General features: G+C 39.0%; 1 protein-coding gene across 1 annotated transcript; it reads right to left on the bottom strand.

The window, feature by feature from the left end:
• Window positions 1–128115: 128115 nt before the first annotated feature.
• Window positions 128116–241056, bottom strand: ITM2B (integral membrane protein 2B). Its single transcript, XM_053708019.1, has 6 exons — window positions 240846–241056; window positions 178712–178840; window positions 178102–178302; window positions 175533–175643; window positions 129874–130024; window positions 128116–129747 (listed from the first exon to the last, which is right to left on the bottom strand). The coding sequence occupies exons 1-6, from the start codon at window positions 240936–240938 to the stop codon at window positions 129659–129661; spliced, it is 774 nt and encodes a 257-aa protein (XP_053563994.1). The 5' UTR covers window positions 240939–241056; the 3' UTR covers window positions 128116–129658.
• Window positions 241057–288358: the final 47302 nt, after the last annotated feature.

Raw genomic sequence — 288358 nt, 5'->3', positions numbered from 1 at the left:
TGAAGCCACGGAAGACCCAGGATTATGGGAAATTGAGGAGTAGTAATCACATCAAAACATATCCTCTCACAATGAAGTACTCCGACAGAAAAAAGTATGGGTATAGTAGTAAACTGGATGAGTCCGGAACCCAAAGGATCTCCACTAACAGTAGAGACGGAAACTGAAAACTTCTTTCTTAGTAAGGGAATAGTGTGAGTGGACACAAAAGTGGAGTCAATGAACACTCCTCCAGCACCAGAATCAATAAGAGCTTGGGTATGAATCTTGTTATCACCCAATTGAAGGGTTACAGGAACAAAGAGTTTATTAAAGAGGGAATGAACTTGTTTTTGGCTTAACTTAGTTCCCTGGACAGAAGTTAAGCCCTGGCTTTTACTGGCCTGGTAGGACAATCCCTTAATAAATGCCCTTTAAGGCCACAGTATAGACACAGGCTGTCATGTTCTGTCTCAGGATATCATGTGAGAGCCTCATTGTCTGGAACAGTTGCTTTAAAGGAAGATTAGTAGAAGCCATACTGATTGAAAATGAAAACAAATTTATTTAAACAACAAAATACTTTGTTTAAGCAAATACTTGCAGAATATTTAAATATGCTACACGGGTATGTTAAGACCACATACAGCAGGAGTGAAAATAAAGAAAACTAGTAAGCAGAGATGCAGATTCAAAAAGGAAAGTCTTTCTCTTGGTAATAACTGAAATGTAAGATTTGCACAAGGCAGAAAACAACTTGTAAACAGGTAGCAGGTTTAAAGGTAAAGTCTTTCTCCTTGTAATTGCTGAGTCCAGGAATTGCACAAGGCAGGAAACAACTTGCAAACTGGTAACAGGTTTAAAGGTAAAGTCTCTCTCCTTGTAATTGCTGAGTGCAGGAATTGCACAATGCAGGAAACAACTTGCAAACTGGTAACAGGTTTAAAGGTAAAGTCTCTCTCCTTGTAATTGCTGAGTGCAGGAATTGCACAATGCAGGAAACAACTTGCAAACTGGTAACAGGTTTAAAGGTAAAGTCTCTCTCCTTGTAATTGCTGAGTGCAGGAAATGCACAAGGCAGGAAACAAACTTGAAGATTGGTAACAGGTTTAAAGGTAAAGGCTTTCTCCTGGCAATACCTTGTAAACAGGTGCAAAGGAAATCTTTCTCCTGGCAATGGCCAAGTGCAGGAATTGCATAAAGCAGGAAACAAACTTGTAGATTGGTAACAGGTTTAAAGGTAAAGGCTTTCTCCTGGTAATACCTTGTAAACAGGTGCAAAGGAAATCTTTCTCCAAAGAAATACAGGAAACAGGTTCTGACTTGACAAAACAGATCCAATGTGAAGACACAACTGCAGACTAAAAGCCATCCTTAAATAGGGAGGTTTTGCACAGGGTTGGTTCTGATTAATTCCAGAATTGAGAACACCTGTGTGTTGCACAGGTGTAATAACAAGTAAGGCAAATAGTTATTTATCAGATCTTTTAAGTTCCTTGCTATTCCTAGAACTGGCTGTGGCTCAACATGTAAGCAAACAGAAATAGCAACCACAGAGCCACAAGTTCAAATCCCCACACAGCCCTTCTTAGCAGAATGCCTCCCAGACCTTTTCTTTTTCTTTTTCGTCTGGAGGCTTGGTTCATGACACAGGCCAAGAGAACGTCTTCTCAAACGCTCAGTTTCGGTTAATTTTATGGTTCCTACTTCCATAGGTTCAGCTTGATCAGGAGAAGGAGAGGCAGTTGTTACCGGGTTAGAAAAACGAGGAGCCAGACGAAAAGGAGTTCGAGTTGAGGACCTCTGATTTCTTTCTCTTTCTTGTTGGCGTTCACGGTATCTAGAATCAAGACTGATGCAAAGATTTATTAAGGCTTCTAGGGAGTCTGGAAGTTCCCGATACACCAATTCATCTTTGAGACGTTCTGAAAGTCCTTTGCGAAAAGCTGCTCTAAGAGCTCCCTGATTCCAATTAGTTTCAGATGCAAGAGTGCGGAACTCAATGGCATATTGAGACACTGATTGACCACCCTGACGTAGGTCTAATAGAGAAGCTTCAGCAGCGGAAGTCCTTCCAGGTTTGTCAAACACGTTAGAAAAAACAGAAAGAAAAGCATCCACATCCTGAAGTATAAGATCATCTTTTTCTAACAGAGGTGATACCCAGGCCAAAGCTCTTCCTTTCATTAAGGAAATAAGGAATGTAATCCGAGATGAGGGAGTAGCAAAAAGGGTAGGACTGTTACGAAAGTGAAGTCGACATTGATTCAAAAAACCCCTACAATCTTCAGGATTCCCATCATATTTATCTGGAAGAGGAATCCTAGGACTCAAATGTCCTTGTGATTGGTTGTTGGGAATAGGAGGAGAGGATGCCTCAATGTTAGGATTGGGAGGGATAGGAGCAACCAAGCTCTGTAATAATGTAGTGATTTGATCCAGCTTAGTATCCAAGGATTGCAAGTGGGTAGCATGAGATCCCAGTAACTGTCCCTGGTGAGTCACGGCCATGGATAATTCAGTGGGGTCCATTTATGGCCCGTTTGTAATGTCAGCCGTATTTGGTCAGTTCAGGATTTAACCCAACTGCTAGCGTGGATATTAAAACACACGCTAGCACACTGAGAAATATCCAGGACGTGACCCACTCAGGAAACAAAATAAGCAGGGTATCAGAACTTCCCAAAAGAATATTAATTCAAAATATCTTCTTGAGGATAGAATTATTTTACAGGAGATAGCGTTCCTTTCTCAGGAAAATAGAAACAAACAAAGCTTATGTCCCTTTAAGCAGGTTGATAGTGGATAAATGAATATGCTTCTTTCTTGCAGGTTTGCAACAAACTAAGAATGTCCCTTTAAGCAGGTTTATAGCAAACAAAAAATAATAATGTCCTTTTAGCAGAAATAAAGCAAACAAAAAATAAAGTCCCTTTAAGCAGGTGTCCGCAAACAAATGTTAATGTCCTTTTAAGCAGGATTGTCAGCAAAGAAATATAATGTCCTTATTGGCAGGATTAAAGCAAACAAAGATAATGTCCCTTTAAGCAGGTGTCAGCAAACAAATGATAATGTCCTTTTAAGCAGGATTGTCAGCAAAGAAATGATAATGTCCTTATTGGCAGGATTAAAGCAAACAAAGATAATGTCCCTTTAAGCAGGTGTCAGCAAACAAATGATAATGTCCTTTTAAGCAAGATTGTAAGCAAACAAATGATAAGGTCCTTATTAGCAGGGTTAAAGCAAACAAAGATAATGTCCCTTTAAGCAGGTGTCCGCAAACAAATGATAATGTCCTTTTAAGCAAGATTGTAAGCAAACAAATGATAAGGTCCTTATTAGCAGGATTAAAGCAAACAAAGATTATGTCCCTTTAAGCAGGTGTCAGCAAACAAATGATAATGTCCTTTTAGGCAGGTTAGCAGGCAATCAAGATTTGGAAGCAAGAGGCATTGGCAAAACAAAGTTGAGGAGGATAGGGTCAGGTTTCAAAATTGTACTCACTCAGACAGGGACCGGCAGAAGAGAGAGAGAGAAAAACAAACGGGCACCGAGTAAATCTCCCGCCGATATTTTAAAGGCAGAGAGAGGCCGCCACGTCATAGGGGTTGTCAGAGAATGCGTCACGTTGCCTAGCAACGTGACGTAGAACCCCAGAAGAGATCCGGGAGCCGCGGCGACACGGCGATGAACGGTAATTCATGACATCTAACCCCAATTACAGATGGTTAATATTAGGTTATTTTTTTCTGATTATTCTGATACCAAATATGTTATATTATTAACATTTTATTTTATTTAGGTAATTTAATACTGCTAATTATTAGTTTAAAATGCATTACAATGTTATCGGTATCCTGGCATTTATATGTGAATAATAGCTTATTTTTAATTCAGTATTGTACTGTATTCCAAGTGAATCCTGTCTATGTAGATCTGAAATAAAAATAAATGTTAATAATCACTTCTCTTCAGGTCCATAAACATCTATTCATGTTCTTAAACACACAGAGGCTAAGATATTCATGCTTTCAAAACATACACATATATATACACATATATATATATATATATATATATATATATATATATACATCTCATATCCATTAAAATATATACAGTTGTTTTGAAATCATAATGTAAGTCATGGGCCTTCACTGTATTATCCTAACATTCTAACTTTTCAGTAACTTCAGTTGCCAGACTTTTTGTCTCATACTCACCACATGGGGTCAATCCACGAGTAGTTGTAAAAGTCTTAATGCAGCATATTTCCTGTTTAGCCAGCAGTGCAGATGTGGATTTAAAAATTAACACCATGTGCATAAAAGCTGCCTCTCCATGATTTTGATCAGTTCCAAAAGGGTAATTCAGACATTTCGTCTCCATATATTTGCCTGTATCCTGAAACTGTTATATTTTAGTTCCTTGCTAAATTATACAATTGCATAATTTAACATATTGAGTGTGTGAGATCTGCCAGAGATAATCCTTTGTTCTCCTTTCAGCCAAGAATGTCTCCTGTGCAATTGGAGTGGGGGAGATCTAATCCTTTGTCCTACAGACCATGTTCACATCCACAGATTTATTAGATAAAGTTAAATATATTTCTATATATTATTTAATAATATTTCAAATACCTTGACAAATAGAATGCCCTTAATCTGGGAAAAGTTGTTGAGATTATGTCTAATGTTAGAATGATGGAGGAAGCGGTTTGTATAAATAAAGGAACCACAGATTTACACACTGATACATGGGAGGCACTTCCACAAAAAATAATGTCTGAAGCCTGAATACGTAAAATTATTTACTGCCCCCCCCTTCCCCCCACTTTTTTTTCCCTCTTTCTTGCCGTCTCTTCTTTATTCTCTGCACTCTCTGTATTCATTCACTCTCTCTTTCCTTTCTTCTTCCCCCTCAAGCACAATGAGGGGCGAACAGTGTTATTTAAAGTTTCTACTTAGCAATATATTTTGATGTGAACCAAAGTTATTTAATTGCTTTCATAATGATGTTTGTGTTCATGGAGCAGTGGTCCGTAGCTCCTATATGTTATTAAGGGACACTCTCCACCGATAAGTCAGATATAGAGACTGTTAACAAAAATTATGGAGGTCCAGTAATTTGTATATTTGTATTATTTGATAAATAAGTGAGGTTCTCAACAACTTGCCGGACCCCCTTAGGAGTCTGGCAAATACATATAAGTAAGATGTGTATCACACTGTCTTATGATTACTCTTTACTATGAAAAGGACTACCTAAATACGTCTTGCTACTGTATTAATGATTATGTTGTAACCTCAATAAAAATTATGCAAAAAAAAATAAAAATGCAATTACATAAAAAAAAATGTAATCCTAGCAGGTGATCTGAACTTGATACCTACTACTCTAGATAAATTTAGTCCTAACAATTCTTTCTTCTCAAAACAGAAGGCTAAGATATTCGCAATTGTGTAATAGCCTTAAACTACATGATATATGGCGTTTGCAACATCCAGATACCAAAATGTTTACTTGTTATTCCAAATTCTACGGTTTCCTCTCCAGGATAGATTTTTTCCTGCTATCAAATAGACTTATTAATCTATAAATTCTAGAAAGAAAACTGAGATATATGACATAAGTATTTCTGTTCATGCAATTATTGCAATAGATATATGCCTGAAATCAAACCCAAGAGATGGGAGAGCAGACTCGGCTCCAGAACGAATGAAATGAGGGGCCATTTTTTTTTCACGAGGGGACATGCATTTTTTTTACAAAGCATGTATGAGAGTCAAAATAAGAGCAGAGTGAGGGGACATCCCTTACAAGAGAAATAGAATAATGCTACACTGACAGTGCAGTTACCACTCAGAGTGACATCGGCATTTCTACTCAAATACACTCGCAACAGAAGCATCTGACAGAAGAACTTTTAATCCATACTGCACTGAGACTATAGTGTATATATCAAGCAAATGCATATAGAGAATAAACTATTGGTTAATGTAATCAGCTAGTAATGTTAGTAAACAACAGAAAATATGCGTGACGTGAAGCTATATTAGCATCAGGAAACCACACGCTTTGCATGTACAAGGTTGTGAGTGACCCGCTATGCCAGTCACAGGCTCAGAGCGAATGCTGCCTGCCTGCTCGGTGGGTATATAATGCGGGCACAGAGCAGGGTCAAAACTCGGTTAACACTGTATAATATGGTAAATAGAAAAGCTTGGGACTTACTGTGATGCAGCAACCGGTGTGCGCCTCTGAGGGCCGCCATGTTTATGTAAAGTGGGAAGCATTCCCTTACTTAGTGTGCTGCTACTGTCGGATGAGAAGGGCTCCTTCCCCTGCTGCTTGTTTTGCCGGCCCAGTGCAAGCAGTGGACTGTAATTTGAGAACGAAACGCATATGGGCTGGACAAGAGGTTGGCATTGTATAAGGAACCAGGATCGGCTCCAGAACAAATTAAATGTGTTTTGTTTGTTTTTTTCACGAGGGGGCACGCATTTACAAAGCATGCATGAGAGTCAAAATAAGAGCAGACCTACATATTCTGCAGGAAAGTGTAGCTTCTGACTGGCTTATCCCCCACTATTAACATTTGGAGAATATGTGCTAAATCACTAGGTAAAAGAATGAAGTCTAAATCCTATGCAGTGCACTAAAACAGAGCCATAGAACTTGAGACTCCCAGTGCAATAGCTCCTTAAAAACAATTCACCCCTTAATCACCATGATCTTAAACTCATTCTCAATCATGTCCCCTAAACAGCCATGCACCCCAAAACCCCCAATGCAATTAACCCCTTAGTTTGCAATAGCAGTGAGGATACTAGGTTTTCAGGTACTGGTAATTTTGTAGATTAGATTTAGCTATACCTGTTTTGCAACAACTAACGCATATAAGGCTACTTAATACAACCTATGTACTGTGAACCTTTAAAAATATGATTGTATCATATAAATATAAGTCTATAAATGGCTACCGGCTTCTATCGACACCTCAAAAGTGCACTGAGATCTTAGGCCTGGCCTAAGATCACAGTGCACTTTTAAGGCATCGATAGAAGCTGGTAGCAATTTATAGACTTATATTTATATGATACAATCATATGCTTATCATGGTCTATTGTTTAAGAAAATGAGTAACTCACGATAGTTAGGTAAAATTAATAGGGTTAAAGACAAGTCCAAAAAGTTTCTATCTTCCAATTCCAAATAAGAGGTTAAGACACGGAGCTCCTTGCAGATGCGTGATGCGTCCTCACAGTTTGGCAGCTAACTCCGCCCCCAGCATGCAGCATTACATAACAATTAATTATTTTATTAATTATTTTTAAAGCGTATGATCATAACATTTGGGTGGGCATTGCCCCCTAATGCCCCCATTGCCCCCTAATGCCCCCCTTGGAGCCAACTCTGTGGGAGGGCCAATTTTTTCTTCCCTAAGTTTTTAGCAAATAATGAGGATTTTTGCAATTGGTTAATACAAAAATGGAGAGAATTTTTTGACTCATTTAATAGGACATATAAGGAAAAAGTTGAGATTTTTTGGGAAACAGCCAAAGTGTGGTTGAGGGGGGAGATCAAAGCATATATGATAATAAAAAATAAAAAAATAAAGGCAAGAGAGATTCAGCTTTCCAATCAAGTACGGAATGCACTTTGCAAGTACTTAAAGGACCATGATACCCAAATGTTAAAACACTTGAAAGTGATGCAGCATAGCTGTAAAAATCTGTTTAGAAAATATCACCTGAACATCTCTATGTAAAAAAGAAAAATATTTTACCTCAAAAGTTCCTCAGTAGCCACATCCCATTGTAAAGGACTTCTAAGCAGCAAATCAATATGTCTGTCCCGGGACAGCTAAGGGATTGAGCCTCGTGCACTTTCATGTTATTTCCCTATTCAGTTTAAGGAAGTTTACTATGAAATCTCATGAGAGTTAAGTCAAATCTCATGAGATCACAGTAAAAGAATTCATGACCTCTGCACTGTTGATGCTGTTTGACTGCAGTTCATTTCTTCATTTTTATTTTTTTACCTGCTTCTGGATTATAACTTTTTACACAGAACTTACTCTGCTGAGCTGAGGAGATTGTGAGGTAAAATATCTTCCTTTTGTACATAGAGATGCTCAGGTGATATTTTCCTGTCAGCTTTTTACAGTTATACTGAATGACTTTCAAGGGATTTAGCATATGAGTAGTAACAAAATACTATGGGAGAAATATAAACTAGCAAAAACAGAAAGAGATCTTTTTGTAAAACAAAAAGTATCATGGGAAGAGTTAAAACAATGTGATCTATAAAGGCCAGTATGGAAAATCAGCCAAATTTTTATCCAGATTAGATAAAGTCAGAAAAAATATATATATAATAGAAGCTATTGTAAGTAGACAAAACAGATATACAGAGCTCCCTAAAATAAAATAAAATGTTCTAGAATATTATCAGGAAATATATACAGCTAGAGAAATTGATATGAATAATAAAAATGACTTCTGGCATAAAGTTAGGCCGCCTAAAGTTTCACAAGATCAGCTAAATATGTTAAATAACCCTATCACTAGAGAAGAAGTCATAAAAGCTATAGAATATGCTAAATGTAATAAAGCTCCTGGCCCGGATCAGATACCTACAGAAATGTACAAAATACTGAAAATAGAGATAGCAGATACTCTAACTAAACTCTTTAATAAATATTATATAAAGGCACGAAAAATGTCTAAATATTTCTCTGCATCTACTATATCACTGATTTTGAAAAAGAATAAACCCTTAGCTATTCTGTTGCTAGAAGAATTACAAGGCATTAGTATAGGAGAGCAAAAACATGTTCACTTAGTCTGGAGGATGGGGGACTGGCTCTACCAGATATTAAAAAATATAATATAGTAATATTAGCGCGCTTTGCGATTGATTTGATAACGGAGTCTAACTATCTCACATCTCTAGTATTGGAAGAGGGCTTAATCTCTCCCTTTTTGTTGAAAGCCATATTGCATTGCCCAGCCTCACAACTACCAAATCATATGAAAAATATAAGTACTATAAGAAATGTGGTTGAGGCATGGCAAAAACTTAACACTGAATATGTACTATGAATTATCCCCATGTCTCCCCATCAGAGGCAATCCAAAATTTGTACCTACCTATTTTTCAGAAGTTTTTAAAACCTGGGCTCAAAAAGGATTATCGGTTGTTTATCAGCTATATGATACTGCATATTAATTGCGATCCTTTGAAAGTATATCCAGAGAATTCAATTTATCAAATAATAATTGTTATGCCTATCTACAGATCAGACATTTCTTGCAAGGGCTTAAAAAACCTAGCATGGAGACGATGGCTGGGCAAAAAATCAGGGTATATATAGCTACATATACAGCAGGGAACCACAATATAGCTGTCTGTCCCTCATTGTCTGATAGTCTGCCTTATGTCTAGTGTTTAAGTGTTTCCAGTTTTTCTGTAATTGGAAGCTGAATAAAGATTTTTTCTTTCGTTTAACACCCCGAGTAGTACCTGCCACTTGTTTTCATTTTGGTAAACAAAATATAGCTCTATTATATAAAATGATGTTGGCAAAACAGGGGCAATTAGCTTTGGATAGGCTAGCAGAAACCTGGAGAACGTTATAGTGACGTTACTACAGATACAATAAAGAAAAGTCTTAAATGGATTCAAGGTGCTCCTATCTCGACATCCTGGAAAGAGACTCCTATAAAGCTACTCAATAAAGTCTAGATTACACCTATGAAAATGGTTAGATAGAATTTAAATATACTAAGTAAATGCACTAAATGTCCTGCTGCCAATTTAATACATTCACCTAGATTACAAGTCTTGCGTTAGCCTTAAAAAGCAGTGTTAAGAGGTCCTAACGCTGCCTTTTAACGCCCGCTGGTATTACGAGTCTTGCAGGTACAGGTGTACCGCTCACTTTTTTGGCCAGACTTGGAAATACCGGAAATCCACTTACGTCAATTGCGTATCCTATATTTTCAATGGGACTTGCATAGCGCCGGTATTACGAGTCTAACCAAAAGTGAGCGGTAGACCCTCTCCTGTCAAGACTGGTACCACATTTAAAAGTCAGTAGTTAAGAGTTTTGCACTACAACGCCGTAGCATAAAACTCTTATCTAAAGTGCTAAAAAGTACACTAACACCCATAAACTACCTATTAACCCCTAAACCGAGGCATCGCCCACATTGCAAACACTAAAATAAATATTTTAACCCCTAATCTGCTGAAGCGGACATTGCCGCCACTATAATAAATATATTAACCCCTAAACCGCCGCACTACCGCATCGCAAACACTATTTAAATATTATTAACCCCTAATCTGCCGGCCCTAACATCGCCGCCACCTACCTACATTTATTAACCCCTAATCTGCTGCCCCCAACGTTGCCGCAACTATAATAAAGTTATTAACCCCTAAACCTAAGTCTAACCCTAACACCCCCCTAACTTAAATATAATTTAAATAAATATAAATAAAATTACTACAATTAACTAAATTTTTCCTATTTACAACTAAATACTTACCTATAAAATAAACCATAAGCTAGCTACAATATAACTAATAGTTACATTGTATCTAGCTTAAGGTTTATTTATATTTTACAGGCCACTTTGTATTTATTTTAACTGTTACTAGTTAAAATAGTTATTAACTATTTAATAACTATCTAGTTAAAATAAAGACAAATTTACCTGTAAAATAAAACCTAACCTAAGTTACAATTACACCTAACACTACACTACAATTAAATTAATTACCTAAATTAAATACAATTAATTACAATTAAATAAAATTATCTAAAGTACGAAAAAAACACTAAATTACAGAAAATAATAAAATAATTACAATATTTTTAAACTAATTACACCTAATCTAATCCCCCAGATGGATGAAGATAGAAGATGCCGTCTGGATGAAGACTTCTGCCCGTCTGGAGGACCACTTCTGCCTGGTTGGATGAAGACTTCTCCCGGCTTCGTTGAGGACTTCGGCCCGGTTGGGTGAAGACGTCTCCCGGTAAGGTGATCTTCAAGGGGTTAGTGTAAGGTTTTTTAAGGGGGGATTGGGGTTTTTTTTTGTTTGTTTTTTTTTGAAAAATGTTTTTATTGAGGCAATAAAATACATCAAAGTACAGACATAGTAGGTAGGGCAATATCTCAAACAAAATTGCATGACATCAGTTCCATCATTCAAACATAAATACAGTAGACAATAGTAAAAGCACGATATTGACCCTAATGGAGCCTCATTTTATAACTTAATAGTAGGACAAACATGTGTCAACAAAGAAAAATAGATCCACTTATGGGACCTGGAAATTAGTACTTATCTGAAGACAAATCTTACAGGGATAAAGATTCTCAATATTTAAACACTCTGGCGTCTTCAATATATTAGAGATCCGCTCATCGGATCTGGTGGCAAGGATCAATCTGAAGACATCTATAGAAATTCAAAGAGTCCTCGTCATATCCTAGCTTGTTATTGTATATAGATTATAGGCAAACTTTGAGTGAAATAAATAAACATACAAATAAAGTACAAAACAACGCTATCAAAATTACTCTACTAAATGATATCAGTGATGTACCAGAACTGATCACAGTTGCCACTATAAGGATAGATTGACATTCATACTGAGCATTAATAGAAACTTGAACATTAATGAAACTGTAGTTCCAAAACTCTTTGATTAACCAAAATACAATAAACAAAGGAGAATTTCCTATATTGGGGCCCGAAGAGCCTTTTCACATGTATGCAGGGGAAAACATAGGCTTAGAACTTCGGACTGGGTAGAGACTGCTCAACTCTACCAGAAGAGAGTGCGGAGGAGAAAGTATTCGTCCCTACCGCACAAGAATGGTGGGGGGCGGGAGATAGTCCAGCAATAAGTTACTCTAACTTTGCTGGATAGCATATTCAACAGTTATATAAGTATTAGTATTGTGGATAGGGTTATAGAGAGGTTTAATTACATAACTAGTAATGTTAAAATATATAGGCAGCCATATTGCCTATCCATGAGACATTGTTACTTAAGATTTATGCTTGTATGGGCTCCAGTCATCATGTAAGAAATGATAAGAAGTATAATATATATAGGAACTCGTTCCACTCAGGTGTATAACATCTAACATAGATCTCACTCAGATACAATTTGCAAATATATACATCAAGCTGTCAAGCCTTCACACCATACCGCAATGTACAGAGCAGGAAAAAAGAAAACAAAAAAACAAAAAACAAAAAACAAAAAAAACAAAAAAAAACAGCCTTTCTCCTTTTTCTTTTTTTATAACTAGTGCTGATAGTAGCATAATATTCCAGATATAGTCCAGAGACTTATCCAATTCCCTGCCTGTTTATCCAGAGCCTCTGTAAATCAGGTAAAGGGACAGGTATCTTCCATATCCAGTGGTCTACATTGCGCAGGTTAAGCAATCCTGGTGTGTCCATCTGCTGGTTCCATATGTTTAGGTAATCTGACAGCATCACCACTGCCGGATCCTCACGGGCAAGGGAAGCACCAAATCCAGGGGCAGTTAGCATATGAAGAGATGGGACACTGTCTATGTGACCAGCTTGAAGTGTCTCTGACCTTGCTCTGGAGCTATGCGGGATTACTCCTGTTCCATTCTGATCGGGTATGACTAACTGACCAGTCCGTCCCTCGGGCAGGCTCTGGGACTCCAGATCTATGTATTTTTGTAGTAGTGGAGAAACCAAGGCCCCCGTGGTGCAGGACCGCTCGACCATCTCTAATTTATGTTGTGACAGCTCCACAGTGGCAGCTTCTGCATATAGGCAATTCTCAGGAGCAGCTTTTTTGTTGTTTTTAGTCACAGACTCCATAAGAGCTTGGAGCCGATCGTATCTGGCGGCCATCTTTAGTTCCTGCTCCCTTAAGAGATTCTGCATGGCTATGTAGATCTCCATTTGCAAAGAGAATAATGCTAACGGCAAGTCTCTAGTGTCACCGCATATGAGGGAGCAAAGTACTCTATTCACAACGTCCCAGAACTAAGCCCTGTGACACACTAGGTAGCCTAGCTCCGCTTCCCCTCAGCACTCATTGTCTGCATAGCCTTTGTAAAGCACCATGTGGGTCCGAAGATGGCCACTCTCTCTCTGCATGCGGGAATAAACAGCGCATAGGGAAACAGAGGTTTTCTGTTAGCCGGTCACAAGCCTCCTCTTACCAGCGAACTCTGTTGCCTTGCCTCTCACTCTGGAAGCCACAATTAGCTAAAATCTTCACTCCTTCATTATTTTAAACACTTTTTTATCCTTTTTTCCTGGGGGGGTTTTAGAGTAGTGTTGGTTGTGTGGGTTTTAATGTTGGGGGGGGGGATTTGTACTTTTTTTTACAGGTAAAAGAGCTGATTACTTTGGGGCAATGCCCCGCAAAAGGCCCTTTTAAGGGCTATTTGTAATTTAGTATAGGGTTGGGCTTTTTATTATTTTGGGGGGCTTTTTTATTTTATTAGGGGGATTAGATTAGGTGTAATTAGTATAAAAATCTTGTAATTATTTTATTATTTTCTGTAATTTAGTGTGTTTTTTTCCGTACTTTAGATAAATTAATTACCTAAATTAAATACAATTAATTACAATTAAATAAAATTAATTGTAGTGTAGTGTTAGGTCTAATTGTAACTTAGGTTAGGTTTTATTTTACAGGTAAATTTGTCTTTATTTTAAATAGGTAATTATTAAATAATTAATAACTATTTAATAACTATTGTACCTAGTTAAAATAAATACAAAGTTGCCTGTAAAATAAAAATAACCCCTAAGCTAGATACAATGTAACTATTAGTTATATTGTAGCTAACTTATGGTTTATTTTATAGGTAAGTATTTAGTTTTAAATAGGAGTAATTTAGTTAATTGTAGTAATTTTATTTATATTTATTTAAATTATATTTAAATTAGGGGGGTGTTAGGGTTAGGGTTAGACTTAGGTTTAGGGGTTAATAACTTTATTATAGTGGCGGCGACGTTGGGGGCGGCAGATTAGGGGTTAATAAGTGTAGGTAGGTGGTGACGACATTGGGGTGGCAGATTAGGGGTTAATAAATATAATGTAGGTGTCGGCGATGTTGGGGGTAGCAGATTAGGGGTTCATAGGTATAATGTAGGTGGCGGCGATGTCCGGAGCGGCAGATTAGGGGTTAATAATATAATGTAGGTGTTTTCCCCATAGGAATCAATGGGGCTGCGTTAGGAGCTGAACGCTGCTTTTTTGCAGGTGTTAGTTTTTTTTTCAGCCGGCTCTCCCCCATTGATTCCTATGGGGAAATCGTGCATGAGCACGTAGGCCAGCTCACTGCTACCGTAAGCAGCGCTGGTATTACAGTGAGATGTGGAGCTAAATTTTGCTCTCCGCTCACTTTTCTGCGGCTAACGCCAGGTTTGTAAAAACCCGTAATACCAGCGTTGTCAGTAGGTGAGCGGTGAGCATAAACTGCTCGTTAGCACCGCACAGCTTCTAACGCAAAACTCGTAATCTAGGCGATTGTTTCTGGTCCTGTACTGAAATTCTGCAGTTCTGGAATAAGGTAGAATACTGGCATAATATAATAAAAAGCTAAAAATGAGGCTGAAGCTTAAAGCCAGAGATATTTTTTTCCTTTCAACAATAAGTACCAGTGAAGGAAATATAAATTTAGTAAATACTGCAATTCTGGTGGGTCGCAGTCTGATATTAAAGAATTGGAAAAATAAGGCAGCACCTTCAATAGTGAGCTTCTCACACTCCATGCATTTTCAAATGATTTTTGAACAATTTAATATAACATCTTCACAAAATAAAAAAATAAAGCCTTCTTTGCAAAATGGTTAAGGATTATTTTGTCCTTTCCTTTATCAATACAATTCTTGCTAACGTCTCATTATCATAAAACAGACATTTTTGAACAATTAATTCTGCAAAATATTTTTTCAACTGCTTGGTATTAGAGTTCTCTGTTTTATCAAATAAGAGACGGAAGCGTGAGGATGGGGGAGATTAAGGAGGAGGAGAGGACCAGGTGAATTGTCTTTTTTTGTTTGTTTATTATTTTCACTATTTATTTTAGTCTACCTAAAAATACCCTAACAGTGTAAGAGGGTCAATTGAGTAAAATGTCTCACAGGACATAGATGTATATTATCTGGACATCAGATCCCCAAATATAGTGGGGCCTATTTATCAAGCAGTCAACCGCAAATACGCTGGAATTCCGCAGCGTAATTGTGGCGAGCCTGATTCGCCTTATTTATCAAAGGCTACAGACCGGCAAAAGTCGAATTTTGTGACGTAACATACGACCCACCGGTCTCAGTCCGACACAGATCGATGCTTACGTCACTACAGATGTTCCGAATGCAAATTCGGCACTATCTGACTACTTTTGCTACTTAACAAATAACTAGCAGGTACGCTCGCCACTATTCCGGCCGAATCAATGGGAGTCTGAAAGCAACGAAAGCTTATGTTCGCTGCTGCCTGATATCCCATTGATTCCTATGGGAGAATAAAAGTTATGTTTACACCTAACACCCTAACATATACCCGAGTCTAAACACCCCTAATCTGCCGCCCCCTATGCTGCCGCCACCTACATTATACTTATTAACCCCTAATCTGCCGCCCCGACACTGCCGCCACCTACATTATACTTATTAACCACTAATCTGCCTCCCCGCCACCGCCGCCCCCTACATTATACCTATTAACCCCTAATCTGCTGCACCGACAACGCCGCCACCTACATTATGTTATTAACCCCTAATCTGCCGCCCTGACATCGCCGCCACCTACATTATATTTATTAACCCCTATCCTGCCGCTCCCGGAGCCCACCGCAACTAAATAAATGTATTAACCCCTAAACCACTAGCCCCCCACATCGCCATAAACTAAATTAAACTATTAACCCCTAAACTTAACAACCCGCTAACTTTATATTAAATATTAACTCATTCCTATCTTATAATAAACTTAAACTTACCTTTAGATTTACATTAAACTATATTAAACTACTAATTAACCTATTCTAACTATTATAATAAAATTACATTAAACTATATTAAATTAATAATTAATCTAACCTAACTTTTAAACTAAAATTACATTAAACTATATTAAATTAATAATTAATCTAACCTAACTTTTATACTAAAATTACATAAAATTACAAATTTAAATAACTATAATATATATTTAAACACCTAACCCTACTCAAATAATTTAATTCTACACCAAAAAATTACAAAGTTAAAAAAAACTAAATTACAAAAAATAACAAACACTAAGTTACACAAAAAAATAAACACTATGGCCTAGATTTAGAGTTCGGCGGTAGCCGTCAAAACCAGCGTTAGAGGCTCCTAACGCTGGTTTTGGCCGCCCGCTGGTATTTGGAGTCAGTGATTAAAGGGTCTAACGCTCACTTTACAGCCGCGACTTTTCCATACCGCAGATCCCCCTACGCCATTTGCGTAGCCTATCTTTTCAATGGGATCTTTCTAACGCTGGTATTTAGAGTCGTTTCTGCAGTGAGCGTTAGACCTCTAACGACAAAACTCCAGCCGCCTGAAAATAGCAGGAGTTAAGAGCTTTCTGGCTAACGCCGGTTTATAAAGCTCTTAACTACTGTACCCTAAACTACACTAACACCCATAAACTACCTATGTACCCCTAAACCGAGGTCCCCCCACATCGCCGCCACTCGATTAAAATTTTTAACCCCTAATCTGCCGACCGCCACCTACGTTATACTTATGTACCCCTAATCTGCTGCCCCTAACCCCGCCGACCCCTGTATTACATTTATTAACCCCTAACTTGCCCCCCACAACGTCGCCGACACCTACCTACACTTATTAACCCCTAATCTGCCGAGCGGACCTGAGCGCTACTATAATAAAGTTATTAACCCCTAATCCGCCTCACTAACCCTATCATAAATAGTATTAACCCCTAATCTGCCCTCCCTAACATCGCCGACACCTACCTTCAATTATTAACCCCTAATCTGCCGACCGGAGCTCACCGCTATTCTAATAAATGGATTAACCCCTAAAGCTAAGTCTAACCCTAACACCCCCCTAAGTTAAATATAATTTTTATCTAACGAAATAAATTAACTCTTATTAAATAAATGATTCCTATTTAAAGCTAAATACTTACCTGTAAAATAAATCCTAATATAGCTACAATATAAATTACATTTATATTATAGCTATTTTAGGATTAATATTTATTTTACAGGTAACTTTGTATTTATTTTAACCAGGTACAATAGCTATTAAATAGTTAAGAACTATTTAATAGTTACCTAGTTAAAATAATTACAAATTTACCTGTAAAATAAATCCTAACCTAAGATATAATTAAACCTAACACTACCCTATCAATAAAATAATTAAATAAACTACCTACAATTACCTACAATTAACCTAACACTACACTATCAATAAATTAATTAAACACAATTGCTACAAATAAATACAATTAAATAAACTATCTAAAGTACAAAAAATAAAAAAGAACTAAGTTACAGAAAATAAAAAAATATTTACAAACATAAGAAAAATATTACAACAATTTTAAACTAATTACACCTACTCTAAGCCCCCTAATAAAATAACAAAGACCCCCAAAATAAAAAATTCCCTACCCTATTCTAAATTTAAAAAGTTACAAGCTCTTTTACCTTACCAGCCCTGAACAGGGCCCTTTGCGGGGCATGCCCCAAGAAGTTCAGCTCTTTTGCCTGTAAAAGAAAACATACAATACCCCCCCCCCCCCAACATTACAACCCACCACCCACATACCCCTAATCTAACCCAAACCCCCCTTAAATAAACCTAACACTAAGCCCCTGATGATCTTCCTACCTTGTCTTCACCATGCCAGGTTCACCGATCCGTCCTGGCTCCAAGATCTTCATCCAACCCAAGCGGGGGCTAGACATCCACTGAAGAAGTCCAGAAGAGGGTCCAAAGTCTTCCTCCTATCCGGCAAGAAGAGGACATCCGGACCGGCAAACATCTTCTCCAAGCGGCATCTTCTATGTTCTTCCATCCGATGACGACCGGCTCCATCTTGAAGACCTCCAGCGCGGATCCATCCTCTTCTTCCGACGACTAGACGACGAATGACGGTTCCTTTAAGGGACGTCATCCAAGATGGCGTCCCTCGAATTCCGATTGGCTGATAGGATTCTATCAGCCAATCGGAATTAAGGTAGGAATTTTCTGATTGGCTGATGGAATCAGCCAATCAGAATCAAGTTCAATCCGATTGGCTGATCCAATCAGCCAATCAGATTGAGCTCGCATTCTATTGGCTGTTCCGATCAGCCAATACAATGCGAGCTCAATCTGATTGGCTGATTGGATCAGCCAATCGGATTGAACTTGATTCTGATTGGCTGATTCCATCAGCCAATCAGAAAATTCCTACCTTAATTCCGATTGGCTGATAGAATCCTATCAGCCAATCGGAATTCGAGGGACGCCATCTTGGATGACGTCCCTTAAAGGAACCGTCATTCGTCGTCTAGTCGTCGGAAGAAGAGGATGGATCCGCGCTGGAGGTCTTCAAGATGGAGCCGGTCGTCATCGGATGGAAGAACATAGAAGATGCCGCTTGGAGAAGATGTTTGCCGGTCCGGATGTCCTCTTCTTGCCGGATAGGAGGAAGACTTTGGAGCACCGGATTATGGATCGCCAACCCCCGCTTGGGTTGGATGAAGATCTTGGAGCCAGGACGGATCGGTGATACCTGGATGGTGAAGACAAGGTAGGAAGATCTTCAGGGGATTAGTGTTAGGTTTATTTAAGGGGGTTTGGGTTAGATTAGGGGTATGTGGGTGGTGGGTTGTAATGTTGGGGGGGGGGGGTATTGTATGTTTTTTTTTACAGGCAAAAGAGCTGAAATTCTTGGGGCATGCCCCGCAAAGGGCCCTGTTCAGGGCTGGTAAGGTAAAAGAGCTTGTAATTTTTGTATTTTAGAATAGGGTAGGGAATTTTTTATTTTGGGGGTCTTTGTTATTTTATTAGGGGGCTTAGAGTAGGTGTAATTAGTTTAAAATTGTTGTAATATTTTTCTTATGTTTGTAAATATTTTTTTATTTTCTGTAACTTAGTTCTTTTTTATTTTTTGTACTTTAGATAGTTTATTTAATTGTATTTATTTGTAGCAATTGTGTTTAATTAATTTATTGATAGTGTAGTGTTAGGTTAATTGTAGGTAATTGTAGGTAGTTTATTTAATTATTTTATTGATAGGGTAGTGTTAGGTTTAATTATATCTTAGGTTAGGATTTATTTTACAGGTAAATTTGTTATTATTTTAACTAGGTAACTATTAAATAGTTCTTAACTATTTAATAGCTATTGTACCTGGTTAAAATAATTACAAAGTTGCCTGTAAAATAAATATTAATCCTAAAATAGCTATAATATAAATGTAATTTATATTGTAGCTATATTAGGATTTATTTTACAGGTAAGTATTTAGCTTTAAATAGGAATCATTTATTTAATAAGAGTTAATTTATTTCGTTAGATAAAAATTATATTTAACTTAGGGGGGTGTTAGTGTTAGGGTTAGACTTAGCTTTAGGGGTTAATACATTTATTAGAATAGCGGTGAGCTCCGGTCGGCAGATTAGGGGTTAATAATTGAAGGTAGGTGTCGGCGATGTTAGGGAGGGCAGATTAGGGGTTAATACTATTTATGATAGGGTTAGTGAGGCGGATTAGGGGTTAATAACTTTATTATAGTAGCGCTCAGGTCCGCTCGGCAGATTAGGGGTTAATAAGTGTAGGTAGGTGTCGGCGACGTTGTGGGGGGCAGATTAGGGGTTAATAAATATAACATAGGGGTCGGCGATGTTAGGGCAGCAGATTAGGGGTACATAGGGATAACGTAGGTGGCGGCGGTTTACGGAGCGGCAGATTAGGGGTTAAAAGTGTAATGCAGGGGTCAGCGATAGCGGGGGCGGCAGATTAGGGGTTAATAAGTGTAAGGCTAGGGGTGTTTAGACTCGGGGTACATGTTAGAGTGTTAGGTGCAGACGTAGGAAGTGTTTCCCCATAGGAAACAATGGGGCTGCGTTAGGAGCTGAACGCTGCTTTTTTGCAGGTGTTAGGTTTTTTTTCAGCTCAAACAGCCCCATTGTTTCCTATGGGAGAATCGTGCACGAGCACGTTTTTGAGGCCGGCCGCGTCCGTAAGCAACTCTGGTATCGAGAGTTGCATTTGCGGTAAAAATGCTCTACGCTCCTTTTTTGGAGCCTAACGCAGCATTTGTTTGAACTCTTGATACCAGAGTTAAATTTATGGTGCGGCCAGAAAAAAACCCGCGGAGCGTTAACAGCCCTTTTACCGCCAAACTCCAAATCTAGCCGTATGTTACAAAAAATAAAAAATAAATTGTCAAAGCTTTAAACTAATTACACCTAATCTAAGGGCCCTATGGAAAAAAAGCCCTCCAAAATAAAAAACCCTCCAAAATAAAAAAAAAACCCTAGCCTACAATAAACTACAAATAGCCCTTAAAAGGGCTTTTTGCGGGACATTGCCCCAAAGTAATCAGCTCTTTTACCTGTAAAAAAAAAATACAAATACCCCCCAACAGTAAAACCCACCACCCACACAACCAACCCCCCAAATAAAATACTATCTAAAAAAACCTAAGCTCCCCATTGTCCTGAAAAGGGCATTTTGATGGGCATTGCCATTAAAAGGACATTTAGCTCTATTGCAGGCCCAAGTCCTAATCTAAAACTAAAACCCACCCAATAAACCCTTAAAAAAATCACTAACCCCAGAAGATTTGCTTACAGTTTTGAAGATCCGACATCCATCCTCCAAGAAGCCAGGAGAAGTCCTCAATGAAGCGGCCGAAGTCTTCATCCAAGCCCGCAGAAGTCTTTACCCAGAAGGCATCTTATATCTTCATCCATCCGGCGCGGATCGGCTCCATCTTCAAGACATCCAACGTGGAGCATCCTCTTCCTTCCGACGACTACCGACGAATGAAGGTTCCTTTAAATGACGTCATCCAAGAATTCTATCAGCCAACCGGAATTAAGGTTGAAAAAATCCTTTTGGCTGTTGCAATCAGCCAATAGGATTGAGCTTTCATTCTATTGGCTGATCCAATCAGCCAATAGGATTGAGCTCACATTCTATTGGCTGATTGGATCAGCCAATAGGATGAAAGCTCAATCCTATTGGCTGATTGCAACAGCCAATAGGATTTTTTTCAACCTTAATTCCGATTGGCTGATAGAATTCTATCAGCCAATCGGAATCTAAGGGACGCCATCTTAGATGACGTCATTTAAAGGAACCTTCATTCGTCGGTAGTTGTCGGAAGGAAGAGGATGCTCCGCGTCGGATGTCTTGAAGATGGAGTCGCTCCGCGCCGGATGGATGAAGATAGAAGATGCCGTCTGGGTGAAGACTTCTGCGGGCTTGGATGAAGACTTCGGCCGCTTCATTGAGAACTTCTCCCAGCTTCTTGGAGGATGGATGTCGGATCTTCAAAACTGTAAGTAAATCTTCTGGGGTTAGTGTTTGGATTTTTTTAAGGGTTTATTGGGTGGGTTTTAGTTTTAGATTAGGACTTTGGCCTGCAATAGAGCTAAATGCCCTTTTAAGGGCAATGCCCAACCAAATGCCCTTTTCAGGGCAATGGGGAGCTTAGTTTTTTTTAGATAGTATTTTATTTGGGGGGTTGGTTGTGTGGGTGGTGGGTTTTACTGTTGGGGGGGTATTTGTATTTTTTTATACAGCTAAAAGAGCTGATTACTTTGGGGCAATGCCCCGCAAAAGGCCCTTTTAAGGGCTATTTGTAGTTTATTGTAGGCTAGAGTTTTTTTATTTTGGGGGGCTTTTTTATTTTCATAGGGCCCTTAGATTAGGTGTAATTAGTTTAAAGCTTTGATAATTTCTTTTTTATTTTTTGTAACTTAGTGTTTATTTTTTTGTGTAACTTAGTGTTTGTTATTTTTTGTAACTTAGGCCTAGATTTGGAGTTTGGCGGTAGATGGGCTGTTAACGCTCCGCGTGCTTTTTTCTGGCCGCACCATAAAATTAACTCTGGTATCGAGAGTTCAAAAAAATGCTGCGTTAGGCTCCAAAAAAGGAGCGTAGAGCATTTTTACCGCAAATGCAACTCTCGATACCAGAGTTGCTTACGGACGCGGCCAGCCTCAAAAACGTGCTCGTGCACGATTCTCACATAGGAAACAATGGGGCTGTTTGAGCTGAAAAAAAACCTAACACCTGCAAAAAAGCAGCGTTCAGCTCCTAACGCAGCCCCATTGTTTCCTATGGGGAAACACTTCCTACGTCTGCACCTAACACCCTAACATGTACCCCGAGTCTAAACACCCCTACCCTTACACTTATTAACCCCTAATCTGCCGCCCCCGCTATCGCTGACCCCTGCATGTTATTATTAACCCCTAATCTGCCACTCCGTAAACAGCCGCAATTTACATTATCCCTATGTACCCCTAATCTGCTGCCCCTAACACTGCCGACCCCTATATTATATTTATTAACCTCTAATCTGCCCCCCTCAACGTCGCCTCCACCTGCCTACACTTATTAACCCCTAATCTGCCGAGCGGACCGCACCGCTACTATAATAAATGTATTAACCCCTAACCCGCCTCACTAACCCTATCATAAATAGTATCAACCCCTAATCTGCCCTCCCTAACATCGCCGACACCTAACTTCAATTATTAACCCCTAATCTGACGACCGGAGCTCATCGCTACTATAATAAATGGATTAACCCCTAAAGCTAAGTCTAACCCTAACACTAACACCCCCCTAACTTAAATATAATTTAAATCTAACGAAATTAATTAACTCTTATTAAATAAATTATTCCTATTTAAAGCTAAATACTTACCTGTAAAATACATCCTAATATAGCTACAATATAAATTATAATTATATTATAGCTATTTTAGGATTAATATTTATTTTACAGGTAACTTTGTAATTATTTTAACCAGGTACAATAGCTATTAAATAGTTAAGAACTATTTAATAGTTACCTAGTTAAAATAATAACAAATTTACCTGTAAAATAAATCCTAACCTAAGTTATAATTAAACCTAACACTACCCTATCAATAAATTAATGAAATAAACTACCTACAATTACCTACAATTAACCTAACACTACACTATCAATAAATAAATTAAATACAATTGCTTCAAATAACTACAATTACATAAACTAACTAAAGTACAAAAAATAAAAAAGAACTAAGTTACAAAAAATAAAAAAATATTTACCAACATTTGAAAAATATTACAACAATTTTAAACTAATTACACCTACTCTAAGCCCCCTAATAAAATAACAAAGACCCCCAAAATAAAAAATTCCCTACCCTATTCTAAATTAATAAATGTAAAAGCTCTTTTACCTTACCAGCCCTGAACAGGGCCCTTTGCGGGGCATGCCCCAAGAAAATCAGCTCTTTTGCCTGTAAAAAAAAACCATACAATACCCCCCCCAACATTACAACCCACCACCCACATACCCCTAATCTAACCCAAACCCCCCTTAAATAAACCTAACACTAAGCCCCTGAAGATCTTCCTACCTTGTCTTCACCATCCAGGTATCACTGATCCGTCCTGGCATCCGGTGCTGAAGAGGTCCAGAAGAGGCTCCAAAGTCTTCCTCCTATCCGGCAAGAAGAGGACATCTGGACCGGCAAACATCTTCTACAAGCGGCATCTTCGATCTTCTTCCATCCGGTGCGGAGCGGGTCCATCTTGAAGCAGCCGACGCGGATCCATCCTCTTCTTCCGTTGTCTCCCGACGAATGACGGTTCCTTTAAGGGACGTCATCCAAGATGGCGTCCCTCGAATTCCGATTGGCTGATAGGATTCTATCAGCCAATCGGAATTAAGGTAGGAATATTCTGATTGGCTGATGGAATCAGCCAATCAGAATCAAGTTCAATCCGATTGGCTGATCCAATCAGCCAATCAGATTGAGCTCGCATTCTATTGGCTGATCGGAACAGCCAATAGAATGCGAGCTCAATCTGATTGGCTGATTGGATCAGCCAATAGGATTGAACTTGATTCTGATTGGCTGATTCCATCAGCCAATCAGAATATTCCTACCTTAATTCCGATTGGCTGATAGAATCCTATCAGCCAATCGGAATTCGAGGGACGCCATCTTGGATGACGTCCCTTAAAGGAACCATCATTCGTCGGGAGACAACGGAAGAAGAGGATGGATCCGCGTCGGCTGCTTCAAGATGGACCCGCTCCGCACCGGATGGAAGAAGATCGAAGATGCCGCTTGGAGAAGATGTTTGCCGGTCCGGATGTCCTCTTCTTGCCGGATAGGAGGAAGACTTTGGAGCCTCTTCTGGACCTCTTCAGCACCGGATGCCAGGACGGATCGGTGATACCTGGATGATGAAGACAAGGTAGGAAGATCTTCAGGGGCTTAGTGTTTATTTAAGGGGGGTTTGGGTTAGATTAGGGGTATGTGGGTGGTGGGTTGTAATGTTGGGGGGGGTATTGTATGTTTTTTTTTACAGGCAAAAGAGCTGATTTTCTTGGGGCATGCCCCGCAAAGGGCCCTGTTCAGGGCTGGTAAGGTAAAAGAGCTTTTACATTTATTAATTTAGAATAGGGTAGGGAATTTTTTATTTTGGGGGTCTTTGTTATTTTATTAGGGGGCTTAGAGTAGGTGTAATTAGTTTAAAATTGTTGTAATATTTTTCAAATGTTGGTAAATATTTTTTTATTTTTTGTAACTTAGTTCTTTTTTATTTTTTGTACTTTAGTTAGTTTATGTAATTGTAGTTATTTGTAGCAATTGTATTTAATTTATTTATTGATAGTGTAGTGTTAGGTTAATTGTAGGTAATTGTAGGTAGTTTATTTAATTAATTTATTGATAGGGTAGTGTTAGGTTTAATTATAACTTAGGTTAGGATTTATTTTACAGGTAAATTTGTTATTATTTTAACTAGGTAACTATTAAATAGTTCTTAACTATTTAATAGCTATTGTACCTGGTTAAAATAATTACAAAGTTGCCTGTAAAAAAAATATTAATCCTAAAATAGCTACAATATAATTATAATTTATATTGTAGCTATATTAGGATGTATTTTACAGGTAAGTATTTAGCTTTAAATAGGAATAATTTATTTAATAAGAGTTAATTAATTTCGTTAGATTTAAATTATATTTAAGTTAGGGGGGTGTTAGTGTTAGGGTTAGACTTAGCTTTAGGGGTTAATCCATTTATTATAGTAGCGATGAGCTCCGGTCGTCAGATTAGGGGTTAATAATTGAAGGTAGGTGTCGGCGATGTTAGGGAGGGCAGATTAGGGGTTAATACTATTTATGATAGGGTTAGTGAGGCGGATTAGGGGTTAATTACTTTATTATATTAGCGCTCAGGTCCGCTCGGCAGATTAGGGGTTAATAAGTGTAGGCAGGTGTCGGCGACGTTGAGGGGGGCAGATTAGGGGTTAATAAATATAATATAGGGGTCGGCGGTGTTAGGGGCAGCAGATTAGGGGTACATAAGGATAACGTAGGTGGCGGCGCTTTGCGGTCGGCAGATTAGGGGTTAATTATTGTAAGTAGCTGGCGGCGACGTTGTGGGGGGCAGGTTAGGGGTTAATAAATATAATACAGGGGTCGGCGGGGTTAGGGGCAGCAGATTAGGGGTACATAAGTATAACGTAGTTGGCGGTCGGCAGATTAGGGGTTAAAAAAATTTAATCGAGTGGCGGCGATGTGGGGGGACCTCGGTTTAGGGGTACATAGGTAGTTTATGGGTGTTAGTGTACTTTAGGGTACAGTAGTTAAGAGCTTTATGAACCGGCGTTAGCCCAGAAAGCTCTTAACTCCTGCTATTTTCCTGCGGCTGGAGTTTTGTCGTTAGAGCTCTAACGCTCACTTCAGAAACGACTCTAAATACCAGCGTTAGAAAGATCCCATTGAAAAGATAGGATACGCAATTGACGTAAGGGGATCTGCGGTATGGAAAAGTCGCGGCTGAAAAGTGAGCGTTAGACCCTTTAATCACTGACTCCAAATACCGGCGGTAGCATAAAACCAGCGTTAGGAGCCTCTAACACTGGTTTTCACGGCTACCGCCGAACTCTAAATCTAGGCCTTAGTTTTTTGTAACTTGTAATTTTTTAGTGTAGAATTAAATTATTTGAGTAGGTATGTAATTTTAGTATAAAAGTTAGGTTAGATTAATTATTAATTTAATATAGTTTAATGTAATTTTATTATAATAGTTAGAATAGGTTAATTATTAGTTTAATATAGTTTAATGTAATTTTATTATAATAGTTAGAATAGGTTAATTATTAGTTTAATATAGTTTAATGTAATTTTATTATAATAGTTAGAATAGGTTAATTATTAGTTTAATATAGTTTAATTTAAATCTAAAGGTAAGTTTAAATTTATTATAAGATGGGGATGAGTTAATATTTAATGTACAGTTAGCAGGTTGTTAGGTTTAGGGATTAATAGGTTAATTTAGTTTATGTCGATGTGGGGGGCTGGCGGTTTAGGGGTTAATACATTTATTTAGTTGCGGTGGGCTCCGGGAGTGGCAGGATAGGGGTTACTAACTTTATGTAGGTGATGGTGGTATAGGGGGTGGCAGATTAGGGGTTAATAAGTATAATGTAGGTGGCGGCGGAGTAGGGGGCAGCAGATTAGGGGTTAATAAGTATAATGTAGGTGGCGGTGGGCTCCGGGAGTGGCGGTTTAGGAGTTAATAACTTTATTTAGTTGCGGTGGGGTCCGGGAGCGGCGGTTTAGGGGTTAAACAGTTTAGTATAGTGTGGGTGTTTAGTGACAGTATACAAATAAAGCTGGGAAAAAGCCGAATAGCAGCGAGATCGATGACTGTTAGTTATCAACTGTCCGCTGCTCATTGCCCCGTACTTGGTGCGCGGCTTTTTGACAGCTTTTTTGTTAAATATGGAGAACGTATTCAGGTCTACGCCAACGATGTTAGGCGAGCGTATTGGTGCCGGCGAATGCAGCACAGTTGACACTTTGATAAATAGGCCCCTATGTGCGTGGTACTGACTGTAATAGATGAAGCTATTCTTGGTTGTTATAAGTGCTGATCTGTTCTCTTCAGGGCCGTCTTTAATACTGACTGGGCCCTGGGCAAACATTTCCTTGGTCCCCCGCCCATGCAATTTCGCTCTCCACCCCAAAAAACAACTATATCCATTTTTTTTTTTTAAATGATTAGCCCAGCAGTGGATCATCCACTATTGGGCTAATCATTTTCAAAAAAATATGAAATAAATTGCAATATGTGAAACTGGACCTAAGCAGTACTTATAAGTAAATAAATATATAAATTCCTCCACTGTGGATTAATTTAAAATATTTACTAATTATATAAATGTTGTTTTTAATTTATTTATATATATTTTTTAAGTACATAAATATTTAATGCAATGTACGGCATTGCATAGAAAAAATAAGTGACGGACCTAATGTCTACAGGGCCCCGGTGCAAGAATTTATTTTGGGCCCCCTAAAAGCATCTCACCAGTTTTGGGATATTCACTACATATTTATTGTTTAGACAGCCACTGTACAGCAAAATTACCACTTTCATGAATACCAAGGGAATGCCTAACATAACAAACTCCCCTAACCCATATACACACACACTCTCCAGAGTATACACATATTCATCTACACACACACACTCTCTAGAGCATACACATATTTATGTGCACACACACACACTCTCCAGAGTATACACATATTCATCTACACACAAACACACTCTCTAGACTAGAGCATACACATATACATGTACACACAAACACACACTACAGAGCACACACAAATTTATGTACCCACTCTATATAATCCAATATTAAAAATATTAAAAATACAATGTATGTGTGCCTCAAGACGGAAGAGAGCAGTGTCTGCAGCAGCACAGATGCTCAAATCCTCACGTGCCTGCTGCTCCAGCTTTCTGCTGCATGCGCCTACAGTCAGCCCTACCCTGAACAATCCCCACCACCAGAGCAGTTACCTGGTAACAGTGGTAACCCCAGCAGTACCTTTTCTTATACAGTATGATTGGTTGGATGCTGAGTTAGGGCTTAGCATTCAGTGCTGCACAGTGCACACCTAAAACAGCACATGGCACTAGCTTTTTTTTTTTTAGGACTCTTGGGTCCCACAACAAAGACTGGGCCCTGGACAGCTGCCCCTTTTGCCCTGTGTTAAAGACGGCCCTGGTTCTCTTATCTTGTTTCGATGGATATATATAACTGTTTGTTGGATATATATGACTGCTATACCAAGACATCCTGCGAGATGTAAAAAGTTTATAAATGTGAGCTGTCTAAATTGTTTTTTTTCTCTCTACATTTGTTGGAATAAAATAAGATTTATTTAGTGGTAGGTGTCACTTTGGTATGACTTTAACCTATTAAATGATAGGAGGTTTTTAGGTGACCAATGAAAAAAGAGGTGCTTCATTTGTTTGTTGGTACAGTACTTATTTGTGTATCTGGGTATATGTAATATTCTGCCTGAAGAAGTAGTACTATGAAACACTTTGCAGTATTGTATTATTGTTTTTAAAGTTTTAATAAACAAATCCCTTGTGCCTTAGTTTTTTTTTCACTGAATCACATTGGTTTGGTGATTTAATATACTCATTTGATATTAGTGAAGTCTTTCTCTATTCCTGAGCGAGCTGTGCTTACCGGAGGGAGATAGCTGGGGGGCTCTAATTCACCCAGTCTGCCTATATTGCACTTATTTTTTTTTAGAAATATATTTTTTATTCAGGTTTTTGTTATATACATCTTCAAACTGATATATGTTCACATATGTGTGTACATTTCATTAATCACAAATAATAAAGAAGATGCATCATCTTATTAGAGATATCTTATGCATACAAAACAAGAAAGAATAAAGCCCCCCCCCCCCAAAAAAAAAACAAAAAAAAAAACACACAAGCCTTTTTCGTGCCTGTAACTCTATTCAATCCAAGCATGCAGGAAATGTCCGGCAAAAATGTTTAATTGTATTGCACTTATTTTAGTACATTTCAAATTGCGAGTATTCTTCCTCGTGTATGAGAGGCTGTGGTGGAGTGGAGCAGTGAAATACTATACCATTGGAGCACCATCTCTTTTTATTCTTTTGCATAAACAAATTAAACTACATCAATAATTTAATGCACCAGCATTGTAGAAATAAGTAGAAGCATGACCTTGTGTAACTCAGGGGTTTAAAAAATGGCAAATAACAGGCTGAAAGGTCTGCAGACTAGGAGGGCATATGAGTTTGACTGACAGACCATCACTCAATGTCCCTGTTCTCTACAGACCTCCCCTCATTATCATTGTACCCACGTGCCAGGCTGCAATATTTTACTGCATAGTCTATATGAATTTATATAAACAAAAAAGATGCACTATGAAACAGCGCCACATCAACCACCAGTAGGATACAGAATAAAAATTATTATTTAATCAATTGAAATAAGTAAGTCTGGTCAGCAATACAAGTACAACCTCAGGTGGTTTATAAAATAAGAACCATAAATTGTATATACAATCTAAAATTCATTAAAAAAAATCTAATTTCATTTGGATGCATATTGCACATTTTCTGTTAATCCAATAAACCTAATTTCACTACTGAAATATTAATGTGTCCTTTAGTTATTTTCAAACACCCAGTTATTTATAAATGAAAATCATGGAAATTGTCAGGGGTGCCTAAACTTTTGCATACAACTAAAAGTATATTAAAGGGACAGTATACACCAATTTTCATATAACTGCATGTAATAGACACTACTTTTGATTAGAATATGCACAGATTCTGATATAAAAATCCAAAATAAAACTTATTAAAAACATACTTAGAAGCTCCCAATTTAGCACTGTTGATAAAGTTAGGCTAGGAAACTTAATGAAATGGACTGAGAACGCAGAAAGAGCATGCTCTATCCGAATCATGAAAGAAAAATGTGGGTTTATCCCTTTAAGGCTAAAGGACCTGGGCTCTTTCTGCGGCGATCACGCTAACAGTGGCGAGATTGAGCTATTTATGGATTAAATAAAATAAAAAAATATATAAAAACTGGGTACTGACAGACAACTGCCAGTATCTAAGATGGCATACACTAGTTAGAGGGGGGGAGGGTTAGAGAGCTGCTTGGGAGGGATCCTACAAAGCAGATTTTTTTTAAATAATTAATTAATTAAAAAAAAAAAGCATTGCCCTAAAACTTCATATTGGCAGACTATCTGCCAGTACATAATATTGTGCTGAGGAAGTAAAGAGAGCTGTTTTGGAAGAATCAGGTAGAGATTAGGGGGTGGGAAGTGTCAGGTGGAACGGTAATCTCAACACTAAAGCTAAAATTAACTTTACAAGCTACCTGATTAACCCCTTCACTGCCAGGAATAATAGAAGTCTGGCATGCAGCTGCAATTAGCAGCTTTTTTTTAAATACATTTTTATTGAGGTTTTTACACAGTACAAAGATTAGATATACATGTAATAGAAACATTGAAACAGAGTACATAGACATTCTGTATAGTGATACATTTGCCTGCTTTCTGCATAACAGTGGAAATATCAGTAACTATGATAAATGATAGGCAAAACTGAAACCTCTTTTTAGGTGATACAAGTCCCTCTCGTGCTACAATGAGCCACATATGGGCCCTAATACATTTTAATTCTCTTTAGAGGGAATATAATAAAAAATCTTACTAAGCTAGGAAAGGATTAAATGTAGCTAACCTATCTTGTTAAACCAAGTGGGAAAAATAAGGTCAGCGCTGTATTAGAGTGTAAGAATTGCTATTAAAGGAATGGTAAGGGTTGCGGCATAGGCAAGAAAAGCTGCATATATAGTTATCCTAAACAAGGGGACACATTATAGGTTGGGGGGGGGGGAGGTGAGTAAATATATGTAGTAGGTTATATGAATGAAATGAGCAGGCTATAGCCATACAGAGCAATATTACCTTATATAACAGTATATGGGCATATGAGACCCTGAGGAAAAGTTAGAAAGGAATGGGTTACATATGAGACCAATAGTTTATCTAACATAGTGGGGCTGTATGTTCCGAGACTAGTAGCAATACAAAACTAGAGATATGAGGGTTAGAAGCGAAGTTTTGTTCCACTATATACGATGACTACTACATCCAATTTAGTTAAAATAAGATACATAGTTCCTACTCAAACAGAGGGAGAAATATTGTGCATTCATATAAGAATATGGAAAACTATTGCCTGGAGGCTTAAAACAAGCATATTTCAACAACCTGTCTATGTGTAGAGTTTCATGAGCAACTGAATGGCTAGTAAATACAGGGATAGAAAGTGCTGATTTACATGTAAGGCCTATATTATATCTAGCAATTAGCAGCTTTCTAATTACCAAAAAAACAATGGCAAAGCCATGCATGTCTGCTATTTCTGAACAAAGGGATTCCAGAGACGCTTTTACAATCATTAGTGTTATGACTACAAATGCGGCATGTAAATAATTTCAGTGAGAACCCCAAAATTTGTGAACAAGTTAACAAACGGCTAGATTACGAGTTTTGCGGTAAGAGCTGCTCGGTAATAACTTGGAAGTTATTGTCACCGCTCACTTACCTACAGCGCTGGTATTACAGGTTTACAAAAACCCGGCGTTAGCAGGCAAGAAGTGAGCGTAGAGCAAATTGAGCTCCATATCGCACTCCAACACCAGCGCTGCGGTAGGCTGGTTTTACGTGCTCGTGCACAATTTTCCCATAGACATCAATGGGGAGAGCCGGCTGAAAAAAAGCCTAACACCTGCAATAAAGAAGTGTAAAGCTCCGTAACGCAGCCCCATTGATTCCTATGGGGAAAGAAAATTTATGTTTACACCTAACACCCTAACATAAACCCCGAGTCTAAACACCCCTAATCTGCAGTCCCCGACATCGCCGACACCTACATTATACTTATAAACCTCTAATCTGCTGCCCCCAACATTGCCGACACCTACATTATACTTATTAACCCCTAATCTGCTGCCCCCAACATCGCCGACACCTACATAATGTTATTAACCCCTAATCTCCCACCCCGCGCCCAACGTCACCGCCACTATACTAAATGTATTAACCCCTAAACCTAACCCTAAGTCTAACCCTAACCCTAACACCCACTAACTTTAATGTAATTAAAATAAATCTAAATAAAACCTACTATTAATCACAAAATAATTCCTATTTAAAACTAAATACGTATCTGTTAAATAAACCCTAAGATAGCTACAATATAACTAATAGTTATATAGTATCTAGCTTATGTTTTATTTTTATTTCACAGGCAAGTTTGTATTTATTTTAACTAGGTAGAATAGTTACTAAATAGTTATTAACTATTTACTAACTACCTAGCTAAAATAAATACAAATTTACCTGTAAAATAAAACCTAACCTGTCTTACACTAACACCTAACCTTACACTACAATTAAATAAATTACATAAATTAAATACAATTAACTAAATTACAAAAAAATAAACACTAAATTACACAAAATAAAAAAGAAATTATCAGATATTTAAACTAATTACACCTAATCTAATAGCCCTATCAAAATAAAAAAAGCCCCCCCCCATAATAAAAAAAAAATTACCAATAGCCCTTACTTACCTGGTAAAATATTTAGTATTAATAAATAAATAAATAAAAAAAAATAAAAGGGCCTTTTGCGGGGCATTGCCCCAAAGAAATCGGCTCTTTTACCTGTAAAAAAAATGCAAATAACCCCCCCCAACAGTAAAACCCACCACCCACACAGCCAACCCCCCAAATAAAATCCTAACTAAAAAACCTAAGCTCACCATTGCCCTGAAAAGGGCATTTGGATGGGCAGTGCCCTTAAAAGGGCATTTAGCTCTTTTTCTGCCCAAACCCTAATCTAAAAATAAAACCCACCCAATAAACCCTTAGAAAAGCCTAACACTAACCCCTGAAGATCCACTTACAGTTTTTGAAGACCCGACATCCTTCCTCAAGGAAGCCGGCAGAAGTCCTCAACGAAGCGGCAGAAGTCTTCATCCGACGCGGAGCAGGTCCATCTTCAAGACATCCATTGCGGAGCATAGGCCTCAATGAAGTGGCAGAAGTCTTCATCCATCCGACGCGGAGCGGGTCCATCTTCAAGACATCCGGCGCGGAGCATCCTCTTCAATCGACGTCTTCTTGAACAATGAATTCACCTTTAAATGACGTCATCCAAGATGGCGTCCCTTGAATTCCGATTGGCTGATCGAATTCCATCAGCCAATCGGAATTAAAGGTGAAAAAATCCTATTGGCTGATGCAATCAGCCAATAGGTTTGAGCTTCAATCCTATTGGCTGATCCAATCAGCCAATAGGATTGAGCTCGCATTCTATTGGCTGATTGGAACAGCCAATAGAATGCGAGCTCAATCCTATTAACAGCCAATAGAATGCGAGCTCAATCCTATTGGCTGATTGCATCAGCCAATAGAATGTTTTCACCTTTAATTCCGATTGGCTGATGGAATTCGATCAGTCAATCGGAATTCAAGGGACGCCATCTTGGATGACGTCATTTAAAGGAGAATTTGTTGTTCAAGAAGACGTCGATTGAAGAGGATGTTCCGTGCCGGATGTCTTGAAGATGGACCCGCTGGATGGATGAAGAAAGAAGATGCCGTCTGGATGAAGACTTCTGCCCGGTTGGATGAAGACTTCTGCCGCTTCGTTGAGGACTTCTTCCGGCTTCGTTGAGGATGGATGTCGGGTCTTCAAAAACTGTAAGTGGATCTTTGAGGGTTAGTGTTAGGTTTTTTTAAGGGTTTATTGGGTGGGTTTTATTTTTAGACTAGGGTTTGGGTGGAAAAAGAGCTAAATGCTCTTTAAGGGCAATGCCCATCCAAATGCCCATTTTAGGGCAATGGGGAGCTTAGGTTTTTAAGTTAGGATTTTATTTGGGGGGTTGGTTGTGTGGGTGGTGGGTTTTACTGTTGGTGGTTGTTTGTATTTTTTTTACAGGTAAAAGAGCTGATTTCTTTGGGCTAAGGGCTATTAGTAGTTTAGTTTAAGCTAGGGGGGTTTATTTTGGGGGGGCTTTTTTATTTTGATAGGGCTATTAGATTAGGTGTAATTAGTTTAAATATCTGATCATTTCTTTTTTTATTTTGTGTAGTTTAGTGTTGGTTTGTTTTTGTAATTTAGTTAATTGGATTTAATTAATGTAATTTATTTAATTGTAGTGTAAGGTTAGGTGTTAGTGTAACTCAGGTTAGGTTTTATTTTACAGGTAAATTTGTATTTTTTTTTTTTTTTTTTTTAATTTTCAAAAGAGCTTTATTTAAAAATCGTAAGCATACATATTATTATGCAATAAATGTTAACAATGTACATCAAGATTGTCTTATTTCTAAGTGTCCAACCATGTAACTATGATTTATATAAGACAACTATAAGTTGAACAAGATTTGCAATATTCTATAGAGTAAAAATAACCAAACAAAATGTGCGGTACAATCTGCATGTCACAACAGCATTGCAACCATAACATGTACCTTCTAGTCCTCATAATGGTCTCCCCTTTATAGATTGGTACATTTCTCTCTTGGATGGGTATTAAGTGATTTGGGGTTATATCAAGTATATATAGATCAATAAAGCTGCATGATATGCATTATTAGTAAGGATGATTGGATTATGTTAATATATAGACATGACTGGGGTTATATCTGATAGGACCTCGTGGGGAAAATTATCACAGGGGGCTATGGGGGAGGGAATATGCCTATATTGAAGAGCAAGATTTTGTTCTCAAATCAGGGTGCAAAGTGATTGTAACCTGCAATGTCACAACTGTGTGGCTAATGATATGGAGAGGACAAGATTTTAAATGTAGCTGGGGGTTTGATGCAAAGATAGACAGCTCTCCCATGACTTATAAGCAGTGGCAGCTCATGTGTACATTTTATGTATATAACTCCCCACTTGCGGCTACGGCCGCCAGCCGCGCGCGAGGCTCTGATATGTATGTTCAGCCTGAGCGCCATCAACGTCAGTGAAGCAATGTTCAGCATTTATATAATGAAGCTGACTGTAATATCAGCGATGTATTAGGCATGCGTTCCCTTGTAGTACAACTATAACAGCAACTTGTTATGTCTGATTTTTACATAAGTGCGTATGTGGAACCACTAGTTAACATGGTAACTTTGCAAAATAAAAGTGTTAGAACAACAAGCAGTAAATAAACAAAGGCACCAGCGAACATATCATATATACAGTGCAACAAATTTACATACTTTAGAAGGTTGACACCCTTCATACATCAGACCCCTCATCCTACATCAAAACTTATGCGGGCCTGAATCGGCTCTGCTAAGGGGCAGGGAGAGTTCCGTAAGACTTTACAGTTAATAGAGTGTCTCACAAACAGGTATTCAGCTGATCCGGTGGCTGCCGGTCTCTCACCAGGGGGTTCTCTGCCTCCGCCTGTCGCCTTGGACGCAGAGTTCGACAACAGCAACGGGTCTGTGTTCCTAACGGACCGCAGCCATGTTATGCAAGTGCCAACCTCCGTTTCAGTCAGCAGGGCCATATGGTGCGGTGGTGGATCTGCCATAGTTATCAAGTTAGTAAGCCAGGAGGCCGGGCAGTCAGGTAGTCGGCATTGTAAGTCAGCCTGATGATTGTGCAAAGTACCCTTAGTGTTGAAGAGCGACTCCCGATCTTTGAGATTGGCTAAGGGAGTGTATATGTGGGGGAGATCTTTGTTTGGTGTGGGTTGCGCATTTTGATAGATCTTACCGAACATGTCACAGGTGCTTTCCTTGTTATATGTAAGGTGCGGGGTTTCAACGTCTGCTGCAGCGCCTATGCTGAAGTGCTGTTTTGTTTCCTGCTCCGCAGGTGTAGCTGTAGGCTTCTCCATCTGATGCCCTTTATCCTCCTCTGTCTGTTGCAGTCGGTTTATCAGGTAGTCGTAAGGTGCAGACTCTATGAGCCTGTTTATAAGGGAAGCAAGTTTTTCCGGGATGTCCTCCATGAGTGTTAGGCAGTTCTCTCCCGCCATGATTTATTTCTACTCCCTTCCAGGAGGTCCTCCAGAGCAGGTTGATTTCAAATAACTTATTAGCCCTCAGTCCAGTTAGTGATACTGATTGTAGAGACTCAGTAAGTCAGATTGCTCTGACAGCACTGATCACCCGGCTCTACCCGGGGGGGAGGTGATTGCCTAGAAGTAGTAGGCCGCCGCCCTAGGCCTTTAAGCTCCGATCTGGGTCTCCAGATTCATGAAAACAGCGAGAAAAGAAAAATATAGTGCCACAGTAGCCAATACTGCAGTATTGTTATATAGTATGTTCTTATTCCTGCTGTATGATGATAATAACCGGCGGATTATTAAAGATTCTGCTGGAGCCCACAGAAAATGCGTCCTATCCAGGATACAGCTCGGACACGCCCCCAATTTGTATTTATTTTAACTAGGTAGTTAGTAAATAGTTAATAACTATTTAGTAACTATTCTTGCTAGTTAAAATAAATACAAACTTGCCTGTGAAATAAAAATAAAACCTAAGCTAGATACAATGTAACTATTAGTTATATTGTAGCTAGCTTAGGGTTTATTTTACAGGTAAGTATTTAGTTTTAAATAGGAATTATTTAGTTATTAATAGTAGGTTTTATTTAGATTTATTTTAATTACATTAAAGTTAGTGGGTGTTAGACTTAGGGTTAGGTTTAGGGGTTAATAAATTTAGTATACTGGCGGTGACGTTTGGGGGTGGCAGATTAGGGGTTAATAAATGTAGGTAGGTGGCGCTGATGTTAGGCGAGGCAGATTAGGGGTTAATAATATTTAACTAGTGTTTGCGATGCAAGAGTACGGCGGTTTAGGGGTTAATATGTTTATTATAGTGGCGGCGATGTCCGGAGCGGCAGATTAGGGGTTAATAATTTTATTTTAGTGTTTGCGATGTGGGAGGGCCTCGGTTTAGGGGTTAATAGGTACTTTATGGGTGTTAGTGTACTTTTTAGCACTTTAGTTATGAGTTTTACGTTACAGCTTTCAGTTTACGTTATGGATCTTGAAGTTTTAGGGTGTACCGCTCACTTTTTGGCCTCCCAGGCAGACTCGTAATACTGGCACAAAGGAAGTCCCATTGAAAAAGGACTTTTTGAAAGCTGCGGTAGTTACGTTGCGTTACGGCCAAAAAAGTGTGCCGTACACCTAAACCTGCAAGACTCGTAATACCAGCGGTAGTGAAAAAGAGCCTTAATGCTGCTTTTTCACTCATACCGCAAAACTCATAATCTAGCCGAAAGTGTTTAATATGTTTGTATTATGAGGCGAAATGGTGGCATGAAATATACCAAAATGGGCCAAGATCAATACCTTGGTTATCTACTAAGAAAAAAATACATAACTGTCAATCAACCCGATCGTATTCGATCGGGTTGAATTGCGGCGATCTCTGTCCGCCTCCTCAGAGCAGGCGGACAGGTTATGGAGCAGCAGTATTTAGACCGCTGCTTCAAAACTAGTGTTTCTGGCGAGCCAAACACAGGGCTTCAAGCTCCATACGGAGCATGATAGATATGCCCCTAAGCCTCTTCTGACAGCTCCCTTATCAAATGGCTATTTATATATTATCTATTGACTTGCATTTTAGCCAATTAGTGCTGTGTCATGCACAACTCCATGGGAGAGAGTACAATGTTATTTATTGTATATGGCTAACATTTGTTAACAGTCTCTTGCTGTGAAAAGCTAATAAAAAAGCATGTGATAAGAGGTGACCTGTAGTGGTTTAGAAACAGGCAGTAATTAAGAGGTTTAAATGCTATAAAGTATATTAATATCACAATGTTCGTTGTGCAAAGCTGGGGAATGGGAAGTAAAGGCGTTGTCTATCTTTTTAAACAATAACAACTTTGGTGTAGACTGTCCCTTTAATACTTATAGAGAACACTGGGGGGGGGGGGGGCATTTTATCCTACACCCCACTGGCAGTGTAATTTCTTCTTCTGGCTGTGTTTACATAGGCTTGTCAATAACCTAGACTCCAGTATAGAAACTTTCTGTGTAGGTTGGGATTCCACAGGCTAAATCAGCTATTTAAAATGCCCAAATAAGGATAAACAAGCTACTTGTAAACAATTTAATACACTCCAGCAGGTAATGGATCATTGGGAACAAATGAAAGGGGAGAACATTTTTGTGTAAACTGTCCCTTTAAATAACTCCACTAGCGTGAACATAATGTTATCTATGTGGCACACATGAACAAACAGTACATGTTATTAGCTATTTACAGCCAGACAGGGAGATAAGAGGTGGACTGCAGAGTCTTAGAAATCAGCTATGGCCTCTAAGAACAGGCAAGAAAAAATAGAAGGCTTTCTGACTCAGTCAGAAGCAGTAGCTAAGAGGCAACATCTCTCCCAGTTTCAACTGACACAGAAACCTTAATTAAGCAACTCACCGATATTTTTATGCCACAATTCACTCAAATTAGACAAGGATTAGACACATTATCTAGTGAAGTCAAAACATTCCAAAATCGTATATCTGAGGCAGAACAGAGAATCTCAGATGTTGAGGATAAAACAAATACTCAAGAAGTAGACATAGGGGAGATGAAAAACAAATTGAAATACTTAAAGGGCCACTAAACCCAAAATCTTTCTTTCATGATTCAGATAGAGAATAGAAATTTAAACAACATTACAATTTACTTCTATTATTTATTTTGCTTCATTTTTTAGATATCCTTAGTTGAAGAAAAAGCAATGCACATGGTGAGCCAATCACACGAGGCTTCTATGTGCAGCAACCAATCAGCAGCTACTGAGCATATCTAGATATGCTTTACAGCAAAGAACATCAAGAGAATAAAACAAATGAGATAATAGAAGTAAATTAGAAAGATGTTTAAAATTGCATTCTCTTTCTAATTCATGAAAGAAAAAATGTGGGTCTCATGTCCCTTTAAAGATGAAGTGGATGATCTAGAAAATAGATCTAGACAAAATAATTTGAGACTTATTGGTATTTCAGAAGGATTTATGAATGAAAATCTTTTTAATTGTATTGCATCCTATCTGCCCAATATAATAGGCCTTCCAAGTTAGAGGCAAAATATCACTATTGAGAGAATACATAGAATAGGAACAATTAGACAAAATGCAAATGATAAATCATTTCCAAGACCAGTCATTATGAAATGTCTCTATTATCAGAACGAGATTAATATACTTAAGGCCTATATAAATTTATAGAAGGGAACACATTTTTCATCTTCCAAGAGTTTTCAGCTGACACTGTAAATAAGAGGAGAGTATTGAGTCCCCTCTGTACAGAACTCATTTAAATCAGAATCAATGCCGCTATTATTTACCTGACCAAATTAAAAATTACAATAAAAAGTGACGTCAAATTTTTTGATAATGTGACAGCAGCCCAAGAATTTATTCATACTAGAGGAATCAAAATGTAATTAGATTTAGTATGCAAAGTAGATCTATGCCATTTCTTGAGACTTAAATCATGTTTTTAAAAATGTATTTATATGCAAGTAACCTTTTCTTTTCTTTTTTTTTTTCCTTTTCTTTTTTCTCTCCTCTGTTTCCCTCCTTTCCCCACACTCCCCTGCAGTATGTATCTTTGTATTTTATTGCCTGCTTTGATAAAGTAAACAAAATGAGTTTAAAAATAATCTCTTGGAATATCGGTGGCATAACCTCTCCTATCAACAGGAAGGCTATCTTAAAGCATATTAAAAATATGTAAGCAGATATCGCATTCATACAGGAAACTCATTTATCTAAAGAAGAATCTGAGAAATTAAAAGTAGGTTGAGTAGGTGAAATTATCTATACATAGAATAGGAAAATTGCAAGGAGAGCCTAAAAGAAGGCAGCCGTTAGTTAGCCTTAGAAACTTAATGGGACACTGAACCAAATTTTTTTCTTTTGTGATTCAGAAAGAGCATGCAATTTTAAGCAACTTTCTAATTTACTCCTATTAGCAAATTTTCTTCATTCTCTTGGTATCTTTATTTGAAATGATTTGCATACAAAATAATGAAAGAATGTAAGTTTAGATGCCGGCCCATTTTTGGTGAATAACCTGGGTTATTCTTGCTGATTGGTGGATAAATTAATCCACCAATAAAAACGTGCTGTCCAGAGTACTGAACCAAAAAAGAAGCTTAGATGCCTTCTTTTTCAAATAAAGATAGCAAGTAAACAAAGACAAATTGATAATAGGAGTAAATTAGAAAGTTGCTTAAAATTGCATGCTCTATCTGAATCATTGGGTTCAGTGTCCCTTTAAAATGTAGAATATAATACATACCATAAACACACCACATAAAATTCACCCTCAGCTGCCAAACGACTCGAACTATTGATATAAAGATAACTAGATAAGGACCAGAGGACCCTTGCCAATGATAAGACCACTAAGCTAGGAGACGGAGAGTGCCGGACCGTGATAACTGCCTTAAACACTTGCTCCAGGTGAGAGATGTTTACTTTAATAGATCTGATTCAGAACTAGAGGATATCCTTCAAAGTTTAAATGTTATTATATTTGAATTTACTTTCTTGTTAGGATTGTTTTATTTATTTTAGTTGACATATTCTTCCAAGCAATGTTCCACAGGAGAATAGAAAATTTTTGCCTACATGTTCCGTTAGATATCTGAACCCAGTGTGCTTTAACACTGAACGGACTTGAATGTCACTCAGATAGCGATGATTCTTTGAAAAGCTAAAACCAATACTGTACCTGAACATAATGATGTAACATTTTATTATTGATGTCTCTTGGGTTATGTACCACTAATAAAAATAATAAATAAATAAAATAAAACAAAGAACCTAGGTACAATAGTGTAGACAATACACAAATATAATAATATCAGATAGAACTGTTATTAGTAAATTACAGCAACAAACGCGCTTAGCCCACAGAAACAGCAAGGAAAGGAAGGCTGTTTAAAAGGTAGCTTTATTTCTTCAAAGCGGTTCCATAGCAAGACAGTCACATAGAGAGCACACTGTTTAAGAAACAGGCAGCTGACATAGTCAAACGCGTTTCGTTTGCAACATAACTTTCTCAATGACCATATGCATACCCACCATGTATTGCTAGCTTATACACACTCAAAGAATCCTCCTATTAGCTAATTAACAAATTACTGTGCTGACAGAGATAATGCAGGTGAGTATAAACAATTACCCTTAAAAGGATATGTAACCCTGCATAATACACATTGTTTCATTCATAATTCGGTAAAAAAAATATACATATATAGAAAAGCAGAGACATCAGTTACCACTATTAAACTGTACATTACAGAAGTATTGCAGTAATGCCTAAGACACCAAAAATGCATAATTGGTGCTTATAAGATGTTTGTGGCAATCTACCTCCTACCAAAAAGTAATTTAAATACCTTTATTAAGAGTGCATATATGCAAACATCCTCAATCTGATGAAACAAAGTGACAACACATAATCTTTATACACAATCTACATAAAGTTTAACATCCCACTCAGAGTTTAGTCCCATTGGCATTCGTGCATCCAGCTGAAAAATTGAAAATACTTCTCTTTTACTGAGAATTACTCCTCTGTTCCCCCCCCCCCCCCCCCGGGGTGTCTGGGAATCAGCTGGATGTTCTGAAATGTCAATAAAGAACTGTTTGAGTTATGCTCCCTTTTGAAATGTAGGGATAGATGTTCTTGTATCTTAAAACTTTTCTTATTCACATTTGACACAAATTCAGTGCCAAAAGAGGCATAAGTGCAAGATTTGCACCTCCTACTCCCACACTTGAAGAACCCTGGTTTGATGGATAATCAATTTCCTACCTATTGGCAGACAACATAGAAGGGAAGAACAGACACCTCCATCCAATATGTCTTGTAAACTCTTGTCTGTTTTCAAAATAGGTAGGGAGATAGGAAAACAGCACACCTTAGTCTCTCTTTTTCTTCTTCAATGGGGCAAGGAATAAAGGACTTGCCAAGTCCCAAGCAATCCAAGAACAAATGTATTCCAGCCACCAAAATTCTTTAAAAGAACCTTTATTTCCACATAGGGTCCTCAGCAACAAACATACAACGTTTCAAGCCTCAGCAGGCTCTTAGTCATATTTGTTCTTCAAAATAGGTAGGGCTGCTCGTACTATTGCATATTTTACCATACTTCTCACTATACGTAGTGATGTATTTCGGCTATCCAAATTTATCATCTCTAACATGCCTGCTAGATTTGAAAAAATAATTTATATTAGTTTTGTTAACATCAAATTTGATCTTATGCTATGTTTCCCTACAATAGCCCCTCTCTATAAATCTTTCAGTTAAGTCACATAAATGTTTAGAATAACTGTTCACTGGTACAGTTCCTCTTAACTCTGATATACTGGCTTTTGGTAATCGATTTGATAATATGTCGTGGTTGGCATGACTTAGCATTTAAAATTGTATTACCAGCTATCTCCTTACGAAATAGTTTAACCTCAATACAAGACTTCTCAACATTTGAGCACAATCGAATATCCAAAAAAGACATGTATTTCTTACTGTACTCCATTGTGAATTTCAAATTCAAAGTATTGTCTTGTAGGTAATCCAACAAAGGATGAATAAATTCCTCTGGTCCCTTCCAAATCAACACCAGGTTGTCAATATATTGACCGTAAAAATTAATATATTCTCTGAAGGGATTCCTTTCTCCATAGACGTGGAACAACTCCCACCAATCTAAATAAAGGTTGGCATAGGAGGGGGCAAACATGGCCCCCATAGCTATTCCACGTCTCTGGAGAAAGAAATCATTCTCAAAGAAAAAAAAATGGTGAGTTAACAAATATTCAACAGAAACCTTGACGAAATGTTTCAAATTCTCATAATACGTGGAATAGTTCTAAAGAGACATTAAATAGCCTGTATGCCTGTATGCCAATAGGATTGAGCTCACATTCTATTGGCTGATTGGAACAGCCAATAGAATGCCAGCTCAATCCTATTGACTAATTGCATCAGTCAATAGGATTGAACTTCAATCCTATTGGCTGATTGCATCAGCCAATAGGATTTTTTCTACCTTTATTCCGATTGGCTGATAGAATTCTATCAGCCAATCGGAATTGAAGGGACAACATCTGGGATGATGTCACTTAAAGGTACCGTCATTTAGTAAGAAGACTCCGGATGAAGAGGATGCTTTGCGTCAGATGTCTTGAAAATGGACCCACTCCGCGCCGGATGGATGAAGATAGAAGATGCTGTCTGGATGAAGACTTCTGCCTGCCTGGAAGACCACTTCTGCCCGGCTTGGATGAAGACGTCTCCCGGTAGGGTGATCTTCAGGGGGTTACTGTTAGGTTTTTTAAAGGGGGGACTGGGTGGGTTTTAGAGTAGGGTTGGTTGTGTGGGTGGTGGGTTTTAATGTTGGGGGGATTTGTATTTTTTTTACAGGTAAAAGAGCTGATTACTTTGGGGCAATTCCCCCGCAATGTAGGGAAGGGCTTTTTTATTTTGGGGGGCTTTTTTATTTTGTTAGGGCGATTAGATTAGGTGTAATTAGTTTAAAAATCTTGTAATTTTTATATTATTTTCTGTAATTTAGTGTTTTTTTTTACTTTAGATAATTTTATTTAATTTAGTTAATTTATTTAATTATAGTGTAGTGTTAGGTGTAATTGTAATTTAGGTTAGGTTTTATTTTACAGGTACTTTTGTCTTTATTTTAGCTAGGTAGTTATTAAATAGTTAATAACTATTTAGTAACTATTGTACCTAGTTAAAATAAATACAAACTTACCTGTAAAATAAAAATAAACCCTAACCTAGATACAATGTAACTATTAGTTATATTGTAGCTAGCTTAGGGTTTATTTTATAGGTAAGTATTTAGTTTTAAATAGGAATAATTTAGTTAATGATAGTTATTTTATTTATATTTATTTAAATTATATTTCAGTTAGGGGGGGTTAGGGTTAGGGTTAGACTTAGGTTTAGGGGTTAATAACTTTAATATAGTTGCGGCGACGTTGGGGGCGGCAGATTAGGGGTTAATAAGTGTAAGTAGGTTGCAGCGACATTGGGGGCGGCAGATTAGGGGTTAATAAATAGTATGTAGGTGTTGGCGATGTTGGGGCAGCAGATTAGGGGTTAATAAGTGTAAGATTAGGGGTGTTTAGACTCAGGGTTCATGTTAGGGTGTTGGGTGTAGACATAACTTTTGTTTCCCCATAGGAATCAATAGGGCTGCGTTAGGAGCTTTACGCTGCTTTTTTGCAGGTGTTAGGGTTTTTTTTCAGCCGACTCTCTCCCATTGATTCCTATGGGGAAATCGTGCACGAGCACGTTCAGCCAGCTCACTGCTAACGTAAGCAGCGCTGATATTGAGGTGAGATGTAGAGCTAAATTTTGCTCTACGATCACTTTTTTGCGGTTAACGCCGGGTTTGTAAAAACCCGTAATACCAGCGCTGTCTGTAAGTGAGCGGTGAGCATAAACTGCTCGTTAGCACCGCACAGCCTCTAACACAAAACTCGTAATCTAGCAGATTGTTATTGTCTATGCATATTTCTGGGTACTGTGTCATTTTTCTCCTTTGTGGGTATCGCCGAGACTTCGCTTGTAGTGTCTCTGGGGCTTTTCTTGTTACTTCTTGACTTTCCACGTCCGCCTCTGCATATTTTTTTTTCTTGTGCTTGGTTTCAAAGTGCCCGTCTTGTTTTTTGACTGTGTAGAAACCGGCATTTAGACTGTGTCATCATGAGCCTGGAGAACAAAAGCAGCAGCCCTTCACCAGTAGAGGAACTTCCACCTGTGTTTTCTGTCATAATCATATTCAGTATCCGTTTCCATGAATCTGACTCTCTTACCAGTGTCACCTTTCCCTAGATAGGGATGGAAGATCTATTATTGTATCCCTTAAAATTTTTGATCAAATTTTTACTTTCTGCAATTTTTACGGCCATAACAAGTGGGATCCATCCTTTTGGGATAAAATTCAAAACAGAATAATAACTAACTTAAATAAAAACATCATTATAGGCAAAGATTTTAATATTGCCCCTCTAGATAGGATGAGATCCTCGGACAGCAAGAATAAACATACTAGGAATGGTGGGAGAGAGACCAACATTTATAAAGCAATAATCAACCAGCTAAAAGTAAAAGCTATTTGGAAATTGAGGAATCCTAATGAAAAATCCTTCACCTGTTTATCCAAAGCACATAAATCCTACTCACGTATAGATTATTTCTTGACTTCTTACACCCTAACAAATCTTGTTAAAAGAACAGAAATTAAGGAAATCACCATTTCTGACTACTAACCAATAACATTAGAACTCAGATTAGAAAGGCAACCAAAGAACACTTGATTAAGATTTCCAAATTATTTAGCAACTAATAAGTTTCAGCAATTTAAAAAAAATAAATGGGATCATTTTCATAATTTTAATATCGGCTATCTAGAGAAAATCTAAGCTTTTTGGGAAGCTTTTAAAGCTGTGATTAGGGGAGACATAATATCATTTATTATAGCTACTAAGAAAAAGATAAAATATAGGGCAGGTCAATTAGCTAAACAATTAACTAATGCATATAATAAATACATAACGGAAAGAAATTTGATTAACTGGAATAAATATATCAATGCAAAAGAAGAAAGAGACAAATTTATACATACTAGAGCAAACAAAGAGAAATGAATTGAGAGCCAAAGGCATTTTTCATAGATTTGGTAACAAATCTGGAGAATTCTTGGCTAATCTTGTTAAAAAACAAAAATATAATAATCAAAGTGGGAGGTAAGATAATAGTTTCTACTGAGAAAATTACTCAGGAATGTTTTAAATATTATCAAAAAGTCTATAGTAGGACGGATATAGATGAAGAAAAATAAATGCTTCTGGGATAGATTACAAATTCCAATTATCTCTCAAGAACAACTGGAAATGATGGAAACACCCATATCAATTGAGGAGGTAGAATCAGTAATTAAAAAATCAGCCAGCAATAAAGCTGCAGTACCTGATAATCTACCCTATGAATTTTATAAAATCTTAAAGGACTCCATAGGCCCAACATTACTTAACTTGTATAATAGCTATCTGATCAAAGGAAATAAACCATCTAAACTATTCTTACAATCATACACATCCCTCATTCTAAAACCAGATAACAATTCAGAAGATATGGATGCTTACAAACCCATTGCTTTACTGAACATTGATTATAAAATCCTGACATCTATCATAGTTAACAGAATGCACAATTTAATAAATAATATCCATAAAGATCAATTGGGTTTTATAAAATGTAGATTATCTATATCCAACCTACTTAATTGTTTTGTCTTACTATCCTACTTATCTGTTCAAGATTCCTTAGATTAAGATCTGAAGCTAGTGGATCCTATAATCCTTTCTTTAGATGCTGAAAAGCTTTCAATTCTATAACCTATAATCATTTATTTACAACCCTTCATAAATGTGGTTTTAAGGGTAAAATTCTTAATTTAATAAAGTCATGTTACAACTTCCCAACATCCTCCTTGATAGTTAATTCATCAATCTCTAATTAATTCACGCTATACAGATGGACAAGACAGGGATGCCCTCTCTCTCTCCCCACTTTTGTTCGATTTGGCTATAGAGTCCCTAGCAATCACACTAAGATCCAGCATTAAAGGAATCAGAATATTGGATAAGGAAATATAATTATCTCTTTATGCAGATGATCTTCTATTATGTATGAACAGAGCAGATAAATATATTCCAATAATCTTACATAAAATTACAAACTTTGGCTTCTTTTCTGGATTTCAAATAAATATCCTGAAATCTGAAATACTCTGGTTATCTAAGAAACATTCTAAAACAAATCATCCTTTTCGAGAAGGTAAAACCTATCTTAAATATCTAGGAATGAAGGTATCTCTCTCACCAAAGCTTTGGTACAAATTAAATTATAAGGAGAAACTGAATTAGAAACTGAATTATATGATAGCAAGCCTACAAATATGTCTCAAGCTGCCACTATCATTAATGGACAAAGTCAACATAGTTAAAATGATTCTATTCCCCATAATACTTTATCTAATGCAGGCGATACCATTCCCCTTACATTAATCGGATATATCCATATTAAATAAAAATCAAATTCAATTTTTTTGGCAGGGGAGAAGATCAGTACTAAGTCTTGAAAAGCTTCATATGCCTAGGGACAAGGGGGGAATGAATCTACCAAATCTTAAAATATATAATAAAGCAGCCCTAGCAAAATATGTGATTGATTGGTTGACTAAGGGGAATTTGTACACGGAATTAGAAATTGAGCAATAAATAATTTCCCCTTCTCATTGGCTGCTTTAGCCCATATACAAATTAAAAATGTACCGACAATATATAAAAGGATGCCCATTATAAGGGAACTAATAAAAGCCTGGCAGGACTTATGCAAATTCAAACTTTAATATTTCATAATATTACCCTATACAAGGTAACCCTGATTTTATAGTTGGATTCACAACAAAACCTTTTAGAGAATGGGCAAGGCTAGGACTTTTCAGGACTTTAAACAAGAATTTGATATCCCTAATAATCATTTATTTGCTTATCACCAAGCAAAAAGCTGTATTAAAAGTGTATTTCAACAACACGGATATAACTGGGACTCTGAATTTATGGGCAAAGTGTTTTCCCAATTTAGAAATAAAAAAATTTCAATATCTTTTCTGTATAAATTTATTAAAAATATAAAAAGAGCGAGAAAATAATTCTGAAAAGTCATAATAAATGGGAGAAACTGTTGTCTGTTAGACTCATGGATAATACAATAGCTAAAAGTATCATAAGAGTTTAAAAGTCTTTCCTGGCAGCTTACTTTCAAGAGGCACAAATTAAATTCATACATAGGACTTATTTAACTCCTGGTAGATTGACAAAGTTTGCTGAAGCTAGAGAGACCAAATGCAGCAAATGCGGTATTGGGAATGCAAACATCTTACACTGTTTCTGGTATTGTTACAAAATTAAAAAATTCTGGTACAAAACTTGGAAATGGTTGAGCACAATACTTCAGACAAGAATTGATTTGGAACTTCTAGAGATAATTTTCCTATTGCATGGCTCCAAATTTTAAGAGAATACAAAAATTTTAAATCTGACAATACTAACGGGAAGAAAAATTATACTTAGGATGTGGACATCTTGGAAAGCCCCTATGTTAAAGAATCTAATATCTGAACTTCGCACCCAGATCATATTAGAACAAGTAGACACTTTATATCTTACAGAAAATGGTCTAAAAAATGTATACAGCAATGGGAACAATTTATTCTGGCCCAAGAAATAGGATTCTAAAAACAAATCTTCTATACTTTTCTACATTCAGCTTTATTGTTGGAATATAAACTCAGGCGACAATGGACATTTATAGATGATTAGCCTGGAGGGGATTGTGTGGAAAAGTGAGGGAAGGAATATAATTTTAACTTAAATTTAATTTATTTTTTTCCCTTTTTCTTTTTCTTTTCTTTTGCGTTTTAGGACCGATTTCTATAGACAGAGATGTATTGTCTATAGTATAGTGCCTAAATGTATTTTTTGTATTATTTCATGCAATAATAGAAAACTCCAACAGTGTGTCGCAGGGGAATCGACATCTATTTATTTATTCTGTTTTCCTTAAGGTATAGCAGAAACATAAATCATATGTCAGAGAAGATTTTAGTAATTCTATGTTATGATAAATGCGTTACTGTATGATAATGTATGATGTTTTTAATTTTCTGCTTTTTCTTTTCTTTGAATACCCTGCGTGGTGTTTTAAAAGAAAGATGCCGGGGGAGTGGCTAAGCAGGGAACATGGCCGGTCGCAATTCTTGAGTCTGCAGAAGGGAACTGAGAAATCTATCAAATATCTCTTGGAATAGCCAACATCTTGCACTCATAGGGCGCCATGTACTAAGGCGTCAATTTTTTCGCACAGACCGTATCGAAATAACCTGCCGGCATTCGCACCATGCGGATGGCACTTCGTTACATGAATGTACTAAAAACCAAGCCGTAAAATTTCGCGTCTATTGTGTGTCGAAGACAATCGGATTATTGATAACTTTGAAGCTTCATTCGGCGCGAAAGAGCAAAGTTAAGAAGCAGTCTGTGACCTGATTGGTTTAGTTCTTTACCCACGTGACGATCTAGGTGTCATAATCGCCAGGGTATGTCCGGGTATGGCTTGTGAACGCACTGTCATTGCTTCAAGGTATTCTGCTATTTCATTGTAAAGTTGCATAATAGCTTCTCTATCCAAACGGAATCTCTGGATAATCTCTCGATCAGAAATGCTTTCCAAACCCATACGTGGAAGGAAAACTCTAGGGACTCTAATTCTTCTACCTCTCCTTCTCTGCAAGTTGTTAACCGGTGCCTGTATAGCCCTTCTTCCTCGTAATTGAATTAATCGGAAAAGAAACATGTGTAAAACTGTCTCCATCTTTATTCACTGATCCAAAAACCAATAATGCTACAATAGTAGTCTAGTCCTTTCACTTAAGTACTTCTACCTGGCGTCAGGTTGATACCCCCTATAGTTTTCTATTGTATTCGCTACCTAAATGGTCGCGAAGCAAATCACGCGAAGTTACAGTGAAAGTTGGAGCGGGCGGATTAGTTGTAACATTCATAATTTCCGATTACAGCGAATTTACGTGCGATCGAACATGTAGTAAGTGGAAAAAGGCTTCGGAACGATGAGTTGAGTAAAATTACGATCGCTGATGAAAAATAGTGGTTTTTCGAGCAGATCGCAGATTGATACATACGAGAAGCAGATCGTGAGCGAATTTTGACGCGGAAATACAGACGGACGGTCACTTCGAAGCTTAGTACATGGCGCCCATATAGTTATATCCTAGAAGCTGATCATTTCTCAAATAGAACCATATGAAAATTTTGCTGGTTCTATGACCTTTTTCGCTCTCACTGGACTTTTACTAGAGGCCTACCAGGCATACTTTCCTCCCTTATACCGGCAACTGGGGACTGGTTGCAAATGCACTAATTATATCCCATCAACACATGGAATATAACAAGCAGGCAAATCTAGAGGAGATGTATCTCCTAATATATACACTATTGGAGGATTTTGCGCAGGACTTCTGCATGAAAATGGAGGACCTGAGGTCTGTTCTAAAGTCAGAAATTGGATCGACTGACAAACAACCACTCTTATCGGACTCTCCTAAGGCACCCGCACACATCCAAGACAAGATGAGTCCTGAGACAAGAACTACCTCTACTCCTTTAAAGGGGGAACTGAATCTGTTGATGAGCCCAGAAAATGGGACACGTGGTCTCCTGCGTATATCGATATCTCGAATGGCCACCCAGGCTACATACTGTCAGTATATTTATAAGAATCTCAGTAGTGCTCTCCAAATAATATGTCAGTCTATGGCAGGGTTATAATACAATATATTTAATAATTATCCTTTAAAAATAAACCCTCAATCAATATGCATCTACTAGAAACCATAAAATTAATATAAATACCTGAATTCTTTTTATTAGTTAATATCTATGAACACATTGGAATATACTTGTAATACCAGAAGATAAATCAATATTATATGCGTTTAAAAACTATTTAAAATATGCTATGCAGAGTTCATACACATTTACCTTTATTCACAATAAAATTTCACTCAGTTAACACAATAATGAGATTCCAAGATATTTAGTTGCTAACATTCAACAATACAATTTACAGTGCTAATTTAAACAATAGTACAATATACACTTCTATTAAAATATCAGAAATTGTATATATATTATTTGTGCCAATAACCAAACTCTGAGTTATAACTCTATAATTGCACAGATGAAACAACTTAGCATTACGGATATGTGTTTAACAATACATAGACTATGATTATGAGCTAAAATACAAACTGCTCTTTAAATTTATTTACAACAGCAATCTTTTAATACATTACCAAGATGAACACCAATCGATATCCAGTATTTCTTAATGGGAACAATCTCACCTCAGAATACAAAAATTGGGGATATCCGCATATGGAGTATAAGAGTAGCTGTGTGCTTTAATAATAACTACAGTAGTTATTCCTTCAGGATTAGCCAGCAGCAGCCTCTATGCTTGGGGTTAAATCCTCTGAGCTCACCCCTCCCCTTTTTTGATCATTACCCATCATTGGTGAGGATTGGAAACGCCCAAACGGAAGCTTGTAATAACTGCCATAATTTCCTTACATTAATAAGTTCTATGTTCATTATGTACTGGGCTAGGTCACAATATTTATTCTGATTATTTTAATATGAAACATCATGTGTCTTTAACATTATATTATATTAAAGCAATTTATCCTGTTAATTATTCTGAAATTAATGGCATTTATACATCTGATATGGATATGGCATTCATGCAAATACAGCATGTTTCACATTTCCAACATATTTTGCATGCATGAATCTTGTCTATGGTCCATCTGAAATAAAAACAAGTGTCATTAATAATTTCTTTTTAGGTCCACAAATATTCTTAAAAATACAGATGTTAAGACATTTTATGCTTTCAAAATATATATATATATATATATATATATATATATATATATATACATTCATTTCTATGCAGTATCTTGTATTTATCATCTTTGAAAAATAAAAAATAAATACAGAGGTTATTATTCTGACACAGTTAAACATTTTAGATCGACTAAAATAGTCATCTATCAAGCTTAGCAACTACTCATGTAATATTAGAAAATTAGACAAGCTCCCAAATCTCTATATTCAATACATTCTGAGGCATACATTCAAATATGTTTATTTGCTGTATTTGCAGTAAATTTCAAAGTTACACTATAACATATGTTTTTGCTGGCCAGGTTTTCATTGCCCCACTTGCATAGCATTGGGTCAATTTGCATTTGAAATGTATATGATTACTTTCTCACAAAATATCTCACCTAGGTCAGACTTCTAGGCAACGTTTGTGAGGGGTAGGAGATTTTTATCACATATTTCCAGGTAGTGACCACATGGCCTCTTGCAATGGCTGTTAAAGTTAAACAAACCAAATGTTTATTGTTCTCACTTTTATGCCCTTTTAACTTTTGCATCCTGAATATTGAGAACTGACATGAGTTAAGTCAATTTTTCTGAATGAATGAATGAATCTTTTGCTACTAACTAGTCAAATATATGATTAAAATATATATATATTTATTAAACTTTACATATACCTTGACAATACAGGTTGAGGGAGAATACCCTGCTACTTACCAACTGTGCGGATGCAGAGTCGGGAACATCTAACAAGAAGCAAGCTCCCAGGGGTAGTGAATATATGCGGTGCTGGGCAACAGTGTTATGAGAAGCAGCTTGCCCTCTGATGCATCAACCCGACTCATCCTGTCTAGTTAAAGCATATGGAGACTGGTCTCTGTGCTGGAGACATCATCGTCTATGCTGCTCTTCAACAACAGGAGGTGTGTTTCCGATGGTGACTTGCAGCTGTTTAACCCGGTCTCCTTCTGTTTGCCGCATTAAGAACGGTGTTGGGTAATGTTTTATAAAGTTTTATATCCCTTCATGGAGACTCACTTCTGAGACATTGACCTTACACTTCTCTCTCAGATGACGACTGTAAAGTCCGATGCCCGATCCTATAATGTACAAATTCTTACCTGCTAGCGGAGATCCATGCCATGTTCAAATCTGCACAAAGTTCAATATTTGTTTTTAGAGCTGTTATCCATAGCTTCTCCTGCCTTAGTGATCCCAATAAAAACAGCAGCCGAAACCCTGATAAGACTGACTTGCACCTTTGTTCAGCTTGGTAGAGATTTCCTAGAACTAATTCAGAAATCCGGTGTGGGTTAGATTGCTGTTCCTCTGAAGCCCTAAACATTGGATATTATCCTAAGAAGCCCCTCACACTGTTTAATGTTTGATTTATAATTAGCTAGTATTGTTATATATAGAGTTTTTGTTTAACTATTGGCTTATTGAGCATACTACTCTCTAATGCTCACTGTTACTCTCTATTTCTAGTTTAAGATTGCTTTTTTTGTCACCAACACTAATCTAAGTTATCTCATGCTTCTCTGTTCTTTCTTAATTACCTTTATGTACCCAGGCAGTAATTCACTAGCATGCTGAATTGAATGAATGCTAGACATACTTTTCTGTAACATGCCACTTTACATGATAAGTATATCCCTCTATTAGTAGCAACTTCACTGCTTTTTATCAGTTAAACATAGTGCTTATATAACGTAATTGTCTTAGAAATACGGCTACTATCTATTAATATTATGTATGCAGGCGCTCTTGGCCCTTGCATTTCCTTACCATGGAGCTATTTCACATGTGCAACTTTCAATTTAGTTCTCACGGTTCACCACTATTAAGAGAGGCCATAGCAACTCCTGCTTAATGTGTCTATAATAGATTAATTTGGGGGGCAAGTTTAAAAACATAATTTATTGGTGAAATGGAGCCAGTGACCAGATACCCCTTTTTTCTGCCTCATATATATTTGTATCCACTTACTAGGGGTAACAATCTATGTGCAGATCATGTCTACCAGTCCACTGATATAGACATTATTGCTCGCTTGATATTATAGTTCCGCAATATGCCTGTTTTCTTTTATTAGCATTAACTAATAGTGTATGTTACATCTGAGAATCTAATTGCCTGGCCTCTAGCTTAATATTATTACCTGGTATCAAGTTGTTATATAGCTATACATGAAACTATATGTTTGCCGATTTCTTAACATATTGTATATGAGCTGAGATACTGCTCCCAACATAGGTATGATTACTAGAGACAGTATTTCAATAGAAGGGGAAGCTATTGCTATAGCAAGTTACTCGCTGGAGAAGTTTATTCAGAGCCTTTTGAGAAACACTTATTTTACTTTAATTGGGAACCATAACAACCATATCAACACCAGTGATACCATGTACTTCTGAGTTATATAGTGTCACATCACATCCTATGATTAAATGGAAATGATGCGTTACCAAAGATCATCTGCTTGCCATCTAAATAATCTACTAGTTTGCTATCACACATTGTTTATTGTTATTACTGGTGGATAAGAACACAATCCCATAGCTGCCATTATATTTGACACTATTGAAAGAGGATACCAACAAACCTGTTGATAAGTTTAAAATGTGGGCTTTAATAATCTATTGCATAAGTGTCCCATTGCAACATGAGCCTTTCTATATGTCAATTTTCTGTTTTAAGTTGAATATTTAGTCACTGATGTTATCCCAGAGGTAATTCAATACTTCACATCTAACATTAAAGTATGCACCCAATGTTTCATGTTATATACTCATGCGCTGTACCTTAGTTGTTAACATTATATAGGCAATGACTCACTTTCTTGAATATAGCGGGTATATGGTTGATGCTTGAGATAATAGTGAATAGCTCTGTACACCCTCTATAAAATCAGATCACTTATGGTATATCCCCCTGATATGGGTCAGCCTTTCTTCTATACACTTCTCTAGTTTTCTGTAGCTTCTCTGAGAAACCTGTTTGTTCACTTGCCTAACTATACTTACCACAATATCATCAGAATCCCCTGGCCACACCCCCACTTCCATTCCCCCTTCCTTTCAATTCTCGAGCGGCTCTGGACTGCTGATTTTCCCCCAATTTTCCCTTTGTTTTTACTATTTCATTCTAAAAAATACTTATACTACCAAAAAAGAGATTCCATTAAGATTAGTCCATCTACTCTCTCATTGGTTGACCAATGGTTATGTTCTTAGTAATCCCATAAGTGATAATATACTATTATTTATAAAGGGATTTACATTAAGTACTTATTCACCTAATTATTTACCTTCCCTCCCAAAAGAGTTATTTCTGTCATACATTTTTTAGGTTCCCAAACTTGTTATTTACATTATCAAGTAACATATCAACCTGTTTATTTCATATATACATATATGTATTCTCTGTTATTGTATTTGGACAAAAGTAAAAGGTGACGTACCCACTGTTGGCTATAAATAAAAGTATATATAAAAAAGAAGAAATCAGCCTATGAGCCTACCTAGGTTTAGCCTTTAACAAAAAATACCAAGAGAAAAAAGCAAATTTAATGATAAAAGTAAATTGGAAAGTTGTTTAAAATTACATGCCCTATCTGAAACATGAAAGTTAAATTTGGACTTTACTGTCCCTTTAAGGAATTAAACAACTTTCTACTGTACTGGTCGTTAAGGGGTTAAACAACTTTCTACTTTACTTCTGTTATCAATTTTTCTTTGTTCCCTTGGTCTCTTTTATTGAAAACTGTTTTGAGCCCTATATGGCAGCTGATTTGCAAGAGCACTGGATAGCAGCACTATTTCCTAACAAGAAATACAAGTTAGAGATTACTCGATTCTGGAATATCTTAATTTAGCTACTCCTAAAAATAATATAAACCTCCTAAGTCTATATTGAAAAATGCAATGAACAAAACAGTATAGAAGAGCACTTAAGAAACCTTAGGGGTATCTAGCTAATTGAGAACCATGAAATGAATAAAGTGACATAGGAATAAGCAATAATATATTTTTACTATACAAATAAAATGTAAGATTTACAAAGTATGTGTAATTGACTGGTATAGGTAATTAATATAGGCAGAGACTAGATACGAGTAATCAATACATTTAAAATCAGCACTTTTTAGAAATAAGAACAATAACCGGTTATTGTGTAGGATAATATAATATGAGTATATACTCCTGATAAAAATAGTATTAGAAAATTGTTAACATAGGTGTTAACATAGATACGTGCAAGATAAAGCCTAAGGATAGGCACTAGGAGTCCTAGCTGTACAGAACGTCTTGAAAGTACAAACTCCATTGTGAAAGTGCAGTTCCTTTGTGGAGATATTAGTAGGTTTTGATTTGTGGGTTAATGGTAATCCAGTCAATACAGTCCTCCTTGAGGGCATGGATTTATAAAAAAAGAAGAAATGCTCAAGTGTCATCCAAAGTGGTAAGTGCCTGTGAATGTTTGCAGCTGTGAGATTATCACTCACCTATGGTGTCCAAGGCAACAAGTTTTTTCGAATGTTGGCGTATGTGGGATTCCACTCGGGTGGTCCCAAGGGACAGAGGTCCAATTGGATAATCAGTAGATGGTTTGGTCGGGTACAACTCTGATGTGATTAACGGTCAAAGTAATTACCCACTTTGTGGGTGTCAGGAGTGTAGCTTAAACAGATTGTTCGTCAAACCTCTGTGTGGATCTTAGATTGTGTTTTTTTCTCCTCTACAATAAGAGGGAACAGCAAATGCAGAGCTGTTCAATTCAAGCAAATGATGGTTTCCAAGCATGCCCACACAGAACTGTGTATGGTGGAAGTCCGTTCGTTCTGAGTGCAGCAGTAAGACACCAAACTAGAGTAATCTACGTGTTTTAGCCATTATGGCCTTTATCAAGAGTAGCACGATTTCCTGCCATGTAGTGCTCCAGACACCTACCTACTAGGTTTCTCTTCAACAAAGAATTGCATGGGAACAAAGCTAATTTGATCATAACGTAAATTGGAAACTTTTTTAAAATTGTATGCTCTGTGTGAGTCACATAATGTTTGGGTTTCATATCCCTTTTTAAAGCAAAACTGAACCCTACCTTTCTGTAATGCTTTATGCAACTTTTTAAAAGGCTGAGCCTGTGGCTTTGCAGGTTTTGAACATCGGTTATTGGTAGTTGGAGACTGGTAGTGTGTTGAGAGATGATTTTGTTTCTGATGGAATCTATTTTGTTGGTGAAGTGGTGGGCAAAATTTTGAGCTGAGAAGGGGGGGGGGAGGAGCTAACCACTGAACAGAGCGATCACATCTCTGAAAAGCTCTGTAAAAATCCTAGTACAAAGAGGGTTTTTTAGGCAATTACTAGCCTCAAACCGGACCCCAAACAAAACTTACCTAGTGTAAGAAACCTGCTGAGCAATACGGACGCAATGGAGCATCGTGAGACCGATCATCTCAGCAGCGTAGGACTGCTAGCCTAGCACGAACAAGGTGCCATCTTAATCCTGCGTAACTACATCTAAAGGCACAGCAGGGAAGCGGAATATAGTGGATCAAAACGGACGCACAACCTTGAAGACAAGGTTTTACAGCAGGAGGTAAAAGTGCAGAATCGATCACAGCGTTATAGATAAAGACCTCAGAAATACATAGCGACAAACAGGAGAAAGGTCTGTAACTGTCACCTAGATTACTAAATTTGCGTTTGTGTTTTAACTCTGAAAAAATGCCCATTTGAGCGTTAAAACTGGATTGCAGCCATTACGAGTCTTGTCGGTATAGCTATACCGCAAGCATTTTAGCCTGTAACGTAACGTCAGTCCCGCACTCAAAAAAATAAAGTTTTTGCGTGGGATTTCCATAGCGCTGCCATTACAAGTTTTGTGGTGAGGCTAAAAAGCTTGCGTTACAGCCTATACCGACACGATTCGTTCCGCAATCTGAGACCAGTAGTTATGAGTTTTGTGCCACAAATCTGTTACACAAAACTCATAACTAAACTGTTACAAAGTAACACCCATAAACTACCTATTAACCCCTAAAACGAGGCCCTCCCGCATTGCAAACACTATATTAAAGTTATTAACCCCTAATCTGCCCCTCCCGACATCACCGCCACTAATAAAATGTATTAACCCTTAATCTGTCTCTCCCGACATCGCGGCCACTATAATAAAGTTATTAACCCCTATTCCCCCGCACCCCAACATCGCCCACACTATAATAAAGATAGTAACCCCTATTCCGCTGCTCCCCAATATTGCCGCCACTAAATAAAGTTATTAACCCTAAACCTCTGGCCTCCCACATCACTTCCACTAAATAAACCTATTAACCCCTAAACTGACAGCCCCCCACATCGCAAAAAAATAAATTAAACTATTAACCCCTAAACCTAACAACCCCCTAACTTTAAATTAAAATTACAAAATCCCTATCTTAAAATAAATAAAATCTTACCTGGGAAATTAAAAAAAACTACGTTTGAACTATAAATTAAACTAACATTACTATTATACTAAAATTAAATAAATTAAATTACACATTTAAAAAAAATAACACTACTAAAAGAAAAAAAAATCTACAGTTACAAAAAATAAAAAATACTAAATTACAAAAAATAAAAAATACTAAATTACGAAAAATAACAAACAATAAATTATGAAAAATAACAAATGAAATTATCCAAAATAAAACAATTACACCTAATCTAATAGCCCTATAAAAGTAAAAAGCCCCCCAAAATAAACCCCCCCTAGCCTACAATAAACTACAAATAGCCCTTAAAAGGGCCTTTTGTAGGGCATTGCCCTAAAGAAATCAACTCTTTTACCTGAAAAAAATACAAAGACCACCCCAACATTAAAACCCACCACCCAACCAACCACCTTTTAGGTCCCCCCCCAGGGGGGTAAGTGTCAGGTCAGGCCGAAGCCACGGGGCCAGTGTACCACCTGAGGCAGATGTAGATTACCTGATAAGGGCCCCTTAGAATGACTCAGACCACGCAACATTATGATCGAAAGCCAATTCTGTTTATTGCACAGTGCAAGCCTTTCTTATAGTGACATACAGGGTTAAGGGGATGACACGTTAGGACCGCGTCATCTTACACAGTTATACAGAGCAAAAAATACATGGAAAAGCTAGAACATGAGTTTCTCATAACAATACTTACAGAGTCATAACAAACTACCATCTGTGGAGACAACAAGGTTTCTGAACCATCTTGTTTACATGATCTTATTCTATCTTATTTCTGGGCGTAGGGCCAGAGTACATTGGCAAGGCCGAACAGCTAAGGAAACTATCATAATATGCATATAGTTCTCACTACATAATAACCCAGTATAATAAAGTCTATTCATTACAAAATGGCTGCGAGGAACAAGATGGCTGCGAAGAACAAGATGGCTGCCATCAGGTTCATATTACCCCTAACATACCATCCTTTTATTCTAACAGAATAACATAAAAATAGACAGGCATAGAAAATTAGTAAAGCCTTGTATTATGGTAACAGAACTCTATAAGAATACTAAAGAGAAAAATATTCCTATGTCGTGATATACTCTTATAGGCTAATTGTCACTGCATATAGGTACAGTCCCTCCAATACCTTCCATCTATCTTCCAGCCTTCCCAAAACTACCGGTCTACCAGCACAGAGACCCAACCAGCCCCCCATCTACCCCCAAACAATGCTGCATCGTCTTTTATGTAAATATTCCCTTAAATTCTCAGATGTTATATCAGTTTTCCTGTATCCCTTTAAATATTTTCACTCCTCTGTTTTTTCTCGTTTTTTTTTCTGTCCGCTAGTCTCACGGATCCCTACACTAAAATTGTAGACAACTTATCACTTCAGTTTGCATTACAGAGAGAATTAAGTTATGCTGCAAAACGAAATATCTGCTATCTAAACGGCAGATTTAAAATAAATATATACAAAGAAAGGTCTCTTAAAATATATTTAGCAAACTACTAATACAGTGTTATTGCACTGGTCCTTTAAATAAGAAAATGACAATTTTCTATTGCTCCGTCTACGCACTGAGCTCTGATTTTACAGACAAATATAAGATAATGAGATATTCTTATTATCTAAAATTCAACCCATTGCAATCAACTGTGTTTTGAAAGCATAAAACCAGCTACTTCATATATATACAAATAAACTTGCAAATGCAATCTCTCCTATATGTTATACTATGCAGCTTGTATAACAAGTCATGGACAATACATTAATAGCAACACCTTGTTACAGTGGACTGTCCCTTTAAGGACTAACCATTCATCACGTAAATTACATATGTATATCCCAACCATAATTTAGGCTGCTTGTATGATTTACCACACAAATTTCACCTCTGTACTGTAGCATGACCTGCAGATTAATTTACTTGCAACAAAAACGGACGCACTTTTAGATAAATTTTCAATTACAGCTTATAACTATATGTCATTGGGTGCACCAACTCTGTGCACAGACCTTACAAATACAACATATGTTAACCCATTAATCATACCAGAAACAGTTTCATATTTACCAGAGCGTGACAAAAAAATCACACACACCATCGCACTTTCAAAGCCACTTTCAAAGCCGTTACTTCACTTGCAAAAACAATATCATATCTTTACATGCCGCAAAACAATTATCACTTAAAACTAAAACTGCATATGAATACCACATACTTAAAACATGCTGGTGACTTTAAAATACAGGTATATAAAATAACATTACAAAATATCTCCTTAAAACGTCTGATTTCCCAGCAGGGAAACAGAAAGAAACAGTTTCATATTTGTACAGCGATACAGACAAGCTCATTTCATCACGCATACCAGAGAGTCACTCCCTTTTTTTCTTTCTCAGAAAAACATCTATTTCATAGCGTACGACATACATATAAAATTTACCAGATTAACCTGTCACCAAGTCCAAAATGTATTATTTTTTTTCCGAAACCCCGCAAAATGGCCACTTTTGCACGGCTTGAGACAATCATTTTCAAATAATACATTCTGTTTTTGGTTTAAAGCAAATCTGTTACACGCATACCACAGTGAGAACCTACAGACCATCACACATTATGCATCTCAATATACAAATTTCCTTACTGCAAGCGAACAAGAAGTCTTACAAACGTAGCTGCTGTAACAGTTTCTTCTCTCTTTTTTTTTTTCTGATCTATGTGCGCGCTCAGTGGTGGCCCCCCTTCTTTGCCTGCTACATTCTTTCACACAGAGATTTCTCTATTTATCACACAGCAGTACTCACTGACAGTGTTTTAAAAATATTTCTGTCTTTTGCAGAAACTATTAACTCTTCTTTTCTTTTACCTTATACATGTAATTTTCTCTGTGCAATCTTATCTATGAGCAGTTCCCATTTCTCAACACAATAATAGCCACAATAATAACATGCATAGCCACTTAATATTTTCTACGCACAGCATCAAAAAACACAAACAAAACAAAGCAAAGCAAGCATCAGATATCAACATGAGCTTCAGGTGGGTAACAAAACTCTATTATGGGAATGAATATGGGAAACTTTAACATACATGAGACTCACTCACTGCCACCTTTGCCCGGAGGAGCTTATCTTAAAAGCTCTCCGTCAACTGGCATTCATATATTTCTTGCGCGCTTATCACAGACAGGACTCACAATACCTGTCGTATCCCAGCACAGGACTCTACACCTGTCTGGAGGGGTATCACAACTGCCGGCAGGACTATAACCTCCGCAAACCTGTGCTTCAACCACAGGAACCCCTTTAACCCTTTATCATATATTATGAACACCTATTACCAGACTAAATTTAGGTTCAAATTCACAGAAGGAAAGCATGGTAAAAGCACTCATACTTACTCACTGCGAATCCCACAAACTGACGCCAAAATTGTTAGGTGTCCCCCCAGGGGGGTAAGTGTCAGGTCAGGCCGAAGCCACGGGGCCAGTGTACCACCTGAGGCAGATGTAGATTACCTGATAAGGGCCCCTTAGAATGACTCAGACCACGCAGCATTATGATCGAAAGCCAATTCTGTTTATTGCACAGTGCAAGCCTTTCTTATAGTGACATACAGGGTTAAGGGGATGACACGTTAGGACCGCGTCATCTTACACAGTTATACAGAGCAAAAAATACATGGAAAAGCTAGAACATGAGTTTCTCATAACAATACTTACAGAGTCATAACAAACTACCATCTGCGGAGACAACAAGGTTTCTGAACCATCTTGTTTACATGATCTTATTCTATCTTATTTCTGGGCGTAGGGCCAGAGTACATTGTCAAGGCCGAACAGCTAAGGAAACTATCATAATATGCATATAGTTCTCACTACATAATAACCCAGTATAATAAAGTCTATTCATTACAAAATGGCTGCGAGGAACAAGATGGCTGCGAAGAACAAGATGGCTGCCATCAGGTTCATATTACCCCTAACACCACCCAAAATAAAAAACCTAACTCTAACAAAAACCTAAGCTACCCATTGCCCTGAAAAAGGGCATTTGTATGGGCATTGCTCTTAAAAGGGCATTCAGCTCTTTTTCTTGCCCTGAAAAGTGCATTTAGCTCTTTTAAGAAAGCCTGCAACCCTAGTCTAAAATAAAAACCACCCAAAAAAAACACTAGCCCCCGACGACCACTTACAGTTTCTGAAGTCCAGACATCCAGGCGGCGAGCTCTTCATCCATCCAGGCGGCGTCTTCTATCTGCATCCAGGCGGCGTCTTCTATTTTCATCCAGGCGGCATCTTCTATCTTCATCCAGGTGGCATCTTCTATCTTCATCCTGGTGGCTGATTTGAACAGCCAATAGGATTTCAATAGCTCTTATTCATTGGCTGATTTGAATTTAAAAAATCAAATCAGCCAATAGGAATGCAAGGACACCAAGGCTCCCTTGCATTGAAGACTCAGTATATGGTGGCGACCGTATGAAGAGGATGCTCCGTGCCGGATGTCTTCAGGATGGACCCGCTCCATGCCGCCAGGATGAAGATAGAAGATGCCGCCTGGATGAAGATAGAAGACGCTGCCTGGATGGATGAAGACGTCGCCGACTGGATGAAGACTTTGCCGCTGGATAAAGACTTTGCCACCAGGATGTCCGGACTTCAGAAACTGTCAGTGGAATGTCAGGGATTAGTGTTAGGTCTTTTAAAACTTTTTTGGGATGTTTTTTTTTTAGATTAGTGTTTTGGACTTTCTTAAAAGAGCTAAATCTGCTTTTCAGGGCATGAAAAAGAGCTGCATGCCCATACAAATGCCCTTTTCAGGGCTATGGGTAGCTAAGGTTTTTGTTAGAGTTAGGTTTTTTATTTTGGGAGGTTGGTTGGGTGGTGGGTTTTACTGTTGGGGGGTCTCTGTATTTTTTTTTCAGGTAAAAGAGCTGATATCTTTAGTGCAATGCCCTACAAAAGGCCCTTTTAAGCACTAATGGGAGTTTATTGTAGGTTAGGTTTTTTTTTATTTGGGGGGGGGGGCTTTTTTATTTTTATAGGGCTATTAGATTAGGTGTAATTGTTTTTTATTTGGATTATTTCGTTTCTTATTTTTTGTAATTTAGTGTTTGTTATTTTTTGTAATTTAGTATTTTTTATTTTTTGTAACTGTAGATTTAATTATTTTAGTAGTGTTAGTTTTTTTAATGTGCAATTTAATTTATTTAATTGATAGTTATTTTAATTTTAGTATAATAGTAATGTTAGTTTAATTTATAGTTTTTTTAATTTCCCAGGTAAGTTTTTATTTATTTTAAGATAGGGATCTTGTAATTAATTTAAAGTTAGGTATTTGCTAGGTTTAGGGGTTAATAGTTTAATTTATTTTTTTGCGATGTGGGGGGCTGTCGATTTAGGAAGAGGCGTAACTAGAAACCACAGGGCCCAGGTGCAAGAATCTAAGAAGGGCCCCACCACCCCAAAAAAAGTGAATTTGATTCCTTTTTTTTTTTACATTTAACACATAAAAAAAAAATGTGAATCAGATCACATGTCTGCAAAAGGAGGTACCCTGTGCCCACAGTCTGTGAGATGGTCTGACCCCCTATTACTGTATATAGTGACACTGTTTAACCCACCAGTACTGTATATAGTGATATAATCTGCCGGTGAGATGGCTGGCCTGACCCTACCCACCCCAGTACTTTATAAATTGACCACAGTAGTCTGTGACATAGTCCAGCCCCCCCATACTGTATATAGTGGTACTGTATAGTGACACTGTTTACCCCCTCCCCCCATGCTGTAGTAACAAGGTCTGTAATTTGCTGGTTCCACAAACATACACACACATACATGCATAAATACACACACAGTCAGATACATACATACACACACACATAAACACCAATGGGTAAAACAGAAAGACTAACCCCTGTAGTCAGAGACACTAGTGGAGCATCACAACACACTCACATGATATCAGTGCAGGCAGTGGCCGGTCAATGTTTTTTTATAAAAATATATATATATTTTTTTTTTAAGCTGGGCCCCCACCCTTGGGGGCCCAGTGGCAATTGCGTCCTCTGCACCCCCTGTAGTTTCGCCCCTGGATTTAGGGGTTAATAGGTTTATTTAGTGGCAGTGATGTGGAAGGCCAGAGGTTTAGGGGTTAATAACTTTATTTAGTGGCGCCGATATTGGGGAGCGGCGGAATAGGGGTAAATATCTTTATTATAGTGTGGGCGATGTTGGGGTGTGGGGGAATAGGGGTTAATAGCTTTATTATAGTGGCGGCGATGTCGGGAGCGGCAGATTAGGGGTTAATAACTTTAATATAGTGTTTGCGATGTGGGAGGGCCTCATTTTAGGGGTTAATAGGTAGTTTATGGGTGTTAGTGTACTTTGTAACAGTTTAGTTATGAGTTTTGTGTAACAGATTTGTGGCACAAAACTCATACCTACTGGTCTCAGATTGCGGAACAGATCGTGTGGGTTAATAGGGGTTAATAGGTTTATTTAGTGGCAGTGATGTGGGAGGCCAGAGGTTTAAGGATTAATAACTTTATTTAGTGGCGGTGATGTCGGGGAGCAGCGGAATAGGGTAGTATCTTTATTATAGTATGGGCGATGTTGGGGTGCGGGAGAATAGGGGTTAATAACTTTATTATAGTGGCAGCGATATCGGGAGCAGCAGATTGGGGGTTAATACATTTATTTCAGTGGCGGCGATGTCGGGAGCGGCAGATTAGGGGTAAATAACTTTATGTAGGTGGTGGTGATTTTGGGGGCGGCAGATTAGGGGTGTTTAGACGTGGGGTTTATGTTAGGGTGTTAGGTTTAAACGTAACTTTTTTTTAGACATCAATGGGGTTGCGTTACTGATCGTTTCATTCCGCGATCGCAGGTGTTAGTTGTTTTTTTTTACACTCTCTCCCCATGGAGAGGGAGCTCATCAACACCATATCGCACGCACAAGGCGGCTTTTCAAAAACTCGTAATGGCAGCGCTATGGAGGGTGAAATAACGCAACTTTTGTTGCGTTTGTTTTGCACCCTCTATAGCGCAAAACTTGCAATCTAGGTGTGTGTGTTTAAATTATACAGCACAAGGACCCCTTCAAGTATAGCACACAGAGACTCAAATTCATACTGTGCTTGACAAATAGCTGAGAGCAGGAAAACTGGTTATCAGGGCCGCCACTAGAAATTTTGGGGCCCCTGACTCAACCATTGATCAGCCCCCCCCCCCCTCCTTTGACATGTGCAATTTTTGACCAAGTGACTAAAACGTATATGCACTTTATTCTTGTCTATTTCAACTTGGAAATGTTGTAAAGATAGTAACATACACACAGACACACTCATACACTGAAACACACTCACACATAAGGATTCACATATAGACACTCTAGCAGACACGCAAAGAAACACACTCAGACACAGACACCCAAACAGACACTTAGCACTTGTTTACATTGACCTGACAAGTAATGAAGTAAACTACAGTTTTGTAAAAAAAAGGAGATTTAGAAAACAAAATATGGAGTTCTGATTATCTTTTTGTAAAGGAAGATGACAACTAAATTATGACAACAGCATGCAATGGCTGAAAGGAAGGGCCCTGAACTGCCTAAACAATAATTTAAAGGTTAAATGGTGGATTGGTTACTACCGGAAAGGTCTTGTTAGTCTCAAAGTCTGTAGAAAGATGTGAATAATTAGTAGTAAGGTCAAAATGTCCTAAAAAGGAACAGACAATGGAAACACACACACAAACTCAAACTTGCACATACACCCAAGGAAAGACCGACAGAGACAGCCTCAGAAAACACACAATGACATACACACACACACACACACACAGAGACACCCACAGAAAACACACAACGACATACACACACAGAGAGACAACCACATAAAAACACAGAAAGACATACATACACACACCCTCAAGACATACATACACACACCCTCACAGAGACATCCACAGAAAACACAGACATACATACATACACACACACACACCCTCACAGAGACATCCACAGAAAACACAGACATACATACATACACACACACACCCACCCTCACAGAGGCATCCAGAGAAAATGCACAGACAAACATACACCCACAGAAAAAGCTCAAAGACATATGCACACACCCTCACAGACATCCACAGAAAATGCACAAAGACATACACACCCACCCTCACAGAGAGACCCACAGATAAAAAATACATACACACTCATAGAGACACAAACCAAAGCACAAAGACATAAACACAGACACCCACAGAAACACTCACAGGAGGAAACATTTATGCACCTTGCATCCCCTAAATCAACAGTGTGTGACATGCATGATAATTTTTTTTTTAGAAATTAAGAGATTACTTTTTAAAGAATCATATTTGTAAATGTGCAAACAAAAATAATTCTGTGAATTCAAAATTGTACATTAATGAGCTGGGTAGATGGCTAGATGAAGAAAAGTACCTTTAAAACGTTGACATATGTTTGTTTGTTTTTTCCCCATTTTCCCCAACCTAGAGCACCACTTCAAATATAGTGTACAAATGTTCCCATCTGTCAGCTGTACTTATGGATTTTGAAAATGCTGTACTCTATATGGTCTTGGTGGGACCATAAGCTGTGGTACTCATACCATTATATCTGGTTAAATGCAGGATTTAGGCTTGTTGGTATGTATTTCAAAATTAGTGCAGCTGCAGTGTAAACTGAACAGTTTTAAGTTAACCTGTCTTATTTCAAACACTAAGCAATCTTAGTCTGAGAGTATAAAATTTTATGCAGATGTAAAAATCTTAGATAAAATGCCTCCTTGCATCTGGAAAGTCCATGCATAAAGGGGCAGTAAACTGGAATGTAATATATATATATATATATATATATATCAGCAAAAAAGGATATTGCAGACAGCGGTTGGTAGAAGTTAAAACACAATCTTTATTGAACAAGTTTTAAAACACTCCAGAGGTCAGCACAGGTACATCACAACGAATAGTCCGCTAACATGTTTTGGCCTCAGGCCGTAATCATAGCTATAGTAATCTGTGTAATAACATTTCCCAAGCTCAATTAGCACTCTGCTGTAGTACCCACTGGTGGCTGCCCAAATTTAAAAAAAAAAATATTTTTTTTTTTTTTAGTTCTTGCCTCATGGGGCCCCCCTGGCTCATTGGGCCCCTGACAGGAGTCACCCCTGTCACCCCCTGATGGCGGCCCTGCTGGTTATCACCCTACCTGAGGCCTGACTCCTACTACGCACTTCCAATACTTGTTCTCCACAGAGAAAAGGGGAAGAGAGGCAGCAAATAAAATCATGATAACCAGAATAACCCCTAACTCTCCTCATCTTATCCCTATGATTAGATTGCTTGTGTAATATTAATGGTATCACCGGAGGAATCCTACAATTTATTTCTTACATTATAATACCGCATAATCTATCATCAGGATGAAAAATAAAACTCAGACAGTAAAGGACTGTTTATATCGCTCACTGCTAAAAAATAATGTGCAAGAAACACCATCCTCTCCAGGGCCCATAACTCCAGTAATACCTGACAACCAAGATGAATCACAAATAAACTCAACTCCTAATCAGGAACTGCTCTTTCAGATAAAGGCATTGTTCCAAGAGGAATTTAAAACAGCACTAACAGAAATTCGACATATCTTAGAAATAGGGGGACGAAAAAAAATGTAAGAAAAATTGGATGAAGTCGTAGAGGAAATACCAAATTTACAGTCTGCTTTACAAGATCAAGCCTCCCAAATAAAGAAACTAGAGGATCAACTTGAAGACCTTGAAAATAGGTCTAGAAGGTCAAACCTTCGTATATATACCTACCAGAGACCTACACTAACCTTTCAGACACTGTGATTCAACTTTTCCAACAACTTCTTCCAGACACAAACAAACCACTCCTTTTAATGGATAGAGTCCACAGAGCCCTCACAAGGCCTCCACAAAACTCCCAGCATAGGAACATAATAGTAAATTTGCACTATTTTTATATAAAAAAACAACTGCTAAATGCAGAAAGAATGACAACACAGATACGATTTGAAGGCCAGCAAATTCAGATATACTCTGACTTAGCACCCATAACTTTCCGCAAAAGAAGAGAATCAAAACCCCTTCTGACATTTAAACTCACCTTCAATTACCAAAATAATAACTACTCATGCTTCTCATTGGATGAAGGACAAGCCTTACTAAGAAGACTGCACCTAATAAAAGAAGATGTCCCACCAATGTCAGCACCAAAGCCACAAAGGAAACCTTTCCAAAAGGAATGGACATCAGTTGGGAAACCTAAGAAGCCTAGAAACGAAGGATACGGCTCCAAAAGATCAGATTGGTCTGAACAACCAATGGAAGAAGAGACCCAACCTACTTGAAATGAGTATCAGAGTTACTTTTTGTTTCAATCTGTATTAATATTAATGTTGGTCAATCCTTACCTAAGTTACCTAGTTGAACTTGAATAAAATGCAAGTCAGTCGAATAAGATCAGACTGGAGACTTTCAAAATAATGATAGATTAGACCTGTTTACGAAATTTTATAATCTCCAACCCCATACCCCCCCTTACCCCTCCCTCCCCACCCTGGTTCATATTCAGATAATTTTGCAGAGTTGCTGAAATCTGGTTATTAAATATATGTTCTCCTGTTATAAAGGAATGTTTACTTTAAATGTTTTGTTATATGTATTGAACTGTTTTACTTATGATGCTTGTGTTTATGCAGACTGGACACACACATACAAGCCTACACATAACTACAAATTCATTTCCACAGCTATTTCCTTTATACACGGAATCTAGTTGCAATTATAAGCCAGTACTGAATAATTTACAAAATGACCTATATTAGGATAATCTCCCATAATGTAAGGGAACTACATTCTAATGTTAAACGATGAAAAGCATTAACAGAATACAAATCCCTTAGTGCCCATATCATCCTACCTCAAGAGACACACTTCACTAAATCATGCACACCCAAGTTTTGGGATAAAGCTTACCTGCAGCAATACCATGCCACGTGTAAAAAAAACACTGTGGAGTGTCTATACTTTTACACACCTCACTCAACTTCAGAGAAGAAGTCATCACAGATAAAGATGGCAGATACCTTATAAATAGAGGCCGGATACATAACACTCCAGTACTAATAGCAAATGTTTATGCACCAAATGTGGGGCACCAACCCTTTATCACTAGGCTAAGCACACAATTAACTCAATGGAAGAAATATTGCATGATCATAGGAGGGGACTTTCATTTAACATTAGACGACAATTTAGATAGGTCAAACAGGAAGGGAAAGACTGAACAGAGACTAAACACATCCCAAAAACTATTAAAAGACTTTTTATTAGATCACAATAATGGGTGGAGAACTCGGAACCAGAGAGAGAGAGACTACACATATTACTCATTGGTACATAACACCTTCTCCAGAATTGACTATGTCCTTCTAAGCCAGATATTAGTACCCCTTATTTCAAAAGCAAACATTATAAATTGTGCATGGTGGGACCATGCCATAGTCAAAATCACCATCAAAGGAATTACTAATGCCAACAGAACCCATTCCTGGGTTTTAAACCCCAGAATTCTCAAAGACCCAATTATAATTCAAACACTAACAACATAAATTAAGCAATTCATTAAAGCTAATGAGGGAACAGCATCTGACTCTCTATATACGTGGGGAGCCCTGAAAGTTTACATTACAGGTCTCCTCATAACTGAATATAACAAACAAAACAGAGCCAGGAAGGCTAGAGTTGAGACTCTCAAAGGAGACATAACAGATTTAAAAAAACAACTAATTCGCCACCCAAGTCGCAAAGCAGCCGCACTCCTAAAACAAAAAAATGAAGAGATAGATAAACTACTAACTGAAGAAGCTAATAGGTCCATAAAATTACTAGACACACAATATTTTATACAGGCCAATAAACCAGATAGGATGTTTGCTAACAAACTAAAAGAAATTACCAGAGCATCGTCAGTACCCCAAATTCAAGTATCTGATGGTAAACAATGATCACTTAGAAATAGCTAACACTTTCGCCAAATTCTACCATAATCTATACAATTGACCTAACCAAACAACAGGCACCAGTAAATCAGAAGAACTACAAACATTTTTAGATAATAGCTCCCTACCCACACTAGCAGGAACTGAAGTGAATCAGCTAAACAGGCTGATTTCGACTCAAGAAGTCCTTTTGGCTATCAAAGACCTTAAAATAAATAAAGTCCCGGGACCTGATGGATACTCGGGTTTATTTTATAAAACATTTGCTAAAGTTTTAGCCCCACAATTAGCATCAATATTTTACTCTATAATGCAAGGAAGCAAGATCCCACATGAAATGTTTTTAGCCAGGATCTCAGTGATACCCAAACCGGGAAAAAATAAACAACCAGGATATTAAACTGCTAACTAAAATAATGGCTAATAGACCTAATATGCCCCTATTAGGTCTTATCAATTCAGTTCAGGTCAGTTTTGTAAAGACTCAAGAAGTCCCAGATAATGTACGCAAAATAGTTGACTTGATAAACTACACTTCGGTTAACAGGATGCCTTCTCTCTTCCTATCATTGGATGCAGATAAGGCATTCGATAGATTAAATTGGGACTATTTACATGCAGTTCTGAGTGGGGTGGGCATTGTGTGGGCATTTCACAAAGCACTTAACTCTCTATACTCCTTCTCAGCAGCATACATTAAACTAGCAGGATATATGTCACAAAGTATCCCAATTACAAACGGAACACGGCAGGGGTGCCCACTATCCCCATTATTGTTCACCCTTTGGATCAAACCGCTTGCTATAAAAATTAGAGATAACCCGGAAATATCTGGCATTCAGGTAGCGACATAACATTATAAAATGACTCTATTTGCTGATGATGGGATTTTAACACTCACGAGACCACTTATCTCATTACCCCCTTTATATCAAACATTACACCGATTCAGTCTCCTCTCGGGTTATAAAATCAACGAGGACAAGTGTGAGGCAATAGGCACTCACTTGCCTTCCCATACTGAAAAACTACTAGAAATCCATTTCTCATTTAGATGGGCAAAAAAAACCTATTAAATATTTAGGAATAAATTTATCAAGTGACATTCAGACATTATATCAACATAACTATAAACCACTTTTAGCCCAGCTTAGGCAACTAATGACTAAATGGAATAAATATAAAATATCATTCTTAGGAAGACTAGTAGTAGCAAAAATGACAATCCTTCCCAAGATCGTATACTTATTTAGATCTCTGCCTATATCTATTCCCATTCCGGATCTAGCCAAACTACAAAGAGATATTCTAAATTTTGTATGGAATAACAAAAATGCAAGAAATAGTAAACACATAATGATGAGACATAAAACAGGAGGAGGATTGGAACTCCCGAATCTGATCTCATACTACTATGCGGCTAGACTGGCTCAGACTTCCCTTTGGTACAACATATCTGGTGACATTCAATGGGTAAATTTAGAGGCAGATATCATAAAAGCAAATAAGATCTTCCAACTTCTTTGGACACCTAAATTTTGCAGACCCACTCAAAGAAAATGATGTTGCCATTGCACATATGTTATTTATATGGGATAAGGCGAATGCTAAATCCCCTCTTACCAACCTCAAATCTAAAATTATTCCTCTAGTAACTTACACTTCCTCAATAGATAGAATTATCCAGGAAAAGTGGGCAAACAAAGGCCTTTATAGAATTGCAGACACTCTTATATATGGAAAATGTATGAAAAAAACACAACACAATGAACTAGATCCCACAGACCACCATTCTTGCGGCTAGATTACGAGTCTTGTGTTAGCCTTAAAAAGCAGCGTTGAGGGGTCCCAACGCTGCTTTTTAACGCCCGCTGGAATTACGAGTCAGGCAGGAGAGGGTCTACCGCTCACTATTTTTCCGCGATTTTAGCTTACCGCAAATCCCCTTACGTCAATTGCGTATGCTATCTTTCTAATGGTATTTGCCTAACGCAGGTATTACGATCGCCTGAAAAAGTGAGCGGTAGACCCTCTCCTGGCAAGACTCCTACCGCATATAAAAGCTAACTAAAGTGCTAAAAAGTACACTAACACCCATAAACTACCTATTAACCCCTAAACCGAGCCCCCCCCCCACATCGCAAACACTTAACTAAAATGTTTAACCCCTAATCTGCCGACCGGACATCGCCGCCACTTTAATAAATGTATTAAGCCTTAACCGCCGCACTCCTGCCTCGCAAACACTAGTTAAATTTTATTAACCCCTAATCTGCATCAGCCAATAGGATTTTTCCTACCTTAATTCCGATTGGCTGATAAGATTCTATCAGCCATTTGGAATTCAAGGGACGCCATCTTGGATGACGTCACTTAAAGGACCAGTCATTCAGTCGTCGGCCGTCGGATGAAGAGGATGCTTCGCTTCTGATGTCTTGAAGATGGATGCCGCCTGGATGAAGCCTTCTGCCAGTCTGGAGGTCCTCTTCTGGCCGTATAGGATGAAGACTTCGGACCCTCTGGAGGACCACTTGTGCCCAGCTGGGTGAAGACGTCTCAAGGTAGGGTGTTCTTCAAGGGGGTAGTGTTAGGTTTTTTTTAAGGGGGGATTGGGTGGGTTTTAGATTAGGGTTGGGTGTGTAGGTGGTGGGTTTTAATAATGGGGGGGTATTGTATTTTTTTTTACAGGTGAAAGAGCTGATTACTTTGGGGCAATGCCCCGCAAAAGGCCCTTTTAAGGGCTATTTGTAATTTAGTATAGGGTAGCAAATTTTAATTTTTTGGGGGGCTTTTTTATTTTATTAGGGGGATTAGATTAGGTTAATTAGTTTAAAATTCTTGTAATTCTTTTTTTATTTTCTGTAATTTAGTGTTTTTTTTTCGGTAATTTAGTTTATTTAATTTAATTGTAATTAATTGTAGGTAGTTTAGGTAATTAGTTTAATTATAGTGTAGTGTTAGGTGTAATTGTAACTTAGGTTAGGGTTTATTTTACAGGTAAATTTGTATTTATTTTAACTAGGAAGTTATTAAATAGTTAATAACTATTTAATAACTATTGTACCTAATTAAAATAAATACAAAGTTGCCTGTAAAATAAATTGAAATCCTAAGCTAGCTACAATGTAACTATTAGTTATATTGAAGCTATCTTAGTGTTTATTTTATAGGTAAGTATTTAGTTTTAAATAGGAATAATTTATTTAATTGTAAATTTATTTAGATGTATTTAAATTATATTTAAGTTAGGGGGGTGTTAGGGTTAGACTTAGGTTTAGGGGTTAATAAATTTATTTTAGTGGCGGCGACGTTGGCGGCGGCAGATTAGGGGTTAATAAATTTAATATAGTTGCGGCGACATTAGAGGTGGCAGATTAGGGGTTAATAACTATAATGTAGGTGTCGGCGATGTTGAGGGCAGTAAATTAGGGGTTCATAAGTATAATGTAGGTGGCGGCGGTGTCTGGAGCGGCAGATTAGGGGTTAATAATATAATGTAGGTGTCAGCGATAGCGGGGGAGGCAGATTAGGGGTTAATAAGTGTAAGATTATGGGTGTTTAGACTCAGGGTTCATGTTAGGGTGTTAGGTGCAGACATAAAATTAATTACCTCATAGGAAACAATGGGGCTGCGTTAGGAGCTGAACGCTGCTTTTTTGCAGGTGTTTCCAGCCAGCTCAGCCCCATTGTTTCCTATGGGGAAATCGTGTACAAGCACGTTTTGCCAGCTTACCGCTACCGTAAGCAAGGCCGGTATTACAGTGAGATGTGGAGCTAAATTTTGCTCAACGCTCACTTTTCTGAGGCTAACGCCGGCTTGAAGAAAACTTGTAATACCAGAGTTGGCTTAAGTGATCGGTAAGAAAAAAAGACTCGTTAGCCCCACACAGCCTTACCGACAAAAACTCGTAATCTAGGTGATGGTTTCTCTACTTTCAGATGCGTTCTAGAGCGCAAGAAGTTCTAGGACCCACACTAACATCATCAGACACAACAACACCACTGGAATTCCTATGTCTTACGAAAACTATAAGAAAAGGCTTGATAGGTATCCTATCCTATATCCTTCTTTCAATATACCAGATAGGGACAAGAAAACCCCCACATGCGAAAAATGGGAAGTAGAATTGGGGAAAGAATGGCCACTAAACACTTGAGTCACAACATTACAATGTGAGGATTTATTGTATGATTAATATGAACCCAGTTGTATCTACTCCACTCAGTCTCACACCAAACCTAGGTACCTTGATAAACTAGGAACCTTATTCTGCTCATTGACTGAGGGTGACCTGTTTAGGTCAAAAGTAAATTACAACTAACTTTAGTTGCTGGAGATATGCACAACAATGTGAATGTGCTAATACTCTCCTTATTAATATAATAGCATTTGCTAAACAATAAATAATCTCTTTAGATATATAATAAGTAATTGAAGCTCTGTTAGTATCTCTTTAAATAGAATGTAGCTATCACTCAGGTACAATGCTTGAATGTTCAGGTTAGTTAAGTTCATATGCAACCTTATTTATGAATGCAGCAGGATTGTTATGGCAATATATTGTATGCAGAAATAACCAGGATATACGCAGAAGATGTTAAACATGCAAACTTTCCATTAGTAACGTATATGTATCAGCTTGAATTGTTAGTATATACAGTCTTTGGAACATATGAAATTAGCGTAACTTCAGCAATAACATTATGTTTAGTACGATACCCAACACTTCATGACCAGCGTGTACTTGTGAAGACTTTGCTAGCTAGCAATAAGTTGTCCTGAGACGCAGTGTAGAATCCGGCAACAGAGAGGAGCTGCGACACTGACTCCCGGAGTGCTGATGACGTCAGACGCCGAACTACTGCAGACACGCTGTATGTCAGTTAGCGTTTCAGAATGAAGTATGCTGTCCTGTGATTGAAAAGAACTTTGCAGATATAAAGTTAGTAACCAACTTGACAAAAATAGAGAGAGCTTCTTGAAAGTTGTGATCACTCCTCATGCGAATCAAATTACCAAGCATAGTTGAATTAGAGAGGAGGGCTTATAAAGGCATAACGGTCATGTGATATTATGTTTAAAGGGACAGTGAAACGTGGAAAACATGAAGTATAAAGATTGAGAATTACTGTGATATGACAGGACACCCCCCTTAACGATCTGCTCCGCAGATCAGGGTTTGGGACGGTCTGGATGTCTGCGATGAAACAGAGATACCAATCTAGGGGCTGATAAGTTAGTGGATGGTTCCCAAGAATCCTCTTCTGATGAATAATTTTTCCACCGAACTAAATACTGTAGAGAATTCTTATAGAATCTAGAATCCAAAATGGAATCAACTTCATATGATACTTCATCCTCAATGAGTGTCGGAACTTGAGTTGTCAAGACGTGATCTCTGACTGGAACATAACTTTAGTTGCTGGAGATATGCACAACAATGTGAATGTGCTAATACTCTCCTTATTAATATAATAGCATTTGCTAAACAATAAATAATCTCTTTAGATATATAATAAGTAATTGAAGCTCTGTTAGTATCTCTTTAAATAGAATGTAGCTATCACTCAGGTACAATGCTTGAATGTTCAGGTTAGTTAAGTTCATATGCAACCTTATTTATGAATGCAGCAGGATTGTTATGGCAATATATTGTATGCAGAAATAACCAGGATATACGCAGAAGATGTTAAACATGCAAACTTTCCATTAGTAACGTATATGTATCAGCTTGAATTGTTAGTATATACAGTCTTTGGAACATATGAAATTAGCGTAACTTCAGCAATAACATTATGTTTAGTACGATACCCAACACTTCATGACCAGCGTGTACTTGTGAAGACTTTGCTAGCTAGCAATAAGTTGTCCTGAGACGCAGTGTAGAATCCGGCAACAGAGAGGAGCTGCGACACTGACTCCCGGAGTGCTGATGACGTCAGACGCCGAACTACTGCAAACACGCTGTATGTCAGTTAGCGTTTCAGAATGAAGTATGTTGTCCTGTGATTGAAAAGAACTTTGCAGATATAAAGTTAGTAACCAACTTGACAAAAATAGAGAGAGCTTCTTGAAAGTTGTGATCACTCCTCATGCGAATCAAATTACCAAGCATCGTTGAATTAGAGAGGAGGGCTTATAAAGGCATAACGGTCATGTGATATTATGTTTAAAGGGACAGTGAAACGTGGAAAACATGAAGTATAAAGATTGAGAATTACTGTGATATGACATACAACGAGGCACAGCTTTTACCTGCAATGCAACTCTCCAAGAGAATTACCTGAAAACCTCTTTTAGATGCTATCTACACCCAACACGAATATACAAATCAGGAGGTTCACCCAATAGACAATGCTTTAGGAACTGTGGGGAAGAGGGAACCTATTTACATACCTGGTGGCATTGTAATAAAATAAATGATATCTGGCAAAAGATCTCGAGACTGCTAAGCACTATATTTGAGAGAGAGGTAGTAATTCACCCAGAACATGGCCTATTACACTTCAAAATAACAGGACTTTCTATTAGATATAACAAATGTATTGCTTTGATTTGCACGGCAACTAGATCTTGTATCGCAAGATTCTGGAAAACAGAACCCCCTAGTTTCACGGTGATAGAACAAAAAATAAATTACATAAGCTCTGCTGCTGACTTATTATCATACAAAGATCACTTCCTAGAACTTTGGGAACCATGGATTATGTATGCCAAAGCAAAACGAAGGTCCACTAATTAGAGAATTTAACATAAATGACAGAGTAGATAGAATAGTCTACTCACCTATATTACAAACTGCTTGCAACCTTATAGTTATCAATGGTTAACGCTTAACCAAGTGATTTCTAAAAGAAAGAAGAGAAAAATGTGTATATTTGTCTACATAATCTATCGCATTTATACATGTCATGTTACTTTTTATTATATCATTTTCTGTAATCTTGATGAAGGCCCCAGGCCGAAACGCGTAGATTTGCCCATAACAGCCAGCTCTAAAAAGAATATCATATTCTGAGTTATATTGCTTATAAAAAACGTTCCCCTTTGGACCTACAAACATTACTAAAGGGACTCTGAAGCTGCGATAGTAGCTTAGAGGATCTGTCCATAAAAGACTGCTTCAAAATGGAATAACGGAGAAACAGATCACATACTTTGAGTTTACTATTTGTGGTTCCACTTGTATCACTGTTAAGTTTTTAGGCCGCTTGGGGAAGAAGCTTGGTCTTCTGCGCTGGGGCGTACGGATGAGCTGCCACTTGCAACCTGTTTATTGTCGCGTGTGGTTGCAAGCGATATAGGTTCACTGTTGTATACAGGCCGTCTGGGGCACACGGGTAGTGATGTGGTGGTTACCGCTTGGAAAAGAGTCCTCCGTTATTCACCGCTATGTCTGCTCTTTGTATTGGAAGTTGGAGTTCAGTTGGGTCTGTGTTTGTTGTGTCCCGAGAGATAATAAAGTTCCTTTACTGCTATATTGTAGGATATGCAAATTGATTCTGGGGGCAGATTACACAAAGTTTGAAAAGTAGTATGCTAATCTTATGGTTCTCGGACAGAATGCCGAAGCACATTTGTCCATCAGACATATGTCCGAGAGACTATATTCTGAGTGGAGAAAGAGGCACTCTTTTCCTGTTTGGCCGAGGGCAGATACACACTAGAGAGTTCTGGTATAATCAGTGCCTTGTGCGCTGAACCTAACCATGGGTCCCACTTGTAAATTAGGTTTCATATTCTCCCGATTCTGTGGTAAAAATTATCGGATCACTTTGAATACGACATCACAGGCTTGGGATAGAACAGTGAAGCTCTCTAAAGCATTCTCTGGTTGTTTGTCCGACACTCTCTCATATTGCACTGCTGGTTCCACAGCACTAGGTTTCAGGTCCCCTGTAGGTGCAATAGAGGTAGGTAGTGGACACTGGGGCATCAAAGCGCCACTGCTCCCACCTTCTGCCTCACCGGTTTAAATTAAATGAGTTGCTGAAACAAGTAAGTACTGCTGCCTTTGAATGTACAGCTTGTCTTTTAAGGCAGCGTGGTGTCCAGCAAGCAAGCAACATAGCTCCTCTAAGAAAAGTGAAGGGATCTCCATAGTAGGTATTTAATAGTAAGCATTAGGCAGGTATATGGTAGACAATACTGCTACAAATATTTGCAGTATCTTGTGAGAAAAGTTTTTGCAGTGTCTTCAGGGGTATCACTGCCTTTTAACAACAGAGGCACACAAATGCCCTGCCGTTGGGTTACATAGTAGGCCTGAACCTCTAAATTATTCAGACAGGCTGAGTCTGACATCAAATCCAAAAAATAATATTAACATATAAGAGAACTTTCTTTGCTGCAAAACCTTTAGTCAAGAGATGCTCAATGGCATGTAAGAGAGAGGATTTTATGCAGATGTGTGCAAAAGTTTGAAGCAGAAGACAGTCTTGCGACCTATCATGGCCGCCACCCGGAAGTTTAACAGTGCAGTCATAATTTAATGCCTGTGATTTTGTGCATCCTCATTAGGAACATACTCACAAGGGGTCCGATTCTCTAAAACTCTCTGGTCTGGTGAGGTTATCTAAGAAGTCTTATTAGTACTAAACATTTCCTCAAATTATTTTAAAAAGGTAATTTTTAGCTTGAAAGCTGTTTATCTCACTAAGGCCCCGATGATCGAAAGTTCCACAAAGCGGCTAGATAGTCAAAAGGGATCCATTGCCATGTACAGAAAGCCGGCTATTAGGGGGCTAATAAGTTAGGGGGTAGTTTGCGATGGGGGCTTATGGTAGATAAGAGGTTAATAGTGTAGCGGGGTAGTTTGTGATGTGTTAGCGGTCAGGAGGTTAATAGTGTAGGGGGGTAATAGCGATGGGGATATGGCAGATTAGGGTTTATTAGTGTAGCAGGGTTAGGTTGCGCTGGAAGTGAGGGCACCTAAATGGTTGTTGTCTGCGGCCGTGGGCAGCTAGACATATTCTACTGTAGAAGCTACTATTTATTTGCATGACATTAACTAGAAGCTAAGAGGTAAGCTTGAAGTTTTAAGTTTCATGAACCTTACCTCACTAGATCACAATTAATTGGCTTATATGTACTTTTCTTCTTGACGCATTAGAATATTTTACTTCTTTGAATTCCATAGTCTTTAGTAAAAGTGAGTGCCTGAAGATGTTAATATAGCTAATGTATTGCTTCATACTATTGCAACAATAACTCTATCAGATTCTAAATTATAGAAATAAAACTAATTCAAGATAATATTGTTTACTAGTCAAAGTCAGATCCAAGATAGCCTTCTACTATTCTTTTTTCTTATTACCTCAGTACCTGCTAACAGTATCCAAGTATATTAGTGCTATTTGTAGTCTGTAAAAAAATACATATGGGCTCATATGAGGTTGATAATTCCTGTGAATCCATATGTTATCTATTAAGACAATCAGCTAGATTACGAGTTTTGCAGTATGAGTGAAAAAGCAGCGTTAAGGCTCTTTTTCACTACCGCTGGTATTACGAGTCTTGCAGGTTTAGCTGCACCGCACACTTTTTTGGCTGGAACGCAACGTAACTACCGCAGCTTTCAAAAAGTCCTTTTTTAATGGGATTTCCACAGCGCCGGTATTACGAGCTTGCCTGGGAGGCCAAAAAGTGAGCAGTACAGCCAATACCGTCAAGATCCATATCGTAAACTAAAAGTCAGTAGTTATGGGTTTTATGCTACAACGCCGTAACATAAAACTCATAATACTAACACCCATAAGCTACCTATTAACCCCTAAACCGAGGCCCTCCCGCATCGCAAACACTAAAATAAAATTATTAACCCCTAATCTGCCGCTCCGGTCATCGCTGCCACTATAATAAACATATTAACCCCTAAACCGCCGTACTCCCGCATCGCAAACACTAGTTAAATATTATGAACCCCTAATCTGCTGTCCCTAACATCGCCGCAACCTACATTACTGTTATTAACCCCTAACCTGCTGCCCCCAAAATCGCTGCCACTATACTAAATTTATTAACCCCTAAACCTAACCCTAAACCTAACCCTAAGTCTATCCATAACACCCCTAACTTTAATGTAATTAAAATAAATCTAAATAAAACCTACTATTAATAACTAAATAATTCCTATTTAAAACTAAATACTTACCTATAAAATAAACCCTAAGCTAGCTACAATATAACTAATAGTTACATTGTAGCTAGCTTAGGTTTTATTTTTATTTCACAGGCAAGTTTGTATTTATTTAACACTAAATTACACAAAATAAAAAAGAAATTATCTAATATTTAAACTAATTACACCTTATCTAATAGCCCTATCAAAATAAAAAAGCCCCCCAAAATAAAAAACCCTAGCCTAAACTAAACTGCCAGTAGCCCTTAAAAGGGCCTTTTGCGGGGCATTGCCCCAAAGAAATCAGCTCTTTTACCTGTAAAAAAAATACAAACAACCCCCAACAGTAAAACCCACCACCCACACAACCAAACCCCCCAAATAAAAACCTACCTAAAAAAACCTAAGCTCCCCATTGCCCTGAAAGGGGCATTTGGATGGACATTGCCCTTAAAAGGGCATTTAGCTATTTTTCGGTGCCCAAACCCTAACCTAAAAATAAAACCTACCCAATAAACCCTTAAAAAAAAACTAACACTAACCCCCGAAGATCCACTTACAGTTTTTGAAGACCCGACATCCATCCTCAATGAAGTGGCAGAAGTCCTCATGTCTTCATCCAAGCTGGCAGAAGTCTTCATCCAGACGGCATCTTCTATCTTCATCCATCCGGCGCGGAGCGGCTCCATCTTCAAGACATCCAGCGCGGAGCATCCTCTTCTTTCGACGGCTCTTCTCGAATGAAGGTTCCTTTAAGTGACGTCCTTCCAAGATGGCGTCCCTTGAATTCTGATTGGCTGATAGAATTCTATCAGCCAATCGGAATTAAAGGTGAAAAAATCCTATTGGCTGATGCAATCAGCCAATAGGATTGAGCTTCAATCCTATTGGCTGATCCAATCAGCCAATAGGATTGAGCTCACATTCTATTGGCTGTTCCAATCATCTAAACACTTACACTCTTACACACACATATACTCTCTCACACACACAAAGACACTCAACACACACACACAAAGACACTAACACTCTCATACACACACATTCTCTCACACAATAACACACACACTCTCTCACACACACACAAATACACTCACTCTTTCAGACGCAAACTCACACACAGAGAATGACACTGACAAACACACACATTCTCACCCACAAAGACACTTACACACACAGACTCCCACAAAAGGACACACACACGTAAGAGAGAAATAACTGTAGGCATTGTGCCGTATCTGGCAAATGCTCAATGTCACCTTTTTTAACTGTGGCTGTTTCCAAGGCCGGACTGGGAAATCAGACCAGCCCTGGAAATTTGTATAGACTCGCCCAGCAACACCCCTCCAGCCCAGCCACGCCCCCTGCAGCCTAGCCACACCCCGCACCCTCTAGCCCAGTCATAATCGCTATTCACCAAAATAAAATCATTAATACATTTTCAGTAGATAATAGTTCCTTTCATTTTTACCACGTTTAATGTGTTTATAGAATGAGCCTATGGGAAGCCTTCCAGCTGGTGTAATTGATACTGGCATACAACAAGCAGTAAAGAAAGAAGTGTTACTCTGTGGTAAAAAGTTCCCATCACATAGTTGACCATCATGTACTTGATTAGGGGAGTAGTAAAATATTGGTTGGCAGAAGAAGTGATAAATATTACCAACATATATTTGATTAGGGGAGTATTATAAGCAAAATTTAAATCACAAAAGTTGAAGTAAAATTTAAAATTACCTCTCTATAACAGTTGGCATTGCAACTTAAACAAAGAATGAGGTCAGGACAGCCGGCACTCACACAAACTAGTCACTAGCCATCGTCGCAAGTTGAAGTAACATTTACCTCCAGCTGGCAACCTAACCAAAGAATTATGAGGTCAGTCAGGACAGCCGGCACTCACACTCACTAGCCGTCATCGGTCCACTTCACTCTCTACTCTAGCTGCCCTTGTCAGAGCCCTCCTCCTCGCTCAGCTGCCAGTCTGCCCCTGACTGCACGGGCCCTGCTACATAGCCCCGCCCCCTGACTTATTTCCTAATGCCGTTGCCTAGCTATTGGAATGGAGGCGGAGTGGTGGGGTGGCTGCATCTGCAACTGAGCTGCTTGAGCCTCTATCTTGTCTATGTGGCTGTGGCCGCCCAATCCGGCCCTGTGCAGCTGCCGGCCCACCGGGATTTTTCCCGGGAATTCTGGCAGCCCAATCCGGCCCTGGCTGTTTTCTACCTAATTCTGGACATTTGCATGTCTGGATCTGACTCAGCTCCAAACCCAAATGCACAAATGGAAACCCAAACTGTCTGAATCATTCCTGGACAGGTGGCAACCTTATTTGTTAGTGTTATTTTAAATACATTTACATATATGACCTCATGTTCTCAATTTCAGTAACTCCACGTGATACAGCATTTCTGAGCGACTCTTTTTCTTCTTCTTTTTTTTATAGCCTTAATATGCTGTCAGTGTAATTGCTTTATCTTCCTTCTTTTTGTCTATTATTATCTAGGAGGCTGGCAGTTCTGTCGCATTCTGCCAAGGAGAGCTAATAGCTTGCCTTTCTTTTCCTATTCTGGGATAACTATATTGCAACAGGCCTTTTTTCCATGCCTGGCACAAATCATGAGTTATACTTTAGTTTAAGGATTATATTAATATTGAAGAATTGACAACCTTTATTATAATAAAAATGAATGTACAACAAGGTAAGGAGGAAATCTCCATACAGCAAGAGACATAGTTAAAACTATGAATTACCTAATCAGTGCATTTTTCAGTGAGCAAAGTAGATGGCCTGTTATGGATACCTTCAGAGAGGCACTTGCATAACTGCTAATTAGTATTGCCAGCTGCCCAATACTGAACTAGACAGTCCAGTATTTGAAACAAAATGTATGTAAAAAAATTGATGCATAAATGTCTATTATTTTTGTCTATTATTGTTTTTCCTGCAATATATGCTCTTTCTGAATCATGAATGTCTAATTATGACTTTACTGTCCCTTTAAGTCGGGTATTATTATTAAGTCAGTAAATAGACCACCTAACAAAAAATATTTTTCAAAATGAAAATTTTAAGTAGTTATTCAGGTTAGATATTACAGTTAACATAAGATATGACCATGTGATAGAACTTTATGGAGAAGTTGTGTTGGGTGAACTTTGGGGCCTTGACTCCCATATAAACAGCAAATCAAAATAGGAATCTAGGGCGAGATTACATATGCGGCGCAGGCTTCAGCGTAACTGCTGAAACACACGCCGTCCGTAATTTCACCTCGGGGTATCACATATATGGCACCGGCAGTTCATAAGGTGCTGTAAGTCGGATAAACTAGTGATGTCCAGAAATGTCGCCAGTGACTTACGGCACGTTAGAAACTGTCGGCGCCTAAGAAAAAAATTAAAAATCACATCTCCCATAAAAGTCTAACCCGCCTCCCAAAAATAAACCCGACATGTAAAACCCCTATATCCGCCATCAAAGTCACCTCGGAACTAATAATAAAAGTATTAACCCCTAAACCGACAACCCCTCCCACAACGTAATATGCCTAATTAAACTATTAATCCCCAATTCGCTATTCACCCACATCGCGATCTACCAAATAAAAAGTAATAACCCCTAAATCCGCCAACCCCAACATTGCAAACTACCTAATAAATGTATTAACCCCTAATCCGCCATTCACCCACATTGCAAAGTCCCTTTTAAAACTATTAACCCCTAATCCGCCATTCACCCACATCGCAAAGTCGCTATTAAAACTATTAACCCCTAATATTTCATCAACCCACATCGCAAAGTACCTATTAAAGCTATTAACCCCTAATCCGCCATTCACCCACATCGCAAAGTTCCTTTTAAAACTATTAACCCCTAATCTGCCATTAACCCACATCGCAAAGTACCTATTAAAACTATTAACTATTGACATAACTGCAGCCATCTCCTGCAGAGTAAAAGAATTAGACGCACTAGAGGTACTTGGTGTCGCTTGTGTGGGCGTTAAAGGTTGTGACACTTGGGGAGAATTAGTCGGCATATCATGATTCTCTTCAGATTGAGAATCATCCTTAGGCACACTTTCTTGACCTAAAATATGCTTTTTACAGTGTAAGGCCCTTTCAGTACAAGAGGTACACAATGTAAGAGGGGGTTCCACAATGGCTTCTAAACACATAGAACAATGAGATTCCTCAATGTCAGACATGTTGAACAGACTAGTAATAACCACAATAGTCGTTAAACACTTTATTGCTTTAAACAATCTTTTGAGAAATGTGTACTGCGCCTTTAAGAGATAAAAAAGCGCACAAATTTTCCAAAACTGCTTCAAAATGTTAATTTGCTCTTAAAAATTAACTATACCTAATTAATGGCTCCAAAAATTATTGCACCCCAAGAGTAAGGGGAGAAATTAACCTCTAAAAGGTATTTAAGTCCCAAATATGTTAAATTTGACAAATATACCCCCTGCACCTCGCCACAGCTCTGCTGTGGCACCTACCTGCCCCCAGGGTACTTCAAAATGACTCGCCAACGATCCGGTTAATAGAACCCCTGTCTAGGATCAACCGGAGCTAATGCCTGCTGCTTCTCAGCCAGAGGAAAGTGCGCATCTAAGTGCGCGAAAATAATCCCCGCCCATCATGTCCGATGATCGAGTAGGCCTGAACAACCGCATGGTGAAGCGGTTTCAAGTATAAACCAAGTGGAACTCTTTAACCCCAAATTACACTTCCAATATTGTCAAACTGGTTATTTTGATAAAAAAAAACGTTAAACATATTCCTGCCTCTCCCAGTGTCTCTTATAATGCTGAAGCCCATTATAATGCTTGCCCAATAAGTCAACTGAAATAAATTAAGCACAGGTTTCCCAGTAACACCCCTTTGTTTTATAGGTCTACTGCTTACCCCTTCCCTTGCAGGGAAATAAATGTCAGCCAGTTCTGATATATCAAGTCTCCTCAGAAATTAAGGGCTGCACATACCTCAATGCTGCTTGTAGCATGAAACCGTTCTCCACACTGAAGATGTCTCTTGTATTACCTTCAGAAGCTCTGTGGGAACCAACGTGGATCTTAGTTACATCTGCTAAGATCATCAACCTCAGGGCAGAAATCTTCTTTCATATCCCCCTGAGGAAAATAGTACTCACCGGTACCATTTAAAATAAAAAACTTCTTGATTGAAGAAACTAACACCCCACTTTACCTCTTCCTAGTATAACACAGGCAAAGAGAATGACTGGGGGTGGAGGGAAGGGAGGAGCTATATATACAGCTCTGCTGTGGTGCTCTTTGCCACTTTCTGTTAGCAGGAGGATAATATCCCACAAGTAAGGATGAAATCCGTGGACTCGTCGTATCTTGTAGAAGAACGTATATTTCTATAACAATGTTGGTTATGCAAAACTGGGGAATGATAAATAAAAGGGATTATCTATCTTTTTAAACAATAACAATTTTGATGTTAACTATCCATTGTGGCATATGTGGCATATGTGGCAAAAACAAGTTAAAATGTAGTGAAAACATTTCAGCTTAATTTGTATTTGTTGCAAACTCAAACTTTGACCTTCACGTATTAAGCAGTTTAAACTGCTTTTTAGCCCTTGCGGGGCACATGTGAGCCTGCTTTCTGCAATGCAAGAAGCAGCAGTCATCAGACCACTGTTTCTTACAATTTACGCCACCTTTGAGGTGGCAGATTGAAATCACCCTGTATATTCTTTCTGGCGGTGATTGACAGAGCGAAGGGGGCATCAGTCCTAGGTGTTCCCCTGTTAACTTTTCTAAGAGACAAAAAAGCTAATGGCAGGGTTAAGTCCACTGGACATTTTCACTCCTTTCGTCAATCCAAGAAAACATAATTTATGTAAGAACTTACCTGATAAATTCATTTCTTTCATATTAACAAGAGTCCATGAGCTAGTGACGTATGGGAATATACATTCCTACCAGGAGGGGCAAAGTTTCCCAAACCTTAAAATGCCTATAAATACACCCCTCACCACACCCACAAATCAGTTTAACGAATAGCCAAGAAGTGGGGTGATAAGAAAAAAAGTGCGAAGCATATAAAATAAGGAATTGGAATAATTGTGCTTTATACAAAAAAATCATAACCACCCCAAAAAAGGGTGGGCCTCATGGACTCTTGTTAATATGAAAGAAATGAATTTATCAGGTAAGTTCTTACATAAATTATGTTTTCTTTCATGTAATTAACAAGAGTCCATGAGCTAGTGACGTATGGGATAATGACTACCCAAGATGTGGATCTTTCCACACAAGAGTCACTAGAGAGGGAGGGATAAAATAAAGACAGCCAATTCCTGCTGAAAATAATCCACACCCAAAATAAAGTTTAACAAAAAACATAAGCAGAAGATTCAAACTGAAACCGCTGCCTGAAGAACTTTTCTACCAAAAACTGCTTCAGAAGAAGAAAATACATCAAAATGGTAGAATTTAGTAAAAGTATGCAAAGAGGACCAAGTTGCTGCTTTGCAGATCTGGTCAACCGAAGCTTCATTCCTAAACGCCCAGGAAGTAGATACTGACCTAGTAGAATGAGCTGTAAATCTCTGAGGCGGAATTTTACCCGACTCAACATAGGCAAGATGAATTAAAGATTTCAACCAAGATGCCAAAGAAATGGCAGAAGCTTTCTGGCCTTTCCTAGAACCGGAAAAGATAACAAATAGACTAGAAGTCTTACAGAAAGATTTCGTAGCTTCAACATAATATTTCAAAGCTCTAACAACATCCAAAGAATGCAACGATTTCTCCTTAGAATTCTTAGGATTAGGACATAATGAAGGAACCACAATTTCTCTACTAATGTTGTTGGAATTCACAACTTTAGGTAAAAATTCAAAAGAAGTTCGCAACACCGCCTTATCCTGATGAAGAATCAGAAAAGGAGACTCATAAGAAAGAGCAGATAATTCAGAAACTCTTCTGGCAGAAGAGATGGCCAAAAGGAACAAAACTTTCCAAGAAAGTAATTAATATCCAATGAATGCATAGGTTCAAATGGAGGAGCTTGAAGAGCCCCCAGAACCAAATTCAAACTCCAAGGAGGAGAAATTGACTTAATGACAGGCTTTATACAAACCAAAGCTTGTACAAAACAATGAATATCAGGAAGAATAGCAATCTTTCTGTGAAAAAGAACAGAAAGAGCAGAGATTTGACCTTTCAAGGAACTTGCGGACAAACCCTTATCTAAACCATCCTGAAGAAATTGTAATATTCTCGGTATTCTAAAAGAATGCCAAGAAAAATGATGAGAAAGACACCAAGAAATATAAGTCTTCCAGACTCTATAATATATCTCTCTGGATACAGATGTACGAGCCTGTAACATAGTATTAATCACAGAGTCAGAGAAACCTCTTTGACCAAGAATCAAGCGTTCAATCTCCATACCTTTAAATTTAAGGATTTCAGATCCTGATGGAAAAAAGGACCTTGAGACAAAAGGTCTGGTCTTAACGGAAGAGTCCACGGTTGGCAAGAGGCCATCCGGACAAGATCCGCATACCAAAACCTGTGAGGCCATGCCGGAGCTACCAGCAGAACAAACGAGCATTCCTTCAGAATCTTGGAGATTACTCTTGGAAGAAGAACTAGAGGCGGAAAGATATAGGCAGGATGATACTTCCAAGGAAGTGAAAATGCATCCACTGCCTCCGCCTGAGGATCCCGGGATCTGGACAGATACCTGGGAAGTTTCTTGTTTAGATGAGAAGCCATCAGAACTATTTCTGGAAGTTCCCACATTTGAACAATCTGAAGAAATACCTCTGGGTGAAGAGACCATTCGCCCGGATGCAACGTTTGGCGACTGAGATAATCCGCTTTCCAATTGTCCATACCTGGGATATAAACCGCAGAGATTAGACAGGAGCTGGATTCCGCCCAAACCAAAATTCGAGATACTTCTTTCATAGCCAGAGGACTGTGATGATTGATGTATGCCACAGTTGTGACAATGTCTTATCTGAAAACAATGAACAACTCTCTCTTCAGAAGAGGCCAAGACTGAAGAGCTCTGAAAATTGCACGGGGTTCCAAAATATTGATCGGAAATCTCACCTCCTGAGATTCCCAAACCCCTTGTGCCGTCAGATACCCCCACACAGCTCCCCAACCTGTAAGACTCGTATCTGTTGAGATTATAGTCCAGGTCGGAAGAACAAAGAAGCCCCCTGAACTAAACGATGGTGATCTGTCCACCATGTCAGAGAGTGTCGTAAAATCGGTTTAAAGATATTAATTGAGATATCTTTGAGTAATCCCTGCACCATTGGTTCAGCATACAGAGCTGAAGAGGTCGCATGTGAAAACGAGCAAAGGAGATCGCATCTGATGCGGCAGTCCTAAGATCCAACATTTCCATGCATAAGGCTACCAAAGGGAATGATTGTGACTGAAGGTTTTGACAAGCTGATATCAATGTTAAACTTCTCTTGTCTGACAAGGACAGAGTCATAGACACTGAATTTATCTAGAAACCTAAAAAGGTTACCCTTGTCTGAGGAATCAATAAACTGATTGGTAAATTGATCCTCCAACCATGAACTTGAAGAAACAACACAAGTCGATTCGTATGAGATTCTTCGAAAATGAGAAGACTGAGCAAGTACCAAGATATCGTCCAAATAAGGAAATACCAAAACCCTATTCTCTGATTACGGAAAGAAGGGCACCGAGAACCTTTGAAAAAAATTCTTGGAACTGAGGCTAGGCCAAATAGTAGAGCCACAAAACTGGTAATGCTTGTCTAAAAAGAGAATCTCAGACACTAAAAGTGATCTGGATGAATCGGAATATGCAGATACACATCCTGTAAATCTATTGTAGACATATAATGCCCTTGCTAAACAAAAGGCAGGATAGTCCTACAGTAACCATCTTGAATGTTGGTATCCTAACATAACGATTCAATAATGATAGATCCAGAACTGATCTGAAGGAATTGACCTTCTTTGGTACAATGAAGAGATAAAATAAAACCCCAGCCCCTGTTCCAGAACTGGAACTGGCATAAATACTCCAGCCAACTCTAGATCTGAAACACATTTCAGAAATGCTGAGCCTTGCTGTGTCAATTGGGACACGGGAAAGAAAAGAATCTCTTAGCAGGAGGCCTTAACTTGAAGCCAATTCTGTACCTTTCTGAAACAATGTTTCTGAAACCAGAGATTAAGAACGGAATTGATCCAAATTTCTTTGAAGAAAACATAATCTGCCCCATACCAGCTGAGCTGGAATAAGGGCCGCACCTTCATAGGTACTTAGGAGCTGGCTATAGGTTTCTATAAGGCTTGGATATATTCCAAACTGGAAATAGTTTCCAAACTGATACCGCTCCTGAGGATGAAGGATCAGGCTTTTGTTCCTTGTTGTGAGGAAAGGAACGAAATGATTATTTACCCTGGAAAGAAAGGGAAAGCAAAGTTGACTTAGAAGACATGTCAGCATTCCAAGTTTAATCCATAAAGCTTTTCTAGCTAAAATAGCTAGAGACATATACCTGACATCAACTCTAATGATATCAAAAGATGGTATCACCAATAAAATTATTAGCATGTTATAGAATAATAATAATGCTATAAAATTATGATCTGTTACTTGTTGCGCTAAAGCTTCTAACCAAAAAAGTTGAAGCTGCAGCAACATCCGCTAAAAATATAGCAGGTCTAAGAAGATTACCTGAACATAAGTAAGCTTTTCTTAGAAAGGATTCAATTTTCCTATCTAAAGGATCCTTAAATGAAGTACTATCTGCCATAGGAATAGTAGTACATTAGCAGGAGTAGAGACAGCCCCATAACCTTAGGGATTTTTGTCCCAACAAACTCTAATCTGTCAGATGGCACAGGATATAATTTGCTTAAACGTCTAGAAGGAGTAAATAAATTACCCAAATTATTCCATTCCCTGGAAATTACTTCAGAAATAGCATCAGGGAGATAAAACACTTCTGGAATAACTACAGGAGATTTAAAAACCTTATTTAAACGTTTACATTTAGTATCAAGAGGACCAGAATCCTCTATTTCTAATGCAAATAACACTTCTTTAAGTAAAGAACGAATAAATTCCATCTTGAACAAATACAAAGATTTATCAGCATCAACCTCTGAGACAGAAACCTCTGAACCAGAAGAACCATTATCAGTATCAGAATGATGATGTTCATTTAAAAATTCATCTGAAAAAAAGAGAAGTTTTAAAAGACTTTTATGTATACTAGAAGGAGAAATAACAGACATAGCCTTCTTAATGGATTTAAAAAAATAAAATCTCTTATGTTATCAGGAACACTCTGAAAATTAGATGTTGACGGACAGCAACAGGTAATGTAACAGTACTAAAGGAAATTTTATCTGCATTAATAAGTTTGACATGACATGCAATACAAATAACAGCTGGAGAAACAGATACCAAAAGTTTATAGCAGACTTAGCTTGGTAGCTCCAGCACTGTGCAGTGATTTTCCTGTAGTAACTTCTGACTCAGTTGCAACGTGGAACATCTTGCAATATGTAAAAGAAAAAAACAACATATAAAGCAAAATTGATCAAATTCCTTAAATGACAGTTTCAGGAATGGGAAAAAAATGCCAGTGAACAAGCTTCTAGCAACCAGAAGCAATAAATAATGAGACTTAAATAATGTGGAGACAAAAATGACGCCCATATTTTTTAGCGCCAAAAAAGACGCCCACATTATTTGGCGCCTAAATGCTTTTGGCGCCAAAAATGACGCCACATCCGGAACGCCGACATCTTTGACGCAAAATAACGTCAAAAAATGACGCAACTTCCGGCGACACGTATGACGCCGGAAACGGAAAATAATTTTTTGCGCCAAAAAAGTCCGCGCCAAGAATGACGCAATAAAATGAAGCATTTTCAGCCCCCGCGAGCCTAACAGCCCACAGGGAAAAAAGTCAAATTTTTGAGGTAAGAAAAAATATGATAATTCAATGCATAATCCCAAATATGAAACTGACTGTCTGGAAATAAGGAAAGTTGAACATTCTGAGTCAAGGCAAATAAATGTTTGAATACATATATTTAGAACTTTATAAATAAAGTGCCCAACCATAGCTTAGAGTGTCACAGAAAATAAGACTTACTTACCCCAGGACACTCATCTACATGTTTGTAGAAAGCCAAACCAGTACTGAAACGAGAATCAGTAGAGGAAATGGTAAATATAAGAGTATATCGTCGATCTGAAAAGGGAGGTAAGAGATGAATCTCTACGACCGATAACAGAGAACCTTATGAAATAGACCCCGTAGAAGGAGATCACTGCATTCAATAGGCAATACTCTCTTCACATCCCTCTGACATTCACTGCACGCTGAGAGGAAAACCGGGCTCCAACTTGCTGCGGAGCGCATATCAACGTAGAATCTAGCACAAACTTACTTCACCACCTCCCTTGGAGGCAAAGTTTGTAAAACTGATTTGTGGGTGTGGTGAGGGGTGTATTTATAGGCATTTTAAGGTTTGGGAAACTTTGCCCCTCCTGGTAGGAATGTATATTCCCATACGTCACTAGCTCATGGACTCTTGTTAATTACATGAAAGAAACAGAGATCCTCCTCCTCAGTGTTTCAAAAGTCAAACAACTCCAAGTCCACTGGAGACTCTCATAGATACTTAAGAGATTCCATGGAATTTTAATCGTATTTAGATATTTCTTAAGTTTGTGTTACTATCCAGGGTAATAACTGAAAATGGTATGTAAGTGTTTAGGGAAAATACTGATCCCTCATAAAGGAATACGGCACTCAAATTGTTTCTTTCATGATGTAGATAGAGCATGCAATTTACTCCTTTTATCAATTTTCCTTTGTTCTCTTGCTATTTTTATTTGAAAAAACAGGAATGTAAGCATAGCAGCCGGCCCATTTTTGGTTCAGCACCATGGATAGCGCTTGCTGATTGGTGGCTGAACCAAAAATGGGCCAGCTCCGAAGCTTACATTTCCACTGGTTTCGAAGTTACTACTTCTTGTAGATGAAGATCATTACTCAGAAGGGGTCAATATTTAGATAGGATTTTACATACATTTACATTCTGATTGTCAAAGTTCCCTATTAGTCTAATAGATTCAACGTTTTGTTACTTGGCTTTTGTTGGTATAAGAGCTCATTTCTATCTTCAGTGATTGCTCTTTAATAGGCCTTTTTCAGGAAATGTTTGGAATAACCTTTGGATAAAAAAAAAAATTGTTTGCAACAATTTAGTGAGGAGGAAGGTGCTGCTGCAGTGATGATCCGCCGGGTACAGGAAGCAGTGCGGGTCAAACCATGTATGAACAAGGGGAATGGTGTGGAGCCAACCAAAGGATAGCGGCGGACTACCGCAAAAAATGCACAAAAAGAAGAGGTGGAAGGCTACTGAGCATCAGTAAAACGTTATATTTATTTCCAATGTTAAAAAATACACATGTAGGTGAACAAAGTCACAAACAAACAGGGAAGGAGACAGCAGTCTAACATGTTTCACGCATACTTGCGCTTAATCATAGATGCTGGGGACAAGTATACACAGCTGCTTCATTTAAAGGGGCAGCACACCAATGAGAACATTCATTTAGTTAAATAATGCAATAATTGATTATCAGCTTGTGCATTTGATTTGTGAGGTGTGTGTCCACAGTCAATGAAACAGATCAGATAAAAGCAAAATACAAAATACTTGTGAAGGGGTAGCAAAATCTGGTACATACACAAACAATGTAAATAATATAAATATACTTATAAATGTATGCACCTGCAAGAAGAAAAGAAAACAAGAAACATATATATATATATATGCATGTGTATATGAAATATAGAACACCACTGAACACTTTAACATGTTTGCAAAACATCATATTAAGTTTGCAAGATAAATTAATCAATGGTATTCATGTAATCATATAAAGACATATATTTCAAATTAAATGAACAAATCAAATACAAATGTCATAGATGACATGAATTGCTGCATATTAAAATCAACTCTAAATAGAGAGGACCTAACAATATTCCATTATGTACCAAAAACTACAAGTGTGTTACACCGAAGTTAATGGGGTATGGGGATGGAAGGGGTGGTTTGGGGGGGGGGGGGAAGGTGTTTTTGGGGGAGAAAGTTATTTATTTATTATAAGGGAGAAAATAATTCCAATGAGACTATTGAGATGCATACTAAAATATATACTAATATGAAAATATATGTATAGCGTTCAATATGTTAAATAAGATGTATTCTAGTCAACAAAGTATCTCATATCCCATTCCAAATTAATACCCAAAGGGGACCTGGTCTTTAATTTATAAATCCAGAAAAGTTATTTTCTGTCCAGAATTTTTGATTTGTCTCCCCCCCTGGGTGGGGTTCTCGCTAGGTCTATGATCTTTATTTTGATACTGGGTACATTAGTGAAATGAAAGAGATTAAAATGTTTGGCAACAGCCGAATCTTTATTAAATTTCTTTATATCCCTTAAATGCTCCCTGGCTCGATCTCTGAGAGTCCTGGTCGATTGTCCCACGTATTGGGCCCCACAAAGTTTGCAATCCAATAGATACACTATATAGTCAGTAAGACATGTAGCATAGAAATCCATCTCAAAGGATTCACCTGTGGTCTTGCTACTAAACTTGTTAGTGTAATCCATAGTATCGCAAGTTAAACAATTCGTGAGATGTGCCCTAAAATTCCCTATACCCCTAAGCCAATTAGCACTAGGTCTGATCTCATTTTTGACTAAGCTGGGGGATAGTTTAGAGGCTAACGTAGGTGGCTTTTTTGCAACGAATTTGCAATCTTTAACATAAGACTGTAAAACCTCATCACCCTTCAATAAATGTAGATGCTTTTTAATGATGCTACATATGGAGTTGTATTGGGGTGAATATTGAGTTGAAAAGACAATACTCCTTTCATCCAAATAACCCTTCTGGTTACCCTTAATATTGGCATGTCTTATTCCTTCAGCTGTATCCTTAATGTTATCTAAGTGCAATTTGTTTGGTGTTTTCCAGTCCTTAATCTCCTCAAAGGTTCTATAACCCTTCCTCGTCGTATCCTCTGGCTTTTAATCTGGTAATAAGATCATTCGCACCTTCAATTAAATTTTCCATGGTGCTGGCATTTCGTCTTAACCTGATAAATTGGCTTCTAGGGATGGATTTTATTAGATGTTTGGGGTGGCATGAAGTGGCATGAAGTAATGTGTTACCTGACGTTTCTTTTCTGTATGTAGTTGAAATGATCTTATGTGTGGTGGCATCACCACACAAGTTAAGATCTAGAAAATTCACATTATCATGATGTACCTCCCCTATAAATGTAAGATTGACATCATTGTTATTCAATAGTGTCAAAAAGTCATCAAACACAAAATCCTCTTTCACAATAAAGATAAGGTCGTCTATGTACCTCATGTACAACAGGATGCCGGACCTGAAAGGTTCCTGTATATCATATATGTGTTGGAGTTCCCACCTACCCACAAATAGATTAGCATATGAGGGGGCAAATTTCGCCTCCATAGCTGTTCCTTGGTTCTGTAAATAAAAGACGGAATCAAACATAAAATAGTTGTGGGTAAGTAGGAACTCAAAAGGGAGCCTATGCCTGAAATGATTGGTCTACCAGGTGGGGATGTAAGGCTCTTATGCGTCTTAGGGAGATAATGAAAAATGGGTGTGATGGGATGTATAGGTAAAAGATTCTTGGATTGATCAGCAGTGAAAATACCCAAAGCGACTGCTTCATCAAGAAGCTTATTTAACTGTTTAGAAAAGATATGAATAGGATCAAAATCTAGTTTCCTATAGGTGATCTCATCTGAAAGTTGTCTGTTGGCCTCTGACATATAGTCAGATTTGTTAAGGACGACAACTTTGCCACCCTTGTCCGAATTGCGAATGACAATGCTGTCGTTCTCAACCAAGTCTCTCACGGCTGATCGCTCCTGATTAGTTAAATTTTGACTAGACCTAAAGCTGGAGGAATAACATTTTTCCTCCAGCTTCAGGACATCCTCCTCCACTCGTTTATGAAAGGTATTTAGGAAATTCCCCCTAAAGTGCCTAGGATAAAAATTAGATTCATGCTTTTTTGGAATAGGTAAGGTCTCTGGTGTGGTACCTATGACATTAGTATCAAAATTATCAATAGTTTCAATTAAGCAAATGTCTGAAAAGGAAAACATTTTATTCCAATCCACTTTTTCATCAATGCTGTGTGCAATAGGATTATAAACATCATAGGTAACTTTTTTTCTCTGAGTCATGAAAGAATCTTTTAAGTGTCAACTTTCGAACAAATTTGTTGACATCAATGAGTGTTCTAAAGGCAGAAAATTTATGCATGGGAGCAAAACCTAGACCCTTTTTCAAGACTCTCTCATGATCCAGGGTGAGTTTTGTGTCAGATAAATTAATGACACTTAAAGTCATTTCTTTTTCTGTGTCTTGTGTTTCCATGAAGTATTTTCTTTTCTTCCTTCTGGATCTTCGGGTCCGTTTCCTAAAGGGATACTCTGTTGGTTGCGTGTTTTTGGGCGAACCACCATCTCGTTCTTATTCTTATCCTTCTTTGAGGAAACCTGTATAGAGAAGGGAAGAGAAGAGGGATGGGGAGACACAGGAACTGGTGTATCGTCACTGGATCCTGAAGAGTCTGAATCATGGTCTGTAGACTCTGGTTCAGTAGATGAGAAAACTACTCTGCAACAATTTAGCCTCATGCTTAATAGATTCAATGTCACTACAGTTTCTGTGTAATCACTTACATTAACCACACTTTTCAGAGTGTCTGGATGTTGACTGTCCCAGTGTAATAGACTATTAGTGATAGCCTTTTTTACCACATTCTCATCTTTATTTATTTTCAAATCTAGAAATGTGATTTTAGAAGAATCTGTCTGAAGGGTATATTTCATATGAAATTAATTTGTATTTAGCCACTGTACACATTTTTCAAATAGTTCTTTAGTTCCTAACCATAATATTAGTACATCATGTACTAATCAAATATGGAAAGTATGAATTTTCATCATTTAGAATGGATATACAATACATCCTAAAATAAAATTAGCATAAGTAGGGTAACAGCATGTACCCATCGCTGTGCCTCTTTTCTGAAAGTACACAGTTAGATCAAAAAGGAAGTAGTTATGAGTTAAGGTAAATTCCAATAATAATACATTTGTCTTTCATATTCCCCTTCAGGGACCTCCTCCTTAAAAAATACTTGCATGCTTGTAAACTTAATTCAGGGTCAATATTAAAGTATAGACTCTCTACATCTATACTTGCCAGAAAAGTAGATTCTTCGATAACTAGATTATCCAGATGACGTAGGACATCTGTAGTATCCTGTACATAAGATGTCAGTGCATGTACAAACAACTATATTCTCTGTTAGGCATTGATTTCCAGAGATTATCGGTCTTCCTGGTAGTTTGTGTCAATTCTTGTGTATCTTAGGTAAGCAGTACAGAGTTGGTATTCTAACCTTATTGTTAAATAGGAATGGAAATTCATTAGCATGTATTATCTAATCTTCCAGGCCTTTTTGTAAAATCTCTTTTTAATTGAACCAAAAATCTATCAGTTGGATCTTTGTCTAATATCTTGTCATTCTGAATATTTCTCAGGATGCTCCTACACATTTCCTCATAATCACTACTATTCATAATGGCAACATTATCCCTCTTGTCAGCATTTTTTATTGTTATTTCGTTATTTTGTAATTTTATCAATGCTTTTCTTTCCTTACAATTCAGATTACCCTTTCTAAGAGGTTTTAGTTTTCAATTCCTTAAAGGGACACTGAACCCAAATTTTTTCTTTTGTAATTCAGAAAGAGCATGCAATTTTAAGCTACTTTCTAATGTACTCCTATTATCAATGTTTCTTCGTTCTCTTGCTATCATTATTTGAAAAAGAAGGCATCTAAGCTTTTTTTTGGTTTCAGTACTCTCTGGACAGCACTTTTTTATTGGTGGATGAATTTATCCACCAATCAGCAAGGACAACCCAGGTTGTTCACCAAAAATGGGTCGGCATCTAAACTTACATTCTTGCATTTCAAATAAAGATACCAAGAGAATGAAGAAAATTTGATAATAGGAGTAAATTAGAAAGTTGCTTAAAATTTCATGCTCAATCTGAATCACAAAAGAAATTTTTTTGGGTACAGTGTCCCTTTAACTGGACAGTCTACACTAAAATTGTTGGTGTTTAAAAATATAGATAATGCCTTTACTACCAAATCCTCAGCTTTGCACAACCAACATTGTTATATTAATATACTTTATAACATTTAAACCTCTAAATTTCTGAATGCTTCTAAGTCACTAAAAACAGCACATGCTTTTTTATTAGCTTTTCACAACAGGAGACTGCTAGTTCATGTGGGCCATATTGATAACCATGGACTTATTTAAGAGTCTGCACAACACAGCACTAATTGGCTGAAATGCAAGTCAATAGATAATAAAACGTCATGTGATCAGGGGGCTGTCAGAAGATTATTAGATACAAGGTAATCAGAGAGGTAGAAAGTATATTAATATAACAGTGTTAGTTATGCAAAACTGGAAAATGGGTAATCAAAGTGATTATATCTTTTAAAACAATAAGAATTCTAGTGTAGACTGTCCCTTTAAACTCATGCATAAGGAGATTAACAAAGTTCTCAATATTTACTATATTTAGAGAGTGCTGGATAAAATGTATTCTTTCAATGTTGCATAGTTGGATAACTCCTTTTCAATATCATCTAAAAGACAAGTGAATGTCTCAATGATTTCATAGTCTTCATACATTTTACCTTTTATTTTTAAAGAATTTATGCAGGGTTAATTGACGAGCAAAGAGATAAGTAAAAAACAAAACAAAATGTGGAGTTGGATTAAAAGGTTCCTTTTGTGATTTAACATATGTGTTCCTTTTTCATTTCAACTTTAGATAAAGTAATCCCTTAACGCCGTTAGGATGTTCCATGCCGCCCTAACCACGCTGGGCTTTAGAACCGTTCACTAAAGCAGCTACGGCTTCCTAACTGGGATTGTGGAATGGAAGGCGTACCTAGCATCATTGAAATCCCGCAATTGCATGATTAAAATATTTTACTACTTTGTTCCGATGTAACTAATAAGTACCAGCAGAAAGGAGTTAATTACTATCTGTTCTCTTGTTTTTATTTATTTTGCCCTTGTTTTTCCCTTTTAGATTCCTGTTTCTCAGGATTCTCTTCTCGGGGAAGAGATCTTTCTCTAACATAATTCTTGTTATTGCCAGCTCATGTATTGCTGCTACTGATTGCATACTAGTTTCAGGTTGGCTTTTATCTTCTGAACTACAATCTGTACTAGAATATCTTCCTAAGTTTTCATTTACTATTGCTCTAGTGGCCAGTCTTTTAAAATTATTTTCTATACATTCCCTTTTTTGTTAGTCAGACCAAACTCTCTGCATTTTTCTATTTTTAGTATTACTCAGTTCCTCTTTGAATTTATTAATATGTCCCTTTAATTTTTTATCAAGGGTATCAAAATATTTCTTACTTTTAAAGGATATCTGTTTACCTTTTCCTACCAACTCCGATAAGATCTTATAATTTATTCTTTCATATTCTAAAGCTATGTCAATCAACTGTTTAGACCATTTGGTTAGTATATCTTGCCATCGTAGAATAAAGGTTTAATAACTTATATGAAATGATGGTGCTAAGTTTATCCTTAAAACTCTTTGTATTTTTATTCTAATATTTTTGTTGAGGAATTGCATATTGAAAAATGAAAAATTATACATTCAGCGCTATAGAAAACATTCTGGCGATTCTTAATTGATTTTCCTCATCTTGGTCTGTAATACATATATTGTGGACCACTCTTGAAACCTTATTGGCAATATATAGGTAAAATGTAGGGATAATGCTGAGATAAACAAAACAAACAAAACTAGTTCAATTAATTAGAGGCCACCACCAAACCCGCCAGTTTCAATGGAATAGAGTTGACATATGTTGTATATTATAGAGAGGGGTAATGCAGCAATTTACAGATTGTAAAAGCTACCCTCTGAAAATATATAAACCCAGTTGGTGAAAATTACGAAATTAAGTAATTATGCATCTAGTGTATTGCACCACTTGAAGATTTTATGTAAGTAATCTATCTCCAGCTTACTAAATCTAACATTTTCATGTTGTGCCCAAGCTGCTGTTAGGGTGTGTTGCAAAGTGTGGTCCGTAAATCTATTATTATTTATTTATTTTCCCTTTTTTGTTTAGTTTTTTTATTATCTCTCCCGTGGCCGCTGACCACAAGGGAGAAGCTAGTGTTGAATTAACCTTACATACAGAGCTGGTAATAGTGTGTTAATAAAAACAGAATTTATGCTTACCTGATAAATTACTTTCTCCAACGGTGTGTCCGGTCCACGGCGTCATCCATTACTTGTGGGAATATTCTCTTCCCCAACAGGAAAACATAATTTATGTAAGAACTTACCTGATAAATTCATTTCTTTCATATTAGCAAGAGTCCATGAGCTAGTGACGTATGGGATATACATTCCTACCAGGAGGGGCAAAGTTTCCCAAACCTCAAAATGCCTATAAATACACCCCTCACCACACCCACAAATCAGTTTAACGTATAGCCAAGAAGTGGGGTGATAAGACAAAAGTGCGAAAGCATAAATAATAAGGAATTGGAATAATTGTGCTTTATAAAAAAAAATCATAACCACCACAAAAAAGGGTGGGCCTCATGGACGCTAATATGAAATAAATGAATTTATCAGGTAAGTTCTTACATAAATTATGTTTTCTTTCATGTAATTAGCAAGAGTCCATGAGCTAGTGACGTATGGGATAATGAATACCCAAGATGTGGATCTTCCACGCAAGAGTCACTAGAGAGGGAGGGATAAAATAAAGACAGCCAATTCCGCTGAAAATAATCCACACCCAAAAAAAAGTTTAAATCTTATAATGAAAAAAACTGAAATTATAAGCAGAAGAATCAAACTGAAACAGCTGCCTGAAGTACTTTTCTACCAAAAACTGCTTCAGAAGAAGAAAACATATCAAAATGGTAGAATTTAGTAAAAATATGAAAAGAAGACCAAGTTGCTGCTTTGCAAATCTGATCAACCGAAGCTTCATTCCTAAACGCCCAGGAAGTAGAAACTGACCTAGTAGAATGAGCTGTAATCCTTTGAGGCGGAGTTTTACCCGACTCGACATAAGCATGATGAATCAAAGACTTTAACCAAAACGCCAAAGAAATGGCAGAGGCCTTCTGACCTTTCCTAGAACCGGAAAAGATAACAAATAGACTAGAAGTCTTTCGGAAATTTTTAGTAGCTTCAACATAATATTTCAAAGCTCTAACTACATCCAAAGAATGCAACGATCTTTCCTTAGAATTCTTAGGATTAGGACACAATGAAGGAACCACAATTTGTCTACTAATGTTGTTAGAATTCACAACCTTAGGTAAAAATTTAAAAGAAGTTCGCAACACCGCCTTATCCTGATGAAAAATCAGAAAAGGAGACTCACAAGAAAGAGCAGATAAATCAGAAACTCTTCTAGCAGAAGAGATGGCCAAAAGAAACAAAACTTTCCAAGAAAGTAATTTAATGTCCAGCGAATGCATAGGTTCAAACGGAGGAGCATGAAGAGCCCCCAGAACCAAATTCAAACTCCAAGGAGGAGAAATTGACTTAATAACAGGTTTTATACGAACCAAAGCTTGTAAAAAAACAATGAATATCAGGGAGACTAGCAATCTTTCTGTGAAAAAGAACAGAAAGAGCAGAGATTTGTCCTTCAAGGAACTTGCAGACAAACCTTTATCCAAACCATCCTGAAGAAACTGTAAAATTCTAGGAATTCTAAAAGAATGCCAAGAAAAAAGATGAGAAAAACACCAAGAAATGTAAATCTTCCAGACTCGATAATATATCTTCCTAGATACAGATTTACGAGCCTGTAACATAGTATTAATCAGAGAGTCAGAGAAACCTCTATGACTGAGAATCAAGCGTTCAATCTCCATACCTTCAAATTTAAGGATTTGAGATCCTGATGGAAAAAAGGACCTTGTGATAGAAGGTCTGGTCTTAACGGAAGAGTCCACGGTTGACAGGTGGCCATCCGGACAAGATCCGCATACCAAAACCTGTGAGACCATGCTGGAGCCACCAGCAGAACAAACTAGCACTCCTTTAGAATCTTGGAAATTACTCTTGGAAGAAGAACTAGAGGCGGATATAGGCAGGATGATACTTCCAAGGAAGTGACAATGCATCCACTGCCTCCGCCTGAGGATCCCTGGATCTGGACAGATACCTGGGAAGCTTCTTGTTTAGATGAGAAGCCATCAGATCTATTTCTGGAAGTACCCACATTTGAACAATCTGAAGAAATACCTCTGGGCGAAGAGACCATTCGCCCGGATGTAACGTTTGGCGACTGAGATAATCCGCTTCCCAATTGTCTATACCTGGGATACGAACTGCAGAAACTAGACAGGAGCTGGATTCTGCCCATACCAGAATTCGAGATACTTCTTTCATAGCCAGAGGACTGTGAGTCCCTCCTTGATGATTGAGATATGCCACAGTTGTGACATTGTCCGTCTGAAAACAAAATGAACGACTCTCTCTTTAGAAGAGGCCATGACTGAAGAACTCTGAAAATTGCACGGAGTTCCAAAATATTGATTGGTAATCTCACCTCCTGAGATTCCCAAACCCCTTGTGCTGTCAGAGACCCCCAAACAGCTCCCCAACCTGTCAGACTTGCATCTGTTGAAATCACAGTCCAGGTTGGAAGAACAAAAGAAGCCCCCCGAACTAAACGGTGGTGGTCTGTCCACCACGTCAGAGAGTGTCGTACAATCGATTTTAAAGATATTAATTGAGATATCTTTGTACAATCCCTGCACCACTGGTTCAGCATACAGAGCTGAAGAGGTCGCATGTGAAAACGAGCAAAGGGGACCGCGTCCGATGCAGCAGTCATAAGACCTAGAATTTCCATGCATAAGGCTACCGAAGGGAAAAGATTGAGACTGAAGGTTTTGACAAGCTGAAACCAATCTTAGACGTCTCTTGTCCGTCAGAGACAGAGTCAAGGACACTGAATCTATCAGGAAACCTAAAAAGGTTACCCTTGTCTGAGGAATCAACGAACTTTTTGGTAAATTGATCCTCCAACCATGTTCTAGAAGAAACAACACTCATAAAAGACTGGAAAGGTTCTTTCTAGTGAAAATGAGCAAAGGGAATTGAATCCAATGCTGTGGCCATAAGACCTAAAACTTCTATGCATAAATAGCAACTGAAGGAAATAATAGAGACTAAAGGTACCGACAGACAGAACCCAATAGAATCATCCCTTGTCTGATAGAGACAAAGACAGTGACACAAACTATCTGGAAACCTAAAAAAGGTGACCCTTGTGTGAGGAATCAAGAGCTTTCGAAAAAAAGATCCTCTAACTATGTCCTGAAGAGCAAGTGAATCATATGAGATTCCGCATCCTCAGAAAATAATCTGAATGAAAACAGAAAAATGAAAACATGCATTTATTGTATCTAATGAAAACAAATAATGCTATCAATGACCATAAAAAGGCAAAATAGTTTGAATAAAACTCCAAACCCGGTTCCAAAAAAAGGAACTGGAAGAAATACCCCAGAAGATTCCAGGTCTGAGCAGCGCTTGAACCTCATGGGTGCCCAGCCATGCTTCAACAGTACCCAAAATATATAGGACAGAAACACACTTAAAGAAAGTGTTAGCCTTACTGGAATAAAATCAAAGAAATTTGGACAATATAGAACCAAATACATTTCAAAGAAGTCTTAACCTGCCCCTTACCAGCCAAGCTGGAATACGGCACGTACATCGCAATATTAGGGAGCTGATTTCGAACCCCAATTATAAACATGTTACTTGGGAAAGAACTCAGGAATTCGTTCCTTAATAAGAACAACCAAACTAGTATAAGCTTAAAGTTTTAGTCTTAGAACTCAATCTTGAAGCCCAGAGTAACAGTTAAGAATTGAATCCAATTATAAAACAAATAATTGATTATCTTAGAACAAAAGAAATATGGATTTTTTAATTTTTTTTTTAAAAATCACAAAATTCTTCTAGCTAAAATAGCTAAAGACATAGATTAACCCTCATTTGCGAAAATATTCAATAAAATGAAGACACAAATGAAATTATTAGCATGATAGTCCAGTTTAAAGGACCAGCCAATACAATGGACTTGCATAATCAATAAATGCAAAACAACAAGACAAATGCAACAGCACCTAGTCTAGTAAATGTTGTCCCTTAACAATGCTAAAATAAATCATAATCTGATACTTGATCTTAAAGTAAACAGAAAAAATGAAGCAATTTGCAATATCCAAATAAATCACAGGACCAATAAAAGTACCTGAAACTAAATAATTTCCCATAAATAAGATACAACTATCTAAAAGAAAATAAATACTATTTTGCTATAGAAACAATAGCATAATTAGTAGAAGTAGAGATAGCCCCAATAAATTGGAGAACCCTCCAAATTGAATTTAACTGCTGGCAAAGAATATAGTTTAAAACCTTTGAAGAAGGAATAAAAGACAATTCTCAGCCTATTCCATTCCCTAGAATGGGGAATTGGAAAGAAAACCTCTGAAAACACAGAAGAAATAAATAGGCAGAAATAGTGTCAGCTAGTCTTAAAGAACTAGTTACCTTAATATCCAAAATAATCAACACCTTTTCAACAAAGAACAAATGTACTTTAATAATAGAAAAATAAAAAAAGTAGATTTGTTAGTGTCAATATCTGATGAAGAAGATTTCTGAAAGAGAAAAAACATCATCAGAGAAGGATAAATCAGTATGTTGTTGGTCATTTGAAACTTCAATAATTAAAAAAGAAGTGAAAAAAGACCTAAAAATTTTATTAGAAGGCATGAAGTCAGACAAAGCCTTTAAAATAGAATCAGAAAAATATTTCTTATAAATCTTCTAAATATTTCTTGTACAGAAGATGTAAGAATGGAAATATATAAAGCATAAACACTAATGGATTCTGCATGTAAAAGTATATCATAAAAACTTATTACAAACCATAGCTAAAGATAAACATTTATAACATTTAAAATAAATGAACTTAGCTTTGGTAGAACTGAAACTCAGTTAAGCGTTTTTCCAGATGTGGCTTCTGATTCAGTGTCAATCTGAGACATCTTGCAATATGTAATAGAAAAAACAACATATAAAGCAAAAAAGATCAAATTCCTTAAATGACAGTTTCAGGAATGGGAAAAAAATGCCAATGAACAAGCTTCTAGCAACCAGAAGCAATAAATAATGAGACTTAAATATTGTGGAGACAACAATGACGCTCGAATTTTTTAGCGCCAAAAAAGCCGCCCACATTATTTGGCGCCTAAATGCTTTTGGCGCAAAAAATGGCGCCACATCCGGAACGCTGACATTTTTTGGCGCAAAAACGTAAAAAAAATGACGCAACTTCCGGCGACACGTATGACGCTGGAAATGACAAGAAAATGTTTGCGCCAAGAAAGTCCGTGCCAAGAATGACGCAATAAAATGAAGCATTTTCAGCCCCCGCGAGCCTAACAGCCCACAGGAAAAAAAGTCAAATTTTAAGGTAAGAAAAAATTGATTTATTCATATGCATTATCCCAAATATGAAACTGACTGTCTGAAATAAGGAACGTTGAACATCCTGAATCAAGGCAAATAAATGTTTAAACACATATATTTAGAACTTTATATAAAAGTGCCCAACCATAGCTTAGAGTGTCACAGAAAATAAGACTTACTTACCCCAGGACACTCATCTACATGTAGTAGAAAGCCAAACCAGTACTGAAACGAGAATCAGTAGAGGTAATCGTATATATAAGAGTATATCGTCGATCTGAAAAGGGAGGTAAGAGATTAATCCCTACGACCGATAACAGAGAACCTATGAAATAGACCCCGTAGAAGGAGATCATTGAATTCAAATAGGCAATACTCTCTTCACATCCCTCTGACATTCACTGCACGCTGAGAGGAAAACTGGGCTCCAACCTGTTGCAGAGCGCATATCAACGTAGAATCTAGCACAAACTTACTTCACCACCTCCACAGGAGGCAAAGTTTGTAAAAACTGATTTGTGGGTGTGGTGAGGGGTGTATTTATAGGCATTTTGAGGTTTGGGAAACTTTGCCCCTCCTGGTAGGAATGTATATCCCATACGTCACTAGCTCATGGACTCTTGCTAATTACATGAAAGAAATGGCAAAGAGCACAGCAAAAGCTGTCCATATAGTCCCTCCCAGGCTCCGCCCCCCCAGTCATTCGACCGACGGTTAGGAGAAAAAAAGGAGAAACTATAGGGTGCCGTGGTGACTGTAGTGTATAGAGAAAGAAATTTTTCAAACCTGATTAAAAAACCAGGGCGGGCCGTGGACCGGACACACCGTTGGAGAAAGTAATTTATCAGGTAAGCATAAATTCTGTTTTCTCCAACATTGGTGTGTCCGGTCCACGGCGTCATCCATTACTTGTGGGAACCAATACCAAAGCTTTAGGACACGGATGAAGGGAGGGAGCAAATCAGGTTACCTAAACAGAAGGCACCACGGCTTGCAAAACCTTTCTCCCAAAAATAGCCTCCGAAGAAGCAAAAGTATAAAATTTGTAGAATTTGGCAAAAGTATGCAGAGAAGATCAAGTCGCTGCCTTACATATCTGATCAACAGAAGCCTCGTTCTTGAAGGCCCATGTGGAAGCCACAGCCCTAGTAGAGTGAGCTGTGATTCGTTCAGGAGGCTGCCGTCCGGCAGTCTCATAAGCGAATCGGATGATGCTTTTCAGCCAGAAAGAAAGAGAGGTAGCAGTAGCTTTTTGACCTCTCCTCTTTTCAGAGCGGCAAAGAGAATGACTGGGGGGGCGGAGCCTGGGAGGGACTATATGGACAGCTTTTGCTGTGCTCTGACATTTCCTGTTGGGGAAGAGAATATTCCCGCAAGTAATGGATGACGCCGTGGACCGGACACACCAATGTTGGAGAAAACACCAACTTCACTGTCAGTGTGAAAAAGTGTCCCTCTTGGGCCCCTCATAGAGCACATATGTAACAATGTTGGCAGCGGATCTATTATGGTATCTCCATCAGGGACATTTTAGGAGCTGAAGCAATGGAGACCACCCAGTGCAATCTGTTTAGCGATGGAATGTTAGAGGATAGTGCATTGTTTCTATATTGCATACATATATATAAAAAAATATTTCCCCCTGGGGGGCACCCACATAGAACATGTGTAAAAATGTTAGTAGTGGGGGGGCGTGTCTGAACCGCGATCTTACATGGTCGCATCTTTTCTGTGCTCTCACTGATCACTTGAAACCCGCCGGTAACAGGAGAGATCCAACAGCACAAAATTATACCTGTCTATGAGGACAGACTACTTAACAGTACCTGACATTTTGAGAAATTTGAGCTGTATTTGTGAAGTTTGAGGCAGACATCGGACGCAGCAGGCCTAGAGCGGCGGCTCATACATAGGCAACGCCACCCCCCTCGAACATTCGAGGGTATTTGTCCTAATTGGGTACTCACTATTACAACCCGATATATATATATATATACTCACCTGCCGATCCATATCAACTTCACGAAGCCTGAACAACAGAAGATACTACTTAATCTCCTCCTAATGCTACATCGCAAAATGGATGCCGAACAGGAAATAGGCCTACACGCTGGCTGCGATAGCAGCATGGAAAAACTGGAACACTGTCTCCAGAGCTTGATTGCCAGAGCACCTTGGGACTTTCTTATACATATTTACCAAAAGCGGCAGGGTCTACACCAGTCGGCTGAAGCCAACGAAGTGGACACAATGCCGGACCTACCAGAGGTTGTTGATCTTGCGGTGGAGCCACTTTGCTTGCCCTTGACATTTACTCCGCAGCCATATAGCTACACAGGGGGTACCAAGAAAATGAGTGGCTTTTGCTATGGGGAAGCTGCTGCCATAAAGCCCAAGAAGCTGTCAGAGCCCAATTTGAGCCCCAATGCCGTTGTAGCGGAATCGACCACATCCGTTAAAGCACAGGACTTCACGACACCAGAAGGTAACACATTCAATTCTGCTCCAGGACGGGAGCCTGGGGAGGACACTCATGCGGCTCTAAATAACAAAAAGAGTCTTAATCTATCGGGTGTTTATAAACTAAATAAAACTGGGTAATTATAACCGGCTGGATTATGTGGCCATGAACCGATCTGAAAAGTTGTTAGAGGAAGGTTGTTCAAGATCTTCAAAACCACTACCTAGTTACCACTCTCAAGGCGTTGGCGGCCACATATGGGACACTGGGACAATATTTACACTTTTGCAGGATATATCTGGATTCAGAAGTATGGCGAGGGTCTTTCCTTAGCATATAGTGCTTATAAGTCACTAACGGAGAGTCATAAGGACATCTTGGGTTGCTTGGTCATACTTTACTTTTAATTACAAAATGCTTGCTTTTATTTGTTGTCTCATGATGTTATAATATTAAGGGTGAGATATGAGTCCACACTGTTAATTAACCATGCTTTTGATGTTATACAGAGGTTCCTTAACTTTTTTTATTATTAAAATGGCCTACTTCCAGCGGTTTGCGGCCGAGGAGGGGGCTAGGTATGTCACTGCAAAATTATTGGAACTGTATTTAAATATGTTCAGTCTGGTGAAATTTATGCTAATCAAACCTATATCCCCGACTCATTACGCCCTTGCACTCTATATAAACGCTTTGAAGTTTTAATTTCCTCTTTATCTTGTTTGGTAGACACTACTACTTTTATAGTGCCCTTAAAGGGACATTATACACTCATTTTTTCTTTGCATAAATGTTTGGTAGATAATCTATTTATATAGCCCATAAAGTTTTTTTTTTTTAAATTAATGTATAGTTTTGCTTATTTTTAAATAACATTGCTCGGATTTTCAGACTCCTAACCAAGCCCCAAAGTTTTATGTGAATACGCTCGACTACCTACTCCAGCTTGCTCCTGTTTGTGTAAAGGGTCTTTTCATATGCAAAAGAAGGGGGAGGGGGGGGGAGTGTCTTATTTGCCACTTGCAGTGGGCTTTCCAGCTACCTTTTCAACAGAGCCAAACTGACAGCTTCTAAGTAAGTTTTTAAACAGTTTTATACTGGATTTTTATATCAGTATCTGTGCATATTATTCTTTATAGTAGTGTCTATTACATGCAGTTATATGAAAATGAGTGTATACTGTCCCTTTAAATATAACCGCATGTTCTTCGTGGGGTTTAGTGGGGGGCCCCCGAGGGAGACATACTATATAAGACAGACAAAATAAGGGTCCCTAAATATGAAATATCGTTGTCTCCATATGTATGAAGGATATATTTCCCGCAGAGCACTAGAGTAATAAATTTCCTAATCGCTGAAAGTTCCCAAACACATAGTTATTTGCAACACCCATCCAATAAATAAATTATAGAACATATTAGTGATGGTGCACTGCTACCCAGGCTGCTCTTTTAGCCTCAAACTGCTGTATACAACCCTTCAGGAGATGTTATAAAAGTAAATCTGACTACTCCTAGCTGTATCGAATCACAGCCTAAACTTTTTCAAACTAAGCAGCTTAAGTTCTATTACCCAACAGCGGTTGATTTGTCTCTTCTTTATAAGTTATGGTCCATGCTTGTTTATTCAGCATTGTTATCTTTGGAGATGCCATTTTTCTGTGGATGTTATATTGTTGTTTATTAAACCCCTAAATGAAGTTATCTACAAAATATAGGATCCAAGAGTGATCTAATATGACAGGAAGAGGGGAGAAAAATGAAGGGGAAGGTTAGTTTATTTTTAATTATTGTTTGTTTCTGGTGCATTGTATATTTTCAGATATGCCATAAATATTTGTAATGATTAAATGTACCACACAATTTATGCCTGTAAACTTTTACCTCAATAAAAATGTAAAATATTAAAAAAAAAAATGTTAGTAGTGGAGCAATTATAATATCTGTTTCAAAAACATTATAAGGGCTGTGGCCTTGGAAACTCCCTAGAATAAACAGTATAAAAAAGGAATATTATGGAGATTAATGCATCAGTGCTATGGCTAGCTATATTTCATGAGGATAATCATATAGGATAATGTCAAACAAACGAACAACATGACTTATACTGGGATACGATAACTTAAAGGATTACTTTCTGTTATAATTTTTAAGCTAAACAACATATTAAAGTTAATAAACATTAATTAAAACCTACTGACTTATATTTTCTCCAAAACGAAGTTTCATAACGTTCTAAAGTTATAGGTTTTATTCACCGATGATGTCACGTTATCCTGCCCACTTTTTTCAGCACTGCATGTTCAAAATACTTAAACCAATAACTTTGTGTTTAACCCCTTAGTGACCAGAGCACTTTTCCATTTTCTGTCCGTTTGGGACCAAGGCTATTTTTACATTTTTGCGGTGTTTGTGTTTAGCTGTAATTTTCTTCTTACTCATTTACTGTACCCACACATATTATATACCGTTTTTCTCGCCATTAAATGGACTTTCTAAAGATACCATTATTTTCATCATATCTTATAATTTACTATAAAAAAAATGATAAAATATGAGGAAAAATGGAAAGAAACACACTTTTTTTAACTTTGACCCCCAAAATCTGTTACATATCTAAAACCACCAAAAAACACCCATGCTAAATAGTTTCTAAATTTTGTCCTGAGTTTAGAAATACCCAATGTTTACATGTTCTTTGCTTTTTTTGCAAGTTATAGGGCCATAAATACAAGTAGCACTTTGCTATTTCCAAACCATTTTTTTCCAAAATTAGCGCTAGTTACATTAGAACACTGATATCTTTCAGGAATACCTGAATATCCCTTGACATTTATATATTTTTTTTTAGTAGACATCCCAAAGTATTGATCTAGGCCAATTTTGGTATATTTCATACCACCATTTCACCGCCAAATGCGATCAAATACAAAAAATTGTTCACTTTTTCACAAATTTTTTCACAAACTTTAGGTTTCTCACTGAAATTATTTACAAACAACTTGTGCAATTATGGCATAAATGGTTGTAAATTCTTCTCTGGGATCCCCTTTGTTCAGAAATAGCACACATATATGGCTTTGGCGTTGCTTTTTGGTAATTAGAAGGCCGCTAAATGCCACTGCGCACCACAAGTGTATCATGCCCAGCAGTTAAGGGGTTAATTAGGGAGCTTTTAGGGAGCTTGTAGGGTTAATTTTAGCTTTAGTGTAGTGTAGTAGACAACCCCAAGTATTGATCTAGGCACATTTTGGTATATTTCATGCCAACATTTCACCGCCAAATGCGATCAAATTAAAAAAAAACGTAAAATTTTTCACAATTTTAGGTTTCTCACTGAAATCATTTACAAACAGCTTGTGCAATTATGGCACAAATGGTTGTAAATGCTTGTCTGGGATCCCCTTTGTTCAGAAATAGCAGACATATATGACTTTGGCGTTGCTTTCTGGTAATTAGAATGCCACTAAATCCTGTTGCGCCTCACACGTGTATTATGGCTAGCAGTGAAAGGGTTAATTAGGGAGTTTGTAGTGAGCTTGCAGGGTTAATTTTAGCTTTAGTGTAGAGATCAGCCTCCCATCTGACACATCCCACCCCCTGATCCCTCCCAAACAGCTCCCTTCCCTCCCCCACCCCACAATTGTCCCCGCCATCTTAAGTACTGGCAGAAAGTCTGCCAGTACTAAAATAAAAGGGTTTTAAAAAAAAAATGAATTTTTTTTAGCATATTTACATATGCTACTGTGTAGGATCCCCCCCTTAGCCCCCAACCTCCCTGATCCCCCCCAAAACCGCTCTCTAACCCTCCCCTCTGCCTTATTGGGGGCCATCTTGGGTACTGGCAGCTGTCTGCCAGTACCCAGTTTACAATAAAAAGTGCTTTTTTTTTTCTTTGTTTTTTTTTTTCTGTAGTGTAGCTTCCCCACCCCCCACAGACAAACCCCCACCACCTTGCTGATTATTTTAATTTTCAATTTTTTTATCTTTTTTATTTGCACATTTTCTGCAGTGTAGCGGTTCCCACCCGCTCCCTCCCCGTGCACGCACCCTCCCGTGCGCGCCCCCAGCCACCCCCGCCCACGATCCCGCCCCCCTTCACATCCACAGGGCCATTGATGGCCGCCACCCGCCTCCCGGTCCGGCTCCCACCCACCAACACAGGGAGCAACCGATCTCCGGTGCACCGGATTACTTAAAAAGGTTATTGCAGGATGCCTCCATATCGAGGCATCACTGCAATAACCGGAAAGCAGCTGGAAGCGAGCAGGATCGCTTCCAGCTGCTTTCCACACTGAGGACGTGCAGGGTACGTTCTCAGGCATTAACTGCCTTTTTTCTGAGGACGTACCCTGCACGTCCTCAGTCGTTAAGGGGTTAAAGCACCATTTTGAAACCTAGGTATTGTAAACGGATTGGTACAGAGCAAAGGATACCCACAGAGTGGGTTTGGAAAACAATTAAATTTGCAGACAAGATTTCTGATATACGGTAGAGATATGTTAATGAAATGCTATTGATAAAAAGCGTATTTGGGGTAGTTAGTTAGTTAGTTAGTAACAGGCATAGAAAATATTTACTTACAGTGGCCCTTTAAGTAACACTGTAAGAAGCCAACAGATATCCCAGTACCTTTACTAGTGTCTTTAACATGCAGACAACAATGAATAAATACTTAATCAGCCTCTAAGTTTAATGCACAGGAAAAGAAGGGTCTATATGTTAAGAGCCTTATTCTCATTGCAGCAGTCTCTTTGGGATAGGTTAATATGGTGGGTCCATGACAGGTTTAAATTGATACTGTCTTTGGAAGTCCCTTTGAGTGGATTTAGGGGCCACATATCATACCCTTCATGGAGAATCTCCTGTTGACGAGTGGTGTCGCTTGCTGTGTCATCCAGAATGGTTGTATCAAACAAGAAGCATGCCTGTTTTATGATTGCGGCGTCACAGAAGTCTTCCAGCCTCGTAAATTGGTAGATGTCCTCTTGTCTGTGGGAAGTCGCTCCATATTTCGGAGGGTGCCTGGATGAGCGTGATATTCTTTGTGTGTCCCTCATCTGACGTTTTTAAAAGAAGGCTTTGTGAAGACTAATGATGTGTCTCCTTGTGCTGGCTTGTATGGTAATACTGGAATAGTCTCTGGATGCAAATTTTCCCCCAGCTTAATGTTTGTGCCAAGTGTTTATTTTCAGCACATCCTCTGCAATTGCCAGCGCTGTATCTGTAGTAGAGATACGGTTCAACAGGCTGTCTAACGGTTCTGCTTTCCTTGCAGTCGCCATTTTGATTGAAGGAAGATTAAAGACTTTTGTGTCAGATCCTTTTCTTTAGTATTATATTTTCTTCAATGTCTTCTTATCGAATGTGTCCCACTTTGTATAAGGGTTGAGTGAGTAAATTTTAAACAGGTCCGGTGAAGACCGATTACCCCGGAGTTCCAGGGAGGGACGCTGCCTGTGAGATTGCCACCGCTACAGGCCTCTACTATCGAGTTCCGTGTCTGGGCTCATAAATACAGCAATTTGTGTCAAATCTGTGATAGGTGATGTAAGGATATACGATACCAGTCATATTATTGATAAGTGCCGTAAATTATTATCAATAATCGGCGGATTACAATACTTTCACATGGAACTCTAGAAAGGTGCGACTACCCTTGCTTTTTTTTTTTTTTTTTTTTAAATTCTTTATTTATTTCGTGAGGAAGACATGGTACAAACATCTTTTCTCATGCTAGACAATGTTTCAGGAGGATACATTTACACAAATATTGTTGCATACATCACAATAGAATTAAGGTATCAGAGGATGTTTAAATGTAATCCGCAGTGAAAATGGATGTCTATAATCCAATATGCTCTCCCATGCCTCCCCTCATTTTAAAAAAAAACCCCACACAAAAACCAGTACGACCAACTAATCCACTCTTCCCCCCCGGGGTGCCAGAATCTCCTTTCAATGCCTGTTCCTACAGAATTGCAAATAGCTACTGTATCATTCAAAATCCAGTCTCCACTCGCCTCTAACCTGTGCTTCCAAAATGTATTCTGAGTTGCGTATAGGATATAGTATCTTCACTTGTTGTGAGGTTTCTAGAGTCTGAATATACACTCCCCATTTCTTCATAAATCGAGCAGTACGTGTGGTAATGTCTCCCAAAGTGTCTATTTGTTCATACAAGAGTTGTGTAAGTATTTCTCTTTTTAGTTGCGCTAGTGTTGGTGGCTCGCTGTCTCTCCATTTTCTAAAGATAATTTTCCTTGCTAACAGTAGGACATTGTTTACAAATGGGGTTGTGTTCCTGTCACGGCTTTGACAGTCTAGTAGTGTGATCATTTGAGGTGTGAGTGTGTCTATTGGGATGTTTAGGATCTTTAGCCAATGGTGTATCATGCCCCAGAACTTGGTCAATTTGGGGCAGGACCAAAGCATGTGCATCAAGTCAGCCTGAGTCTGCGTGCATCTTGGACAGTTCCCAGTGTGTGCAGTTTCCCATTTTCTATAGAGTTTTGGAGTAATATAGGCTAATTCGAGCATTCTAGTATGCATTTCTCTAAGATCCATTGATAATGTGGCTTTTCTTACTTTTTGAATGCTCTCCTGTACCTGCTCCTCATTTATTTGTGTTCCTAGTATCTCGGTCCATTTTGCGCTTATGTGAGTTGTCGTGCTTTTATTATCTGGCGCCTGTAACACTTTATAGATGGGGGATATAGATGTAATCCCCTGCATGTATAAGTGGCAGATTTGTGCTACCCCCTTAGGGTCTTCAGGGACCTCTGACCTCTTAAGCACTTCAGCCACATAATGTTTTACCTGTAAATATGCGAAATGGTGTGTGCGGGGGAGGGTGTAAGATTCTTGTAGATGTGCGAAAGTATGTATTGTTTTCCCATCTCTGTCTAGAATTTTAGATATCCTATCCAGTCCCAAGGTCTTCCACTCCCTAAATACCTTCGTGGTCATACCCGGTAAGAAGTCTGGGTTTCCCTGTAGTGGAATGTATTTACTGAGTTCGTGTTGGCAGTTTAGTCTTTTACAGAGTTTTTCCCAGGCTTTAAGAGGTTGTTGTATGAGTGTATAGCCAGTCAGTATTTTGTCCGTTTTGTCAGTAGTCAGGAATGGCAGTACAGCTAGTGTCCAGGGTTCGACAATTTGTCGTTCCAGGTCGGCTATCGCGAAGCGGGATTGGCCTGTGACATAATCTAGGACATATTTCGCTTGTGCTGCCCAGCAGTATAGTTCTACATTGGGGACTGCAAGGCCTCCCGCGTCTATTGTGCTCATCATTCTGGTTGAGTGGATTCTATGCTTTTTCCCCATCCATGTAAAATCAAGGAAAAGGGATCTCCAGAACTTCACATCTGCCTTATGTAACAGCAATGGTAACATCTGCATCGTGTATAGCAACCTGGGGAACAGCACCATTTTAATGAGACTTATTCTGCCTGAGATAGACAGTGGTAGCTTGGCCCAGCTGGCCACAAGTTCCGTTGCGTTACTTTTAAGAGGTGCATAATTCAGATTATACCAATCCGCTGGGTTTTTTGAAAGACGCACCCCCAAATATTTAAAATTAGTCTCCACTCGTTTAAAATTGTAAGAGAGTATAGGGATGTCATTGGCATGGGAAAGCCATATCAGTTCTGTCTTATCGGTGTTGATCTTATACCCCGATATTTGCCCAAACTCCTCTATGATATTTAACAGTGTGGGAATGTTGGCTCTGGGGTTTTGAACATATAGCACCATGTCGTCAGCAAAGAGGGATAAGTGTAGCACTACCTCTCCAACTCTGAGACCTTCAGTATCTTGGCGAATCTTACTTGCCAGTGGCTCTAGAGCCAGGTCAAAAAGAAGGGGTGACAGAGGACATCCCTGTCTTGTGCCTCTACTCAAGGCAAAAGGCTTTGATGGTGTCCCATTGACAAGTATAGCTGCCTGGGGGTCAGAGTATAGGGTGCGTAAAGCACGTATGAAGTTCCCAACTATTCCAAACCGCCCCAGGGTGTAGAATAGATGTTCCCATAATACCTTATCAAAGGCTTTCTCCGCGTCTACAAGGAGGACGCAAGCCTCCTTTAGTTGTGTCACTCGGGTCTTCCCTGCTCTTTCCCAGTAGTGTGTCAGTAGAAATTGCAGCGTGCGTACATTTGCCACTGATGACCTGCCCTTTACAAATCCAGTCTGACTTGGATGGACCAGTTCTGGTAATACCCTCGCCAGCCTATCAGCCAGGATTTTAGTGAATAATTTGTAATCCGAGTTCATGAGTGAAATCGGACGATATGACTCGGGGGTTAAGGGATCTCTCCCCGGCTTGTGAATGAGGGTTATGTTCGCCTCGGTAAACCTTCTAGATATTTCTGCTTTTCCACACAATAAGTCATTGTACATGGAGGTTAGTGGAATGGCTATTTCTTGCTGGAGGATTTTGTAAAATTCCGCTGGGAGGCCATCCGGACCGGACGCCTTTTCCAGCGGAAGCCTTCCAATGGCTGAGATTATCTCTCTTGCCGTAATGGAAGCATTTAACCCCTGTTGTTGTGTCTCTGTCAACGATGGTAGGGAAATATTTTCCCAGAACCTCTCTCTGTTTTGAGGATCAGTCTCCTGGGAGGCGTATAATTGTGAGTAGTAGCGGCCAAATGCTGCCTGTATATTTGGTGTGTCTGTGTGTACCACCCCATCGCTCTTAATTGCTGATATGGTATTGTACCCTCCTGTCAACTTTGTTAGCCTAGCTAGCATGCGACCGGTCTTATTACCGTGACGATAGAATTTAGCGCGCATTTTTGTCAGGTCTCTGGCTGTACTTTGAATGACCCCTGTATCTCTAAGTGTTTTGACGTCTTTATATTTTTCCCGATTGGTACATGTTGGGTTTCGTAGGTATCTATTCCTTGCATTCAACAACTGTCTAAGCAGTAGATTCTCCTTGGCCTGTTTCTGTTTCCTAAATTTAATAACGTATGAGATTGTGGCTCCCCTTAGAACTGCTTTAGCAGCTTCCCAAAACAGAATAGAGTCGCTCTTATGCTCCTGATTGATAGAGGTGTAGTCTAACCATTCTCCTATTAAGGATTTTCTGAAATTGTCATCGTGCAATAAATACCTAGGAAATGACCATCTAGCACCTCTCTCTCTTGGATGTCTGTCTCTAATTCTTAGTGTGATTGGGGCATGATCTGAAAGTATCGGGTCGTCGATTCCCACATCTCCGATCCCCGAGATCAAGGACCCAGAGACCAGGAAGTAGTCTATGCGAGAGAACGTGTCTTTTGCAGGAGTAACACATGTATAGTTCCTGGCCTCCGGGTTCCTATCCCTCCAGACATCAGAGAGAAGGAGCGCATTACAAAACTTGCGAAATATAGTTGAGTCTATTTTTGAGTATTTGGCTGTGGTAGAGGTCAGAGGCGCCCTATTCGGGTTGAGGTACCTATCAGCAGGTGTTTGTGGGGTCAGATTATAATCCCCTCCTAGTATTATTGGGACGTCTGCTATCTGTAGTAGGCATGTTTTAAGAACATTCCAAAATTCTTTTTTTTGCGTGTGTGGTCCATAAACCCCCCCTATCAGCAATGGTGTCTCATTTAGTAACAGTTTAAGTAGTACATATCGTCCCTGTGGGTCTATCATTTTCTGGGTAATAGTGTAGTTCAACTTCTTACGGAAAAGGATTGCCACCCCTCTTGCTCTGCTACTTTCGTAGTTAGTGTAGATGACTTCCCCCACCCATCCCTGTTTCAATTTCAAATGTTCGCTAGGTTTCAAGTGGGTTTCTTCGAGGATAGCTATATCTGCTTTTCTAGAATTCAAATATTTTAAAATAGCTTTCCTCTTGATGGGTGATGTTATCCCTCCTACGTTCCAAGATATGATATGTGTCCCCATCTTCAATGTAGGGTATGTGTGTTTTTACCTCTAGGATCTGTTTGTTATAGTGTATATGCCCTTCTAGGCGTGGTTGGGAGATTGCTTCCCAAGTGTTTATGATGTTGTTACTTACGTTTCTGACACCCCAGGGGTTCCCTCCCCTTCCAAAAATGTATGAGGTTAGAAAGATGTGGTCGACCAGAGGGTATTTGCTATATAGTAAGACAAAAATCAGTAAGTTAATAGTATATAGTAATAAACCAGCCTGGAGTGTTCCAGGTAAACAGAGTCTCGCTAGTAATGGATTAGTCTAACAAAATAATCTTTAACTAGTAATACTTCTAACAAATCTTTTGCTTTTGTAGTCGCGTGATACTTATCGCAGATTCCCTTTGTTGTGTCTCTGTATCCGCTACCTTCTGCTCTACAGTCGTCAATCTTGTTGAAAAGGCCTTAAAGTCTGAAGATAGGGTATCTAGGCCTGTTTGTAACTGCTCAATCTTCGGCAAGAACAATGCAGATAATTGAGAGACTATTGGATGTATGTCCTGTGGTCCAGGGTCTGATGATGTGTCGTCTGGGTTTAATGTCGGATGTAAGTCTGCTTGACTTTTCTGTCTCCTGTCTTGTTGACGCAGCTGCTTAGACATCTTATCAGTTTGTTTAGTGAATGGAGTATAGTATCTTTGCATGCAGGCACTGGGGTTATAAACTACCCGCTCCACTAATTTATAGGCACTCCTTCACTCCGCCTGTGTTGCATATACAGATTAAACTGAGATGATTTTCTGGGGGGGTAAAAAGGCAGGGGGATCACAGGGGGGGGAGGCCCCTGAACTCTACTCCATCATGATATAATGGAAGCCCATTTAAAAGTCAATTAGCGGGATCAGCCTGTGGGTTTGAGCTTTTGTGAACAATTGCTTTCCTGTTCCCAAACTTTCAAGTAAGTATAGCCTCTAATAGGGGTAGGTCTCAATTATTGTCTGGCAGTTGGTCCCCTCACGATCTGTGGCCTGCCTATATTTGTAGGTGTTCAGGTGCGAGCCATGTGGCGCAATAACAATTGTTGTCTTATGTCCTTAACCCCTTATGGATAATTGCTCAGGGCTTCTCGGTAAAGAAGGTGTTAAGTCCCAGGTACTGAGCAGAGTTTACAATGCTGGTGTTTCTCTTTCAGGAAAGTTTGTGATGGGTGCTACTCAGTGTAGTGTTAACTGCGCAGACAGTTATAAAATGGCTGCCACGGTGTACATCGCTACTGACCTGAGCAGTGTGGAGTCTCAATTGTTGCTTCCCAAAGGTTCGCTCTGCACCCGGCTATGTGTGGTCGATCACCACCGGCTTATGCAATATTTGTGCTGTCGGTCTGTGTTCCCCTCTGTGCCGCGGCTGCAGCTCGCTTATCTCCGTGCTCCGTCCTCTTCTTCCTTTGACTTTTCGGCAGGGGAGCAGATTTTATTGCTCCTTGTCACACTGAGTCTGGACAGGTCGAGTGGCTCCCCCTGTCAAGGAAAGTGACTTGTTTGGGCCAGAAATTATCGATTTTTATTTCGATAATTCGGGTTTATGTTCAGAGCTCTGTAAGCTGCGTCCTTCTCATGCGCCCGCCTACCGGAAGTCTTGTTTTGTTTTTTAACTACGTTAACATCCCATAAATTTCCCATAAGGATTTAACTAGTCTTTTCATAGATTGAGCTACATTCTTAAAAGCTTCTACTGTAGTTGTAGCTATAGATGTTACTGAACCTGTATTTAAAAAGAATAGGCAGAACGCCGCTTGCTTCCATTTTTTAACAAATAGCCAGCCATCTTGTAAGCGATTACACTTAATTAGAAGTGAATTAAACCACAAAATTATAATTAAAAAAAGTATATAAGGGTTTAGGGAAAATACTGACCCCTCTTAAGTACATAATTAACACCACTTCTATAAATTAGTATTAAATAGAAAAGGGATTTAAAATCACCTTTATTGGAAACACTTTTAAAAACTTTTATAGAAAAAGATAGTCCGTTATTGGGGTTATTTTCCATATCACAACTCCTATAAGCCTAATAGTGCTTTTAAAGATTTATTTATTTTCTATATCCAGTGAAGAGGGTAAAGGAATTTCTTACTGCCTCACATAACCCTAATTTCTGGCAAAATCTTTCCAATTACCTCTTTTTATTTATATTCTTAAATCCCTTTTCTACTTTATACTAATGTATCCAGGGTAATAGCAAGGATAAAACACAAATGGGCCTATGTAATACAGATTGCTCCAGCATGGCCTTACAGTACTTGGTATGCAGATCTAATACTAATATCCTACCGCCAGCCATGGTGCAGTTCTCTCAGGAAGGACCTTTTCTATCAAGGTACCCTCTTTTCTCAAATCTCTAAATTTGATAGCATGGTGACTGAACACCGTATTTTGTCTCAACAGAATTTTTCTGATCAGCGGGGTGGAGACGGCCTTGATGGGTAATGGCCGCACTCTAGAAGAGCTCTGTGATAACTTAGTTCCACCTGAAGGGGAAAAAAAATAAAATATAGTACAGGAACTCCGTTCCCATGCATTCCTGCTGGACTTGACCCTTCCCTGAATCATTTTTGCATTACACTTATGATACAAGTTAAAGATAACTAATTGATCTGTGGATTACAGCATTTCAAACTCTGGAAGAATGGCCATTTACTGCTTATGTTTGTTCACATTCAGAATGGCGTGTGTAAACCTGACTATTTTGTTTTCTGCCTTTTGTAATTTTATAAATCAGAATAATTTGGTACTCGGTTTGAAAAACAAAAACTTTTACCAAGACTTGCACCAGTAATATTTTTTTTTGATCTGTATTTTCAGTTGGGTTCTACCAAACGGTAGACAAACCAAGGCTTGTATAGACCATGTACTCTCACACTTATTTGAAGATGCTCACTCATGATGTTCCAGACAGGGATTTTGTGACTGTGCAGGTCAGCTTTCACAACTAAAATGTGAGTTAAGAAAGTTTCCTTGTATGCATAAATGGCCTAAAGTGCATTTTTTAAAGAAGTGATATAAGCTGTATCTAGCAGACTTCAGGTAGGGTCAAGGGTTTTATTTCTAATATTCTAAAACACAAAGATATTAAGTATAGTGTAAATGTCACAAACGCACCCTTACTACTTTTATTGGGGTGATTTATAGGTCTAGAGACTACAAACTATCTGCTTATATTAGGTTCATTTGCTCCTGTGTATCTGAGGCAAGAATTTAACTATACAATTACATCAAATTTTATAAGCCCATTCAAATAACAATAGCATAGGATACGTGTACACTTCTACTAAAAGGTAACTCCAACCTATAAACTAATATTTCTATAAACAAAGTGTTTTTGAAAAAATAATCATGGACTTGTTAATCTAAACCTTCAACACATGAAGAAGAAAAAATGCATGTTTGTCAGTTTTCAGTAATAGAAAAGTGTCAAGATGATCAACAGAAATAAAGTACACAGTAACCTAGAGGCCATTTTGTTTATGAACTTGGAATGTTCTGTAACTCTAAAAATACAAGTTAAAAGCATAGTCTACTATTACATAAATACTTACAAAATATTCAGGATAAAAAAAAAAAAAATACTATACACAAAAACAATGGTCCGGATAAGGATGATAATATTAGGGCCATAATACTCATATGCTAAATCACTTGAAACTGATGCAGCATAACTGTAAAATAACGGACAGGAAAATATCATCTCTATGCAAAAAAGGAAGATATTTTACCTCACAATTTCCTCAGCTCACTAGAGTAAGTTCTGTGTAAAAAGTTATACTTCAGCTGCAGGTAAAAACAGCAGCCAATCAGCATCAGCAGTGCTGAGGTCATGAACTCGTACTGTGATCTCACTTAACTCTCATGAGATTTCATAATAAACTTCCTTAAAATGAATAGGGAAATAATATGAGTGTGCACGAAGCTCGCTCCCTTGCCTGTCCCGGGACAGACATACTGATTTGCTGCTTAAAGACCTTTGCAATGGGGTTCGAATACTTAGGACATTTTGAGGTAAAATATTTCTTTTACACAGAGATATTCAGGTGATATTCTCTAGTCAGCTTTTTACAGCTATGCTGCATCACTTTCAGGTGTTTTAATATTTGGGTATCATGGCCTTTAATGTCTGAATTTTACTGTGAAATCTGTCCATACTCTAATACTTGTGTGCACTCTCTGTAGCTTGAACCTGAAATATTTATTTATTACAACTACTCTTTTTAGCACAGAGAATAACATTTTGAAAGCATTGAATGCTTTCCGGTCATTCACTCTCCAGCTATCTTTCACCTAGGTGGCTGAAGTAAGGAGCACACAGTACATGGCCAACATGGTTTGTGCTTTTCTATGCTGCTAATCTGCACTCCGGTGGGAAAAACAGAATTTATGTTTACCTGATAAATTACTTTCTCCAACGGTGTGTCCGGTCCACGGCGTCATCCTTACTTGTGGGATATTCTCTTCCCCAACAGGAAATGGCAAAGAGCCCAGCAAAGCTGGTCACATGATCCCTCCTAGGCTCCGCCTACCCCAGTCATTCGACTGACGTAAAGGAGGAATATTTGCATAGGAGAAACCATATGATACCGTGGTGACTGTAGTTAAAGAAAATAAATTATCAGACCTGATTAAAAACCAGGGCGGGCCGTGGACCGGACACACCGTTGGAGAAAGTAATTTATCAGGTAAACATAAATTCTGTTTTCTCCAACATAGGTGTGTCCGGTCCACGGCGTCATCCTTACTTGTGGGAACCAATACCAAAGCTTTAGGACACGGATGAAGGGAGGGAGCAAATCAGGTCACCTAAATGGAAGGCACCACGGCTTGCAAAACCTTTCTCCCAAAAATAGCCTCAGAAGAAGCAAAAGTATCAAACTTGTAAAATTTGGTAAAAGTGTGCAGTGAAGACCAAGTCGCTGCCCTACATATCTGATCAACAGAAGCCTCGTTCTTGAAGGCCCATGTGGAAGCCACAGCCCTAGAGGAATGAGCTGTGATTCTTTCAGGAGGCTGCCGTCCGGCAGTCTCATAAGCCAATCTGATGATGCTTTTAATCCAAAAAGAGAGAGAGGTAGAAGTTGCTTTTTGACCTCTCCTTTTACCAGAATAAACAACAAACAAGGAAGATGTTTGTCTAAAATCCTTTGTAGCATCTAAATAGAATTTTAGAGCGCGAACAACATCCAAATTGTGCAACAAACGTTCCTTCTTTGAAACTGGATTCGGACACAAAAAAGGCACGACTATCTCCTGGTTAATGTTTTTGTTAGAAACAACTTTCGGAAGAAAACCAGGTTTAGTACGTAAAACCACCTTATCTGCATGGAACACCAGATAAGGAGGAGAACACTGCAGAGCAGATAATTCTGAAACTCTTCTAGCAGAAGAAATTGCAACCAAAAACAAAACTTTCCAAGATAATAACTTAATATCAACGGAATGTAAGGGTTCAAACGGAACCCCCTGAAGAACTGAAAGAACTAAGTTGAGACTCCAAGGAGGAGTCAAAGGTTTGTAAACAGGCTTGATTCTAACCAGAGCCTGAACAAAGGCTTGAACATCTGGCACAGCTGCCAGCTTTTTGTGAAGTAACACAGACAAGGCAGAAATCTGTCCCTTCAAGGAACTTGCAGATGATCCTTTCTCCAAGCCTTCTTGAAGAAAGGATAGAATCTTAGGAATTTTTACCTTGTCCCAAGGGAATCCTTTAGATTCACACCAACAGATATATTTTTTCCATATTTTGTGGTAAATTTTTCTAGTTACAGGCTTTCTGGCCTGAACAAGAGTATCAATAACAGAATCTGAGAACCCTCGTTTTGATAAGATCAAGCGTTCAATCTCCAAGCAGTCAGTTGGAGTGAGACCAGATTCGGATGTTCGAACGGACCTTGAACAAGAAGGTCTCGTCTCAAAGGTAGCTTCCATGGTGGAGCCGATGACATATTCACCAGATCTGCATACCAAGTCCTGCGTGGCCACGCAGGAGCTATCAAGATCACCGATGCCCTCTCCTGATTGATCCTGGCTACCAGCCTGGGGATGAGAGGAAACGGTGGGAATACATAAGCTAGTTTGAAGGTCCAAGGTGCTACTAGTGCATCTACTAGAGTCGCCTTGGGATCCCTGGATCTGGACCCGCAGCAAGGAACCTTGAAGTTCTGACGAGAGGCCATCAGATCCATGTCTGGAATGCCCCACAGTTGAGTAATTTGGGCAAAGATTTCCGGATGGAGTTCCCACTCCCCCGGATGTAAAGTCTGACGACTCAGAAAATCCGCTTCCCAATTTTCCACTCCTGGGATGTGGATTGCAGACAAGTGGCAGGAGTGAGTCTCCGCCCATTGAATGATTTTGGTCACTTCTTCCATCGCCAGGGAACTCCTTGTTCCCCCCTGATGGTTGATGTACGCAACAGTCGTCATGTTGTCTGATTGAAACCGTATGAACTTGGCCTTTGCTAGCTGAGGCCAAGCCTTGAGAGCATTGAGTATCGCTCTCAGTTCCAGAATATTTATCGGTAGAAGAGATTCTTCCCGAGACCAAAGACCCTGAGCTTTCAGGGGTCCCCAGACCGCGCCCCAGCCCATCAGACTGGCGTCGGTCGTGACAATGACCCACTCTGGTCTGCGGAAGTTCATCCCTTGTGACAGGTTGTCCAGGGACAGCCACCAACGGAGTGAATCTCTGGTCCTCTGATTTACTTGTATCGTCGGAGACAAGTCTGTATAGTCCCCATTCCACTGACTGAGCATGCACAGTTGTAATGGTCTTAGATGAATGCGCGCAAAAGGAACTATGTCCATTGCCGCTACCATCAAACCTATTACTTCCATGCACTGCGCTATGGAAGGAAGAGGAACGGAATGAAGTATTTGACAAGAGTTTAGAAGTTTTGTTTTTCTGGCCTCTGTCAGAAAAATCCTCATTTCTAAGGAGTCTATTATTGTTCCCAAGAAGGGAACCCTTGTTGACGGAGATAGAGAACTCTTTTCTACGTTCACTTTCCATCCGTGAGATCTGAGAAAGGCCAGGACTATGTCCGTGTGAGCCTTTGCTTGAGGAAGGGACGACGCTTGAATCAGAATGTCGTCCAAGTAAGGTACTACTGCAATGCCCCTTGGTCTTAGCACCGCTAGAAGGGACCCTAGTACCTTTGTGAAAATCCTTGGAGCAGTGGCTAATCCGAAAGGAAGTGCCACGAACTGGTAATGCTTGTCCAGGAATGCGAACCTTAGGAACCGATGATGTTCCTTGTGGATAGGAATATGTAGATACGCATCCTTTAAATCCACCGTGGTCATGAATTGACCTTCCTGGATGGAAGGAAGAATTGTTCGAATGGTTTCCATTTTGAACGATGGAACCTTGAGAAACTTGTTTAGGATCTTGAGATCTAAGATTGGTCTGAACGTTCCCTCTTTTTTGGGAACTACGAACAGATTGGAGTAGAACCCCATCCCTTGTTCTCCTAATGGAACAGGATGAATCACTCCCATTTTTAACAGGTCTTCTACACAATGTAAGAATGCCTGTTTTTTTATGTGGTCTGAAGACAATTGAGACCTGTGGAACCTCCCCCTTGGGGGAAGCCCCTTGAATTCCAGAAGATAACCTTGGGAGACTATTTCTAGTGCCCAAGGATCCAGAACATCTCTTGCCCAAGCCTGAGCGAAGAGAGAGAGTCTGCCCCCCACCAGATCCGGTCCCGGATCGGGGGCTAACATTTCATGCTGTCTTGGTAGCAGTGGCAGGTTTCTTGGCCTGCTTTCCCTTGTTCCAGCCTTGCATTGGTCTCCAGGCTGGCTTGGCTTGAGAAGTATTACCCTCTTGCTTAGAGGACGTAGCACTTGGGGCTGGTCCGTTTCTACGAAAGGGACGAAAATTAGGTTTATTTTTGGCCTTGAAAGACCTATCCTGAGGAAGGGCGTGGCCCTTACCCCCAGTGATATCAGAGATAATCTCTTTCAAGTCAGGGCCAAACAGCGTTTTCCCCTTGAAAGGAATGTTAAGCAATTTGTTCTTGGAAGACGCATCCGCTGACCAAGATTTCAACCAAAGCGCTCTGCGCGCCACAATAGCAAACCCAGAATTTTTCGCCGCTAACCTAGCCAATTGCAAAGTGGCGTCTAGGGTGAAAGAATTAGCCAATTTGAGAGCACGGATTCTGTCCATAATCTCCTCATAAGGAGGAGAATCACTAGTGATCGCCTTTTCTAGCTCATCGAACCAGAAACACGCGGCTGTAGTGACAGGGACAATGCATGAAATTGGTTGTAGAAGGTAACCTTGCTGAACAAACATCTTTTTAAGCAAACCTTCTAATTTTTTATCCATAGGATCTTTGAAAGCACAACTATCTTCTATGGGTATAGTGGTGCGTTTGTTTAAAGTAGAAACCGCCCCCTCGACCTTGGGGACTGTCTGCCATAAGTCCTTTCTGGGGTCGACCATAGGAAACAATTTTTTAAATATGGGGGGAGGGACGAAAGGTATACCGGGCCTTTCCCATTCTTTATTTACAATGTCCGCCACCCGCTTGGGTATAGGAAAAGCTTCTGGGGGCCCCGGGACCTCTAGGAACTTGTCCATTTTACATAGTTTCTCTGGGATGATCAAATTCTCACAATCATCCAGAGTGGATAACACCTCCTTAAGCAGAGCGCGGAGATGTTCCAACTTAAATTTAAATGTAATCACATCAGGTTCAGCTTGTTGAGAAATTTTCCCTGAATCTGAAATTTCTCCCTCAGACAAAACCTCCCTGGCCCCCTCAGACTGGTGTAGGGGCCCTTCAGAAACAATATCATCAGCGTCCTCATGCTCTTCAGTATTATCTAAAACAGAGCAGTCGCGCTTACGCTGATAAGTGGGCATTTTGGCTAAAATGTTTTTGATAGAATTATCCATTACAGCCGTTAATTGTTGCATAGTAAGGAGTATTGGCGCGCTAGATGTACTAGGGGCCTCCTGAGTGGGCAAGACTGGTGTAGACGAAGGAGGGGATGATGCAGTACCATGCTTACTCCCCTCACTTGAGGAATCATCTTGGGCATCATTTTCTCTAAATTTTGTGTCACATAAATCACATCTATTTAAATGAGAAGGAACCTTGGCTTCCCCACATTCAGAACATAGTCTATCTGGCAGTTCAGACATGTTAAACAGGCATAAACTTGATAACAAAGTACAAAAAACGTTTTAAAATAAAACCGTTACTGTCACTTTAAATTTTAAACTGAACACACTATTACTGCAATTGCGAAAAAGTATGAAGGAATTGTTCAAAATTCACCAAAATTTCACCACAGTGTCTTAAAGCCTTAAAAGTATTGCACACCAAATTTGGAAGCTTTAACCCTTAAAATAACGGAACCGGAGCCGTTTTTATCTTTAACCCCTTTACAGTCCCTGGTATCTGCTTTGCTGAGACCCAACCAAGCCCAAAGGGGAATACGATACCAAATGACGCCTTCAGAAAGTCTTTTCTATGTATCAGAGCTCCTCACACATGCGACTGCATGTCATGCTTCTCAAAAACAAGTGCGCAATACCGGCGCGAAAATGAGACTCTGCCTATGATTAGGGAAAGCCCCTAGAGAATAAGGTGTCCAAAACAGTGCCTGCCGATATTATTTTACAAAATACCCAGATTAAAATGATTCCTCAAGGCTAAATATGTTTATATATGAATCGATTTAGCCCAGAAAATGTCTACAGTCTTAAAAAGCCCTTGTGAAGCCCTTATTTACTGTCTGTAATAAAAATGGCTTACCGGATCCCATAGGGAAAATGACAGCTTCCAGCATTACATCGTCTTGTTAGAATGTGTCATACCTCAAGCAGCAAAATTCTGCTCACTGTTCCCTCAACTGAAGTTAATTCCTCTCAACAGTCCTGTGTGGAACAGCCATCGATTTTAGTAACGGTTGCTAAAATCATTTTCCTCTTACAAACAGAAATCTTCATCTCTTTTCTGTTTCAGAGTAAATAGTACATACCAGCACTATTTTAAAATAACAAACTCTTGATTGAATAATAAAAACTACAGTTAAACACTAAAAAACTCTAAGCCATCTCCGTGGAGATGTTGCCTGTACAACGGCAAAGAGAATGACTGGGGTAGGCGGAGCCTAGGAGGGATCATGTGACCAGCTTTGCTGGGCTCTTTGCCATTTCCTGTTGGGGAAGAGAATATCCCACAAGTAAGGATGACGCCGTGGACCGGACACACCTATGTTGGAGAAATATTTCTCATTTAGGTTGAACTGCTGCTCATGTACAGTAGGCAAGCTTTGCTAATCCCTTTCTTTATCAACATTTTTTTTATTAGGATCACAATTAATTAATTAATTTGTACACCAAAAGAACTTTAATAAGCCATGCTTATTTATAGTGCATTTTCATGGACTGGAAATATAGTATCAGCTACAACAAGGCTTTTTGAAATATGGCTTAACATTCTCATTTCAATAAAAACAAAATGGTGCATTAAAACATAAGAATCACTTTCTATGTAAACAACGCCTCCTTCACCAAGCTAATGTGTATGATAAATAACAAGGCTAGTGATTAAACAGTTTGTGTAAGATTTATTCCTTTACAAGTACGATTATATACAAATTAGTAACACACGTTACTGCCTAATTTATTATTTCCACTTGCTTTAAATATTAAGAGGTGAGGACATCCCAAACCATCAAAGTGAGTCAGAATCTAAAGCCGATGTAAGAAAAGCTTAAAAAAAATTGCACTTCTTTTTAGTAGTTTTGACTTTAAAACGATTACCATTCAGCAGAGCTGGAACGCAGGTCACTAGCCAACACTAGCAGGTTCTTTCAGGAGGGAAAAAGCTAATTTATGCCTCAATTTGTTCATGTATGTAAGGGATTTAAAAAAAAACAAAACAAAAAAAAACATGGTGTTTTTAAACTACATGGCTGTAATTTAGCTGTAATCCACTGCAATGCATACAGGCAAAACAATTATTGCTGCCAATACCTGCTGCCAGATAATGTGTGGTCTTTGTGTAGTGTCTCAGACTTCGGCTTGTGAACTCTGAACACATTTACAACCCATGACAAAGCTAAAGTCATAGAGGGCTTTTAATATTAAGCATGCTAATTATTAATAGTTAGTTAAGCAACTGTAATTATTTGTAGTTAAAAACTTGAATGGGATCAAAAAGTCAAACAATACCCAATTTGTTATTATTATTCTGATCTAGCAGATTTCTTGCAGGTTTGTGCCAATGTTCTTTTTACAATTTACCACAAAATGGGTATTTTACTTTTGTGGCTTCTGACCTGCAGAAATGTGATAATTGTGATCCCGCCCAAATCAAAATGATAGGATTATAGCTATTGCTCTTTTGTGCGAGTCTCCTCTACAGTTTATAAAATGACAAAGTAAACAATGCCTTTTATAAAGCACTTGCATCCTCATACAAAAAAAAAAAAAAATCTCAATTCTACAACAAAGTTTTTAATAGTTTATCTATGTTTCATAGTAGATCTATTTAACTTTATTTCTACTTATGTGTTCAATACCATTCTAGTTGTCTTGCCTTTTATTTTAGCCCTGAGCTCTACGGAAACATGTTTTTATATGTTTCTAGTTTAAAAAAAAAAAAAAACATTAAATGTAGGTCTTTAAGGTGACTGAACATGCAAATATTAAACAGGCTTTCAGACAAAGGAATGCATATAGTTTGCTATAGCTGGTGTAAGCAGTGTTATGGAATAACTAGATTTTATAAAACAAAATGCAGTGAGTTCAATGTGACCTTAAACATTAGCATCCCTCATAGGGATTACACTAGTTAGAAAGCTTAGAAGCCCATCTCACTGGAAAATCTCATCCATCCATTATTTACTCACTTATATATTAAAAAATAAAATACCACACTTAACAACTGAAACAATGGAGAGGAGAAGAAATGCTTAAGAAACTATTGTTGGTATTGTATAAGATAAAAGTTTCAAAATGGATGCTAAGGCCTGGCTACTAATAACAAAACCCTTCCTTAAAAAAAATTACTGCACACAACAAAAGGGTAGGGGCTATACTGTTAAAATGGTAGAAGACATGTTCACGTTTTTGATTGTTTATCCTTTTATTGCTCGCAAATAGTAGTCTTCATAGCAAACTTATTCTCGAAGTGAAGAATCGTGCGGCAGTTTTCAGCTTCACGTTTCTGAATTCCTGTGAGAGAAAAAGAAGTTTCATGTATTTAAATGGTTTATTCAAATTACTTCACATTTTTTATTGCTGAATTATAAGCAAACAGGAAATACATATATAAATAAAGCAGAAAAAAAAAAGGAATACCTCTAGTGGTTGGTTTATGCTGGAGTTTGTAGGTCTCCTTGTCATGACACAGGCGATAGATAAAGAATCCCAACTGATCAACATTCTCAATGCGATCAGTAACTACCATTTGTTCATGAATCAAGTAAGACTGAGGAAGGTATGTTCCAGCCTGAAATAAAAACAAAAGAAGGTTTTATAACTGATCAGTATAATACTAAAACAAAACCAGCAGAATATTACTGTTATTTTTCTCTATAAAGTTCAGTTAAAAGCTCTCTTTTAAAAATGACATTACATGAACTATAATTTTATACAATTAAATTCAAATATTGGGTGCAAACCACATGATATACATTAGTGAGAACAAGGAGATGGAATTCTGACAGCAGTCCATTGTTTTTTTTTTTTTTTTTTTAAATCTCAGAATGTTAAAAACCATATTTGAATGGTGTTTAAATAAAAATTGAGGTAAACTTAATATTTACACTGATTTAGCAATTTTTTTCAGATGTTCTGAACTGAAGTACTATGCTCAGTCTGTAAGTCTACATGGCACACTTGCCTAACATTTTTTCATACTGTGCATAAGTTCATTAAGATATATGTACTGTTTTTGTGCACTCTGATATTCTCACCCATCTAGAACAGCTGTTTTCAAACATGCCAATACAGGCATTGTATTGAAGAAATTCTTTCTGGAGTACAGCTGTATTAATAAAAAATGCATATCTAATTTTAAATATTGGAAATTCAAAATGTACAATACAGAAATTAAACAAAAACAAACAAAAAGAAATTAACCCCCAAATATAAGAAGTTATATATCTTGGCTCATATCCTTGGGCAATACTTACCAGGTGAGAGACTGCCTCTCTGAGGGCAGAGACAGAACTGACACTCCCTCCATTTCCTGTTTATATGTAACCTCTCTTTCACTTATCTCTCCAACTCCTTGAGCTTTCCATAAAGGGAGGGAACCTGGTAAGTATTACCGAAGGATATGAGCCAAGATATAGAAAGTTCTTATATTTGAGTGTTTATTTCTAATTATCTTGGTTCTCCTTGGGCAATACTTCCTAGGTGAGAATTGTGCAGTAAATTTTAACTGAAGAAGGAATTTTACAACCAAATCTAGCAAAACCGTATTACTTAAAGGGCCATTCCAGGCAAAATTTTAATGCACATGGATGCATTTTAGTTTTGAATATAAGCATTGTTATAATATACATGTATTAAGAAAAATGCTTCTTACAAAAGCTATAGCTGTTTAATGCTGGTGCACACTTAATTACGCTTTTAAAACACAGCACTTGCTCAGACAGCCTAAGGTGCCTGCAACATCTGGTAATGACTAAATGTGTTAATTGCTGACATGATACAAGTCCCACTGATGCTCTGCGCAGCTGCAGTACTGAGGATATCTATCTACAATATCTCACAAAAGTGAGTACACCCCTCACATTTTTGTAAATACTGTATTATATCTTTTCATGCGACAACACTGAAGAAATGACACTTTGCTACAATGTAAAGTAGTGAGTGTACAGCCTGTATAACAGTGTAAATTTGCTGTCCCCTCAAAATAACTCAACACACAGCCATTAATGTCTAAACCGTTGGCAACAAAAGTGAGTACACCTCAGGGATGCGCAATGCCTATCGCCCAATGCCCAGGACATGCAGTTCCATGGGCCGGGCATGTGAGGTGGCACCTAATTAGCACTCCATATGTACAGCAGGGGGCGTGGTGGTACATATGGAGTGCTAATTAGGTGCCACCTCACATAGGCTATACAGAGCGCAGCGCGGGGGTTATGTATGTTACAGCTTGTAGGAGTAGCAGCGTAGCATAGGTGGAACGCTTCAGTGTCGCTTCGAGTCACTGAGAAGCGCTGGCAAGATGTAGGCAAGTAATTTTTGCTTTCAAACAGGCACCTTCAACGTTATCATAAATCACAAACCACCTGCACATGTTTATTATAGCAGCACTCTCCCGCGCCGTTAATCTCTCAGCAATATCAGATGTGCAGGTGTTTATGATCCCTTTAACTTTATTAAGTGCTCTCCCTATACCTTTCCACTGCTGGGGTTGTTGCACAACAGCCAGTACACGGCGCTGTCAGTACTTGCTTCAAAAGCATGTAGCCAATGAAATAATCTGGGAGCAGGCACCAAAACAAATAATTTGTTTATTTAAATAAATGTTAGAAGAGTTTTAATATTCTATTTAAAGGGACACAATCAAAATTAAACTTTCATTATTCAGATAGAGAATGCCATTTTGAACAACTTTCCAATTTACTTCCATTAACAAAATGTGCACAGTCTTTTTATATTTAAACGTTTTGAGTCACCAGCTCCTGAGCATGTGCAAGAATAAGTGTGTATGAGTTTGTGAATGGCTGATGGCTGTCACATGGTACATGTATGCATTTGTGATTGGCTGTCACATGGTACAGTGGGAGTGGAAAAAGACAACTTTTAAAATTGTCAGAAAAAAATTCTACTACTCATTTGAAGTTTAGACTAAGTGTTATTGCATTGTCTGGTTATCTTACATTTGTTGATTATGCAAATCTACTGTGTTGACTGGTCCTTTAACTTATGGTTTTAAATTACCTTTAACTATATATATTAGTTTAAATATGTGCATTTGTGCCCCACTGCTTTGTAAAGCAAGAATTTACAAACCTTTATATAACAAAATTAAAAACACCATGGAACATTTCATTGCGTTCCTAATACATAAGTAACTAGCAAAAAACCTCTCTTCAATATGGGCAACAAATCATATGCTCCATTAATCTTCACTTACATTTGCAGTAGGCGTTATTCACTTTATAAAGGTGATTGGCTGATTTTAAATGCTACAAAAGTTTAAAACAAGACCTAATTATAGCAAAAAGTATGTCATCCTTTCAAAAGTGGTGATGTCATCCAACCACACTGTTGCAACAGCAAACCCAATAATACACTAAGTTGGGGGCTTGCCAGTGACAATGTAGGAGATATTATGGTACTATTTAACAGCATAAAAGGACTACAAACTTCTATTCGTTACAGCACAATTTACAGAGCAGCAAAAAAATAAAAAATATTTTTTTTCTATTTGCTACACACAAATTAAAGTGGCAATATAAGCATGTTTCCACTTTGGTCCATTTAAAGAGGTTTTTTTTATCTAAATACAGTTTTTAGTTGCGTGTTCATATCCAATAAGTCATTTTTGGGAGTTTCTATAAGCCATTGAGAAATTGCAAGTGCATTTTCTGGAAAGTTAGTATGTTTAAATGTCACTTTTCTAACATAAAATAGATTTATGCAACATGAACCTTTTATCAAAAATTACTGCAGCAAAATGGATGCAAATATACTCACAGTAATTTATCTTGCTAAGTCTAGAACAAAAACTGGCACATGGGTCTGTAAGCTTTGGTTTGCTATTCTAAAACTCTCAAAAAGTGAAAGCTAACTCTTTAGATTCCTTATTCCTGTAAATGACTGATCACATTGGTGTAGTTATGTGGAAGTAGCTGAATTACAAAATAAAACCCAGTCACCACAAACCATTATAACACCCCGTGCCACTTCCACCTATCCAGAGGACAGGTTAAAAAGCGCCTGTTAACCTGCATATTGAGACTGGCTTAGATGGGCCTGGATGTACCAAAGTAGACTAAAGAAATTTATATTTGCTGTGCCTGCTACACATTTTCTCTATAGATATCCAATATTCTATTACTGTAAATAGCTCTTATCTCATGTGAGGAAATATATGATACTAGTAAACCTGTACCAAAGATAAGGTAATGCAAAGTGCATAATTTCTCTTACCAGCTTTAAAGTAGTTAATGCCAAAACTTGTTCCGTTACATCACAGCCATGTAGTTGCTTCACACTGGCCATTTATTTTTACGGTATAGCACACAGCAATGGGCACACTTGTAGTGTGAGTTATAAATTCCAGACCCCGCTGCTGGACTCACTTAACAATAAGTATATAGCCAGCAATATTAAATATGCTCTGAACTCTCCCGAAAATACTATAATTATCTATAAACACATTTTTAGGTGCTGGAAAAACAAGGTAATTAGTGAGCCCAAATATGCCTAAGTAAGGGTAAGCAGCAAGGTATAACCTGGAAAATGCTAACAACTTAAACTCGGGGGGGGGGGGGGGGGGGTTGATGTTTATGGATTGGTAAAATAGTATGTCAATTTTTCAATGTAGTAGGCGCACAGTATATTCCAGAGATAATTATCAGGTTTCTCTAGGGCCAATATCTTCAATCTAAAAGGAAAACTGCACCAGCATAAAATACTGTAACAAGCACTATCCAACTACCTCCTAGGGTGGGTCAAGTGACCTGGAGTTGGTATTAAATAGGGCTTGAAGGAACAGTCAACACAGTAGATTTGCATAATTAACAAATGCAAGATAACAAGACAATGCAATAGCACTTAGTCTGAACTTCAAATGAGTAGATTTTTTTTTCTGACAATTTTAAAAGTTGTCTTTTTCCACTCCCCCTGTACCATGTGACAGCCATCAGCCAATCACAAATGCATACACGTACCATGTGACAGCCAACAGCCATTCATAAATGCATGCACACTTATTCTTGCACATACTCAGTAGGAGCTGGTGACTCAAAACGTTTAAATATAAAAAGAAATCTACAGAAAACTGATGGTTCTTGCACCTCAAATCCCCAGGAGATAGCTGACAGTTTTGCCCAATACTACGCTCCTCTTTACGATGGGAAAAAAGTAATGCACAAAGATCGGACAAAACAACTCATTACTAAATTTTTAGACGCTAAACTTACACCCTTAGATAAAGAGGCCAGGGAGGAATTAAACGCAGGGATTACGACCAGAGAGGTCCTTAATGCCATAAAAGAGCTTAAACCAGGAAAAGCAGCAGACCCAGATGGGTTTCCAGGTGAATATTACCAACTCTATAAATCGGTTTTGGTCCCACATGTAGTTTCACTGTGCAATGATATTTTACAAGGTAATGAAATTATACAAGCCAAAATAGTAGTTATACCCAAACCAGGTAGAAATCCAAAGCTATGCCAAAGTTACCGACTCATTTCCCTAATTAATCAGGACATTAAGATTTTTACCAAAATCCTAGCTAATAGACTTAAAGTACATTTGCCATCACTGATCCATCCTGATCAAGTGGGCTTTATCCTAGATAGAGAAGCCCCAGATAATGAGGCGTACGATCTCCTTGATTGAATACCTCAGTAAAACGAGAACGCCTTCTCTTGTCCTTTCGTTGGATGCAGAGAAGGCGTTCGATAGAATAGATTGGGACTTCATGCTAGAGGTTCTGAATAGATTAGGCTTCCATGGTTCGTTTGTTCAAGCTATTAAAAGCATTTACTCTCACCCCACAGCTAATGTTAGAGCGGCGGGATATCAGTCAAAAACATAATTTATGCTTACCTGATAAATTTATTTCTCTTGTAGTGTAGTCAGTCCACGGGTCATCCATTACTTATGGGATTATATCTCTTCCCCAACAGGAAGTTGCAAGAGGATCACCCAAGCAGAGCTGCTATATAGCTCCTCCCCTCACATGTCATATCCAGTCATTCGACCGAAACAAGACGAGAAAGGAGAAACCATAGGGTGCAGTGGTGACTGGAGTTTAATTAAAATTTAGATCTGCCTTAAAAGACAGGGCGGGCCGTGGACTGACTACACTACAAGAGAAATACATTTATCAAGTAAGCATAAATTATGTTTTCTCTTGTTAAGTGTAGTCAGTCCACGGGTCATCCATTACTTATGGGATACCAATACCAAAGCTAAAGTACACGGATGAAGGGAGGGACAAGGCAGGAACTTTAAACGGAGGGAACCACTGCCTGAAGTACCTTTCTCCCAAAAATAGCCTCCGAAGAAGCAAAAGTGTCAAATTTGTAAAATTTTGAAAAAGTGTGAAGTGAAGACCAAGTCGCAGCCTTGCAAATCTGTTCAACAGAAGCCTCATTTTTAAAGGCCCAGGTGGAAGCCACAGCTCTAGTAGAATGAGCTGTAATTCTTTCAGGAGGCTGCTGTCCAGCAGTCTCATAGGCTAAACGTATTATGCTACGAAGCCAAAAGGAGAGAGAGGTAGCCGAAGCCTTTTGACCTCTCCTCTGTCCAGAGTAAACGACAAACAGGGAAGAAGTTTGACGAAAATCTTTAGTTGCCTGCAAATAGAACTTCAGGGCACGGACTACGTCCAGATTATGCAAAAGTCGTTCCTTCTTTGAAGAAGGGTTAGGACACAATGATGGAACAACAATCTCTTGATTGATATTCCTGTTAGAAACTACCTTAGGTAAGAACCCAGGTTTAGTACGCAGAACTACCTTGTCTGAATGAAAAATCAGATAAGGAGAATCACAATGTAAGGCAGATAACTCAGAGACTCTTCGAGCCGAGGAAATAGCCATCAAAAACAGAACTTTCCAAGATAACAGCTTGATATCAATGGAATGAAGGGGTTCAAATGGAACGCCTTGCAGAACGTTAAGAACTAAGTTTAAGCTCCACGGCGGAGCAACAGTCTTAAACACAGGCTTAATCCTAGCCAAAGCCTGACAAAAAGCCTGAACGTCTGGAATTTCTGCCAGACGCTTGTGTAGAAGAATAGACAGAGCAGAAATCTGTCCCTTTAACGAACTAGCGGATAAGCCCTTTTCTAAACCCTCTTGTAGAAGACACAATATCCTAGGAATCCTAACCTTACTCCATGAGTAACTCTTGGATTCGCACCAATATAAATATTTACGCCATATCTTATGGTAAATTCTTCTGGTAACAGGTTTCCTAGCCTGTATTAAGGTATCAATAACCGACTCAGAGAAGCCACGCTTTGATAGAATCAAGCGTTCAATCTCCATGCAGTCAGCCTCAGAGAAATTAGATTTGGATGGTTGAAAGGACCCTGAATTAGAAGGTCCTGCCTCAGAGGCAGAGACCATGGTGGACAGGACGAAATGTCCACTAGGTCTGCATACCAGGTCCTGCGTGGCCACGCAGGCGCTATCAGAATCACCGATGCTCTCTCCTGTTTGATCTTGGCAATCAGTCGAGGAAGCATCGGAAATGGTGGAAACACATAAGCCATGTTGAAGACCCAAGGGGCTGTCAGAGCATCTATCAGCACCACTCCCGGGTCCCTGGACCTGGATCCATAACAAGGAAGCTTGGCGTTCTGGCGAGACGCCATGAGATCCAGATCTGGTTTGCCCCAACGATGAATCAGTTGAGCGAAGACCTCCGGATGAAGTTCCCACTCCCCCGGATGAAAAGTCTGGCGAAAAAATCCGCCTCCCAGTTCTCCACGCCTGGGATGTAGATCGCTGACAGGTGGCAAGAGTGCGACTCTGCCCAGCGAATTATCTTTGAGACTTCCAACATCGCTAGGGAACTCCTGGTTCCCCCTTGATGATTGATGTAAGCCACAGTCGTGATGTTGTCCGACTGAAATCTGATAAACCTCAGAGTTGCTAACTGAGGCCAAGCTAGAAGAGCATTGAATATTGCTCTTAACTCCAGAATATTTATTGGGAGGAGTTTCTCCTCCTGAGTCCATGATCCCTGAGCCTTCAGGGAATTCCAGACTGTGCCCCAACCTAGAAGGCTGGCGTCTGTTACAATCGTCCAATCTGGCCTGCGAAAGGTCATCCCCTTGGACAGGTGGGGCCGAGAAAAGCCACCATAGAAGAGAATCTCTGGTCTCTTGATCCAGATTTAGTAGAGGGGACAAATCTGAGTAATCCCCATTCCACTGATTTAGCATGCACAATTGCAGCGGTCTGAGATGCAGGCGCGCAAATGGTACTATGTCCATTGCCGCTACCATTAAGCCGATTACTTCCATGCACTGAGCTACTGACGGGTGTGGAATGGAATGAAGGGCACGGCAAGCATTTAGAAGTTTTGATAACCTGGCCTCCGTCAGGTAAATTTTCATCTCTACAGAATCTATAAGAGTCCCTAGGAAGGGAACCCTTGTGAGTGGTAATAGAGAACTCTTTTCCACGTTCACCTTCCACCCATGCGACCTCAGAAATGCCAGAACTATCTCTGTATGAGACTTGGCAGTTTGAAAACTTGACGCTTGTATCAGAATGTCGTCTAGGTACGGAGCCACCGCTATGCCTCGCGGTCTTAGTACCGCCAGAAGTGAGCCCAGAACCTTTGTAAAGATTCTTGGAGCCGTAGCTAACCCGAAGGGAAGAGCTACAAACTGGTAATGCCTGTCTAGGAAGGCAAATCTTAGGTACCGATAATGATCCTTGTGAATCGGTATGTGAAGGTAGGCATCCTTTAAGTCCACTGTGGTCATGTACTGACCCTCTTGGATCATGGGTAGGATGGTTCGAATAGTTTCCATTTTGAATGATGGAACTCTTAGGAATATGTTTAGGATTTTTAAGTCCAAGATTGGTCTGAAGGTTCCCTCTTTCTTGGGAACCAAAAACAGATTTGAATAGAATCCTTGCCCGTGTTCCGTCCGCGGAACTGGGTGGATCACCCCCATTAATAAGAGGTCTTGTACACAGCGTAGAAACGCCTCTTTCTTTATTTGGTTTGCTGATAACCTTGAAAGATTAAATCTCCCTTGTGGAGGAGAAGCTTTGAAGTCCAGAAGATATCCCTGAGATATGATCTCCAACGCCCAGGGATCCTGGACATCTCTTGCCCAAGCCTGGGCGAAGAGAGAAAGTCTGCCCCCGGATAGGGGGCCCTCTCTTCATGCTGTCTTAGGGGCAGCAGCAGGTTTTCTGGCCTGCTTGCCCTTGTTCCAGGACTGGTTAGTTTTCCAGCCCTGTCTGTAACGAGCAACAGCTCCTTCCTGTTTTGGAGCGGAGGAAGTGGATGCTGCTCCTGCCCCTTGAGGTTACGAAAGGCACGAAAATTAGACTGTTTGGCCTTTGATTTGGCCCTGTCCTGAGGCAGAGCATGGCCCTTACCTCCCATAATGTCAGCGATAATTTCTTTCAAGCCGGGCCCGAATAAGGTCTGCCCTTTGAAAGGAATATTAAGCAATTTAGATTTAGAAGTCACGTCAGCTGACCAGGATTTAAGCCATAGCGCTCTGTGCGCTTGGATGGCGAATCCGGAGTTCTTAGCCGTAAGTTTGGTTAAATGCACAACGGCATCAGAAACAAATGCGTTAGCTAGCTTAAGTGCTTTAAGCTTGTTCATAATTTCATCCAATGGAGCTGTGCGAATGGCCTCTTCCAGAGACTCAAACCAGAATGCCGCCGCAGCAGTGACAGGCGCAATGCATGCAAGGGGCTGTAAGATAAAACCTTGTTGAACAAACATTTTCTTAAGGTAACCTTCTAATTTTTTTATCCATTGGATCTGAAAAGGCACAACTATCCTCCACCGGGATAGTGGTACGCTTAGCTAAAGTAGAAACTGCTCCCTCCACCTTAGGGACCGTCTGCCATAAGTCTCGTGTGGTGGCGTCTATAGGAAACATTTTTCTAAATATAGGAGGTGGGGAAAAAGGCACACCGGGTCTACCCCACTCCTTGCTAATAATCTCTGTAAGCCTTTTAGGTATAGGAAACACGTCAGTACACACCGGTACCGCATAGTATCTATCAAACCTACATAATTTTTCTGGAATTGCAACCGTGTTACAATCATTCAGAGCCGCTAATACCTCCCCTAGCAATATGCGGAGGTTCTCAAGCTTAAATTTAAAATTAGAAATCTCTGAATCCAGCCTCCCTGGATCAGATCCGTCACCCACAGAATGAAGCTCTCCGTCTTCATGTTCTGCAAATTGTGACGCAGTATCGGACATGGCTCTCACATCATCAGCACGCTCTGTCCTTAACCCAGAGCTATCACGCTTGCCTCTTAATTCTGGCAATTTAGATAATACTTCTGTCATAACAGTAGCCATGTCTTGCAAAGTGATTTGTAAGGGCCTCCCTGATGTACTTGGCGCCACAAAATCACGCACATCCTGAAAGGGAGGCAAAGGTACTGACACGTGAGGAGAGTTAGTCGGCATAACTTCCCCCTCGTTGTCTGGTGATAATTTCTTTACATGTAAAGACTGACTTTTATTTAAAGTTACATCAATGCATTTAGTACATAACCTTCTATGGGGCTCCACATTGGCCTTTATACATAGTGAACAAACAGATTCATCTGTGTCAGACATGTTTAAACAGACTAGCAATGAGACTAGCAAGCTTGGAAAATACTTTTCAAATAAATTTACAAGCAATATAAAAAACGCTACTGTGCCTTTAAGAGGCACAAAAAGCTGTCACAGTTGAAATAACAATGAACCAAATTAGTTATAGCAACCAAATTTTCACAGTAAATGTATTAAGTTAGCAAAGGATTGCACCCACCAGCAAATGGATGATTAACCCCTTAATACCCAAAAACGGATAACAATTTAATAATTAACGTTTTTATCACAGTCAAAAACACTGTCACAGGTCTGCTGTGACTGATTACCTCCCTCAAAATGAATTTTGAAGACCCCTGAGCTCTCTAGAGACGTCCTGGATCATGGAGGATGAAGTAGAAAGATTGTGACTGAATTTTTACTGCGCAAAAAAGCGCTAAAATAGGCCCCTCCCACTCATATTACAACAGTGGGGAAGCTCAGTTAACTGTTTCTATGCAGAAACAAAAGTTAGCCATGTGGTAAAAATCATGCCCCAATAAGTTTTATCACCAAGTACCTCACAAAAAACGATTAACATGCCAGTAAACGTTTTGAACATACATTTTAAAAGTTATGAAGTGTTATTAATAAGCCTGCTACCAGTCGCTTCTACTGCAGTTAAGGCTCATACATTACTTCAGTATTAACAGTCAAATTCCATTCCCTAGAAAAATACTTCAGTGTACACACACTCATCAGCCTAATACCGCATTTAAGGCTGAACTTACATTACATTGGTATCAGCAGTAATTTCTCAGTCAAATCCATTGCTTAGAAAAATAATTTACTGCAAATACCTCGTTTTCAGGGGGGCCCTGCATGCTATTCCCCTTTTCTGAAGTTACCTCACTCCTCAGAATGTGCGAGAACAGCCAGTGGATCTTAGTTACGTCTGCTAAGATCATAGAAAACGCAGGCAGATTCTTCTTCTAATGCTGCCTGAGAAACAAACAGCACACTCCGGTGCCATTTAAAATAACCAACTTTTGATTGAAGAAATAAACTAAGTTTAAAAACACCACAGACCTCTCACAACGACCTATCTTTAGTTAGGTTGCAAGAGAATGACTGGATATGACATGTGAGGGGAGGAGCTATATAGCAGCTCTGCTTGGGTGATCCTCTTGCAACTTCCTGTTGGGGAAGAGATATAATCCCATAAGTAATGGATGACCCGTGGACTGAATACACTTAACAAGAGAAACTTATAGATATCTTGAATGGCACTCGTCAGGGCTGCCCACTCTCGCCACTTATTTGCGATCTGCATAGAGCCACTGGCAGCGATGCTTCGTCTGACCCCAGATATACATGGAGTTTTACTTAAAGGGCAGGAATTTAAGGTGTCCCTGTTCACAGATGACGTCCTTCTTACAATGACTAAGCCACTTACATCCCTCCCAAATCTATATTGGGTATTACAAGATTACTCCGATGTATCGGGATACAGGGTTAACTTAGAAAATGTGAAGCTATCCCTATCGCCCTTCCTGACCATACTAAAAAACTAATTGAAACTAATTTTGAATTTTCATGGACTACAGAGTCAATCAAATATTTAGGGATTAAAATCTCGAATAATATAGCGGATCTGTACAGATTGAACTTTGTCCCTCTATACAAAATGATCAGAAAAGATATAAATATATGGAAAAAGGGTGGCTTCTCATGGTACGGACGATTATCGGCTATTAAAATGAATATCCTTCCGAGGCTTTTATACCTCTTTCGGGCCCTTCCAATTAAAATACCCTTGATTGACCTTAGCAAACTACAAACTGACTTGGTGGGTTTTCTGAGAGGTAACAAAAAAGCTAGAATTCCATCTCATATCCTACAGCAACATAGACAACTGGGGGGGTGGGAACACCAAATTTAATACACTATTACCAAGCGGCAAGGTTGGCACAAACTACCCTGTTGAGCAAGAAATCAGAGGACCTGGTGTGGGTGCGGGTGGAGACGCTAATGACAGACTATAAAAGCCCAGATGATATACTCTGGGATCGCTCAAGACAACCCTTTAACGGAATGTCGGCTTCGAGACTTACGACTGAGATGATGCAAACTTGGACTTCGTTGTCCAGATCTTTAAACCTAATTCCAGTGGACTCGGTAGTGCGACCAATAAAGACCCTCCTAAACCCAGACTTTCACACGCATATGGGGAAGTGGGAAAATAAAGGGCTATATAGAGTAGCAGACTTTCTATATAAAAACAAAATAGCTACATATCAACAAATACAGGAGAAAATTAACCCTGAGAAACTGCAATGGTTTTTATACTTACAAGTGGCTTCAGCTATCACCAAATTTAGGACACATAGCTCCGTGAAACATTTAACAACACTCTAGCATTTCTGCAACACAACTAAACGTCATAAAAAACTAATTTCAGCCATATATTTAGCAATACAGAAAGCTAAAATCACCTCTAAAACTTCACTGATGGAGAAGTGGGAAGGGAAATTAAACAAAGTATACTCTACGGAAGAATGGGAAACAATATTATACATATCTAGTAAAGGACTAATTAGTGCGGATTTCAGAGAAAACTGTATTAAAACATCTTTTAGATGATATCTGACCCCCATAATCCCCTCCCATTACACCCAAAGGGGCAACAAACTCTGCTATAGAGGATGTGCTGAAATGGGGACATATATCCACATGTGGTGGGACTGCCCACAGGTCAAGCAGATATGGTCTAAACTCTCTGAATTACTTAGTGAAGTACTATCTGAAACTATTTCTCTAACAGCATCACAAGCATTGTTAAATGAACATATAAAGCCTTTTAACGCTCCTATTAACACGTTTATACGCACTCTATGTACAGCCACTAGAATATGTGTAGCAAGATATTGGAAATCAGGAGTACCCTCATGGGGGAAGTGATGGATAAGATTCAAGTTACATATAGAATGTCAGAAACAGCAGCCCATATAAAAAATAATTATGATCAATTCTTAAAAACATGGAACTTTTGGATCCTGACGGGACACTAGTAGGACTGGAGGTGAGGGGAGATCATCCTAGCATTAGGAGAGGAGGACTGCTGACAGGGCCTATAGGGTGACTCACAGCGACCTTAATTAAACTAAAAAATTAGTGGGGGCCCCTTTCCCGGATCTGCTGCAAGAAGAGAGAGGCGACAGACAAGTTGAATGTAGTTTAATCTTATGTTGGTTTATTTTTGTTAAGTTGTTTGGGGGGAGGGGAAATATACACAAAGTAAACATGATGAGTAGGGAGAAGGGAGAAGAGAAAAACTGTCTGATATGTTCATTTTTGCTGTTCCCTTTACCATGCTTTCGTAATTTTTGATGTATAGTTAGTCATGTGACAAAGCAGGACTGATGATTTGTACTACAGAAGTTATGTTTGTTCATTCTTGTATGCCAACGGACTTTTAGATATCATCGCCACAGCGGAGTAATGAATACTGGACTTGGGTTCTCGTTAAGAAGTTAGAGGAGGTGATACGATTTGCACTAAATGAACAATGTGATCTGTATTTGTTGTATATAATGCAATAAAAATTATTTCAACTAAATATAAAAAGAACATGCACATTTTGTTAATGAAAGTAAATTGGAAAGTTGTTTAAAATGCCATGCTCTATCTGAATAATGAAAGTTTAAATTTTGATTGAGTGTCCCTTTAACATGGTACAATCAGTCTTCCACTTCTACAGCAAGAATACCAACGTCATCTGAAAGGATTTTTGGGAGTTTCCACATATACATTCTAAATTGTAAGTTTAGTGACAATTATTTAATGCTTTTTATATACATATACCATCTCATTTCATGTATTTTTTTTCTTTTTTATGCACTGTGAACATTTTACAGATTAAAAAAATAAATTTATTAGTTCTGACTTTGTGCTCTAGTAACTGAATTTACAGCTTCCTTAACCATGGGAATAACTTTACCAACATATTCATTTTCATTTATTTTGTTCTTTCTTGGGTTTTAAAAGGCAACTATAATTAAGGGGTAAACCAGAAAGCCCTGAATTGTACGTTTTTGGGTGGTCGGTGGCCAATTTTATGAGATGGTGAAGGCAGGGCTTGGGGGTTAATGTGGATTGGCCTCTTATAGCCTGGTAAGGAATTGGGGGGTAAGGTAGCTGTAGAGGGATACCCGAAAGACCATCACCACTATCTGAATCATGAGGCTACTTTTTAGATTTAAAACCTTTATTTCATGTAATTTTACCTTCATGGCTCTTTAAAACTTATCCTTTTGATACAAACACGTTTAAATACTGCTTTTTAATATGCAGACAACAATGGGGGGAAAAAATAATCTTGTTTTATACTGTATCACAAATTTACTATTCTCCCTAGGCCCATAATTTTGTTACTTTTTTTTTTTTTTTTTAATCATTTTGCATTTACATGTTTTGAAATGTTTGACTTGATAATGAAGGGAGGTTAAGATAAGTTGTAACATTTCTTATGGTGTGCTTATTTAGATGCGTTTTGTGTTACCGGTAGTTAATAAATGTGTTTTCTGTACTGTTAGTTATGTTATTGTTCACAATATTGATATCATTCATGACTTTAATAATATTGTCAGCATTGATCTTAAATGTCTGTAGTTCTATTAATTTCAGGAGTCTTTGTTAAGCTCATTGATATTCTTTTATCTTGACTTTATGTGTTATATCAGTGATGTAAGATATGTACAAATGTATATTGTCCTAATCTGTTAATGCACTTATTCATAGTGGGTAAAGAGGCGAGCATAGATCCTTCGTTTTTATCCATGATGATAGATAGCTACATGGCTTTGTAGTGTCATCCTCTGGTTTAGGTGTTGCTCGGCCCCTCATACATTTATTTACACTATTTATTGACATGTCTATTCCCCTTCAATCTGTGAGGTTATCTACTTTGTCATAAACCTTGCATAGATACTTAAGGTGCACTATGGTAGCAGTGTTTTACCTTAGTGGTGAAGCCAACCCCTAGTGGGGGGTGTTGCAGGTTTTAATATTAGGGATGGGCGAATGTTTCTAAAAATGCGAAATTTAAAACGAATTTTGATACATTCGTTCAAATGTTTATATAACATTCTAAAATTCTATTTTCGAATTTTAGTTTTTGAATTTTTCACTAAAATTTGAAAATATTCGTTCGAATGTTAAGCTATGTATTCATTCAATTTCGAAATGTAATATTCAAATTCAAAATAGTATTACCAGTCTAATACTGCGTTTTATAAAATGTCACATTCAAAAGTAACATTCGAATTTGAAAGGGACATTAGAAAACTGTAAATAACATTTGATAATAGAATTTTTAAGAATATTCGTTCTTATCAACATTCTATTATGTAAATCGAATTTCTACAACATTCGTTCTTACATTCAAATTCAAATATAAACACATTTGCCCATCCCTATTTAAATATACTTCACACAAAGTATATATTTACTTTCTTTTAGTAGTAGTTTTACTGTTGGGCTGGCCAAGCTCTTTTCTTTATCTTTTCTCCGCCCCCCCCCCTTTTCTTCTTATATCTCTTCATTGTCCACATCTCTTTATTGTTCATATGATTATGTTGATACTTTACTTAAATCTATTCTAGGATGTAATTGGCTATGAGCAACCTGAGCTCACGTATGTCTTTATGGTTCTACATGATTTGTATGTCTTAATAAAATGTTTGTAATAAAATTATTAAAGTATGCTGAAATCCCTGTCATTTTTGGTTGTGGGATTAGAATTTTTACCCCTCAATATACCTTTCTTGATGTTTGAGCATCTCATTGCAAATTGCTCCACAAAACTAAAAAGACATCACTTTATTGTAAAAAACGCACATAGAAAGAGGCGCCAATGGTGCAGATCAATGATGCATCTTAGGAGATCAAAGCAGAAAATGTGTGCAGGGTACTCACTTGTAAAAAACACAATTTATGCTTACCTGAAAAATGTATTTCTCTTGTGGTGTATCCAGTCCACGGATCATCCATTACTTGTGGGATATTCTCATTCCCAACAGGAAGTTGCAAGAGGACACCCACAGCAGAGCTGTTATATAGCTCCTCCCCTAACTGCCATATCCAGTCATTCGACCGAAAACAAGCCGAGAAAGGAGAAACCATAGGGTGCAGTGGTGACTGTATTTTAAATGAAAAAATTACCTGCCTTAAAATGACAGGGCGGGCCGTGGACTGGATACACCACAAGAGAAATAAATTTATCAGGTAAGCATAAATTGTGTTTTCTCTTGTAAGGTGTATCCAGTCCACGGATCATCCATTACTTGTGGGATACCAATACCAAAGCTAAAGTACACGGGATGAAGGGAAGGACAAGGCAGGTACTTAAACGGAAGGTACCACTGCCTGTAAGACCTTTCTCCCAAAAATAGCCTCCGAAGAAGCAAAAGTATCAAATTTGTAGAATTTTGATAAAGCATGAAGCGAAGACCAAGTCGCCGCCTTGCAAATCTGTTCAACAGAAGCCTCATTTTTAAAGGCCCAAGTGGAAGCCACAGCTCTAGTAGAATGAGCTGTAATCCTTTCAGGAGGCTGCTGTCCAGCAGTCTCATAGGCTAAGCGGATTATGCTTCTTAGCCAAAAAGAAAGAGAGGTTGCCAAATCCTTTTGACCTCTCCTCTGTCCAGAGTAGACAACAAACAAAGCAGATGTTTGACGAAAATCTTTAGTAGCTTGTAAGTAAAACTTTAAAGCACGAACCACGTCCAGATTGTGTAATAGACGTTCCTTCTTTGAAGAAGGATTAGGACACAAGGATGGAACAACAATCTCTTGATTGATATTCTTGTTAGATACCACCTTAGGAAAAACCCAGGTTTGGTACGCAGGACTACCTTATCCGTATGGAAGACCAAAAAAAGAACTTTCCAAGATAAAAGTTTGATATCTATGGAATGAAGAGGTTCAAACGGAACTCCTTGAAGAACCTTAAGAACCAAATTTAAGCTCCATGGGGGAGCAACAGGTTTAAACACAGGCTTGATTCTAACCAAAGCCTGACAAAATGCCTGAACGTCTGGAACATCTGCCAGACTTTTGTGCAAAAGAATAGACAGAGCAGAAATCTGTCCTTTTAAGGAACTAGCTGACAATCCTTTTTCCAAACCATCTTGGAGAAAAGATAATATCCTGGGAATCCTGACCTTACTCCATGAGTAACCCTTGGATTCACACCAATAAATATATTTACGCCATATCTTATGGTAAATTTTCCTGGTGACAGGCTTTCGTGCCTGTATTAAGGTATCAATAACTGACTCGGAGAAGCCACGCTTTGATAAAATCAAGCGTTCAATCTCCATGCAGTCAGTCTCAGAGAAATTAGATTTGGATGGTTGAAAGGACCCTGAAGTAGAAGGTCCTGTCTCAGAGGCAGAGTCCATGGTGGAAAGGATGACATGTCCATCAGATCTGCATACCAGGTCCTGCAGGCGCTATCAAAATCACAGATGCTCTCTCCTGCTTGACTTTGGCAATCAGTCGAGGGAGCAGAGGAAACGGTGGAAACACATAAGCCAGGTTTAAAGACCAGGGCGCTGCTAGAGCATCTATCAGCGTCGCCTTGGGATCCCTGGACCTGGATCCGTAACAAGGAAGCTTGGCGTTCTGGCGAGACGCCATGAGATCCAGTTCTGGTTTGCCCCAACGATGAATCAATTGTGCAAACACCTCCGGATGGAGTTCCCACTCCCCCGGATGAAAAGTCTGACAACTTAGAAAATCCGCCTCCCAGTTCCCTTGATGGTTGATGTAAGCCACAGTCGTGATGTTGTCCGACTGAAATCTGATGTACCTCAGAGTTGCTAACTGAGGCCAAGCCTGAAGAGCATTGAATATCACTTTCAGTTCCAGAATATTTATTGGAAGGAGTGTCTCCTCCTGAGTCCACGATCCCTGAGCCTTCAGGGAGTTCCAGACTGCACCCCAACCTAGAAGGCTGGCATCTGTTGTTACAATTGTCCAATCTGGCCTGCGAAAGGTCATACCTTTGGACAGATGGACCCGAGATAGCCACCAGAGAAGAGAATCCCTGGTCTCTTGATCCAGATTTAGTAGAGGGGACAAATCTGTGTAATCCCCGTTCCACTGACTGAGCATGCATAGTTGCAGCGGTCTAAGATGTAGGCGTGCAAACGGCACTATGTCCATTGCCGCTACCATTAAGCCGATTACTTCCATGCACTGAGCCACCGAAGGGTGCGGAATGGAACGAAGAACACGGCAGGAATTTAGAAGCTTTGATAACCTGGACTCCGTCAGGTAAATTTTCATTTCTACAGAATCTATCCCTAGGAAGGAAACTCTTGTGAGTGGGGATACAGAACTCTTTTCCTCGTTCACTTTCCACCCATGCGATCTCAGAAATGCCAGTACTACGTCCGTATGAGACCTGGTAATTTGGAAGTTTGACGCCTGTATCAGGATGTCGTCTAAATAAGGGGCCACTGCTATGCCCCGCGGCCTTAGGACCGCCAGAAGCGACCCCAGAACCTTCGTAAAGATTCTTGGGGCTGTAGCTAATCCAAAGGGAAGAGCTACAAACTGGTAATGCCTGTCTAGAAAGGCAAACCTGAGAAACCGATGTTGATCTTTGTGTATCGGAATGTGAAGATAAGCATCCTTTAAATCCACTATAGTCATATATTGACCCTCCTGGATCATAGGTAGGATGGTACGAATAGTTTCCACCTTGAATGATGGAACTGAGAAATTTGTTTAAGATCTTTTGATCCAAAATTGGTCTGAAGGTTCCCTCTTTTTTGGGAACCACAAACAGATTTGAGTAAAATCCCTGTCCCTGTTCCTCCTTTGGAACTGGATGGATCACTCCCATAACTAGGAGTTCTCGTACACAGTGTAAGAATGCATCTCTCCTCATCTGGTTTGCAGATACTTGTGAAAGGTGAAATCTCCCTTTTGGGGGGGAAGCTTTGAAGTCCAGAAGATATCCCTGGGATATAATTTCCAGCGCCCAGGGATCCTGGACATCTCTTGCCCATGCCTGGGCGAAGAGTGAAAGTCTGCCCCCTACTAGATCCGTTACCGGATAGGGGGCCGTTCCTTCATGCTGTCTTAGAGGCAGCAGCAGGCTTTTTGGCCTGCTTACCTTTGTTCCAGGTCTGGTTTGGTCTCCAGACGGTCTTGGACTGAGCAAAAGTTCCCTCTTGTTTTGCATTAGAGGAAGTTGATGCCGCACCTGCCTTGAAGTTTCGAAAGGCACGAAAATTAGACTGTTTGGCCCTTGATTTGGACCTGTCCTGAGGAAGGGCATGACCTTTTTCTCCAGTGATATCAGCAATAATCTCCTTCAAACCAGGCCCGAATAGGGTCTGCCCCTTGAAGGGAATGTTAAGTAGCTTAGATTTTGAAGTCACGTCAGCGGACCATGATTTAAGCCATAGCGCCCTGCGCGCCTGTATAGCAAAACCAGAATTCTTAGCCGTTAGTTTAGTCAAATGAACAATGGCATCAGAAACAAAAGAATTGGCTAGCTTAAGTGCTCTAAGCTTGCCAAGTATGTCATCCAATGGAGTCGCTACCTGTAAAGCCTCTTCCAGAGACTCAAACCTAGAACGCCCCGCAGCAGTGACAGGAACAATGAATGCAAGGGGCTGTAGGATAAAACCTTGTTGAATAAACATTTTCTTAATGTAACCTAATTTCTTATCCACTGGATCTAAAAAAGCACAACTGTCCTCGACAGGGATAGTAGTACGCTTTGCTAGAGTAGAAACTGCTCCCTCCACCTTAGGGACTGTCTGCCATAAGTCCCGTGTGGTGGCGTCTATTGGAAACATTTTTCTAAAAATAGGAGGGGGAGAGAACGGCACACCTGGTCTATCCCATTCCTTATTAATAATTTCTGTAAACCTTTTAGGTATTGGAAAAACAACAAGTACACACCGGCACTGCATAGTATTTATCCCGTCTACACAATTTCTCTGGCACTGCAATTGTATCACAGTCATTCAGAGCAGCTAAAACCTCCCTGAGCAACACGCAGAGGTGTTCAAGCTTAAATTTAAATGTAGAAATATTAGAATCAGGCATCTTTCCTGAGTCAGAAACATCACCCACAGACTGAAGCTCTCCTTCCTCAGCTTCTGCATATTGTGAGGCAGTATCAGACATGGTTCTTAAAGCGTCAGTATGCTCTGCATTTCGTCTAACCCCAGAGCTATCTCGCTTACCTCTAAATTCAGGTAGTCTGGCTAATACCGCTGACAATGTATTATCCATGACTGCCGCCATGCCATTTGAGCGTGAGTCCCTTGAGCGGGAGTCAAAGGATCTGACACGTGGGGAAGAGTTAGTCGGCATAACTTCCCCCTCGTCAGATTCCTCTGGTGATAAATTTTTTAAAGACAAAATATGATCTTTATTGCTTAAAGTGAAATCAGTACATTTGGTACACATTCTAAGAGGGGGTTCCACCATGGCTTTTAAACATAATGAACAAGGAGTTTCCTCTATGTCAGACATGTTTGTACAGACTAGCAATGAGACTAGCAAGCTTGGAAAACACTTTAAATCAAGTTAACAAGCAAATATAAAAAACGGTACTGTGCCTTTAAGAGAAACAAATTGTCAAAATTTGAAAAACAGTGAAAAAAGGCAGTAAATCAAACAAAATTTTTACAGTGTATGTAATAAGCTAACAGAGCATTGCACCCACTTGCAAATGGATGATTAACCCCTTAGTTCAAAAAACGGATAAAAAAAACCCACGATATAGACGTTTTTTAACAGACACAACAAACTGCCACATCTCTGCTGTGGCCCTACCTTCCCCAATAAACGACTTTGGAAAGCCTTTGAGCCCTTTAGAGATGTCCTATAGCAATCAGGGGACTTCTGAGGGAAGCTGGATGTCTCAGTCTGTAATTTTAACTGTGCAAAAAAGCGCTAAAATAGGCCCCTCCCACTCCTACTACAACAGTGGAAAGCCTCAGGAAACTGTTTCTAGGCAAAATTTAAGCCAGCCATGTGGAAAAAACTAGGCCCCAATAAAGTTTTATCACCAAAGCATATATAAAAACGATTAAAACATGCCAGCAAACGTTTTATATTGCAATTTTATAAGGGTATTACCCCTGAGAGTAAGCATGATACCAGTCGCTATTAAATCACTGTATTCAGGCTTAACTTACATTAATCTGGTATCAGCAGCATTTTCTAGCATTTTCCATTTCTAGAAAAAATTGTAACTGCACATACCTCATAGCAGAGTAACCTGCACGCCATTCTCCCGCTGAAGTTACCTCTCTCCTCAGACATATGTGAGAAAAGCAATGGATCTTAGTTACAACCGGCTAAGATCATAGAAAACTCAGGCAGATTCTTCTTCTATTTACTGCCTGGGATAAAATAGTACAACTCCGGTACCATTTAAAATAAACTTTTGATTGAAGATAAAAAACTAACTATATTTCACCACTCTCTCTTACTACCTCCATGCGTGTTGAGAGTTGCAAGAGAATGACTGGATATGGCAGTAAGGGGAGGAGCTATATAAACGCTCTGCTGTGGGTGTCCTCTTGCAACTTCCTGTTGGGAAGGAGAATATCCCACAAGTAATGGATGATCCGTGGACTGGATACACCTTACAAGAGAAAAAGGCATTCAATCATGCCTGATGAAACAGTTTTTACTGAGAAACGCGTTGCATTGTTTCTCCACACTTGCTCAAGTTTTGACTGGCACAAATATGAGTTGTTTTTTAAACAGGTTTTAAATAAAACTATTTTGTGGTTTTAAAAACTCTGTGTTCAGTATCTCTTGGAGCTACGCTACCTATAGGGTACTAATCCCTAATCCTGGTCTCCTGTGTGTACACCTAGTCTGCTAGTGTGCACTCCTGGTCTGCTGGTATCCTGCACCTTGGAGCTGTCTTTTGGGAAGTGATCAGCTAGCTGGACTGCTGTAGAAATCCAGCCTGCTTCTATGGGCATGATGGAATGCCTTTTTTACAAGCGAGTACCCTGCACACATTTTCTGCTTTGATCTCCTAAAATGCATCATTGATCTGCACCATTGGCGCCTCTTTCTATGTGCTTTTTTACAATAGATTTCCTTCTTCTGAATGAAGTTAGAGAGCTGCCTACAAATAACCTACATACTACACCTGCAATTGTGGGACTTTGCTGGAAATTTGAACATTAAGAATATTCAAGTAATATCTTTGTTTGCTATATTTCCACTTTTTGTGGGATGATGGGACATTAATATATTGTACCCACACAATTTTGTTCTCTTCCAGATATATTTATATATATATTTATATATTTATAGATAGATTTTAATATTCATTGTTACAAATTTAATCTGATTTTTAAGTTCCATATCATTGCAACATTTTATATTATATTGTATGTTATTGAGCGCCTCCTAGAGGATTTCATTCAGCATATTTTTATGTTTGGATAGATATCTTTGGTTTCATCACTTACTTTATCACTTGGTGGTTACACAGACAAAAACAGAATTTATGTTTACCTGATAAATTACTTTCTCCAACGGTGTGTCCGGTCCACGGCGTCATCCTTACTTGTGGGATATTCTCTTCCCCAACAGGAAATGGCAAAGAGCCCAGCAAAGCTGGTCACATGATCCCTCCTAGGCTCCGCCTTCCCCAGTCATTCGACCGACGTAAAGGAGGAATATTTGCATAGGAGAAATCATATGATACCGTGGTGACTGTAGTTAAAGAAAATAAATCATCAGACCTGATTAAAAAACCAGGGCGGGCCGTGGACCGGACACACCGTTGGAGAAAGTAATTTATCAGGTAAACATAAATTCTGTTTTCTCCAACATAGGTGTGTCCGGTCCACGGCGTCATCCTTACTTGTGGGAACCAATACCAAAGCTTTAGGACACGGATGATGGGAGGGAGCAAATCAGGTCACCTAGATGGAAGGCACCACGGTTTGCAAAACCTTTCTCCCAAAAATAGCCTCAGAAGAAGCAAAAGTATCAAATTTGTAAAAGTTGGTAAAAGTGTGCAGTGAAGACCAAGTCGCTGCCTTACATATCTGATCAACAGAAGCCTCGTTCTTAAAGGCCCATGTGGAAGCCACGGCCCTAGTGGAATGAGCTGTGATTCTTTCAGGAGGCTGCCGTCCGGCAGTCTCATAAGCCAATCTGATGATGCTTTTAAGCCAAAGAGATAGAGAGGTAGAAGTTGCTTTTTGACCTCCCCTTTTACCAGAATAAACAACAAACAAGGAAGATGTTTGTCTGAAATCCTTTGTAGCATCTAAATAGAATTTTAGAGCACGGACAACGTCCAAATTGTGTAACAAACGTTCCTTCTATGAAACTGGATTCGGACACAAAGAAGGTACAACTATCTCCTGGTTAATATTTTTGTTGGAAACAACCTTCGGAAGAAAACCAGGCTCAGTACGTAAAACCACCTTATCTGCATGGACCAGATAGGGCGGAGAACACTGCAGAGCAGATAACTCAGAAACTCTTCTAGCGGAAGAAATTGCAACCTAAAACAAAACTTTCCAAGATAATAATTTAATATCTACGGAATGTAAGGGTTCAAACGGAACCCCTTGAAGAACTGAAAGAACTAGATTAAGACTCCAGGGAAGAGTCAAAGGTCTGTAAACAGGCTTGATTCTAACCAGAGCCTGAACAAACGCTTAAACGTCTGGCACAGCTGCCAGCCTTTTGTGAAGTAAAACAGATAAAGCAGAGATCTGTCCCTTCAGAGAACTCGCAGAAAATCCTTTCTCCAAACCTTCTTGTAGAAAGGAAAGAATCTTAGGAATTTTTATCTTGTTCCATGGGAATCCTTTAGATTCACACCAACAGATATATTTTTTCCATATATTATGGTAAATTTTTCTAGTTACAGGCTTTCTACCCTGAATAAGAGTATCTATTACAGAATCTGAAAACCCACGCTTTGATAAAATCAAGCGTTCAAACTCCAAGCAGTCAGTTGGAGGAAAACCAGATTCGGATGTTCGAATGGACCCTGAATAAGAAGGTCCTGTCTCAAAGGTAGCTTCCATGGTGGAGCCGATGACACATTCACCAGGTCTGCATACCAAGTCCTGCGTGGCCACACAGGAACTATCAAGGTCACCGAAGCCCTCTCCAGATTGATCCTGGCTACCAGCCTGGGAATGAGAGGAAACGGTGGGAATACATAAGCTAGGTTGAAGATCCAAGGTGCTACTATTGTATCCAATAGAGTCGCCTTGGGATCCCTGGATTTGGACCCGTAACAAGGGACCATGAAGTTCTGACGAGAGGCCATCAGAACCATGTCTGGAATGCCCCATAATTGAGTTATTTGGGCAAAGATTTCCAGATGGAGTTCCCACTCCCCCGGATGCTCCTCCATCGCCAGGGAACTCCTTGTTACCCCCTGATGGTTGATATATGTAACAGTCGTCATGATGTCTGATTGAAACCTTATGAATTTGGCCTTTGCTAGTCGAGGCCAAGCCTTGAGAGCATTGAATATCGCTCTCAGTTCCATTATGTTTATCGGGAGAAGAGAGTCTTCCCGAAACCATAGACCCTGAGTTTTCAGGGGTTCCCAGACCGCGCCCCAGCCCACCAGACTGGCGTCGGTCGTGACAATGACCTACTCTGGTCTGCGGAAGTTCATTCCCTGTGACAGGTTGTCCAGGGTCAGCCACCAACGGAGTGAATCTCTGGTTATTTGATCTACTTGTATCGTCGGAGACAAGTCTGTATAATCCCCATTCCACTGTCTGAGCATGCACAGGTGCAATGGTATTAGATGAATTCGTGCAAAAGGAACTATGTCCATTGCCGCAACCATCAAACCTATTACTTCCATGGACTGCGCTATGGAAGGAAGAAGAACAGAATGAAGTACCTGACAAGAGCTTAGAAGTTTTGATTTTCTGGCCTCTGTCAGAAAAACCTTCATTTCTAAGGAAACTATTATTGTTCCCAAGAAGGGAACTCTTGTTGACGGGGACAGAGAACTTTTTTCTATGTTCACTTTCCACCTGTGAGATCTGAGAAAGGCTAGGACAATGTCCGTATGAGCCCTTGCTTTTGACAGAGACGACACTTGAATCAGGATGTCGTCCAAGTAAGGTACTACTGCAATGCCCCTTGGTCTTAGCACCGCTAGAAGGGACCCTAGTACCCTTGTGAAAATCCTTGGAGCAGTGGCTAATCCGAATGGAAGTGCCACAGGTAATGCTTGTCCAGAAAGGCGAACCTTAGGAACCGAAAATGTTCCTTGTGGATAGGAATACGTAGGTACGCATCCTTTAAGTCCACCGTGGTCATGAATTGACCTTCCTGGATGGTAGGAAGGATCGTTCGAATGGTTTCCATTTTGAATGATGAAACCCTTAGAAACTTGTTTAGAATGTTGAGATCTAAAATAGGTCTGAATGTTCCCTCTTTTTGGGAATTATGAACAGGTTGGAGTAAAAACCCATCCCTTGTTCTCCTAATGGAACAGGATGAATCACTCCCATGCTTAACAGGTCTTCTACACAGTGTAAGAATGTCTGTTCGAAGATAATTGAGACCCGTGGAACCTTCCCCTTGGGGGTAGTTCCCTGAATTCCAGGAGATAACCTTGAGAAACTATTTCTAGCGCCCAAGGATCCTGAACATCTCTTGCCCCAGCCTGAGCAAAGAGAGAAAGTCTGCCCCCCACCAGATCCTTCCCAGATCGGGGGCCAACACTTCATGCTGTTTTGGTAGCAGTGGCAGGTGACTTGGCCTGCTTACCCTTGTTCCAGCCTTGCATCGGCCTCCAGGCTGGCTTGGTTTGAGAAGTATTACCCTCTTGCTTAGAGGGTGTAGAATTTGAGGCTGGTCCGTTTCTGCGAAAGGGACGAAAATTTGGCTTCTTTTTAGCCTTAAAAGACCTATCCAGAGGAAGGGCGTGGCCCTTTCCCCCAGTGATGTCTGAAATAATCTCTTTCAAGTCAGGGCCAAACAGTGTTTTACCCTTGAAAGGGATGTTAAGCAAAAGCGCTCTGCGCGCCACGATAGCAAACCCTGAATTATTCGCCGCTAATCTAGCTAATTGCAAAGCGGCATCTAAAATAAAAAAGAGTTAGCCAATTTAAGAGCTTGAACTCTGTCCAAAACCTCCTCGTACGAAGATTCTTTATTGAGCGACTTTTCTAGTTCTTCGAACCAGAAACACGCAGCTGTAGTGACAGGAACAATGCATGAAATTGGTTGTAGAAGGTAACCTTGCTGAACAAACATCTTTTTAAGCAAACCCTCTAACCTTTAATCCATAGGATCTTGAAAGCACAACTATCTTCTATAGGAATAGAAGTGCGTTTGTTTAGAGTAGAAACCGCCCCCTCGACCTTGGGGACTGTATGCTATAAGTCCTTTCTGGGGTCGACTATAGGAACTAATTTCTTAAATATAGGGGGAGGACAAAAGGTATGCCGGGCCTTTCCCACTCCTTATTTACTATGTCCGCCACCCGCTTGGGTATAGGAAAAACATGGGGGCACCGGAACCTCTAGGAACTTGTCCATCTTACCTAATTTCTCTGGAATGACCAAATTGTCACAATCATCCAGAGTAGATAATACCTCCTTAAGTAGTGCGTGGAGATGTTGAAATTTAAATTTAAAAGTTACAATATCAGGTTCTGCTTGTTGAGAAATTTTCCCTGAATCTGAAATTTCTCCCTCAGACAAAACCTCCCTCCTGGCCCCTTCAGATAGGTGTGAGGGTATGTCAGAACAGATATCATCAGCGTCCTCTTGCTCTTCAGTGTTTAAAACAGAGCAATCACGCTTTCTCTGATAAGTAGGCATTTTGGAAAAAATGCATGCAATAGAATTATCCATTACAGCCATTAATTGTTGTATGGTAATAAGTATTGGCGCACTAGATGTACTAGGGGCCTCTTGTGTGGGCAAAACTGGTGTAGACACAGAAGGGGATGATGCAGTACCATGCTTACTCCCCTCATTAGAGGAATCATCTTGGGCAATATATCTATGGCATTATTATCCCTACTTTGTTTGGACATTATGACACAAATATATCACATATATTTAAATGGGGAGACACATTGGCTTTCATACATATAGAACATCGTTATCTGATGGTTCAGACATGTTAAACAGGCTTAAACTTGTCAACAAAGCACAAAAAACGTTTTACAATAAAACCGTTACTGTCCCTTTAAATTTCAAACTGAACACACTTTATTACTGAATATGTGAAAAAGTATGAAGGAATTGTTCAAATTTCACCAAAATTTCACCACAGTAACTTAAAGCCTTAAAAGTATTGCACGCCAAATTTGAAAGCTTTAACCCTTAAAATAACGGAACCGGAGCCGTTTTTACATTTAACCCCTATACAGTCCCAGGTATCTGCTTTGCTGAGACCCAACCAAGCCCAGAGGGGAATACGATACCAAATGATGCCTTCTATAAGCTTTTTCAGTGGTTCTTAGCTCCTCACACATGCATCTGCATGCCATGCTTTCCAAAAACAACTGCGCATTAGGGGCGCGAAAATGAGGCTCTGTCTATGACTAGAAAAGGCCCCCAGTGAAAAAGGTGTCCAATACAGCGCCTGCCGTTTTTATTAAAACAATCCCCAAGATTTAACAACTATTAAAAGTAATAATCTGCCAAATATACTTAGTAAAGTAATCGTTTTAGCCCAGAAAAATGTCTACCAGTTTTTTAAGCCCTAATGAAGCCCTTTATTCTTTTACTTAAACTTAAGAAAATGGCTTACCGGTTCCCATAGGGAAAATGACAGCTTCCAGCATTACCGAGTCTTGTTAGAAATGTGTCATATAATAAAAAAGAAACAAAATAAACGAACCCTCGATATAGAATCAGTTCTGTAAGGAATCAGTTATTGTTATGAAAATCATCTGGCAGCTGGATGGACACAGGGCTGACCAAGGGGGGTGTACAGGTACACGGTCAAAGACTCCAAGTTGTGCAGTGAGACATAAAATGGCTACTGCTGCCCAAATGTACCCATAGTGCCATAGCAGGCAGCAGATCAGACCGAGGGGTAGCAAAATTAAGGTACAAATTGCAGGCACTGCTCAGTTAGAAAAAGTAAAAAAAAAAAAAATAAACTTTATTGATTCCAGTTTAAAAATAGTGTTCTCAGACAGAGGACATAGACAGGAAGGACAGTCTAATGCGTTTCACGCCCCCTAGTGGCGGTTAATCATAGACTGAGGGAACAGAAAAGGCAATTTATGCAAAAAGCAACAATAGATTAACCCCTTACTGCTCACACGAAAAATTAAAAAAACACACTCAATGTAGAGTAAAGATTAAAAAAACAGAATTTATGCTTACCTGATAAATTACTTTCTCCAAAGGTGTGTCCGGTCCACGGCATCATCCTTACTTGTGGGAATATCTCTTCCCCAACAGGAAATGGCAAAGAGTCCCAGCAAAGCTGGCCATATAGTGCCTCCTAGGCTCCGCCCACCCCAGTCATTCGACCGACAGACAGGAGGAAATATATAGGAGAAACCATATGGTACCGTGGTGACTGTAGTTAGAGAAAATAATTCATCAGACCTGATTAAAAAACCAATGTTGGACCGGACACACCGTTTGAGAAAGTAATTTATCAGGTAAGCATAAATTCTGTTTTCTCCAACATTGGTGTGTCCGGTCCACGGCGTCATCCTTACTTGTGGGAACCAATACCAAAGCTTTAGGACACAGATGAAGGGAGGAAGCAAATCAGGTTACCTAAACGGAAGGCACCACGGCTTGCAAAACCTTTCTCCCAAAAATAGCCTCCGAAGAAGCAAAAGTATCAAATTTGTAAAATTTGGCAAAAGTGTGCAGTGAAGACCAAGTCGCTGCCTTACATATCTGGTCAACAGAAGCCTCGTTCTTGAAGGCCCATGTGGAAGCCACAGCCCTAGTGGAGTGAGCTGTGATTCTTTCAGGAGGTTGCCGTCCGGCAGTCTCATAAGCCAATCGGATGATGCTTTTAAGCCAAAAGGAAAGAGAGGTAGAAGTCGCTTTTTGACCTCTCCTTTTACCAGAATAGACAACAAACAAAGAAGATGTTTGTCTGAAATCTTTTGTAGCCTCTAAATAGAATTTTAGAGCACGGACTACGTCCAAATTGTGTAACAAACGTTCCTTCTTTGAAACTGGATTTGGACATAAAGAAGGTACAACTATCTCCTGGTTAATATTTTTGTTAGAAACAACCTTTGGAAGAAAACCAGGCTTAGTACGCAAAACCACCTTATCTGCATGGAACACCAGATAGGGCGGAGAACACTGCAGAGCAGATAACTCTGAAACTCTTCTAGCAGAAGAAATAGCAACCAAAAACAAAACTTTCCAAGATAGTAACTTAATATCTATGGAATGTAAAGGTTCAAACGGAACCCCTTGAAGAACTGAAAGAACTAGATTTAGACTCCAGGGAGGAGTCAAAGGTCTGTAAAAAGGCTTGATCCTAACCAGAGCCTGAACAAATGCTTGAACATCTGGCACAGCTGCCAGTCTTTTGTGTAGTAAGACAGATAAAGCAGAGATCTGTCCCTTTAAAGAACTTGCAGATAATCCTTTCTCCAAACCTTCTTGTAGAAAGGAGAGAATCTTAGGAATTTTTATCTTATTCCATGGGAATCCTTTGGATTCACACCAACAGATATATCTTTTCCATATTTTATGGTAAATCTTTCTAGTTACCGGTTTTCTGGCCTGAACCAGAGTATCTATCACACAATCTGAAAACCCACGCTTCGATAGAATCAAGCGTTCAATCTCCAAGCCGTCAGCTGGAGGGAGACCAGATTTGGATGTTCGAATGGACCCTGAACAAGAAGGTCCTGTCTCAAAGGTAGCTTCCATGGTGGAACCGATGACATATTCACCAGGTCTGCATACCAAGTCCTGCGTGGCCACGCAGGAGCTATCAAGATCACAGAGACCCTCTCCTGATTGATCCTGGCTACCAGCCTGGGAATGAGAGGAAACGGTGGAAATACATAAGCTAGGTTGAAGGTCCAAGGTGCTACTAGTGCATCTACTAGAGTCGCCTTGGGATCCCTGGATCTGGACCCGTAGCAAGGAACCTTGAAATTCTGACGAGACGCCATCAGATCCATGTCTGGAATGCCCCATAATTGAGTTATTTGGGCAAAGATCTCCGGGTGGAGTTCCCACTCCCCCGGATGGAATGTCTGACGACTCAGATAATCCGCTTCCCAGTTTTCCACACCTGGGATGTGGATCGCAGACAGGTGGCAGGAGTGATCCTCCGCCCATTGAATTATTTTGGTCACTTCTTTCATCACCAGGGAACTCCTTGTTCCCCCCTGATGATTGATATACGCAACAGTCGTCATGTTGTCTGATTGGAATCTTATGAATCTGGCCTTTGCTAGCTGAGGCCAAGCCCTGAGAGCATTGAAGATCGCTCTTAGTTCCAGAATGTTTATCGGGAGAAGAGACTCTTCCCGAGACCATAGTCCCTGAGCTTTCAGGGATTCCCAGACCGCGCCCCAGCCCACTAGACTGGCGTCGGTCGTGACAATGACCCACTCTGGTCTGCGGAAGCTGATTCCCTGGGATAGATGGTCCAGGGTCAGCCACCAACGGAGTGAATCTCTGGTCTTCTGATCTACTTGAATCATTGGAGACAAGTATGTATAGTCCCCATTCCACTGTTTGAGCATGCACAGTTGTAATGGTCTTAGATGAATTCGTGCAAAAGGAACTATGTCCATTGCTGCAACCATTAACCCTATTACTTCCATGCACTGCGCTATGGAAGGACGTGGAACAGAATGAAGAACTTGACAAGTGCTTAGAAGTTTTGACTTTCTGACCTCTGTCAGAAAAAACCTCATTTCTAAGGAATCTATTATTGTTCCCAAGAAGGGAACTCTTGTTGACGGAGACAGAGAACTTTTTTCTATGTTCACCTTCCATCCGTGTGATCTGAGAAAGGCCAGAACGATGTCTGTATGAGCCTTTGCTTTTGACAGGGACGACGCTTGTATTAGAATGTCGTCCAAGTAAGGTACTACTGCAATGCCCCTCGGTCTTAGAACCGCTAGAAGGGACCCTAGTACCTTTGTGAAAATCCTTGGAGCAGTGGCTAACCAGAATGGGAGGGCCACAAACTGGTAATGTTTGTCCAGAAAGGCGAACCTTAGGAACTGATGATGTTCTTTGTGGATAGGAATATGAAGGTACGCATCCTTTAGATCCAAGGTAGTCATAAATTGACCTTCCTGGATAGTGGGTAGAATCGTTCGAATGGTTTCCATCTTGAACGATGGTACCCTGAGAAATTTGTTTAGGATCTTCAAATCCAAAATTGGTCTGAAAGTTCCCTCTTTTTTGGGAACTACGAACTGATTGGAATAAAATCCCATTCCTTGTTCCTTTATTGGAACTGGGTGTATCACTCCCATCTTTAACAGGTCTTCTACACAATGTAAGAACGCCTGTCTCTATTTGGTTTGAGGATAAGTGAGACATGTGGAACCTTCCCCTTGGGGGTAGTTCCTTGAATTCCAGGAGATAACCCTGAGAAACTATTTCTAGTGCCCAGGGATCCTGAACATCTCTTGCCCAAGCCTGAGCAAAGAGAGAGAGTCTGCCCCCTACTAGATCCGGTCCCGGATCGGGGGCTACTCCTTCATGCTGTTTTGTTAGCAGCAGCAGGCTTTTTGGCCTGCTTACCCTTGTTCCAGCCTTGCATCGGTTTCCAGGCTGGTTTGGGTTGTGAGGCATTACCCTCTTGCTTAGAGGATGCAGAATTAGAGGCCGGTCCGTTCCTGAAATTGCGAAAGGAACGAAAATTAGACTTATTCTTGGCCTTGAAAGGCCTATCTTGTGGAAGGGCGTGGCCCTTTCCCCCAGTGATGTCTGAAATAATCTCTTTCAATTCTGGTCCAAATAGAGTTTTACCTTTGAAAGGGATGTTAAGCAATTTTGTCTTGGATGACACATCCGCTGACCAAGACTTTAGCCAAAGCGCTCTGCGCGCCACGATTGCAAACCCTGAATTTTTCGCCGCTAATCTAGCTAATTGCAAAGCGGCATCTAAAATAAAAAAAGAGTTAGCCAACTTAAGTGCGTGAACTCTGTCCATAACCTCCTCATATGGAGTCTCTCTACTGAGCGACTTTTCTAGTTCCTCGAACCAGAACCACGCTGCTGTAGTGACAGGAACAATGCACGAAATGGGTTGTAGAAGGTAACTTTGCTGTACAAAAATCTTTTTAAGCAAACCCTCCAATTTTTTATCCATAGGATCTTTGAAAGCACAACTATCCTCTATAGGAATAGTAGTGCGTTTGTTTAGAGTAGAAACTGCCCCCTCGACCTTAGGGACTGTCTGCCATAAGTCCTTTCTGGGGTCGACCATAGGAAATAATTTCTTAAATATAGGGGGGGGAACAAAAGGTATGCCGGGCTTTTCCCACTCCTTATTCACTATGTCCGCCACCCGCTTGGGTAGCGGAAAAGCGTCGGGGTGCACCGGAACCTCTAGGAACTTGTCCATCTTGCATAATTTCTCTGGAATGACCAAGTTGTCACAATCATCCAGAGTAGATAACACCTCCTTAAGCAGTGCGCGGAGATGTTCTAATTTAAATTTAAATGTCACAACATCAGGTTCAGCTTGTTGAGAAATTTTTCCTGAATCTGAAATTTCCCCATCTGACAAAACCTCCCTCATGGCCACTTCAGATTGGTGTGAGGGTATGACAGAACAATTATCATCAGCGCCCTCCTGCTCTTCAGTGTTTAAAACGGAGCAATCTCGCTTTCTCTGATATGTAGGCATTTTGGATAAAATATTTGCTATGGAGTTATCCATTACAGCCGTTAATTGTTGCATGGTAATAAGCATTGGCGCGCTAGATGTACTAGGGGCCTCCTGCGTGGGCAAAACTGGTGTAGACTCAGTAGGAGATGATGTAGTATCATGTTTACTCCCCAATCATCTTGGGCAATTTCATTATCTGTGGCAGTACTGTCCTTACTTTGTTTGGACGCTATGGCACAATTATCACACAAATTTAAATGGGGAGACACATTGGCTTTCATACATATAGAACATAGCTTATCCAAAGGCACAGACATGTTAAACAGGCTTAAACTTGTCAATAAAGCACAAAAAAACGTTTTTAAAAAAAAACCGTTACTGTCTCTTTAAATTTTAAACAGAAAACACTTTATTACTGAATATGTGAAAAAGTATGAAGGAATTGTTCAAAAATTACCAAAATTTCACCACAGTGTCTTAAAGCATTAAGAGTATTGCACACCAAATTTCAGAGCTTTAACCCTTAAAATAACAGAACCGGAGCCGTTTACAAATTTAACCCCTATACAGTCCCAGCTATAGCCTTTGCTGAGACCTAACCAAGCCCAGAGGGGAATACGATACCAAGTGACGCCTTCTAGAAACTTTTCCAGCAACTTTCAGATCCTCACACATGCATCTGCATGTCCTGCTCTCCAAAAACAACTGCGCAGTAATGGCACGAAAATGAGGCTCAGCCTACAACTAGGTAGGCCCCCTGACTGGAAAAGGTGTCTAACATAGTGCCTGCCGTTTAATAAACGTTCCCCAAGTTTATAAATGTGAATTATCAGCATAAACATGAATAAAATGCCCAAATAAAGCAATCGATTTAACCCATAAAAGTGTCTACCAGTTTTATAGCCCATATTAAGCCCTTTATTCTGTTTGTTTGACTAAGAAAATGGCTTACCGGTCCCCATGAGGGGAAATGACAGCCTTCCAGCATTACATGGTCTTGTTAGAAATATGGCTAGTCATACCTTAAGCAGAAAAGTCTGCTAACTGTTTCCCCCAACTGAAGTTACTTCATCTCAACAGTCCTATGTGGAAACAGCAATCGATTTTAGTTACTGTCTGCTAAAATCATCTTCCTCTCACAAACAGAAATTTTCATCCTTTTCTGTTTCAGAGTAAATAGTACATACCAGCACTATTTTAAAATAACAAACACTTGATAGAAGAATAAAAAACTACATTTAAACACCAAAAAACTCTTAACCATCTCCGTGGAGATGTTGCCTGTGCAACGGCAAAGAGAATGACTGGGGTGGGCGGAGCCTAGGAGGGACTATATGGCCAGCTTTGCTGGGACTCTTTGCCATTTCCTGTTGGGGAAGAGATATTCCCACAAGTAAGGATGACGCCGTGGACCGGACACACCAATGTTGGAGAAAAAGCAACAGTGCTTAAATAATATAACCACAGTAATGTGGATAGCAAAGTAGTACACATACAATAGGTAAGCAAACATCTTAGATTATCTGGAATAAATATGCCAAATTAATTTGTATTCTAAAAAAATACCAAAAAAAAAAATGGCAAATACATAAAGATAAACTGTATTCCTCACAATAACATTGACAATGATAGCAGGATATTAGTCAGAGATTTGAATGAATATACTAGTAAGAAAAGACTAGTATATTAATAAGGAAATAAATTAATAAATAAATGTATATACAGTGAATATGTATATGTTATGAATAGCAGAATGGACATCAGTCATCAAGTAACTGATGTCAAATTCTCTATTCATACCTAGAGGTGTTATGGTTTGAAGTTTGAGAATCCAAAACAATTCTCTTTTGTCTAGAATTTTATGTTTATAGCCCCCTCAAATTGGTATATGTAACTAATCTATTGCTTGGACAGATATATTGGCTTTATTTGTGAAGTGAATACCATTAAAGTGGCTGGCAACTGCAGATTCCTTAACATAATTCTTTACATCCCTAACGGGTTCTCCTACTCTTTATTAGTTCCCTAGATGTTTGACCTGTGTATTGGTTTGTGCATAGTTTTCTTACTAGTATATCCATTCAAACCTGCAATTTGTGCCTTAATATGGACACAGGGCTAGTCAAATTAAACGTGAGGATTGCTACTTTCATATAAGTTTGTTTATGCATTGTGGGGGACAACTTGGGCATAACCCACCACCTGTTCCATATGCCTATTGTTCTGCCAGATGATCAGCGGATAAGCACCTGGGTATATGACCCCCACCTTTGAAAGAAAGGCCCCTTGCCTGTTTTAGTGCTTATTTAGGGGCGCTTGGGTACCTTTTAAAGCAAAGAAAACTATAATAGTCACCTATTACACCATACAAATGTCAAACCACCTGCTATTTTAAGTGATATAAAAACCCACATTTTTTCTTTCACAATTTAGAAAAACCATAAAATTCTAAACAGCTTTTCAATGTAATTCTTTTATCCAATTTGCATCACTCTTGATATCCTGTGTTGAAAAGCATATCTAAATATGCTCATGAGCTGCTTATTGATGGCTGCACATATGATGCCTTGTGTTATACATAAATAATTAAGCAAACTAGATAATAGAAGTAAACTGGAAAGTTGTTTTAAATTGTATTCTCTATCCGAATCATGAAAAACATTATCGCCTAGATTTAGAGTTTTGTCGGTAAAGATCCGTGGTGCTAGCGAGGCTTTTTTTTCCCCAGCGCACCCTTAAGACAACGCTGGTATTACGAGTTGTCTGAATGCCTGAGTTAGCCTCAGAAAAGGGAGCGTTGAACATAATTTAGCTCCACTTTAGCTCCATTTTAACCCTCAATGCCAGCTTTGCCTACGGTAGTGGTAAGCTGGAAAAACGTGCTTGTGCACGATATCCCCATAGGAAACAATGGGGCTGAGCTGGCTGGAAAAAAAAACTAACACCTGCAAAAAAAGCAGCGTTCAGCTCCTAACGCAGCCCCATTGTTTCCTATGGGGAAACACTCTCTAAGTCTACACCTGACACCCTAACATGAACCCCGAGTCTAAACACCCCTAACCTTACACTTATTAACCCCTAATCTGCAGCCCCCGCTATCGCCGACACCTGCATTATATTATTAACCCCTAATCTTCCGCTCCGGACACCGCTGCAACCTACATTATAGCTATGAACCCCTAATCTGCTGTCCCTAACATTGCCGACAGCTATATTATATTTATTACCCCCTAATTTGCCCCCTCCCCAAAGTCGCCGCCACCTACCTACACTTATTAACCCCTAATCTGCCAACCGGACCTCGCTGCCACTATAATAAATGTATTAACCCCTAAACGGCCGCACTCCCGCCTCGCAAACACTATAATAAATTGTATTAACCCCTAATCTGCCCTCCCTAACATCGCCGCCACCTACCTACAATTATTAACCCCTAATCTCCCGCCCCCAACGTCGCTGCTACTATAATAAAGTTATTAACCCCTAAACCTAAGTCTAACCCTAACACCCCCCTAACAAATATAATTTAAATTAAACAAAATAAATTTACTATCATTAAATAAATTATTCCTATTTAAAACTAAATACTTACCTATAAAATAAACCCTAATATAGATACAATATAACTAATAGTTACATTGTAGCAATTTTAGGATTTATATTTATTTTACAGGCAACTTTGTATTTATTTTAACTAGGTACAATAGCTAATAGTTAATAACTATTTAATAGCTACCTAGTTAAAATAATTACAAAATGACCTGTAAAATAAATCCTAACCTAAATTACAAATACACCTAACACTACACTATCAATAAATTAATTAAATAAATTACAAGAAGTTTAAACTAATTACACCTAATCTAAGCCCCTTAATAATAAAATGCCTTACCCTATCCTAAATTACAAAGTAATCCGCTCTTTTACCAGCCCTTAAAAGGGATTTTTGCAGGGCATTGCCTTAAAGTAATCAGCTCTTTACCTGTAAATAAAAATACAATACCCCCCCAACATTACAACCCACATACCCCTACTCTAAAACCCACCCAAACCCCCCTTAAAAAAACCTAACACTAACCCCCTGAAGATCTCCCTACCTTGAGTCGTCTTCACTCAGCCGAACCAAATTCTTCATCCAAGCGGGGCAGAAGAGGTCTTCCATCCGACTGAAGTCTTCATATAAGCGGCATCATCTATCTTCATCCATCCGGAGCGGCAGCATCCTGAAGACCTCTGACGCGGAACATCCATCCTGGCCGACGACTGAACGACGGTTCCTTTAAATGACGTCATCCAAGATGGCGTCCCTCGAATTCCGATTGGCTGATCGAATCCTATCAGCCAATCGGAATTCGAGGGACGCCATCTTGGATGACGTCATTTAAAGGAATCTTCATTCGGCCTTAGGACATTGTACGAAGAGGATGGCTCCGCGTCGGATGGATTCAAGATGGCTCCGCGTCAGATGGATTCAAGATGGCTCCTCTCCGGTTGATTGAAGATACCGCTTGGATGAAGACATCTGCCGCTTGGAGGACCTCTTCTGCCCCGATCGGATGAAGACTTCTGCCGCTCCAGATGTCCACTTCTGGCCCATCGGTGCCCGAACTTCAGGGGGGGTAGTGTTAGGTTTTTTTAAGGGGGGATCGGGTGGGTTTTAGAGTAGGGGTATGTGGGTGGTGGGTATTGTATTTTTATTTACAGGTAAAAGAGCAGATTACTTTGGGGCAATGCCCCGCAAAAACATAATTTATGTAAGAACTTACCTGATAAATTCATTTCTTTCATATTAGCAAGAGTCCATGAGCTAGTGACGTATGGGATATACATTCCTACCAGGAGGGGCAAAGTTTCCCAAACCTCAAAATGCCTATAAATACACCCCTCACCACACCCACAATTCAGTTTAACGAATAGCCAAGAAGTGGGGTGATAAAGTGCGAAAGCATATAAAATAAGGAATTGGAATAATTGTGCTTTATACAAAATCATAACCACCACAAAAAAAGGGCGGGCCTCATGGACTCTTGCTAATATGAAAGAAATGAATTTATCAGGTAAGTTCTTACATAAATTATGTTTTCTTTCATGTAATTAGCAAGAGTCCATGAGCTAGTGACGTATGGGATAATGACTACCCAAGATGTGGATCTTTCCACACAAGAGTCACTAGAGAGGGAGGGATAAAATAAAGACAGCCAATTCCTGCTGAAAATAATCCACACCCAAAATAAAGTTTAACGAAAAACATAAGCAGAAGATTCAAACTGAAACCGCTGCCTGAAGTACTTTTCTACCAAAAACTGCTTCAGAAGAAGAAAATACATCAAAATGGTAGAATTTAGTAAAAGTATGCAAAGAGGACCAAGTTGCTGCTTTGCAGATCTGGTCAACCGAAGCTTCATTCCTAAACGCCCAGGAAGTAGATACTGACCTAGTAGAATGAGCTGTAATTCTCTGAGGCGGAATTTTACCCGACTCAACATAGGCAAGATGAATTAAAGATTTCAACCAAGATGCCAAAGAAATGGCAGAAGCTTTCTGGCCTTTCCTAGAACCGGAAAAGATAACAAATAGACTAGAAGTCTTACGGAAAGATTTCGTAGCTTCAACATAATATTTCAAAGCTCTAACAACATCCAAAGAATGCAACGATTTCTCCTTAGAATTCTTAGGATTAGGACATAATGAAGGAACCACAATTTCTCTACTAATGTTGTTGGAATTCACAACTTTAGGTAAAAATTCAAAAGAAGTTCGCAACACCGCCTTATCCTGATGAAAAATCAGAAAAGGAGACTCACAAGAAAGAGCAGATAATTCAGAAACTCTTCTAGCAGAAGAGATGGCCAAAAGGAACAAAACTTTCCAAGAAAGTAATTTAATGTCCAATGAATGCATAGGTTCAAACGGAGGAGCTTGAAGAGCTCCCAGAACCAAATTCAAACTCCAAGGAGGAGAAATTGACTTAATGACAGGTTTTATACGAACCAAAGCTTGTACAAAACAATGAATATCAGGAAGAATAGCAATCTTTCTGTGAAAAAGAACAGAAAGAGCAGAGATTTGTCCTTTCAAAGAACTTGCGGACAAACCCTTATCTAAACCATCCTGAAGAAACTGTAAAATTCTCGGTATTCTAAAAGAATGCCAAGAAAAATGATGAGAAAGACACCAAGAAATATAAGTCTTCCAGACTCTATAATATATCTCTCGAGATACAGATTTACGAGCCTGTAACATAGTATTAATCACGGAGTCAGAGAAACCTCTTTGACCAAGAATCAAGCGTTCAATCTCCATACCTTTAAATTTAAGGATTTCAGATCCTGATGGAAAAAAGGGCCTTGTGACAGAAGGTCTGGTCTTAACGGAAGAGTCCACGGTTGGCAAGAGGCCATCCGGACAAGATCCGCATACCAAAACCTGTGAGGCCATGCCGGAGCTACCAGCAGAACAAACTAGCATTCCTTCAGAATCTTGGAGATTACTCTTGGAAGAAGAACTAGAGGCGGAAAGATATAGGCAGGATGATACTTCCAAGGAAGTGATAATGCATCCACTGCCTCCGCCTGAGGATCCCGGGATCTGGACAGATACCTGGGAAGTTTCTTGTTTAGATGGGACGCCATCAGATCTATTTCTGGAAGTTCCCACATTTGAACAATCTGAAGAAATACCTCTGGGTGAAGAGACCATTCGCCCGGATGCAACGTTTGGCGACTGAGATAATCCGCTTCCCAGTTGTCTACACCTGGGATATGAACCGCAGAGATTAGACAGGAGCTGGATTCCGCCCAAACCAAGATTCGAGATACTTCTTTCATAGCCAGAGGACTGTGAGTCCCTCCTTGATGATTGATGTATGCCACAGTTGTGACATTGTCTGTCTGAAAACAAATGAACGATTCTCTCTTCAGAAGAGGCCAAAACTGAAGAGCTCTGAAAATTGCACGGAGTTCCAAAATATTGATCGGTAATCTCACCTCCTGAGATTCCCAAACTCCTTGTGCCGTCAGAGATCCCCACACAGCTCCCCAACCTGTGAGACTTGCATCTGTTGAAATTACAGTCCAGGTCGGAAGCACAAAAGAAGCCCCCTGAATTAAACGATGGTGATCTGTCCACCATGTTAGAGAGTGTCGAACAATCGGTTTTAAAGATATTAATTGAGATATCTTCGTGTAATCCTTGCACCATTGCTTCAGCATACAGAGCTGAAGAGGTCGCATGTGAAAACGAGCAAAGGGGATCGCGTCCGATGCAGCAGTCATAAGACCTAGAATTTCCATGCATAAGGCTACCGAAGGGAATGATTGTGACTGAAGGTTTCGACAAGCTGTAATCAACTTTAGACGTCTCTTGTCTGTTAAAGACAGAGTCATGGACACTGAATCCATCTGGAAACCCAGAAAGGTTACCCTTGTCTGAGGAATCAAAGAACTTTTTGGTAAATTGATCCTCCAACCATGATCTTGAAGAAACAACACAAGTCGATTCGTATGAGATTCTGCTAAATGTAAAGACTGAGCAAGTACCAAGATATCGTCCAAATAAGGAAATACCACAATACCCTGTTCTCTGATTACAGACAGCAGGGCACCGAGAACCTTTGTAAAAATTCTTGGAGCTGTAGCTAGGCCAAACGGCAGAGCCACAAATTGGTAATGCTTGTCCAGAAACGAAAATCTCAGGAACTGATAATGATCTGGATGAATCGGAATATGCAGATATGCATCCTGTAAATCTATCGTGGACATATAATTCCCTTGCTGAACAAAAGGTAAGATAGTCCTTACAGTTACCATCTTGAACGTTGGTATCCTTACATAACGATTCAATATTTTTAGATCCAGAACTGGTCTGAAAGAATTCTCCTTCTTTGGTACAATGAAGAGATTTGAATAAAACCCCATCCCCTGTTCCGGAACTGGAACTGGCATAATTACTCCAGTCAACTCTAGATCTGAAACACATTTCAGAAATGCTTGAGCTTTTACTGGATTTACTGGGACACGGGAAAGAAAAAATCTCTTTGCAGGAGGTCTCAACTTGAAACCAATTCTGTACCCTTCTGAAACAATGCTCTGAATCCAAAGATTGTGAACAGAATTGATCCAAATTTCCTTGAAAAAACGTAACCTGCCCTCTACCAGCTGAGCTGGAATGAGGGCCGCACCTTCATGTGGACTTAGAAGCAGGCTTTGCCTTTCTAGCTGGCTTGGATTTATTCCAGACTGGAGATGGTCTCCAAACTGAAACTGCTCCTGAGGATGAAGGATCAGGCTTTTGTTCTTTGTTGAAACGAAAGGAACGAAAACGATTATTAGCCCTGTTTTTACCTTTAGATTTTTTATCCTGTGGTAAAAAAGTTCCTTTCCCACCAGTAACAGTTGAAATAATGGAATCCAACTGAGAACCAAATAATTTGTTACCCTGGAAAGAAATGGAAAGTAAAGTTGATTTAGAAGCCATATCAGCATTCCAAGTTTTAAGCCATAAAGCTCTTCTAGCTAAAATAGCTAGAGACATAAACCTGACATCAACTCTGATAATATCAAAAATGGCATCACAGATAAAATTATTAGCATGCTGAAGAAGAATAATAATATCATGAGAATCACGATGTGTTACTTGTTGCGCTAAAGTTTCCAACCAAAAAGTTGAAGCTGCAGCAACATCAGCCAAAGATATAGCAGGTCTAAGAAGATTACCTGAACACAGATAAGCTTTTCTTAGAAAGGACTCAATTTTCCTATCTAGAGGATCCTTAAACGAAGTACCATCTGACGTAGGAATAGTAGTACGTTTAGCAAGGGTAGAAATAGCCCCATCAACTTTAGGGATCTTGTCCCAAAATTCTAATCTGTCAGACGGCACAGGATATAATTGCTTAAAACGTTTAGAAGGAGTAAATGAATTACCCAAATTATCCCATTCTTTGGAAATTACTGCAGAAATAGCATTAGGAACAGGAAAAACTTCTGGAATAACCACAGGAGCTTTAAATACCTTATCTAAACGTTTAGAATTAGTATCAAGAGGACTAGAATCCTCTATTTCTAAAGCAATTAGAACTTCTTTAAGTAAAGAACGAATAAATTCCATTTTAAATAAATATGAAGATTTATCAGCATCAACCTCAGAGACAGAATCCTCTGAACCAGAGGAGTCATCAGAATCAGAATGATGATGTTCATTTAAAAATTCATCTGTAGGGAGAGAAGTTTTAAAAGATTTTTTACGTTTACTAGAAGGAGAAATAACAGACATAGCCTTCTTTATGGATTCAGAAACAAAATCTCTTATATTATCAGGAACATTCTGCACCTTAGATGTTGAGGGAACTGCAACAGGCAATGGTACTTTACTAAAGGAAATATTATCTGCTTTAACAAGTTTGTCATGACAATCAATACAAACAACAGCTGGAGAAATAGCTACCAAAAGTTTACAGCAGATACACTTAGCTTTGGTAGATTCAGCACTTGACAGCGATTTTCCTGTAGTATCTTCTGGCTCAGATGCAACGTGAGACATCTTGCAATATGTAAGAGAAAAAACAACATATAAAGCAAAATTGATCAAATTCCTTAAATGACAGTTTCAGGAATGGGAAAGAATGCCAAAGAACAAGCTTCTAGCAACCAGAAGCAATAAAAAATGAGACTTAAATAATGTGGAGACAAAAGTGACGCCCATATTTTTTCGCGCCAAATAAGACGCCCACATTATTTGGCGCCTAAATGCTTTTTGGCGCCAAAAATGACGCCACATCCGGAACGCCGACATTTTTGGCGCGAAATAACGTCAAAGAATGACGCAACTTCCGGCGACACGTATGACGCCGGAAACGGAAATAGAATTTTTGCGCCAAAAAAGTCCGCGCCAAGAATGACGCAATAAAATGAAGCATTTTCAGCCCCCGCGAGCCTAACAGCCCACAGGGAAAAAGTCAATTTTTAAGGTAAGAAAAAATGGTCAAATCAAAATGCATTATCCCAAATATGAAACTGACTGTCTGAAAAATAAGGAAAGTTGAACATTCTGAGTCAAGGCATCGGAGGCAAAGTTTGTAAAACTGAATTGTGGGTGTGGTGAGGGGTGTATTTATAGGCATTTTGAGGTTTGGGAAACTTTGCCCCTCCTGGTAGGAATGTATATCCCATACGTCACTAGCTCATGGACTCTTGCTAATTACATGAAAGAAAAGCCCTTTTAAGGGCTGGTAAAAGAGCTGATTACTTTGTAATTTAGGACGGGGTAGGGCATTTAATTATTTTAGGGGGCTTTTTTATTTTATTAGGTGTAATTAGCTTAAACTTCTTGAAATATTTTTTTATTTTTTGTAATTTAGTGTTTTTTTGTACTATAGTTTAATCCGTCAATCCAAGAGCCGTCAACACGCAACTATGAGCCGTCCCTACGTGGGCTATGTTGCTTCACTGCTCGTTGCCATGGTAACGCCTAATACGGCTCTTGGATTGACGGGTTTCTGGTCACATTGGTTTGATGTCAGTTTGGGACCACGCCCCCGCAGAACACGCTGAGCGTGGTAAGTAATGGTGGATTTGTTTGCCGTTGTACATTACTGTTATGCATTCTATGAATAATAGTTCCCTTTTCAGCAGCTTTATTATTGTATTTTAGTGCCTGATGTGTTAATCCTTGACTAGTGTTCAATAGGGTGTAACGAACAGCAGTGCCGATTTTGATATAGATCCATATCCACTTATAATGTTGTCACTATTTCATAATATCACTTCACATAGGTCTCATTAGACCTTGCACATCATATGTACTATTTATGACAATACACTGATGATATGTTTGTATACATCTCTTATTGATTTGATGTGATGTATTGGATTGGCTGAATTAAGATTGGGGAGGAGTTTGTTGGGTATTTAACACTGCTTGTATCACATTTTGGGTTGTCTGAAGAAGGGGTGAATGCCCCGAAACGTCACTGCCCAATAAAAGTGTGCTGTGCTTAAATCCAGTGAGTGCTTATTACCTGATCTGATTGAATATTACTCTAAGCACCGTTTTTGTTAGTAATTTCAGAAGTTTTTTGTATGCCCAATGTCTATTTTAGGGAGCTACAAGCAAATTAATACATTACTAATACAACAGGAATCGCTTGTATTACCATTACCCTTGCTACACCATCCAAATTCTTCCCCCCCCCCCCCACCCAAAAAAAACCCTCTCCATGTGAAATACTAACTCTCTCTTTCAAACAATTGGACATTTTAGCCTTCAAATCATGTGTGTGCTCATGGCAATAAAACTGGTGACAGCTGTGACACAGCTTTACTTTTCTAATCCATGGCTAACCCAAAATAAACTCCTCCTCCAAATGACACCCAAAAGGATCGCTCAACCTCGGTCTAGAAAGTTTACACCTCAGGCAGATTGCCAAAATTCTGCCAGTAAAACTTAGACTACACCCGGTGACCACCCAAGTCCTACCTCTTTACATCAAGCCTTCAGCTGGGACATGAAACCCAAAATTTCTCGATTGTGATTCAGATAGAGCATTTAATTTTAAACAACTTTACAAATTTACGTCTATTGTTAATTTTTAATCATTCCTTTGGTATCATTTTTTGAAGGAGAAGCAATGCACTACTGAGAGCTAGCTGATCACATTGGTAAGCCAATGATGAGGCATGTCTGCAACCACCAATCAGCAGCTAGCTCCCAGGTCTGAGCCTACCTATGTATGCTTTTCAACAAAGGATACCAAAAGAAAATTGCATAATAGAAGTAAGCTGGCTAGCTGTTAATGTATGCCCCAAACCCTTCAATAAATGATACTCCAACAAAAGAGATCACAACCACATTGTGATTATTTAATCTTACTTTTAGTGTTGTGCAACACAGAAGAAAGTCAAGAATGGATCAGAATCACTGCCACACTACAAGATGTATGTGCTAGGACATAAATATGTAACATCACCAAGTTAACGACATGAGTTTTATTAAAAGGGACATTGTACACTAGATCTTTCTTTGCATAAATGTTTTTGAAGATGATCAATTTATATAGCCCATCTTGAAGTGTTTTTGCAACAATGTATAGTTTTGCTTTTTTTTTGTTTATAACATTGTGCTGATTTTCAGACTCCTAAGCAAGCCCCAAAGTATCAGATGCAGACCCAGGTCTACAGATTCATGCTGCTCCTGATGGTGTAATCTGCCTTTTCATATGCAGGGGAGGGGGGAGTGTCTGCTTCCCCAGTCCCTTTCACTGTGTGTCCCAGCCTAACCTCATCAACAGTGAGACTTGGAGCTTTATACTGGATTTTTAAATTAGTATCTGTGTATATTCTTCTTTATAGTAGGGTCTATTACATGTGGTTATATGAAAATTGGTGTATACTGTCCCTTTAATATAGAGAAATTATATAATAGATTACAGTACTATTATTTCCGGTCTCTCTCTACAGCATATTATAGTACATTCTTTATACATCTCTAATCTTTGAATGTATGATTAAGTTAAACACATGCACTTATTCTTATAACAAAAGCATATTCAGAACACCCTTTTATGTAATGTGAATAGCAGCAAGCATGCTTTAAACCCTTATTATTGCCCAAACACATTAATTGCATTCAAAATAAAGACAAAAAGTACCTTAATGTTGATGAGCAATTCCAAGAAATTCTTGGGTGGCATAACAATGGAAGTATTCAGAGGAATGACGTAGCATTTATTCAAACTCAGATCAAGGTAGGCAGTCAATTTCTGTTTAGACAAACAAATATAAAATTTAAATGGACATTGAAGTGATACATTGGCATTAATACACTTATGTTGCATAAAATACTAGAGCAAAAAATAAAAGCAAAATTTGCATTTTTTTTTTATAAAACACAAAATAAAATTGTAAAGTTAACTTAGCGGATAGCTCTAATCATACAATTCCTAGGAACTGCCATTCTCAGCATGATGTGAAGCTAGCAGTGCTCAAAGGAATACAGTGCAATTGCTTGTCATTTCTGCCCATCTGTGTTAGACACCCCCATCAGCTGAGCTTACTATTCCCCTCTCCCGCTCAAATCTAGGGGCTGAAGGAAGGGGAGGGGTAGCACTAAGTCTGGATGTTGTATGTCTTAGGCTGCAAGGTACAAATGACAACCAATTAAAAACAGAGTACAACACATAAAACTGGAAGTGCAAGTTCTTCAACTGTGGCTTCAATTAAACATAACTCCTTCCCTTCCTGCTTCAGTCAGAACATACATATCCAAGCAAAAAAAGGAAACGCAAACTGAAGATCAAATCTTTCAAAATCATAAACTTGCTATTTTCTATGGCCCTGATAAAAGGCTGAAGTAGCCACACTATGAAATAAATTCTAAACGGTAGTGAGAGTTCCTTAAGTCAAACATCAAGTTTCATTTTCTTTTTCTCAAACTGATTCAAATTATAAACTTTCATACAAGGGAAGAGATCATTTCCTTCCCAACTCTGTGCAGGGTTTTAAATGATCCTTTGCTTGTTAATGCGAGACTGCATGCCACAAGGCTGCAGTTATCCGACCACCACTTTTTAGCCTGACTCCTCAGGTGGCTGAGTTGAAACAACCAAAATTAATTTGTTTGTGGTAATTAACAGACCCTGCTATTTAGATGAATTTAAGAGTGTCCAAATATTAATACAGTTTACACTGCAGATTTGCCAAGCTGTTTAACACATGACCTCTCACAATCAGAAATTTAAGTTAATTTGGTTGCATCTAAAACTGGGTGTCTTTTTATGTTTGAAAAAGTCAAGCCATGCGCAACAATATAGTCAAATGGGTGATCTCCTGTACACACATTTAGAATATGTACATTTGTATCAATTATCCATATCAGTTTAACAACAACAACAACTTTTTATTAATGCTAAAAAATATCCAATTTTGTTTAATTGCTCCTCTACCTCAGGCATGATATAAAATGTTTTGAGCTTAAAGTGACATGAAACCCACATTTTTTTACTTTCATGATTCAGACAGAAAACATTTGGTGTTCATATCACTTTAATGTCCCTTTCATTCATTATAATTAGAAACAGCTGATCCATATATTTTTTATATATTATTGTTGCCAAAAATAAGGGCCAGATTACAAGTGGAGTGGTATTTTGCGCTTCCGCTAGAGCGCCAATTGCACTAGAAGTAAATGTTTGAGTTTGTTGGGTTGCACTGGTATTAGGAGTTGAAAGTAAAAAGTTATCGATCTCAAGCTAACTCAAAGAGCGCAAACAGCTTACTTCTAGTGCAATTAAGACTGTTGCGCAAATGATAACCTATTCCCTTATAGAAGTCTATAGAAAAAAAAGGTTGAATATCTAAATACACATGTACACATATATAGACAATTATATATACATACATATAAATCTTTAGACGTGAGATTTCACACCTGAGATCTCATATCTTTGAGCCCTTATAACTTGTGTGCATTTTTCTTTTTTAAATTCTTATTCGTGTTATTATACTAACTGTACTTTGTAATATATTTTGGATGTGTTTGACAATTTTTAGTTTCGCAAAACGATTAACTACAGCTCAGAGATTGCGGTAATCATTCTAGCGTAAATCGCGATTGCGCTCACGTGATCCACTTGTAATATAAGCACAATTTAACCTGCATGCAAATGCTTGTGAAAACCCTTGCGCAAACGTTAAAGCGCCACTTGTAATCTAGCCCTAAATAGTTGTCCATATATTTTTTTTTTTAATCTTTATTGGTTTTGAAATGCTTGTAAAATAAATATTGAAGCAGAAGAAAACATTAAAAAAAATACAGTGTGACATTGGTGTAAATACAAAAATCGATAAATGATTATATCAATACGTTCAAAGTCAGTGTCTTCAGTTGTAATTTTTTTTCACTTCAGTGTACCGATTATCTTAGTCCATGTATCCCGTGAAGAATTGTATATTTCCATCACAAAGAATAAAACAGGTGTTCTATTATGTTCAAACAAATGCAATTGTTTTATAAACAACAGCATCATTATATTATAGACCCTTGAATGTTTATATTGTGATGGCTCTTCCATAGTTTTCAATTTCAGCTTTGACTAAAGTTTATGAAAACAGGTTTTGCAATTAACTAACGTAGCAACTGAACCATCAACTAATGTATGGTGTGAGAACATATCACAAGGTAGACCTGGGTGTATTTTTATCAAATATGATATCACTCACCCTGTGAAAGTCATGAACAATGTCAGCAGGGTCACTGTCGGCAAATTCAGGAACAGGTACATTGATAAGCGCAACATTATCATCTTCCAGAATCTGGATTCGCTCTTGAAATGAGTGGTAAGCAACAGGGTTCTCTTCAAAAGGCTCACTTACTGAGTATTCATCCTCAACATATCTTATTCCGCAGAAGTAAACACCACGCTAAAATGTAAGGTTTTATAAAAAGGTTAGGTGTTCAGAATGCTCAAAATCAAGATGTTGTTAGAGTAACAATACAGAAGTATAAAAAAAAAAACAAGCATCATAAATTAAATCTGGTCTCTTCCAAATAACTAGCCCAACCATAATTTGTTTATGTAGTTTATATTTATAAACATATCCATCTTAATTTAATACAGCTTTTTATACTGTGGACTTTATAGTGTAACTAAAAAGTATTGTGGGCAAGTATGTATCAGCATTCACTGTGTTCTATGTAATCATCAAGTAAAAGCCAATCAGTGTATCAGTTGCACTGACAACTCCCCTAGTTGACCTATATATGTCAAGCAACTGGTGAAGGGAGTGGGTGGAGCTCAGAAACTTGTAAAATTAAAAGCAAACCACTTACCTGAAGAGCAAAATATTTGTAAAGGTAAGCACCGCCAAGGACTATTCCTGCAAGCATAAAAGCTAAACCAAAGCACATACACCAGCACCAAGCACGTCTTTGTCCAAGTGGCACAACATCTTCTTGCTCCTATAACCAAAAACAACATTTAAGTGATGCCTTAAAAAGATAGCCAATTAAACACTAAACAAGTCAGGAATATCTTGCAATAACACTACTTAGGCACATAAGCACGTATGAAAAGCTGAAACATCGGTGTTGACGAACACAAAGACAAAGGGTTGTTTACAAAATTTGAAGCATTATTTATGGTCTTTATTATAGTAATGCTGATAATCTGGGTGCAACTTGCTATATCATCAGCACCAAATATGCTTTCTAGTAAAGTACTCTGCTTTATGCGACCTAACCGAAAAAGTAAAAAAAAAAAAAAAAGATGCATAAAGCTAGTAAAAATTTTTTTTTACATTTCTCCTTCCCTAATAAATAACATATGGGATATATTTCCAGCCGCTAGGAAGAAGAGGCCAAGAACCCATGCAAGAGCTTTAAAACCCTCCCATCCCTCTCAATTTTACAAATAGCCGAGTAGAAAATAGGAAAAAGGTAGTAAAGGCAAAACAAGGTCAATATAAATTTTGTTTTCTTAAAGGGACACTGAACCCAAATTTTTTCTTTAATGATTCAGATAGAGCATGCAATTTTAAGCACTTTCTAATTTAGTCCTATTATCAAATGTTCTTTATTCTCTTGGTATTTTTATTTGAAAAGCAAGAATGTAAGTTTAGCTGCCGGCCCATTTTTGATGAACAACCTGGGTTGTTCTCGCCAATTGGTGGATAAAATATCATCCACCAATAAACAAGTGCTGTCCAGGTGTGCTGGACTTTCTTTTTCAAATAAAGATAGCAAGAGAACGAAGAAAAATGAATAGGAGTAAATTAGAAAGTTGCTTAAAATTGCATGCTCTATCTGAATCCCGAAAAAAAAAAAATTAGTTCAGTATTCCTTTAACATATGGGACTAATATCCAAGCTTTTTGTTAAAAACTCTGAAAAAGTATGCAGATAAGACACATTGTTGCAGTTTTGCAAATCTGCTCCAAAGATGCATAATCTTTCAAAAACCCACAATCTTGCAATTGCTCTTGAAGAAATAACTAATATTCTTAGAAAGGTGACATTCCCACCATCAAGAAAGTCTTTAATCCCTTTGCCCCTTATTAGATTTAGTAGAGAAATAAACTAGAAGTTTGTCTGAAAACTTTTAGTTACTTGGAAATAGAATTTTAAAGTGTTTACTACAATCAGATTAAATAACATCCACTACCTAGAGAAATGACTCTTGGAATAAAAACAAAGAAAACCAGTATGCTAGATGAAAGTCGTGTGGACATACCAAGGTGACTAATGTGTGAGCCATAGGATCTTTTGATCTTGCACAATAGTTTTGAAGTGTGAGATTTAAGTGAGAGGCCATAAGATCTATGTCCTGTAAGCGATGTAAGCAAAAACATAATTTATGTAAGAACTTACCTGATAAATTCATTTCTTTCATATTAGCAAGAGTCCATGAGCTAGTGACGTATGGGATATACATTCCTACCAGGAGGGGCAAAGTTTCCCAAACCTCAAAATGCCTATAAATACACCCCTCACCACACCCACAATTCAGTTTAACGAATAGCCAAGAAGTGGGGTGATAAAAAAGTGGGAAAGCATATAAAATAAGGAATTGGAATAATTGTGCTTTATACAAAATCATAACCACCACAAAAAAAGGGCGGGCCTCATGGACTCTTGCTAATATGAAAGAAATGAATTTATCAGGTAAGTTCTTACATAAATTATGTTTTCTTTCATGTAATTAGCAAGAGTCCATGAGCTAGTGACGTATGGGATAATGACTACCCAAGATGTGGATCTTTCCACACAAGAGTCACTAGAGAGGGAGGGATAAAATAAAGACAGCCAATTCCTGCTGAAAATAATCCACACCCAAAATAAAGTTTAACGAAAAACATAAGCAGAAGATTCAAACTGAAACCGCTGCCTGAAGTACTTTTCTACCAAAAACTGCTTCAGAAGAAGAAAATACATCAAAATGGTAGAATTTAGTAAAAGTATGCAAAGAGGACCAAGTTGCTGCTTTGCAGATCTGGTCAACCGAAGCTTCATTCCTAAACGCCCAGGAAGTAGATACTGACCTAGTAGAATGAGCTGTAATTCTCTGAGGCGGAATTTTACCCGACTCAACATAGGCAAGATGAATTAAAGATTTCAACCAAGATGCCAAAGAAATGGCAGAAGCTTTCTGGCCTTTCCTAGAACCGGAAAAGATAACAAATAGACTAGAAGTCTTACGGAAAGATTTCGTAGCTTCAACATAATATTTCAAAGCTCTAACAACATCCAAAGAATGCAACGATTTCTCCTTAGAATTCTTAGGATTAGGACATAATGAAGGAACCACAATTTCTCTACTAATGTTGTTGGAATTCACAACTTTAGGTAAAAATTCAAAAGAAGTTCGCAACACCGCCTTATCCTGATGAAAAATCAGAAAAGGAGACTCACAAGAAAGAGCAGATAATTCAGAAACTCTTCTAGCAGAAGAGATGGCCAAAAGGAACAAAACTTTCCAAGAAAGTAATTTAATGTCCAATGAATGCATAGGTTCAAACGGAGGAGCTTGAAGAGCTCCCAGAACCAAATTCAAACTCCAAGGAGGAGAAATTGACTTAATGACAGGTTTTATACGAACCAAAGCTTGTACAAAACAATGAATATCAGGAAGAATAGCAATCTTTCTGTGAAAAAGAACAGAAAGAGCAGAGATTTGTCCTTTCAAAGAACTTGCGGACAAACCCTTATCTAAACCATCCTGAAGAAACTGTAAAATTCTCGGTATTCTAAAAGAATGCCAAGAAAAATGATGAGAAAGACACCAAGAAATATAAGTCTTCCAGACTCTATAATATATCTCTCGAGATACAGATTTACGAGCCTGTAACATAGTATTAATCACGGAGTCAGAGAAACCTCTTTGACCAAGAATCAAGCGTTCAATCTCCATACCTTTAAATTTAAGGATTTCAGATCCTGATGGAAAAAAGGGCCTTGTGACAGAAGGTCTGGTCTTAACGGAAGAGTCCACGGTTGGCAAGAGGCCATCCGGACAAGATCCGCATACCAAAACCTGTGAGGCCAAGCCGGAGCTACCAGCAGAACAAACAAGCATTCCTTCAGAATCTTGGAGATTACTCTTGGAAGAAGAACTAGAGGCGGAAAGATATAGGCAGGATGATACTTCCAAGGAAGTGATAATGCATCCACTGCCTCCGCCTGAGGATCCCGGGATCTGGACAGATACCTGGGAAGTTTCTTGTTTAGATGGGACGCCATAAGATCTATTTCTGGAAGTTCCCACATTTGAACAATCTGAAGAAATACCTCTGGGTGAAGAGACCATTCGCCCGGATGCAACGTTTGGCGACTGAGATAATCCGCTTCCCAATTGTCTACACCTGGGATATGAACCGCAGAGATTAGACAGGAGCTGGATTCCGCCCAAACCAAGATTTGAGATACTTCTTTCATAGCCAGAGGACTGTGAGTCCCTCCTTGATGATTGATGTATGCCACAGTTGTGACATTGTCTGTCTGAAAACAAATGAACGATTCTCTCTTCAGAAGAGGCCAAAACTGAAGAGCTCTGAAAATTGCACGGAGTTCCAAAATATTGATCGGTAATCTCACCTCCTGAGATTCCCAAACTCCTTGTGCCGTCAGAGATCCCCACACAGCTCCCCAACCTGTGAGACTTGCATCTGTTGAAATTACAGTCCAGGTCGGAAGCACAAAAGAAGCCCCCTGAATTAAACGATGGTGATCTGTCCACCATGTTAGAGAGTGTCGAACAATCGGTTTTAAAGATATTAATTGAGATATCTTCGTGTAATCCTTGCACCATTGCTTCAGCATACAGAGCTGAAGAGGTCGCATGTGAAAACGAGCAAAGGGGATCGCGTCCGATGCAGCAGTCATAAGACCTAGAATTTCCATGCATAAGGCTACCGAAGGGAATGATTGTGACTGAAGGTTTCGACAAGCTGTAATCAACTTTAGACGTCTCTTGTCTGTTAAAGACAGAGTCATGGACACTGAATCCATCTGGAAACCCAGAAAGGTTACCCTTGTCTGAGGAATCAAAGAACTTTTTGGTAAATTGATCCTCCAACCATGATCTTGAAGAAACAACACAAGTCGATTCGTATGAGATTCTGCTAAATGTAAAGACTGAGCAAGTACCAAGATATCGTCCAAATAAGGAAATACCACAATACCCTGTTCTCTGATTACAGACAGCAGGGCACCGAGAACCTTTGTAAAAATTCTTGGAGCTGTAGCTAGGCCAAACGGCAGAGCCACAAATTGGTAATGCTTGTCCAGAAACGAGAATCTCAGGAACTGATAATGATCTGGATGAATCGGAATATGCAGATATGCATCCTGTAAATCTATCGTGGACATATAATTCCCTTGCTGAACAAAAGGTAAGATAGTCCTTACAGTTACCATCTTGAACGTTGGTATCCTTACATAACGATTCAATATTTTTAGATCCAGAACTGGTCTGAAAGAATTCTCCTTCTTTGGTACAATGAAGAGATTTGAATAAAACCCCATCCCCTGTTCCGGAACTGGAACTGGCATAATTACTCCAGTCAACTCTAGATCTGAAACACATTTCAGAAATGCTTGAGCTTTTACTGGATTTACTGGGACACGGGAAAGAAAAAATCTCTTTGCAGGAGGTCTCAACTTGAAACCAATTCTGTACCCTTCTGAAACAATGCTCTGAATCCAAAGATTGTGAACAGAATTGATCCAAATTTCCTTGAAAAAACGTAACCTGCCCCCTACCAGCTGAGCTGGAATGAGGGCCGCACCTTCATGTGGACTTAGAAGCAGGCTTTGCCTTTCTAGCTGGCTTGGATTTATTCCAGACTGGAGATGGTCTCCAAACTGAAACTGCTCCTGAGGATGAAGGATCAGGCTTTTGTTCTTTGTTGAAACGAAAGGAACGAAAACGATTATTAGCCCTGTTTTTACCTTTAGATTTTTTATCCTGTGGTAAAAAAGTTCCTTTCCCACCAGTAACAGTTGAAATAATGGAATCCAACTGAGAACCAAATAATTTGTTACCCTGGAAAGAAATGGAAAGTAAAGTTGATTTAGAAGCCATATCAGCATTCCAAGTTTTAAGCCATAAAGCTCTTCTAGCTAAAATAGCTAGAGACATAAACCTGACATCAACTCTGATAATATCAAAAATGGCATCACAGATAAAATTATTAGCATGCTGAAGAAGAATAATAATATCATGAGAATCACGATGTGTTACTTGTTGCGCTAAAGTTTCCAACCAAAAAGTTGAAGCTGCAGCAACATCAGCCAAAGATATAGCAGGTCTAAGAAGATTACCTGAACACAGATAAGCTTTTCTTAGAAAGGACTCAATTTTCCTATCTAGAGGATCCTTAAACGAAGTACCATCTGACGTAGGAATAGTAGAACGTTTAGCAAGGGTAGAAATAGCCCCATCAACTTTAGGGATCTTGTCCCAAAATTCTAATCTGTCAGACGGCACAGGATATAATTGCTTAAAACGTTTAGAAGGAGTAAATGAATTACCCAAATTATCCCATTCTTTGGAAATTACTGCAGAAATAGCATTAGGAACAGGAAAAACTTCTGGAATAACCACAGGAGCTTTAAATACCTTATCTAAACGTTTAGAATTAGTATCAAGAGGACCAGAATCCTCTATTTCTAAAGCAATTAGAACTTCTTTAAGTAAAGAACGAATAAATTCCATTTTAAATAAATATGAAGATTTATCAGCATCAACCTCAGAGACAGAATCCTCTGAACCAGAGGAGTCATCAGAATCAGAATGATGATGTTCATTTAAAAATTCATCTGTAGGGAGAGAAGTTTTAAAAGATTTTTTACGTTTACTAGAAGGAGAAATAACAGACATAGCCTTCTTTATGGATTCAGAAACAAAATCTCTTATATTATCAGGAACATTCTGCACCTTAGATGTTGAGGGAACTGCAACAGGCAATGGTACTTTACTAAAGGAAATATTATCTGCTTTAACAAGTTTGTCATGACAATCAATACAAACAACAGCTGGAGAAATAGCTACCAAAAGTTTACAGCAGATACACTTAGCTTTGGTAGATTCAGCACTTGACAGCGATTTTCCTGTAGTATCTTCTGGCTCAGATGCAACGTGAGACATCTTGCAATATGTAAGAGAAAAAACAACATATAAAGCAAAATTGATCAAATTCCTTAAATGACAGTTTCAGGAATGGGAAAGAATGCCAAAGAACAAGCTTCTAGCAACCAGAAGCAATAAAAAATGAGACTTAAATAATGTGGAGACAAAAGTGACGCCCATATTTTTTCGCGCCAAATAAGACGCCCACATTATTTGGCGCCTAAATGCTTTTTGGCGCCAAAAATGACGCCACATCCGGAACGCCGACATTTTTGGCGCGAAATAACGTCAAAGAATGACGCAACTTCCGGCGACACGTATGACGCCGGAAACGGAAATAGAATTTTTGCGCCAAAAAAGTCCGCGCCAAGAATGACGCAATAAAATGAAGCATTTTCAGCCCCCGCGAGCCTAACAGCCCACAGGGAAAAAGTCAAATTTTAAGGTAAGAAAAAATGGTCAAATCAAAATGCATTATCCCAAATATGAAACTGACTGTCTGAAAATAAGGAAAGTTGAACATTCTGAGTCAAGGCAAATAAATGTTTGAATACATATATTTAGAACTTTATAAACAAAGTGCCCAACCATAGCTTGGAGTGTCACAGAAAATAAGACTTACTTACCCCAGGACACTCATCTACATATAGCAGATAGCCAAACCAGTACTGAAACGAGAATCAGCAGAGGTAATGGTATATATAAGAGTATATCGTCGATCTGCAAAGGGAGGTAAGAGATGAATCTCTACGACCGATAACAGAGAACCTATGAAATAGACCCCTTAGAAGGAGATCACTGCATTCAAATAGGCAATACTCTCCTCACATCCCTCTGACATTCACTGCACGCTGAGAGGAAAACCGGGCTCCAACTTGCTGCGGAGCGCATATCAACGTAGAATCTAGCACAAACTTACTTCACCACCTCCATCGGAGGCAAAGTTTGTAAAAACTGAATTGTGGGTGTGGTGAGGGGTGTATTTATAGGCATTTTGAGGTTTGGGAAACTTTGCCCCTCCTGGTAGGAATGTATATCCCATACGTCACTAGCTCATGGACTCTTGCTAATTACATGAAAGAAAATGTCCTATGGAGAAACGACTCTTGAATGGACTGATCAACTGCTGGAATGATCCACCTCCCAGTTGTTCACACGTGGTATTGTGAATTGCCAATAGGGACCAATGATTCCTCTCTGCTCAAGAGAGACACACAGACACTTCCTGTATGGCCAGTGGACTGCAGTTAACCCCATGGGAATTTATGTAGGTCAATGCCAAGATACTATTCGACTGGAAACGAATACACTTTTCCTCTTTCAATAGAGGCCAGGACTGAATAGCCAGATAAAATCACTCAAAGTTCCAGAATGTTGATTGGTAACCTTGCCTCAAGGTGATACCGACCTTTTTGCAATCTCTGAGAAACCCAGAATGCCCCTCAGCCTGAAAGACTGGTGTCTGTCAGCACAATAGACTAAGACTGATGAAGAAAGGATATCCCAAGGGACAAAGACGGACTTTGTGTCTTTAAGAAAAAGGATTGCCAAAATGTAGAGAATATGGTTAAACACAAAATGTATGCTTACCTGATAAATTTCTCTCTTGTGATGTATCCAGTCCACGAGTTCATCCATTACTTGTGGGATATTCTCCTTCCCAACAGGAAGTTGCAAGAGGACATCCACAGCAGAGCTGTCTATATAGCTCCTCCCCTAACTGCCACCCCCAGTCATTCGACCGAAGACAAGCAAGAAAAAGGAGAAACTATAGGGTGCAGTGGTGACTGTAGTTTAAAAATAAAAAACACCTGCCTTAAAGTGACAGGGCGGGCCGTGGACTGGATACACCACAAGAGAAAGAATTTTATCAGGTAAGCATAAATTTTGTTTTCTCTTGTAAGGTGTATCCAGTCCACGGGTTCATCCATTACTTGTGGGATACTAATACCAAAGCTTTAGGAAACGGATGAAGGGAGGGACAAGGCAGGAACTTAAACGGAAGGCACCACTGCCTGCAAGACCTTTCTCCCAAAAATAGCCTCCGAGGAAGCAAAAGTATCAAATTTGTAGAATTTACAAAAAGTATGAAGCGAAGACCAAGTCGCCGCCTTACAAATCTGTTCAACAGAGGCCTCATTTTTAAAAGCCCATGTGTAAGCTACCGCTCTAGTGGAATGAGCTGTAATTCTTTCAGGAGGCTGCTGGCCAGCAGTCTCATAAGCTAAACGGATTATGCTTCTCAGCCAAAAAGAAAGAGAAGATGCCGAAGCCTTTTGGCCTCTCCTCTGTCCAGAGTAGACAACAAACAATGCAGATGTTTGACGAAAATCCTTAGTAGCTTGTAAATAAAACTTTAAAGCACGAACCACGTCAAGATTGTGTAATAGACGTTCCTTCTTTGAAGAAGGATTAGGACACAGTGACGGAACTACAATCTCCTGATTGATATTCTTATTAGATACCACCTTAGGAAGAAATCCAGGTTTGGTACGCAACACTACCTTATCTGCATGGAATATCAGATCAGGGGAATCACACTGTAAGGCAGATAACTCTGAAACTCTTCGAGCCGAAGAGATAGCTACCAAAAACAGAACTTTCCAAGATAAAAGCTTGATATGTATGGAATGCAGAGGTTCAAACGGAACCCCTTGAAGAACCTTAAGAACTAAATTTAAACTCTATGGCGGAGCAACAGGTTTAAACACAGGCTTGATTCTAACTAAAGCCTGACAAAACGCCTGAACGTCTGGAACATCTGCCAGACGCTTGTGCAGAAGAATAGACAGAGCAGAAATCTGCCCCTTTAAAGAACTAGCCGACAATCCCTTCTCCAATCCTTCTTGGAGAAAGGATAATATCCTAGGAATTCTGACTTTACTCCATGAGTAACCCTTGGATTCACACCAATGAAGATATTTACACCATATCTTATGATAGATTTTCCTGGTGACAGGCTTTCGAGCCTGAATTAAGGTATCAATAACCGACTCGGAGAAACCACGTTTTGATAAAATCAAGCGTTCAATCTCCAAGCAGTCAGTCGCAGAAAAATTAGATTTGGATGTTTGAATGGACCTTGGAGTAGAAGGTCCTGCCTCAGCAGCAGAGTCCATGGTGGAAGGGATGACATGTCCACCAGATCTGCATACCAAGTCCTGCGTGGCCACGCAGGTGTTATCAAAATCACCAAAGCTCTCTCCTGCTTGATCTTGGCAATCAGACGAGGGAGGAGAGGAAATGGTGGGAACACATAAGCCAGGCTGAAGGACCAGGGCACTGCTAGAGCATCTATCAGCGCTGCCTGGGGATCCCTTGACCTGGACCCGTAACAGGGAAGCTTGGCGTTCTGATGAGACGCCATCAGATCCACTTCTGGTTTGCCCCATAGTTGAATCAGCTGGGCAAATACCTCCGGATGGAGCTCCCACTCCCCCGGATGAAAAGTATGCCGACTTAGAAAATCCACCTCCTGGGATATGGATAGCTGAGAGATGGCAAGAGTGAACCTCTGCCCATAGAATTATCTTTGAAACCTCCAACATTGCCAGGGGGCTTCTTGTCCTCCCCTGATGGTTGATTTAGGCTACAGTCGTGATGTCCGACTGAAATCTGATGAACCTGACCGCAGCTAGTTGAGGCCAAGCCTGAAGAGTATTGAATATCGCTCTCAGTTCCAGAATGTTTATCGGATGGAGGGCTTCCTCCCGAGTCCACGAACCCTGAGCCTTCAGGGAGTTCCAGACTGCGCCCCAGCCCAGAAGGCTGGCATCTGTCGTGACTATAATCCACTCTGGCCTGCGGAAATTCACTCCATGGCCCTGGACAGATGGACCAGAGAGAACCACCAGAGAAGAGAATCCCTGGTATCTTGATCCCGATTTAGCAGAGCGGACAAATCTGTGTAATCCCCATTCCACTAATTGAGCATGCAAAGTTGCAGTGGTCTGAGATGTAGGCGGGCAAACGGAACTATGTCCATTGCCGCTACCATTAGGCCGATTACTTCCATACACTGAGCCACTGACGGCCGAGAAGTGGAATGAAGAGCACGGCAGGAAGTTAGAAGCTTTGATAACCTGACCTCTGTCAGAAAAAAATTCATTTCTACTGAATCTATCCGTGTTCCTAGGAAGGAAACTCTTGTGAGAGGGGAGAGAGAACTCTTTTCTTCGTTCACCGTCCACCCGTGAGACCTCAGAAAGGCCAGAACAATGTCCGTATGGGACTTGGCGATTTGAAAAGTCGACGCCTGTATTAGAATGTCGTCTAGGTAAGGAGCCACCGCTATGCCCTGTGGCCTTAGAACCGCCAGTAGGGACCCTAGAACCTTTGTAAAGATTCTTGGTGCCGTGGCTAACCCGAAGGGAAGAGCCACAAACTGGTAATGCCTGTCTAAGAAGGCGAACCTGAGGAACTGATGATGTTCTCTGTGAATCGGAATGTGGAGATAAGCATCCTTTAAGTCCACGGTAGTCATATATTGACCCTCCTGGATCATAGGGAGGATGGTACGGATAGTCTCCATCTTGAAGGATGGGACCCTGAGAAATTTGTTTAGGATCTTGAGATCCAAGATTGGTCTGAAAGTTCCCTCTTTTTTGGGAACTATAAACAGATTTGAATAGAAGCCCTGCCCCTGTTCCTCCCTTGGAACTGGGTGGATCACTCCCATAACCAGCAGGTCTTGAACACAACGCAAGAATGCCTCTCTTTATCTGGTTTACAGATAATTGTGAGAGATGAAATCTCCCCTTTGGAGATGAAGCTTTGAAGTCCAGAAGATATCCCTGGGAAACAATCTCTAGTGCCCAGGGATCCTGGACGTCTCTTGCCCAAGCCTGGGCGAAGAGAGAGAGTCTGTCCCCCTCTAGATCCGGTCCCGGATTGGGGGCTACTCCTTCATGCTGTCTTAGAGGCAGCCACAGGTTTCTTGGCCTGCTTCCCCTTATTCCAAGCCTGGTTAGGTCTCCAGACTGGTTTGGACTGGGCGAAATTTCCCTTTTGTTTTGCATTAGAGGAAACTGAACCCGTGCCACTCTTGAAGTTTCAAAAGGAAAGAAAATTATTCTGTTTGGTCCTTAACTTATTGGACCTATCCTGAGGAAGGGCATGACCTTTTCCTCCAGTAATATCAGAAATGATCTCCTTCAGACCGGGCCCGAATAGGGACTGTCCCTTGAAGGGGATGTTAAGAAGCTTAGACTTTTAAGTAACGTCTGCTGACCAGGACTTAAGCCATAGTGCCCTACGACCCAAAATGGCAAAACCTGAATTCTTAGCCGTTAGCTTGGCTAAATGAAAAACGGCGTCAGAAATAAAGGAATTAGCTAACTTGAGAGCTTTAATCCTGTCTAAAATATCATCTAACGGGGTCTCCACCTGTAGAGCCCCCTCAAGAGACTCAAACCAAAAAGCCGCTGCAGCAGTAACTGGGGCAATGCATGCAAGAGGCTGGAGAATAAAACCTTGATGTATAAAAATTTTCTTAAGGAGACCCTCCAATTTTTTATCCATAGGATCTAGGAAAGCACAAATGTCCTCGACGGGGATAGTTGTACGCTTAGCTAGGGTGGAGACTGCTCCCTCCACCTTAGGAACCGTCTGCCACGAGTCCCGTATGGTGGCATCTATGGGAAACATCTTTTTAAAAGCAGGAGGGGGAGAGAACGGCACACCTGCTCTATCCCATTCCTTAGTAATAATTTCCGAAAACCTCTTAGGGACTGGAAAAACATCAGTGGAAACAGGTACTGCAAAGTATTTGTCCATTTTACACAATTTCTCTGGAACCACAATGGGGTCACAATCATCCAGAGTCGCTAAAACCTCCCTAAGCAATAAGCGGAGGTGTTCAAGCTTAAATTTAAACGCTGTCATCTCAGAATCAGACTGAAGTAACGCCTTCCCTGAGTCTGAAATGTCACCCACAGATAGAAGCTCATCTGCCTCGGCTTCTGAGCATTGTGAGGGTATATCGGACACAGGCAATAAAGCGTCAGAAAGCTCTGTATTAATTCTAGCCCCAGAGCTGTCTCGCTTTCCTTGTAGCCCTGGCAGTTTGGAGAATACCTCTGTGAGGGTAGCATTCATAACTGCCGCCATGTCCTGTAAGGTAAAGGAATTAGACGCGCTAGATGTACTTGGCGTCACTTGAGCGGGAGTTATAGGTTCTGACACATGGGGAGAGTTAGATGGCATAATCTCCCTCTTTTTAGTCAGAGAATCCCCTGGAGATAAATCTTTAAGCGCCATAATATGGTCTTTATAGTTTATAGAAATTTCAGTACATTTGGTACACATTCTAAGAGGGGGTTCCACAATGGCTTCCAAACATATTGAACAAGGAGTTTCCTCTATGTCAGACATGTTTAACAGACTAGTAATGAGACAAGCAAGCTTGAAAAACACTTTAATAAAAGGTGAAACAGCAATTAAACAAAAACGTTACTGTGCCTTTAAGAGAAAAAAACACTTAAACTGCAAATCAGTGAAAAAATACAGTAAAATCTTTGAAATTTTTACAGTGTGAATAAGGGACTAAAGCAGCATTGCACCCACTTGCAAATGGATTATTAACCCCTTAGGCCCCAAACCGGATTGAAAAACGTTAAAAATCAATTGAGCACCATGCCATAGCTCTGCTGAGGCTCCTACCTGCCCTTAAATACGATTTTGTGCAGAAATAACCCCTTTGAAATGGTTCTCAGATGCCAGAGGACTCTTCTAGGGAAGCTGGATGTCTCAGTCTGTATAAAACAGCGCAGTTAGAGTGCTAAAATATGCCCCTCCCACCATGTACTGGATGTCAGAGGGGCCTTAAGAAAATACTCCTGGGAGTATCTGAATAGCCATGTGGAAACTAGGCCCCAAATAAAGACTTATCTCCCTCAGAGAAAAAACGTCCTATTTTTGAAATCATGTAAACGTTTTGTCACTAAGCAATATGAATATTAACATGAGTATTACCCTGTTATGTAAGCATGATCCCAGTTGCTGTTAAATCACTGCATCAGGCTTACCTCAAATACACAAGGTTCTGTCAGCATTTTCTAGAACTTATTCCTCTCTCTAGAAATAAAAATACTGAACAAACCTCAAAGCAGGTAATCTGCAGGCCGTTCCCCCAACTGAGGTTTTCCCATATTCATCTGTTATGTGTGAAAACAGCAATGGACCTTAGTTACAAACCGCTAAGATCATCAAATCTCCAGGCTGAATTCTTCTTCTAATTTCTGCCTGAGAGAAAAACAGTACAACGCCGGTACCGTTTAAAAATAACAAACTCTTGATTGAAGGTAAAACTACACTAAGTCACCACATATCTCTTGATACTTCCTTTCTTGTCGAGAGTTGCAAGAGAATGACTGGGGGTGGCAGTTAGGGGAGGAGCTATATAGACAGCTCTGCTGTGGGTGTCCTCTTGCAACTTCCTGTTGGGAAGGAGAATATCCCACAAGTAATGGATGAACCAGTGGACTGGATACACCTTACAAGAGAAACACTAGTTTTCCCCTGTGGCTGATATGCATGTAAAATTTGAGGTATACAATTCTTACAGATTTGAGTGACCTGACATACTGGGACATATTTGCAAAAAAAACATATATATGTATATAGAGGGATATCAGTAACTGACTCCTCTATGGAAACATCAGTGGGGACAGAAATATTTTATGTTCCATGTTTGTACTTATATAACAGTATACAATGACACCTTATAAAATAAACAGTACAGAGAAAACCTGGTAGAGAGCCCTCTACACTATAAAAACATAATTTATGCTTACCTGATAAATTCCTTTCTCCTGTAGTGTAGTCAGTCCACGGGTCATCCATTACTTATGGAATATATCTCTTCCTAACAGGAAACTGCAAGAGAATTACCCAGCAGAGCTGCTATATAGCTCCTCCCCTCACATATCATACTCAGTCATTCGACCAAAGCAGACGAGAAAGGAGGAACCATAGGGTACAGTGGTGACTGGAGTTTAATTAAAATTTAGACCTGCCGTAAAAACCGGGCGGGCCGTGGACTGACTACACTACAGGAGAAAGGAATTTATCAGGTAAGCATAAATTATGTTTTCTCCTGTTAAGTGTAGTCAGTCCACGGGTCATCCATTACTTATGGAATACCAATACCAAAGCTAAAGTACACGGATGAAGGGAGGGACCAGGCAGGAACATTAAACAGAAGGAACCACTGCCTGAAGTACCTTTCTCCCAAAAATAGCCTCCGACGAAGCAAAAGTGTCAAATTTGTAAAATTTTGAAAAAGTGTGAAGCGAAGACCAAGTCGCAGCCTTGCAAATCTGTTCAACAGAGGCCTCATTTTTAAAGGCCCAGGTGGAAGCCACAGCTCTAGTAGAATGAGCTGTAATCCTTTCAGGAGGCTGCTGTCCAGCAGTCTCATAGACTAAGCGTATTATGCTACGAAGCCAAAAAGAGAGAGAGGTAGCCGAAGCCTTTTGACCTCTCCTCTGTCCAGAGTAAACGACAAACAGGGAAGAAGTTTGACGAAAATCCTTAGTTGCCTGCAAATAGAATTTCAGGGCACGGACTACGTCCAGATTATGCAAGAGTCGTTCCTTCTTTGAAGAAGGGTTAGGACACAGAGATGGAACAACAATCTCTTGATTGATATTCCTGTTAGTAACTACCTTAGGTAAGAACCCAGGTTTAGTACGCAGGACTACCTTGTCTGAATGAAAAATCAGATAAGGAGAATCACAATGTAAGGCAGATAACTCAGAGACTCTTCGAGCCGAGGAAATAGCCATCAAAAACAGAACTTTCCAAGATAACAGCTTGATATCAATGGAATGAAGGGGTTCAAATGGAACGCCTTGAAGAACATTAAGAACTAAGTTTAAGCTCCACGGCGGAGCAACAGACTTAAACACAGGCTTAATCCTAGTTAAAGCCTGACAGAAAGCCTGAACGTCTGGAACTTCAGCCAGACGTTTGTGTAGAAGAATAGACAGAGCAGAAATCTGTCCCTTTAACGAACTAGTAGATAAGCCCTTTTCTAAACCCTCTTGTAGAAAGGACAATATCCTAGGAATCCTAACCTTACTCCATGAGTAACTCTTGGATTCGCACCAATGTAAATATTTACGCCATATCTTATGGTAAATTTTTCTGGTAACAGGCTTCCTAGCCTGTATTAAGGTATCAATAACCGACTCCGAGAAGCCACGCTTTGATAGAATCAAGCGTTCAATCTCCATGCAGTCAGCCTCAGAGAAATTAGATTTGGATGGTTGAAAGGACCCTGAATTAGAAGGTCCTGTCTCAGAGGCAGAGACCACGGTGGACAGGACGACATGTCCACTAGGTCTGCATACCAGGTCCTGCGTGGCCACGCAGGCGCTATCAGAATCACCGAAGCTCTCTCCTGTTTGATCTTGGCAATCAAACGAGGAAGCATCTGGAATGGTGGAAACACATAAGCCATGTTGAAGACCCAAGGGGCTGTCAGAGCATCTATCAGCACCGCTCCCGGGTCCCTGGACCTGGATCCATAACAAGGAAGCTTGGCGTTCTGACGAGACGCCATGAGATCCAGATCTGGTTTGCCCCAACGACGAATCAGTTGCGCAAAGACCTACGGATGAAGCTCCCACTCCCCCGGATGAAAAGTCTGGCGACTTAGAAAATCCGCCTCCCAGTTCTCCACGCCTGGGATGTAGATCGCTGACAGGTGGCAAGAGTGAGACTCTGCCCAGCGAATTATCTTTGAGACTTCCAACATCGCTAGGGAACTTCTGGTTCCCCCTTGATGGTTGATGTAAGCCACAGTCGTGATGTTGTCCGACTGAAATCTGATAAACCTCAGAGTTGCTAACTGAGGCCAAGCTAGGAGAGCATTGAATATTGCTCTTAACTCCAGAATATTTATTGGGAGGAGTTTCTCCTCCTGAGTCCATAATCCCTGAGCTTTCAGGGAATTCCAGACTGCTCCCCAGCCTAGAAGGCTGGCGTCTGTTGTTACAATCGTCCAATCTGGCCTGCGAAAGGTCATCCCCTTGGACAGATGTGGCCGAGAAAGCCACCATAGAAGAGAATCTCTGGTCTCTTGATCCAGATTTAGTAGGGGGGACAAATCTGAGTAATCCCCGTTCCACTGACTTAGCATGCACAATTGCAGCGGTCTGAGATGCAGGCGCGCAAATGGTACTATGTCCATTGCTGCTACCATTAAGCCGATTACTTCCATGCACTGAGCTACTGACGGGTGTGTAATGGAGTGAAGGACACGGCAAGCATTTAGAAATTTTAATAACCTGGCCTCTGTCAGGTAAATTTTCATCTCTACAGAATCTATAAGAGTCCCTAGAAAGGGAACTCTTGTAAGTGGTAATAGAGAACTCTTTTCCACGTTCACCTTCCACCCATGCGACCTCAGAAATGCCAGAACTATCTCTGTATGAGACTTGGCAGTTTGAAAACTTGACGCTTGTATCAGAATGTCGTCTAGGTACGGAGTCACCGCTATGCCTCGCGGTCTTAGTACCGCCAGAAGTGATCCTAGAATTTTTGTAAAGATTCTTGGAGCCGTAGCTAATCCGAAGGGAAGAGCTACAAACTGGTAATGCCTGTCTAGGAAGGCAAATCTCAGATACCGGTAATGGTCCTTGTGAATCGGTATGTGAAGGTAGGCATCCTTTAGATCCACTGTGGTCATGTACTGACCCTCTTGGATCATGGGAAGGATGGTTCGAATAGTTTCCATTTTGAATGATGGAACTCTTAGAAATTTGTTTAGGATTTTTAAGTCCAAGATTGGCCTGAAGGTTCCCTCTTTCTTGGGAACCACAAATAGGTTTGAATAGAATCCCTGCCCGTGTTCCGTCCGCGGAACTGGGTGGATTACCCCCATTAGTAAGAGGTCTTGTACACAGCGTAGAAACGCCTCTTTCTTTATTTGGTTTGCAGATAACCTTGAAAGATGAAATCTCCCCCGTGGAGGAGAAGTTTTGAAGTCCAGGAGATATCCCTGAGATATGATCTCCAACGCCCAGGGATCCTGGACATCTCTTGCCCAAGCCTGGGCGAAGAGAGAGAAAGTCTGCCCCCCACTAGATCCGTTTCCGGATAGGGGGCAGCAGCAGGTTTCTTGGCCTGCTTGCCCCTGTTCCAGGACTGGTTAACTTTCCAGCCCTGTCTGTAACGAGCAACAGCTCCTTCCTGTTTTGGAGCGGAGGAAGTTGATGCTGCTCCTGCCTTGAAGTTACGAAAGGCACGAAAATTAGACTGTTTGGCCTTTGATTTGGCCCTGTCCTGAGGTAGAGCATGGCCCTTACCTCCCGTAATGTCAGCAATAATTTCTTTCAAGCCGGGCCCGAATAAGGTCTGCCCTTTGAAAGGAATATTAAGCAATTTAGATTTAGAAGTCACGTCAGCTGACCAGGATTTAAGCCATAGCGCTCTGCGCGCTTGGATGGCGAATCCGGAGTTCTTAGCCGTAAGTTTGGTTAAATGCACAACGGCATCAGAAACAAATGCGTTAGCTAGCTTAAGTGTCTTAAGCTTGTTGATTATTTCATCCAATGGAGCTGAGCGAATGGCCTCTTCCAGAGACTCAAACCAGAATGCTGCCGCAGCAGTGACAGGCGCAATGCATGCGAGGGGCTGTAAAATAAAACCTTGTTGAACAAACATTTTCTTAAGGTAACCCTCTAATTTTTTATCCATTGGATCTGAAAAGGCACAACTATCCTCCACCGGGATAGTGGTACGCTTAGCTAAAGTAGAAACTGCTCCCTCCACCTTAGGGACCGTCTGCCATAAGTCTCGTGTGGTGGCGTCAATAGGAAACATTTTCCTAAATATGGGAGGAGGGGTAAAAAGGCACACCCGGTCTATCCCACTCCTTGCTAATAATCTCTGTAAGCCTTTTTGGTATAGGAAATACGTCAGTACACACCGGTACCGCATAGTATCTATCCAACCTACATAATTTCTCTGGAATTGCAACCGTGTTACAATCATTCAGAGCCGCTAATACCTCCCCTAGCAATGTGCGGAGGTTCTCTAGCTTAAATTTAAAATTGGAAATCTCTGAATCCAGTCTCCCTGGATCAGATCCGTCACCCACAGAATGAAGCTCTCCGTACTCACGTTCTGCAAACTGACGCAGTATCTGACATGGCTCTCATCTCATCCGCGCGCTCTATCCTTAACCCAGAGCTATCGCGCTTGCCTCTTAATTCTGGCAACTTAGATAATACTTCTGTCATAACAGTAGCCATGTCTTGCAAAGTGATTTGTAAGGGCCTCCCTGATGTACACAAAATCACGCACCTCCTGAGCGGGAGGCGAAGGTACTGACACGTGAGGAGAGTTAGTCGGCATAACTTCCCCCTCGTCGTCTGGTGATAATTTCTTTACATGTAAAGATTGACTTTTATTTAAAAGTAGCATCAATGCAATTAGTACACAAATTTCTATTGGGCTCCACATTGGCCTTTAAACATAGTGAACAAAGAGATTCATCTGAGTCAGACATGTTTAAACAAACTAGCAATGAGACTAGCAAACTTGGAAATACTTTTCAAAATTAATTTACAAGCAATATAAAAAACGTTACTGTGCCTTTAAGAAGCACAGAAAAACTGACACAGTTGAAATAACAATGACCAAAATAGTTATAGCAACCAAATTTTCACAGTAAATGTATTAAGTTAGCAAAGGATTGCACCCACCAGCAAATGGATGATTAACCCCTTAGTACCCAAAAACGGATAACAATTATATAATTAACGTTTTTCTCACAGTCAAATACACTGTCACAGGACTGCTGTGCCTGATTACCTCCCTCAAAATGGATTTTGAAGACCCCTGAGCTCTCTAGAGACGATCTGGATCATGGAGGATGAAGTAGACAGATTGTGACTGAATTTTTACTGCGCAAAAAAAACGCTAAAATAGGCCCCTCCCACTCATATTACAACAGTGGGGAAGCTCAGAAACTGTTTCTATGCAGAAAACAAAAATGGCCATGTGGTAAAAATCATGCCCTAATAAGTTTTATCACCAAGTACCTCACAAAAACGATTAACAAGCCAGTAAACGTTTTAAACATACATTTGAAAGTTATGTATTATTATTAATAAGCCTGCTACCAGTCGTTTTTACTGCAGTTAAGGCTCATACATTATTTCAGTATTAACAGTATTTTCAGAGTCAATTCCATTCCTTAGAAAAATACATTCAGTGTACACACACACACACATCAGCCTGATACCAGTCGCTATCACTGCATTTAAGGCTGAACTTACTTTACAATGGTATCAGCAGTATTTTCTCAGTCAATTCCATTCCTCAGAAAATAAATTACTGCACATACCTCATTTGTTGCAGGGGAGCCCTGCATGCTATTCCCCTTCTCTGAAGTTACCTCACTCCTCAGATGAGAAACAGCCAGTGGATCTTAGTTACGTCTGCTAAGACCATAGAAAAAAACCCAGGCAGATTCTTCTTCTAATGCTGCCTGAGAATAAACAGCACACTCCGGTGCCATTTAAAAATAACAAACTTTTGATTGTAGAAATAAACTAAGTTAAAAAACACCACAGATCTCTCACAGCTTCCTTTTTAGTTAGGCTGCAAGAGAATGACTGAGTATGATATGTGAGGGGAGGAGCTATATAGCAGCTCTGCTGGGTAATTCTCTTGCAGTTTCCTGTTAGGAAGAGATATATTCCATAAGTAATGGATGACCCGTGGACTGACTACACTTAACAGGAGAAATATTCCTTCAATCATTTACTTTCCAAATATAATCAGCTTTATAGCCCTCAGAAATAAGAAAAATGCCCATATGTACCCCATGGCAGCCCCTGTATGGGTACTCGCCCCCTTACAGGGATTGGCAGACACCGAAAATCAGATAAGAATCTGTTTAGAATTACAACCAAACTGTTGTAGTTGAAATCTAGTCACAGAGGCTGCAGATTGAGAGAGAAAAACCTGGGAACACTGAGGGGGCGAAGTAACCACCTAGAGTAAAGCCAATGTCTTTGTATAAGTAAACAAGAATAAAAAAAACACACACAACACACACACACTTTTGGCTATTTGTGAATAAAATATAGTGCACCAAAAATAATAAGCCTATAAACCCAGTCAACATGTGTTACCCACCCTAACTGGAGCCTGCACTACTGAAATGCATCATGCACTAAGCTATTACTGGTTCTCTTAAAGGGCCATATACATTATTTTGTTTTAAAGTGTTCAAATAATAATCCCTAAAGTTGCCAGGAGGTTAAAAATGGTTAGAGGCTTCCCTAATAATGATCCCAATTCTAGAAGAACTGTTAGGGACATGATATGGAGAAAAAATGGTGTCATGAGGGGAGCATGTAAAGTTCCCTTGCTATGCTGTACCTGTGTCACAGTACCTACAAATAGCCTCTAGGCCATGTCTGTGCTTTGTAAGGGCACTCATCTTACACAGCACCCCTCCACTTGCTTAACAAGGCATCTCAATGCAGCAGTTTCCAGTAGAGAGTCCATCCAGTGCAGGTATCGTGTACCACAGAGGATTACAGTAGGAAATACCGGAGTCCCTCAGGGGGAACATAGGGACGAGTCCCTGCAATGCCTGAGGGTAGTTATGGCAGAAGTTATGCTGTGCACATAACAGAGTATTCATGTGTCCCTGTATCATTCAGCTTCTGTGAAGTCTTTTCTTTCTTCTTCTTTGTAAATGATACTCATCAGGGACTCTGGGTCTCAAATAGGTCTAAGCTCCCAATTTGTAATCTATAAGCAAGTATCTGGGAAAAAAAAACTATTCTTAACCATCTCATAAGAGGCCACAAACAAAACTAAGAGAGATATGGGAGGTGAGAGTTTTAAAGCTCTGATATGGGTTCTTGACCTCCACCTAGTGGCAGGAAATATATCCCATATGTTATGGAGGACTGTGGATCATCATTTTACGAAAGAAAATAAAAATTTACCCTTACCACTCAGATATTCCTTTTTCTCATCACTACCTTTTATTTGTTTACGTTTGCACATATTTTTCATCAATTATTATTTTTGTCCATTCTGAGATAAAAGGGATTGAATACAAAGACATGTTCTAGTTATTTTAACAGAAAAAATAAATAGGGAATATTAAAAAAAAAAAAAAAAAAAAAAGATACACACAAACTTATTACACACTGACCCTATCACAGAATGTCACCAAGTTGTCCTAATACACAGAATGGTAATACTCTACAAGTTTGACTTCTAAAGCCTACTACCCAACGTAGAAGTGCAGAAAGAAAATGCAATGTGAAAGCATTTTATTATTGCGCTTTTGCTTGTATATAACCATTTTAAAACATAGTTAAAGTCAGCTCTAGGCACCAATGCATTACTGGGACCAAGCTGGTGACTATGCACATATTCTTCTAGTCATTGGCTCACCAGATATATTCAGCTATATTCCTGTAGCTGACTTTACCTATGTGTTTAAGTTTTCATTGGTTAAACCGTTATATACACGCAATAGGGCAATAACAACATGTTCTGTGTGTTCATCTTCTGCAAATAGGTCCAATACATAGGTGAACTGATATTACTCTTGTACGTGTCCACTTAAGAAGCTTTACATTTTTGTGGGTGCAGAATATGCAATTTGCATATCAATTCTGAGGCCTAAGATTATTATTATTTTTTTCTATTTAAAGAGTCATTATAGTGCAAATATGACATGCTGTAATTCATTAGTTTTTAATTTTAGAACTACAACCTTACAATGCTGTGTGTTGAACTCCGTCAAAGGGGTTTAACACAAACAAGGGACTCCATGTACAAAGCAGAGTAAGATGCAAGGCAAGTTCCCACATGCAAGCCTGCTTCCCACAATGTAAGAAGCAGCGTCATTAGACCAATGCTTTTTACACTCGACGCCACCTCTGAGGTGAGAAATCACCAAGAACGCTATCACTGGTGGCGATTAACAGGCCTTTCTCTCATGCAATTGGTCACGTGTGAGAAGGGGCGGGCTATACATGCTCACTCGAACATGTAACGATACATACGGGCAGCAGATGAATAGAATACGCTAACCGTTTGCCACAAAAGCGAGCATACAACTCTCCTTTTAATACATGGAGCCACAAGTACTGCTCTGGACCACAACTAGTCACAAGCAGATACAGCCAATATGCCAAACCATAACAGCAGCCGCACACAGCTGGGTTGTAGGGTCACTAGTGCTAAAATTACATGCTCTAAACAAATGTGATCAAATTAGAGAAAACTCAAACATTTGAAACATAGTGAGTGTCTATTTTATAAATAAGTTTAAAAACAAACAAAAACATAAAATTGTTGAGAAGGGCAATACTGCCTCAGTTACAGCACCAGTAAATCTATTTTTTCAATTATGTTACATATTTCTGTACTTTGCACTTCACTGCTATGATGATTCATGCAGAGATAAATCTGTGTTCAAGGTAAGGCTTTGCATACAGGACAATTAGCAATCTATTATTAATATCAACAGATAAAAAGTTTTTTTAATTTAATATAACAAGGCAATTAGAGTTTTACACTGAAATGAAACAGATTAGTAATAATATTAGTAATTAGTAATAGAGATAAACCATATTTATATTTAAAGGAACATAAAACACATTTTTTTTCCTTTCATGATTCAGATAAAGCATACAATTCTAAACAACTTTCCAATTTACTTCTATTAATTTTGCTTAGTTCTCTTGGTATCCTTTATCAAATAAGCAGCAATGCACTACTGGGAAATAGCCTAACACATTGGTAAGCCAATAACAAGCGGCATATATGTGCAGCCATCAATAAGCATTTAGATCACACCTCCTGAGCCTATCCAGATATGCTTTACCACAAATACCAAGAAAAATAAGCAAATAAAATAATAAGTAACTTGGAAAGTTGTATGCTTTATTTGAATCATGAAATACATTTTTTAGGTTTCATGTCCCTTTAAATGCAACTGCCAAGGAACTGTAATGCATAAAAGAATGTAAAGACCCAGATATTACATTTTATTTCTATTATCCACCACTAAACACAGTATTCAGATTCAAGAAGTAGAGGAATGAATAATAAAAAAAAAACCCTTTATGTGCTAGAAAAAAAAAAAAAGTAAGCTTAGATTACTTTATTTGCTGTATTTTTCACCTTCTGTAATGGATAAAGAATAAACATAACCATGGATGTTTTTTTAAAAAGAGCAAAAATAGCAAGTCGCATATTGCTAAAATTAGAAACTAAAAACAAGTTCCCATCTCTACCAGTAACATTTCATGTGGTTTACACTAGAGATACATTAAACTACATGGGAACAAAAATGATCAAACACTTAATCATAACTAAAATATGATTCTTTAAAAAAAAAAAAATGGCTTGCTGTATAGCTAAACCAACCCCTTTATAAAAAAAAATATAAAACCTTCAAACCAGATTATTTGAGCTACTGACAAAGTTCATAACTTTCATAGAACAGAAAAATGAAACTCACGACCAAATGTACACACTATTATATAATGTGTTCAAATAATCTTGGTAGATAAAATAAAAATTTGGAATTTATGAGAGTAAAAGCACAACACAGAAATATCTGTATTTGCACAGATATTTATTTGTGTCTCGTACTTATTACAATAAACATCCTTATCACGTTAAAGCAAATAGTCAAGCAGTACAAAACAGGACATAAATATGCTATAAATGTCACTTTTGCTAAACTTACAGAATGTTCAAAGTACTAAGCAAGAAAAGACATGCTTATGTGCTGTCAAATCAAGGGCGTGTTGGTTGAAGAACCTGTTCTTTTGCTTCGCCTTTTCTTTTTTTTTTTCCAATGACAATTTCAAACCGGTTTTAACACATTTTATATATAATTTATAATTGATTTAACTTCGCCAGACAATCTAATGTTAAACACTTTCCTCCCAGTGCTTTAATCATTGGATGTGATGAACAAACAGCTTTGAATTTAGAAAGTTTTGTGGACAGTCTAATGTTAAACACTTTCCTCCCAGTGCTTTAATCATTGGATGTGATGAACAAACAGCTTTGAATTTAGAAAGTTTTGTGGACAGTCAGTGGCTTAATATTTGTAGTACTCTGTGATTGAAAATTTCAAGTAAAATTGGTTGAATAATTTTGGAGCTATTAAATGTTGTGGATTAAAAACCTAAAGCCACAGTATGCTGCATCAATCTTCTAGGATTGCAGATAGATTACATTGTCTAGTATGTTTTTGTTGAATTTTTTTGTATTAATAGTTGCTGAAATATAAACATCTTGTTTTAATATAATTTGAGCATGTTTAGAAAAAAAAACCCATCAAGGCATGCTCAGTAGTACTTGAGAGAGAGAGATATAGATAACAATTTATGCTTACCTGATAAATTCCTTTCTTCTGTAGTGTGATCAGTCCACGGGTCATCATTACTTCTGGGATATTACTCCTCCCCAACAGGAAGTGCAAGAGGATTCACCCAGCAGAGCTGCATATAGCTCCTCCCCTCTACGTCACTCCCAGTCATTCGACCAAGGACCAACGAGAAAGGAAAAGCCAAGGGTGAAGTGGTGACTGGAGTATAAATTAAAAAATATTTACCTGCCTTAAAAACAGGGCGGGCCGTGGACTGATCACACTACAGAAGAAAGGAATTTATCAGGTAAGCATAAATTATGTTTTCTTCTGTTAAGTGTGATCAGTCCACGGGTCATCATTACTTCTGGGATACCAATACCAAAGCAAAAGTACACGGATGACGGGAGGGATAGGCAGGCTCTTTATACAGAAGGAACCACTGCCTGAAGAACCTTTCTCCCAAAAATAGCCTCCGATGAAGCAAAAGTGTCAAATTTGTAAAATTTGGAAAAAGTATGAAGCGAAGACCAAGTTGCAGCCTTGCAAATCTGTTCAACAGAGGCCTCATTCTTGAAGGCCCAAGTGGAAGCCACAGCTCTAGTAGAATGAGCTGTAATTCTTTCAGGAGGCTGCTGTCCAGCAGTCTCATAAGCTAAACGAATTATGCTACGAAGCCAAAAAGAAAGAGAGGTAGCGGAAGCTTTTTGACCTCTCCTCTGCCCAGAGTAAATGACAAACAGAGAAGACGTTTGTCGAAATTCCTTAGTTGCCTGTAAGTAAAATTTTAGAGCACGGACTACATCCAGGTTGTGCAGTAGACGTTCCTTCTTTGAAGAAGGATTTGGGCATAAAGAAGGAACAACAATCTCTTGATTGATATTCCTGTTAGTAACTACCTTAGGTAAGAACCCAGGTTTAGTACGCAGGACTACCTTATCCGAATGAAAAATCAAATAAGGAGAATCACAATGTAAGGCTGATAATTCAGAGACTCTTCGAGCCGAGGAAATAGCCATTAAAAATAGAACTTTCCAAGATAACAACTTTATATCAATGGAATGAAGGGGTTCAAACGGAACGCCCTGTAAAACATTAAGAACAAGGTTTAAACTCCATGGTGGAGCAACAGTTTTAAACACAGGCTTAATCCTGGCCAAAGCCTGACAAAAAGCCTGGACGTCAGGAACTTCTGACAGACGTTTGTGTAACAGAATGGACAGAGCTGAGATCTGTCCCTTTAATGAACTAGCAGATAAACCCTTTTCTAAACCTTCTTGTAAAAAAGACAATATCCTAGGAATCCTAACCTTACTCCAAGAGTAACCTTTGGATTCACACCAATATAGGTATTTACGCCATATCTTATGGTAAATCTTTCTGGTAACAGGTTTCCTAGCCTGTATTAAGGTATCAATAACTGACTCAGAAAACCCACGTCTTGATAAAATCAAGCGTTCAATTTCCAAGCAGTCAGCTTCAGAGAAGTTAGATTTTGATGTTTGAAGGGACCCTGTATCAGAAGGTCCTGTTTCAGAGGTAGAGACCAAGGTGGACAGGATGACATGTCCACCAGGTCTGCATACCAAGTCCTGCGTGGCCACGCAGGTGCTATTAGAATCACTGATGCTCTCTCTTGTTTGATTCTGGCAATCAATCGAGGAAGCAACGGGAAGGGTGGAAACACGTAAGCCATCCTGAAGTCCCAAGGTGCTGTCAGAGCATCTATCAGGACTGCTCCTGGATCCCTGGATCTGGACCCGTAACGAGGAAGCTTGGCGTTCTGTCGAGACGCCATGAGATCTATCTCTGGTTTGCCCCAACGTCGAAGTATTTGGGCAAAGACCTCCGGATGAAGTTCCCACTCCCCCGGATGAAAAGTCTGACGACTTAAGAAATCCGCCTCCCAGTTCTCCACTCCCGGGATGTGGATTGCTGACAGGTGGCAAGAGTGAGACTCTGCCCAGCGAATTATCTTTGATACTTCCATCATAGCTAGGGAGCTTCTTGTCCCTCCCTGATGGTTGATGTAAGCTACAGTCGTGATGTTGTCCGACTGAAACCTGATGAACCCCCGAGTTGTCAACTGGGGCCAAGCCAGGAGGGCATTGAGAACTGCTCTCAATTCCAGAATGTTTATTGGCAGGAGACTCTCCTCCTGACTCCATTGTCCCTGAGCCTTCAGAGAATTCCAGACGGCACCCCAACCTAGAAGGCTGGCGTCTGTTGTTACAATTGTCCAGTCTGGTCTGCTGAATGGCATCCCCCTGGACAGATGTGGCCGAGAAAGCCACCATAGAAGAGAATTTCTGGTCTCTTGATCCAGATTCAGATAAGGGGATAAGTCTGAGTAATCCCCATTCCACTGACTTAGCATGCACAGTTGCAGTGGTCTGAGGTGTAAGCGTGCAAAGGGTACTATGTCCATTGCCGCTACCATTAAGCCGATTACCTCCATGCATTGAGCCACTGACGGGTGTTGAATGGAATGAAGGGTGCGGCAAGCACTTTGAAGTCTTATTAGCCTGTCCTCTGTCAGGTAAATCTTCATTTCTACAGAATCTATAAGAGTCCCCAGGAAGGGAACTCTTGTGAGTGGAACGAGTGAACTTTTCTTTTCGTTCACCTTCCATCCATGTGACCTTAGAAATGCCAGCACTAACTCTGTATGAGACTTGGCAGTTTGAAAGCTTGAAGCTTGTATCAGAATGTCGTCTAGGTATGGAGCTACCGAGATTCCCCGCGGTCTTAGTACCGCCAGAAGAGCACCCAGAACCTTTGTGAAGATTCTTGGAGCTGTAGCCAATCCGAATGGAAGAGCCACAAACTGGTAATGCCTGTCTAGGAAGGCAAACCTTAGGTACCGATAATGATCTTTGTGAATCGGTATGTGAAGGTAAGCATCTTTTAAATCTACAGTGGTCATGTACTGACCCTCTTGGATCATAGGTAAAATTGTCCGAATAGTCTCCATCTTGAACGATGGAACTCTTAGGAATTTGTTTAGGATCTTTAAGTCCAGGATTGGTCTGAAAGTTCCCTCTTTTTTGGGAACCACAAACAGATTTGAGTAAAACCCCTGTCCCTGTTCCGATCGTGGAACTGGATGGATTACTCCCATTAACAAGAGCTCTTGTACGCAGCGTAGAAACGCCTCTTTCTTTGTCTGGATTGTTGACAATCTTGACAGATGAAATCTCTCTCTTGGAGGAGAGTATTTGAAGTCCAGTAGGTATCCCTGAGATATTATCTCTAGCGCCCAGGGATCCTGAACATCTCTTGCCCAAGCCTGGGCGAAGAGAGAAAGTCTGCCCCCCACTAGATCCGATCCCGGATCGGGGGCCCTCAATTCATGCTGTTTTAGGGGCAGCAGCAGGTTTCCTAGTCTGCTTGCCCTTGTTCCAGGACTGGTTAGGTTTCCAGCCTTGTCTGTAGCGAGCAACAGCTCCTTCCTGTTTTGGTGCAGAGGAAGTTGATGCTGCTCCTGCTTTGAAATTACGAAAGGAACGAAAATTAGACTGTCTAGTCTTGGCTTTGGCTTTGTCCTGAGGCAGGGCATGGCCTTTACCTCCTGTAATGTCAGCGATAATCTCTTTCAACCCGGGCCCGAATAAGGTCTGCCCTTTGAAAGGTATATTAAGCAATTTAGACTTAGAAGTAACATCAGCTGACCAGGATTTTAGCCACAGCGCCCTGCGTGCCTGAATGGCGAATCCTGAATTTTTCGCCGTAAGTTTAGTAAGATGTACTACGGCCTCCGAAATGAATGAATTAGCTAGTTTAAGGACTCTAAGCCTGTCCGTAATGTCGTCCAGAGTAGCTGAACCAATGTTCTCTTCCAGAGACTCAATCCAGAATGCCGCTGCAGCCGTGATCGGCGCAATGCATGCAAGGGGTTGCAATATAAAACCTTGTTGAACAAACATTTTCTTAAGGTAACCCTCTAACTTTTTATCCATTGGATCTGAAAAAGCACAGCTATCCTCCACCGGGATAGTGGTACGCTTAGCTAAGGTAGAAACTGCTCCCTCCACCTTAGGGACCGTTTGCCATAAGTCCCTTGTGGTGGCGTCTATTGGAAACATTTTTCTAAATATCGGAGGGGGTGAGAACGGCACACCGGGTCTATCCCACTCCTTAGTAACAATTTCAGTAAGTCTCTTAGGTATAGGAAAAACCTCAGTACTCGTCGGTACCGCAAAATATTTATCCAACCTACACATTTTCTCTGGTATTGCAACTGTGTTAAAATCATTCAGAGCCGCTAACACCTCCCCTAGTAATACACGGAGGTTTTCCAGTTTAAATTTAAAATTTGAAATATCTGAATCCAGTCTGTTTGGATCAGAACCCACAGAATGAAGTTCTCCGTCCTCATGTTCTGCCACCTGTGACGCAGTGTCTGACATGGCCCTAATATTATCAGCGCACTCTGTTTTCACCCCAGAGTGATCACGCTTACCTCTTAGTTCTGGTAATTTAGCCAAAACCTCAGTCATAACAGTAGCCATATCCTGTAATGTGATTTGTAATGGCCGCCCAGATGTACTCGGCGCTACAATATCACGCACCTCCCTCTGAGCGGGAGATGTAGGTACTGACACGTGAGGCGAGTTAGTCGGCATAACTCTCCCCTCGTTGTTTGGTGAAATTTGTTCAATTTGTACAGATTGACTTTTATTTAAAGTAGCATCAATACAGTTAGTACATAAATTTCTATTGGGCTCCACTTTGGCATTGCAACAAATGACACAGGTATCATCCTCTGAATCAGACATGTTTAACACACTAGCAAATAAACTTGCAACTTGGAAATACAATACAATTAGAATAATATTAAAACGTACTGTGCCTTTAAGAAGCACAGAAGATTTATGACAGTTGAAAATTAATAAATTGAAACAGTTATAGCCTCAATCCTTGTAAACAACACAACTTTAGCAAAGGTTTAATCCCATTAGCAAAGATAACAAATTCTGAAAGCAGGAAACAAATTACAGAATAAACGTTTTTTATCTCAGTCAAACTATAATTCTCACAGCTCTGCTGAGAGAAATTACCTCCCTCAAAATAAGTTTTGAAGACCCCTGAGCTCTGTAGATGAACCGGATCATGCAGGGAATACAATGAGTTGCTGACTGAAATATTTGATGCGTAGTAAAAGCGCCAAAAAACGGCTCCTCCCCCTCACACACAGCAGTGAGGGAGAACAGAAACTGTCAGAAAACAGATTAAGCAACTGCCAAGTGGAAAAATAGTGCCCAAACATTTATTCACTCAGTACCTCAGCAAATGAAAACGATTTTACATTCCAGCAAAAACGTTAAACATAATTTCTAGTTATTAAACAGCTTTATGTATTTCATACAGTGTAATTCTAGTGAAGTACCATTCCCCAGAATACTGAAGTGTAAAGTATACATACATGACATTATATCGGTATGGCAGGATTTTCTCATCAATTCCATTGTCAGAAAATAAAAACTGCTACATACCTCTATGCAGATTCATCTGCCCGCTGTCCCCTGATCTGAAGTTTACCTCTCCTCAGATGGCCGAGAAACAGCAATATGATCTTAACTACTCCGGCTAAAATCATAACAAAAACTCTGGTAGATTCGTCTTCAAACTCTGCCAGAGAGATAATAACACACTCCGGTGCCATTTTAAAATAACAAACTTTTGATTGAAGATATAAAACTAAGTATAATCACCATAGTCCTCTCACACATCCTATCTAGTCGTTGGGTGCAAGAGAATGACTGGGAGTGACGTAGAGGGGAGGAGCTATATGCAGCTCTGCTGGGTGAATCCTCTTGCACTTCCTGTTGGGGAGGAGTAATATCCCAGAAGTAATGATGACCCGTGGACTGATCACACTTAACAGAAGAAAGAAAGGGATTTTCACCTCACAACTCACTCGGGTTATCAGAAATACCAGTGAGATGCTAATGATGCAGGTGCAACTTAAGGAGATGGGCGACAAGCTGGTAGAGAGGGGCTATGCCAGGGACATGGTAAAGAAGGTACAGGAAGAACTTATGGATCCCACTAAAATTGTTAACATAAGAACTGGAGCTAAGCTGAACCCAGGACAAGTTAATATGGTTACCACATACTCGCCAACCTGTGAACATCTAACTAAGGCTGTACATAAGCACTGGCCAGTGGTAGGTACTGATCCTACGTTACCCTTTGAGAGGGTCTCTGCCCCCAGAATAGCATACCGAAGAACTAACAATTTAAGGGATATACGGGTTAAATCAGATCCAGTGAAGCACTATAAAAAGAACACATGGTTAAAGACAACTAAAATGGGATGTTTCCCATGTGGTGGATGTGTCACCTGTAATGGTATGCTTAGGGGTAGCACATTTCAGCATCTGCATAACAACCACAGATTTGATATCAGACATCGTTTATCGTGCACTAGCACGTATGTGGTATATATGCCAGTTTGTCCATGCTCCAGGGTCTACATTGGGAAGACGGTAACAACATTCCGTGAACGCATGGCAAATCATCGTTGTGCAATTCGGGAGGCACTCCGTACTGGGGAATCTGATCAACCGGTGGCACGGCACTGTATCCAATACAAACATGCGGTGTCCAGCCTGAGGACGATTCTCATAGACCATATACCCCCTATGCTAAGGGGAGGCAATAGAGGAAAACTTTTGCTCCAATGTGAGAGTAAATGGATCTACAGATTGGACACCTTGACTCCTAATGGCCTGAATACCTCCCTGGACTTTAGCCCCTTCTACTAAACTGTGGGACACTAAAATTGGAGTTCAGCAATCACAGGCTATACCAGCAAGCATAATCATATCCATGGACCTAATTCTTCTACGGGTCTCACTGTGACGTTTAGTTCCTACCATAATCCATTGAAGCATGGAATATAAAGAATCAATTTAATTCTGTTACATTTTACACATAATATCGCGAGTCAATTTATATAGTGAGCCATAACCAGTGGTGTTACACTTTAATACATTATAGATTTAGCAATTAGTCACACAAGGGGTTTTTTTGTTTTTGTTTTAATATGGTACATATAATGGTAATGATCGTGCACCATTCACATACAGATGCCTTAAAGCTGTGGTACATGATTCTTTGAATCCAATATTTATATATTGTCAGGATCGCATTCATGAATAGGGGTATGACAGCAACGATCTAATAATTTTCACATGAATAGCTGTATGGGCCGGTTGTTTACGGAGGTTGCTATGGCAACTTGGGCATTACAGTGAGGACGCTGCGCATAATGATGCGCATTGACGACGTCAGACGCCTACTCCGTCGGCGGCAATGTGGCGGCTGTTCAGTGAACACTGTTGGTATTTAGGAGTAAGATGTAGGTAAGTTTGTCAGGATGTTTTAGTTTTTTGTAAGTTTTGTATTGCGGTAAAAATATATATATATATATATATATATATATATATATATATATATATATATATATATATATATATATATATATATATATATATATATATATATATATATACATATACATACATACATACACACACATTTACACATATACATTTACACATATATACACACACACATATATATAATATCTATATATATATAGAAATCCAAAGATAGATGGGCGCCTGTAAGCGCAAATAAGGACTCCAATGGTAAGAAAAAATATAGCTTTATTACGATATGGGTAAAATCATGACAGCTAAAAAAAGCAGCTGTATAAAGCACTAAAAATAGCACACACATGTCAGCGTTCAGACCTCACGCAGACATGTTTCGTGCGAGTCCCGCACTTGATCACTGCGCATATATATATATATATATATATATATATATATATATATATATATATATATATATATATATATATATAATTTTAAACAACTTTTTAAATTACTGTTATATATATAATTTTAAACAACTTTTTAAATTACTGTTATAAAATTTTCTTCGTTCTCTTGGTATCTTTTAGTGATTATTTGTAGCTTTGTTATACAATGTTGCAAAAAACTGCTGCCATAGAGTACTAAAGACACGTGCACACTCCTGAGCTCTTATGAGCCTACCTAGTTTTAATCTGCAATAAATGATATCAAGACAACAAAACAAATTTGATAACAGAAGTAAATTGGAAAGTTATTTAAAATGGCATGCTTTATCTGAATTACAAAGTTTCATTTTGAGCTTTCTAATTTACTCCTATTTTTTTCGTTCTCTTGGTGTCTATTTAAAAAGCAGGAATGTAAGCTTAGGAGCTGGCCCATTTTTGGTTCAGCACCTCGGAAGAGAGCTTGCTGATTGGTGACTAAATGTAGATCAGTAAAACTGTAGTAATTTCTCTCATTTTTGTTATTGCTTGTAAAAAGTGAAATATAGTGTGGCCACCCATTTGAAAAGGTTAGACACCACTGGTTTAGCACATACCAGACTATGCTGTAACAAAGTAGGTGGTTTAATTTTTTTCACTAAAATGTTTTTTGTATTTCTAATGACATTTTGTATACTTTGAACATTTACTTTTATGACTGTTTTTCATTTTTTTTTTTTTAAACAAATAACAATGGTTTTTTTCTTTACAACATTTTTTTTGCAATAAGTCTGTTAAATAGTTAGGATAACAAAAACATAATTTATGCTTACCTGATAAATTCCTTTCTTCTGTTGTGTGATCAGTCCACGGGTCATCATTACTTCTGGGATATAACTCCTCCCCAACAGGAAATGCAAGAGGATTCACCCAGCAGAGCTGCATATAGCTCCTCCCCTCTACGTCAGTCCCAGTCATTCGACCAAGAATCAACGAGAAAGGAGTAACCAAGGGTGAAGTGGTGACTGGAGTATAATTTAAAAGATATTTACCTGCCTTAAAACAGGGCGGGCCGTGGACTGATCACACAACAGAAGAAAGGAATTTATCAGGTAAGCATAAATTATGTTTTCTTCTGTTATGTGTGATCAGTCCACGGGTCATCATTACTTCTGGGATACCAATACCAAAGCAAAAGTACACGGATGACGGGAGGGATAGGCAGGCTCATTATACAGAAGGAACCACTGCCTGAAGAACCTTTCTCCCAAAAATAGCCTCCGAAGAAGCAAAAGTGTCAAATTTGTAAAATTTGGAAAAAGTATGAAGCGAAGACCAAGTTGCAGCCTTGCAAATCTGTTCAACAGAGGCCTCATTCTTAAAGGCCCAAGTGGAAGCCACAGCTCTAGTGGAGTGAGCTGTAATTCTTTCAGGAGGCTGCTGTCCAGCAGTCTCATAGGCTAAACGTATTATGCTACGAAGCCAAAAAGAGAGAGAGGTAGCAGAAGCTTTTTGACCTCTCCTCTGTCCAGAATAAACGACAAACAGGGAAGAAGTTTGGCGAAAATCTTTAGTTGCCTGCAAGTAGAACTTGAGGGCACGAACTACATCCAGATTGTGTAGAAGACGTTCCTTCTTTGAAGAAGGATTTGGACACAAGGATGGAACAACAATCTCTTGATTGATATTCCTGTTAGTGACTACCTTAGGTAAGAACCCAGGTTTAGTACGCAGAACTACCTTGTCTGAGTGAAAAATCAGATAAGGAGAATCACAATGTAAGGCTGATAACTCAGAGACTCTTCGAGCCGAGGAAATAGCCATTAAAAACAGAACTTTCCAAGATAACAATTTTATATCAATGGAATGAAGGGGTTCAAACGGAACACCCTGTAAAACTTTAAGAACTAAGTTTAAACTCCATGGCGGAGCAACAGCTTTAAACACAGGATTGATCCTAGCTAAAGCCTGACAAAAGGCCTGGACGTCTGGATTTTCTGACAGACGCCTGTGTAACAAGATGGACAGAGCTGAAATCTGTCCCTTTAATGAACTAGCTGATAGACCCTTCTCTAAACCTTCTTGTAGAAAGGACAATATCCTAGCGATCCTAACCTTACTCCAGGAGTAACCTTTGGATTCGCACCAGTATAGGTATTTACGCCATATTTTATGGTAAATCCTTCTGGTAACAGGCTTCCTAGCCTGTATCAGGGTATCAATAACCGACTCAGAAAAACCACGTTTTGATAAAATCAAGCGTTCAATTTCCAAGCAGTCAGCTTCAGAGAAGTTAGATTTTGATGTTTGAATGGACCCTGTATCAGAAGGTCCTGTCTTAGAGGTAGAGACCAAGGCGGACAGGATGACATGTCCACTAGATCTGCATACCAAGTCCTGCGTGGCCATGCAGGCGCTATTAGAATCACTGATGCTCTCTCCTGTTTGATTTTGGCAATCAATCGAGGAAGCAGCGGGAAGGGTGGAAACACATAAGCCATCCCGAAGTTCCAAGGTGCTGTCAAAGCATCTATCAGAACCGCTCCCGGATCCCTGGATCTGGACCCGTAGAGAGGAAGTTTGGCGTTCTGGCGAGACGCCATGAGATCTATCTCTGGTTTGCCCCAACGTCGAAGTATTTGGGCAAAGACCTCCGGATGAAGTTCCCACTCCCCCGGATGAAAAGTTTGGCGACTCAAGAAATCCGCCTCCCAGTTCTCCACTCCCGGGATGTGGATTGCTGACAGGTGGCAAGAGTGAGACTCTGCCCAGCGAATTATCTTTGATACTTCCATCATTGCTAGGGAGCTTCTTGTCCCTCCCTGATGGTTGATGTAAGCTACAGTCGTGATGTTGTCCGACTGAAACCTGATGAACCCCCGAGTTGTTAATTGGGGCCAAGCCAGAAGGGCATTGAGAACTGCTCTCAATTCCAGAATGTTTATTGGAAGGAGACTCTCCTCCTGATTCCATAGTCCCTGAGCCTTCAGAGAATTCCAGACAGCGCCCCAACCTAGTAGGCTGGCGTCTGTTGTTACAATTGTCCAGTCTGGCCTGCTGAATGGCATCCCCCTGGACAGGTGTGGCCGATAAAGCCACCATAGAAGAGAATTTCTGGTCTCTTGATTCAGATTCAGAGTAGGGGACAAATCTGAGTAATCCCCATTCCACTGACTTAGCATGCACAATTGCAGCGGTCTGAGGTGTAGGCGTGCAAAAGGTACTATGTCCATTGCCGCTACCATTAAGCCGATCACCTCCATGCATTGAGCTACTGACGGGTGTTGAATGGAATGAAGGACACGGCATGCATTTTGAAGCTTTGTTAACCTGTCTTCTGTCAGGTAAATCTTCATTTCTACAGAATCTATAAGAGTCCCCAAGAATGGAACTCTTGTGAGAGGAAAAAGAGAACTCTTCTTTTCGTTCACTTTCCATCCATGCGACCTTAGAAATGCCAGAACTAACTCTGTATGAGACTTGGCAGTTTGAAAGCTTGAAGCTTGTATTAGAATGTCGTCTAGGTACGGAGCTACCGAAATCCCTCGCGGTCTTAGTACCGCCAGAAGGGCACCCAGAACCTTTGTGAAGATTCTTGGAGCCGTAGCCAATCCGAATGGAAGAGCTACAAACTGGTAGTGCCTGTCTAAGAAGGCAAACCTTAGATACCGGTGATGATCTTTGTGAATCGGTATGTGAAGGTAAGCATCTTTTAAATCCACTGTGGTCATGTACTGACCCTTTTGGATCATGGGTAAGATTGTCCGAATAGTTTCCATTTTGAACGATGGAACTCTTAGGAATTTGTTTAGAATCTTTAAATCTAAGATTGGCCTGAAAGTTCCCTCTTTTTTGGGAACCACAAACAGGTTTGAGTAGAACCCTTGTCCTTGTTCCGACCGCGGAACCGGATGGATCACTCCCATTAATAACAGATCTTGTACACAGCGTAGAAACGCTTCTTTCTTTATCTGGTTTGTTGACAACCTTGACAGATGAAATCTCCCTCTTGGGGGAGATAATTTGAAGTCTAGAAGGTATCCCTGAGATATGATCTCTAGCGCCCAGGGATCCTGAACATCTCTTGCCCAGGCCTGGGCGAAGAGAGAAAGTCTGCCCCCCACTAGATCCGGTCCCGGATCGGGGGCTCTCGGTTCATGCTGTCTTTGGGGCAGCAGCAGGTTTCCTGGCCTGCTTGCTCTTGTTCCAGGACTGGTTAGGCTTCCAGCCTTGCCTGTAACGAGCAACAGCTCCCTCCTGTTTTGGTGCAGTGGAGGTTGATGCTGCTCCTGTTTTGAAATTCCGAAAGGGACGAAAATTAGACTGTCTAGCCTTAGCTTTGGCTTTGTCTTGAGGTAGGGCGTGGCCCTTACCTCCTGTAATGTCAGCGATAATTTCTTTCAAACCGGGCCCAAATAAAGACTGCCCCTTGAAAGGTATATTAAGTAATTTGGACTTAGAAGTAACATCAGCTGACCAGGATTTTAGCCACAGCGCCCTACGTGCCTGTATGGCGAATCCTGAGTTCTTAGCCGTAAGTTTGGTTAAATGTACTACGGCCTCCGAAATGAATGAATTAGCTAGTTTAAGGACTCTAAGCCTGTCCGTAATGTCGTCTAGCGTAGATGAACTAAGGTTCTCTTCCAGAGACTCAATCCAAAATGCTGCCGCAGCCGTAATCGGCGCGATACATGCAAGGGGTTGCAATATAAAACCTTGTTGAACAAACATTTTCTTAAGGTAACCCTCTAATTTTTTATCCATTGGATCTGAAAAAGCACAGCTATCCTCCACCGGGATAGTGGTACGCTTAGCTAAAGTAGAAACTGCTCCCTCCACCTTAGGGACCGTTTGCCATAAGTCCCGAGTGGTGGTGTCTATTGGAAACATCTTTCTAAATATTGGAGGGGGTGAGAACGGCACACCGGGTCTATCCCACTCCTTAGTAACAATTTCAGTTAGTCTCTTAGGTATAGGAAACACGTCAGTACTCGCCGGTACCGCAAAGTATTTATCCAACCTACACAGTTTCTCTGGTATTGCAACGGTGTTACAATCATTGAGAGCTGCTAAGACCTCCCCTAGTAATACACGGAGGTTCTCCAATTTAAATTTAAAATTTGAAATATCTGAATCCAATCTGTTTGGATCAGAACCGTCACCTACAGAATGAAGCTCTCCGTCCTCATGCTCTGCAAGCTGTGACGCAGTATCAGACATGGCCCTAGTATTGTCAGCGCACTCTGTTCTCACCCCAGAGTGATCACGCTTGCCTCTTAGTTCTGGTAATTTAGACAAAACTTCAGTCATAACAGTAGCCATATCTTGTAATGTTATCTGTAATGGCCGCCCAGATGTACTAGGCGCCATAATATCACGCACCTCCCGGGCGGGAGATGCAGGTACTGCCGCGTGAGGCGAGTTAGTCGGCATAACTCTCCCCTCGCTGTTTGGTGAAATTTGTTCAAATTGTACAGATTGACTTTTATTTAAAGTAGCATCAATACAGTTAGTACATAAATTTCTATTGGGCTCCACCTTGGCATTGGAACAAATGACACAGATATCTTCCTCTGAGTCAGACATGTTTAACACACTAGCAATAAACTTGCAACTTGGTTATAATCTTTTTTAGCAAAAACGTACTGTGCCTCAAAGAGGTACTAAACGATTAAATGATTAAATGACAGTTGAAATAATGAACTGAAAAACAGTTATAGCATCAAACTTTAAAACAACACAACTTTTAGCAAAGGTTTGTTCCCATTAGAAAAATAACAATAATTAAATTTGACATAAAAATTACAGAGCAACGTTTTTATTCACAGTCAATATAAAATTCTCACAGCTCTGCTGAGAGAATCTACCTCCCTCTAAAGAAGTTTGAAGACCCCTGAGATCTGTCAGAGATGAACCGGATCATGCAGGAAATATAAGAGTAACTGACTGGAATTTTTTGATGCGTAGCAAAGAGCGCCAAAAACGGCCCCTCCCCCTCACACACAGCAGTGAAGAGAAACGAAACTGTCATAATTAAAACCAAACAACTGCCAAGTGGAAAATAATGCCCAAATATTTATTCACTCAGTACCTCAGAAATGTAAACGATTCTACATTCCAGCAAAAACGTTTAACATGATAAATACTTATTAAAAGGATTAGTGACTTTTAACAGAGTAGTTCCGGTGAAATACCATCCCCAGAATACTGAAGTGTATACATACATGACATTATAACGGTATGGCAGGATTTTCTCATCAATTCCATTCAGAAAATAAAAACTGCTACATACCTCAATGCAGATTCATCTGCCCGCTGTCCCCTGATCTGAAGCTTTTACCTCCCTCAGATGGCCGAGAACAGCAATATGATCTTAACTACTCCGGTTAAAATCATAGTAAAAAACTCTGGTAGATTCTTCCTCAAACTCTGCCAGAGAAGTAATAACACGCTCCGGTGCTATTGTAAAATAACAAACTTTTGATTGAAGTCATAAAAACTAAGTATAATCACCATAGTCCTCTCACACATCCTATCTAGTCGTTGGGTGCAAGAGAATGACTGGGACTGACGTAGAGGGGAGGAGCTATATGCAGCTCTGCTGGGTGAATCCTCTTGCATTTCCTGTTGGGGAGGAGTTATATCCCAGAAGTAATGATGACCCGTGGACTGATCACACATAACAGAAGAAACATTGTATCTCCGATTTTTAATAATTTAGCATAATTAATCCCCTCCTGTTAAATTTTCAAAGGTGTGCAACAGACATTTGAATAAATGAAAGGTCACAATCTCCCTGGCGCAAGCTTTAATGGGTGACCTTAGATATGCCAATGAAAGCATCAATAGTACATTATTATGTCTCCATTATCCTGCTGATATTTTCAACATTTGATTTGTCATTTTAACTGCAATGCATAAGAGAAATACAATGCTCATATTTTATACAAACATGTTCATTAGAAAGCGAAAATGTCATTTAATGCGACTAGCTATATGACCTCTTGATAAATAGATTAATTAAACGAGAAGATAAAGGATAGTTTTTCCCCCAAGATTAAAAGGGATAGTAAAAGCCTTGAGATTTTGTTTATATAAAATGTTTAGTTATGCACATTGATACAAAGTTGCAATATAATATTTACTTTGCCCTCTTTTCATGTAATTCAGCGCTTCTAATTCTTAGAACTTGGAATGGAACCTGCTGACTTCTCAAGACTAACTCTGCTACATATCTGTCCTTAATTGGATTTATCATAAAACAACTGCAAAACAATAACCTTGTTGTCTGAACTAAAACCCAGATAGGGTCCTTCACAAAAGCAAATGGAACATGGAGCTTGGCTACTTAAAAATAACTGCAGTAAAAAGGATTTAAAAAATGTTAAAAACTTGGCCGATAGGTTATTCTATAGCAACACAACAGAAATGGCTAGTAATTACAAGGGGTTTAATTGTCTCTTTTAGATAAACCTTTGTTCTAACATGGTGGTGGTGCCCATTTTATAGAAACTAAAATATTACATTTATTTCTTCATTATTTAAGGAAACATTTAACCCATTTTTTTATTTCATGATTCAGATAGAGCATGCAATTTTCCAATGTACTTTTATTACCCAATTTGCTTTGTTCTCTTGGTATCCTTTGCTAAAAACATACTAATGCAATATTGGGGGGCTAGCTGCTGATTTGTGGCTGCACATGTATGCCTCGTCATGGACTTATCAGATTTGTTCAGCTAGCTCCAAGCAATGCTTTGCTGATCCTTCAACAAAGTATACTTACCTCAGTACAACGCATAGTCAAGCAGAAGTGAGGTGAGGTAAGAAAAAAAAAAAAAAAAAGTGAAGCATGGAAAAAGATATGCTTAAAAAACAAAACCGTTCAAAAAGAAAAGGTGGGGTCTCATAGACTCACCACTAAGCAAGAAAATAATCAGGTAAGTATAAGTTATGTTTTCTTTCATACAGGTGGTGAATCCACAATCCAATACTCATGGTGATTAGTACCCAAGCTGTGGAGTCCATGAGTAATAACAAAGGTAAAGTAATAACATAACTTTTTTTTTTATGCACGTAAAAACATGAAAAACCGACAAACTGAAACAACTGCCTGAAGCACCTTTCAACCAAAAGCTGCTCAGAGGAAACAAAAACATAAAAATGGTAGAATTTAGTCAAAAGTATGCAAAGAAGACCAAGTAGCTGCTTTACAAATGTGATCAACTGAGGCCTCATTCTTAAAAGCCCATAAAAAAGTAGCAACTCATCTGGTAGAATGAGCAGTAATCTGTTGCGGTGGAGGCTGACCTGCCTCCAAATAAGCCTTGTGAATCAAAAGTTCCAACCAAGAAGCTAAAGAAATTGCAGAAGCCTTCTGTCCTTTTCTAGAGCCAGAAAAAAAAAAATGAATGCACAAACTAGAAGTTTGTCTAAAGGCCTTAGTAGCATCAATGTAAAACTTTAATGCCCTAGCATCCACATTATACAAATACATTTCTGAAGCAGATTTGGGATTAGGACACAAAAGAGGAACAACATTTTTTCTGCTGATGTTATCAGAAGTAACAACCTTTGACAAGAAAAAAAATTCTTAAAGGGACACTCAAGTCAAAATAAACAAACATTTATGATTCAGATAGAGCATGCAGTTTTAAGACACTTTCCAATTTACTTCCATTATCAAATTTTGCACAGTATTTCTATTCAGTTTTTTTAGGAACAAGATCCTACTGAGCATGTGCAGAAGCTTACAGGATATATGTATACTAGTCTGTGATTGTTGGCTGATGCCTGTCACATGATACAGTGGGCCGGCAAATGGAAGAGAAAAAAAAAAGAAAAAAAGAAAAAAAGGATTTGTCGGAAAAAAAATAAATCTACTGCTTATTTAAAATTCAGAGTAGGTGTTATTGTCCTGTCTTTTTATTATGAACTTGTTAATTATGTAATTCTACTGCATTGAGTGGTCCTTTAAGACTGCCTTATCCTGATGAAAAATCAGATAGGGAGGTTCACAAGAAAGACCAGTAAATTCAGAAACTCTTCTAGCAGATAAAATAATTAAAAGAACCACTTTCCAAGAAAGCTTAAATGTCAATCTTATGCATAGGTACAAAAGGAGGAGCTTGCAAAACCTTTAATACCGAGTTAAAGGGACAGTCAAGTCCCAAAAAAACTTTCATGTTTCAAATAGGGCATGCAATCTTAAACAACTTTTCAATTTACTTTTATCACCAATTTTGCTTTGTACTCTTGGTATTTTTTAGTTGAAAGCTAAACCTAGGAAGGCTCATATGATAATTTCTAAGCCCTTGAAGCCGCCTCTTGATCACATGCTTTTTTTTTTTTTTATTTGCTTTTCACAACAGGGGAGAGCTAGTCAATAGATAAATAAAATGTCATGTGATCAGGGGGCTGTCAGAAGATGCTTAGATGCAAGTTAATCATAAAGGTAAAAAGTATATTATTATAACTATGTTGGTTATGCAAAACTGGGGAATGGGTAATAAAGGGATTATCTATCTTTTTAAACAACTAAAATTCTGGTGTTGACTGTCCCTTTAAGATGCCAAGGAGGAGAAATTGGCTTAATTACAGGTTTGATACTAACCAAAGCCTGACAAAACCATGCATTTATCAGGAAGATTAGCAATTTTTCTATGAAACAAAACTGAAAGAGCAAAAATCTTGCCTCTCATGGACATGCCAGACAAACCCTTATCCAAGCCATCCTTTAAAAACTGTAGAATCCTAGGAATTCTAAAAGAATGCCCAACCAGAAAAAAAATCAATAAAAAAATTAAATAAAACACACAATCTATACACCAATACATATAGGCTTTCCAGACTTTACAGTAAATTTTCCTCGTCACAGGCTTCCGAGTCTGAGTTAAAGGGACACTGAAACCAAATTTTTTCTCTTTCGTGATTCAGAGAGAGCATGCAATTTTAAGCAACTTTCTAAGCTTTTTTTTCTTGGTTCAGGACCCTGGACAGCACTTTATTGGTGGATGAATTTATCCACCAATCAGCAAGGACAACCCAGGTTGTTCATCAAAAATGGGCCGGCATCTAAACTTACATTCTTGCATTTCAAGTAAAGATACCAAAAGAATAAAGAAAATTTGATAATAGGAGTAAATTAGAAAGTTGCTTAAAATTTCATGCTCTATCTGAATAACAAAAAACATTTGGGTTCAGTGTCCCTTTAAGGTTTCAATCACAGAATCAGAGAAACTCAGATACTTGAGAACCAAATGGAAAAGCAAATTTAGGAATAGGAGGCCTAGCCCCATAGGAAAAAAAAAAAAAAAAAAAAAAAAAAAAAAAAAGAAGGTAACAACCTCTGTACTAGATTTGGATACCAAATCCTGTAAAGTCACAGCATGATTACCAAAACTACTAACGTTCTTCCCAGGCTCAGCTTGAAAACCATTCTGAGTAGACAGACCAACAGATACACAGGCTGAAAGAGAAGTAGAAGCACAACTAATACTATGTAAGGCATTGATTTGCAACCTTTTTTTTGCCGTGGCACTCTTTTTTACATAAAAAAAATCCTGCGGCACACCACCATACCAAAATTTTACAAAATGACACATTGTAGCCTAATATATATATATATATATATATATATATATATATATATATATATATACATACACACACACACACTGTACTGTGCTGTCATGCCATGCCTCCTACAAATTATACATGACATATTGACATTGTTTTACAAACAATCATAATCATTGTCTGTGAATGAATGTCAATGTCATGGTTGTAAATGATGTCTGATGAGCCTGTCACATACCTCCCAATATTTCAAAATTTGAAAGAGGGACACCCCTGCACTGTTGTCAATCTGCCGCGGCACACCTGAGGATCTCTCATGGCACACTAGTTGAAAAACACTGATGTAAGGGACCCTGATCCTTATCAAGTGCCTGAGATGTTGGTTCAATAGCTGAACACATGATGAAGAAGAAACCACTTCTCTAGGACCGTGTTTTTCAACCAGTGTGCCGTGAGAGATCCTCAGGTGTGCCACGGCAGACTGACAACAGTGTGACATTTTTTAAATTTTGCTTGTTTTTTATTCTGGGCCGTTTTTTTTATTTTGAGTGAGATGATGACTGAGGGTAACAGTGCAGCGCATTATGATTGTTTGTGAATGAATGTCAATATGTCATGTATAGTTTGTAGGAGGCATGGCAACACAGTACAGTGTGTATATATATATATATATATATATATATATATATATATATATATATATATATATATATATATATATATATATATACACACACACACACACACACACACACACGTGTGCCACAGGATTTTTTAATGTAAAAAAAGTGTGCCACGGCAAAAAAAAAAGGTTGAAAATCACTGCTTTAGGAGACAAAACTGAGGACACTTTTATAAAGTCATGTGATTGTCAGTGAACCCGATAGGTGTGCATACTCTAGTATCAGTTAAAGGGACAGTCAAGTATAAATTAAACTTTCATTATTCAGATAGGACTTAATTTTAATTGACTTTCCAATTTACTTTTATCATCAAATTTGCTTTTTTCTCTTGGTATTTAGTTTAAACTAAACCTAGGTAGGCTCATATGCTAATTTCTAAGCCTTTGAGGGTTGCCTCTTATCACAGGCTTTTTAAATCTCTTTTCAACACAAAGAGACAGAAAGTACACGTGGGCTATATAGATAACACTGTGTTCAGGCACAGAAAGTTATTTAAGATTTAGCACAATACAGTGCTAAATTTAAGACAATAGATAATAAACAGTCACAGTCATGTGATCAGGGGGCTGGAAGAAGGTTCCTAGATACAAGGTAATCACAGAGGTAAAAAGTATATTAATATAACTGTTGGTTATGCAAAACCGGGGAATGGGTAATAAAGGGATTATCTATCTTTTAAAACAATAACAATTCTATGGTTGACTGTCCCTTTAAGTCAGATTTGACATTCTGCACATGCACTTTCACAAGCTTAGCAATCCAGGTAGCCCTTCATGATGAAAATAATTAAATATTCAGTAAGAAATTATTAATAAAAGAATAAATAAGTTTTAACTTGTGTATATTGAAGATTTATAAATATATATAACAAACGTTGCGATAATACAACTAATTGAGCTTAGTTGTTGAGTAATAGTTTATTTAACAGGCATTTAAACAGACATTCATTTCTAATATCCATGTAATAGCTATCTAGAAATATATATCCAATATTTACAATTATATTCACACCTAAAATACCTAGTATGCCCACTGTACTACTATTGCAAAATAAATGCTTTTCCTATCACGATTGTTGATGCAAATCTGATAATCTACCTCAAAAGAACAAGTGACTACCGAGAAGATTAGGGAGGAGGGAAGAGGTAAACAAAGGCTCACAGAAAATTAGCTAAAAGTATTAACTCAAGCCTCCCTGGGTAAAAAGCAATAAGCACAATTTTCAGATGGTTTTTAAAGCAAAAAAAACTAAATAAATGTATATTGCAATAATGTATTGTTGAAATGTCAAGTTTAATGATCCTTTAACCTTTTATCATGCAAGAAAGAAATTCGAATGTTTTAGAGGTGTCTGTCCTTTAAGTAGAAATATGGGCAGACTTTATAGGTTTCAAAATAAATGTTTTTCTGTTTCTATATGTGCTTAAACATTGGCACCGATCATGGTGCAAGTCTCATAGTAAAATAAAGGCATCTTTCTTTTAAAATATAATGAATCATCACTAGAATGTTTGCCCACACATCTCAAGAATGGAGCCTAAATGGCCCACTAAAGACTCTATACTGGTTGAAGGCAACAGGCAATCAAGCATGTGGACTCCTTAGATTCCCATATAACAAAAAAATCATCCCTCTTTTACATATTTACCTTTTTCTCTCTCAAAATATGTATTTCCCTTCTCCATTTCTCTTTTACTCCCATAAACAAGGGTATCTAAAACACTTTCTGGTAATACAATATATGGTTTAAAAATAGCATGCAACCCTTTTGAGTATTTGGGGCTGAATATGAAGTAACACATTTCTGCTCAAACAACTAAAAATGTGAAATGTGTATGCGTTCAACCTTACTCTGCTAATCTCTGCCACTATTGCTTACAGTGTTCATTTTATGTTGAGTTTATTAAACCCATTGTGTATTTATTTATAATAGCAACTTTATTAAAGGGACAGTCAACACCAGAATTTTTGTTGTTTTAAAAGATAGATAATCCCTTACCCATTCCCCAGTTTTGCAGAACCAACACAGTTATAATATACGTTTTACCTAGGTAATTACCTTGTATCTAAGCCTTTGCAGACTGCCCCATTATTTCAGTTCTTTTGACAGACTTGCATTTTAGCCAATCAGTGCTCACTCCTCTGTAAATTCCTATGCAAGAGCTTAAAGGGACAGTCTAGGCCAAAATAAACTTTCATGATTCAGATAGAGCATGTAATTTTAAACAATTTTCCAATTTACTTTTATCACCAATTTTGCTTTGTTCTCTTGGTATTCTTAGTTTAAAGCTTAACCTAGGAGGTTCATATGCTAATTTCTTAGACCTTGAAGCCCACCTCTTTTCATATTGCATTTAACAGTTTTTCACCACTAGAGGGTGTTAGTTCACGTATTTCATATAGATAACACTGTGCTCGTGCACGTGAAGTTATCTGGGAGCAGGCACTGATTGGCTAGACTGCAAGTCTGTCAAAAGAACTGAAAAAAGGGGCAGTTTGCAGAGGTACAAGATAATCACAGAGCTTAAAAGTATAAACTGTGTTGGTTATGCAAAACTGGGGAATGGGTAATAAAGGGATTATCTATCTTTTAAAACAATAAAAATTCTGGTGTAGACTGTCCCTTTAATGCTATCTATAGGAAACACATTAACTAATGCCCTCTAGTGGTAAATAACTGTCAAAATGCATTTAGATTAGAGGTGGCCTTCAAGGTCTAAGAAATTAGCATATGAGCCTCCTAGGTTTAGCTTCCAACTAAGAATACCAAAAGAACAAAGCAAAATTGGTGATAAAAGTAAATGGGAAAGTTGTTTAAAAATGACATGCCCCTATTTGAATTATGAAAGGTTTTTTTGGACTCGACTGTCCCTTTAATGTTTATTGCAGGGCCAGATAAAATAAGGGGCCAGATAAAATAAGGTGCCAGGGAGCCACTGGTGCCTTAAAATGATACTCTGCCGCCCTTGTTTTGCAGTCCATAAGACGTCCATAGTTGCCACCCCAGCTCCATATATGGATTAAAATCCTCCATTACATAAAAGAATCATAAAAAATATTGTATAGACAATCAGCACATCTAGGCATGTATCCCTGTTTACCTTCCCATTGAAATAGTCTGTATAAATTGTTACCAATGCACCAGAGAACTCTGGGTAACAAATGCAAATTAGATATACAAAATATCATAATGTTTGCTTCTATAGTGGTTATAGGCTTGTCCCACATTATTTCAGTAAGCTGGTTATTTGCTTTAACAAACATACTGTATGGGATCTATTTTAGTCTGTTAGTAGAGCTGTGTGAACTGAATCACAAGGATATTTGCAGAGTTTTTAAATATGAGGGCACTCCAATCTACCAGAAGACCCATTTTTTCAGGAATGTGTTGTTATACATAACTACACATACCTGCTTAGATTTTTCTCGGTCTCCTAAGGTTTCATGTGTGTCATTTATCTACAGCCATCTTGGAGCTTTAACAAAATACTGGGAACACAGGTACAAATCCCCAAATTTGAAATTCTAAAATCCAGATATATATATATATATCTCTGGCTGTGTCTTTGGTTTCTGTTTTGGTTTGTATTTATTTGAAACAACAACTATTACCATTCTGATTACAGCCGTGTACTATCATTTTTATGGTACTATATATAATACATTTAGGTTGCATGTATAAGCTGTATTACATCATGTAAAATATTTCCTACATTACATAAGATGTTTAAACTTTTTTTTTATCCCCTCTCCAAGCTGTCCTGTTTTACAGAACTAAATATTCCAAAATCCAAACCTTTTCTGGTTCCTAGCAGTTTGTGTAAAGTGTTATGTAGTTGTACTTTAATATGGGAAATTATTCACCAGTTACAGCTGTTAAAGGACATGAAAGCATGACTGCAATATGTTTCTTTTGAATATATTTTATTTTGATAAGCTGTAAAATGATCTGGTTACAAAACTACATGGCAGTAGAAGATAAGGCTGTATTAATTTTACCCTTTAAGCAGCAATTTTAGCTGGCTGTTTTAATCATATGTGAAAGATTCAACAACAAATTCATTGTATTTTGAAATTATTGCAAATCATTTTAGCCGATTATTTGAATAACCCTTTCCCTAATAGGAGGGGATGCTGTTTATTATAAAAATGTGTTATTTTATAATGCAACTGGCTATGCTATGGTACTATATGCTTATTGCCATTAAAATAATACGTATCTGACAATCCAAAATGTATTGTGTGTAAAAAAAAAGTACAGATACATTTTTTTTTTTATAAAAATGTACTTATTGTATAATGTCCCTTTTTAAAGCATAGTATTAAGGATATTCCCCAGTATTGGCATGTTTGCACGTGTGCAGCAACTCTCCTTCAGATACCTGAAGAGCAACCGCAGTTCAAAAATAGCAGCACCCATGAGTGTTTAAAGGGACAGTATACTCCAAAAAAATGTATTGTTTAAAGAAGATAAACCCTTTATTTCCCGTTCTGCATAACCAACACAGTTATATTAATATACTTTTTACCTCTGTGATTACCTTGTACCTAAGCCTTTGCAGACTGACAGAACAGTAATCAACAATCTTCTTCAAGGGACATGAAAGTTGAAGTCTTTCTTTTATTATTCTGGCAGAGCATGGGATTTTAAACAACTTTCAATTTACTTATATTATCTAATATGCTTCATTCTCATTATGTTATTAGTTGAAAATCAAAACTAGATAGGCTCAGGAGCAGAAATGCATTACTGGGAGCTAGCTACTGATTGGTAACTGAAGTAACTGGTAAAAGAAGAAAATTTGATAAAAAGTAAAATGGAAAGTTGTTTAAAATAACTTGTTCTATCTGAATTGTGAAAGAAAAAAAAAGAAAAAAAAAAGAAGATTCCCCTTAATAAAATAACACTTTGACTAAAGTTGTAACTACATGAACAGCTCTGCTGTGGTGCCTAATTAAATAGCTATTTGACCGCCTCATGCAGCAAAATTCAAATATATGCCCCAGCACCACTACCACCTATCTGCCAGCTCACACAAAGATCCAGCCATTTGATTAAACATGTTAGGTCACAACATAAGTTACATTCCAGGAGACATTGCATAGTGCACGCAAGGAATTTTACCGTTTATACCTTAGTGACAAGTTGATACCACACATTTTCATAAACATAACATACTGTAGGGTTTTCTTGCATTTCTCTCAGCTGCAATCTGCATAGCTTGCCATAGAACAAGGGCTGCTGTGTTCACAGAGTAATGCATTTCACCAAATTTGCTATTGTGGGACATGGGAGTTGGGCTGTAAGAATGAAAAGCAATGTTTCATGCCACAGCATTTGGTCCTAGTAACTACATGGTGTGTGTGTGTGTGTGTGTGTGTGTATATATATATATATATATATATATATATATATATATTTTTTTTAAGTTTACAATTTGAACTAAGAAATCAGTATTTTCTGCTTTTAGACCAGCTAATATGAATATATATACATCTCTCTCTATATATATATATATATATATATATATATATATATATATATATATATATATATATATATATATATATATATATATATATATATATATATATATATATATATATATATATATATATATATATATATATATATATATATATATATATATATATATATATATCCAAAACACCAGATCTCGCCCACAGAGGAAAACTGCCTGGGTGCAACTTTACAAAGAATAGTAGCCAGAAAAAATGCACTCTCAGGACTTTCACAAACAAGTTACTTTTATTCCTGTAACGTTTTCGGAGGTCTTGCCTCCTTCATCAGGAAGGCAAGACCTCTGAAAACGTTACAGGAATAAAAGTAACTTGTTTGTGAAAGTCCTGAGAGTGCATTTTTTCTGGCTAATAAATATATATATATATATATATATATATATATATATATATATATATATATATATATATATATATATATATATATATATATATATATATATATATATATATATATATATATATATATATACACACACATACATATACACACACAGTTTGTATTTTTATGCTCCCAGAGTGTATTGGACATTGAGAAATATGTACATTAAGATTCTGTAGTGTTAAAAAACTTTATTGAAAAATTAAAGGTGTAATAGTAATTTTTAAGAAAATTGCAATTACATTTTTTTCTACCCCCCATATCGCCCTGCCCTAATACAAAGTAATCACAGAGGCAAAAATAGAATTAAAGTAACACAGTGTTGGTTATAAACTAATTGGAAAAGGAATGATTGATCAGTGCAGAAAACCACACAAACAATCAAAAAAAATAAATAAGAGGATCTCCCAAAAAAACTTCTCAAATATGGAATAGTTAAAACAAATGATAATTGATTGGGCAAAAGAGCGCTAAAGGTGGATTAAAATATAATTTACATGTGTCTAGTGAGGGATAAAGTGATTTTAATACCTAGGTATAGGTATAATTTTAAGTAAAATCTTGTGATATAAATTAGGACGTGTATAAATCTAGTTAGGGGTTAATACCTTACAAAGGGAAGAAATCAATGTCGGTATAATTGATATATTAATTTTAGAAAATCAAATTGATTTTAAAGGAAAAAATTATTTTGGTGAAAAAAAATTGCGTGATAAAAGTATGTGTATACAAAGCAGTTAGTGTCTAAAAAATGTTTGTGTTAAGAAAAAGGTTAAATCTAATATAATGATTTCAACCTTAGATCTCTATAACATTCTGGACAATCAATACATGCGTCTTCCTAAATAGGTTAAAATGTATTTAATAGGCACTGCTTATAAGGCGTGTAATTGCAATGAATCCTGAGCTTGAAAAAGACATTTGAAACACGTTGCTCAGTGTATCTGACTTCCGCATAGGAGCACACACACCTGCTGAGATCAGTACACCTGCTACAAGCAGCTTGTGGGCTTGGTGTGGCAAACGGCTGATACTAGCCTCTAAAGTTGGGTCTATTTTGTATCAAATGATAGGACCACAAGTAAAGCCCCCTAGCCTACGTGTCTGAATGTAAAGGGACATTATACACTCATTTTTTCTTTGCATAAATGTTTTGTAGATCTATTTATATAGCCCATAAAGTTTGTTGTTTTTTTGTAATTTTTTTTTATTGTTTTGCTTATTTTTAAATAACATTGCTCTGATTTTCAGACTCCTAACCAAGCCCTAAAGTTTTGTGAGAATACCGTCATATACCTACTCCAGCTTGCTTCTGTTTGTGTAAAGAGTCTTTCATATGCAAAGGAAGGGGGAGTGGGAGTGTCTTATTCCCCACTTGCAGTGGACTTTCCAACTACCTTTTCAACAGAGCTTCTAAGTAAGTTTTTAAACAGTTTTATACTGGATTTTTAGATCAGTATCTGTGCATCTTATTCTTTATAGTAGCGTCTATTACATGCAGTTATATGAACATTAGTGTATACTGTCCCTTTAAGCAGAGACAATTTTTAAAGTTCATAGGGTTGAATTTTATTATCCCGCAGTGACTAAACTGGTATCCTGCTCTGAAACCACATCCGAATCATCGATCTGTCCCGGACAAATCAAACCTATATGAGAGTATGGATATACTGCTGTTGGTATTGCATTAAGGAGATCCTCTTACCCATTAACAGAACCCGGTGGCGGTACTCTAAGGGCACACCAAAGATGCTCCGGATTTGGTCATTTCATTTGACTGAACATTTTTCTTAGACACTAACTGCTCTGTTTACGGAAGATCCCTTTCGTAAGATCTTACCAAGAAGACTATTGAGCACTTTGTTTGTCCTTAATTTTTGCAATAAGATTTAGCACATACTGATGTAGAAATTAGTACGATTGTATTTTATCTCTTTTTTATATTATAGTTTTTTAATGCGGCCGCATGTGTGTGTAAATTGTGAATTTAATTAAAATACATTTTAACCTATTTAGGAAGACACATGTATTGATTGTCCAGAATGTTAGATATCTAAGGTTTAAATCATAATAGATTTAACCTTTTTCTTAACACAAAAAAAAAATTTTTAGACCCGAACTGCTTTGTATACACACTTATCACAATTTTTTTCACCAAAATAAATATTTTTTTTCCTTTAAAATCGAATTTTCTAAAATTAATATATCAATTATACCCACATTTATTTCTTCCCTTAGTAAGGTATTAATAACCCCTAACTAGATTTATACACGTCCTAATTTATATCACAAGATTTTATTAAAATCACTTTATCCTTCACTAGACACATGTAAACTATATTTTAATCCACCTTTAGCACTCTTTTGCGCAATCAATTATAATTTGTTTTAGCAGTGTTGGTTATGCAAAACTGGGGAATGGGTAATACAGGGATTACCTCTATTTTTTAAACAAAAATTCTGGAGTAGACTGTTCTTTTAAATAGATATTTGTAGACTTGTGTACAAGAATCTACATACTCAGCCTGATGATATTCTTAGGATGTACTCTAGATATGTGCGTTCGGATCCGACAAGCTAAAAGGTTAAAGCTTATTGTTTAATCTATAAATCAAGTGTGATTATGAAAAATGTCAAAAATCTGGAGAGAAATCAATATATAAATGTAAAAAAAAAAAAAAGGTTAAAAATTAAAACAGTCACAATAAAGAGATACATTTTTAAATTAAAGGATAAATCAAACATAAGCCTATAAGTTTTTCTAGAAGTGTATATTCCACATTAACTGGGAGTGCACACTGCATGCTTCCCAAACCTAACAATGATACATATCTGTCCCTAATTGGCCTCGAAAGAGAAAGCAAATAAGGAACTGCAAAATGACAGGTTTGCAAACAGAATGCCACTGTGGCTAGCTTGTCTTTTCCAGTAACAGTTTAGAATGGCTCCTCCTCTACCAAGTAAGTTTATTTTAATGCAGCGAACATGCTAAATTATATACTGTATATCTGTACATTACTTTTCTAATTTCTCTGAAACGTCCCTAGAATACAGAAATCTTTGTGTGATGTATCACAGGAATCTATCAGACATGAGCCACAATCCAAGCCTCTTTCTTTCATTTACAGAATATAGCCAGGGTCAACCTCTTCATTACCACAGAAGATATTTCCAAACTCATCCATGCTTCGTGACAATACACCTGGACTGCTGCAATGCACTTTATTATGTTTTCCCAGAAAAACTACCCCACTGCCTTCATTTGTAGTGAATAATGCAGCATGGCTTATTATTGTTATAGGCCAGCTAGAAGTTTGTCATTGGACATCTATCCTCCATTCTCTACACTAGTTGCCAATACAATGGGCCATACTATTCAAGATATGACAGCTATAACCCTTAATGACCTTGTAAACACAGAGGTCAGCAAATCATTTGAGAATTAAGTTGCATGTTCTATATCTGCAGAACTTTCTCCCCAGCACAGAAGAGAAGTCCGCTGTATTAAGAAAATGACAGGACCTATTCCACCTGTAATAAAATAATGCTTTGCTTCTCAATTAAGTGTAGTTCTCTCCAGTAGTTATGGTGCTAAAAGGACATTATAGTGATAAAATGACATGCTCTAATTCGATCAGGGGGAAAGTAGGTACACTGTACCTTACTGACTTACGAGTTGAGTCTCTCAGGAGCAGCAACATGCAGAACCTATGAGCACAAATAACTAGGGTTTCAGTCCCTTTGCCGGGGGTTAAACAAAGAAAATTATATTTTAAACATAAAATACTTTATTTAGAGCATTTTATTTTTAAACTAGAATGTACACATTTGACACTCCAGTTGCAACATCTGCATATATTGTGTTCATATCTAGAAAACATACCAGAATTTGTTTTTCAGTTTTGATGGTATGAGTGGACATCCAAATATTTAAATATTATGGATTGTTGAAAATAGATTGGAGGCAGAAACCCTTAATGATCTTGTAAATACAGAGGTAATCTGGTAGTTAAACTACGGTTTCAAAACACCTGCAGCGATTTAACCCCTGGCTTTGCTAAAAACACGTGAAGCAGATTCCTTACCAGGGATGTGGTGCAGCAGCCTAACAACTTGGTCGCTGTGGCTACTAAAATCAATCTCAATTGCAGCATGAAGAGAACTGCAGTACCTATGAGCACATTGCGATACCCAGAAAATAATTAAAGTATAGTATTTTTGTTACTATGCAAATTCAAAACAACTTATGGGGAGTTTTAAACTCAGGCCATTACTTCTATTTCCCTTTACAAATAAAATTGTGTCAAAAATGATTTGATTGTCTTTTTTTTGTAGTAAAAAAAAAAAAAACTTTGCAATATACGTTCATTATTCTGGCCCATTTTTATGCAACATAGCTCTGAAAATGGAAGATTTTCTAATTCTCAACTTGAAATTCACCCTGCTTACCAACTATAATTTTCCCAATTGATTTTAACTGATAAAAAACGGCAAAACAATGTACTTTATACTAACATGACTGCGGCTAGCCTTGTTATCTGCAGACTAAAACCTATATTGGCTCTTCCAAAAAAATAAAATGGTGAGCGGAGTTTGGCTAATGAAAAAGATTTGATGAAGAAAAAAAAAAATAAAAATGTTAATTTGTTTAAAAAAAAATGTTTAGGCCGAGATATGTTATTTGATAGCTACACAACAGAAATGTCTTATAATTACAAAGTCTTTACTGTCCCTTTAAAATGGCATGTACAATCTAGTGATAGAACTCCATACAACAATAGATGGTCTTTATCCAATGCTCATAATCAGTGACCACTTTAAATAACACTTTATAGTCACTGTAATATCTAAGACAGGCATATGGTAAATTAAAATAAATACAGTATTGTAGGTCAACTGCTCCATGGAATAGGTTATACCCCTGAGAACATTATGCAACCAGAAAGACAAAGAGAGTGAGGGGGCACCCTACTATTAGATAAGTAAGACAAATAACGACAATAGAGACAGAGTCTTCTAATGTGTCAAAAAATATAATAAAATTAGTGAAAGGGGATAATGTGAATGTGTAAATATAGCCAATGATATGGTGTCAAATTAAGTAAACAAAATTGGAAAAACTAGTGATCATAGTGATCAATATCAAATATTGAACCATATATACATGTGTATATCTACAACAATATTATAAAAAATAATAATATGAAAAAATAAAATACAATAAACAGTGATGAAGCAATTGTAATGTGATACAATTAGTTAATAAAAATGTGTCTTATTGCCTAAGAAAAACAAATATAAGGCAATAGAAATGTTGAAATATTGTAAAGTCTCTGGAGAGGAGGCAGCTATCTGTGAAGATCCAGGCCAGGATCAGCAATCTATAGAGAAAAGAGAAAACAGAAGCGCCACATGGCCCAATATTGTTTGGTCCAAAACTTGTAGATCTTAGAGTAAGAAACAGACTCACATTTGGAAGAGCACCTCGATTAGTGCTAAGTATGCAGTCTGGGATCTATTCGGTCACCCAGAAGACCAACTTCCTGCACAGGAACTGATGTCTGTGTGGACAGAGAGGGGACACAGGTGCCTGTATGGCCTAGTATTGTTGGTACAAGGAGACAGATTCAAACAATGATAAGAGTGGTACTCACAATATATAAAAGCACCTCTTTTGATGCTATAGGAGCGTGAAGGGATCACTTCAGTCACCCAACAGACTTGTGGCAAGGCATCCAAGTAGATTCAATAGTTCAGAGGATCCCACAGTGAACCAGGTTACTGTGTTAGGACTCATTGGCTGACAGGAGGGCAGCGAGACGGCCAAAGCTAAATCACCGGCAAGATAATGGATAATTACCATCTGGTTCACTGTGGGATCCTCTGAACTATTGAATCTACTTGGATGCCTTGGCACAAGTCTGTTGGGTGACTGAATTGATCCCTTCACGCTCCTATAGCATCAAAAGAGGTGCTTTATATATTGTGAGTACCACTCTTATCATTGTTTGAATCTGTCTCCTTGTACCAACAATACTAGGCCATACAGGCACCTGTGTCCCCTCTCTGTCCACACAGACATCAGTTCCTGTGCAGGAAGTTGGTCTTCTGGGTGACCGAATAGATCCCAGACTGCATACTTAGCACTAATTGAGGTGCTCTTCAAAATGTGAGTCTGTTTCTTACTCTAAGATCTACAAATTTTGGACCAAACAATATTGGGCCATGTGGCGCTTCTGTTTTCTCTTTTCTCTATAGATTATGCAACCAGGATCGAGCTGCAGTAGTAATTAAAGGGACACTGAACCCAAATTTTTTCATTTGTAATTCAGAAAGAGCATGCAATTTTAAAGGCCCAGTCAACACTGTAGATTTGCATAATCAACAAATGCAAGATAACAAGACAATGCAATAGCACTTAGTCTGAACTTCAAATGGAGTAATAGATTTTTTTTTCTGACAATTTTAAAAGTTGTCTTTCCACTCCCCCTGTACCATGTGACAGCCATCAGCCAATCACAAATGCATACACGTACCATGTGACAGCCATCAGCCATTCACAAATGCATACACACTTATTCTTGCACATGCTCAGTAGGAGCTGGTGACTCAAAAAGTTTAAATATAAAAGACTGTGCACATTTTGTTAATGGAAGTAAATTGGAAAGTTGTTTAAAAGTGCATGCTCTATCTGAATAATGAAAGTTTAATTTTGATTGAGTGTCCCTTTAACCCCTTAAGGACCAAAGACGTACGCCACATGTCCTCAAAAAAAATACAGTTAATGACCGAGGACGTGTGGCGTACGTCCTTGGTCTGGAAAGCAGCTGGAAGCGATCCTGCTCGCTTCCAGTTGCTTTCCGGTTATTGCAGTGATGCCTCGATATCGAGGCATCCTGCAATAACATTTTTTAGCAATCCGGTGCAGAGAGAGCCACTCTGTGGCCCTCTCTGCACTGGACATCACCGGCAAGATCCGTTGGTGGGTGGGAGCCGGTTCGGGAGGCGGCCATCGATGGCCCTGATGATGTGGAGGGGGGCGGGATCGTGGGCGGGGGTGATCGGGGGCGCGCACGGGAGGGCGGGGGCGGGCGCGTGCACGGGGAGGGAGCCGCTACACTACAGAAAAATTATGTACTCAAAAGTTTTAAAAGTAATAACTATTGAAATTAAAATGCATTAGTTAGGGGGTGGGGGATTGGTCTGTGGGGGGGGGGGGGAAGCTACACTACAGAAAAACATAAAAATAAAAAATAAACTATTTCTCTTGCAAACTGGGTACTGGCAGACAGCTGCCAGTACCCAAGATGGCCCCCAATAAGTCAGAGGGGGGGGTTAGAGAGCTGTTTTGGGGGGGGATCCTACAAAGTAGCATATGTAAATATGCTAAAAATTTATTTTATTTTTTTTTAAAAAAAAAACTTTTATTTTAGTACTGGCAGGCTTTCTGCCAGTACTTAAGATGGCGGGGACAATTGTGGTGTGGGGGAGGGAAGGGAGCTGTTTGGGAGGGATCAGGGGGTCTGATGTGTCAGGTGGGAGGCTGATCTCTACACTAAAGCTAAAATTAACCCTGCAAGCTCCCTACAAACTACCTAATTAACCCCTTCACTGCTAGCCATAATACACGTGTGATGCGCAGCAGCACTTAGCGGCCTTCTAATTACCAAAAAGCAACGCCAAAGTCATATATGTCTGCTATTTCTGAACAAAGGGGATCCCAGAGAAGCATTTACAACCATTTGTGCCATAATTGCACAAGCTGTTTGTAAATAATTTCAGTGAGAAACCTAAAATTGTGAAAAATTTAGCGTTTTTTTTTTAATTTGATTGCATTTGGCGGTGAAATGGTGGCATGAAATATACCAAAATGGGCCTAGATCAATACTTGGGGTTGTCTACTACACTACACTGAAGCTAAAATTAACCCTAGAAGCTCCCTACATGCTCCCTTATTAACCCCTTCACTGCTGGGCATAATACACGTGTGGTGCGCAGTCGCATTTAGCAGCCTTCTAATTAGTAAAAAGCAAAACCAAAGCCATATATGTCTGCTATTTATGAACAAAGGGGATCCCAGAGAAGCATTTACAACCATTTATGCTATAATTGCATAAGTTGTTTGTAAATAATTTCAGTGAGAAACCTAAAGTTTGTGAAAAAAAATTGTGAAAAAGGGAACAATTTTTTTTATTTGATCGCATTTGGCGGTGAAATGGTGGCATGAAATATACCAAAATGGGCCTAGATCAATACTTTGGGATGTCTTCTAAAAAAAAAATACATACATGTCAATGGATATTTAGGGATTCCTGAAAGATCAGTGTTCTAATGTAACTAGCGCTAATTTTGAAAAAAAGTGGTTTGGAAATAGCAAAGTGCTACTTGTATTTATGGCCCTATAACTTGCAAAAAAAGCAAAGAACATGTAAACATTGGGTATTTCTAAACTCAGGACAAAATTTAGAAACTATTTAGCATGGGTGTTTTTTGGTGGTTGTAGATGTGTAACAGATTTTGGGGGTCAAAGTTAGAAAAAGTGTGTTTTTTTCCATTTTTTCCCTCATATTTTATATTTTTTTTTATAGTAAATTATAAGATATGATGAAAATAATGGTATCTTTAGAAAGTCCATTTAATGGCGAGAAAAACGGTATATAATATGTGTGGGTACAGTAAATGAGTAAGGGGAAAATTACAGCTAAACACAAACACCACAGAAATGTAAAAATAGCCTTGGTCCCAAACGGACAGAAAATGGAAAAGTGCTGTGGTCATTAAGGGGTTAAGCAACTTTCTAATTTACTCCTATTATCAATTTTTCTTCATTCTTTTGCTATCATTATTTGAAAAAGAAGGCATCTAAGCTTTTTTTGGTTTCAGTACTCTGGACAGCACTTTTTTATTGGTGGATGAATTTATCCACCAATCAGCAAGGACAACCCAGGTTGTTCACCAAAAATGGGCCGGCATCTAAAATAACATTCTTGCATTTCAAATAAAGATACCAGGAGAATGAAGAAAATTTGATAATAGGAGTAAATCAAAATTTGCTTAAAATTTAATGCTCAATCTGAATCACGAAATTAAATTTTTGGGTACAGTGTCCCTTTAAGCCTGAAAATTGAGAAGTAGTTGGTTTCCCTTTGCCACTTAGGTCAGCCTAATCATTTCACCTTTATCTTGATTTTAGGAATAAGGAGATCTGTGCTCATTTTCCTGTAACTCCCTTATACAACTTGTTCCCAAAGAACATGTGCTGTTAAAATATGAAAATATACAATGCAACTAGAAGGGAATGAGATAAATTATGACTTTCAAGAACTGAATTTCTAAAACAAACTGAAAACAGCTCACTAAATATGAATCCCTTAAAAGGCCATTATAGCGATAAAATTAAATGCTCTAATTCGTTAGAGCATGGGATTTTATCACTAGTAACACAGCAAAGCTCTGTATTTAACCCCTGCAAAGTTAAACGGATACTGAACCCAAATTTTTTCTTTTCTGAATCAGAGCATGACATTTTAAGCAACTTTCTAATTTACTCCTATTATCAAATTGTCTTTATTCTCTTGGTATCTTTATTTGAAATACAAGAATTTAAGTTTAGATGCCGGCCCATCTTTGGTGAACAACCTGGGTTGTTCTTGCTGATTGGTGGATAAATTCATCCAATAAAAAAAAAAAAGTGCTGTCTAGAGGGCTGAACCAAAAAAAAAAAAAGTTTAGATGCCTTTTTCAAATAAAGATAGCAAGAGAACGAAGAAGAAAAATGATAATAGGAGTAAATAAGAAAGTTGCATGCTCTATCTGAATCACAAAAGAAAAAAATTTGAGCGGGTCTTGGATATCCAAAGCTCGTTCTGCACTGTGTGCAGAATTATATAACATTATTCTGAACCTTTACTGTCCCTTTAACTTTTCCTCTGCAATCTCTCTCTCTTCCATGTTTACCTTCTCAGAAGTAACAGTCCAAGCACTAATGGGGTCCCTACAGCCCTAGAGAAAGAACATACAATATATACAATGTGCCAGCTTTGCTATAATATATATATATATATATATATATATATATATATATATATATATATATATATATATATATATATATATATATATATATACACACATATACACACATACATATACATATATATATATATATATATATATATTACAGATTTGAAAACTACACAGAAATTCAATGTAAGCCTTTGACTTCCACAGTTGGTATCCTATAATACTGTTATGAAATTGTTAAGTGTTACACCAACGTCCCAAATTTTATGAAACATTAAAAATAACCTTACAATGTAATTTTTTTTTGTTTTGTTATCACAAGTGTAGCAAATGTGCATATGATCCTGAAGCACAGATTTGCAACAACTGAGCAAACAACTACCTTTTTTGATGTATTTGGAATAAGGCTCTGCCCCTATGGTCTAAAAGGTGTACTCTCTGACAACATAACTAACCAAAACTGCAATAATGCAAAAGCTGTTTCAGTGAATGATGCAAAAATTGAAAATGTTAAATTTGCTTTAAAAATGTTTACACATGGCAAGTATGTTATTCTATAGCAACATAACAGAGAACATAAAATTCTTGTAATTAAAAGGGGTTTAATATGCTCCTTTAAAAAGAAAGCTTACTAAACTGAATGAGGCATAGCTTTCCACAAATTAGAGTCTGTTTAAAAAGGGACATGAAACCAATAAAGCATACATTTTTAAACTACTTTCCAATTTTCTTATATTATCAATTTTGCTTTGAACTCTTGTATTCTTTATTAAAGGAGCAATGCACTACTGGGAGCTAGCTGAACACATCTGTAAAATAAATGCCAACTGGCATATATGTGCAGCCACCAATAAGCATCCAGCTCCCAGCTTCTGAGCCTACCTAAGTATAGTTTCAACAAAGGATACCAAGATAACTAAGCAAATTAGATAAGAGAAGTAAATTGGAAATTGTATGCTCTGTCTGAAGCATGAAAGAAATTGGGTTTCATGTCCCTTTAATATCTTCTCTAATATAGCATAAAAACTGGCATTCTGCATCTTTAAGTTAACATATAAATTACTTAGGCCCTGATAGTTTCATTTTCCCTGAAACTCATTACAACTACCACATTATTCTCAAATGGCAACTTTGAAGAGAAAGCAACACAAACCTGCAACAATGATAGATACACACACAGATTCAATTATGTTATTTTGAATTGGTTTTATCAGGAAACTTTTAGATATTTGATTTCAACATAAATCATTGTCCATAAATTGGATGTATTTAATATGGCTTAAATAAGGAATTCTATAATCTGCCAGACCTAAATATTGACATAAGGGGCTAACATTCAGTCAGAATAATCAAGGAGCATTATGATATACATTTTGATAAGAGCAGGTGTTAGGAGGTGTGTATATATAGAAATAAAATGAGACAACAAATGCAACCTGAGCTTGCTGCTCCCTAGTCAGCCATTTTAGACAGCCTATCTCTAAGCTGCTGCTGTCTCTCATGATCACAAACAGCTTCCTCCATTTTAACCTGCTTCTTACAGTACAGATATATAATTTCCATTGGGTGCAGAAAAATACGACCAGCTGAGAAAACAATAACAATACTGACGACCTGTAAACTCGTGATAACTAGGTCATTAACCGAAAAGTGTTCGCTTGGGATTATGCAACGTGTCTTACAAGTACAAAGGGCGTCAATTAGTATGAAACCTTTTTAACCTCTTCATTATATATTATATATATATATATATATATATATATATATATATATATATCTCAACAACAAAACCAAAATTAGAGGTGTTATACGGCGTACAGAAAATGCTGACATATCAACTAATACGTTAAGGAAATGAAACACATACATGTAGTGATGACATTGCATTTTATGCACTGTTTGAGTAAGGAAAGGCATATTCACTCACTCCTCTCATGACTTTCCACCTACCTAACGCTGCCCTAATTATTCAATAGGGTGGTTCAACCCTGCCCCAAAGAACTACTCTATCTCCTGATCTAAAATAAATACCAAACTCGAATATAAAAGATCCAAATAACGTCAGAACACCATTTATTAGAAATGGCTTAAGGAGGGGTTACATGTATCCGCGTCTCCTATGTAGGCTAGTTGCTAGCAACATCTTCTGTAGATGGCGCTCTAGAGGCACAGGCCTATTTCTTCGAAGTGGGATCGAGATAACTATGCCCCCTTCCACAATCCTATTTATGGTATGCAAATAATGACTATGTTCACTTGGGGGAGCGGTCACCTTTTCTATAACCCTGTTGGGCACACACACACGTCTCCGATTACACCTCCCCCTCAAACTAAACCAATGCCACCATCTGGCGCAGTTTCCCTGGCCCCTTCTGCTAATATATGACTCTTCTGTTGCTTCTTGTTAACGAAAGCTTCTCCCACGCTCCCCAGGGATCAGCTCTCACCTTGGTCTCAGGAATTATAAGCACTTCGCTGTTCTCTTCTTCCTTCTTGGCGTCTTTCTGGGCTAGAGCCGAGTTAAAAGACAGCTTCACCATATTTGCACAAAACCCCGGCGGGGAAAAAGCTACAGGGAACCGAGTCTGTGTGCTTTGGGGTTTCCTCTTTGTTTAATGCAAAAGCTCAGGTCTGACTGCTATACTCAGCGAAGAGGAGGAGACCTGTGAGAGCAGCGCTGGGTAAGAGGCTGGGCCAAACTGTGACGCACAAAAACAACAGAGAAGAAGAGATACAGATAGCAGGCTCGATGACAACCATACATAATAAGTGCATGCAGGTTAAAGACCAACAAATACCCTCTCATTTGACCTGTACCGCTCGCTAATGACTCGTGCATCAGAGTTTGTGACATTCATTAGGTTGCTGGCATTTGTTTTTGTCAGTTTGACAATCTAAATTGAATCACGTCTTCATAGGTGTTCTAAGTCAAGCTCTTCCCTCTAATCATGTCAACATTTCAAATGGCTGAGAGGCTCATTGCCTCTTTGTTCTAACTGGCTTGCTACATTTATTAAACAGTTATAATATCAGCAAACTATAATGGAGAGGCAGGTTTATTTATTTTTTCTATCCAATTCAAGGTAGAAGAAACACCTATAATTGCAACAATGTTCTGCAGTCTTCCAATAGAGAATCATACCAACAGTCTGGATATTACAAAAATACACCTTGTTTGCTGTAATTGGTCAAACTCCACCCACTGAAAAGATAAGACAAAAATGAAAGGGACAGTGTACACCAATTTTTATATAACTGCATGTAATAGGCACTACTATAAAGAATAATATGCTCATATACTCATCTAAAAATCCAGTATGAAACCTTTTAAAAACTTACATAGAAGCTCCCAGTTTAACATTGTTGAAGGGGTTAGGCTGGGACACACAGTGAAATGGGCTGGGAAATAAGGAAGAGCAGACACTCCCCCCCCCCCTTTCCTGCATATGAAAAAGACAGATTACACACACAATAGCAGCAGGAATCTGATACTTTGGGGCTTGGTTAGGAGTCTGAAAATTAGCACAATGTTATTAAAAAATAAGATAAACTATATATTGTTACAAAAACACACCCAGGTGGGCTATATATTATAAATGGCTAATCTACAAAACATTTATGCAAAGAAAAATCTAATGTACAATGTCTCTTTAAGGAGAGATGTGGCAAAGATGACACATTTTGCCACTTGAGATGTGAATGAAATATGAAGTCCAATGGCAAAACCTTGTGTGTCACTAAAAAGAAAAAAAAATAGCAGTGAATTTTAGAAAGTTCTATATCCATCTATCTTTATATAATCTATCATAAGCTTATTAGGTATTATGTTTATCCCCCAAATTACTATTTGTTTTAAAGATTCAAAAGACAAGTGGTGGCAAAGACTCACAAGTGACTGCAAATTTTATCTTTAAGATAGAATACTATGAATTTGATATATCTCCATGTATTTTTAAAGGGACACTGAACCCACATTTTTTCTTTTGTGATTCAGATATAGCATGCAAATTTAAGCAACTTTCTAATTTACTCCTATTATGATTTTTTCTTCGTTCTCTTGCTTTCTTTATTTGAAAAAGAAGGCATCTAAGCTATTTTTTTGATTCAGTACCATGGAAAGCACTTGTTTATTGGTGAGTGAATTTATCCACCAATCAGCAAGAACAACACAGTGTGTTCACCAAAAATGGGCCGACATCTAAACTTACATTCTTGCATTTCAAATAAAGATACCAAGAAAATTTGATAATAGGAGTAAATTAGAAAGTTGCTTAAAATTGCATGCTCTATCTATTCTATTCTATTCTATTGGGTACTTGTAAAGCGCAAACTAATCACCTGTGAGGGTCTCAAGGCGCTATGAGAGGGGGGGAGAGGGGGGCTAAGGGAAGACGATTCAGTCAAAGAGCCAGGTCTTGAGGTCCTTCCTGAAGTTTGTAAGGGAGGTGGATTGTCTGAGGTGCAGCGGGAGGGAGTTCCATGACCTTGCTGCCATATAGGAGAAGGATTTTCCTCCAGCTGTTTTTTTCTTGATGCGGGGATGACTGCGTGTGCTTGGTCATCAGAGCGGAGTTGTCTGGAGGGGGTGTAGAAACTGACACGGTGGTTGATGTATTCAGGACTGATGCTGTGGAGGGCCTTGAATGCATGGGTTAGGAGCTTGAAGGTGATTCTCTTGTTGACTGGGAGTCAGTGTAGGTTCCTTAGGTGTTCGGTGATGTGGTTTTGGCGAGGGATGTCGAGGATGAGTCTGGCCGAGGTGTTCTGGATGCGTTGGAGTCGTTTCTGGAGCTTGATGGTGGACCCGGCGTAGAGTGCATTGCCGTAGTCCAGTCGACTACTGACGAGGGCGTGGGTGACAGATTTTCTAGTTTCGGGGGGGATCCACTTGAAGATTTTTCACAGTAGGGGGAGTATGTGAAAACAAGTCGAAGAGACGGCGTTGACTTGGCAGTCCATAGAAAGTGACGAGTCAAGGATGATACCTAGATTTTGTGCGTGGTATGTTGGAGTTGGAGGGTGTCCAAGGGCTGTGGGCCACCAGGAGTCATCCCATGCAGATGTGGTGGGTCCGAAGAGGAGGATTTCGGTCTTGTCAGTGTTGAGTTTGAAACGGTTGTTGTTCATCCAGGTGGCGATTGCTGTAAGTCCTTCGTGGACGTTTTTCTTGGTGGTGGCAGGGTCTCGGGTGAGTGAGATGATTAACTGGGTGTCGTCGGCATAGGAGATGATGTTGAGGTTGTGTTGTTGGACGATGGCGGCGGGGGGGGCATGTAGATGTTGAAGAGGGTGGGGCTAAGAGAAGAGCCTTGGGGTACGCTGCAGTTGATTGCTGTGGGATTGGAGGAGAAGGGTGGGAGTCTGACTTTCTGGGTTCTGCCGCTGAGGAAGGAGGTGATCCATTCCAGGGCCTTATTGTGGATGCCAGCATCATGTAGGCGTGTGAGGAGGGTGCTGTGGGCTACAGTGTCGAATGCGGCTGAGAGGTCTAGAAGGATGATGGCGGCAGTCTCTCCTTGGTCGATCAGGGCGCGGATGTCGTCTGTGGCGGCGAGGAGGGCGGTCTCGGTGCTGTGATTGCTCCTGAAACCGGATTTGGAGGGGTCCAAGATGTGGTTGGTCTCGATGTGGTCAACAAGTTGTGCATTGATGGCCTTCTCGATTACTTTGGCTGGAAAGGGGAGTAGAGAGATGAGGCGGTAGTTTTTAGGATCTATGGGGTCAGCTGTGGGTTTCTTCAGCAGGGGTTTCAGCTCTGCATGCTTCCAGTCTTCTGGGAAGGTGCCAGTTTTGATGGAGCAGTTTATGGTGAGGCAGAGTTCGTGGGCGGGGTAAAACCCGCTTTATTGAATATGTGGTGCGGGCATGTGTCTGAGGGTGCTCCGAAGTGGATAGATTTCATGATTCTGAGTGTGTTGGTGAGGGGGATCCAGGTAGTCCGTAGACGGTGGCGGGTGGTGGGTTTGGATGAGGTGGGGGTGAGTGGGTCGGTGGTGAGTGGTGAGTTCTGGAGCTCAAGGCTGTCGTAGATGTTGATGATCTTGCGGTGGAAGTAAGTAGCGATGTTGTCACAGAGGTCCTGGAAGGGTGGGATGTTGTTAGAATCATTGTTGGGTTTGGAGAATTCCTTGATGACTGTGAACAGCTCCTTGCTGTTGTGGGTTTTGGCGTGGATTCTGTCTAGGATAGCGGTTTTCTTTGTGGTTTTGATGAGTTGGTGGTGGGTGGTGACGGCTTCTTTGTAGGCGGATTTGTCCGAGGGGGACTTGCTGGATCTCCATGTTCTCTCTAATCGTCTGCAGTGGTGTTTGGAGTCCTGGAGGGTGGGGGTGAGCCTTGTTGGTGGGCTGGCGGCTGGCCGTTTCTTGAGGGGTGCGAGGGTATTTGCGCAGTCTGTGATCCAGCGATGTAGGTGGCGGGCGGAGGAGTTGGCATCAGTGGAGGTCACTGGGGGGGACTTGATCAGGGTGGAGTGCAGTTGTTCTTGGGTGATGTTGTTCCAGTTTCTGCGGGGTGGGTGGTGATGCCGGAGGTGTGTGGTGGGTTTGTTGAAGGAGAAGTGTATACAGTGATGGTCAGTCCAGTGGGGTTCGGTTATGTGGTTGACTGAGATGTGGTTGCCTGCAGAGAAGATCGGGTCGAGGGTGTGTCCGGCTATGTGGGTTGGGGCGTTTATAAGTTGCTTCAGTCAAATGTTCCAAGGTTTTCCAGGAGGTTGGTGGTGTTGTGGTCATTGGGGTTGTCTAGATGGAAGTTGAGGTCGCCGAGTAAGATGTAGTCCTTTGAGACAAGGGCATGGAGTACAAGGTGGTCAGTGATGGAGTCACAGAAGGCGGGACGCGGTCCTGGAGGTCTGTAGATGAGGGTGCCACGGAAGGTGGTGTTGTGGTTAACCTTGATTTTGAAGTGTAGATGTTCCCAGTCAGGTGAGTGATCATCGGAGGTGGCTGTGACTTGGATGGAGTGTTTGTGGATGATGGCAATGCCTCCTCCAGGTCGGTTGCTGCGATTTTTGTTGGAGATTTTATAGCCATCGGGGATGGCGATGTCCGGCGCTGATGTGGGGTTGAGCCAGGTTTCGGTGAGGAAGGCGACGTCTGGGAGGTGGAGTCGAGCAGGTTCCAGATTTCGATGGTGTGCTTGTGGATGGAGCGGGTGTTGAGGAGGGTGCAGTTCAGGTTCTCACGGCTGTTTGAGTGAGGGATGTTTGGTAGGTTTGTGATCAGGATGGCGGTGAAAGAGCAGTTGCGGCAGGTGAATGGTCCTCTGGTGTTCGTCGGGGATGCAAGGTGGCATGCTGATGATTTACCGATGTTGACAGAGCGAAGAGTGCTGGTGTTATAGCGGTGGCGGGTGCAGGGGTCATGGTTCGTGGCACTTATGTGCGGTCCAGGTGCGGACGGGGCTCTGACGGGCTTACCTTTGGCGCACCATTGGCGCGTCCGCTGCGCAGATGCACAGCGACTGCAAGTATATAGAGCTGGGAGGGGGGAAGGGTTGGAGCAGGAAGTCAGAACAATACAGCAGGGCAGGGAGTCCCAGAAGGGACTGAGCAGAATAGCAGAGAATGCAAGTATATAGAGCTGGGAGGGGGGAAGGGTTGGAGCAGAACGTCAGAACAATACAGCAGGGCAGGGAGTCCCAGAAGGGACTGAGCAGAATAGCAGAGAATGCAAGTATATAGAGCTGGGAGGGGGGAAGGGTTGGAGCAGGAAGTCAGATCAATACAGCAGGGCAGGGAGTCTGAATCACGATAGAAAAAATTTGGGTTCAGTGTCCCTTTAAATTTGATTAAATAAATTCTATTTTTTTTAATTTGTGTGCAGCATATTATTTTTAAATTTGTGTGCGGTATCTTTTGTTCATTAGCTATAATTGTTTAGACTGTAAGCCCCTAATGTTCCTATAATGTTATTACGTATCTACTGTATGTATGTAAATGAAGAAATTTATAATTAGATGTAAAACTTTGTGTATTCGTTTTATTTGTACTACGAAAAATAACAATAAAAGTGAATATATAAAATATAATGTGTAGATATACAGTTGTGCTCATAAGTTTACATACCCTGGCATAATTTATTATTTATTGGCCATTTTTCAGAGAATATGAATGATAACACAAAAACTTTTCTTTCAATCATGGACTTTTTAAATCATAATGACAACAGAAACTACCCAATTGACCCTGATCAAAAGTTTACATACCCTGGTGATTTTGGCCTGATAACATGCACACAAGTTGACACAAAGGGGTTTGAATGGCTATTAAAGGTAACCATCCTCACCTGTGATCTGTTTTCTTGTAATTAGTGTGTGTTTATAAAAGGTCAATGAGTTTCTGGACTCCTGACAGACCCTTGCATCTCTCATCCAATGCTGCACTGACGATTCTGGATTCTGAGTCATTGGGAAAGCAAAATAATTGTCAAAGTATCTGCAGGAAAAGCTAGTTGAACTGTATAAAACAGGAAAGGGATATAAAAAGATATCCAAGGAATTGAGAATGCAAATCTGCAGTGCTCAATATCTAATAAAGAAGTGGAAAATGAGGGGTTCTGTTGAAACCAAACCACGGTCAGGTAGACCAACTAAAATTTCAGCCACAACTGCCAGGAAAATTGTTCAGGATGCAAAGACAAACCCACAAATAACGGTGAAATACAGAACACGGTGTGGCTGTTTCAACATGTACAATAAGGAGGCACTTGAAGAAAGATGGGCTGCATGGTCGAGTCGCCAGAAGAAAGCCATTACTACGCAAATGCCACAAAGTATCGTGCTTACAATACGCCAAACAGCACAGAGACAAGCCTCAAACCTTCTGGCACAAAGTCATTTGGAGTGATGAGACCAAAATTGAGCTTTTTGGCCACAACCATAAACACTACATTTGGAGAGGAGTCAACAAGGCCTATGATGAAAGGTACACCATTCCTACTGTGAAACACGGAGGTGGATCGCTGATGTTTTGGGGATGTGTGAGCTACAAAGGCACAGGAAATTTGGTCCGAATTGATGGCAAGATGAATGCAGTATGTTATTGTCAGGGTTTTTTCCCTGTTGTTTGCCATGTGCTGCTGGCAGCCATTTTACTCACCTCTCTTCCTGACTATGGTGCATTGTGGGGGATGCTGCTCATTTTCCTATACTTTTATGGCCAGACTGGTGTGCATCATCCATGTGAGACAGGATGCAGTCTCAGAATTGTGATGTCATCACTTATTATTTAAAGGGCCTCTGTTCAGTATGCTTTGCCTTTGCGTTGTCTCAGACCTGTTTGTGAGAGTTCATGTGTATTACCTGGCTGCCTGACGTCCTTCCTGATTCCTGATCATTGGCTTGTTCCTGCTGTTTTCCTTGTTCCTGATTCCGGCTCGTCTGACTATTCACTTTGGCTCCTGACTCGGCTCGTCTGACTACCAGATCTGGTTTTGACTCCTGGCTTGTTATTTAACTTGTGGACTTTTTATTATTTTTTGCTGTGAATAAAGGTGTGATTATTTTTGCACTTCTCGTCTCAGTCTGATTCCTGGCACCCTGACATTACGCAAAGGCCATGAATCCTGATGGTGCTAATAATCCACCTTTACCTGCCATCATTTCCAGGATGGATGAACAGGATCATCGCTTGGATCAATTTGCACTAGCCCTGCTGACTCGCACTGCACATTTGGACCAAAGTGTCCCACAAGTTATGGCTGCTCCTGTTTCCGCTGCTGCACCTATGCTTACCAGGAGTATGTCCGGTTCTGCACTTCTACCTCAGTGATATGGAGGCGATCCTATTCAGTGCAGAGGGTTTTTGAACCAGGTGGGCATTTACTTTGAGATGTTACCTCCGGCGTTTCCCTCTGACAGAGCTAAGGTGGGATTTCTCATCTCATTACTCTCTTTACTCTTTAATCTCTCGTTACTCTGGGCTAATCCCTTGTGGGAGACTAATAAACCTGTGATTTCAAATTACCCTGAATTTGTGGCCTCCTTTTGAAGGGTATTTGATGTTCCAGCTCGCTCCTCCTCTGCTGCTAAATGACTCATGTCCATTCAGCAAGGTACAAGATCTGTTGCTCAGTATGCTATTGTGTTCTGTACGCTTGCCGCAGAGGTAGATTGGAACAATGAAGCCCTTGTTGCCGCCTTCTTTCATGGGCTCTGTGATGCGATTAAAGATGAAGTTGCTGCCAGAGATTTACCAGAGGATCTCAAGGCATTGGTGTCTCTTTTGATCCTAATTGACATCAGACTCAGAGAGTGGGCACTATTCTATCAGCCTATTATGTGTTCCCTTCCCCATCCTCAGCCTATTTGGCGCTCACCTCCACTTCCTATCGTTTTATCTTTACATTGGGTACACTAGGGTACCCGCTGAGGAGAGCTAGAGGTATTCCCTATCCCCTTTCCCCTCATCTGTTTTTTGCGCAGGATATACATCCCATCTTCAGACTCAGAGAGAGGCCCTCTTTCAAGGAGCGCTTGCGGACGCCTCCTGTTCTGTTGTCTTCTACGCGTTCATTCCCACCCATGCCTCCCTCTCCTCCCATGCCTCCTGGTCCCGGGTCACCAGGTACTGCTGAGCCAATGCAGTTGGGATTCATGTGTCTCTCCATGGCGGAGAGGGCCTTTAGGAGGATGGAGGGGCTCTGCCTCTATTGTGCGTTACAGGGCCACCTTTTGAAGTCTTGTCCTACACAGCCGGGAAACGCTCACACCTAAGGTCCTGTTGGGGGCAGACCTTGGGTGGTTTATCCTCGTCCCCGGAACCGCTTTAGGAGAAACCTTTTGTCATGGTTGTCCTTTCCTGGGTGGACTCCTCCATAGTCACTCAGGCTCTTGTTGACTCCGGTGCTGCGGGCTATTTCATTGACAGTGCTTTTGTATCAAAGCACTCCATTCCTGTTTTGCCTCGGTCCGTTCCGCTTGCTATTGAGGCCATTGATGGCAGGCCCCTTCAGCCCGCACTAGTTACTCACAAAACTGCTCCATTGTCCATGGCTGTTGGGGCTCTCCATTTTGAAACCCTCCAGTTCCAGGTGATAAATTCTCCGCATTTTCCGGTTGTTCTGAGTTATCCCTGGCTCCAAAAGCACAATCCCAGTCTCGACTGGCGCAGGTCCGAAATTTTGTCGTGGTCCCCGCAATGAATTTCCACTTGTCTTCGGAAAACAGTTAAAGTCTTGTGCACTTCTTCGGTATCTCAATTGCTAGAGGAGTACCGAGAGTTCCTAGATGTGTTTGACAAGGTGTGTGCTGGTACGTTGCCTCCTCACTGGTCTTACGATTGTGCCATAGACCTGCAACCCAGAGCCATTCCTCCTCGGGGCCGGGTGTACCCTCTGTCTGTTGCAGAGAATTGTGCTATGGAGGAGTATGTTGCCGATGCTCTGTCGCAGGGAATCATCTGCAAATCCTGCTCTTCTGCAGGGGCTGGCTTCTTCTTTGTGAAGAAAAAGGGTGGCGAGTTAAGACCATGTATCAATTATAGGGGTCTTAATCGTCTTACCATTAAGAATGCTTACCCTATTCCACTCATTACGGAACTTTTTGACCGCCTCAAGGGAGCTACGGTCTTTACTAAACTTGATTTGAGAGGAGCGTACAATCTCGTTAGGATTAAGGAGGGTCACGAATGGAAAACAGCATTTAACACCAGGAGCGGGCATTATGAGTCTCTTGTAATGCCCTTTGGCCTATGTAATGCCCCTGCTGTTTTTCAGGAATTTATTAATGATGTCCTACGAGATATGTTGCAACAGTGTGTTGTGGTGTACTTAGACGACATCCTCATACACTCACCCACACTTGAGGCTCATCGTTCTGATGTTACACAGGTTCTTCAGAGACTACGTGAGAACGGCCTGTTTTGTAAACTCGAGAAATGTGAGTTCCATCAGACTCAAGTAACCTTCCTAGGTTATGTTATCTCCGTTGCAGGATTCTCCATGGATCCTGACAAGTTATCTGCAGTTCTGCAGTGGCCTCGCCCAGTTGGTCTTCGGTATATTCAACGTTTTTTGGGGTTCGCCAATTACTATAGAAAGTTTATTAAAAACTTTTCTTCCTTGGTCAAACCTATCACAGACATGACGTGTAAAGAGAATGATCCACTCCATTGGTCACCTACTGCCATTAAGGCCTTTGATAGTCTTAAGACTGCCTTTGCTGCCGCTCCAGTTCTGGCTCATCCTAACCCTGTCCTGCCTTTCGTTCTGGAGGTTGATGCATCTGAGACTGGAGTAGGTGCCCTCTTGTCTCAACGTCCTACGCCTGACGGTTCCTTGCATCCGTTTGGTTTCTTCTCTAAGAAATTGTCTCCAGCATAGTGCAATTATGAAATTGGCGACAGGGAATTACTGGCCATAATTTTGGCACTCAAGGAATGGAGGCATCTTCTCGAGGGTACTAGCGTGCCAGTGCTCATTCTTACTGACCACAAGAATTTAACTTATCTATCTGAAGCAAAACATTTGTCGCCCCGACATTCCAGATGGGCACTATTTTTGTCTCGGTTTAATTATGTGGTCTCCTACCAGCCTGGTAGTAAGAATGTTAGGGCTGATGCCCTCTCTCGACAATTTTCGCCTCTGTCCAAGGAGGAGTCTGTACCTACTCCTGTTATACCTCCTGACCATATTTTGGCTACCATACATACTAATTTGACTTCTCCTTTGGGGGAGGAGATCCTGGCTGCACAAACCAATGCACCTCCTGAGAAACCTAGTGGTAAGTGTTTTGTTCCTGAGAATCTTCAAACTAAACGAGAATCTTCAAACTAAACTTTTGCACAGTTACCACTATTTTAAAGCCGCATGTCACCCAGGCAAGAACCAAATGATTTGGTCTGTCACTCGACAATTCTGGTGGCCAGGCCTTCGTTCTGATATTGCTGCATATGTTGCCTCCTGCTCAGTTTGTGCACAGAATAAGACTCCTCGACGTCTTCCTGTGGGTCTTCTTCAACCTATTGCTAATGGTGAGCATCCTTGTACACATATTTCCATGGACTTCATTGTCGAGCTCCCTGTTTCCAATGGCAATACTGTTATCCTTATGGTGGTTGACCGTTTTTCTAAAATGTCACATTGCATTCCCTTGATGAAGCTGCCTACCGCTCAGGACCTTTCTTCGATATTTGCCCGGGAGGTCTTCCGTTTACATGGGTTACCCAAGGAGATAGTGTCGGACCGGGGTAGCCAGTTTGTCTCCAGATTTTGGCGTTCCTTTTGTGCTCAAATGGGGATCCAGCTTTCCTTCTCCTCGGCATATCACCCTCAATCCAATGGGGCTGCGGAACAGTCTAATCAAGCTCTGGAACAGTTCCTCCATTGCTATGTCTTAGATCACCACAATAATTGGTCTGAACTGTTACCTTGGGCAGAGTTTGCTCGTAATAGTGCTATTAATGCTTCCTCCAAGTTATCCCCGTTCATGGCGAATTATGGGTGTCAACCATCCTTGTTGCCCGATTCATTCATGTCTCAGGGTATTCCGGCTTTGGAGGAGTATCTCCGGCAACTCCGTTCCACGTGGGTGCAGATTCAGGATTGCCTTCATCGCTCTATGCAGCGCCAAAAGTTCCAGGCTGATCGTAGGTGTCTGCCCGCACCTTCCTACCTGGTTGGTGAGAGAGTTTGGCTGTCTTCCCGCAAGTTGAACCTTCGTGTGCCTTCTCCAATAAATTGGCTCCCCACTATGTTGGTCCTTTTCGAATACTCTGACGTGTTAATCCTGTGGCCTACGCTCTTGACCTTCCTCCTGCTATGCGCATCTCCAATGTTTTTCATGTCTCCCTCTTGAAACCATTGGTTTGTAATCGGTTTACCCCTGTGTTGCCTCGTCCCCATCCTATCTTTGTTGACAACCATGAGGAGTATGAGGTCAGCAGCATTATTGACTCTCGTATGTCCAGGGGCCATGTACAGTATTTGGTTCACTGGAGGGGCTACGGTCCGGAGGAGCGTTCTTGGGTTCCCTCCTCTGATGTTCATGCTCCTGCCCCCCTCCGTGCCTTCCATGCCCGTTTCCCCAATAAGCCTTTTGTTTGAACACTGCTGATTTGCATTCTCAATTCCTTGGATATCTTTTTATATCCCTTTCCTGTTTTATACAGTTCAACTACCTTTTTCCCACAGATCCTTTGACAATTCTTTTTCTTTCTCCATGAATCCAGAAACGTCATTGCAGCACTGGATGAAAGATGCAAGGGTCTGTCAGGAGTCCAGAAACTCATTGACCTTTTATACACACACTAATTACAAGCAAACAGATCACAAGTGAGAATGGTTACCATTAATAGCCATTCAAACCCCTTTGTGTCAACTTGTGTGCATGTTATCAGGCCAAAATCACCAGGGAATGTAAACTTTTGATCAGGGTCATTTGGGTAGTTTCTGTTGTCATTATGATTTAAAAAGAGTAAACACAGTTGATTGATAATAAATGGCTTCAGCCAAAAACTAACCATGAGTGAAAGAAAAGTTTTTGTGTTATCATTCATATTCTCTGAAAAATGGCCAAGAAATTATAAATTCTGCCAGGGTATGTAAATTTATGAGCAGAACTGTATAATATATGAAATATTGAGTTGAAAAAAAATGGCTTGTTTTGCACAGTATATCTTGGGCATCTTCAAAATAAACACAGTTTATTATTTATTTAAAAAGTTTAAACTATTTGTTAAATAACATTTTGTTTTATTTATTTTTATTTATGTACTTAACAGACAAATATCAACAGTATTCACATGTGATAGGGACAAACAGTGTAGTACACAAGCAGTAGTAGCTATGGCAAAGTTATAATGTACCTATTTTTTTATTTTAAGGTTAATTATCCCCTATAAAGATTTCAATTATTATAATAAAAGAAGGAATTTCCCTAGTGTCAAACTGTGTCCTCTCTTGGGTCACTCAAAACATAAAGCAAATGATAGTTGGGAAGAGAAAAGAAAAAAGGGCTATTCTAAGACCCCTGCAAATATCTATTAGAAGAGATTTTTGTGATAACAAAATATAGAAAGTTTTAACATGCTCTTGCAATAGAAATAAGTTTGAAACCCATAATATGCTTTTTACTTAAACAACTAAACACTGCATAAAAATAGCTCTATCCAGAGGCTAAGCAAATCTGCCTACAAAGAATCTGGCAAGCTGTTTTATAGTTTTATACATAAAAAGAACCTAGAGATGTGATGGTAATGTATCAAACAATAATAAACTGCTTATTACAGTAAAAATAAGATGAACATTCAGATGAATTTTAGGAAATATATATAGTCTACTGGAACACTATAAAACAAGGAATATAATTTATTAAATAGTTATCACTCGGACAGATTACGAGTTTTGCGTTATGAGTGGCTCGGTAATAACTTGCAAGTTATTTCCACCGCTCACCTTTAATAGCGCTCCTATTACAGGTTTGCAAAAACCCGGCGTTAGCAGGCAATATGGCAGCGTTGAGCTCCATACCGCACACAAATACCAGGGCTGCTTTGAGCTGGTTTTATGAGCTCGTCCACAATTTCCCCATAGACATCAATGGGGAGAGCCGGCTAAAAAAAAGCCTAACACCTGCAATAAAGGAGCGTAAAGCTCCGTAACGCAGCCCCATTGATTCCTATGGGGAAAGAAAATTTATGTTTATACCTAACACCCTAACATAAACCCTGAGTCTAAACACACCTAATCTTCTGCCCCCGACATCGCTGACACCTACATTACACTTATTAATCCCTAATCTGCCGCCCCGACATCGCCGCCGACTACCTACACTTATTAACCCCTAATCTGCCGCCCTCAATGTCGCTGCCACCCACCTACACTTATTAACCCCTAATCTGCCGCCCCCAACGTCGCCGCCACCACTATACTAAAGTTATTAACCCCTAAACCTCTGGCCTCCCACATCACTAACACTAACCCTAACCCTATCACCCCTAACTTTAATATAATTAAAATAAATCTTAATAAAAATTACTATCATTAAAGGGACACTGAACCCAAATTTTTTCATTTGTGATTCAGATAGAGCATGCCATTTTAAGAAACTTTTTAATTTACTCCTATTATCAATTTTTTTTTCATTCTCTTGGGATCTTTATTTGAAATGCAAGAATGTAAGTTTAGATGCCGGCCCATTTTTGGTGAACAACCTGGGTTGTTCTTGCTGATTGGTGTATAAATTCATCCACCAATAAAAAAGTGCTGTCCACAGTTCTGAACCAAAAAAAAAGATGCCTTCTTTTTCAAATAAAGATAGCAAGAGAATGAAGAAAAATGATAACAGTAGTAAATTAGAAAGTTGCTTTAAATTGCATGCTCTATCTGAATCACGAAAGAAAAAAAATTGGGTTCAGTGTCCCTTTAACTAAATTATTCCTATTTAAAACTAAATACTTACCTATAAAATAAACCCTAAGCTAGCTACAATATAGCTACAATATAATAACTGTTACATTGTAGCTAGCTTAGGTTTTATTTTTATTTCACAGCTGAGTTTGTATTTATTTTAACTAGGTAGACTAGTTAGTAAATAGTTATTAAAGTGAAGGTAAAGTTTAAACCTTCTGAATACAATAATGAATTTGTCAAGCATTCAGTAAGCAGATCGCTAACTTTTTATCCCAATTTCTTTTACATTTATGAAATAAAAGATTTTTTTTTTTATTCACCACATTTCCGATGTTGACTCCTCCCAGCCACTATTTCCTTATTTTCTGGTCCCACGCGCTCTAAACATCAGTCAAAGGCGTGTTCACAGTGCTCCGTTGAACTGCGCCTGTGTAAATCTGTGATTTCAACCCTTATTGCGCGTGCGCTAATCAGCGAATCCTTTTATGTAATTTGGGGATTCAGGCACAATAAGAATACGCATGCGCAAAACGGGTGCGTGCGTGGGTTCCAAGATAAAAAAAAATATATAGCGCATGCGCAGATCATCCAGGAGGCGGATGACGACAATTGACGGCCGCCTAACGGCCAGGTTTTTAATAGGCTACTCAAAAAACGTGACCAACTAAGGAAAAAAAACAAACAAGCAACGGGTTGAATTTGCGGACAGAAAATAAGTGAGTAAAAACGGTGATAATTTTATTCAGCAGCAAAATTGACAAAAATTATGAATGAAAGTCATATTATTTTTGAACACCAATTACTAATACAGTTCGGCATATAGGTAACTTTACCTTCACTTTAACTATTTACTAACTAGCTAAAATAAATACAAATTTACCTGTAAAATAAAACCTAACCTGCATCACACTAACACTTAACATTACACTAAAATTAAATAAATTACATTAAATTAATACAATTAAATTACAAAAAAAATAAACACTAAATTACACAAAATAAAAAAGAAATGATCAAATATTTAAACTAATTACACCTAATCTAATAGCCCTATCAAAATAAAAAAGCCTAGCCTAAACTAAACTGCCAAAAGCCCTTAAAAGGGCCTTTTGCGGGGCATTGCCCCAAAGAAATCAGCTCTTTTACATGTAAAAAAAATACAAACAACCCCCCAACAGTAAAACCCACACAACCAAACCCCCCACATAAAATCCTATCTAAAAATCCTAAGCTCCCCATTGCCCTGAAAAGGGCATTTGGATGGACATTGCCCTTAAAAGGGTATTTAGCTCTTTTTCTGTGCCCAAACCCTAATCTAAAAAACCCCCCACCCAATAAACCCTTAATAAAACCTAACACTAACCCCCAAAGATCCACTTACAGTCCGGACATCCATGTGAAATAAAAATAAAACATAAGCTAGATACAATATAACTATAAGTTATATTGTAGCTAGCTTAGGTTTTATTTTACTGGTAAGTATGTATTTAGTTTTAAATAGGAATAATTTAGGTATTAATTGTAATATTTATTTGTAATTATTTTAATTATGTTAAAGTTAGTGGGTGTTGGGGTTAGGGTTACGTTAGGGTTAGGGTTAGACTTAGGTTTAGGGGTTAATAACTTTAGTATAGTGGGGGCGACATTGGGGGCAGCAAATTAGGGGTTAATAACAGTAATGTAGGTTTGCGGCAATGTTAGGGATAACAGATTAGTGGTTAATAAGTGTATGTAGGTAGGGACGACATTGGGGCAGCAGATTAGGGGTTAACAAAATGTAACTAGTGATTACGATGCGGGAGTGCGGCGATTTAGGGGTTAATATGTTTATTATAGTGGCGGCGATGTCCAGAGCGGCAGATTAGGGGTTAATAATTTCATTTTAGTGTTTGCGATGCGGGAGGGCCTCGGTTTAGGGGTTAATAGGTAGTTTATGGGTGTTAGTGTACTTTGTAGCACTTTAGTTATGAGTTTTACAGCTTTGTAACGTAAAACTCATAACTACTTACTTTCAGTTTACGGTACGGATCTTGTAGTTATGGACTGTACCGCTCACTTTTTGGCCGGACAGGCAAACTCGTAATACCGGCGCTGTGGAAGTCCTATTGAAAAAGGACTTTTTGAAAGTTGATGTAGTTACGTTGCGTGACGGCCAAAAAAGTGTGCGGTACAGCTATACCTACAAGACTCGTAATAGCAGCGGTAGTGAAAAAGCATCGTTATGAAGCTTTTTCACTCATAACGCAAAACTCGTAATCTAGTCTTCTGATAATATGGGTTTGCTATGTATGTAGTGTCAACTAGTTCCAAGAAGTCCCAAATCTGGTCAGTCTAGGGGGCCCATTTATCAACCTCCGGATGGAGCGTGAGGGCCTGTGTCTCTGGCGAGCCTACAGGCTCGCCAGAAACAGCGGTTATGAAGCAGCGGTCTAAAGACCGCTGCTCCATAACCTGTCCGCCTGCTCTGAAAAGGCAGACAGACATCGCTGCAATTCAACCCGATCAAGTACAATCGTGTTGATTGACACCCCTCTGCTGGCTGGCCGCGAATCTGCAGGGGGCAGCGTTGCACCAGCAGCTCACAAGAGCTGCTGGTGCAATGCTGAATACGGAGAGCGTATTGCTCTCCGCATTCAGCGAGGTCTGGCAGACGTGATGCGCACTGTCGGATCAGGTCTGCCAGACCTTTGATAAACATCCCCCCTTGCGTTTCAAGCTTAGGAGCTATCAAAAATCATTAGCATTAATGAAGGGGCTTAGCAAAATTGTCAATGCAGCATGAATGCAATTTCCAAAGTCTTAAATGATATATGAAGTGTAAAACATTAACTATGGTGATACCAAGGGTGCAAATTAGAAAGTATTGCAGACACTGTTATTAGAGGCAGTTCCCCTAATAATCTGCTGGTGTAAATAAAAAATCCGGACATGTTACAGCAGACAATGATGCAAGTCCAGAATTCCAAGCTGGTAAAACTGAGATAGCTTTTAGTCCATGTGTGTCACCCAGAGGGAAAATAAAATATTGGAGCACCGCTCTCCTGTTATAAGATGCAATTTACTTGTAAGCTTAAGATGACCATTGTACCTAGAGGCAACAGAGTTATGAGGATTAGTGTTATAGGTAATCCAAGCTATCATATCTTTGCTGGTCAATCTCTTACTCCCATACTCCTCTTTCATAGCAGGAGCACCTATGGAATAGCCATGTAGATTAGGGATAGTGTCCACTGTAGGCTTCCTTAAGAGTAACTCAGAACGATGAGGTTGAGCCCTCCTTATTAGTTCCGTAGACTCAAGGGCATGTACCTCATCATCTTGCAGATGCTGCAACTGCTGGGGCCCCAAAACATCACTGCCACCCCATATATATATAAGTGGTATCCAAAGTAGGAGCTATAACAGGAATCTTTAATGCAGGAGGAGCAGGTGTGTCTCACAACTCTTCTACAAGAGCTTTTCTGTAGGTTGACAGCAGGGATTCCAACTCAACTATAGTGATGCATGTAGGCATTGCTGCTGTTTTGAAGAAGTGCATATGTTTACTGGCTGCAGAATCTGGGGGTTTAAGGCCTTGCTTCAGGCTGCCACCTCTAGCCTTAACAGTCCGGATCCACAGTGCAGATATATTTAAGAAGCACCACAAGCATTTGGCGGTCCAGTAGAGTGTAACACAGCTATAGATGTGTAAACAAGATATTGATGCTGAAACAGGACCAAGGTAATCTGCGGATTAAACAGTTTAAATCACCAGCCATAGATTTTGTGACCGGTCATGGCCGCCACCTGGACACGCACCCAAATAAACTATAAAATGTGTTTATCCAGTCTGAGTTTTAGAAACACAGCTTTTCTGGTTATATAATTTTTGGAATACACGTGACAACTATTGAAAAACATAATTTATGGAAGAACTTACTTGATAAATTAATTTATTTCATGGTGGCGCGAGTCCACAAGCTGTTACGTATTGGATATACATTCCTACCAGGAGGAGGCAAAGTTTCCCAAACCTCAAAAGCCTATAAATACCCACCTCACACCTCAGTTTTACGAATAGCCATGTGGTGAGGTGTTAAAGGATTAAAAGCCACTAAAGAGGATCAGGAAAAAAAAGAGCTTTAAACAAAAATATAACCCCAAATGGTTAAATTATGTTTTCTTGCAAATAGGTGGCGAGAGTCCACAAGCTGTTATGTATAGGATATAATACTCAAGATGTGGAAGTCCACAGATAAAAAGAAAAGGGAGGGAAAAAATAAAAACAATTTTTTTTGCTGAGAAATTAAACCCAAAATAATGTATTTTATGAAAAAAAAAATTAAAAAAAAAATATAGGCACAATTAGCAAACTGAGACAACTGCCTGAAGGACCCTTGTACCAAAAGCTGCTTCTGACAAGGCAAAAATATAAAAATTGTAAAATTTAGTAAAGGTATGCAAAGAAGACGAAGTGGCCGCTTTGCAAATTTGATCAACTGAAGCCTCATTCTTAAAAGCCCAAGATGTGGCAACCAATCTAGTAAAATGAGCTGTAATTATCTGAGGCGGAGGCTGACCTGCCCCAAATAAGCTTTGTGAATCAAAAGTTTTAACCAAGAGGCTAAAGAAAAAGCAGAGGTTTTCTGGTAAAGTCAAAATTAGGCATTTATGATTTAGACAGAGCATAGAATTTTAAACAACTTTCCAATTTACTATTATTTAATTTGCTTCATTCTCTTGTTATCCTTTGCTGCAAGGTTTTCCTTGGAAAGCTCAGGAGCAGCAAATAACCTAGGTTCTAGCTGCTGATTGGTGGCTGCATATAAATACGAATTGTCATTGGCTCACCCATGTGTTCATTTAGAAACCAGTAGTGCATTGCTGCTCCTTCAACATTAATAAACAAAAATATATAATAAAACATATACAAGACCTAAATAGAAATATAATAGAAGGATAAGTAAAGAAAGTGAATAGGGATGAAAATGACTATTCAAGGAAAGACATAAAAGAACAAGAGGAAGAATTAGAAATGGAAGAGGAGATAGAACAACCTTTAGTGGAGGAAAAAAAGGATAACAGTAAGAAAGATTATTTAAAAGTTTTTAGAAAATGAAATAATAAAAAAGAAAAAGAAAATACCTCTAGATTGACACAAAACAAAAGAGAGACAGAAAATCACCCAAACCATAATTTTGAATCAAATAAGACAGTACATTGGGGGACCAATAGAAATTATCACAGAGATTATGATAGACGAGAAAATCAAAACCATGATCAATATGAAAACAGTGAATACAATAGGTAGACTACAAAGATTATGACACAAGGTACCATATTCATAGGCTGACCATATTGCCGCTTTAAGAAGGAACACATATGAAAAATACATATGTAAGGGCTGTTTTCAGGGCTGTTTAAAGAAATGGTTTTGTATAAGAACCCTCACATATGTATTTTTCATATGTGTTCCTTCTTAAAGCGGCAATATGGTCAGCCTACATATTCAGGAACATAGTAGAAATACGGTAATTATTGGAGATCTTATCCCAATCAATGGAACAGTAACGGATATCACAAAAAATCCTACCTAATAAAAGGTAATTATTAGGAAAGGAATATAAATACAAATAAAAATAAAGATTGGGGAAGCTATTCACACAATAAATATAATAATAAGAATCATGGGAATTATATTAGCAGCTATTATGGGAAACACCAAAACCCAGAAAAAGAATGGTCAGTTCCTTTAAGGAACACATACGAATCACTGGAAGATAGAACTGATATGGAGATTGAGATAGAAGAATCGCCTATAATTGCAGGAACATTCAGGGATTTTTTAGACATGGACAGAAGAACAAACTCAAGATTCAAAGGGGGGAAAAGAAACAGAGAGGAAGTAGAGGAGGAAAATCTAGAATGGGAAAGATCCAAAAGACTGAGATGAAGAGTGAGGGTATCTTTAATTTAAGATCTATGGCATTAACAGACATACAAATGGAAGTCTTAAACATTAGATCTAAAAAGATGAACAAATTTGAGACATTAATAAATGTAAATCAATACGTAAGAAAACTTACATTGAAGAGATACTTCTTAAAACATCCAGTTGATGATTCAAAAAGAGTAGAAATAAAGGACAATAAAGAACAAAGATTTGTACACACAAATTTGAAAAATAAATCAACTTTTTTTCCAACCCAAGAAAAGGGAGATAATATAAAATGATTTGAGGAAAGAGTTAAAAAAGACTTAGATAACCAATAAAATGAATAAAGAAGAGAACAAAGTGTTGGAAAGAACTTACCAAAAAAGTTATTTCAATTACAAACAACAAAGAATTTTGAGAGATAGGATCATGGAGCACATATATAATATTAAAAAGGGGTTCAAAGGACACCTATTATCAAAACACTTTAAAGAAGCCCATAACGAAAGTCCTATAGGCCTAAAATATTGGGGAATTAAGAAAGTCAAAAAAGATTGGAGGGGAGATGATTTTGAAAGTGAATGCTTTATCAGGAAGCTAATTTAATATTTGATTTTGGCACGCTTACCCCAGCAGGTCTAAATGCCGAATTAGACCTTAATACATTTATTCACGAATAAATACTTTACTACACCTTTGCAGCAAGTAAAAATATATATATAAATACATACCTCACTACACTTTTGTAGCAAGTAAAACATACATATAAACACATAGATAAAACTCACCATTGATTCATTCACATTCACATGGCTACTGGGATCTAATGATTTTCCAGACTTATTGTTGAAATTACACAAACACATAGATGTAATAAGCTTTTTGTGTTGGTTTAGAATATATAAATGTGTGTATTATATAGGTTTATACATATGTGTGTATTATTATTTAATATAAAAACATATATTCTTTTCACTTTAATACACTTCTAAAATTAAGATTTATACACTTTTAGGGGATACTCATCCTTTTTTTCTCTTATTTCATTCTATTTCAATTTACTCTGTCAAACAACAATTATTCTATCAACCCCATCTAACTTTAGGAGATAGTAATAGCTATAATGATTTATTGGCAATAATTTTTATTGTTTATTTAGTAATAAGGCATATCGTATTGCTCACATAGATGAAATACAAATGCTCACTATACTGAACAGATTTTTAAAAGTCGTTGAATTCCCTAATAAAGAAGTATTTAGCCCTTATAAAAAGTTGAGACTATTATGAAAGCCATGAAAACCTTCTTCTCGCCAACTTAGATTTAAACTAAGAAAAATAATAAAAATATACAGTAAAATGGGACGGACTATCACTATGGTTACCGGAACCTCAAGAAACTAACACAGGTAATCAGTAAGAAAACACTGACACCTGCGATGAAGAGGAGTTCCACATACTTTGTTATAACAGGATACAGATTGTGAACATTAGATTCATCTTGATAAAGGCCCACAAAGGGCTGAAATGTGTAGAAGTTAAAGGGACACTGAACCCAATTTTTTTCTTTCGTGATTCAGATAGAGACATTTTAAGCAACTTTCTAATTAACTCCTATTATCACATTTTCTTCATTCTCTTTGTATCTTTATTTGAAATGCAAGAATGTAAGTTTAGATGCCGGCCCATTTTTGGTGAACAACCTGGGTTTTTCTTGCTGATTGGTGGATAGATTCATCCACCAATAAAAAAGTGCTGTCCAGAGTCTGAACTAAAAAAAAAGCTTAGATGCCTTCTTTTTTAAATAAAAATAGCAAGTGAAAAAATAAAAAATGATAATAGGAGTAAATTAGAAAGTTGCTTAAAATTGCATGCTCTGTCTGAATCACAAACGAAAAAATGTGGGTTCAGTGTCCCTTTAATCTATCACCACAATCAGAGCGCTCTGTACAATTAGATACATTGTGGATTTCGAAAAAAAGAAACATATTACTTGTGAGTTTTGAAAACCACGCCAAGGTACTAGCTCCTGATTGGAGACCTGAACCCAAGTGACCATGCTGAGCGTGGAGGAAATTGCAACAGACTGTATCCAGCTGAGACAGTGAGAGGGACGGAAGCTGCAAGGATACAAGCGCAAACCGAGTGCTGCCACATCTTCTAAGTAAGGTAAAGTGGTGAAGTATACCAGGCGACCCCTCACCGGAAGATTTCAAGGTACAGATCAAGTTGTTTTAACATATATCCAACGGATATCTCACTATATTGACTGTTATGTCTCTTTAACCCTTCCAGAACCAACATACCCTCTTAAGATTTTAACAAACAGCAGTAACATTCTAGGATCTTGTCTCTTAAAGAGCGGACTAAACTATTTCACCATTGGCTGTGGACTTTTTTAACGTTCTAATTTTGTGAGCATTATATGTTTTGTAGGATACTCTTATTTGAAGTTTTTTTTAGCAGTGTGTAATATCATGTATTAATAGAATACACTGAGATTTTATTTCCACCGGTGGAATATTTTATGTATTGTTTGTACATCTAATTAGATGTGTTATTCTGTGCCAATATTTTATATAAAATGTGTTACAATTGTTGAAATTAACACGGTTATGCATTAATTTTAAATAACCTTTAACACTCTCCTTAACTATTTCCATATTGTAGTGGTCTAGCTTTTTTAGGGCATTCTCTTTTTTTCATTTTTGCCTTCAACAAATGATACCAAGAGAATGAAGGAAATTTGATAATAGAAGTAAACTGGAAAGTTGTTTAAAATTGTATGTTCTACCCAAATCATGAAAAAAAAATTTGGTTTCATGTCCCTTTAAGTTTAGAGACTTTAGAGCTGGATGGAAGAAGGGACCTTGAGACAGAAGGTTTGGCCTTAGAGGAAGAGGCCACGGCGGGCAACTGGATATTCGGACTAGATCCGAGTGCCAAATCCTGTGAGGCCACGCTGGGGCTGTCAGGATTACAAATGACTGTTCCATTTTTATTTTGGAAATCACTCTGGGAAGCAGGACTAGAGGGGGGAAAATATAAGCAGGCTGGTAAGACCAGGACACTGGTAGAGCATCCAACACCTCCGCTTGAGGATCCCTGGACCTCGCAAGTTACCTCAGAATTTTTATTTTCAAACGAGAGGCTATCAGATCTATTTCTGACAGGCCCCAAAGTTGTACAATCCGATAGAACACATCTTAGTGGAGAGACCACTCTCCTGGATGTAGGGACTGACGACTGAGGTAGTCTGCCTCCTAGTTGTCTACACCTGGGATGTGTATCGCAGTGATGAGGCAAGAGTTGGTTTCTGCCCAAGGAAGGATTCAAGATACCTCTATCGTTGCTAGGGAACTTCGAGTTTCCCTTTGATGATTGACATAAGCCACTGTCGTGATATTGTCTGTTGATTGGTAACTCCCCTCCTGAGGATTCCAAACTCCTTGTGCTGTCAGGGTTCCACAAACAGCTCCCCAACCTGTAAGACTTGCATCTGTGGTGATCACAGACCAGGTAGGATGAGCAAAGGAAGCCCCCTAAAGAACAGAGTGGTGATTTAACCACCAAATCAGAGAAAGGTGCGTATTGGGATCTAAGAATATCTGTTGTATTATTTGAGTATAATCCTTGCACCATTGGCACAGCATACAAAGCTGAAGAGGTTTCTTATGAAAATGAGCAAATTGTGTCGCTTCTGATGCTACAATCATCAGGCCTAGTACTTCCATACACATAGCCACTGAAGGGAATGAAAGAGACTGAAGGTTTAGACAAGCTGAAACCAATTGTATTTGTCTCATTTCTGTTAAGGAAGGAGTCAAGGACACTCAATCTATCTGGAAACCTAAAAAGGTAACTTTTGTTTGAGGAATCAAGGAACTCTTTGGTAAATTGATCCTCCAACCATGTCTTTGAAGAAACAACAACAGTTGTTTCATGTGATATTATGCTAAATGAAAAGATTGAGCTAGTACCAAGATATTGTCCAAATAAGGAAATACTGCAATACTCTGATTACAGATAAATAGGCATTGAGAACTTTTGTAAATATTCTTGGAGCTGGGAGAGCAATGAACTGGTAATGTTTTTTCAGAAAGGAGAATCTCAGAAACTGGTAATGTTCTGGGTGGATTGGGATGTGAAGGTAAGCATCCTGTAAATCTATTGTGGACATAAAGTGACCTTGTTGAAAAAAAAGCAGGATAGTCCTTATAGTTTCCATTTTTAAAGTTGGCATTCTTACAAATTTGTTTAGAGTTTTTAGATCCAGAATTGGTCTGAAAGAACTTTCCTTTTTTGATACAATGAAGAGATTTGAATAAAATCCCATCCATTGTTCCTGTAAAGGTACTAGAAAAATCAGTCCCATATTTTTCAGATCCAAAACAGATTTTAGAAATGCCTGGGCTTCCATAGGGTGTTTCGGAATATGGGTGAGAAAAAACCTCCCCATAGGAAATCCAATTCAAATTCCCTGAGAAATAATGTTCTGAATACAGGGATTTGGACAGCTTCTAACTAAAAGGTTTTGAAAAAGGTTTAATCTGCCCCCACCAGAAGTATTGGATTGGGGGCCGTACCTTTATGAGGTCTTAGAGGCTGGATTAGGTTTCTTGTACTGCTTGGATTTGTTCCAATTTGAAGAAGGTCCCCAGAGTAAGCCAAAGGGTTTAGGGGAGGAGGCAGGCTTCTGTTCTCTGTTCTGACGAAAGCAACAAAAGCGGTTGGGAGCCTTAAATTTCCCTTTAGACTTTTTGTCTTCGGGAAGCAACACTCCCTTACCTCCCGTAATAGTAGAAATAATAGAATCCAATTCAGACCCAAATAAATTATTTCCGTGGAAGGAAATAGATAGTAATCTGGTTTTAGATACTTTGAGGTAGATTTACTAAATGTCGAGTGGACATGATTCGCTATAGCAAATCATGTCTGCTTGACATCTCTAAATGTTGACATTTGTCATTGCACAAGTATTTCTAGTGAAATGCTTTTGCAATGCCGCCACTGCTCATTGATGGCCAATAGGCTGCTAGCAGGGGCTGTCAATCATCCCGATCGGATTGGGATAATTTCTATCCGACACCGAAAAGATGGTGGACAGGTTAAGGAGCAGAGGTCTTATGACAAAAGATATGGCTGGTCTAAGAATTTGCAAAAAAACAAAGAGGCAGGAGCACCAGTATGGAAATCCTTAAAAACTTCAATGCTTTATTCCAAAACTTTTAAACATCCAAAGCACACAGTGGATAAAAGAAATTAAAGGGGGGGGGGGGCGTGTCCATGCAGCGACTCTAAACGGTCACATTTTCATAATCCTGCGATAATCTATGCCAAATCACAGCATCTAAGGAAGAAAATATATCCCTCAGATCTGCAAAGCTTTGTGGATCAAGCACATACCAAACTTGCTGTACTTATGAATCCAATGCAACTGAACGGAATATCGAGGCCTACAGTGGCGGCTACCTACTAGGCTGAGCACCCCCCCGGTAACACAGGTCTCTTGCCTTACGACGGAGGACTAACACTTTAAAATCCTCATTGATAATTGAACACACAGCCACTCAAAATTCTGTGTCACACAGAAACTGGAAACATGGAAGCAATGGGTGATAACACCAGACTCTGACATCTGAACGCGCGATTTGAGAAAATAGAAATGCTACTGTAGTCTTTATATGCTAGAGCACCGTCTGCAGCCGATCTAAAAAAGCTTATACAACGGCTCGACAAGACTACAGAGCATAACGGACACCAACGGTTAGCTCCCACAACCAATTGTAATGAACATGGAGTAACGGAGGAAATATCCTACATACCTACTGATCCAGAGAGCCCCCATATGGACAGGTATCAATATAAGCAGCATGAACAAGAGGCCATATTACATGCTCTGGACCCTCTGGCTGTGCCGTCAGGCACCGGCCCGGCATGGGGGAAAAGAGAAAGCGATGCAAAACCTTTCTTTAAGCCTTTGATCCTGCTCACCTTACAGCTCCCAACTATGATACCTCAGGGAAACTGGGACGAACATCGCTACCTTGAATGCAAGGTACAGAGTGGAGATCTCTGGGAACAGAACAATTGTTGTGCTTTTACATTCAAGCAGGCAGCGGATCTTAAGGAACTTCTCCACAAACAACAATAAAAAATTGAGCATTGCCTCTGGATATGCACAGTGCTCTCATATCTCATCATGTCTGTGAGAAGCACTGGGGTGGGATAAAATGTCAGACTTTCCTAAACCAGAGCTCATCGTGAAGCTACTGGACAGCTGCAAGACAGCAGAGACTATCTTCAACACGTGGAAGTATTCATCATCCCCTATATCCCTACAGCGGTTTGTACTTAAAGGGACAGTTTACTCAAAAATTTTCTCCCCTTTAATTTGTTCCCAATGATCCACTGTACCTGCTGGAGTGTATTAAATTGTTTACAAGTAGCTCCTTTACCCTTATATTGGCATTTGAAATTGTTAATTTAGCATGTGGTATCCCCACCTATTCTGAAAGTTTGTGGCCGCGCGTACCAGCTATAGATAAGCTTTGTAAACACAGCCAGCAGAAGAAATTACACTCCCAGTGTGATAAAGCAGAGATAAGGTAATAAAATGTTGATTTTCCATTGTTCTCTCAAAGTATTGGTGATTGTTTTAAGGACAGATATAATATAAAGAAGCAGGTATATGTGCACAATGTGATACAGTAATGAGATCTGATTATACCTACAAGCTCAACCTATTTTATTAGGCTGTGGCTTCAAAACACAAAATCAGAGCTTTAATATACACAAATAAACCTTTTTTACTCTGCAGTTGGTAAAAAAAGCAATTGTAAACACATTAAGGGAAAAACTATTTTACAGTATACTGTCCCTTTAATTAACATTTGTACAATCTGAATGATAAATCAGTTACTTTCTTAAGGATTAACTTTGCTCTATATAGATGTCAGGGAGTGGCGGAATAGGGGTTAATAGCTTTATTATAGTGGCGGTGATGTCGGGGAGCGGCAGAATAGGGGTTATTAACTTTATTATAGGGGTGGTGATGTCGGGGAGTGGCAGATTAGGGGTGTTTAGGCTGGGGTTTATGTTAGGGTGTTTAAACTTAACTTTTTTCCCCCATATACATCAATGCGTTTGAGTTACAGAGATTTTTCATTCCGCGATCGCGGTGTTTTTTTCTTTCTAACACTCTCTCCCCATTGATGTTTATGGGGTAAAGCGTGCACGAGCACGTCAAAGCAGCCCTTGAATTTTGTGCGGTATGGAGCTTATTGCCACCACATCGCACTCACAAGGAGGCTTTTCAGTAACTCGTAATGGCAGCGCTATGGAGGGTGAAATAACGCAACTTTTTTGGCGTTAGTTTTGCAATCTGTTTAGCGCAAAACTATCTATGTGTATATAATTTACCTACTGCTAACTTAGAATTATGGGAAACAGTCTCCAAAGATGATAGGGCTATTTCCACTTTAGCTTAACATACTACTATTCCTTTAGAAGACAGTACTTCTTTAAATACCCTTTAGATAGAAAATTTCAATCTTATCTAAGAAGGGCATATTTACACACTTGCTATATTCTTAGGACCAGTCTAGTTCCAGTAAAACCACATATACAATAAGTAATACAGAGGGTAGGTACAGGTGAACTTCTCAATGTTCCAGTAAAATACAAAGTTCAATACTCCCAGAGAGTGTTATATCATTGCCTGCTTACCCCACTGCAGCGTGAAACGTCTGGTCATAAAGTGCGAGTTCGTGCTAGGAAAACAGCCAATAGAATGCGAGCTCAATCTGATTGGATCAGCCAATCGGATTGAACTTGAATCTGATTGGCTGATTCAATCAGCCAATCAGATTTTTCCTACCTTAATTCCGATTGGCTGATAGAATCCTATCAGCCAATCAGAATTGAAGGGACGCCATCTTGGATGACGTCCCTTAAAGGAGCCTTCATTCGTCGGTAGTCCGTCGGTAAAGAAGGATGTTCCACGTCGGCGGGATGAAGATTCAAGACCCGGCTTGGAAGATGACATCGCCCGGATAGAAGGCTTCTTCAGCGCCGCTTGGAAGATGACATCCCCCGGATAGAAGACTTCTTCAGTGCCGCTTGGAAGATGACATCGCCCGGATGGAAGATTTCTTCAGCGCCGCTTGGAGGATCACTTCTGCCGGTCCGGGTCTCCTCTTCAGTTCCATCGGTGGCTCGGCTGAGTGAAGACGACTAAAGGTAGGATGATCTTCAGGGGATTAGTGTTAGGTTTTTTTAAGGGGGGTTTGGGTTAGATTAGGGGTATGTGGGTGGTGGGTTTTAATGTTGGGGGGGGTTGTATTTTTCTTTTACAGGCAAAAGAGCTGAACTCTTTGGGGCATGCCCCCACAAAAGGCCCTTTAAAGGGCTGGTAAGGTAAAAGAGCTTTGAACTTTTTTAATTTAGAATAGGGTAGGGCATTTTTTTATTTTGGGGGGGTTTGTTATTTTATTAGGGGGCTTAGATTAGGTGTAAGTAGCTTAAAATTGTTGTAATATTTTTAAAATGTTTGTAACCTATTTTTTTTATTTTTTGTAACTTAGCTTTTTTATTTTTTGTACTTTAGTTAGTTTATGTAATTGTATTTAATTGTAGTTATTTGTAGGTAATTTATTTAATTAATTTAATGATAGTGTAGTGTTAGGTTTAATTGTAACTTAGGTTAGGATTTATTTTACAGGTCATGTTGTATTTCTTTTAGCTAGGTAGTTATTAAATAGTTAATAACTATTTAATAACTATTCTAACTAGCTAAAATAAATACAAAGTTACCTGTAAAATAAATATAAATCCTAAGATAGCTACAATGTAATTATTAATTACATAGTAGCTATCTTAGGGTTTATTTTACAGGTAAGTATTTAGTTTTAAATAGGAATAATTTATTAAAGTATAGTGTAGTGTTAGGTGTAATTGTAACTTAGGTTAGTTTTTAGTTTACAGGTACATTTCTCTTTATTTTAGCTAGGTAAGCTATTAAATAGTTAATAACTATTTAATAGCTATTGTACCTAGTTAAAATAAATTGAAATTTGCCTGTAAAATAAAAATAAATCCTAAGATAGCTACAATATAATTATTATTTATATTGTAGCTATATTAGGGTTTATTTTAAAGGTAAGTATTTAGTTTTAAATAGGATTAACTTAGTTCATAATAGAAATATTATTTAGATTTATTTAATTAATATTTAAGTTAGGGGGGTGTTAGGGTTAGTGTTTGACTTTGGTTTAGGGGTTAATAATTTTATTACAGTGGCGGCGGTGTAGTGGGGGGCAGGATAGGGGTTAATAAATTTATTATAGGTGGCGACGGTGTAGGGGGGGCAGATTAGGGGTTAATAAATTTAATATAGGTTGCGGCAGGGTCAGGGAGTGGAGGTTTAGGGGTTAATACATATATTATAGTTGCGGTGGGCTCTGGGAGCGGCGGTTTGGGGGTTAATACATTTATTATAGTTGCGGTGGGCTCCGGGAGCGGCGGTTTAGGGGTTAATATGTATAGAGTAGCTTGTGGTGGGCTCTGGGAGCGGCGGTTTAGGGGTTAACATATTTAGTATAGCTTGCTGTGGGCTCCGGGAGTGGCGGTTTAGGGGTTAATAACTTTATTTAGTTGCGTAGTGTAGGGGGGGACAGATTAGTGGTGTTTAGACTCGGGGTACATGTTAGGGTGTTAGGTGCAGACATCTCCCATAGAAATCAATGGGATGTCTGTCAGCAGCGAACTTGTACTTTCGCTATGGTCAGACTCCCATTGATTCCTATGCAATCCGCCGCCTCCAGGGTGGCGGATTGAAAACCAGGTACGCTGGGCCGTAAAAGTGCCGAGCGTACCTGCTAGTTTTTTGATAACTAGCAAAAGTAGTCAGATTGTGCCGCACTTGTGTGCGGAACATCTGGAGTGACGTAAGAATCGATCTGTGTCGGACTGAGTCCGGCGGATCGAAGTTTACGTCACAAAATTCTACTTTGGCCGGTCTCTAGCCTTTGATAACTAAGGCGAATCAGCCTCGCCACAAATACGCTGCAGAATTCCAGCGTATTTGAGGTTGACGGCTTGATAACTACCCCCCTAAGAGTGCAGCACAGTTTCTGGATACACACCTTGATCCCTGTTACAGCCCAGGTCCTCCGGATAGGACAGGGCTATGGGAATAGAGCCGACTTTGGGCCTATTTCCATTGAGCCGGTTTAGTAACCATGCCCCTGTGACGTCCGAAAGAGGGTGCCGAAGGTAGCGGATGGATCCAGCTTGAAGCTAAGGCTATCCTCAAAGCATTGCATGTGGGATGTAAGAGCTTTTACTCGCCGGGTTTCCCAGCACGAACTTGCATCTTATGACCAGACGTTTCACGCTGCAGTGGGGTAAGCCGGCAATGTTATAACACTCTGGGAGTATTGAACTTTGTATTTTACTGGAACATTGAGAAGTTCACCTGTACCTTCCCCTCTGTATTACTTATTGTATATGTGGTTTTACTGGAACTAGACTGGTCCTAAGAATATAGCAAGTGTGTAAATATGCCCTTCTTAGATAAGATTCAAATTTTCTATCTAAAGGGTATTTAAAGAAGTACTGTCTTCTAAAGGAATAGTAGTATGTTAAGCTAAAGTGGAAATGGCCCTATAAACTTTGGAGACTGTTTCCCATAATTCTAAGTTAGCAGTAGGTAAATTATATACACATAGATTACGAGTTTTGCGCTAAACAGAGTGCAAAACTAACGCCAAAAAAGTTGCGTTATTTCACCCTCCATAGCGCTGCCATTACGAGTTACTGAAAAGACTCATTGTGAGTGCGATATGGTGGCGATAAGCTCCATACCGCACAAAATCCAAGGGCTGCTTTGACGTGTTCGTACACGCTTTCCCCCATAAACATCAATGGGGAGAGAGTGTTAGAAAAAAAACACCTGAGATCGCAGAATGAAAAATCTCTGTAAATCAACCCCATTGATGTCTATGGGGGGAAAAAAAGTTAAGTTTAAACACCCTAACATAAACCCCAAGTCTAAACACCCCTAATCCGCCACTCCCCGACATCGCCGACACCTAAATAAAGTTATTAACCCCTAATCTGCCGCTCCCGACATCACCACCACTATAATAGAGTTATTAACCCCTATTCCGCCGCTCCCCGACATCACCGCCACTATAATAAAGCTATTAACCCCTATTCCGCCACTCCCCGACATCCCCAACACTATAATAAAGTTATTAACCCCTAAACCTCCGACTTCCCACATCTCTGCAACTAAATAAACATATTAACCCCTAAACCTCCAGCCTCCCACATCTCCGTCACTAAATAAACTTATTAACCCCTAAACCGCCGGCCCCCCACATTGCAAAACACTAAATTAAACTATTAACCCTTAAACCTAACACCCCCTAACTTTGAATTAAAATTACAATATAACTATATTTAAATAAATAAAAACTTACCTGTGAAATAAAAATAAACCTAACATTAAACTATAAAATAACCTAAAAAAAATGAAATATCTAAAATTACAGAAAATAATAAACACTAAATTTTGAAAAAATAAAAAACACTAATCTTATAAAAAATAATAAATGAAATTATCAAAAATAAAAACAATTACACCTAATCTAATAGCCCTATAAAATAAAAAGGCCCCCCAAAATACAAACACCCCCTATCTTACAATAAAATACCAATAGCCCTTAAAAGGGCCTTTTGTAGGGCATTGCCCTAAATTAAACAGCTCTTTTACCTGTAAAAAAAATTCAAAGTCCCCCCAACAGTAAAACCCACCACCCAACCAACCCCCCAAAATAAAAAACTTAACTCTAAAAAAAACCTAAGCTACCCATTGCCCCTAAAGGGGCATTTGTATGGGCATGGCCCTTAAAAGGGCGTTCAGCTCTTTTTCATTGCCCTTAAAAGGGCATTTAGCTCTTTTTCAAAAACCCAAGCCCTAATCTGAAAAAAAAATCCACCCCAAAAAATAAAAAAAAATACCTAACACTAACCCCAGAATATCTACTCACGGTTGCTGAAGTCTCGACATCCAGGCCGTGAGAAGTCTTCATCCAGGCGGCGACATCTTCATTCATCGGGGGGAGTCTTTTATCTTCATCCCAGCAGAGCAGTGAAGACATCCAGCGCGGAGCTTCCTCTTCATACGGTCCCCGCCGTTCACTGAAGCTTTAATGCAAGGTAGCCATTTCAAAATGGCGCACCTTGCATTCCTATTGGCTGATTTAATTCTTCAAATTCAAATCAGCAAATAGGTTGAGAGCTTCTAAAATCCTATTGGCTGTTCAAAACCTACTTCAGTATTTTGTTGGTCAGTACATATATTGCTAATAGAAGGTTAAATCTGAACTGACCTTGTTTGTTTATTTGAAGGCAGTAGTGCAGTAAGGGCCTTCGTAATGGCAGCAGCAATAAACTTTTCATTGCTGGGGGTACGCCTTCTGCATCCATCTGTAAGAAGGAGACAGTAGGTACATTTATACACATAGAAACATCATTAGATTGATCAGTATGTGATAAGAAAGCACAAGCCACATAAATGAGCTGAAGAAGCTACTTCAGTTATTTTACAATAAGCAAACTTAGTTTTGGTAGAAATGTGTTCAACACACTCAGTTCCTATGGTAACTTCAGGGACAGGTTGGTGCTGCTCCATTATGACAAAAATAAAATAAAAATTAAAGTTGCAATAATTACTAGAACAACCCCCTTTTTTTGCAAGCTTTGAGGAATATGAAAAAATATGCCTCCTGTATAGCATTTAGCAAAGGACCATAAAGCGCTAAGCAAGAAGCCCACAAAACTATAAAGTCAGTTTGCACAGATTTTAAAAATAAAAATTTGTTAAAATTGAATAAACAATGCGGTGAAACATGAGCGATTATGGATGCGTCTAGACACTCTGTTTAGCCCTTTGTATATCATCGATGCACGATTTAGGGCGCGAGATGTGTGTGGGGATGTGGTTTTTAAAGAGTAATAGAAGCTGCAAATTATGAGGCATGGATTGATGACGTGCTTTGCTTTCTCCTTAAAAAAATGCGACACGGCGTGCGCGATCATGCGTGTTCAGTATTTTAAAAAGGTGGTGTGCATATTTAAAAAAAAAAAAACTTTAAAAAAAAAAATAATTTCAGTTTATACTCAAAGTAAAAAAAAATATGTGCAGAAAAGAATAAACAAGGGGAAAAGTACCTGTCCCTAGGCTCTATATATATTATACATAGTAAAAAAACTTTTCTGAACGTGCCCAATCCATAGGTGTGAGTGTCCACATAAGAAATTTAAAATATACTTACCCTTAGACACTCGTCCACTGATAGCAGACAGCCAAACCAGTACTGAAACATATCAGCAGAGGTAATGGATAATAGGAGTATAAAGTTGATCTGTAAAGGGAGGCAGAAGAAGAATCCCTGCAACTGTATTTACAGAGAGCCCATGAAAAGATTTTAATGTGAGGCAAAAACATGGTGTTATGAGGCAGTACTCGCTTCACTTCCCTCTGACAAGCACTGTACTCTGAGGTAAACCAGGCTTCAATATGCTCGAAAGTGCCTTTCACTGAAGAAATTAAGCACATCATTATGCTTCAATCACCTCCAATGGAGGCAAAGTTAAAAACTGAGGTTTGTGAGGTGGGAGGGGTATTTATAGGTTTTTGAGGTTTGTGAAACTTTGCCTCCACCTGGTAGGAATGTATATCCCATACGTAACAGCTTGTGGACTCTCACTACCTATATAAAAGGAATGATAGCATTGAGGATTCAAGATGGCCACCTGTTAATAGAAGTGCTTCACTGCTTCACCTACAGATCTATTAATGATGCTCCTGACATTGCTTTACAATTGCTCTGATACTTTCTTATTTTTGTAATGTAATATGCCTGATGTAGCCTTTTATCATGCAATAGCAACTACTTTTGCCTAGTTTAATTCCATAGAGGGCCAAATCTCTTGAGAAAAGAGCCCACTTTTAAAAACCTACTCTAATGCTAAAGAAGAAAGTCAGCTTAGATCCATACCTCATTATCCTACTTGGGGAACAGTGATATATATATAATTTGCTACTGCTTTTTAATTTAGCACACCAGGCTTCAATCCAGACTGTGTCACCCTCTGAGTACTCCAGCACCAACACAAAGCCTTATTTTTTTTTTCAGCTTGCTCATTTGTTCCTCCTTTAGTCTGGTGCAGATGCTTTTTCTTATCTTGGGCCTCTCTGATATTTCTTCAATGGCTTGCAAACTCTCATCATTGAAGTGAATGTACTTTATTGTCCGATTATATGAACATTGGGCATATTTGCAAACCCCAGTCATATTATCTGGAGGATAAGAGAGATGTGATGTGCAGCCTTTGCTCTGTCCATGGCCAGTTAAAAAAACATTTTAAGTTCAGTACTGGATGCCTGCCTATTTTCAGCCACTTTTAGCTTGCATCTTTGACTTGGTGTTTAGGAGTGGGTTAGCTTTCACAGTGGTGAGATATTGTGTTTGCAGTCACTATTGACCTGGATTCAAATCAGACGATTACAGGCTATTTAACAATCTACATAAGGAGATGTATGATAAAATAAGTTAGCTAAATCAGTGGTATGTAAAAGTTTCTCATTTAGTGTCCAATGTTTAAAGGATCTCTGAGTGCAACGAGAACTGTTTATTGCTGTCTGAATGTACAGACTGGCGTTATTTATGTTGGTTAATAATTTAGATGTTGGATATCTCGCAATTTAGCAAAATCTCGATTCAAAGTGGCCTATCTATCCAGCTGTTAATCGCAAATACACCGGAATTCCGCAGCGTAATTGTTGCAAGCTTGATCCGACCTAGTTATCAAAGCCTACAGACTGGCAAATGTTGAAATTTGTGATGTAACATACGATCCGCCGGTCTCAATCCGACGCACATCGATGCTTACGTCATTACAGATGTTCCGAATACACATTCGGCTCTATCTGACACTTTTTCCCAGTTATCAAACTTTTAACAGGTACGCTTGCGGCTGGTTTTCAATCTGCCACCCTGGAGGCCACGGATGCCATAGAAATCAATGGGAGTCTGAAAGCAGCCAAAGCTTATGTTCGATGCTGCCAGATATCCCATTGATTTCTGTGGTTCAAAACAAGTTACGTTTACACATAACACCCTAACATAAACCCGAGTCTAAACACCCCTAATCTGCTGCCCGACATTGCCGCAACCTAAATAAAGTTATTAACCCCTATTCCGCCGCTCCCCAACCCTGCCGCAACCTAAATAAAGTTATTAACCCCTATCCCGCCGCTCCCCGACATTGTTGCCACTATAATAAACCTAATAACTCCTAATCTGCCTCTCCCGACATCACCACAACCAAAATAAAATGTATTAACCCCTATTCCACCGCTCCCTAACACCGCCGCCACTAAATAAACTTATTAACCCCTAAACCTCTGGCCTCCCACATCACTACCACTAACTAAACCTATTAACCCCTAAACCGTCAGCCCCCCACATCATCAAAAACTAAATTAAGCTATTAACCCCTAAACCTAAAAACCCGCTAACTTTAATAGTTAGGGTAAGTTAATTAATAGTTTCTTATTTTGATAGGGCTATTAGATTAGGTGTAATTCTTTTTAATTTTTGATAATGTGGTTTTTTATTTTTCGTAATTTAGTGTTTGTTTTTTTCTGTAATTTAGTACTTTTAATAATGTTTAATTGTATATTTAATTATTTTGAGTAGGGTTAGGTTTTTTAATATGTAATTTATTTAATTTAATTTGCAGTTTAATTTAATTGTAGGATTTTTTTAATTCTACAGGTAAGTTTAAATTTATTTGAAGATAGGGATGTTGTAATTTTAATTTAAAGTTAGCGGGTTGTTAGGTTTAGGTGTTAATAGCTTAATTTAGTTTATGGCGATGTGGGGGGCTGATGGTTTATGGGTTAATAGGTTTAATTAGTGGTAGTGATGTGGGAGGCCAGAGATTTAGGGGTTAATATGTTTATTTAGTGGCAGGGAGCGGCGGGATATGGGTTAATAACTTTATTTAGGTTGCGGCGGTGTCGGGGAGGCCAGAGATTTAGGGGTTAATATGTTTATTTAGTGGGGGCGGGATATGGGTTAATAACTTTATTTGGGTTGCGGTTGTATCGGGAAGCGGCAGGATGGGGTTAATAACTTCATTTAGGTTGCGGCAGTGTCAGAGACACGCGGGATAGGGGTTAAACATTTTAGTATAGTGGCGGCGTTTAGTGACAGGGTATAAATAAAGTAGGGAAAAAGCTGAATAGATGCGAGATCGATGACTGTTAGTTAACAACAGTCCGATGCTCATTGCCCCGTAGTTGGTGTGCGTCTTTTTGCCGGCTTTTTTTATAAATAAGGAGAGCACATCAAGATACGCGGCCGCGATGTTAGGTGATGTTAGGCGAGCGTATTGATGCCGGCGAATGCAACACAGTTGATGGCTTGATAGATATCCCCCACAGTGTGACCATTTTTGTAAACAGGAAATCTTAGATATAGTAATATCATTATTAATCTTATTTCTAGACCAAAATCTCAACAAGTGAAAAACATGGTATATATCTTACTTTGAAGAGCTCATAAAACTCCCTTTAGGTTTAAATGTTGAAGCAGATGTTAATCTTTTTGTATATAGAATTAATGTTAAGGGTTTTTCTACTATTTGAGAGAATTTTTAGATACTGGAAATTTTGTTTAGTTTATTTAAACAATTATAATAGTTTACTTTATTTAATGCAAATGCATTTCTTTCCTCTAGTTTATGTATCCTAACTCTTAATCTAGTATGCTGTGTACAATGATTACAATTTTTTTTTTATTATTTATGTAATTTTTAATGTGATTGTAGCAGTTTTTTGCAGCAATATTTGTTTCCAACTAGGGTTTATAGTCTTTATTCCTTGGCACTCTAGACAGTTTTTACATACTGTTGTTGATAATATACTGAATGAACTAACGATGCAATACCAATCTCATTTTAAGTCATTTTCTAATAAGTAACTGATAGCAATCTTACTATTTATTTATACATTGTATTGATTCCGGCATAAACCTTGTCTATGTTGGCAGTGGTGGTGATTATGGGTAAACAAAGGAAATTTGGATAGTATAAGTTTATATACTTTTTGTATATTCTTCTGTGAATGTTATTATTATCTCTTTTGAAATATATATTGCAGTCTTTATACTTTTGCTGCTCATAGTCACTCCCATAACCACATATGACTTTATATCATATAACATCTTATTTTGAATTTATGAATTGCTTTTTGTGATTTTTTGTAATTATTTTTTACTAGAAAAGGTTATGCCTGGTATACAATACAATTCCTGTGTCCTGTAATTGAAGGTCTTTATATAGAGGTGTTTTATATGCAATCATGTGTACCTTTAAATAGACCTAAGGCAGCTTTAACCTGTTATGCAGTGATCAAGTGCGGAGGACCCGCATGAAACGCGTCTGCTTGGTACTGTCTTTTTTATGACCATTACTATGCTTTTTTGATGGTCATAAGCTTTTGTCCGATTTTTTGTTTTTAGTGTACTGACTGTATAATAAAACTTGTAGCATATTTTACCTTTTTGTCCTTTGAAGTCTTTCTTCGGTTAGCCGGAACCTTGCTGCTTATGGTATATATCTTACTTTGAAGAGCTCCCAAAACCTCACATTGTTTTACTTATTCACTCCTTTATAACAGTGACAACATCTTGCACTTCATTAGTAAATGGGCATTAAGCACCTCTTCCTTTTGTGTAAATTCTTCTGAGCCTGGCAAATACAAGTTAGTAAAAATGTAATGCAAATGTTTAATAAAACAATGTAAAACATGTGCCTGCCTTTCCTGTAATTTACTTCTGAAATTTGTCTCTGTGTGTGTGTGTGTGTGTGGGGGGGGTCTTTCACTTTCAAATAAGGCTGTGGTACTTTTGCCATATGTAAGTATGGTGTTATTTGTGTGACTCCGAGTTACAAGCTACACAGAGATTGCATTCATCAGTGCAAGGAGCTCATTGTTTCTTTTTGTTTTGTTGAAAGTACATGAAATAGATGTAAACTACAACAGCACCCATTGTATTTCAACTCTTGTGTAAATAAAGCATTTCACAACTTTCCTGTCCCTGCCATGACCTGTTTCTTCTTTTTTCTATCATAAAAGAAAAATTATAGTCAATATTTAAATACATACCAATGAATTTGGTTTTCAAATAGAAACATTTTTGTAGCACACATAGATTCGCAAAATGTATTTAGCTAAGTTATCACTGTTCTCTTTGTCATATAGTTGCCATTGCATAGTTTTTGGCGAAAATATAAAAAGTAAATAGAGAGACACAATCAACTGAGAATAATCAACAGCTGTAAAAACTTCCTTTCTTAGTCTAACTCCTACCAAAAAGACACCCATTCCCAAAATACGAGGCAGTTCTCTGAACAAGAGATAGCAATAAACCCCTAAAATACATTTCGGCCTCTCCAGGCTTTGTCAGTTACATACAGTTGCCTCCCTAAGGCATATATATGATCAAGGGATCCGTGTCTGGTTTCCCTTCCTTACTCCCTTAGGGCTAGATTTATTAAAGTTCTGTTAGAAAGAAGAAGAGAAGAGGCGCCAAATAGTGTGTACCGTTATGCTACAAGAGGCCAAAACCCCATATATAAATCTTACTTACAAGATTTTCAGCACTTGAGAAGTGCCACATAAGTGTATAGTAATGGCGCCTTATTCATTTTTCTAACTCGACAAAGAGCATGCGCTCTTTGTCGAGTTAGACGCCAACATGGGCTTTATAAGCTGTGTTATTTTGTATTACAATTTACACCTGAGGAAACGGTCTTAGTAACCGGGAAACACTTTGTGATAATATTTGTTTTTAATAAACATTTTTTATATATAGTAACACGGCTTTTCAGATTTTATCGACCACAATTATTTGATGTTTTTGGTGAGTGAATCCTGTGGCTTTTTCGGTGATATCTTGTTCATTTGGATTTGAATGCACAGAGGATTGCTTGAGGACACAGTGATCTGGACAGCTGCAAAGTGTCCAGGAGGTCTTTGTGGCACTTATCAAGTGCTTTTTATCTTGTGAGTATATTTCACACTTTGCGCACAAGTTATTGTTCTCACTGATACACACTATTGTGGCGCTTCTGTGTTTTTCTATTTTACATACAGCCCGCAACTGGAGGTTATATTTGCTAACACAGCTAGCTGGACGGCTGCTAATTGTTCAGAAGGCTTATGTGGCACTTCTCAAGTGCTGAAAATCTTGTAAGTAAGATTTATGTATGGGGTTTTGGCCTCTTGTAGCATAACGGTACACACTATTTGGCGCCTCTTCTCTTCTTCTTTCTAACAGAACTTGCGACTGCCAACATCGATCTGGAATGAGTTTGCTGCCTGGAGGATTGTGACATATCTCCTTTAGTGTGGACTTTTGCATCTTTTTTCATAGAGATGGTTCTATCATTTAGTTTTGTATTTTAATATCTTTCTCATTGAGACGGTTCTATTTTTAACTTAAAACTGTTTGCATCACAATAACATTATTATGTGTAATATTATATTCTGAATTGATTTGGTACTACCACACATTTAATTCTAGAGGTTCAGTACATATCACTTTATTTGGCAAATAACACCAAGCTTATTTTGGTTTATTTTGAGGGCGCATCTGATTTTTATCTTATTTTATAGATTTATTAAAGAACTTGCTCGCCGTCATTTATCAAGCAGCGGTCACCAGACCGCCGCTTCTCTAACCCCTTCGCCACCTCTAATTCTAGTCAGACCGAGGAGATTGACAGCTCCAGCCCGTGCGTGATTGGCTGTGTGCGGGCAGGGGGCGGGATTACACGCGAGCGCAAAATTGCGCTTGTGTGCAATGGCAAATACCTGCGGGTAATTTCGGCCCACCACAGACGAGCTGAGGCGTACAGGGGCGCGTATACGCGCCCCTGTACGCCTCAGCTTTAATAAATCTAGCCCTAAGGGTGTCCCCAGAGTAATTTACATACAAAAAAAGGAAATAGAGAGACACACTCAACTAGAAATGAACAACAGTGCAATCTATTTTAGTGCCTTTCACAGAGGAGAAATATCCTGTAGAATATCAGTTTGATCCAGCCAAAAATACAGTCCAGCACTTATTTCTTGGTAAAATCATGTCATAAATAAATATTAAAAAAAAAACAATTAAAATAAACACAAATGGCCTCAAATTGTTCACTGATTACATGTGTGTTTAAAGTGTTCAAAGATAGGGCAGTTCTAGTATCTATAAAACAATGGAAGCTGCCATGTTGTAACTTAGGTTTCTTTCTCTGCTGTGGCCTATAAGGGACAGTTATAATTAGGTTATTAGAGTGTGCAGCCAATGGCTGTGTTGAATATAACAGTGTTCTGCACTTCCATTTCTAACAGGAGCTGAAATGCTCACAATTTTCGAATGGAATTACAGGAAAAGGGGACACAATAAATAATGAAAGTATATTGTAGAATCTTTTTATATATATGATTTACTATTTTATATTACCATCTAAAAGTGTTTAATGTCTCTTTAATTTCGTATTACAAGTTTAAAGTAAACGTCGAGCGAGTGCAATCACAATTTACGCTAGAATGATTACCGTGTCCTCAGAGCTCTGGTTAACTGTTGTGGGAAACAAAAAACACATAAAAATGCATTGAAAAGTACAATTACACACATAATAACACTATCTAATAAAAATATTTGATTGTGTTTGCCAGGGCTGCCACTAGAAATGTTGGGGCCCCTTACTTAACCAATGATCAGGCCCCCCCCCGTTTGACATGTGCAATTTTTGACCAAGTGACTAAAACGTATATGCACTTTATCTTAAGTGTAGTCAAACTTGGAAATGTTGTTAAGGTAGTAACACACAAACACAGAACTCAGTAGTAAGGTAAAAATGTCCTAAAAAGGAACAGACAATGGACACACACAAACTAAAACACAAACTTGCACATACATCCAAGTAAACACCCACAGAGACAGCCTCAGAAAACACACAAAGACATACACACTCACAGACAGCCACAGAAAACACACAAAGACACACACACACACACACAGAGAGACACTCACAGAAAACACACAAATACTTAAATACACACACACACCCTCACAGAGACATCCACAGAAAATGCACAAAGACAGACACATAAACCCTCACAGAGAGACCCACAGAAAAGAAATACATACACACCCATAGGCCCCTTGTTATAAAGCCGTCAACCTCAAATACGCTGGAATTCCGCAGCATATTTGTGGCGAGGCTGATTCGCCTTAGTTATCAAGCCCTGCTGCCCGGCAAAAGTAGAATATAGTGACGTAAGCTTCGATCCGCCGGACACACTCCGACACAGATCGATTCTTACATCACTCCAGATGTTCCGAACGCAAGTTCGGCACAATCTGACTACTTTTGTGAGTTATCAAATGACTAGCAGGTACGCTCGGCACTTTTCCGGCCCAGCGTACCTGGTTTTCAATCCGCCGCCCTGGAGGAATCAATGGGAGTTTGACCATAGCAAAAGTTCATGTTCGCTGCTGCCCGATATCCCATTGATTCCTATGGGAGATGTCTACACCTAACACCCTAACATGTACCCCGAGTCTAAACATCCCTAATATGTCCCCCCTACACTGCCGCAACTAAATCAATGTATTACCCCCTAAACCGCCGCTCCCGGAGCCCACCGCCACTCTAATAAACTTATTAACCCCTAAACCGTTGCTCCCGGACCCCACCGCCACTATAATAAACTTATTAACCCCTAAACCGCCGCTCCCGGAGCCCACCGCCACTCTAATAAACTTATTAACCCCTAAACCGCCGCTCCCGGACCCCGCCGCAACTATAATAAAATTATTAACCCCTAAACCTGAGTCTAACCCTAACACCCACCTAACTTAAATATTAATTAAATACATCTAAATAAATATTATTCTTATTAACTAAATTAATCCTATTTAAAACTAAATGCTTACCTATAAAATAAACCCTAATATAGCTACAATATAACTAATAATTATATTGTAGCTATTTTAGGATTTATTTTTATTTTACAGGCAAATTTCAATGTATTTTAACTAGGTACAATAGCTATTAAATAGTTATTACCTATTTAATAGCTAACTAGTTAAAATAAAGACAAATTTACCTGTAAAATAAATCCTAACCTAAGTTACAATTACACCTAACACTACACTATCATTAACTAAATTATTCTTTAAAACTAAATACTTACCTGTAAAATAAACCCTAAGATAGCTACAAAGTAATTAATAATTACATTGTAGCTATTTTAGGATTTATATCTATTTTACAGGTAACTTTGTATTTATTTTAGCTAGTTAGAATAGTTATTAAATAGTTATTAACTATTTAATAACTACCTAGCTAAAAGAAATACAAAATTACCTGTAAAATAAATCCTAACCTAAGTTACAATTAAACCTAACACTACACTATCATTAAATTAATTAAATAAATTAGCTACAAATAACTACAATTAAATAAACTAACTAAAGTACAAAAAATAAAAAAAACTAAGTTACAAAAAATAAAAAATAAAAAGTTACAAACATTTAAAAAATATTACAACAATTTAAGCTACTTACACCTAATCTAAGCCCCCTAATAAAATAACAAAGCCCCCCGAAATAAAAAAAATGCCCTACCCTATTCTAAATTACGAAAGTTAACAGCTCTATTACCTTACCAGCCCTTAAAATGGCCTTTTGCGGGGCATGCCCCAAAGTATTCAGCTCTTTTGCCTGTAAAAAAAAAATACAACCCCCCCAACATTAAAACCCACCACCCACACACCCCTACTCTAACCCAAACCCCCTTAAATAAACCTAACACTACCCCCTGAAGATCATCCTACCTTTAGCCGTCTTCAGCCAGCCGACCACCGATGGAACAGAAGAGGACATCCGCAGCGGCCGAAGTAATCATCCAAGGGGCGCTGAAGAAGTCTTCCATCTGATTGAAGTCATCATCCAAGGGGCGCTGAAGAGGTCTTCCATCCGATTGAAGTCTTCATCCACGCGGCGTCTTCAATCTTCATCCATCCGGAGCGGAGCCATCTTCAGATGAGTCGACGCGGAGCCATCTTCTTCCACTGACGATTTTCTGACGAATGACGGTTCCTTTAAGTGACATAGTCCAAGATGGCGTCCCTCGAATTCCGATTGGCTGATAGGATTCTATCAGCCAATCGAAATTAAGGTAGGAAAAATCTGATTGGCTGATTGAATCAGCCAATCAGATTGAAGTTCAATCCGATTGGCTGATCCAATCAGCCAATCAGATTGAGCTCGCATTCTATTGGCTGATCGGAACAGCCAATAGAATGCAAGCTCATTATAGTTGCGGCGGGGTCTGGGAGCGGCGGTTTAGGGGTTAACATATTTATTATAGTGGCGGCGGGGTGCGGGAGCGGCAGTTTAGGGGTTAACATATTTATTATAGTGGCGGCACGGTCCGGGGGGCGGCGGTTTAGGGGTTAACATATTTATTATAGTGGCGGCGGGGTCCAGGAGCGGCGGTTTAGGGGTTAAACAATTTATTTAGTTGCGGCGGGGTCCGGGATCGGCAGGATAGGGGTTAATAAATTTATTATAGGTGGCGACGGTGTAGGGGGGGCAGATTAGGGGTTAATAAGTTTAATATAGGTGGCGGAGGGGTCCGGGAGCGGCGGTTTAGGGGTTTAACAATTTATTTAGTTCCGCAGGATAGGGGTTAATAACTTTATTATAGGTGGCGGCGGTATAGGGGGGGCAGTTTAGGGGTTAATACATTTATTATAGTTGTGGCTGGGTCTAGGAGTGGCGATTTAGGGGTTAATAACTTTATTTAGTTGCGGGGGGCTCCGGGGGCGCCGGTATAGGGGGTAGAACAGTGTAGTTTAGTGTGGGTGCTTAGTGACAGGATAGCAATAAAGCTGGCTGGGAAAAAGCCGAAGAGCAGCGAGATGGGATGAGTGATAACTATCACAGTCCGCTGCTCATCACCCCGTACTTGGTGTGTGGCTTTTTGACAGCTTTATTGATAACTTTGGCGAACGTATTCAGGTCCACGGCGGGTAAGTAGACACGTTGATAACTAGAGGCCATAGAGACACCAACAAAACCACAAAGACATAAACACAGACACCCACAGAAACACTCACAGGAGGTAAAATTTCTGCATATTGCCTTCTCCTAAATCAACAGTGTGTGACATTCATGATAAAAAAAATAGCATAAATTAAGAGATCATATTTTAAAGAATCATATTTGTAAATGAGCAAACAAAAATACTTATGTGAATTCAAAATGTACATTATTGATCTGTCAGAAGGGGTAGATGAAGAAAAGGTTGACATATGTTTGACCCCCCCCCCATTTTCCCCCAACCAAGAGCACCACTTTAAATCTGTCAGCTGTACTTATGGATTTTGAAAATGCTGTAATCTATATGGTCTTGGTGGAACCATAAGCTGTGGTACTCAGTCTCATACCATTAGATCTGGTTAAATGCAGGATTTAGGCTTGTTTGTATGTATTTCAAAATTAAGTCAGCTGTAGTGTAAATTGAACAGTGTTAAGTTAACCTGTCTCATTTTAGACACTGAGCAATCTTAACCTGAGAGTACAACATTTTATGCAGATGTAAAAATCTTAGATAAAATGCTTCCTGGCACTTGCATATGGGGCAGTAAACTGGAATTTAATTAAAATATATATGTAAATTTAAGAAATCATCTCTGTCAAAAGGGCACCTACTATTTGTATATTGAGGAGCAAATATTCCTGCATGGTTTTAAATATAGAATTTCTACAGCATTGTCAAATAATCATAAATACACTGCTGCATATTGCTAAAAAATGTGTTTTTATGGAACCCTGGCCCCACCATACAACTACCACACTGAATTTACAATCTGAAATTGCACAAATAAATAAAACAACATTTACTAAGTAAGTCCTACTGAAGTGCCAAGTCTGTCTCATACTGTGCATAGTCGTTTAGTGTACACTCAGAAATTCTCTCAAATGCTAATGCATTACTCCTTGTAATGATATTTCCCCATGCTCAATAGCACTTTTTTTCTTGTAAGGTGTTCGCTGTTACTACAATGATCACCTGACTATACAGACAAAATGAATATATTTTTTGAAGAGAGTGACTTGTCTAATAGAAAAAAACTTTATTAGGGGTCTCTAGACATACTTTTTTTTAAAATTGTGCATATAATTCCTGTTTGACCCTGGGTGTTTTGTTTTTACTTTATTTGTAAATAATCCGCCTTCTTTTACTGATACCATTTGAAATAGTAGGCAATTCTCTTTCAAATGAGGGGCCTTGGATGTTTGTAGCTGTAATGGGAGCTTAGATTGAGAGGTTTGAAGAACCTCCCCTATCCAGTTCCTAGGCATCTCCACTGAGCCTCCTGGCTCAGCCCCTTAGTGACGTCAGCAAATATGTGATGTCACTGACATTCCCATGAAGCCTGGGAGTGCCACCCACTAGGCCACCAGCGGATCCCCGGCTTGTAGTGTGGGGAACAATTAAAACATAGTTTTAATGGCAATCACCCTGCATAACAAAGAGAGCTATGTTCGTCATGCAAATTGCAGCCTGCAAGTGCATGACGAACATAGCTCGTCGTGTGCATCAAAGGGGTTAATAATGTTAAATTTTATTCAAATATGTCTAGTATTTTTAGAAATACCACTTTCCAAATCTCAATGTTAATTTAATAGAATCAGCTATTTTAATTAAGTATCATCTCAGTTGGAAAATTAAGTTTGTGATTGAAAAACAAGATCCTTTATTCAATTTATTTCAAGGCGAGTACTTTACATATGTATATGACAGTTCTGGTATTATGGATATACATTTTTCTGCTTTCCATTCTGGTGTTTTTTTTTCTAGTTAACTGACTCTTTGGCAGCATAATAGGAATCATTTATTGTTGTTAGTTTTTTTCCGTTAGGCATTGTTGCAATTTTTTTAGGTTTCCTACTGGTACATATATTCATGTTTCAGTTTCCTGTCTTCATCTGATAACTTAGCTTGTATTGCCCTCTCCTTTAGTATACTAAGCATATTTTATATATTGAGGAGCCAATATGAAACTGATTTATGACAATACTACATCTTTATTAATTTAATATCTCCCTAGTAAACGAGTTTTATTAATTATATTTAGTATGATTTGTCATATTTTCTGAAGGGTTGACAGAATTGCTGCATTGAGTTTAGGTTTAATATTTTAAGGTTTGGCACAATAGTACCTTATTGCAAGGGACGTAATTAAACATTTTAAAAATAAAATTTATAACATTCAAAAGGAATCAATTAATTTATTGTTGCCTGATGAAACGGCCTTTGTGCTGAGAAACGCTTACAGATATTGTTCCAAGGACCAACCTACTAGCAACTTTGTTTTAAATAAAATTTATATTATTTTAACATGTACTCTTGAGTTCCATGCACACTCCTTTTAAAGTCATCCATGATTGGAAGAACAGCAGCTACACCTTGGTGACAGCTAGCTGGAGACTGTGATTACCAGCCTGCCTGATACGCACTGATTTCTTTTGGTGCCAACTCCATTGTGAGTAACTATTGTGGAAGTTTTTCTGTGTTTTACATATGGTTAAATGGTATCACGCTATGTGGCACCCCTTTATTATCTTTTAATATTTATATATTCCTCCTAGTGTGTGTATATATATATATATATTTGTGTGTGTGTGTGTATATATATATATATGTGTGTATGTTGGGAGCTCCCAATGTGGCAATAAAATAGTTAGAGGCAAATACAATAGCAGGTGCTTAGCATGTTAATAAGCAAAGAGAGGGGGAGGTTTTATAGCTGAAAAAAAAAATGTGCTAAGGCAGGGGCCCCCCTGATGGGGGATCTCCCGTGTGCCCGGTTACGACCACGACTGCTGCATCACTGATAGTTCCGCCCCTGCATATATATATATAAATAAATATTTAAAAATAGAACAAGCATTTCCTTCTATGTGAAGAACATTGTAATGTAAACTATTTCTTACTTACTTTGGGTTTAGCGCAGTTGCTCTAGTGTGGTGTCGCGATAACTTTTTACTTTCAACTTGTAATACGCATGCAAACCCGGCTACGTTAATATTTAACTTTGAGAGCACTTGTGATCTGGTCCATACAGGTTTAATATTCTTTTTCTAGTTTCACAATGCTATTGTAACAAAAGATGTTGAGTTTCAGTTCACTCGTGTAATTGTATTGCCATTCAATACTGTATAAAGGTAGTAACTAGCCATAGAACAAGCTATTATGCTGTTGTTCGTTCCCAGGTTGAGAGCTTCTCTCTTTTTATTTATGCAAATGATGACACTTGGGGAAGTCTCTCTAAGTGTGATGCGGGAATCCAGACGTGGACCCCTTGTTCAGTGTGCCTAGAGGGATATGGTTGCACCTCACTGACGAGGCCCACAAAAGGCCGAAACGTATGTCTGGGGTTTTGCCATTTCTCTCGTTCAGAGAGGGATTGCCTGATATTTCGGGGCTGGACTGCACACTTCATAACGTAGGTATTACGAGTCTGATAAGGACCTTGTTAC

The sequence above is a fragment of the Bombina bombina genome, chromosome 3 (assembly GCF_027579735.1).
Source record: "Bombina bombina isolate aBomBom1 chromosome 3, aBomBom1.pri, whole genome shotgun sequence".
NCBI classification, from domain to species: Eukaryota; Metazoa; Chordata; class Amphibia; order Anura; family Bombinatoridae; genus Bombina; species Bombina bombina.
The sequence above is the reverse complement of the archived record's forward strand: the minus strand, read 5'-3'. Positions and strand labels throughout refer to the sequence as shown.

Bases quoted from the DNA above. Each gene is read 5' to 3' on its own strand.
- ITM2B (XM_053708019.1), bottom strand. From the start codon at position 240,938: ATGGTGAAGCTGTCTTTTAACTCGGCTCTAGCCCAGAAAGACGCCAAG. The intron at 175,644-178,101 runs GTGAGTGATATC...TTGTCTAAACAG, and splicing joins TTGTTCATGACTTTCACAGG to AAATTGACTGCCTACCTTGA. The intron at 129,748-129,873 runs GTATTCCTTTTT...TTTCTCTCACAG, and splicing joins GCATAAACCAACCACTAGAG to GAATTCAGAAACGTGAAGCT.